This window comes from Cyprinus carpio, chromosome A19 (genome assembly GCF_018340385.1).
Source record: "Cyprinus carpio isolate SPL01 chromosome A19, ASM1834038v1, whole genome shotgun sequence".
Taxonomy (NCBI): domain Eukaryota; kingdom Metazoa; phylum Chordata; class Actinopteri; order Cypriniformes; family Cyprinidae; genus Cyprinus; species Cyprinus carpio.
The window spans coordinates 22,279,345-22,567,702 of NC_056590.1; the positions used below are offsets into that span (position 1 = coordinate 22,279,345).

At 37.4% G+C, this 288,358-nt stretch overlaps 17 protein-coding genes, 1 long non-coding RNA gene and 1 pseudogene across 24 annotated transcripts in view; 14 read left to right on the forward strand and 5 right to left on the reverse strand.

The window, feature by feature from the left end:
* The first annotated feature begins 4,388 nt into the window (after nt 1-4,388).
* LOC109067525 (dyslexia-associated protein KIAA0319-like protein) lies at nt 4,389-18,071 on the forward strand. The gene is made up of 23 exons (XM_042777076.1): nt 4,389-4,545; nt 6,025-6,151; nt 6,290-6,407; nt 9,392-9,720; nt 10,053-10,308; nt 10,447-10,551; nt 10,628-10,725; nt 10,822-10,909; nt 11,038-11,130; nt 11,870-12,002; nt 12,198; nt 12,244-12,471; nt 12,569-12,692; nt 12,796-12,928; nt 13,785-13,933; nt 14,102-14,253; nt 14,516-14,654; nt 14,950-15,109; nt 15,365-15,507; nt 15,595-15,712; nt 15,814-15,909; nt 16,007-16,095; nt 16,626-18,071. Exons 3-23 carry the CDS (start codon nt 6,311-6,313, stop codon nt 16,820-16,822), a joined length of 2,928 nt encoding a protein of 975 aa, XP_042633010.1. The 5' UTR covers nt 4,389-4,545; nt 6,025-6,151; nt 6,290-6,310; the 3' UTR covers nt 16,823-18,071.
* A 1,028-nt stretch (nt 18,072-19,099) lies between these two features.
* On the forward strand, nt 19,100-29,473 carry LOC109067533 (adenylyl cyclase-associated protein 1-like). Its single transcript, XM_019084456.2, has 13 exons — nt 19,100-19,255; nt 22,098-22,205; nt 22,526-22,626; nt 22,729-22,806; nt 24,019-24,162; nt 24,796-24,881; nt 24,977-25,082; nt 25,168-25,336; nt 26,312-26,484; nt 26,750-26,873; nt 26,971-27,053; nt 28,068-28,211; nt 28,299-29,473. Exons 2-13 carry the CDS (start codon nt 22,100-22,102, stop codon nt 28,380-28,382), a joined length of 1,398 nt encoding a protein of 465 aa, XP_018940001.2. The 5' UTR covers nt 19,100-19,255; nt 22,098-22,099; the 3' UTR covers nt 28,383-29,473.
* A 1,831-nt stretch (nt 29,474-31,304) lies between these two features.
* LOC109067532 (palmitoyl-protein thioesterase 1-like) lies at nt 31,305-34,829 on the reverse strand. The gene is made up of 10 exons (XM_019084455.2): nt 34,662-34,829; nt 34,184-34,312; nt 33,447-33,556; nt 33,223-33,350; nt 33,057-33,127; nt 32,445-32,547; nt 32,239-32,329; nt 32,057-32,155; nt 31,906-31,977; nt 31,305-31,727 (listed from the first exon to the last, which is right to left on the reverse strand). The coding sequence occupies exons 2-10, from the start codon at nt 34,296-34,298 to the stop codon at nt 31,605-31,607; spliced, it is 912 nt and encodes a 303-aa protein (XP_018940000.1). The 5' UTR covers nt 34,299-34,312; nt 34,662-34,829; the 3' UTR covers nt 31,305-31,604.
* Nucleotides 34,830-34,858: 29 nt separating this feature from the next.
* On the forward strand, nt 34,859-45,905 carry LOC109067531 (sialin). The gene is made up of 11 exons (XM_019084453.2): nt 34,859-35,076; nt 36,133-36,297; nt 41,639-41,859; nt 41,971-42,204; nt 42,286-42,460; nt 43,021-43,139; nt 43,394-43,555; nt 43,639-43,771; nt 44,430-44,577; nt 44,904-44,994; nt 45,100-45,905. Exons 2-11 carry the CDS (start codon nt 36,201-36,203, stop codon nt 45,244-45,246), a joined length of 1,527 nt encoding a protein of 508 aa, XP_018939998.1. The 5' UTR covers nt 34,859-35,076; nt 36,133-36,200; the 3' UTR covers nt 45,247-45,905.
* A 5,145-nt stretch (nt 45,906-51,050) lies between these two features.
* Nucleotides 51,051-54,347, forward strand: LOC109067524 (elongation factor 1-alpha). Its single transcript, XM_042777077.1, has 8 exons — nt 51,051-51,207; nt 51,823-51,979; nt 52,337-52,516; nt 52,630-52,926; nt 53,032-53,182; nt 53,256-53,512; nt 53,604-53,838; nt 53,929-54,347. Exons 2-8 carry the CDS (start codon nt 51,836-51,838, stop codon nt 54,051-54,053), a joined length of 1,389 nt encoding a protein of 462 aa, XP_042633011.1. The 5' UTR covers nt 51,051-51,207; nt 51,823-51,835; the 3' UTR covers nt 54,054-54,347.
* A 183-nt stretch (nt 54,348-54,530) lies between these two features.
* Nucleotides 54,531-60,981, forward strand: LOC109112297 (elongation factor 1-alpha-like). Of its 2 annotated transcripts, none has more exons than XM_042777079.1 (8): nt 54,531-54,665; nt 56,175-56,330; nt 58,296-58,475; nt 58,595-58,891; nt 58,996-59,146; nt 59,984-60,240; nt 60,324-60,558; nt 60,661-60,981. In XM_042777079.1, exons 2-8 carry the CDS (start codon nt 56,187-56,189, stop codon nt 60,783-60,785), a joined length of 1,389 nt encoding a protein of 462 aa, XP_042633013.1. In that variant the 5' UTR covers nt 54,531-54,665; nt 56,175-56,186; the 3' UTR covers nt 60,786-60,981. The 2 variants fall into 2 exon arrangements, with proteins under 2 accessions (XP_042633013.1, XP_042633012.1); XM_042777078.1 differs by having other exon boundaries at nt 54,545-54,659; nt 56,172-56,330.
* A 330-nt stretch (nt 60,982-61,311) lies between these two features.
* LOC109112296 (cyclic GMP-AMP synthase-like) lies at nt 61,312-65,111 on the forward strand. Its single transcript, XM_042777080.1, has 7 exons — nt 61,312-61,775; nt 62,276-62,365; nt 62,458-62,672; nt 63,329-63,557; nt 63,878-64,141; nt 64,224-64,323; nt 64,407-65,111. The coding sequence occupies exons 2-7, from the start codon at nt 62,344-62,346 to the stop codon at nt 64,906-64,908; spliced, it is 1,332 nt and encodes a 443-aa protein (XP_042633014.1). The 5' UTR covers nt 61,312-61,775; nt 62,276-62,343; the 3' UTR covers nt 64,909-65,111.
* Nucleotides 65,112-65,929: 818 nt separating this feature from the next.
* LOC122148835 (60S ribosomal protein L11-like) lies at nt 65,930-68,018 on the forward strand. Its single transcript, XM_042777081.1, has 5 exons — nt 65,930-66,027; nt 66,556-66,706; nt 66,839-66,945; nt 67,110-67,241; nt 67,868-68,018. Exons 1-5 carry the CDS (start codon nt 66,022-66,024, stop codon nt 67,994-67,996), a joined length of 525 nt encoding a protein of 174 aa, XP_042633015.1. The 5' UTR covers nt 65,930-66,021; the 3' UTR covers nt 67,997-68,018.
* Nucleotides 68,019-68,842: 824 nt separating this feature from the next.
* LOC109111733 (kelch-like protein 31) lies at nt 68,843-76,700 on the reverse strand. Its single transcript, XM_042777082.1, has 6 exons — nt 76,527-76,700; nt 72,510-73,133; nt 71,816-72,162; nt 71,277-71,576; nt 70,819-70,994; nt 68,843-70,546 (listed from the first exon to the last, which is right to left on the reverse strand). Exons 2-6 carry the CDS (start codon nt 72,922-72,924, stop codon nt 69,790-69,792), a joined length of 1,995 nt encoding a protein of 664 aa, XP_042633016.1. The 5' UTR covers nt 72,925-73,133; nt 76,527-76,700; the 3' UTR covers nt 68,843-69,789.
* An 841-nt stretch (nt 76,701-77,541) lies between these two features.
* On the forward strand, nt 77,542-88,401 carry LOC109111734 (elongin-A-like). 2 transcript variants are annotated; one of them, XM_042777083.1, is made up of 13 exons: nt 77,542-77,603; nt 82,059-82,218; nt 83,426-83,482; nt 83,600-83,715; nt 83,983-84,467; nt 85,011-85,285; nt 85,372-85,483; nt 85,616-85,768; nt 86,046-86,143; nt 86,862-87,042; nt 87,193-87,319; nt 87,480-87,632; nt 87,822-88,401. In XM_042777083.1, the coding sequence occupies exons 2-13, from the start codon at nt 82,147-82,149 to the stop codon at nt 87,907-87,909; spliced, it is 1,917 nt and encodes a 638-aa protein (XP_042633017.1). In that variant the 5' UTR covers nt 77,542-77,603; nt 82,059-82,146; the 3' UTR covers nt 87,910-88,401. The 2 variants fall into 2 exon arrangements, with proteins under 2 accessions (XP_042633017.1, XP_018980269.2); XM_019124724.2 differs by lacking the exon at nt 77,542-77,603 and having other exon boundaries at nt 82,011-82,218; nt 87,480-87,628.
* A 440-nt stretch (nt 88,402-88,841) lies between these two features.
* LOC109111738 (PITH domain-containing protein 1) lies at nt 88,842-91,427 on the forward strand. The gene is made up of 6 exons (XM_019124730.2): nt 88,842-89,229; nt 89,467-89,510; nt 89,660-89,737; nt 90,561-90,665; nt 90,769-90,877; nt 91,090-91,427. The coding sequence occupies exons 1-6, from the start codon at nt 89,029-89,031 to the stop codon at nt 91,189-91,191; spliced, it is 639 nt and encodes a 212-aa protein (XP_018980275.1). The 5' UTR covers nt 88,842-89,028; the 3' UTR covers nt 91,192-91,427.
* Nucleotides 91,428-92,082: 655 nt separating this feature from the next.
* On the forward strand, nt 92,083-97,176 carry LOC109111737 (acyl-protein thioesterase 2-like). Its single transcript, XM_042777085.1, has 10 exons — nt 92,083-92,400; nt 93,332-93,424; nt 93,897-93,928; nt 94,019-94,084; nt 94,216-94,265; nt 94,828-94,899; nt 95,075-95,148; nt 95,239-95,340; nt 95,426-95,602; nt 96,462-97,176. Exons 1-10 carry the CDS (start codon nt 92,359-92,361, stop codon nt 96,510-96,512), a joined length of 759 nt encoding a protein of 252 aa, XP_042633019.1. The 5' UTR covers nt 92,083-92,358; the 3' UTR covers nt 96,513-97,176.
* A 3,383-nt stretch (nt 97,177-100,559) lies between these two features.
* Nucleotides 100,560-121,918, forward strand: LOC109052706 (ankyrin repeat and IBR domain-containing protein 1-like). Its single transcript, XM_042777088.1, has 21 exons — nt 100,560-100,766; nt 103,351-103,630; nt 108,213-108,513; nt 108,738-108,920; nt 109,989-110,106; nt 110,788-110,993; nt 111,104-111,195; nt 111,981-112,125; nt 112,446-112,606; nt 113,266-113,354; nt 113,532-113,662; nt 114,981-115,115; nt 115,384-115,470; nt 115,574-115,640; nt 115,782-115,927; nt 116,005-116,183; nt 116,658-116,709; nt 116,916-116,990; nt 117,533-117,653; nt 117,780-117,823; nt 118,525-121,918. Exons 2-21 carry the CDS (start codon nt 103,443-103,445, stop codon nt 119,266-119,268), a joined length of 3,264 nt encoding a protein of 1,087 aa, XP_042633022.1. The 5' UTR covers nt 100,560-100,766; nt 103,351-103,442; the 3' UTR covers nt 119,269-121,918.
* A 1,727-nt stretch (nt 121,919-123,645) lies between these two features.
* LOC122148836 lies at nt 123,646-129,378 on the forward strand. The gene is made up of 4 exons (XR_006162671.1): nt 123,646-124,419; nt 124,528-124,554; nt 124,633-124,682; nt 128,782-129,378. It is a non-coding gene; the product is annotated as an uncharacterized LOC122148836 (long non-coding RNA).
* Nucleotides 129,379-130,127: 749 nt separating this feature from the next.
* On the forward strand, nt 130,128-133,073 carry LOC109052722 (annotated as a pseudogene).
* A 196-nt stretch (nt 133,074-133,269) lies between these two features.
* LOC109052707 (leucine-rich repeat-containing protein 14B-like) lies at nt 133,270-142,719 on the forward strand. Its single transcript, XM_019070128.2, has 3 exons — nt 133,270-134,325; nt 141,107-141,466; nt 141,548-142,719. Exons 1-3 carry the CDS (start codon nt 133,421-133,423, stop codon nt 141,861-141,863), a joined length of 1,581 nt encoding a protein of 526 aa, XP_018925673.2. The 5' UTR covers nt 133,270-133,420; the 3' UTR covers nt 141,864-142,719.
* Nucleotides 142,720-142,773: 54 nt separating this feature from the next.
* Nucleotides 142,774-144,645, reverse strand: LOC109052721 (cytochrome b-c1 complex subunit 7-like). Of its 2 annotated transcripts, none has more exons than XM_042777086.1 (4): nt 144,523-144,645; nt 143,891-143,959; nt 143,600-143,766; nt 142,774-142,959 (listed from the first exon to the last, which is right to left on the reverse strand). In XM_042777086.1, the coding sequence occupies exons 1-4, from the start codon at nt 144,539-144,541 to the stop codon at nt 142,882-142,884; spliced, it is 333 nt and encodes a 110-aa protein (XP_042633020.1). In that variant the 5' UTR covers nt 144,542-144,645; the 3' UTR covers nt 142,774-142,881. The 2 variants fall into 2 exon arrangements, with proteins under 2 accessions (XP_042633020.1, XP_042633021.1); XM_042777087.1 differs by lacking the exon at nt 144,523-144,645 and adding an exon at nt 144,131-144,484.
* A 2,866-nt stretch (nt 144,646-147,511) lies between these two features.
* LOC122148837 (double-strand-break repair protein rad21 homolog A-like) lies at nt 147,512-156,674 on the reverse strand. 4 transcript variants are annotated; one of them, XM_042777093.1, is made up of 14 exons: nt 156,558-156,674; nt 154,619-154,806; nt 152,558-152,687; nt 152,379-152,478; nt 152,182-152,288; nt 151,817-152,026; nt 151,601-151,726; nt 151,380-151,508; nt 150,244-150,467; nt 149,826-149,979; nt 149,479-149,624; nt 149,225-149,389; nt 148,805-148,885; nt 147,512-148,658 (listed from the first exon to the last, which is right to left on the reverse strand). In XM_042777093.1, the coding sequence occupies exons 2-14, from the start codon at nt 154,760-154,762 to the stop codon at nt 148,467-148,469; spliced, it is 1,908 nt and encodes a 635-aa protein (XP_042633027.1). In that variant the 5' UTR covers nt 154,763-154,806; nt 156,558-156,674; the 3' UTR covers nt 147,512-148,466. The 4 variants fall into 4 exon arrangements, with proteins under 4 accessions (XP_042633027.1, XP_042633026.1, XP_042633025.1 ...); XM_042777092.1 differs by having other exon boundaries at nt 148,805-148,888; XM_042777091.1 differs by having other exon boundaries at nt 151,380-151,511.
* An 11,069-nt stretch (nt 156,675-167,743) lies between these two features.
* LOC109112264 (CUB and sushi domain-containing protein 3-like) overlaps nt 167,744-288,358 on the reverse strand; it is a 369,075-nt gene continuing 248,460 nt past the window's right edge. Inside the window, 47 exon segments of the mRNA XM_042777094.1 lie at nt 167,744-170,130; nt 170,474-170,609; nt 170,773-170,860; nt 172,160-172,272; nt 175,748-175,906; nt 177,533-177,598; nt 179,087-179,266; nt 182,500-182,638; nt 185,160-185,233; nt 190,433-190,606; nt 192,287-192,460; nt 194,550-194,729; nt 196,660-196,836; nt 199,721-199,903; nt 211,685-211,858; nt 212,915-213,100; nt 213,860-214,033; nt 218,041-218,214; nt 218,897-219,070; nt 219,180-219,374; nt 220,368-220,553; nt 223,563-223,751; nt 229,791-229,937; nt 230,349-230,537; nt 231,862-231,975; nt 232,731-232,811; nt 235,955-236,100; nt 244,807-244,984; nt 246,365-246,553; nt 246,632-246,841; nt 246,941-247,057; nt 249,243-249,312; nt 249,457-249,575; nt 250,231-250,335; nt 251,400-251,496; nt 252,832-252,956; nt 255,800-256,003; nt 256,765-256,860; nt 257,501-257,614; nt 275,700-275,816; nt 276,039-276,233; nt 276,656-276,843; nt 279,654-279,792; nt 281,119-281,310; nt 281,423-281,625; nt 282,724-282,850; nt 287,831-288,022. Of these exon segments, the coding sequence (XP_042633028.1) occupies nt 169,971-170,130; nt 170,474-170,609; nt 170,773-170,860; nt 172,160-172,272; nt 175,748-175,906; nt 177,533-177,598; nt 179,087-179,266; nt 182,500-182,638; nt 185,160-185,233; nt 190,433-190,606; nt 192,287-192,460; nt 194,550-194,729; nt 196,660-196,836; nt 199,721-199,903; nt 211,685-211,858; nt 212,915-213,100; nt 213,860-214,033; nt 218,041-218,214; nt 218,897-219,070; nt 219,180-219,374; nt 220,368-220,553; nt 223,563-223,751; nt 229,791-229,937; nt 230,349-230,537; nt 231,862-231,975; nt 232,731-232,811; nt 235,955-236,100; nt 244,807-244,984; nt 246,365-246,553; nt 246,632-246,841; nt 246,941-247,057; nt 249,243-249,312; nt 249,457-249,575; nt 250,231-250,335; nt 251,400-251,496; nt 252,832-252,956; nt 255,800-256,003; nt 256,765-256,860; nt 257,501-257,614; nt 275,700-275,816; nt 276,039-276,233; nt 276,656-276,843; nt 279,654-279,792; nt 281,119-281,310; nt 281,423-281,625; nt 282,724-282,850; nt 287,831-288,022 (7,109 nt within the window). The 3' untranslated portion in view covers nt 167,744-169,970.

Here is a 288,358-nt window from a genome sequence, read left to right on the forward strand (position 1 = left end):
AAGACATGATTTTGGCTCTAAAGCTGAAGGTTCTTTTACTATTACGACAAACAAAGGTCCACCTCCCAGATAAAGAATTTTATTAGGAGTAGCCAAGCTAGAATATGTTGAAAGACTGTTTGAGATCATTTTTTTATACAAATTCTTTATTACCTAAACAAGTTTTAGCATGTCAGCATGATCTACATCCATCCAGCTGCTGAAGAGTGATCTTTAAAACAGTGCTTTGTTTTTCAAAACAAGGTGTCCTTTTGCTGTCTGGCAGAGTCCCACGCACAATTCCCCTCTCTTGCTGTAATATCACACCTGTGTATCATGTGACAGAAGGCAGCTCTCTGTTGCACTTACACACAGATTCAATTCAATTCAAGTTTATTTGTATAGTGCTTTTTACGATACAAATCATTGCAAAGTAACTTTACAGAAAATTAAGTTTCTATAATATTTAGTAGTACCTTATCAGTGGTGACTATCAGTTTATGTGCATATGGCAGAAATGTACGGAAAAATCAATTAAAGATGTAATCAAACAGACGATTAACACTTAACAGCAATTATTATATGATGCAATCAAACTTATAGCAAAATGTGGTAGTTCTGTATGTTGTTCTGTATGTTGTTTTTGGGTTTGGCATCATCTGAGGTCCTCTGGGGTTGGCATCATCTCTTCACAGGTGTTCTGGATCAAGACTGAAGCTTGTGTAAATCCTAGTTACTGTACCACGGGATGTCAATGTCAATCTAGATTTAAACAGAGAGAGTGTGTCTGAACCCCGAACATTATCAGAAAAGCTCTACCTCGTTTAGTGGACTTTGCTATCCTAGGTACTACCAAAAGTCCAGAGTAACAGATAGCCAGTGCAGAGACTGTAAAATTGGGGTAATATGATCATATTTTCTTGACCTGGTAAGGACTCTAGCCACTGCATTTTGGACTAACTGTAGCTTGTTTATTGAGGATGCAGGACAACCAGCTAGCAGTGCATTACAATAGTCCAGTCTAGAGGTCATGAATACATGAACTAGCTTTTCTGCATCAGAAACAGGTAACATGTTTCATAGATTGGCAATGTTTCTAAGATGGAAGAATGCTGTTTTTGTAACATGGGAAATATGATTTTGAAAAGACGTGTTGCTGTCTAATATAACACCCAGATTTTTTACTGTAGAGGTAGTAGCAGTACATCCGTCTGTGGATTTGCAATCACCACCACGTTTTATTTTTTTTTTGTTACATAATTTGACAGTCGCATGTATTACAATCACATTACAGCCATTTACATGAATAAATGCTCAATGTGTCCATTTTATATATTTGTCTTGTCATGTTTTTAATTATTGTTTGAGTGTGTGGCACATTGTTGTTACATTACTGATAAGGTCAGGTGGTGTGTAATGTGAGGTTGAAACCCGTAAAGTAGCATATTTTCACATTAAATGTCAAGTCCCTGAAGCTACAGAGCCGATTACAGTTGAATGCCTCAGTTCCTCCAGTAATGATGTACACCTCGGACTGTGTTGTGTTGAATAGTACTTTATTACCTCATCCATCAGTTTGTGTCCACCACCCAAACCAAGCACAAAGACAAACAAATCAACCAAACCAGTTTGCTATCTTGAAAAGCTGTATGCGCCTGAATTCCATAAATGATTCAGAAATGGTTGGACAACAAATTTAAGAGCATTACTGGTTATTACTGGACACTTGCATGTTTAAGTACGGGATAATTATATATAAGACTCATATAAAATTATTTACTATAAATCCCCAAGATAACCATGGTGTCCCTGCTATATACATGTGATATGATTTCACTATGCCAGTCCAATGCGCCTAAATACCAAATATATTTGAGTGACTTAAGAATGGAACTAACTCATGTCAGTCTAGCCAGTAGACAGTTTCTGCAGTTCTTTGCCGTCAGGTTTTCAAGAGCAGCAGCTTTCAGCACACTATAGCTAAAGAGTTTGTGGGAAGACCCTGAATCTAGTTATTAAGATTATACCGCATAGATGGCTAGGAACAGGTTGGATACATTTTTTTGCTATTAGTCAAAGTGGATTTTTAGGACTAGCTTCAACAGTTAAGATTTTTTTTTTCTAACATTCTCATAAACAAGAAAAAAAATACATTTAAAAACTGGACATTTTAAAAGTCCTGAGACCATTCGGAAATAACTTTTCCATAAATTACAGGAAACATAATCAAAACATTTTTAGATAATACTTAACTGAGAATATAGGTATGCCTGGTTATTAAAGGTAATATAAGGTATATAAAGTGCTGTATATAAAGTGCTATCAGATAGATTTGACTGAAATCAAGCTTGTCTTGGAGACAGCCCAGGGTCTGTAAACCAAAGAAGGTGTATGATACCTTGACAAAGCTATCCAATAGCATTCCCATTCATCTCAGTGGCCGCCACTTTGCTGGCCCAGGATGGACATCCTGAAAGTACTTGATTTGCAATTTCCCATCTTTACTCATTGCCTCAGTTCCAGATACAGTTTTCTTAATACCAGGGTGAGTAAATGAGTAAACAGAATTTTCATTTTGGGATGAACTATTATGTGATAATATTATAATGTCATCAGGAAAAACTTGATTTCCCAAAGTCATTATTATAGTATGATTCACTGCTCAAATAGAATACCCAGCCTTGCTACCTGACAAGCTTTTAATCTCCTGCTCTGTTCCTTTCACAGTCATATGTAAATATCCCACTGCAACAGTTCACTACTGGCATTTTGCACATGAGCTGCCTGGCCAATGCAAAGCATGCATAAGAACAAAGCATATTCCTGATCTGAAGTCATCATGTCACAACTGACAGAGGGATATTTAGGCTTCAAGTGGTAAAACAGATCAATTCACTTGAGGAACCTGTACTGTTGAATACGCAGATAGCTTAAGGGCTGATTAGATGTTACTGATATAGAGCCCTGCTTTGACCCCTGACCTTGATGATGCTGTATCAGTTCTTCCAAATTGCTGTAAATCCTTTGAAGAAAGCAAACAGTCCCCCCCCTCCAATTCCGACTCATTACAACTCATTTATGTGTACTGCCTCCAGATGTTTCCTCGGAACATGCAGCATTCTGTAAGCTTCCTGTTTATACTTCCAGGATATGTCCGTTTTATCTATGGCTTGAAAGAACTATATGCAAATACTCTACTTTGGCACACCTACTCATTCATTTTATTATTACTGTTTTAGAAAAACAATAAAATCATTCAAACTATGAAATAACACAAGTGAAATATGTGAATTATGTAGCATGCAAAATGTAAATGAAACAAAACCATCTATGTTTGTTCAAAAGCCACCCTTCGGCTAGATTACACACTCTTGGCATTCTCTCAGTCAATTTGTAAGAGCACTGCTTTTTCTTTGCCATCTTTTCCAGTTCTTTCTTATAAATTTATATTAATGTTATTACTTTTTTGTATTGTATTTTTGTTATACGTATATACTATTTATATTTGTCTACAAATTTCACACAGCCCAAAGTCCAAACCTTTACTCTATTACTGTATATATGTACATAAGCTTGCATTTTACCCTCTGGTATTTACATTAAACAGAGACAGATGGAGGAAAACAGGCCACAGTCAGAATTTCCGTGTGGTGTAGTGTTCTGTATGAGACTGTTTAGAGCTAGAGCTAAAACTCAGCAAGTAAGAAAGACAGCGCTCTCTGGTGTGGTGAAATGATGTCTACAGTATGATTATTAAAAATAACCATTTCGCGTACCATATATATAAAGTAAAATAAAATAGGGTTATCACATTTTTCCTACGGTGAGAATAAGCAGTATTTTATTTTATTTTATTTTATTTTATTTTATTTTATTTTTGGTCTCATGAAAATGGAGCCACAATTATAGTTATAGTAATTATAGCTATTAATTCTATGGAATTAAATTAATAGAATTAAACGTATAAAAATAAAAGCAGTTTTTACAGGTCAATTTTTATACATTAATGGTTTAACACATATCTTAACCCTAACTATTATATTGACATTTAAATAATGAAATAATAATGCATTTTTTTAGGCATTAAAGATTAATAAATTTTCTATGTTGTAGCATATTATGTTTTTGTTATCTTACATATTATGTTAATCATATATTTGTTTGCTTGTTTGTTTGTTTTTTGTTTTTTGGACATGAGAAATTAAAATCGGAAGTGACGTTTCGGAGGATGATTTCGGCCATGTTTGTGAGTGGCATCTTTATTGATTTATAAAATGAATATTATTATTACATCTCTGTTATAACTCTAACACTATTGGTAACTTAATATAGTCATGATTATCATTAAAGTTTCAGCTCTATTTTGCGATCGAACTGTAAACTTTCAAATTGACAACTCGGTGTGCGGGGCGGAAATGCGCTGGTTCGCTTTGAGCTCTGGTGTGTTTCCGGCGTGAAGGTGTGATTGCGAGAGATTAATGACCCAGTTCGAGATGAAAACAGGTCCTGCTGCTGGAGGGGTGTAATGTCATTCTGCGCTACAGAAATCTGACTGACAGTGAGCAGGTGAGTGACATTATTTTACGCTGATTATCACTGAGCGCAACACATCTATAAATATACAGAGTCGCGCAATGATGTTCGCTCATTCGTGAGTTATCATATCCAGTAACCAACACCAAAGTAAACAGCTGTTAGCAACATGTCCATGGGTTGTCCACCGGTAATAAACAAACCTACATTATACGCGCGAGCCTCAACCAATCATGCATGAAAACCAGCAAAATAAACAATATCGACGAGATGTGACATTTTTGGGGTTACAAATGCAGCATGCAGCTGTGCGCAGTGTGAACGCTTACAACTTGCAGGTGAAACAGTCAGTGTATTTAAAATCGCATTTAGATTCTGAACTGACATGCGAATTTTAGGTTTGATTTAAACAGCGAATGTGATTAATGTCATCCTTTACATTATTAACTGTTTACCGACATATTTAATTTCCCTGTCGCTCAGTTAAATGATAGTAAACTCCGCATGCCCTCCTACGGAAACTAATCCCCGGAGGGTTTACCACGGGTGAATCCGTTTACACAGTGCGTTGTACTGTATTTGTGTTGGCGCAAAAAAGGCATGTGATGAGAGTTTGCCAGCCCGGATCTTTATCGCTTCCTTGTCTTGTTCAGAATACAGTCTTAAATGCGACGCGTCAGCTTTGACTGTCAGGTACAGTACTGCTCACCGCACGGTCGCGGCGCGTTGAACTAATTTGGCTGACAGACTTGTCTGTCCATCATAACATCAAAACCAGTATGCTCTGCTAACTCTTGGTATTATTTTGAAATGAATAAACGGCAGAGGTTCATGTAGAAAAATGGCCAACGTGTTAAAGGAATTGTTCATTTCTTTCTTCTATGAAAAACAAAAGAAAGGCAGAGTGACAGCTTAAGTCACCTTTCGCATTCATAATGTGTAAAATTATGCCGAGAATGAAAAATGACCACAACTGTCATTTCTGTCAAACATCTCCTTTTGTGTTTCACAGGAGATTGAAAGTCATATACAGGTTTGGAACAATAAGCCGGTGATTAAATGAGAGAAGCATCATGTTTGAATCGTAATCTCTTTATTCATTCCTTTGCATTCTGATAATGCCAGCCATTTTTTGTTTGTCGTTTTGAGAAGTTGTCATCTGAATGTTGTACTGTTTGTGAAGTAATATAGTATAGCTTGAAAGAAAATCTTTATTTAAGGTTTGATATTTGGGAATGTTATTTTTCATTCTTGTGACATATTTATAGCCTTTTTAAACAGTGTTGACTGTCTAAACAAAAACAAACATACAATCACACTATATACAAAAAAATATACAAACATACATTTCATATATCATATATTATTATTATTATTACTATTAGGGTTTGGCCGATAGACGATGCCATCATCCATTGCCGATGGCTGACAGATATCGCGATGTTAAGCTGATATTGTGATTCCTCCCGTGAATATGAATTGTTTGTAACAGAAATCCCTGTATTTACACAGTGCTGAGGTGCCATGCGGCTGTGGCTTCGGGAGGGGTTTGTGTGGATGATTTTTCATCTGTCTGCTCGCATCTCATATCATTTGCCTCCCTGTATCACTGGGATTTCTGTATCGTTTTTAGGGAAAGGTATGACAAACATTCTAAGCAACTTTACAAGCAACTTAGTTGACTTAAAGCAAACTAATGTGTGTTGTAGTCTATGTTTTTGTTTAACAAAGTTCAGGTGAATTGGCTGTATGACTTTGGTGTCTTTTTCTTTTCAAGGTCCTCGCGCTTAGTTGAAAGATGCCCAGTGAGGAGCCAAGGATGCACAGGTTGAAATGGCCCGTCCGATTGACCTCACTGTGCCTGGGCTGTCTGTGTTTTCTCTGCTCAGTCTCTGGTAAGCAGGTTGTGTAGATTTTTTTTCTGGAGATGTCTGTATGAAATAACTCATAATCAGTGGCAGAAGAATGGTTAAAGCACATGTGTGCAACAGCACAGAATGACATTAAAAAAACACAGCTATAAATATCAAAACTAAAAAACACTTGTCAGCATCATTAATCAACTAGTTGGATGTTGGACAAATAGTCAACTGTTGGGACCATTGTTGCATGTATGAGTATATATTTGTGACTTGTTGCAGTCATGAGTGATGGCACTGATTTGGAGGGAAGCATAATGGACACTCTGTGTTCCTTTTCACAAAAGGGGGGAAATTGCACAACAGGCCCTTAGTCCCCCACCCCAAAGAAAAGCTGCATGGGTGGGGCTGTGTCTTGCAGTTCGAATTTCATTTGCTAGCCCATAATAAGCAACCCTCTGTTGTCATGGTTACAGACTTTATAGACAAAGCAGTGTCTTTGAAGGGATTGGGGAAGGGGGTGGATGTCTAACTGGACTCTGACTTCCTAGAACTTGTTAGAGCTGACAAGTGCAATGTGTTAGTGACTTGTATGATAAACAGCCTTGTCTTGTGGTAGCATGGACAGGCATTATATCCCATCACATCAGGGCTAGATGTGAGTCTACATTGCATGAGTTGTCAATAGCCTATTGTTCTGAGCTCCACTGTTTAGCTTATGTGCCCTATTTTAGAATTTAGAATATATTTGCCCTCATCGAATGCTCAGTTAATATACATTTTTTATATTAAAAAAATACTACTAATAATAATATTGTTTATTATTCATTTAATTTTTTTTATTGAACTTAATAAATATTGAAAACTTAACACCTAAATGCAATAGCAAATCTTGTAATATACAGTGCCCTCCACTAATATTGGCACCATTGGTAAATGTGAGCAGAGGTGGCTTTGAAAATAAATTTGCATCATTTATCCTTTTGATGTTTCATTCAAAAATTCGGAAAATTCTTGCCAATCAAGTAAAACAATGTAAACTGGGGAAAAATCTCATTATGAAATAAATGTTTTTCTCTAGTTCAGGTTGGCAACAATTAGTGGCACACAATTATTGCAACGTCCTTTTCCCAAGAGTACAGCTCTGAGTTTTCTTCTATAATGCCTGAAGAGTTTAGAGATCACCTGACAAGAGATCAGAGAACACTCCTTCATACAGAAATCTCTCCAGATCCTTCAGATTCTCAACTCCACTTTGACTCTTCTTCTCTTCAGTTCACCCCAATCATTTTCTATGGGGCTCAGGTCAGAGGACTGGGATGGCCATGGCAGAAATTTCATTTTGCGCTCAGGGGACACATTTTTGTGTTGATTTACATGTTTGTTTTGGATCGTTGTCCTGATGGAAGATCCAACAATGGCCCATTTTAAGCAGAGGCAGTCAGGTTTAGATTTTTATCTGTTGGTATTTGATAGAATCCATGATGCCATGTATCTGAACAAGATGTCCAGGACCTCTGGTAGAAAGATAGGCCCCCAACATTAAAGATCCAGCAGTATATGTAACTGTGGCCATATTGTACTCTTTATCCTTGTTTGCATTAAATCCATCTGGTGGGTTTGCTGCCGAAAAGTTCTTTTTTTTTTTTTTTTTAATTTCCAATAGGCGTTTGAAGTTCCAGCTGTGTTTGATAACTGAATATGCTGGAGTTTGTTTTTGGAAGAGAGAGGAGGATTTTTCTTGAAACCCTCCCAAACAACATGTGGTGACTTAGAGGCAGTTTGCTTTTTTTTCTTTTAGGCTTTCTGACCCCAAGACTCAACTAATCTCTGCAATTCTCCAGCTTTGATCCTTAGAGAATCTTTGGCCACTCAAACTCTCTTTCTCACCGTGCAGATTTGTAACATCTTTAGCTGATTGGAACTTCTTAATTATTGCCCTGATGGTGAAAATGGAGGTTTCCAATGCTTTAGCTATTTTCTTACAGTCATTTTCTATTTTGAGAAGCCCACCAATCTTGTTCTGTGTATTAGAACTATATTACTTGGTTTTACTCCTTATGATGCATGATTAAAGGAATTTGGCCTTTGTGTTCCTCATAATTATATTCCTGTGGAACATGAAGTCATGGCTGGACAATTTCATGCTCCTAAGTCACCCTGGTGTACTAAAAAATGTAAGTATGAATGGGAATATACTTCAGAGATATTTCTAGGGGTGCCTATAATTGTGGCCGACATGCATTGTAAAAAAAAAAAAAAACATATTTCATAATCTGAGTTTCCCCCTCTTTCAGTTGTTTTACTATAATTGAAAGGTTAGAATGTTTTGAATGAAAGATCAAAAAGATAAATGATGCAGATTTATTTTCTCAGCTGCCTTTGCTCAAATTTACCAAGGGTGCCAATATTAGTGGAGGGCACTGTATGTACATGGCATGCATACACACACACACACACACACACACACACACACATATATATGTAGTACACACATACAGTACAGTTTTTTTTTTAATAAGAACTGTTAATTTGCAGCATAAGTATACTGTCTGATATTAGATATTTAATTGTGCATGCTCATTTCCTATATTTTTAGTGGGAAGTCGTGGCCTAATGGTTAGAGAGTCGGACTCCCAATCGAAGGGTTGTGAGTTTGAGTATAGTTCTCTCTCCACCTAGACTTATTTTGAGCAAGGCATCGACATTTTGACCACTGCTTGTTGTTCACAAACTATTTATTTGTTTGTTTATTTATTTGTTTATTTATAATGCTTGTTTTAATTTTCAATATTAATATTTTTTCATTTAATATTTCTTATTTAATTTAATAAAAAAACTATTTATTTGTTTATTTATTTGTTTATTTAGACAAAATGGTGTAGCATATCAGCCATTGATCAGTTATCCTGATATCCCTGTGCATGCATACTGTCCAAAACAGTCATATTTAGTAATCCTTTCTTTTTCTCAGGTCTGTTTTCCCCTTGTTAACCTTTTTTTTGCCTTGTATGTCTCAGGGGTTTCAGCCAGCATATGCACAGTAACGGGTGGTGTACTGGGTATTCACTGGAGCAGCATCATTGGTCTGGGCTGGCAGCCCGTGGCAGTGGATGGGGGAGGGCCTCGGTGCTGGGAAGCCTGCTGTATGAATCCCGCCTGCGGTGCTGTGTGGAGTCTTGGTGGTCGCTGTGTGTTACTGGCCTGTGCTCGAAAAGAGGGCTGCTCCATTATGTGGCTTCCTCAGCCACATAAAAAATCACTGGGGCTTCTGCAGCAGCTGAACAAGAGCATGCGCAGGAAAGCTCGAAATGCTGAGGACATCAGAGTAATCAGGGAAACAGAGCATGTAAGCTGTATTTTATGATCTCAAAGGACTTTAACAGTGGGTATTGTTAACTAATAAGTGCATGCTAATAAATGTTTAAACCATTTTCACTGAAAATATGAGTATACTTATGACCCTTATTCTAATGTTGATGAATCTGGATTATCTGAGTTAGTAAATGAGACACACTATCCTAAAGCATAAAACTGTTGATTTAAAATGAGGGATTTTTTTATTTATTTAGACAAAATAGTATAGAATTTTAGTATCCCTGCCCTAAAGGGTAATTTTACACTTTGCCTCTTGATTTGAAGCATATCACTGTGAACTAACAAATATTTTCACCCTCACAGGAAACAGAACAGTACTTGTCTGTGAAACCCACAGCGCCACTGACCACATCCAATGGTGTAGCTCCTCCACATACAGCCAGTGAGACCACCATCCAGTCCACCAGTGGCAGTGGAGAACAGGCGGCTGTCTCAGCATCTGTGCATAATTCAACACTGGATACAGACACTGAGGATCATTCAGCATTGAACAACAGTGATCAGTCACCACAGTCCACGTCTGACACCCCTTCTGTGATTCCACCAACAACTCCAGCTGGTACATCATACTGCTCTCTGTAATTGTGTTATTGTACTGTATGCATGTACCAGTCTTGTGAGTCTTGCAAAGTAAATTAAAAATACAGCAGACTTATCTGTGATGTATTAAAATCTTGTGTAATATCATTTGTTTTAGTAACAGTCCGAGAGCTGGTTGTGTCTGCTGGCAACAATGTGGAGGTCACTTTACCGCGCAATGAGGTGGAGCTCAATGCTTTCGTAGTGCCAGCACCCCCTACAGGTACTGCTCTAAATAAGCCATTGCAATTAGATCTCCTCCTTGATCTTTGTATTCATTTCTCTGTTAATTCCTTTAGGAGCTAACTATGCCTTTGACTGGCGTTTGAGGACACATCCAAAAGACTACAGTGGAGAAATGGAGGGTAAACACAGCAAGACGCTTAAGCTCAGTAAGGTACATAAAAAATGGATCTTTCATTCTTTAATTGTCTGAAAGGCTTGACTTTTAATATTCTAAACATTCCTAATATTCCGAACATGTTTCCCTTAGCTGACAGTAGGCCTCTATGAGTTTGAACTGGTAGTGGATGGTGACAATGCTCATGGGGAGGGATATGTCAACGTTACTGTCAAACCAGGTAACTTTAGTATTGATGTACCTGCTAATTGTATGGGACTCAGTTTTCAGACTTGTGCGCTTGTTTGGGAAGCCCGTATAAATGTCACATAAAATATGTACACGTCCTGTGTTTCTTGCTTTCTGTAGAGCCACGAGTAAATAAGCCACCTGTTGCTGTGGTTTCTCCAAAGTACCAGGAGATCTCCTTGCCTACAAGCTCCACTGTGATTGATGGCAGCCGTGCGTATCAGATTTATTAAACCGATGTTATTTTATCCTTATAATAGCATGTTTTAATGTTTTTGTAAAAAGGCTCTTATGCTTAATGATTTGATCAAAAATACAGTAAAAACAGTAATGTTGTGTTTTTTTTTTTTTTTTTTTTTTAAAATCACATTATCACAATTTAAAATAACTATTTTCTAAAATACAATACTACAAAATTCAATTCACACCATCCATCACAAAGCTACATTTTCACCAGCAATTACTCCCCTCTTTAATGTCACATTATACATTTTTTCCAGGATTTTTCTGATAAATAGAATGTTAAAAAAACAGCATTTTTTTAACTGTCACTTTTGATCAATTTAATGCATCCTTGATGAATAAAAGTATTAGTTTTTTTTTTTTAATTCTTACAGACTGCAAACTTTTGAACAGTAGTGTAAGTTATGCATGTTTGCTGCAGAAATCGGATTGACAGTACAACAGTTCTGTAATGCAAATATGAGGTTTATCCTAGAGCTCCACCATTAATAAAAAGAAAGAATATTGAAGACAATTGGTTAATTGTGAAACTTGCAGTGACAGCTTTATTGTTTATAATGGCAATATCAAAATAAGTGTTTTAATGTAAGTTCTATCAAACAGAATATCAGACAAATCTTTAAATATCAAAAAAGTCTTTCAAGTTCTCTGTGGTGGCAAAGTGTAACTAATGAAATATCTGTGATCATAAATGTCTTGTGTTTCTTAGAGAGTACTGATGATGATAAAGTGGTGTCGTGGCATTGGGAGGAGGTGAAGGGGCCGCTCAGAGAGGAAAAGGCCTCGGGTGACACTGCTATTCTCACTCTCACCAACCTGGTCCCTGGTAACTACACCTTCAGGTATGTCTTATCCATCTTTTCATTCACATTTTGACCTGTTCGTAATCTTTTCTTTGGGCCTCCCTGTAACTATTTTACTGAAGGCTTCAGTCTTTAGGCAGTAATCAGAGAGCTACTGTAAAACCTGGCAAACCAGTCTGTCCTCAGGCAAACTATTTAAAAACACTCAAATATAAATAACACCTGACCCACAAGTGTGTTTGGAAAGGTTGTTATGCTATATCTATTTTTCCTTCAAAAGCTTACAGTGACTGACTCGGATGGAGCTCAGGATTCAACCCAAGCCATGTTGTTAGTCAACAAGGCCACGGACTACAGGCCTACAGCTAATGCAGGACCCAACCAAGTCATCACATTGCCACGCAACTATATCACACTGTATGGGAACCAAAGCACTGATGACCATGAGAATCTGTCCTACGAATGGTCACTCAGTCCTGAAAGCAAAGGCAAGGTGGTGGAGATGCAGGTACATGAAAAACACGATGCTATTTTAAATGCCAATTATGTTTATTATGTTTGCCAAGAGTGGATTAGTGAGCACACCTATGTTTTGTTCTCTATAGGGTGTGAGGACACCCATTCTGCAGCTGTCTGCCATGCAGGAGGGTGACTACACCTTTCAGCTAACCGTCACTGACTCGTCTGGCCAGCAAGACACGGCTCAGGTCACTGTCATTGTCCAGCCAGGTATCTTTTTAAATACAGAGCACTCTGATTCATATTTAACTTGTATATCTGTTTTTGAAACTGCTATTTGTGCTTGAGCACACTGTATGCAAAATCCCTCCAGAAAATAACAAGCCACCTGTAGCGGATGCTGGTCCAGACAAGGAGCTGACGCTGCCTGTTGATCGTACCACGCTGGACGGTAGCAAGAGCAGCGATGACCAAAAAATTGCCACGTACCACTGGACAAAAACCAAGTCAGTTACACATGCACACTCTCCCTGCATATATCTTTCTGTGTATATTTATAAATCTTGAACTTCTTAAATGTATAAAATCTAATTTTTGGGGCTGGATTTATTTAACAAATTTTTACAAAACACATTAATTTAGTATATTTCATACGTGAACATACAGTTGGATTGAGTAAAATGTTGGATTGAGTAAAATGTATTTATTTAAAAAAAAAACATTAATACATTTACTCTGCAAAGATTAATTAAATTGATCAAAAGTGACATTAATGTTAAAAATGATTTCTATTTCAAATAAATACTGTTCTTTTGAACTTTCTACTGATCAAATAATCCTGAAAATAATGTTTCAGAGTTTCCACAAAAATATTGTGCAGCACAACTGTAAATGTTTCTTGAGCACAATATCAGCATATTAGAGTGATTTCTGAAGGATCATGTGACCCTGAAGACTGAAGTAATGTCTGCAGAATTTTTTCATTTTAAATTGTAATAATATTTCACAATATTACAAATTTTTCTGTATTTTTAATCAATTAATTTTAGTCTTGGTGAGCAAAAGAGTCTTTCAAAAACATAAAAAATAACCAAACCCCAAACTATATTTGTCTGTGCAAGGACTACAGTATTGATCAGCCACAAAAGTGTAATGTCTTTATCTTTATTTAGGAGCATGTTTATCATAATATTTTTCATATTATGAAATAATTTTTTTTAACAATTTAATTAATCTGCATTTATAAATAATTTAATATTTTTAATTGATTGACAGCATTACTTTTTTGTATTAAATGTCTAAATTAGTAATGAAACTAATTTAACTGTAGACTCATGGTTTTATTTCTTGATGGTGTTACAGGGGCCCAGAAGGGGTGAAAATTGATAATGCGGACACTGCAGTTGCCGTGGTGACTGGTCTGCAGGAGGGCGAGTACATTTTCTCACTGACAGTGACAGATGAAAGGAAGCTGGAGAATTCTGACACAGTCTCTGTCATTGTCAGAGAAGGTGTGTGTGTACTTAATTAAATCCAGGGAAATTTGATGTGGGTGTTAGTAGACTTTGTTAGAAGACTTGTTCATGCAGTTTATGAGGGCAAGTCCACAGTCAACCTGTTCTGTGGTTGTCTGTTTGTAATATAAGAAATAATTTTCCTTTTTGCTTTTTTCAAATCAGAGGATGATCAGCCACCAGTTGCCAAAGTGCTGTCCAGTCCTCCGATCACTCTTCCCATCCGTACAGCATTTCTGGATGGTTCTCGATCATCAGATGATAAGGGTAGCATCAGCTACCTCTGGACCCGTGAAGACAGCAGCCCGGCTGCAGGGGTCAGTACTGTTCAGTAGAGCGAAATTTATACTGGCCGTGCTCCATACATTCAAATGACACTCATGGCTCTGTGGAATATTCAAACAGTCACACTGTTTGTTCTGTGTAGTGACAGAAGAAGTGAGACCAGTTTATTTGGTGCCGTTTCTTAGAGTTTGTTCCCTAAAGATATGGTAATTGCACCTGAATGAGGAGTCATACACCAGTACCGCAGTGATTGGGATGCTATTGAAATGTGACCTGTTTTTTTTTCTCTTCCAGGATGTCCTGAATAACTCTGACCACCAGGCAGTGCTTTTTCTTGGTAATCTGGTGGAAGGGAAGTACACTTTCACCCTGACTGTAACTGACAGTAAGGGAAAGACCAATACTGATAGAGGCACTGTAGAGGTTCGACAAGGTCAGTATGCTTGTAATAGATAATCACATAAAATGAGTATTTTTAATAATGTTGCATTAACATATTCCAGCATGCTGCTGAAGCTGTGTAAGTGATGTGTAAAGTACTGGTACTGTACAGTGTTGATGTATTATATCATACTTACATGGCATTTTTCATGCTTTAAAACTCTATCATAAAGCTCTATTTAGTCATATATATATATTTGTATTGAGACAAGATTTATAAGGCTAAAGGAGCCAATATTAAATAAATAAAATATATTTAATGATATTATTCTCTTGTTGTTCCTCAGATGTTCATGAGCGAGACTTGGTGGAGCTGATCCTGGAAGTTGCTGTGGCTCAGGTGTCCCGCAGACAGAAGGATATGCTCATCAGGCAGGTTGGCGTCCTGCTGGGTGTCCTGGACAGTGATATCACTGTTCGAGAGATAAGTGCCTTCAATGAGCATAGGTCAGTCCAACTTAACGCAAGTTCAGGCCTCATAGACAGTGCTAAACTTAATGCCCACCTCAACAGATCTGATTATATTTTACTCATGCAAACATTCATATAAATAAATGGAACATTCGTTTTGAAATAAATGTTTAAAATCATGCACACTCACATGCTCCAGTGATAGCAAAAGCCTGACAAAAGCGTTTTTTTTTTGGGTTGGGGTTTTATACGTACATTACATATATATGATGAAATTACTTAATTTTACAGCACTCGCTTGGTATTTCTGGTATCTGGAGGTCCTGGACGACCTCCATTGGCCGGCCATAGTGTTGCTATGGAACTGCGCAACAAATTTCGCAAGCAAAAAAATGAATTCCTTATCTTTAGGGCCCGGCGAGTGGACACAGTTAGTGAGTATTCTTTAAATGCTTCATTAACTCATTAATTGTAGCAGTGCCCATCGCGGGTCTCTTATCGACTGTCTGATCTTTCCCCAGTCTGCCAGCTGAACTGCTCCAGTCACGGGGAATGCGATTCCTTCACCAGACGTTTCTTGATCCACAATTTATTCATTAATAATTTATTCAATACTTATATCAATTATGCTGAGAACAAACTTAATCAAAACACACTTAAGCAAAACATTGTGTAGGGAAGCTGTGTTAATTTAGTTCACATGAGGTTTGATGGTCTGTTTATGTTGTTGGATGGTTTCTTTCAGAATGGAGTGTATTATATGTGACGATTGCATCGTTCATGATCGTGGTTGCCATAGCGACTGTAATATGGGGTATTGTGTGCTGTTGTCGAAGGTAAGGGTTAGATGGATGATAATCTGTTTATTATTTGTAGCAGTTTTTTAATTCATGGTTTATTGTTTATTAAAATTCTGCATGATGTCTTGAGCAGACGGAAAAGCAAAGTGAGACGAAAGAGCCGCTATAAAATGCTGGAGGGGGATGATCAAGAGACTCTGGAATTACAGTTACCAAGACCTGGTAATAAAATCACAACAAAAAATGAAAATAATTATGTGATCAAGGTTTTAGGGATGTCAGTTGCTGAACAATATTTTAAATAACTACAATTTAATTAATTGAAAAAAATTCATACTTTTCAGCAAGGATGCATTAAATTAAAAAAAATGACAGAAAAGATTTTTATTTAAAATAAATGCTTTTTTTTCAACTTTCTATTTATAAAAAAAGAAAATATGCATCACTGTTTCCACATAAATATTAAGCAGCACAACTGCTTCCAACATTGAAAATAATGAAAAATTATACTCAAGCATCAGGATATTAGAATGATTTCTGAAAGATCATGTGTCACTGAAGACTTCAGTCACATGTTAAAATATAAATCATGATAGTACTGTTTTACTGCATTGTTGATCAAATAAATGCAGCCTTGGTAAGCATAAGAGACTCCTTACTGGCTTACTGATTATTTTACTATATGATACATTCTCCATCGTAAAGATACTTATCAAAGATACAAAGATCTTATCCCTGTCTTATTCCTCCAGGTCGCATGAAGCCAGTTCCTGCTCCCAAATCTTCTGCACTCATGCACTCTGATTCTGATCTGGAAAGTGATGATGGCCAGGCAGGAATCCCCTGGTCTGATCGAGAGCGTGGAAAACTCCTGCCACCCCAAAACGGATCTCTGCGTAACGGCCAATGTCCTCATAAACCTAAAAAACCAAGAGAGGAGCTGCTTTAACACACAGACCAAACCTTTTGTATCGCACTAACACACTGTTCACCCCTCATCCACTACATGTGTCATGACTTTAATTTCGGAGGGACTTGCAGGATGCCATGAATGACCTCTGCACCTGCATACCTGGGTTTAATCGCAGCCCAGTTTGAGCTAAAATGAAAATGCATTTAAACCTGAATGGTGGAAAAATGTAGAGCGGTCATGTAGAGCCATGCACCTCAAAAGACAATGAGAATGTACTTGCTTTACTGCAGAGATACATAAGCCGATATATGTGCCAGCAGCAACTGGAAAGGGTTGGGTATTTCAGAGTAGCTCTCTGAGAAACTTTTCCCCACCAGACTGTCACATCTCACCGCGAATAACTGAGCCTGCCTCACTGTCCCCTTTCTATGAAGCTTCCTGATATGACAGGCAGCCTGTCACATCCAAACACTGCCTGGCATGTCTATTAATTTGTATATTTTTACTTGTGGTAATAATGCAGAGAGTGAGTCCTAAGGCAACCAATAATGCCATGTTGTATGACTGCATGAGAAGGCAAGATTTTACTTCCCTCGTTAATTTTCTTTTATGGTTTGCATGTATTAAATTAAGATGTGTGTGCTACTCTGTGGTCTTGCGTGGCTGTATGTCAAAGGTGCGTTTTTGCCCCTTTGCCACTTTTAAACACCAGCAAAATCGACGTCTGCAGCATAAATAGCCATGTTTGTCAGGGGTTTAAGGAGGGAGACTGTACACTGGAAATTGCATTGGATGTTGCACTAGGGCCAGTCGCTTACCCCCCCTCTCTGGTTTTTGAGAATGAATATGACCGGATGGGGTCTGGCTGGCTTACTCAAACTGGATTTAGCCACTAGTCAATAAATCATGTTTTTGTTACACTTGGTTTGCATAAGTACTGCATTTTACTCTGCATTTACTTTATTTTATTTTTTTATTTATTTTTTTTTCATCAGAAATCATCAGTCGGTTTTAAAACATTTTCAGCTCAGTCTTTTGAGATGAGACACTTCAGTTCCAGTGTTCCCTGATGGTTTGTTATGAAGAGCTGAATGTTATCTAGATGATGTGTGTGCGATTTTTCCCCCCACATGTCTGAGTCTTGCACATTTTGAATGCATGGGGGAAAATGAAGGGTTTTTAATCCATGCTTTTTTTGTGTGTTGTTTTTAGTGAAGAATTCCCTGTTTCATGTGAGTTGTTCTATTAACTGGAGTAAATAAAAAGAAAATATATTTACAGCTGTCTTTTGTTTTGTTGTACTTTATTTCTGTCCTGAACTTAAGTCTTTAACCAAAGCCTCTTATGATAGTACACAATTTTTGTAAACCTCACCTTACAGGGCAGTGTTTTAGAAAAGCAGTAAGCAAGAACCAAACCACATGTTTGCTGCTTTAAATGGAGCTTAAACTCATCTGAGACCAAATTAGATTCCATCTGCCTATATTTTTGATTTTAATTATTGTGATCTGGATGAGCATATAACTTCTGTCATCTGCAGAAAAAAACTGCACAGAATGTTATTGTTTGTCAAATTGATTATAAAAAATAACTAAGTGCAGTTATTTACTGACAGAATTTTAATTTTGATGTAAACTTTTGTTGATAGTGTATATATATGAGGAAAATAGGATACATTATATTAAGCTGTCCTTTTTACAGTATAATTATACAATTAAGGGTTTGGTTTCGGATTAGCTGTTTGTAATTTTGCATAATTGTGCTATAGTAAGTAAAGTAAATGTACCATGCATAACAAGGGCACTGTAAAATAAAGTTACTTTAAAAAAATGTGCTAAAGTTTGGAAAATTAGCGTTGGAAATGCCCTGGTTTAAAGCACAATGACCAACTAATGCCAAAAAAAACTGCCCATTTATTGCTAGTCAGTGAAAGCATGCACTTGTTATTCCATGCACTGTTTGGACAGATCAAAATCGTGGCATCCACACTTCCTGTTTGGCCAACAAGGATCTGAATCCCAGATTTATCTTCCCCTCCGGCTCTAAAAATATTGTTGCCCAAGACTTCAAGTGAACAGGAAATAAAACATAATTATTACATAATTGTGTCATTTCTTATCACATGGTAGACTAAGGGGAATTCGTTTTATGAACATTACATCTAATCGCCTACATTGACTGGACTCATAATAATAATAATAAGCAAATACATTTTCGTACTCAGTCTTGAGTCTTCCTGTTCCTGCTTCACTCTTTTTCATCACTTTATCACACATTCGTTCTCTCTCTCCTTTGTCCTTATAAGGAAGTGGAGCAGTTGGTGGAGTTTGGGCGGAAACGGCGCGCGGTGACAGCTGGGAACCTCAACACGCTCATACAGGAAGAGAACGCAGACGAGGAGCCCGTAACACACCCATTCACCATCAAAGACTACAGCTAGGACCAGTGTAACATTTCTCAGACGTGACGGTAAGGGGAAAAGGCCGAATGCATTGCCTGTATTGTTAGATATCGGTGTTAAGCGACTTGCCGGCGAAATCTTTTCAAGACACAGCGCAGATCATAACCGCTGAAACAGGCATCGCTCGCGCATAATATTGACAAAAGCAATAAATTCTCACAGTGGCATTAAGCCGTATGAATAAAACGAGTTTCATCATACAAGTGCATGTATGTAGATTTCATAACAGCAATGTTATGCGTCGGTTGGAAAAGTTCCTGATCTTGCAGAGCTCAGCAGCGCCTAGTGATGCGAAGTCTGACTCGCTTCTGCGAATCGGTTCTTTCGAGTTTGTTTCAAAGAACCGAATCAAACATTCTGCGATTCTTTTGCGTCAATACGTCATCACGTGTTTTAATAAAGTTTTTTTATTAAAAAGAACTCGCATTTCGCATGCGTGATTATAAAACTCTCGTGCAAGCAAGTCGTAAACATTTCCAGTAACAGTGAAGTTTATTTGTAGAATTACTGGTAGGCTATTTAGCTGCATCCATTCACATTCTTGATCACCGTTTTACAGCTCATTCATTATTCTCGGTTTTAGTTTTTGAGTTGTTTACTCGAAAACAGTTTTGACCGATTCAGTTTAATTAATAAATTGGTAATCCCATTCCCAGTCTTGTGAATCGGTTCAAGTGATTCACTGAAATGATCCGACTCAAACGAATACTGAAAATCGCTACAGCGCAAATGAAGGAAGTGAGGCGGGCATAAAGTGAACGCAAGCTCGTCGCGATTGCTACATTGTTTCCGTATTCATGTTATTTTCTATAAACAATCGCTCTGTATTGTCTGACTGAACGCGCGACTGTGTTTCCCGGCTGGCCTGATTTAGTCAAATCACATCACATCAAATCTACTGGCTTGCCTCTTGCCTCGTATCCTATTGAAATCCTGTTAATGGCTTAATTGCTTGTCATGAAAGCCAGTGGACTATTGGTAGTGTCTTGTATGTTTGATGAATGTGGCACATCTCTTCTTGCACTATGCCGAGAATGGAAGCTCTATGGCCTAGTTTTACTAGTCCTGAAGCATAAATGACCCGTTTTTATGTCCAGAAGCACAACTTGCACCCTTATGTTTGACGTTCCAGTGTTACTTCTGAATGTGCTGTAGTTTTCTTTATCTTATTTTGATATGTTTATCTATCGGGTGTTACCTACAGAATTTAGAGCAGGTGTAATGCAGTGCTTCTATACTGAAGCACAGCAAATATTGCCTTTAGTGTGTCTTAACTATTATAAGCTGGGTTTGAAATAAACACCCAGTTGCACACTAAATGTGGGTGAAAATCAGCCATGGTGGGTAACACATCAACTCACTAGCCAGTTTAGGTTATGATTAATAAGTTATGTCCTCCAACCTGGAGCCTCCAATCTTAGCAGTGATTTTGATAATCTGGTTTGTTTATTTTATTTTCATTTTGGCTAGTAGAAGTTCTGAATGGCTTGGCTGGAAACTTAAAACATTTAGTAGCCTTATTGGCTGGTGGGTGAAAAAGTTAATTTCAAACCCAAAAGATAAGAAGTTTAGATCATCTCATTTTCTTCCTAGGTCTTCCTAGGTTTCTTCAACAATTGATACTCAGTCTGTTTTTTAGGAAGAGGACATTAGGAACTGTTCTGAAATTTTTACCAGAGGCAAGACAATTTGACTACTCTAATTTGAATGTGAATATTTTCTTACAATGTGAAAAAAAAGGGAGAGGAGAAATTTGAATCTAGCTTGACTCCTATCTTCTCATTGCGGTTTGCAATAATTGCTAACTTTATTATATTTGGCAAAAGTTGAAATTCTGCAAATCATCTGTTTCATTTGCTCATGTGTTTTTGTTTCCTCAAAGGTGAATGTGCTTCTGTGATTTTAGTCCTGTGTGATCAAATGTTTTGTTCATTCCAATTGCCTGAACATTTAAAAAAAAAAACAGCTACAGCTGTTTGTGGTCACAGAGGAATCTGGTATTATTTTTATAACAGTATTGTTAACTAGCTTCCTCAATCTTTCACATTTTCTCAATACTAGTGCAATTAATGTATCCATCATGAACTTCACTGTTAATAGTTTTCTGCTGTAGTTATAATGCAGTCTTGGGAAATGTGTGTTTCCTCTAGGAGTTACATATAAGTGGGATTTCCCCCCCAGTAATTGGTGCAAGCTCTCATTAAGGGCAGGTGATTATGTGCTCATATGGATACTTGTACATTTCCCAGAAGAGCATTCAGGTGAAGGGAGGAGTGAGTCAGTGAGCCAGATTCACATATCAGGTTTCTGTTACGTAATGTTACCTATTTAGTGTGTGCGCATGTGAAGGGGCAGCAAAAGAGGGACTTGCCCTTTGAAAGCTGCCCAGAGCAGGCAAACAATTCTACATTCCTCCTTTTTGTATATTTAGAGGTTTGGCACATTTTTCCCCCCTCAATTGCAGATTTTTGTTTTCTCCCTGTAGCATTTTTGTGGGACAACATGTTATGGCACGTCCTGCATCCTCTCCAGACTCTGCACATTGTGCATCCATGTTTTCTTTCTGTTGACTTTTTATGCACACTTCTGCTCTTGTCCCTGAATTTACCATAAATGAGTTGTAGATTAAGTAAATTTATGGAAGTCAGAATACAGTAATACCCTTTAAAATTGTCTATTTTGAGTATACGTCTATTTTGTAAATGTATAATATTAATCTTATACAAATGTATCTGTGGGTATGTTTAATTTTTTTTATCACATCTGATTACAGTGATTTCTGTATAACCTTCTTGTTTCTGTAATCATTGAGGTGTCCCTCTCTCTCTCTCTCTCTTTCTCGCCGATCAGGCATGGCAGAGCTGGTGGGTCTAGTGCAGCGCCTGGAGGTGGCTGTGGGCCGTCTGGAGGCCATGTCCAGTTCTGGGGGTGGAGGCGGCCCTGCTGCTGCATCTGGAGGTATTAAAAAATCATCTCTTCTCAAATCATGCAGCTTGTTGAAGATGCATGTACTATTGCTAACCATTTGAACAAAGACATTGGCTAAAAAGCTCATAGACTTACAATGAAAGAGACAAGAATATCATAATTATGAGTGAGATTTCTTTTGGCAGAGGAGTTCTGAGTGGTTTTTAAGATAGTAATTTACAGGTCTAAGTAAGCTCATAGTGAAACTGCCATTGGGGCATGTTCACAGATTGACTGCTTGTTGCTGCAAATGTTGTATTGTGTCTGGTTGGGACATGGTGTAATTCTGCTCTTGTTTTTCTTCTCTTCAGTGGTTTCAGTGTATGTTGAAGCCTACGACAAATTGCTCTCTGGCCCTGTGGCTCAGTACACTGCTCTCAGTCAGAAGATAGGGGGTGATGTCCAGAAGCATGTGCGTAATGCAGCGCTGTCATAATAGCAGTTCCTGAATACTGGCACACATTGATAAATGTGACTCCAGTCAATGTGTCGTTTCCTTTGTTTTGTGTGATAGGCTGAGTTGATGAAGCAGGCTTTTACCTGTCAAAGACAGCTTCTGGTCACTGCCTCCAGCTCTCAGAAACCTTCTGATGTAAGTATCCCTGCAGCATATTATGTTGGGTGTTAAAATAAAACTTGCTACTGCAGTACCATTCAAAATTTTGGTGTTGGTATTAGGGATGCATCGATCCGATACCCAGGATCGGTATCGGCTCCGATACTGGCATTTTCTGCGGATTGAGTATCAGTCAGACGAGAGCGATCCAAATCCGATATTGTGCGTATACAATTCAGTGTTATTGTTGAGCCCTACGAAAGGCACAAAAACATTATAAAGCACCAAAAAGATTTTAGACTTATTCGATTTTATTTGTAAATAAAATATTTCACTAGATTTTAAAAATGTATTGTGCACCCATGATTTTTCTAAAGTATCTTCTGCTTGTGAATTATCCACTAACCTAGTTTATAATAGTATTTGTGTCATGGATTATGATTATATATTTTTTGAGTTGTTATTTTTCATTAAAATGAAGTTGTCTCTATGTAGTAGATTGTGTTTAACACACAAAAGAGTGACGATCAGGTCAACACAGAAGTATACAAATTCTATATTGATTTAAAAAAAAAAAAAAAAACTGCGCTGGTATCGGATTGAATCAGTATCGGCAGATACTCAGAATTTTCGGTATCGGATCGGTTCTGAAAAAATGGTATCGTTTTATCCCTAGTTGGTATGATTTTATTAATGAAAGTTTCTTATGCACAACAAGGCTACATTTTGTTTATCAAAAATACATTAAAACAGTAATATTGTGAAATGTTTTACAATTAAAAATTTTTCTATTTTAATATATTTAAAAAATAGATATCATTTATTCCTGTGACAGCAAAGCTGAATTTTCAGCAGCCGTTATTACAATCTTCAGTGTCACATGGTCCTTCTGAAATTATTCTAATATGCTGATTTGCTGCTTAAGAAACATTTCTTATGATCAGTTGCTGCTTAATATTTTAGTGGAAATATGAATACTTTTTGTGTGTGTGTGTGGGGGGGGGGGTTGAATAGAAAGTTTGAAAGAACAGCAATTAATTACAAATTTTGTAACATTATAAATGTCTTAACTGTCACTTTTGCTCAATTGAATTCATCATTGCGAGAAAAAAAAATGAATTTCAGAGTTTTGAAAAAAACTCTTTCAGAGTTTTGAAAGGTAGTGTAACTTTGACTATAGTGTCATTCATTATTTTTGTATAATTGTCTCATCTCATTAGTCTGTTTCTCTTTGTCTCTGTTATATAGTCTGTCCTGACCTCTCTGCTGGCCCCCGTGTCTAAAGTAATCCAGGAGGTGCAAGCGTTCCGTGAGAAGAACCGCTCTTCACCTCTCTTCAACCACCTCTCTGCTGTCAGTGAGAGTGTTCCCGCCCTCGGCTGGGTTGCCATGGTAAGGCGGAGGGTGGAGTCTGGGACTGTCAGCACTGTGTGTTGCAGTTTTTGTAGTTGAGTTGTTTCTATTGGAGGTTAAATCAATTATGGGACTTTATAACACTTGGGAAGTGTTCTCTAACCTGTTTATTTCCTCATGATGTAAAATAAATAAGAAGTCACAAATTGAATACAAGAAAATTTGCGACACTAAATTTTAAATTAACTTAAATAGTTCACTAATTGTTTCATGCAAGTTAATATCATTTGTAACGGAAAAAATAATTATATAATTAAGTTATATAACTAACACACCAAATGTATATTAATCAGCTAGAAACAGAAGCACAAGTAATCTCAGACAAGTAACCTTAAAAAAAAAAAACCTGAATGGATGTCTGTATACTGATTTTAAAGCACCAGACCTTATGAAAACTAAAAGTAACATTTTGACCATTTCGTCATTAGGCCAACAAATTTGGTGTGTAAATGTTCCTAAAATTTTCTCATCAGACTTTTAAATCCCACAGCATGTACCAAATTACAATGCACAAGAAACAAAAGCCATAATCAGTGCGTATTTAGAATGTTTGTTAATTTCTTAATATTAATAAAACATAATATTATCTTTTTTTTTTTCTAAATGTGTTAGGCACCAAAGCCAGGTCCCTATGTGAAGGATATGCAGGACGCTGCCATGTTTTACACGAACCGTGTGCTCAAGGATTACAAGGAAAAGTATGTGTCTGTCTGTGATGTGAAGCAACTTGTCTGTACACCAGCAAAATGGCATGTTGCTCAGTTTCCCATCTGCCTTATTGTCTTATTTTTAGAGATAAGATGCATGTGGAGTGGGTCAATGCCTATGTGTCCATTTGGACGGAGCTGCAGGCCTACATCAAGCAGCACCACACCACTGGACTGAGCTGGAGCAAGACTGTAAGTCACATTCGTGTGTGTTCAGTTTGTCCCAAATGTTTCTGAAAACAAATTTCCCTAATATTTAAACATTTTGGTTACACAGGGTCCAGTTGCTTCTGGAGGTGCCCCGAGTGGAGGAGCACCAGCCCCACCTCCCCCAGGTCCTCCTCCACCCCCCATGGATTTGGACAAATCATCAGGTGGAGACTCTGGAGCAACCAGTCGCAATGCTCTCTTCGCCTCCCTCAACAAGGGAGCTGATATTACTAAAGGTATTAAATGGGTCCCTGATGTAGTGCTACAAACAGATATGACGTTGTTTGGGAAAATAGGTTCAAAATGTGTCCAGTAGAGCCTACAGTGCACAAAACATTTAGTGGCAATTTTATTGCTTTTTGAATGATGAAAGGTTCATTGCTAAAACATTAAACAGTCCTTTTGACTGATTGGAAATGATGCAGATTGTTTCACTTCATGCACTGCAATGGGAGCATCAGTGTGTGTGTGTGTGTGTGTCTGTGTGTGTGTCAGTGTGTGTGTGCATATATTTACAAAGGTCAATGCAGCCTTCATGATAAAATAGGGCACAGTTACTGCCTTCACTTATGGACCTCCATGAGACTGTAGGTTGTCTCATTTGTCATTTATTATTATTATTATTATTAAATAACCATTATAGAAGTGTTCTTTTAATATCACTGCGATACTATTGTTTTTAATATTTTAAAGTAGTTTTTTTTATATTTTTTTTTTTTAGTTTTTTTTTTTGTTTTTTTCAGTTAAAGTCTTATTTCAAGTAACTTTTTTTTTATATACATATAGTTTGTTTCAGTTTTAGCTAAATAAAAATATTTTACGGTTTTAAAAAAAATCTAATAATTACAATAATTCTCACAGTGAAGTCACTAACAAGTACCCAGTATACTATTCCCATCCCTACCCTTACAATCACGGTAATAAAAAGAACAGTCAACACACAATCTAAGTGATTAATAGAAACACAAAGCCTAATGGCCCTTGTTTTTCCAGCTTTCAGTTGTTTCATTCAGAAGGCTGCACTCAGAGGAAAAAAATCCAACAAATGAAGATTAAAACCAAAAAGAACAATAAATAACAGTAGTAATAATAATAATAATAATAATAATAATAATTGTAATGCAAAATAAAGGGTTTATATTTTATCAGTATTTGTATTCTCTGGCACAGGAATTTATTGAAGACTTGTCCTGTCTTTTAACTCATTTTAGGACTGAAGCATGTGCCTGATGACCAGAAGACCCACAAGAATCCTACTCTCAAAGCCCAAGGAGGTCCTTTACTTTCTGGGCCCAAACCCTTCGCTGCTCGGCCCACAGCAGCAGCCAGCCCAGCCCGCACTCTGCCCCCAGTGCTGGAGCTGGACGGCAAGAAGTGGAAAGTGGTGAGTGAGTCCGTATGCCTTTTATAGTCTGTCTATGCAGCTGAAATTATTTTGGGAAATAACATTTTGAAAGGTATTTTCCATCCGTTTATACATGCTGATAAAAAAGATACTAAGTAAAGATGTGATGTTATAGTTAAGAACTTTCATGACATAAACTAGAATAGAAAGTGGAGTTTTGGGAATCCTTGTGAAGACATGAAGCTGTTTGGCCAGTTAATTGAACAACTTATGCTGATCCTCTTTTTGGCTTTTTCCCCAACAGGAAAATCAGGAGGGTGCCCATGGCCTTGTGATCAGTGACACAGAACTAAAGCAGGTGGTTTATGCCTTTAAGTGCAACAACAGCACTGTACAGGTGAAGGGGAAGATCAACTCCATTACTCTGGGTATGTATGCACTACCACTAGTTCCTCCAGTGTGCACTGTTTTTATATAGGTAGAAAGTTTAGACCTTAGTTTGCTGTTTTCTTGTTTTCTTTTCAGATAACTGTAAGAAATTGGGTCTCGTCTTTGACGATGTTGTGGGTATTGTTGAGGTGATCAACTGCAAAGATGTTAAGGTCCAGGTGTGTATACTTGTGCTATGTACTCTTCTCATTATAAATGTATATGAATGCGATGTATATGCACATTTAGATTTCTTTCCTGAATTTGAAATTTGATCCTGAAGTGTATGGAAGCTTGTTTCCACTGCTGAAAAAAAAAAAAAAAAAAAAAAACAGTTAATCAGACTTTATCTAACAATTTAGCCTTTTTTCCCCTCAGAATTGCTAGGTGTGAACTCAAAAATTTTGGGGGGAAAAATCATGTAAAATGTAAAATCAGAAATTTGAGAAGAATAGTTTACATCTCACAGTTCTGAGTTTTTTTTCTCTGATTTCTGAATTACCATCTCAATTTGTACACATTTTTTACACTGTTTTATACTTTTTTTTTTAATTTTTTTTTTTTTATTCCACCACTGAATAAAAAGTTAATTGCTACTTGTGTGAGATATAACCTCAGAATTGTAAGAAAAAAATTCTGAATTGTGAGATAAAAGGGCGAAATTACTCTTGTTGTTTTTTTTATCCTGTGGCGGAAACAAGCTTTCATAGAAATAAAAAGTAAAAGAAAATAAGTAAAAATAAAAAGTATTCAAAATTTAAAAAAAAAAAATGTAATTTAAAAATTCTTTTTTAAAATGTATGTAAATGAAATTATTTGTGTAAATGCTTTTGACTTTTCAACATTTTAGTATGTGTTTAGGTAAATATTGCTGTTTATTAATGTGTATTAACATAATACATGTTAATAAATTGTATTCTTTTCTGAACTCATTTATTACAAATTCATGTTTTTGAGTTATTAACATCAGTGGTCTAATCACATTTGGTCAGGTAATGAGGCATAATATTTTTATGAAAAGTCACCTTTCATACAGTGAAACATACATTGTTTTCTTGAAAATAAGACTTTTAATTAAGGGTCTTAAATTGAATTCATGTAAACGCCCAGATATCTTGATATTGCCACTTTTTCTTCCTCATTATTCTGTGCATCTGTACCTTTTGAGTGATTGTTCTTCTGTTTCTTTTCAGGTTATGGGTAAGGTGCCAACCATCTCCATCAACAAGACAGATGGCTGCCATGTGTACCTGAGCAAGGACTCTCTGTCATGTGAAATCGTCAGCGCTAAGAGCTCCGAAATGAACGTACTGGTGCCCAACAAAGATGGAGAATATGTAAGTAATGGAGTCATTCGTCTACGATTTTGAAGATTTGTAAGAATAAGAGTGAGTAATTGCTTTTCCATTTCTATTTAATTCCAGACTGAGATCCCAGTCCCTGAACAGTTCAAAACCGTATGGGATGGTAGCAAGCTGGTCACCACAGCAACTGAAATTGCAGGATAAACGAGCTGCTTGTGTGAGACCACCCCCATTGCAGTGTCCTACCTGACTGACCAACGAGCTTAAACTACAAAATAGAATGGAATGTCACCCAGGTCCACTCTCCTATCAGCCAATCACAGCGGCAATCTTCCTTCAGATAGTGACATGACTGCTTGCTTACCACAAGCACTTGCTCAGTCAGTGGCAGGGCTCCATTCTCTTCTATTCCATTGATTTAAAACATTAGGACTTGAAATTGATTGCCAACAGTTAAGATATTTTGGTATATTTTGTTTTGTTCTCTTGCAGCCATACTAAGCAAAAAATGAATGGCCAAAATGAGGAAGCAAGTCATTTTATCATATTTTGTATTTTTGTTGTCAATATTATTATTATTATTTTTTTTTTTTGTATTTTCTGGTCAGGTGGCAGTTTTTGGTGGGGTGGGGGTCATTGCGTTTTCTCTTTGACATATGCAATTCAGATCTGAAGCACACAAATGTCCCTCTTCAGACCACCAATGCAGACATTTACTGTAACTTTATTAAAAAAAGATTTTTTCCTAGGGATAATTAGATTGAAGATTTGTGTCAAATCATAGAGGACGGATTGGAGACTTGCACGATCACAGTTATATTTCCAATCATGACACTGAAACAATGTTTAAAAAAACTAGTTGCTTTAGGAATTCTCATTTCCCTCTTTATTGCATATTGTACTCCAGACCACATGGACATTCCCTGTAATATTAATAAATGAACATTCCATGGTTCATGATGGAAAGGTGTGGAAAGCGTTTTGATGTCTTGAGTGTTTTTGGAGAGGAGGCAGAGAAGGACACAGTGTAACGTTGTAATGCTCATGGTACTATCCATGTCTGATATCTGATGACTATCTGCTGTACAGATACTGGTTTTATATGACCTGTGTCCACCTCTTGCTCTCATCACATTCTTTAACTAGTTCAGACTTTAATTCCAACCTCTTAATCTTTACTTTCCATAAAATTGAGGCCATGAGTATGGAATTTCTTATGTATCGTTTGTCTTTTTTCTTCTTCTTTATTTGGAGTACTGGAGAACAAACATCATTAAAACTGTTTCAATAATTTTTTTCTGAGTCTTTGTGCTTTTATTAAATATAATTGTCAGATATATTTTGTTGCAAGAGTCAAGTTTCTTGCATTTTATGGCTTAGTATTTTCAGAAAGGTGATGTGGTGTGGAACATTATTAAAACAAATAATGGTCCCCAGAATGAGCATTTATAAGACACATCTTTTCAATGCTTTATATATATATTTATTATTATTATTATTATTATTATTATTATGCAAAGATGCATTTCATTATTGAAAAATGATGGTAAAGAAAAATTTTAAAGTATGTTTTTGATCAAATAAATTCAGCCTTGGATAGCATAAGAGACTTTTAAAAATCTTCAAGACCCAAACCTCAAAATCACAAAAGAAAGTCATACAGATTTGTATCGCTTTTATTTATTTTGATACTCTAAATAGAAATTAACTGTCATTAGGTGGCGGTAAATTAATCCATGTATCATTCGTTTGTTGATTAAATATTGAAAGAAGAAATGAGAAAAGAGCTCCTTTTTCATTTTTTCAAAAAAAGAAAAAAAAGAGAAAGAAAATGAAAAACACCTCAGGTTGAATTTACGTTTTTCGTTCAGGGGTGAAAAAAAAAAGCCTGAATATTCGATGTGAACGGGAATAAAACGTCCCTTTCTACTGATTGGTCAGCCGAACATCAAACCAAAGCCACTAGAAGGCAAGCCTGTAAACTAAGCAACCTTTAGCCAAAAAACGTTAAAGGGGTCATATGATGCGATTTCAGTTTCTCCTTTCTCTTTGGAGTGTTACAAGCTCTTGGTGCATAAAGAAAAAAATCTGTAAAGTTGCAAAGACTAATGTCTCAAATCCAAAGAGATATTCTTTATAAAAGTTAAGAGTCAACCACTCCTACCTAAAATGGCTCATTCTAACACGCCCCCACATGTCTACATCACGATGTGGGAAGATTTGCATAACGCCACCAAAATGTTCACGCAAAGAAAGAAAGCACAACTTTTATTCTCTCTGTTGCCACCGGCACCATGTCGTGGAGACGCTGTGTGTTTCGTTGTGAAAGCTAAACTACTTTGTTTGGCCTTCCAAAAAAGGACACAACTAGAAATCAGTGGTTAAGATGTATCTACAACACTGTTCGGGAACAGTTCAACCCACCCAGTTCAGCAGTTCAGCTCCACCCTTTTTGGTGGGTTGAAGTGCTATTGGTTCGTGCAGCTACATATGTACAAATCACGCTTCAGTATCAGAGTAAATAGGAGTTTCCCCATAAGCGTCAGCAATGCAACGGGATAGACCGTTCGAAAGGGAACTGCATTTATGGACTACATCACGCAGTGAGTTGATGCCCTGCATCATGCTTGTCAACAGTCAAAATGTAACATGATGTACAGGTCTGAGGCAGGTGTGTTAAAAATAGGGAAGTTGTGGCCTGATGGTTAGAAAGTTTGATTCCTAACCCTAAGGTTGTGGGTTCGAGTCTTGGGCCGGCAACACCACGACTGAGGTGCCCTTGAGCAAGGCACTGAACCCCCAGCTGCTCCCCGGGCGCCGCAGCATAAATGGCTGCCCATTGCTCTGGGTGTGTGTTCACGGTGTGTGTGTGTGTGTGTTCACTGCTGTGTGTGTGCACTTTGGATGGGTTAAATGCGGAGCATGAATTCTGAGTCTAGGTCACCATACTTGGCTGTATGTCACGTCACTTTCACCTTCATATTTTAATTGCATTATTATTATTTCATAGCTAATTAATTAAGATAACGGATTAAATTGACAGCCCTAATTTTAACATTAGTCTCTAAATAATTAGTATAATGGTACATTCTTTATTCATAAATAAATGCCACATAGGCCACAGGGTTTGAAAGATTCAAAGTTTTATTCTGTGAGAAAAATTAACTGTGACAAAATAGTTCACAATTAGAACAAATTAAAATTTCAAGTTAAACAATAAGGAATTATTTTTTTTCTAATTAAATAAGTCAAATAAAAATCAGATCAGTGCAATAAAACAAGCAAGACTGGCTTCATTTCTATATAAGACATATATAATGTATAAGACTCAGAGGCACTAGTTAGGAGCATGCTAAAGTCAGCAGACACTGGACTGTGTGTGTGTGTGGGTAAACTCCCTCTTTAGGAATAAGCCTGTTACTGTATTTAGTGTAGGTAGGGAAGTAAATTGTCATTAAACCACTCTCTGGTGAACTGCAGGTGATCTCCATCAGTGGCGAGGAACACAAGTTTCCCTGCTGAATCCATCTCTGCCAAACCCAGGCGATCCTGACCAAACAAAATAAATATAGGGCATATAATATAGAGCAAGGTTTAATTGAAAACTCTATAGCAAAATTAAGTATTTAAAAAGAAAATACCATTAAACAAATACACTCTTTCTGTAGGTTGGTTGGTTAAATGTGGATAATAAACAAGAGGAAAAAGCCAACAAGCTTCAGTTTACCTCTGTATATATAGCACTTTCCTGCAGTGTTTCCAGCTCTTTAGCTTGACCAGGTTTATAGAAGCCAAACCACTGATGAAGACAATTGATTCAGTAATAGTTCATTCCTCTTCTATTTCAATAAAAGAGAGATTCCATACTGTTAATGTACCTCAGAATCCACAGGATCTACCATAGTGTCCTGCAGGAACTTAACCATGACAAACTTATTCAGAGACATGAGATTCTTCTTGTAGGTCTCATTCACCACCTGACAGAAATAACATTCATTTACACCACATGCACAAATATAAATATTTTTAATAATAAATTATCCCTTATCCTGAGACTTACCCGCTCCTGATTGATGTCAGCAAGGAAGAGGCTGTGCTTTTTATACAAGTCATCATTGAGGGGATCGTGCCAGTATTGTGCCTGCACCAAGCTAATATAAAATGACAATCAATTTGTTTGACTACCGAATGTTCATATTAACCATCATTGTGTTTCTGAAATCATGAAATGGCCTGCTGAGAAGCCTAAAGCAGCCTTGCACGCACTGTTTTTGAACTGTATCGGTGTAGGCTCCTGAGTTTAGCATCTTGCGAATCCAGTCACAGATATGAGAGCTTTCACCAGGGCATCGTGGAAGACCAAATACTCCTGTGATTTACAAAAAAAGAGGAAGAGAGAATCACATGTCTGACAAACAAGCAAACAATGCATGTTAAAAAAAGATATGTTTGAATCATGTGGGTTTAGTTACTCAAGATTTAGGTAAATAAAGCATAAATAAAACATAAATATAATCATTTTATTTAGTGATTACATCTTATTAGTATGTATTAGTTAATGTGATTACCATTAAAAAACATTTTAAAAAATTTACAGAATCTTACCAAATGGTAGTGTACATATAATTTTACATGCTATAATAGATTGTGACTGCAAATGTTATAACCTCCGAATATTCCAAGTAAGTTTATTTTTACTCAGTAATTCAAAATGGTTTTATTTCCTGAGCCAATATGACTTGTGAAATCAAAACAGGGTTGTTGAGCGGCGAGCCACAGTGTTCTTGTGAACTGCTAACCACTTTTAGGAACAAATGTACTGCTGTTTTCAGGAAGTAAATCAATCACAGTGTGAGCAGAGCACATCTGTCATAGTACCCTGATGCTGTCCACCAACTGAGATGAGGTTCTTCATTGGGGGATCTGGACAACGCTGTACCACCCCTCGCCTTACGAAAAATTAAACAAGATAGAAAGGTAAAACGACATGATTAAACTTTTGATAATCCCTTGCATGGATTGGTCTGAATAAATAACCACTCACAGAAACTGTGACCCCTGGGAGAAGCCCATTGCATTGTAGCCTCCCTTCAATTTAGGGTCCTGAGCCAGCTGATCACATACAAAAGACACCTGCTCATTAACATCCATGAAGAAGCTATTTTCAGTGTCCTGTAAAAAATAAAGAAATGTAAAAAACTGAATCAGACCTTTTTATTTGAAACAACAACATGAATGAGAAAAATGGAGGATGTGGAGCTGCTTTACCTGCACAACAGACTTGCCGATCATCAGGGAAAGCACATATATTCCTGGGACTTCCTCTTCCACCATCTTCTTTATTGCACCCATGCTCAGGGGATTGCAACAACTGTCTCCTGCAAAAAGATGAATAAATGAGTGATAATTAGCAATTGTCTAATTATCTTTATGGCAAACTCAGTAGGTCAATTAGTATGTGTTTCTAACATGTTTCTAGATAATTTCACAAAAATGGTGCCTTTTCCATAGCTCATGGCACTACAAGGTGTTTATTAGAGATACAGTATAATTATAAATAATAAGCAGTTTTCAATCATCAGTTGTGTACTGCGGAAGATCACGATAAACCCTACTGGCAAAATGTTGGATTAAATGAAAAAAAATGAGGAGCCTTTTATTTTATGGAATTGTTTATTAATAATGGGGAGTAATGTGGAGTACAAATGAAATGTCAAATAATTATATATATATTATCACTTTTGATTAATTCAGTGCATCTTTGTTAAATAAAACTATTAATTTCTTTTTAAAAAATGGTTAGTGCGTGTGAGTGCAAGATAAAAAACTGCAAGATGATGCATTTCAAAACGTTAGTGTCAGTTTTTTGTTGCTAAAGCCACTGTATACGCAAAAGCCTTTTTGTGAAGTGACGTATATGTATATTACCCTAATGATTCACATTTTTCAATGACTCAGACCTTATTTTATTTGATCAGGAGCGGATGTGATGTAGTGTGTCTCACCCATGCCGTGCCATATCACCAGAGGGACTGAGGCATTGATTCCCCACGATGAGCCACACAGCAGCAATACACACCCAGACACAGCGATGAGGTTAAGAGCCACTGATAAACCCATACTTCAATCCGAGCCTGCAGATGTTAACACATGTACATCCCTATTAATAGAATACACTTATCTTACAGGAAGGGAAACCACTTAAATAAGGAAGTGAGTAAGTGTTGTCACACACAACTAATTGAGTGGGCTTTCTGCGCCACACATTATTTAAATGGTGCACAAACAAATCAAACATAAGAAGATAAATAAGCAGTTTCATAGCAACTTAACGATCAATAGCCCTCGATATCGTTTCCCTTTTTAAGATTTGCGATTATACACCCGGGAGCCTTGATATCGCTAAAATAGGAATAGCTACAAACATGTTTATAAATGCTCGAAAAATACATATATTTTCAGTTACAGCCATTGTGTACTTACTGTGATAATTTTCTGTTCATTCAATCACATGACATGCGAAAACACCGCTCACGTCAAACAAATGCGTTTATGGCTGCAGATATTAGACTTATATGTCATAGCATTAAACCTGTCCATTGACTATACAGTCAGTCGGTCCAGAGTGTTTAGACTGTAGTGTTTTCCAGAAGAGGAAGTCTCAACATATCATGTGATCAACACAGCTGCAGATCAGACAAAACAGAATCTGTGGCTGACTGTCCTGAAATGCGGCATTACAGCCGAGTCATCATTGAGGTTTCCCGGGGTATTAAACATTTACCACTTATAGAAGTTATTAAAACGGTTTACATGGCCATAAAGGGGTCGAAAACTATTGATCTTTTTTAAGCATCCAGCGATTGAATCTTACATCTGTTTAGGAAGCATGTTAATGGTAAGTATAAATGAAAATCGCACCATATGCCAAACATTGTATTTGTATAAATAACATTATCTGTGTATATAACGTAACATATAAATTAAAATACAAACCTTGTGTTATGTTTTTACATTGAACTGGTGTTTTTCTCACCTTTTTAAAAAACAAAATTCATTTCATATGCTGAGTCAAACAAAGACAAGTAGACGGACATAAAATTAGCTCTTAAAGTGTAAAAGAACTGAATTTCAACTTTATTTTCTCCAGGATTCAGCGACATAAGACAAAGAGTGACATTTGTATCAATGACGCTACTGACATAAAGATGTTGTGACTGATGTCATCTGATCTGTTCTGTTAACCTTTGTGCTGGTCATGTTATGTTCAGATGCTGTCATGTGCTTAAATGTTTTTTGGTTAAAAGAAAAACAATGACAACACTCACTTGGGGGTCAACTGCATCTACTGGGAAGCCCAAACCTCTTGTAGCACCTTGCTGAAAATGTCCAAGCACTATGGACAATATAAAATACCATATTATGTAGGTTTTAAATTCCCATTATCTCTAGTGAATAACTTAAAACATTCAAAAAAACAACAACATCGACAACAACAACAACAAAACATATTACACCTCTCAAATGAGGAGCTGTCTGATTTATGCCAAAAATGTGGAGTAGTTTACCTATGTGCAATATAACATGAATAACACTAAATCATATTAAAGACCATAAAAACATCTGAAAAAAATCTTTGCAGAACATAATCCAATGAGAGCTGAAACAGACAAATTTGCATAATGAATGATAACAGGAAATTGGTATTTGGCATGATGGATGGTGGATGGTCCAGACAGAAGAGGAAGAACCAATAGAAAATGGACTGATGATATCAAACACTGATATGGAGAACTAGACAGAAATGTATGAAAACTAAATAAATACAGCATTGATCCCACGATTATTGATTTATTTGATGAAACAGTGGCTCAAATTGATTAAAGCTTATGGATTCTGACAAAACACAAATTAGATCAATTGCATTATCTGAAATGTCTTGTTTTTGTTTCAGGATTTGTGGATGTCATAGTTAAACTATCTCAGGTTCAGTCCAAAACTTACACCTTGACCTTTGCAATAATGGCACTACAAGAGGGTTACTCCATTAACTCGACTGTGGACGACCAGGACAGTGACACTGCACCGCTTTTAGAGAAGGAAGTAGAAAAAATCACAGGTTGGTCTGTAATTTGATCCTCTTGCAGTTAAATTTGCATGAAATGTGGTGGGGGGAAAGGTGTTTGGGGTTGGTAAGGTTTTTTTTATGTTTTTGAAAGAAATCCCTTACCAAATCAACTTACCAATGCTACATTTATATGATTAAAAAATACAGCAAAATATTAAGTTGGCTTGAAAAAGCCAGGTCAGACCTTCAGACTGGTCTGACTCAGGTTGCTATATCTTTTCTAATTGATCCAGCTTACGGTTTTTGTAAACCAGACTATCAAAACCACCTAAAATCCGATAGACTTTCATTGAGGGGGTGAAAACTTTTATACAATAAGACTTCTGGTGTATTTGAAGTGCATATTCCAGGTTAAAGACTCCAGTGAGTCGATGTATAGAAAAATAATATAGGATTTTCTTTAAACTATACTTTAAAATACGCTATTAAGGCTTCTGGAGTCGTTTTTGTGAGAGAATTTTATTCCGCATCTAAGAACCATCAAAACCGGAAGTGACGCAACGAGAGGGAGTGTGGTCTATAGGAAAACAATGGATCGCAATGACAGTTCGGATGGTGAGGAAATTTTAAGTGTTTATTTACACTTATGACGGACCACAGATACAATTATGAGCCTGCTATGCGGCCAAGAGAGCAGGGACAAGCCAAGATTAGACAGAACAACGGTCAGAGGAAACAAATTGAGTTGTGTGAGGAGAACAAGGCAGGTGTCTTGGTGAGAGACCAGTGTTAGCTTACAAATATACACAAGTTAGCTAACAATATGTAATCAGGTAATAGCAAAGCTAGTATTGGTCGTCTATGAGTATTGATACTTACCAGTAACAGAAACTAATAAGCGTTGATTAGGCGTGTCACACTCATTAATATCCGACTCTAACGTTACGTGATATAGCAGTTCCCTTTTGAACGTTCACTCACGTTATGTATGGGAAAACTTCTGCTGAAGCCTGATTTGTTCACGTTTGTGTAGCTGCACAAACCAATGGCACTTCAGCCCGCCAAAAGGGGCGGGGCCAACCGCTATATAAGTCGGTCCGTAGCGCCATTCATCAGATTATTCTCCTTCAGTGACAAGGATCATCTCTTCGCTGACTCTTCTGCAAGAAGAAGCCTTAGAAAAAGCTCCAGCTCTGCTCACCGCCGTGGAAGAAGCCAAAAGCAGTGAGGGAAGCATCACTGCAGGCATCCGGGCAAAGAGCAAATTTCCTAAAGAGCAAATTTCAGCGCGCGTTGCTTCAAATGTCGCTCCGCGAGTGTGGTTTGTGCAAGTGAATCTTGCACGATCATGACGGGCACAGCGAGTGCGCCACCTGCCTAGGCCCCGCCCATGCGGAGGCTGCGCTCGCTGGTGGCTCGTGCTCTTTTTGCGAGAGCATGAGCCTTTCCTGTCTACACTCGCAGATCGCCTTGTTCCATCAAGGCGATCCCCCCGCCAGGCCCTCCCATCTTTTTCCTCCCCTGAGAGGAAAAAACAGCAGGGCAGTGGATCTTTTCTAGTGGGCTCAGGCAGTGTCACGTCGGCTCAGCGCCTGCGTGTCCCGCCCTCCCCGCGTCCTCTCACGCCGGTGTGCTTCTCACATGAGGTCCAGCGTCCCTCTTCAGCTGCGAGCGGGCTGGTCTCATTCGGCGCATCCGAGGAGGACATCGTCATTGATGACATCACCAGGAACGGAACGGAGGAAGGAGGATTGGGGTGATTCCGGCGAGGAGCCAGAAGCAGCCCCCCCACCTCAAGTGCCGAGGCCAAAGCCAGACGCCAAGCTAATCCGCATCCTCGCAAAGGCCGTGGAGGATCTGGGCCTCGAGTGGTCGCCTCCCTGGACGAGCCCGCCCACGGCTTATTGGATGAATGGTTCCTGCCAGAGACCCGCCAGCATTCCTCCCATCAGCGCCCAGCCCCATTCTTGCCAGCCATCCATGACGAGCTCACTAAGACGTGGCGAGCTCCCTACTCTGCATGGGTGAACCCCTCTGCTGCAGCAGCTCTCACCACCGTTGATGGCGCTGATGAAAGGGGATACACCAAACTTCCCCCCCTGGAGGAAGCAATCACCACACATCTGTGCCCACCATCTGCCCTCGGCTTAAAGGGCCTGCAGGACCACCTCGGCTATCGCCAACAGGGCTTATGCAGAAGCCGGAGAGGCCGGTTCAGCGCTGCACACAATGGCGATCCTTAAAGTGTTTCAAGCCAAACTTCTCCCTCTTTCTGCAAAGCCAGCGCAGCATCAACCTCAGCAAAAAACAGAGCCCGAGCTGAAACAGCAATCCAGGCCGGCGAAACGCTTCCCCTTCCCGAAGCGTCAAGGTCCCCGCCCACAAGTTGTGCTGGACCCTGAGCCGCCAAAGCTGTCCTGAGGCGCTAGAGAGGAAAAGGAGGGGCCCCGTTCTCGCCTCGGCCGGAACGCCCACCAAAACTGCTCGCCTTCACTGCTCACCTCTTCGAACACCTCTGAGAGACGGAGTTTCGTTTTCAGCGGGTCACATCCTGCAGGTGCAGCGTGTGCCCGAATATTTTACCGCTGTGATAGCAGACCCACATACTTTAAAGAGCAAAACTCTGCATCCTCTCTCAATCACTTATACGAACGTAGACTCCCCACTTTTTCAAATAAAATAAAAATAAAATTTATTTTTTAGAAAATAAAACCTCTCGCCTCCCATTACAAGGCCTGGGCAGCCATTCCGGGAATCTCGAGATGGGTTTTGGAAACAATTCAAGGAGGCTAATCACTGCAGTTCGCTCGCAGACCGCCCCGCTTCAGAGGCTTTGTTCAAACTTCTGTCCCGGACAACGAAGCTATTGTTCTCCGGCAGGAGGTGCAAGCACTGCTTGCAAAAGGCGCTGTGGAAATAGTGCCCCCAGCGAACAGCGAGTCAGGCTTTTTCAGTCGCTATTTCCTCCTCCCAAAGAGAGACTGCAGGCTCAGACCCATTTTAGATCTTAGACATCTGAACAGCTCGCTTATGCGCCGGTAGTTTAAGATGAAGAAGGTCAAGAAAATTCTCACGCATATTTGCCCCGAGGATTGGTTTTTGACCGTGGATTTGAAAGATGCTTACTTTCACATCCACATAGCCCCCCATCACTGCAGTATTCCTCTCTGAGACTCCATGAGGACTGATGCATATGCTGGGAGAAGCAAACAAACGTTTAATCACATTCACTGCTGACCTTGCTTTTCACTTGGCCTCCATCACATCTGCATCTCCATTAGGAGCGGAAGCTGCAGTCCAGTAGAGGTGGTTAAAAACAGCTGGCCTTCACTGCTTCAGATCTTCTTCACACTCCCTCATTACTTGCAATGTCTCCCAAAGCCTTATAAACACACCACATGACAAATAAATATATAATAATAATAATGAGCTGTGCAAACAATGTCACTAAGCTGTAACTAGACTTGATGGTTATACTATTAGCAAACTGAGGTTAACCTACCAGCTATGCCTTCTCATATGTTAACATTTTTACACGGTATACAGTATTACGTTATTGCTAATGCTTACAAGCGGCTTTTGGGAACTGTCAAGGAAACCGTCACTTATTCTTCTAAATTTGTGCCCTCACGTCTTGTAAAACATTTTCAAATCCTGCATTAACAGTTCATGTTGTATATTCATACAAGGTTATATGTTAATTTAAATTTTTTTTAACCTGCAATATGCACTTTAAGCTACTGCTATAGCAAAGCTTAAGAACTCCCTACTGAAAAAAATAAACAAACAGCTAAAACCAGCCTAAGCTGATTGACTGCTTTGGCTGGTCTCCCAAGCTGGATTTAAACATGACAGTAACGTGACAGAATGCTAGAAACGTGCAAGTAACTTGTTAAACATGCTAACATAATTCTAGCATTTGTTAAACATGTTAGAAAAATGTTAGCAACATGCTAATCATGCTAGAATCATGCTAACAACATGCTAGTAAAATGCTAATCATGCTAGAAACGTGCAAATAACTTGCTAATCATGCTAAAAAAGATAACACCATGCTAGTAACGTGCTAATCATGCGGGACACTTGATAGCAACTTGGAAAACATGCTAGCATCATGCTAGTAACATGCTAATAACATGCTAATCATGCTAGAATCATTTTAGTAACATGCTAATCATGCAAGAATCATGCTAGCAACATGCTAGTAACATGCTAATCATGCTAGCAACATGCTAGTAACTTGCTAATCATGCTAGAAACATGATATCAAAATGCTAGTATCTTGCTTACCATGTTACCAACGTGCTAATAACTTGCTGATCATGCTAGAAACATGTTAACAAAATGTTAGTAACTTGATAATCATACCAACAACATGTTAGTAACTTGCTAATCATGTTAAAATTATGCTAACAACATGCTAGTGACTTGCTGATCATGCTAGAAACATGCTAGCAACTTGTTAATCATGCTAGAAACATGCTAGCATCATGATAGTAACATGCTTATCAAGTTAGAAACATGCTAGCATCTTGTTAAACATGCTAGAAACATGCTAACATCAAACATGCTAATCATGATAGAAACATGCTATCAACTTGTTAAACACGATAACAAAATTCTAGCAACTTGTTAAACATGTTGGAAACATGCCAACATAATGGTAGTAACATGCTAATCATGCTAACAACATGCTAATCATGTTAGAAACATGCTAGTAACTTGTTAATAATGCTAACAAAATGTTAAAAATAATCATGCTAGAAACATGTTAATAATGTGCTAATTGTATTAGCAACATGCTAATCATGTAAGAAACATGTTAACCATGCTAGCAACATGCTAATCATGCTAAAAACATGTTTTATACCTTTCTGTTTTTGTGATAGACTGTATTGCCTTGAAAACATTCAAACTTTAATCTTTAAAACTATTTTAACTTTCTAACTACTTCAAAATGAAAACTTTCAGACTGCAAGCTTTTAAAACTTTTTCAAACTTTCTAGCTAGGCCTTTTCAACTCAACTTAAAGTTTTTCTACAAACTTTTTTTATGTAGTTACAATTTAAAACATCCGTTTTGTAGTTTAATTTATTTTAAAATGTCATTTATTTCTATATTCTTCTGACATTACTCCATGTTGTTTTATCAGTGTTGGAAACAGTTGTGCTTCTTAATATTTTTGTGGAAAAGTGATACATTTTTTTCAGGTTTTAATGTGTTCTCACTTAATAAGAGTATTCATTTCTTTCAAAAAGAAAAAAAAATCTAATGCACCTTAATATTTTGAATGGTACAGTACTAAGTGACTATAATCTCCTCAAATCTTTTTTTTTTTTTTTTTAAGTATGTAATTATTTACAATTTCAGAATGTATTTGTATGTGTGACAGTGCCTCCCAAATGCTGCTCTGTACGATGCAATCTGGCTGCTATGATGTTCTTTGGCTTTGCTGTGGTCTATGGTCTACGTGTAAATCTCAGTGTTGCTATGGTTGCCATGGTCAATGGAACCAATGACCAGTCGTCATCCAATAGCAATATATCTATTGATTGTCCAGTACCCAGCCATACACTTGACAACAACAGCCAAAGTTCAGAACAGCCAGAAGGGGTAAGAATAAACTGCATGCAGCTTTGCACGCATTGAACCTGGTGGATATTTTTGTAACATATAATACTTGGTTCTTGTCATATTTCTCTTTATTTAATTTTCTTTTCTAAGATTCCAAGATACTCGTGGGATTCCGAGACGCAGGGAATGCTGCTCGGTGCTTTCTTTTTTGGATACCTGTTTACTCAGATCCCAGGAGGCTACCTATCAGGTCGCTTTGGAGGAAGCCTGTTCCTTGGTGGTGGTGTGCTTGGAACAGCCGTCCTCACTCTCCTCACTCCACTGTCAGCACAACTTGGAGCCAAGTGGCTGTTTGCCTTGCGTGCACTGGAGGGATTTGGGGAGGTTAGGGGGCTTTTGTAATTGCCAAAAAAGCTTCACATGGAGAAACTCTGTATTTGAGTCAGTTTTTTTCTTTTTGTCCAGGGTGTGACTTTTCCTGCCATGATGGCGATGTGGGCCCGCTGGGCTCCTCCATTGGAGAGGGCTCGTTTGATGACGTTCTCAGGTGCAGGCTCTAACTTTGGTGCCTTTGTGGCTCTTCCTCTCACTGGCTTCATCTGCCATAGTCTGGGGTGGCCAGCAGTCTTCTACTCCTGTGGTAAGAGAAAATGACATTTAAATTATGGGTGCATTTAAATACATAACAGTTTGGGTCTGTAAGATTTTTGTTTGTTTGTTGTGAAAGAAATTAATAGTTGAATTCTGCAAGGATGCAGAATGTTTCTTGAGCATATTAGAATTATTTCTGAAGGATTTTGAGACACTGAAGACTGGAGTAATGATGCTGAAATTTCAGCTTAGCCATAAATGGCATTTTAAACATGTTAATGTTAAATATGTTAAAATAGCAAATTTATTTTAACTGGTAATAATATGTCAAATAATTACTGTTTTTACTGTATTTCTTTGGTGGGAATAAGAGACTTTCAAAAACATTCAAATATCTAATTTTCTAAAAATATATATATATATATGTATAAATGTATTGGTGTAGCATTTAGTCCAAGCAAAATGCTTGGAATATTTATTTTATATATAATACATTAATATACTTAACACTCCTTACTCTTGTCTTCATATTTAATGTAAAATAATAGCAACATATCTTGTTTATATTTATATTCAGAGGTATATCCATTAAAGTGTTTTTACCACCAGGTGCTGCAGGGTGCCTTTGGGCAGTGTTTTGGTTTATCTTGGTGTCAGATGAACCCCGAACTCACCCAAGAATTAGTGACAGAGAGAAACATTACATAATTAACTCAATAGGTTCACAGGTATGAACTAATTTTATCTTTGAATTTTTGATGATGTATACAGTTTAGTCTCATTCTTTTTTCATCAAGTAAACCATTCATGCTAAACATATAAATAAATACATGCTAGCATGATTATATGTGAATGTCATTGAATTAAAAAGGAATCATCAAATAACATACATTTCCAGCATGACTTCCTCTCCATAATTAATCCGAGGTACAGATCTGCAGACACTTATTATTGTTGATTTGATATTTCCTCTTTTTTTTAGGGGATGCCACATGGTTGGTCAGTGCCTGTATTATCTATGCTGTTCTCTGTGCCTCTTTGGGCTATAATCATCTCCCAGATGTGCTCCAACTGGTCTTATTACACTCTCCTCACCTCGCTTCCTACCTACATGGACACTGTGCTCCACTTTGATTTGCAACAGGTGAGGCAATCGGGATATTCAGATTAAATCAGTCTGGATTATATACGGTGTCTCACTCTATTTCATTTTGTTTTGTCATTTAGAATTCATTTCTGTCTGCCCTGCCATATCTGGCTGGCTGGCTTTTCTCAGTGGGCTCAGGTGTGCTGGCAGACAACCTCCTGGAGAGGAAGCTCCTAAGTGTCACAGCTGTCCGAAAAATCTTTACTTTCATTGGTATGATTAATAAATAAATATCTACTAACATAAATATTTATGAAGACAAAGTACATGTAAAAAGTGTTGAAATAGAAAAGCTACACTAGCGGTCAAAAGTTTGGAATCATTACCTTTTTATAAACGTTTTTGAAACAGTCTTATGCTAACCAAGGGTGCATTTACTTGATCATAATACAAAAAAAAGGAAAATATACAGAATACAATTTTAAAATGTAATTTTTCATGAGCCATTGCTCCAGTTTTCAGAAATGTGGTCCTTCAGAAATCATTCTAAGATGCTGAGTTGGTGCTCAAGAAACATTTCAATGTTAAAAACAGTTGTGCTGCTTAATATTTGTGTGGCAACTGTGATACTTTTCTTTTCCAGGATTCTTTAATGAAAAAAAAAACAGCATTTATTTGAAATAGAAAGCTTTTGTAACATTGTCTTTACTGTCACTTTTAAATAATTTAATACATGGTTGCTAGATAAAAATATTCATTTTTTCAATAAAAATATTAAGAAGCAAAAATTTTCAACATTGATAATAAGAAATGTTTCTTGAGCAACAAATCAGCATATTAGAATGATTTCTGAAGCATCATGTAACACCAAAGACTGTATTATTACAGATTAACTGTGATTTTATTAATATTTTTGTTTTGTGTCCCATAGGTCTGTTTCTACCTGCTGTTTTCCTGCTCGCTGTAGGCTTCACGGGTTGTAGTGGAGTGTTGGCCGTGACTTTTCTCACTTTGTCCAGTGCACTCGGGGGTTTCAGTGCTGCTGGTGTCTACATTAACCAGATTGACATTGCTCCACGGTACAGAACCAAGACTGTCTGACTGGTTTATTTGTCACAATTAGTCACTCTGCTTAAGTTTGCCCTATACAGCTGTTCATTACATCAATTTCTAGGCCAACCCAGAAGGCTTCTTTACCCTTCACCCTTTGGGATTTCTTATGGGTTTTTAAATTTTTTAATTAAATTAAATGTTTGAAAATGCTAATCGTCTTCTGGATTATAGGACTAAAAACTGAACAGCTCTTTGCTGAAATTGATATCCAACAATCTATACATTAAGTTATCTTTACAAGCTTTACATTTATTGCAATAGTTATGTCTCCTTTTGTGCTCTTTTCTTCCAGATACGCAGGTACACTTCTAGGAATCACAAACACTTTTGGGACCATCCCTGGTGTTCTTGCACCAATTGTAGTGGGTTACTTGACCAGAGATGTAAGATGTGTTTTATACTTTGTAACACTGCAGTTGCTTAAAATAATTCATCATCATCAAAGTTGCGATTTTTATATGTTCCCCCTTCCTTTGATTTCCGAGCAGCACTCAGTTACAGGATGGAGACATGTGTTCTGGTTGTCAGCAGGGGTGAGCGCCTTTGGAGCCATCTTTTACGTGATCTTTGGCACTGGAAAGATTCAGAGCTGGGCTAGGACCGATGAGGAGTCAGACACAGATATACACAATTAAACATTCCAGTTGACCAATTCAGAAGGATATGAGGACTCTGCCTTTGAGTTTTATGCTATACTCAACACATATGCTACAGTCAATGGTTTGGACAAACTTCATACCTTTTCATTTTTTTTAAAAGTGTTATTCTAAAGGCTTAGAAAAACATAAAATGTACATACTTTATAACTTTTTAAATGGACCAAACAGTAATATTTTTGGTCACTACATAATTCCCATACTTCCATGTGTGTTATTTTATAGTTTTGAATACCATTATTAAAAAACGGGGAAATAGTAAAAAAAATAAAAAAATGAGAAGGTCTATCCAAACATTTGACTGGTATTAATTATACTTTACTCAGGATATTTAAAGGAAAAATAAATGGAAGTGCCTTACAAAGTGTAGTTTATTAGTCTACCAATATTTTAACTCATTGATAAACAATTCCGTTAATGATAATACAGTGGAATGGAGAATTCAGAGTAATTCCATTTCTTAATCTCATGACTTTTTTGATAAAATATACTCTGGACTTTATGCTATCCTTCAAACAAATGTAATTTGTGTTACAGTGGTGAAACAGAACAGATTTAGGGGTTTCAACTATATTCTTATCACATTTGAAAATACTTCCTAATGAGCACTTTAATGCATTAATAATGAAAATACCTTGCTAATGAAGTAACTGTACTCCATTAATTGTGTCATTCAATTCAGCACTCAGACCACTTCACTTTTTCATGGAAACCATGGTTTGTCACAGTTTTACTGACAGATACAGTCTGTTCATATTTACTGGAATAGGCCAGACAGGGAACATTATTGTTTGAAACCTTTCTTCGAAACTTGAAATGTTTAATGAACTTTAGTTTTTGATGTTTGCATTAAGCTAGTACACAGTGAAGTTTCACTTAATGTTTGTTTAAAACAATCAAAGAATCTTTGCTAAAAATTGCCCAGTATTTTTTTTATATATATTTTGTAAAAAATAAGTCATATTCATTTCTGATATTGATCATGCTCAATAAATACAGTGTTTTTTACAGTACAGTCATTATGTTCCATCTGATTTGTCAGCACTTATTATCTGCTCTGTAATATGGATGAATAGATCATTAATCAAACATTTGTATACCTATGTGCAGTTACAGGGTAAGCAACCTAACATCATTTTAAATGCTAAGGTGTAAATAATATACAAGGCATTACAGTCAACCACACGCTTATAAATTTGGGTCATTTTTACGCGTAAAAAAACGAAGTAACGTCGGTCCTAGAGTTCCGCTGTCCTGCAGAGTTTAGCTCCTAATCAAACACACCAGGCAGAGGTGAGGGGTTTTTTTTAAAGGTTGGAACTAAACTCTGCAGGACATCGGCACTCCAGGACCGAGGTTGCCTATCGCCTTTGCACTGTGCAGTGACTGTGGGGACTCGAGCCAGCAGATGGCGCATCACCTCGTTGATAAATGGCTGAATTATAAGAATGCCTCTCAAATTTTACAGCAGATGGTACTGAATATTTACATTTTTTTTTTATTTGTATAGGAGCAATAATACCAGATATATGAACAATGTCACTGCTGATGTCAAACAAGCTCCGACAGTCCCAACTTTTACTTACCTCTGCACTGTTAAAAAAATGACCCGGATGTACTTGGCTGAATGCGGGAGATGGTGCTCACAGCAGAACACAAGATGCAGGGGGCGTGGTTGGATCCAACTTCTACCACCTTATGTCTCCACCCCCTGATCCCTAAACCCACCCATCTCCACCCCCTAGATTTGGATCGAACCACGCCTCCTGAATCTTGTGTTCTGCAGTGAGGGGCTTCAGGAATGCGGCAAGATTTCACGTGCTTATTTACATGTGTGACAGATGTAAGCGTGAAGATTGTGATGTAACCTTGCTGTGCGTTTTAACCTTTTGTGTCATTAATATAGTGAAAAGCTTGACGTGATATATCGATTTTATCAAAAACAGCGAATATCTTTGAATATTTTTGGTTATTCTCTTTAATCATTCCTATTATGACATTGTAAATGCACTGTTTCCGTCATTTCAATGTTGTGTGTGTAAATTAACAAGCTATAGTCCGGCATACCATGAGGACAAAAATAAAACTGGTAGAGTCATAAAATAACATTTCTTGTGTTACAGTTTTACTAGCTGTTCAAAGGAGCAAAGAATTTGCTCTGTGAACTTGATCTTGCCCTATCATACCCATAGCTATTGTTTAATATTACTGTAGATGAGTCATATTTGCTTTCCTGTTTGAAAGACCTAGTCGAGGAAACATGGTAAGCTTATATATGAACTGTAGGTCTTTAGATGGGTGAGATTAAAAAAAAAATGTATTTAATTTATTTTATTGACTATAAGAAACATCTTTCTCAGCAGTTTTGAACTGAATACAAATCACTTCCTTTCATTCATGGACATTTGCATTCTCACCAAAGGTCTGAGGACAGACCCATGGGGTTCTCACACATGCAGATGTTTGTTTCACTGATTTTCCATTCGCATTACACTTTAAAAACTGCATAACACATGGAGGGGATTTGCAAGTGTAAGTTTGTTGCCTTGAGGGGGAGGGGGAGGATTTCTACACTGAAGTTTGATTGTTTTTCTTTGTTGTAAGAACCCCTTAAGTTGGTTTAATATTTAAGGTTATTTTATATCAAGTTATTTTAAATGCAATGTTGTTTTGCTAGAGTTTTCATTTTGGAAATAGAGTACAGTAATTTAATTGAATGGCAAATCATGTATTTCAGATATAATTTAAAGCTAGAAATTGCAAAGATTCTTTAAACAGTTTAAGCACTTCCAAAGGTGCACAGCATTGCTATAATGAAAATACTCATTTACATTTACTCATTTCATTTACATTACATCTGCATTTATTCATTTAGCAGATATTTTGGTCCAGAATGACTTAAGATCATTCAAAATATCAGCGTTGCTGCAATACCAAATTTCAAGAGTAAACCAAAATACAAAGCTGTCTTGCACTGAGGCCTGCTCTGTGTTTGAGCCTTGAGGGAAAAGTTCAGGCCTTTCCTTCTGTATTGCATGACTCAACACTGATCTCATGCCAGGCACTGACGCTGATTCGTGGCACACATTCCCCATGCCCTCCCCCACACTTGTTGAGTGTCTGAGATAGAAACCAAATGGCAGTTTATCTGGTCAAATAGATGTTAAGCTTATTAGCACTGTGCTGCGCTCCTACATGAACCAAACAGGCCAGGCCAGACCAGACCAAGAGTCATCACAGTATATCAAAAGACAAATGGTTTAAAACAGGGCAGGGCATACTGAGTTGTGTTTGTATGTTGGGGTTGGGCTTTAGACAGCTGTGCTGTGAATAGTAATCATCCTTGGTGTGTGTGTGAAGAAAATAAGAAAGAAAGGTGGGAATCACCTCAATTCATATAGTGTAATCATGTGCCAGTTTTTTTTTTTTTTTCTCAAATGCAGTGGCATTTCTTTTTGATATCAGTCATATGACTGTTTGCTTACTGCATAATTCTGTTTACTTCATTTTCTTGGATTACTGGTAAAGAAGACCATGATAATAATTGAAGAGACTTTTCAAAATCAGATTGTTCAAAATTGTTCACACCATATTTAAATATATAATATTTTTCCAAAAAATTAAATTTTCACGGAAAAAAATTAAAATATTTTACATTATCCTTCATAACACACTGAAACAAAATTTCATTTATGCCGTGTTAAATGTGTTGTTGATTTTTTGTGGACACAAATTATATTAAATTCCATTGTCCTTCTTAACCCACTAAACTTAATTTTCCCACACTTTATTACACCTGGTGCATTTACAAATATGTAAAATTGTTTATACTGTGCTGTCCTGTGTGTTGTCTCATTATTATTAATGTACATAATTCACTTCTTTTTTCACTTCTCAATTTATTGTCTATTGTCTATGCAAATTAGTGCTTGCATGAAGGACATTGGCCAAGGACAATGACAACAGTGCTGTTCATTCAATGACTGAATATATTTTACTCAAACAGCCAGTCAATACATATCACTGTCCTCTGTGTAATCTATATAAGACGGGGGTGTCAAACTCAATTCCTGGAGGGCCGCAGCCCTGCATAGTTTAGTTCCAACCCTGCTCCAACACACATGTAGTTTTCAAATAAGCCTTAATGACTTGATTAGCTGGATCAGGTGTGTTTAATTCGGGTTGCATCTAAACTGTGCAGGGCAGTGGCCCTCTAGGAACTGAGGTTGACACCCCTGATATAAGAGAATGTGAAGTGAGGTATCTGTAACCAGTGAAATGTATCCATTACGTTTTAAGTTGTATATATATTATAACTGTTGTGTCCCCATTTTGCTTTTATGACAGCAGCAATTTGAGGTGCATGAACTCCACAAGTTTGTGTAAAACTGGATGATCATGTTCTCCAGCATGATTTGAGAATGAGCCAAAGGGCATATTGTACTTGAGTTGAAGCAAAAACAGACTATCCATACAAAGAGCTTACATGATCAATGCCACACATTTTAAATAGAATCTTAAGTAGTTGCAGAATCTTAAATAGTTGTTCTTAATATTTTGTCCATGCAGGAATTTTTAAAACCATAAAACTTAATTTATAACCATCATTTCTCCCCAAATTTTAATGAGGTCCCTGACTTTTAGACCACATTGCATGGCACTCAGTCACAGTATATGTCGCCCGACTGTGTGTGTATCTGTGCTGCTGCTCTTGACTGAAAATAGCAGCTGTCGACCGAGCATCTGTTACGCTGGAAGAAGAGAGAGTTGATCGGAAGTTCAGGGGGAGATGCCAGCTCTTTGAAACAGGGCTATGAGGAATGTAAGGCATTGAAGATGCTACTAAAGGCCTGTAAGGCATTAAAATGAATTGAAGAATCCCCACACTCTTAAAAACAAAGAACTCTGAATGCATTACAAAAAGTTTTGCTGCCTCTCATGGGCTTATGTTTAAAAATAGGATTGTCTAAATCTCACAATTCTGCAAACAGTCCTATCTGATTGAGTTTGAATCTGAATAGATGAACCATGGGTGGAGATGCCTCTGAGACAATGGGCCTGAGTGCCCTTATCAACTTTGTGCTTGGTGTTAGATGGCTGACTAATTTGCATTCAGGCTGTGCTGATCACACTGTCTCTGGGGTAGAAAGACTGGTTGGTTTTCATTTCATTATTTCATAAAATAAAATATAATTTTGATTTCTTTACATGCTTCTGAAACTGTTGCATATTAAAGCATGTGAACAAGATGTCATTATTGTGATAACAAACACAAAGATGAAGAAATAAATTAGAAAAAAAATATGGCTATGCATATTTTACACATAATAAACTCATGGTTTATTAAAATGAAACAAAGCAAGTACTTTGACCAAAACTAGAAAAATAAATGTGAACTAGTTTAAGAAGTAAATGTGATGAAGTGATTCAATTTAAACCAAATTTAGTCAGTGATACATAATGCAGTTTCAGTTTTATAGATTTATATAGAGACCAACATGTAAACTTGTGTGGTAAGCATCTTGTGACAATGTAAATTTAAAATGGAAAGACTAGATCTATACATTGACATTAACGTTAACAATGATTATTTATGCTCGTTAGTAGACTGGTAACTGGAAATACGTGGTATATAATCAGTCATATATTCTCCCATTATGTTTAACCCAACATATCTCAAATATTCGTAAAAAATACTATTCCATAAAGTCAGCCTGATGCTCAGTGAAAAAAAGTAGTGACGCAGTTTGTCGAGGCGGGGAGAATTTCAGTCAATTGTGTGTGATTTGCGGGTGGTTGAGCGAGGGAGAGGAAGCGGGGGGTTGCAGCCCAGTCGGTCCTCCCCACGTGTATAAATTCTCCAACCAAACCATTTTCTTCCTCTTTCTGTTACCTGGCAAAGGGGAGCAGCAGCCTCTGAGGAGTGATCTTTCGATCTTGGTGAGTTTTCGCTGTTGGCTAGGCCTAGTTTTTGTTTTATTCTCAGTTGTTGTATTTTATGAGCTTTTGGGTAATTTTGATGAATTTTCAGATGGACGGTTTCTTGTCATTTTCAGCGTTGTTTCGTTACTCTGCGTGCTCTTATCATTTATGGCTTCTACAGTGGCTTTCGTATGTTTTAATTGTGGTTTCTTTTTAATTAGTAGTGTATTTTTTTTGGGGGGGGGGGGGGTACCGTATTTTAACATTTTGCGTGTGCGTCCATCTCTCAAAGAATGGGAACCGGGAAAAGAACAAAGGCACTAAGAGACTTGAAGTCGCGGCCTGTCAGAGCCTTCCGCACATCCTGCATCCAACAACTGTTATCAGTGACTGGAGAGCCAGATGTCTGCATCCATGTATTCATTTCAGACATTTTGAATTTTTATTGTAACTTAATACCGCGCTACTCTAAAGAAACACGTGTCGCAGTTGCCTTATGGTGAACTAGGCCGGTTCAAACTCGGGGCCATCTGTAACGTTACAGGAAATCCCCGATCAGAAGTTTTAATGGAAGGTCTTACTGTGTACTCATGCATCTCCATTCAACTTATTATTTATTTATTTTTCATACAGAAACCGATCAATCATGGGAAAGGAAAAGACCCACATCAACATCGTGGTTATTGGCCACGTCGACTCCGGAAAGTCCACCACCACTGGCCATTTGATCTACAAATGCGGTGGAATCGACAAGAGAACCATCGAGAAGTTCGAGAAGGAAGCTGCCGAGGTGAGGGTTTTAACACTTGTGCTGGTTGGTTCGTGAATTTCTGTGAATTGTTTGCGGCACAGCTCTGCTTAACAAGAGCCAAAATGGCGGCGGCGGTAGCACGCGTTCCTGGGCTCAAGCCGGCTGGGTGTGGGTGGGCGGAGTTTAAGCGGGACTCACTGACGTTGCAGATTCTGTAATGGCGCCTAGTAGGCCGCGCGACATGTGCGCTGGACCTATTCAACGTTTCAAGCGGTTACGTTTTCTTACGCCAACTTCTCAAACTATGTATGCTTTTAAAGCTAAGGTTTATATTTAACATAATAAAGTGATTAAATGCCACCTTTTATTAATGTTTTACTTCTGTTTGCAAAACAGATGGGCAAGGGCTCCTTCAAGTATGCCTGGGTGTTGGACAAACTGAAGGCCGAGCGTGAGCGTGGTATCACCATTGACATTGCTCTCTGGAAATTTGAGACTAGCAAGTACTATGTCACCATCATTGATGCTCCTGGGCACAGAGACTTCATCAAGAACATGATCACTGGTACTTCTCAGGTATGACACTGCTCCACTCACACAGAACTGTGCTTTTGTGAGTGTATTGTAGTAGGATGAGGTTTAACTTCATGGTTATATATTTTTTTTTTTTTTTGCTCCCTCCTTCCCAGGCTGACTGTGCCGTGCTGATTGTTGCTGGTGGTGTTGGTGAGTTCGAGGCTGGTATCTCCAAGAACGGACAGACCCGTGAACACGCCCTCCTGGCTTTCACCCTGGGAGTGAAACAGCTTATTGTTGGAGTCAACAAGATGGACTCCACCGAGCCCCCCTACAGCCAGGCTCGTTTTGAGGAAATCACCAAGGAAGTCAGCGCCTACATCAAGAAGATCGGCTACAACCCTGCCAGTGTTGCCTTTGTCCCAATTTCCGGATGGCATGGGGACAACATGCTGGAGCCCAGCACAAACGTAAGTTTATTCAACTTTTCAGAGATGGTGGAAAATTTAATTCCATCAGTGGAACCCCTTCTTTAGATGTTTCTTCGCATCTTAATTGACAATGTCTGCTTTTAGATGGGCTGGTTCAAGGGATGGAAGATTGAGCGCAAGGAGGGTAATGCTAACGGTGTTACTCTTCTTGATGCCCTGGATGCTATTTTGCCCCCCAGCCGTCCCACCGACAAGCCCCTCCGTCTGCCACTTCAGGATGTCTACAAAATTGGAGGTTGGTATAATTTGTGAAGTTAGAGTTCTGAAGTCAAAATGCTTGGATTGGTTATTAATGCTTTTCATCTCAGGTATTGGAACTGTGCCTGTGGGCCGTGTGGAGACTGGTGTCCTCAAGCCTGGTATGGTTGTGACCTTTGCCCCTGCCAACTTGACCACTGAGGTCAAGTCTGTTGAGATGCACCATGAATCTCTTGCTGAGGCTACTCCTGGTGACAACGTTGGCTTCAACGTTAAGAACGTGTCTGTCAAGGACATCCGCCGTGGTAATGTGGCTGGAGACAGCAAGAACGACCCCCCTATGGAGGCTGGCAGCTTCAACGCTCAGGTTAGGCTTTTTCCCCCATTGTCTTGATCACTAAGTCACTAGAGTTCCAGTGTTAACTATGTGAATGCCTATACTAACTGTGTCTGTTTAGGTCATCATCCTGAACCACCCTGGTCAGATCTCTCAGGGCTATGCCCCAGTGCTGGACTGCCACACTGCTCACATTGCCTGCAAGTTTGCTGAGCTCAAGGAGAAGATCGACCGTCGTTCTGGCAAGAAGCTTGAGGACAACCCCAAGGCTCTCAAATCTGGAGATGCTGCCATTGTTGAGATGATCCCTGGCAAGCCCATGTGTGTGGAGAGCTTCTCTACCTACCCCCCTCTTGGTACGTTGGTCATACTAATCTGCTCTCACATTCCATGTCCCAAGTTTTTTGTGTGTGCAGAACTTGGTACTAATCATTCTCCATCCACAGGTCGCTTTGCTGTGCGTGACATGAGGCAGACCGTAGCTGTTGGTGTCATCAAGAGCGTTGAGAAGAAAGTTGGCGGTTCTGGCAAGGTCACAAAGTCTGCACAGAAGGCTGCCAAGACCAAGTGAAATTCCCTTTATCACACTGTTCCAAAGGTTGTGGCATGTTCTTCCCAACCTTGTGGAATTTCACTAAACCTGGGCACTCTACTTAAGGACTGGCTAATGCTGATTAAAACCCATCGGAAAAATTTTCGCAGGAAAGGAAACCAACTTGGATTTAAGTGTGGCTCCACTTATTGACTGATAGTGCCTCTTTCAGTTATTAAATTTGTGTTAATGGTTTAGAACTGCACCTGTTTCCACAGTAAAACTTGGAAAGAAGCTGCTGAATAAGAAACTAATAAAGGTATTAAAAATTGAGCATTTGTCTTGTCATCAATGGGGAACTGGGTGAGAATTGGGATAAGCAACTGACTTGTCATGGCCCACACAGCCGTTTTAAAATGTGCTGCAGCCAGGTTTTTTACAGTGTGCCCACTTTACTGATGTCTTGTCCTCCAATCGCAAATGGTGAGTGCTGTGTAACGCTACCAATAGTACCTCTCAGCTGAGCAGTATCTATGGTCGAGGAGTTTTTCATTTCCCACCCCTGACTAAACCCCTATAAATATAGAGGGGCAGTGTGACTCGTTCCTTTTCTCCAGTCTGCTTGGGGCTGTCTGTAGTGCTTGTAGTCAGGTAAGATTATGGACTCGTTTTTTCACACTCACTCCTAGAGCTGTTATACTATGTGTTTGTAAAGGAAAAGCCCTCAAATGCTCCAAGTCACAAGGTGGTCTAATTTTTCATAATCTAAATAACAGGATAACTTTCACTAAACATATTACTAAACAGATTTTTATTTTTTTTACTCCGTTTTGTTATTTCTATACTACCCTGTTTCAGTGACGCGTACAGAGCACAAACTTGCTGGCAAAGCTGCAAAGAACATGGCTGGTACTGTCATTCCAGTCCTTCAACATGGAGGACACGAAGTGAATGGAGGGAGGGCTGGGTGTTGCCAGATCTCTCAAGCAAAAGCTGGACTGGGGGGGGGAAGCATTTGTTTAAAGTAATTGCGGGTGTTCTAGTTGAGAAACCGAAAACCGATTATGAAAGCTATATTAGTCTCAAACTGTATGTGAGAATTTTAACAGCTGCGCTTAATTGTTAATCTCAAATTATTGTTCAGTGTTCCATGCTCTTGCTGCCACCATATCCCCCCCACACACACACACGATGGCGACTACATCAACCCGCGACAATATAATCTCGTTATACTATATAATATATGAATTCTTGTAAGAGGTGGACGTGGCAACACCACCGATGCTGCGCGTTCATGCATTGATTATCCAGACTGGAGCGCGCGCACCTTGCGTTGTACGGCGCACGAGCGAGATCTCGCTTGATTCTGTCTGAACGCTTATATGCTGTCGAGTTGTGAATTTATAACCGGAACTCCTAGAACGCTAATAATAGGCTTGTCTGAGATGCGCCTCTCCTAGCCTGAAATGTAGGCGAGAGTAGGTGGCTGCAGTGAGGGGAGGAGTGAAATAAGCGCAGTCAAGACGGACAGAATTCTGACCTCTCCAAGAGGAACAGATACCAACGAGATCAAATCAGATATCGCGTTATTCACACTCACGTGCTGTGTTGCTAATAAACAGTTCTGTTGCTTTTATATGGAAATAAATAAAATGAACAAGACACTCAAAGTGCTTGCTATTTGATTCCATACGAAAGGTGTATTTATCCATTTTTACTTTAATACAAACATGTATTTTAGATTTTTATAGAAATATGACTACAATCACACAGATCGCAATGTCACCGTGTTTGGGAACATTCATGCATATTTCACATGATAATGTATAATCACAGTTGTTTGAACCAATGAGCATTAAGCTGTATTGTCAGCCAGTTTCATTCTTTTGATCAGCGCACTGAGCGCAGTCGGTGGAGAGCAACTGCATAATCCGACACGGCCGCCTCGCCGTCGCGAGAGTTTTTTGGCACACGTCAGCATGACATCAGAGCAAGTCGGACGTAATTCGGACACTTTTTTTTTGCATCTCGCGGAGATCACCTGTGATCGGAACTGCGCAGATTTTGCTCATCTCAAACAAGCCTACTGTGTAATGTGTGTTTAAACGTCCAGATAATGTTTATGCTGGCCAAACTAAATCCAGCAATGTCTTCCCACAGTAAATTTACAATATGGGTAAGGAAAAGATTCATATTAACATCGTGGTTATCGGCCACGTCGATTCTGGAAAGTCCACCACCACCGGACATCTCATCTACAAATGTGGAGGCATCGATAAGAGAACCATCGAGAAGTTTGAGAAAGAAGCCGCTGAGGTACGTCATCACAGCCCGGGTGACTCGCGATGACTGATGCATCTCGATGACAAGTATATTCTGGGCGTGTCTTTTGAAACACCATGTGTTGTGGGCGACATCTACAGTTGAGTTGTATTGGGATCACTCTGTTCTAAATGCCCAAACTTAGCATACAGGTGCTGGTCATATAATTAGAATATCATCAAAAAGTTGATTTATTTCACTAATTCCATTCAAAAAGTGAAACTTGTATATTATATTCATTCATTACACACAGACTGATATATTTCACATGATTATTTATTTTATTTTTGATGATAAATAACTGACAACTAAGGAAAATCCCAAATACAGTATCTCAGAAAATTAGAATATTACTTAAGACCAATACAAAGAAAGGATTTTTAGAAATCTTGGCCAACTGAAAAGTATGAGCATGTACAGCACTCAGTACTTAGTTGGGGCTCCTTTTGCCTGAATTACTGCAGCAATGCGGCGTGGCATGGAGTCGATCAGTCTGTGGCACTGCTCAGGTGTTATGAGAGCCCAGGTTGCTCTGATAGTGGCCTTCAGCTCTTCTGCATTCTTGGGTCTGGCATATCGCATCTCCCTCTTCACAATACCCCATAGATTTTCTATGGGGTTAAGGTCAGGCGAGTTTGCTGGCCAATTAAGAACAGGGATACCATGGTCCTTAAACCAGGTACTGGTAGCTTTGACACTGTGTGCAGGTGCCAAGTCCTGTTGGAAAATGAAATCTGCATCTCCATAAAGTTGCTCAGCAGCAGGAAGCATGAAGTGCTCTAAAACTTCCTGGTATACGACTGCGTTGACCTTGGACCTCAGAAAACACAGTGGACCAACACCAGCAGATGACATGGCACCCCAAACCATCACTGACTGTGGAAACGTTACACTGGACCTCAAGAAATGTGGATTGTGTGCCTCTCCTCTCTTCCTCCAGACTCTGGGACCCTGATTTCCAAAGGAAATGCAAAATTTACTTTCATCGGAGAACATAACTTTGGACCACTCAGCAGCAGTCCAGTCCTTTTTGAAGCGAGACGCTTCTGACACTGTCTGTTGTTCAAGATTGGCTTGACACAAGGAATGCGATAGCTGAAACCCATGTCTTGTATACATCTGTGCGTAGTGGTTCTTGAAGCACTGACTCCAGCTGCAGTCCACTCTTTGTGAATCTCCCCCACATTTTTGAATGGATTTTGTTTCACAATCCTCTCCAGGGTGCGGTTATCCCTATTGCTTGTACACTTTTTTTCTACCACATCTTTTCCTTCCCTTCGACTCTCTATTAATGTGCTTGGACACAGAGCTCTGTGAACAGCCAGCCTCTTTTGCAATGACCTTTTGTGTCTTGCCCTCCTTGTGCAAGGTGTCAATGACCGTCTATCTGACAACTGTCAAGTCAGCAGTCTTCCCCATGATTGTATAGCCTACAGAACTAGACTGAGAGACCATTTAAAGGCCTTTGCAGGTGTTTTGAGTTAATTAACTGATTAGTGTGGCACCAGGTGTCTTCAATATTGAACCTTTTCACAATATTCTAATTTTCTGAGATACTTAATTTGCGATTTTCCTTAGTTGTCAGTTATAATCATCAAAATTAAAAGAAATAAACATTTGAAATCTACCAGTCTGTGTGTAATGAATGAATATAATATACAAGTTTCACTTTTTGAATGGAATTAGTGAAATAAATCAACTTTTTGATGATATTCTAATTATATGACCAGCACCTGTATACGCTTGCAATTTTTATTAGAATATAATCATTTATTGAATGTGGAGAATTATGATCATTAAAACAGTCCCATTAATGCATCACATATACATGTTATGTTTGAAAAGATGTTAAACTCTAATATTTCTATATTACTAGTATCTTTCATTTATATGTTATCATTTTGTCCATTTGGTCTTACAAACATCTCAAATATGCTTTGGAATATTTCTCTGCATCAAATGGGCAAGGGCTCCTTCAAGTATGCCTGGGTGTTGGACAAACTGAAGGCCGAGCGTGAGCGTGGTATCACCATTGACATTTCTCTCTGGAAATTTGAGACTAGCAAGTACTACGTCACTATTATTGATGCTCCTGGGCACAGAGACTTCATCAAGAACATGATCACTGGTACTTCTCAGGTAGGAGTGTTTTTGGAATTCAACAAATCTGTCACAGGTTACTGTGCGTAATGATTTTGTTGTTGCATTATTATTGTTTATATTTAAATGTCGTGATTTTATCCATTCCTCCTTCCCAGGCTGACTGTGCCGTGCTGATTGTTGCTGCTGGTGTTGGTGAGTTTGAGGCTGGTATCTCCAAGAATGGACAGACCCGTGAACACGCCCTGCTTGCCTACACCCTGGGAGTCAAACAGCTTATTGTTGGAGTCAACAAGATGGACTCCACCGAGCCCCCCTACAGCCAGGCTCGTTTTGAGGAAATCACCAAGGAAGTCAGCGCCTACATCAAGAAGATCGGCTATAACCCTGCCACTGTTGCCTTCGTCCCAATTTCTGGATGGCATGGGGACAACATGCTGGAGCCCAGCTCAAACGTTAGCATCTGCTTTTTTTCTGGGTTGTGGAAGGGTTTTGTTAGGGTTTGTGATCATTGCGATTGTTCATGCTTTTTGCTTTGTATTTTGTTTATGGATAATAGATGAGCTGGTTCAAGGGATGGAAAATTGAGAGGAAGGAAGGTGGTGCCAGTGGTGTTACTCTTCTCGAGGCCCTGGACTCCATCCTACCACCCAGTCGGCCCACCGACAAGCCTCTCCGTTTGCCTCTGCAGGATGTGTATAAGATTGGAGGTGAGCATTTACCACCATCCAGGGTTATTCTAGATTTGAATTTTAAATTAATTAATTTTTTTATATATTTCAATGTTTTATTTGTCTTTGGTGTTGAATTTGTAGTTTTCGTTTTAGCTTGTTTTCTAGTTTCATTTTTAGTTATTACATCAGTTTTAGTATTTTAGGGCTGCCATAGTTATTGCAGCAACTGGTATAAGTCAAAAATGCTTTAATTTTCTAAAAACAGTCTAGTGTTATTACTATCTAGAGCAGTGATTCTCAAAGAGGGCCTAAGAAAAACCAAGAGGCATTGAGATGACTTAAAATAAGACAAAACAAGCATTAAAAAGCTACATAAGCTATACTATATTTCTTAATTTCATTTTTTTTTGTAAGAACCTTTGATACCTGTAAATATGAGAAAGACTAATTTTATGAGTGTGATTTCTAGACCCTGAGAAGTCTTGTAAATGAATAAAACCTTTTTTTTATTTAAAAAAATCTTTATGCTTAATCCTTATCCAGTGAATCCTAAAACAGTATTTATCATGTTTAATGCAGACAGTTTGTAAAAGCTTTACATTTTAAAGTATATCATGAATCTAAATCTGAAATTAATTTGCAGACTGTTTAGTTTATTTTAGTTCGTTTGGGAGTAATGAAAATAAATTGTGTCAGCGTTTCCCAGTTATGTTGGTTTTTATTTTCATTTCACTTAACGAAAGTGTTTACTTTTAGTTTTAGTTTTCATTAACAATAACAATACGGCCTCCAACCTCATTCACAAATTTCTAATGAGAAACCATAGATGTTATGTCATTTGTGACTCAAACATCCTCTGCGTGTTTCTCTCAGGTATTGGAACTGTGCCTGTTGGACGTGTTGAGACTGGAACTCTGAAGGCTGGTATGGTTGTGACCTTTGCCCCTGCCAACGTGACCACTGAGGTCAAGTCTGTGGAGATGCACCATGAGTCCCTTGCCGAGGCTCTCCCCGGTGACAATGTTGGCTTCAACGTTAAGAATGTGTCTGTCAAGGACATCCGCCGTGGTAATGTGGCTGGAGACAGCAAGAACGACCCCCCTATACAGGCTGCAAACTTCACAGCTCAGGTTAGATATAAATAATAGAATGTTATCTGCATGATCTTCATGATATCAGGTATTTAATTATCGTGTACCCCTCTTTCTCGTAGGTCATCATCCTGAACCACCCTGGTCAGATCTCTCAGGGCTATGCCCCAGTGCTGGACTGCCACACTGCTCACATTGCCTGCAAGTTTGCTGAGCTCAAGGAGAAGATCGACCGTCGTTCTGGCAAGAAGCTTGAGGACAATCCCAAGGCTCTCAAATCTGGAGATGCTGCCATTATTCTTATGGTCCCTGGCAAGCCCATGTGTGTGGAGAGCTTCTCTCAGTACCCACCACTGGGTAAGTATCATCATTTATGTTGCCATAAACATTATATATGCAACATTAATTAAATGTTCTGCTTTTATTTGAACTCCCTATCATCCCACTATTAACTTTCAGGTCGTTTTGCTGTGCGTGACATGAGGCAGACTGTTGCTGTTGGTGTCATCAAGGCCGTTGACAAGAAAGCCTCCACTGGTGGCAAGGTGACCAAGTCTGCTCAGAAGGCTGCCAAAACCAAATGAATCGTCCCGTCAGACACTCAGCAATCCTCACTGACATCCTACACTGCAATGTCTCAGAACCTGAGCACGGTTTTAAAGGACTGGCTTATGTTGATAAAAACCCACCGTAAAAGCTTCAGAAGGAAAGGAGGCAACCATGTATTTCTGAACACCTTAGGAGAAAACAATTATAAAAATAAACAATGATCATTCATCAGTCTGTGCCATTATTCTTTCTTATCAAAGTCAAAGCATTATGAATGGGTTTTATTTTAAGTGCTTTCATTAATAAATTCTTTTTGAACATGATAAATATAAATGCGTTTTTTTTTAACGTTTGAATTGTGAACTAAAACTAACACAAATAGAAATAAAGTTGAAAGGACAAAAAATAGCTTTGCCAACTAACTTAAATAACGTTTAAGCTGAACTACTAGAATTACTAAATCTGAAATAAATTAAAGCTTAAATTTATTTAAAAAATGTAAATGAAATATAAAAATAAAAGCTAATTTAAAATGATAATAAATTCAGCCAACTGTTTTTAATTTAACATTCTGTTGTATCACTTTTAAATGTAGGCTCAAAATACATTCTTGCCATTTTATTAAATGAATTTGCATGGAACAGCCATCATTTAAATGCGTTTCAACTGGTTGCCATCCATAGAAAGCTGCCTTTAAAACCCACTAAGGGTTAACAATATATACTTCATTCAGCACATTACAAAAGGCTAAGGCCTTTGTACATGAAGACAGTGTTTTCAGCTGATACAGTACATCTGTACACACGCCTCCTGAGTGACACCTGCTGTCACACAAGTATGTAGCAGGTAAACATCAGGCAGAGAGCTGTTCCATAAGTTTCGGTTTTACATCACTGGAACACAGTCACACCCTGAACCTTTTACTGTAAAGTGAAAGATTATCTGGCGAAGAGGAGCTTAGAATCAGTATCCACTTGTGCTGTATCTCTGTGTTAACTGATCATATTCTCTAGACCAGGAATTGGGTAAGTCTGGATTGATGCATATCATTGAATAGTACGCTTGTGAAAAATTAGATAAATGTTGAATCGATAAATTTTGGTTTTACTGTATGTCATGAAGTTAACTAGCTTAAACAGTCCTGTAAGTTTTAGTAAGTGCTGTGCAATTTTTCTGTTCATGTTGCAAACTAATACATCAAAACATTCCTGATGCCTGTTCTGAAATGCCTGTTTTAAGCAGTTTATAATATATTTTATTTTTTATTTATTTTTTAGTTCTTACTCTTTAAGTGTATGATCACCATAAAGCAGGCTGTAAAGCTCTCAGGCATTACACAATTGTCCTTAAACAAAAATGATGTCAGCAAGTGTTAAAAACAAACCATGAGTTGCTAGTCAGTTAATCTCTATGTTCATTATTTTTTACAGATTATTATTATTATTATTTTATCCATGAGAAAGAAACACATCTAGCACATTTCCATACATAATTCATTTGCATTTCTACTGCATTCAAATTTTAGGCTGGACTGAGCATCACAACGGAGGATCAAACACTGTATTTCTGACCTTGGGTTTTTCACAGTTTATTATGGAAAGTCAAAGGAGATCAAGTAATGAGGAGGATTTTACTATGTTGCTCTTTGAGTTATTACTTGTATAGAGAAGCATTATACTTACTTATACTTGTTCTGTTATCATAAAGTTGGAGATGATTCTTCCATTTCACCTGAGCTGGACCGCTTGATCAGACAGAGAGGTCGAGATCTACGGCTGCGTAAGCTTGACCAACAGAATGCGGTGAAGATAGTAAACCATCTGATTGAGAGCTTGCTGGAATTCCTGAAAAATAATGATGATCAGCCCTTCTTCAGGGAGGTCTCAGTTCTCACCAGTGGCAGCTATTATGAGATGGTGAAGGTAAAAAGTTTGAATGATAATACTGAGAGCAATCAGCTAGCAGTGTCAAATCGAAAGAGTTGCTCAAGTTTGTATCGGATTTAATATGCCTGTAATTAATATACAATACTGTTTAAAAGTTTGGTGTTTTTTTTATTTATTTATTTAAAAAGATTGGATTAAATTTATGAAAAGTGACAGGAAAGACAATTGTAGTGTTACAAATTATTCCGTGATACAAAATATTTTATAATGTTTAACTGCTGAAGTTTTTAATTCATTAAAAAACTTTGAATCTATCACGGTTTCCACAAAAACAAAAAACAAAAAACCAAACATACAACTGTTTTCAACATTGATAATAATATGAAGTGTTTCTTGAGCACCAAATCAGCATATTAGAATGATTTCTGAAGGATCATGTGACACTGAAGACTAGTAATGACTACTGAAAATTCAGCTTTGCCGTCACAGGAATAAATTACATTTTAAATATATTATGAAAACAGTTATTTTCAACTGTAATGATATTTAGTACTGTTTTTACTGTATTACTGTATATTTAATCAAACAAATGCAGCATTTGTGAGTATAAAAAATCATGAAAAAAGCTTCTGAATGATGAATTGTAAATGTTTGGAATAATGGAATGACAAACTATATTTTTTCACCAACAGATCAACAAACCCAATGAGTTTGACATTATGCTGAAATTGAAAGTCCCAAGGCTTGTATTGTCAAATCTGGAAGAATATCAAGGACTGTTTTATAAGATAAATCTTTTTAAAGCCACACGAACTGAAATCCAGCATTTTCTTCTGGAAGATGAACGAACCGTCTCAGCCACCAAAATCAAAGCAGAGATGCACCGCTTGGTCCGCAAATTCATTAACAACCATTTTCAAGGTGCATTTGACTGATTTCTTACAATTTTTTTCTTACTGATTTTACTGTTTCTCAACACCATGTACACCATGTTCAGATAGCTTTTTATTACAATGTTTTTGAAAAGTCTCTCATGCACACCAAGGCAGCATATATTTAAAAAAATAAATACAGTAAAAACAGTAATATTATGAAAAATGATTACCATTTAAAATAACAATATTTGAATATATTTTAAACTGTTATTTTGAATGAGTTTTCAGAAAGTCTGAAAGTCTCTAGATTTTAGAAAGGTAGCGTACAACTTTGAGATTGTTTGTGGTTCTGCTACCCGTTCACAGGTGAAGGTTGGGTGATACGCAGAAATCTAATAAATTCACCGGCAGTGACCCTTGAACTTAAGCTAAAAGAGAAAGGCGATGATGTGATGTCTGTAGACATCGTACCTACTCTTGAGGTGCCACAAGGTTGGCCACAGGCAGCACGGGCAGGTCCCAATATAGACAAATGGCTTGGGAAAAAATGTCGCCGCCAGTTTGTAAGTAAGTCTGTGTATTTCGTCCCAAAGAGACCAAAAGGAAGAAACCTCAAGGATGATGCCAAAGGTATGCCGGCACAATCATTGCAAAAACATTTCTTTCTTTCCTTAGCATTTAAGATTGATATATTTGAGGTACTTGTTTTCAGAGAGCTGGCGAATATCCTTCTCTCACATTGAAAAAGAGATGATGCAGTATCATGGAAATAAGAAGACGTGTTGTGAGACACATTCCAATAAGTGCTGTCGGTAGGAACGAACACTCATGTTTATAGTAGGTTGAGTTATAGAATGATGTCACGATGCCTCTAACATTTTCTCTTCTTTCTTAGGAAACTTTGCATGCGGCTTCTGAAATGTCTGATTGAGGGGCTGAAGCAGCAGTATCCCAAAGAGCTTGAGCCTCTGTGTTCCTATCATGGGAAAACAGCCTTCTTCCACGTCCTTTCAGACAGAGTGCAAGATTCCCTTTGGTCTCCAGGCCAGCTGTCCGTCTCCTTCATGAAGCTCTTTGGATACTTTGAGCAATGTGCAATAAATGGTTCACTACCCCACTTTTTCGTTCGAGAGCATAATCTTTTCTCCCCACCTGCATTTCCCAAGAGAGCTCTTATATTTCTGACTAATGCTTTGAGGGAGCAAAGAGAACTGGGACTCCCTGTTTTGAAGGTGCCAAGTCCTACCTCTGCTCTTGTTCCTGACACTGAGGCTGTGATTCACCCAATCAGTGGCACAGACAGCATTGTTGCCTCTGACCGTTCTTTTAAGCATGTATATATATACTTACTGGTTGTTATTGTGTGTGTAGGAATCATATGTGTATTTCAAAAATGAATGATTTTTTTTTTTTAGAATCCTTTCCCAATATGGAGAGGTAATCATCGTGCAATATAATATTATTTTACAATATTTTTTTTAATGAAAATGATGTGAAAAATCATCCAGTTTCATATGCTTAAATTATTTTGTGTGTGTTTTATCAGACATGTACAGCCAAAAACCTTGTTTGTAAACACTGTTTTATATGGATCATTGTGAACTCTGAAAATAAACTTCATATCATAATCAATGTAAATCAATGTCATATCATATTTAACATATTTGATAATAACATATTTGATTTCCATATTCTGAGAAATAAAACTGGAGTGGAAAAAACATTTTTTACCATTTTTCACTGAGCATGCACAGTGTGCTTCCTTTCCTCAAACAATAAAATAAAAATAAATTCAAAATAATAATAATAAGAAATAACTTTATGATAGTGCAGTTTTGTAGTAGGACTACATATAGTACTTAAATATAGTAATATTATGAACTCTTCATTAAATCAGAGAACAGACAACATATGTGAACTGGACTGAAGTCTGATTTCATAAACCTGTCTTAACAATTTAGACCTTAGTCATGGTAGTGACATGTTTAATTTTTGTTATTTTTTTTAAGTTTAATGTTTGTTCATTTGTTACTCTAAATATTTAAGTATCTAACTTTGCATTTTGACTGTCCCAAGGCACAGTACAATGGATTTGATAGAGTGATATTGATTCAACTTGTAGGCTATTTCTGAATAACTCTTCTCTTTCCCTAGTTAGTAAATGCTTGACCAAAGGATTACATAATTCTGTTTAATGTTTCCTTATTATGAACAATGTTGATTTAAATCAGAATTTCCTATTATGAGTCGATTGAAAATTGTATCTTCTCTCCAGTTACTGAAAACTATTTTCCCTTCACCAACTTGTTGACTTATATTCTGAACTCTACGCAAACTTATAAGCGTCTCATATATCAAATCTCTTCTTGGACTCCAATTGGAGACTTTAAAAATAACCGGAACTTCGTCCCTCAGCGCAAAGCATGCTGGGCAGTGTAGTTCTGTGGACTTAAGACGCAGCATAAATGCTCTGCGCCGGAAGTATATCGTCCTCTTCTAAGTGATCAAACATGGCGGTGAGTAGAGCAGAAATTGTGACCATGAAGGAGTATCATTAAAATCAACAAACATCTGCTTGTTTGCATGCAATAATCACGTGAAGCACACCTTTATCAGTCCCTGTTGCTGTGAAATACAGAATGAGGGCAGTATTTGTGGCCAGAATGATCTGATGCGGCGGATATCGGCGTTAACTTTAGAGTGTGCTGTATAGCTGAGACGGCACGTCACCGACTAGCTTAAAGTTACTTATGTGCTTTCACTACTACATGTACCGGATGAATAAACGGCATCTCCGTTGTCTGTAGTGTTCAGTATTGATAGTTTGTGGCTTGTATTGCCATACTAGTGGCTTTCCAAACGGTGAATGTGTCCGGCACGGTTGGTTCGGATCCGTGGCCATATGTAGTATTCTCTTAGCACCTCATTTTTAAGAGCTGTGGTTTTATTTTTGGTACAGCTTTAGCATGAAATTGAGAGAGCTGGTGAAGTTTAAGAAACACCTTTCCTGACAGCTAATTATTGGGCTGTATGTGGTTACACAGGACCAGGGTGAGAAGAAGGAGAACCCCATGAGGGAGCTGCGCATCCGCAAGCTGTGCCTGAACATCTGTGTGGGTGAGAGTGGTGACAGACTGACCCGTGCTGCCAAGGTGCTGGAGCAGCTGACAGGCCAGACTCCTGTCTTCTCCAAGGGTAGGTGGATCTTTTTACTTCTTGCTAGTGGTTTTAAATGATTGCACTCTGCTACATTTCATGACTGTGGATTTAAATTCATTGGTGTTTGTGAAGTTGTGCCGTGCATTAAGTGAAAATGTCTCCCACCAGCCCGCTACACTGTGCGATCCTTTGGTATCCGTAGAAATGAAAAGATCGCAGTCCACTGTACTGTCCGTGGAGCCAAGGCTGAGGAAATTCTGGAGAAGGGACTGAAGGTGAGAGGAATGTGTTTATAAAAATGGACGACTTAGATTTGGTGTGCTAAAATCAGCCAGGGCTATATCTCACTCGTTGTTCATAGTGGGTTCTTTAAATGTCATGTTTTGTTCATGGTTGTTGTATTGTTTGTAAGCAAATTAAATTTTTTTTTTTTGTGCAGGTGCGTGAGTACGAGTTGAGAAAGAACAACTTCTCAGACACAGGAAACTTCGGCTTTGGCATCCAGGAACACATTGATTTGGGCATCAAGTACGACCCAAGCATTGGAATCTACGGCTTGGACTTTTATGTGGTGAGTTGCATTTTATTGATCCAAAAGGATCACATTTATGCATATATTTACATTACAGCTGCTGAACCTTGTTGTTATTTATTCATTTCCTGTGGATTAAGGAGTTGTAGTTTGACTTATGCATTTTATTCTGCCACTACACTTGCTCAAATGAAAATCCATTTTAAAACCAAAATACCAATTCTACTGTAGGTGGTTTCAATTTTTAGGATGGGCTTTTCTCTTCCTGATATGTTTTAGGCTGTCTGAAATCAAAAGTTAATGCAGTAGGCCTCAAGAAGCCATGGGGTACAGTGATTTTAGAACAGCTAACATGGAGCAGAGTACGGAAAACAGTAACACAAATGTAGTCATTTATTGATGATTAATAAAGGGTCCATATAGTTCTTGACCAGTGTGTGGCAGAATGGTTCTCGTGCAACACACAGATGCAGTTGTACAGCAATACTGATGTAATAAGCTCAGCCAATAATAAAGTCTGAAACTGTCCATATTATAACATTTTACTAATGTGTATTGGTTGTGGTGCAGTAAAGATGAAAGCAATCACATCTTTTAACCTTAATCTGTAATTTCATGGTTATTTGGGCAATTATGAATAACCAGTCCTAATCTGTTTACTGTAGGTTCTTGGCAGACCTGGTTTCAGCATTGCTGACAAGAAAAGGAAGCAGGGCCGCATCGGCGCCAAGCACCGTATCTGCAAAGAGGAGGCAATGCGCTGGTTCCAACAGAAGGTGTGTTTAAATAGCTGATACTTGTGTTGATTCAGTTCCCAAACAGTTTATGTTCAAGCAAATGTATGAAAATGTAGCTAGCACAGCTGCTGGCCTTGTTTGCCGCCTCACACAGTGTACTGGTCTTCTCCTTAAATTTTAAAACTGATTTAATGTTAGACAGACCTCCTTTTTGCACTGGTCGATTTAATATTGAGACATGCTATTTTTTTTGTATTTAGAGTATCGTTTTAAATGATGAATTGTATTATTGTTAAACTATGGGAACTGTAATATTGGTGAACATTTTTTTTTTTAAAGCATTTTCCAAGGCATTTAAAATGTTTCTGTAAACATAGACTGTATTTGAGTGGATATTGTACTTGTTTTTTATGTACCTTAAATAAATTACACACACTTTGTCTTTCATTAAGAATGAATCAACCACCCTCCCAAGTAAAGTAAACAACCACCCCCCCGACCCCCAATTACAATCTAAAATTAAAAACAAATAAAAGAAAAGCCCAAATATGATGCTGTCCATGTGTCTTTATTTTTTGAAGTACAACACAAACACATAGTTTGTATTAGTGTCGCATGTTAATAAATCAATGAAGTATATGAAATGACTTGTTTGTTGACTTTTTAGTAAGTCATTTTAAAACCGAAATGTCAGCTGTAGTAACTTAGGTGGTACAAATTGTAGGAAGAGTTTCACTTCTTAATAGCCTTGGGTGTGACCTTTTTAAATCTAGAGACTTGTGTGGTGCTTATAAATGTTTTTTGAAGTGCCTGCATTTCATTACCAAGACTAGTTTCTGACTATTGAGGGCTTGTTTGTGGTTTGTTGCAGTGAATATGGCAAAGAAAAAAGAGCAATGTCACTTATTTTTAACAAGTTTTATTCAATGAAATCCCAGAGATCTATTTACCAGACAACACTTCAGTCAAGGCTCTAATCTGCTACATTTTCCAGATTATGCATTTATTTCCATTTGGCCATGTATTCAATTGTTGACATTTTGTTGGGTATTTTTACTGGTTCTTTTAAAGGGTTTTGTTTTATACTGTTTATAGGTGTTCTCTACACAGTCAAATAAAGACCCTTTAATATAACTTAAATACATAAAGGGGTTAAACAGGAAATGTTTTTTTTATTTATTTTTTATTCATAACCAGTCTAAAAATGTTGGTTAATATGTGTGGCATTATGCACATTCTTTGGTGGGCAATATCAATAGTTTGGTGCCCAATTGTGTGTCTGAGGTGGGTATTGACTTTTGCATTGCACCTCTTTGCATATAAGAAATTTAAGTAGACCTGAAAAACTTTTGCAGTTATTGGGTTTGGTTAAGAGAAAATCGATAAACTTATAATAAATAAAAACAATAAATAATGCGAGAAATAAATAAACTGATATTACTTAATTCAGTACTACTAAATTAGCTTGCTGATAATCCAAAATGGTATTTTCAATAAAACTGTATAGCTCAATTTCTAAAACTCATTTATAGAAACTCATAAGAAAATACCTCTAAATTCCTTGCACTGCAGAGGCTCTTGTGAAATGTACCTTTCACATTCTTTATATGGGCCCTAGGTAGTACCTCGTCTTTGAACTCCCTGTATACTTAATGCATCTTTGGAGTTTAAGAACAAGTTTTAAAAAACAAAGACTTCTGTGCTTTTCCCTTCATGCTGTTGTTCTTTTTACATTCTACTCTTTAAATTTCCATTTCACCAATACGTCTCTCTCTCTCTCTCTTACACTCAACAATCTCTCCTTTCACCGGTTTCTTTCTTGCTCTTTGTTTTCCCCCAGCTTTTCTTTCTCATGCAGAGTTATGCTGTGTCACACTGCTCTGATCTTCATTGGAAGGTGTGTTCCGGTGTCTGCGGGATGTGTGACGTGGGGGCAAGGGAAGGGCACAGCAGGACACCCCCACAATGGGTTCCGGCAGGTCTTCCACTGTTGACCAGCTGTCAGTGCCTGGGTCGTAGCGTTGGACTACTGACTTGTAACGTTTCTCTGCTTCATTCCATCCGCCTAGCAGGTACAGATGATCTCCCAGTGGAGACATACCAGCTGTGCTCACTCCCAGGGGCAGGGTGGCAGCTCTGGTCCACTCCTTGCTCTCAGGGTTGAAGACCTCCATGGTCATCACATCAATGCGGACTCCGCCGGGACCAAGTTGGCTACCTCCTACCACGTACACCTTGTCAACTACTGTTGCAGAGCAGTGCCAGCCACGAGGTGTTTCCAACTCTCCCTGCTCGCTCCAAGTGTCACTGTCAATGCTATAACAAATGACAGAGCGAGAGTAAGCGCAGTTAACATACCCACCAGTCACCAAGATGTCTCCCGACGGTAGGACGGCACTAGCATGGCAGCATCGTGGCATATCCATTGGAGTACGGAGTTGCCAAGTGTTGGTAGAGGGCTGGTAGCTCTCAATGGTGGCCAAGAGGCCTTCAGTGTTGCGGCCACCAATAGCATACAGCCGTCCACCAGTGGCCACCAAACTGAAATGGGTACGTCGTTGGCGCATGCTGGTAAGATGCAGCCAAGTGTTGAAGCGAGGATCGTATCTGAGGATCAGAAGGTAATGCAGTCAAATCTGTGTATAAAATTTTAGACTAGGGGTATCCAATCCTGTTCTTGGAGGGCTACATTCCTGCAGAGTGACAACATGCCTGAAGCCACCTAATAATCCTGAAGCCCTTGACGAGCTAGTTGTGTTTAAATAGGTTTGGGACTAACCTCTACATGAAGGTGGGAGTCCAGGAGCAAGATTTGACCACCCCAGTTTTAGACTGATTGATAGAATCTACAGATGACTAAATTATTTATTAAAACATACCTGCTAAGGGTGCCAACAGCATGTTTAGCTTGGTTTCGGGCATCATTTTGATCTTCTCCTCCTGCCACATACAGGAATCCATCCATCACAGCCACGCACTGGTTGAAACTCTTTGCTGGAAGCTGAGTAAGATGACGCCATGTAGCCATTCCCTCTCGCGGATCTCTCCAAAGCACCTTTGCACAGTAAAACAGGTAAGTGAGCAATCAAAAATTAATTTCCTTATGCGGACAGAGCAGGGAGTTTAGTCCTGCTCCTGGAGGACCACATTTGTGCACACACAGTTTGACTCCAACCCTAATTAAACCAGAAACACCTAGCCAAGGTATTCAGGATTAGAAACTTTGAGGCTGGTGTGTTGGTTCAGGAGGTAAACTCTGCTGAAAGGTGCTCCTCCAGGAGTAGAACTGGACAGCAATAAATCAAGAGTATTACATGTACATTTCTTCAATACATACCTCTCGACTTAGGGCACGCTCAGTTAGTGAAGGACGACCCCCAATGGTTAGAAGAGCATTCTGGCTTCCGCGGACCTTTGTGTGCCGTGACTGCAATGTGTTCTGCTGGTAGGGCAGCAAATGGTAGTTCATGGCATCCACCAGAAGACGATGACACCGAGGATCTAGCATCATACGCGCCACTGGCTGGATCTCACTAACCAGGTCATTGGCAGGGATGGTCTCAAAGCGCACATGAGACAGCAGATCTGCAGCATGTTCTTGCCTCTTTGGGTCAAAGTCTAACCACCTCATTGCAATCTAGGTTCCAAGAAAAGTTAAAGTGAGTGATCTACGTTTAGTATCTAATTCAGTCTACTTTATAAATAGTGTTCATCCTGTACATATTTATAAACTTCTCACGACTCTAGCTCTTTTTACAGTATGTGCTGTGTTTGCAAACAAATTCAGCATTTGGGTCAATGTATAAATAGGATTTCCTAAGTTTTTGCAAAACCTCTATTCCTCTTGCCCTTCCATTCTTCTTTCCTTACACTGACCTGAAAGGTGGTGACCTCTGAAGGAAGAGCTAGGTTGTCATCTTGGAGGAAAGATGTGATCTGTTCCAGGGTGAGTTGGTTGAATTGGGTTGTCTCAGAAAACTGGGCAAAATTCTCCAGAATGTAGCGCCGGGCAGCCTCGCGGACAGGCATCAGGCCATATGCAGCGCCAATATTCCACACGTACACACAGGTGTGCACATTCAGCTCAGCCATCAGGAAGTCCATGCACATCTGGAGAAGATGAGGGATTTGTAGGGTGCTGGCTGCAGACACAGTGCAGCCAATGGTGTACAGGGACATGTGCACACGGCCCAGGTAAGCAAACGTAATCACATTGGCAAGTCCTGAGGAAAAATATAACACATATATGTTATGGTGTTTTAATATTTATGGCTTAACTATAACTTCAGGCATGATTCCAATTGCTTGGGTCACTCAAAAGATTGGGGAACTTTAAGAAATGCAGCTAGGTCAGTGGTCTTCAACCCTGCTCCTGGAGACATACTATCCTACAAATTTTAGTTCTAACCTGCTCCAACCCACCTGCCTGATTCAGGATCAGAACCAGAATTGTCCTGAATGGTTGCTTCAGGTGTGTTTGATGAGAGTTGGAGCTAAACTCTGCAGGACAGTGGGTCTCCAGCCGCACAAGTGAAAACCTCAGAGCAAGGTAATATCTTTTAACGCTTACCGAGAGGTGAGAGGGTAGGAAGTTCCAGCCGTTTGAGTCCAGGGTCCTTTGCCAGGACTTCACGAAGATACTGGCTGACTGAGGAAATTACTAGCTTGTGAACATCGAATGCCTTGGTTTTGCAGGCTATTTCCATGTCAGTGAGGAATCGTTCCTGTCTCATGCGGCTCAGCTCCTCCAGCAAAGCGGATCCATGCAGGGGGCGGGTGAGCTCACTGCCCAGGCCAAAACCTTTCTCCCCAGGTTTAATCACAGGGGGTGGCAAGGGCACCCCATTGAGCCGGTTCAGCTGCTCAACATTAAAAGGAAGCTCAAGTTTCTTAACACTAGGCTCTGGGACAACTACTCCACTCTCAACTGTTGTTGGTTCAGGAATGGACTTCTTAGGCCGGGGTGACTTCTTCTTGGGAGCCATTGTAATATGTAGGCTTGTTAGATGATAGCTTTTTATCAGTCAGGTTAAGTTTTATTTATTTATTTATTTGTGTTTCTTTAAAGGTTTTTACTACCAGGCTGATTTTGAATCACAAAAGCACAGATTAACCAAGATATGGACAGACAGACGCACTACACTTGCAAACTAACAGTTGAGGAGTGTGATTGATCCACGTCAGCGCACACCACCTGAAAAGAAACAGATTAAACATACAGTACGTATGAGTTCAATAAATATCATATGCTTCATAATATCATGGTCAACATGGATGGGTTTACACTTGATATCATCTCACTTTTTTACAGTGGGAGGATATAAGGCTGATTGACAGGTGCATGTGGTCTCGTAGGGGGAGTTTCCAAAAAGGATAGCCACGGTTATAATTTATTATAAGCAAGTTAGTTTGCAAGTAACATGCATATTTTTGTATTCCAAATTAAAAGGATTTTTAAAAGTATATTCCATACTCTCTCTGTTGATATAAACACATAAAAACCTTACAGAACACTATGTGTAGTTTTGTTACTAGATTAAATCATGGATGTAATGTACATTTGCATTGACATCTGACTCTTATTACATGATTCAGCATGTAGAAGAGAATGTGTTTATTCTTATCTCAGTAATCCCCTCCCATTTGGCAGCTGTTATTGTTAAATATACATGCACAACTACCAGACACAAATATTTAGCCACATAGCTTATTACAGATCGCAGCATATGAATTATTATTTTTGCCCAGGTTGTTTGTAATCATCTCATTGAAAATTTGTATGGTTTCAGACTCAGAGAGAAGATTGGTTTGTTAAGCTTGCAAAACCAGACCAAAGCAGACCTCCTCATAAACAAACAAACAAACAAGCATGATTGAACTGTGGTAAACAGATGTCCTTACACCTCTTCTAAAAATATTCTAAAGCCACATAAGAAGAATAGCAGGGGCTGTGCTGCTTAAATTACCCTCACACTGGCATCATTCCCTTCCTGCCCTCTCTCTCACCCCCATCTCACCTTAAAAAACCTTCAGTCTGTGCCACAACACAAAGGTTTATCAGTGTTCTCAAAATCAAATGCAGTTGTTTTCATTCAAGAGGAAACGCATGGATATGACTCAGTTGTGGTGTAACGTGAATCCACCAATTTACCATGACAACCTTTTTCACCAAGGACATAGATACACAAAGGGCTGCTGCTTGAATGTTATCAACAGGTGTTCAAGGGTCTAATTTAAAAAGAAAAAATAATAACAGGCATAGACTTTGTCCTCTGTAGAGGACATTATATTTTAGTCAATTTCATTGAGACTATAAATGCCACAGATTTAATACTGGATGCTCTGTATAGAGCACAGTCAGGGTTTTATAGATATCAAATGTTTGGAGGTTTGATCATAAGCTCCCTCTCCTTGTTCTTTAAAAATGACTGAATGATCAAATTTAGCACTCTTAGGAAAATATGATAATATTTTGTAATTATCATTTAAATCTGGCTGATTTTCTAATTGTTTTAAATAAACATCTCAGAAAAATGTCATGGGGTTTCAAAACAGAATATGAGTTTTTGTTATGAAACAAGGCTTTATTTTATACATGTCTTCTGTAGAGGACAAACGTCATGTTAATAAGGCATTTTGGGGAAACAGAAGTCAATAGGGAAAGAAATTATAGATTAATATTCCTATGAAATATGAGATATTCTTACAAAAATATTGGCAAGTTATTACTCCCATTATTACTTTTTTCATTATGGTTTGCCTTAAGAACACATTTATATGCAAATTATATGCAGTGTATAGATACATTGCATAAAATGGGAATATCAGTTTATGGACATACTGGATTAGGTAAAATAGTATATAAAATCACTCTGTTACATCTTTCATAACATTTGAGAATCATCTTTGAACAAAGTCTGGTTAAAAAAAAAACTGGTGACTGAAAATAATTAATCATTGTTTTTGCCTATTCATACATTTTCATGTCAATTTTTTTTATTTTATTTTTTATTTTATTTTTTTAATAACTTAGTCCCGGCGTCCTCTACAAATGACATAGCATTTTAATAAAATACCTTTAAAAAAATTTTTTCCCTACATTTGTTTCTTAGGTTCCAACCAATGTAATGACATAAAAGCCTGAATGTTAGGAAAGCAAATGTTTATGACAGCAAAAGCAACAATGATTTTAGCTTATATAAATATATACAATAACATATATACATATATAATAACATTCTGTGATGGAAATGAGAGAAGAAATGGCATTTTTAACATTTGCTTTAAATAAAATGGCCAACTTTTTTGTACTTTGTAACATTTTAGGCATTTTATATTGTGCAAACCTTTCAGTGTTTATTTCCATCTTCACAGTTGTTTTTTCCCAGTCAGAATACTTTTATTCCTAGGTGGACCCTAATGGCAAAATTTACCATATGTAAAGACCACCGATCGTAAATATCTTAGAATAATAAAATTTGGTGCATTTAGTCTTAATATGAGCTATATTTCTTTCTTGATGATACATTAGATATCTAAATTATATGTTGCCTGCCATGATTTCGTGATACTTTAATTTGGATCGGATCCATAGTTTTCTGCGGATGTTTAAATGATTTCAGGAGTGTTGCAACATAATGTTATAAAGCACTAACACGACTGTCACCTCTTAAATAACACCACAACAGCTGCTGACCCTGCATGGGCTATGACATACACACACAAAACCACAGCACATTTGCAGCTATTTAGAGCACAGAGAGGAAAATGCTTGAGGGGGAAAAAATCAATGACAGGTTTACAGTTTGATGAAAGTTTCAGTAATGGTCGTACAATCATCTGACCCAGATAGCTCAATGAAAGTCATCTGGAGATCCTTTCAGGTTAATTGAAAAATGATAGGTTTGTGTTCTTAATGCTGTAAAGAAGATTTCACAATACTCGATATGAAAAGGCGAGAGGTAAGCAGGGGGACAAGGACATTTCTATAAAGAGAAAGATGATACGAGTGGATGAGAGGGTAAGAGGAGATGGGAAAGAAGCAGCTGTTACAAGTCAGTCTTAAAAGCTGAAGGCTTGGCTGTCTGTCTTCAGTATTAAATGTGTTATGGAAAGTCTGACCAAGTATTTGCGTGCCGACCTCCAACAAGCTACTCGCTCTGCTTGTTATTTATAGAGTGAGAAACAGCCTTCATGTTATTCTCGGTTTTTGACTCTGACTGGTCTGTTTAAATTTAGGCCACACCACTTTGATAAGAAAGTCTGCATTTGGATTGTGAAATGTCAGGGATGCATATCCAAAGTGATGTTTAGTTTTCAGCAAACTCACATAAATTGAAACATGGCTATATGAAGTAAGCATGTGACATGATTTGAGCTTATAGTTAGTCCAGAAAGCTTTTTTTTTCTTTTCTTTTTTTACAAATCTTTTTAATTAGGAGATGGTGAATCTAATTCATGCATTGGAAATGTAAGCAATGTTCTGTTGCTTTTAAAACATTCACGTCAATGTCTAATTTAATGTATATGTATTATTATGCCCTTATGCATTATCGAAAGAAAGAAGAAGCACAGTCAGAATGTTTACCTCTACTTTATAGCTCTCTTCCAGCTCTTCTTCTTTGTCTTTTCTTGTTCTTTCATTCGCTTTCTTCTAGTTCTTGAATCCACACTGTTTTCTTTCTCTCCCTGGTAATCGGTCTCTCACTGTCTGTCTGTCTGTCTGTCAGAGCTCTGTTGGCAGCAGGAGTTAGTGGAAAAGATGAACCAACCACAGCTCTGCAACACAATTCTACCAGTCCTCAACCCCACCTACATAACCTTCTCCATATACAGCCCCCCAACACCCCCCCCCCCCCCCCCCCGAAAGAAAAACAACAACTGTCCTTATCCAGCTTGTCCTCCTTGCACCAACCTCGTAGGACACAGAAGCTGTGTTATTGTTACAGCCAGGGCCGTAGCTGGGGTTTGCGGAGCCCCTGTGTTTGTACCCTTGGGCCCTGTTTGAAATTATGTAAATAGCACAAATAAATAAATATAATAAAAATACTAATTAAACAATGTTCAACTTTTTTCAAGATTTAAGTACAAAAACAGAATAATCAAATGTTTAATATCTTAGTCTTCACTGTATAAATTAAATATAGAATAAATCTTGTTAAAACTACAAAGTAATTTAGTTAAGAGCAGTGAGTGATTTTCTCTCTTTTATTTTCTTGGATTTATCATGGGGACAAAGACAACAGCTGGTTAATTAGGCGCGGTCACTTTAAGAGACAATGCATCCAATATAATGATACACATCCGATTTCTTTCTCAACTGTTTACGTTCACATGTCTTATAACCAACAGTTTGTTGAAGATACTTGCCAAGATGGTGTTGTGCCCAATTCTGACCTCCGCGAGATTATTACCCCCTAGTGTGTATTGCTAGGTTTAGGAGTAGGGGTGGGGGAGGGGTTAGGATTAGGCAATCAGGTAGTGACTTCAACAACCGTTCAAACAAAATAAGAAGAGAAAGAAACTGTGCAAAACACAGATTTTTCGACATAATTTTCCAATCAATCATAAGAACAAGCACAAGAAGAGGCAAAACTCAATTCGGTGTTCAAGGGATGTGAGACACGACTCGTTGCGCGCACCGAACACAGCGCACAAGTACTCAGTTGAGTTATTTTGCATCTGTTTGTGTTTGAATGCTTTAAAATCTCTTGAAGGTTTTAATTAGAAAGGCTTAAAAACACATGCAAATGATAAGCTTTTGTGACGATTCGAAATCGCCTATAAGTATGCGTTCTCATATATATATTCAGGTACATGTAATAAAAATGTAATATCATGGAAAGACTACTGACTTGACAATAAAAATTTAATATCATGGAAAGACTACTGACTTGACAGTTGTTCAGAAGACAAAAGGAGGGTAAGCCACTGAAGGTCATTGCTGAAAGCTTGACAGTTGTTCAGAAGACAAAAGGAGGGTAAGCCACTGAAGGTCATTGCTGAAAGGGCTGGCTGTTCACAGAGTGCTGTATCGAAATATATTCATAGAAAGTTGACTGGAAGTAAAAAGTGTGGAAAAGGTGCACAAGCAACAGGGATGACCACAGCCTTGGGAAAATTGTCAGTAAAAGCCGATTCAAGAACTTGGGAGAGCTTCACAAGGAGTCGACTGAAGCCAGAGTCAGTGCATCAAGAGTCACCACGCTCAGACGTCTTCAGGAAATCGGCTACAACTGTCACATTCCTAGAACCAAGCCACTCCTCAACCAGAAAAAAACATAAAAAGCATCTCACCTGGGGTAAGGAGAAAAAGAACTGGACTGTTGCTAAGTGGTCCACAGTCCTCTTTTCAGATGAAAGTAAACTTAGCATTTCATTTGGAAATCAAGGTCTGGAGTCTGGAGGAAGACTGGAGAGGCACAGAATCCAAAGTCCAGTGTGAAGTTTCCGAAGTCAGTGATGATTCGGGGTGCCGTGACGTCTGCTGGTGTTCATTGTGTTTTATCAAGTCCAAAGTCAATGCAAACGTTTACCAGGAGATTTTAGAGCACTTTATGCTTTCATCTGCTGACAAGCTTTATGGAGATACTGATTTCATTTTGCAGCAGGACTTTAGCACCTGCCCACAGTGCTAAAACCACTTCCAAGTGGTTTGCTGACCATGATATTATTGTGCTTGATTGGCGAGGAATTCGTGCAAAAAGAGAAAAAAAATACAAAAAACATGAAGGCTGCTTCAGTAACGCCTCAGCAGTTCCACAGGCTGATCGCCTTCATGCCACGCCGCATTGAAGCAGTAATTCGTGCAAAAGGAGTTTGGAGTTTCAAATCTTTTTTTGATTGATCTTTGAGAGAAAATAATACATTTTTTTGAGATACTGAATTTTAAATTTTCCCCAACCAAGAATAAAACGAAAAAAACTCTGCAAATATAATTTAAATAATCTTATGGAGAAAGTTTGCTTTTTTTAATTAAATTACACACACAAAAAAGAACTTTTCCATGATATTACCAGCTTCAGTCACTAGTCTGTAAACATTTTTTTACAACCTTATTATTTAACAGGCTATATTTATATAACTATAACCAGCTTCAGTCACTAGTCTGTAAACATTTTTTTACAACCTTGGCCAAGAAGATGCTTTACTCATGTTGTTCAGGTGAGTCCTTGTATTTGAATAATGTAACAATTGAAACTATTTAATACATTCTAAATCACTTTTAAAAAATGCTATTTTTTTTTGGTCTTCTTAGTTGAAGAAATAATTATCTGAAATAAGCACAATGCTAAATTATACAAAGCTTGACAATACATAAACACATCATGGCTTCACCATGTGTTTTTTTTTATTATTGATTCACTCAAATTAAACATTTTACAGTAGCCTTGGGGTGAACACAAAGAAAAGAGATACAAAATTACAATAAAATAGAGAGGAAAAAAAAAACATGGAAATGTTTACATACATTAATACACTTAACAGCTTTCTAGTTTATCAGATTGTAAATAGTTTTTAGGTATTGTGGAACTTCTTATTTCAAAATGAGAAACAATGGTTTATAATCACCATACTTGCATTTATGTATACTAAACTTTGACAGCAAAAGTCATAAATGAATCAAATAATATTCCTTATGGAATGACGTGTCGCAAGTGAAAAAAAATAAAATAAAACATTTTCAAAGCAAAGTTGAAAGCTGGGCATGATATGATCTCTAACAAATGAGCAGAAATCTGACCAAAAATTGGCTGAGTAAGGACAACTCCAAAATAAATAAAATATACGTTTCTGTATGTAGACCACAAAATGTACACAGTGTATCAATATCACAGTTAAATCTGTTTACAAGGAAATAGTTACTGGGGTAATATTAATAAATGAGTTTGAAAGAAATTTATTTTACTTTATTTGTGATTATATATTTATGAGGTAATTTTCAGATTTTATTCGATATCAAACCATCAACACAGCTATTCCAGAAAGTTACAATAGGAGGTCTAGAGACGACATACTTTTGAAAAAAGGCCCAAACCTGTCAATTATTGTGTTTAACAGAGGAAGAAGAAAAACAGGATCAAAAGACTGCAGAGAAGATTGGGGACATGTATTTTTACAAAGCATTTTTAACCCAGAGGGGACAACATCCATAACTACAGCATATTCTTCAGGAGTGACTGGGATTTTAAATTTAGACAAAAATTCAGAATAAGTTAACAGAAGACCTTCTTGGTTGAAAAATTGGCTCACCAAAACTATATCAATAGAAAACCAATTCTCAAAAAAAAAAAGTATTTTAGATTTATATAAATTATGCTTATTATTCTATATAAAACATCTATTAGGTAAGAAATTATGTTTATAAATTAAATTCCAGGAGAGAAGCATTTGTTTGTGAAAACTGGATAACTTTAACGGAAGTTTAGAAATGCTGTAGTTACAAAGCAAAAGAAAATGAAGATCTGCGAAAAAATACAATGAGGAATACTGTTCCATATACTACTTGTTTTTTTTTTTTTAAATGTTTGACCCAGTTTACTTTAAAAGTATAATTAAGAGTGGTAAAATCTAAGAAGTTCATCCATTTTCAGTTGTGTTCATAACCACATATTTCGTAAATAATGGGTTTTATTTTCCCATAAAAAATTTAAAAGCATATTATCAACAGTCTTGCAAATATTATTGTTGACTGCTAGAGAAAGAGCTGTATATGTGAGCCTTGAGATGCCCTCTGCTTTTGTAACTCTCCCCCTCAAAGATAATTCTCTTAGTAACCACTGATTAAAGATTTTCTTCGTCTTATCAAAGTTTAGCTCACATCTTCTCTCTTCATCCTTTACAATCTTTATACCTAAATATGTGACTTCATTTTTTATAGGGATACCACAAATAGATGGTAAATCACACTGCAAGAGAGATTAATAATACACAGTTATTGAGATTCAAATGAATGAATATTAATAGCTTTGGGTATTTCCCCTGCAACTTTTTTTAAGAAAAAATGGTATCATCTGCTAATTGGCTAATGGGGATGATGTTATCTTAAAAGTACTCTTTTTAATAGAATCAGCAGTTTCCATTGAAGTATAAAGTTTTAATAGTCTTAATGAAATAATTACCAAAACCAATTTTTTTAAGGCCTGAAAATAAAATAATGTTCAACAGTATTAAATTCCTTATGGAAGTCTAAAAAAGAATGAAGCTCTTATGTGAATAAATGTGGGGATGATCAATGAGATCTAAAACTTAATGAATATTATTTGAAATATGTCTGTTCCTCATGAAACCTGACTGTGTATCATCAATAATTAAGTCTTATGTCTTTTTAATTCTAACAGAATATACAGAGGCTAAAATTTTATAATCAATAATAAGCAAGCAAATTGGTTGCCAATTGTCTAAAAATAATGTGTCTTTTTTAGGCTTGGGTATTAAAGTAATTAAGCCTTGTGTGAGGGTGGGTGCAAGCTTTTCAAGGTCTATACTCTGAGAAAAAAGTTTTAAGAGAAAGGGAGCAAGTTCTTCAAAAAAAGATTTATAGAATTTAGAAGTTAATCCATCCACACCAGGGGATTTATTTAACTTTAGTTCCTTAATAGCATGTAAAACCTCCTCTGTACAAATAGAATCATCACACAGTTCTTTTTTGTCTTCACTTATAGATTTAATATTAATAAGGCTAGCTAAGAAATCAGATGTATCCTTTTCATGAAATCTAGATTCATAAAGAGAGCTATAAAAGGATGATCAATGATCAGCAATAGATCTCGGGTCATGTGTTAATAAACCATTTATATTTAAATGTAAAATAGTATTTTTTGAATGACTTTTTTCTAATTGAAAAAAAAAAAATAGATGAGTTTTGTTCACCCTTCTCCAGTCATCTCTGTCTGGATCTAATGAAGGCCCCCTCTGCTCTCCTTTTATATCATCTTAATGGTTTTGAAGAGTAATCAGTTCCATTTTTTCATCGTCTGAGAAAATATGGGGAAATCAGAGAATGTCTCTGGGGAGATCTTTGAGTGAAAGCTGTAATCTGTGAAATTATAGCTCCGCCAAGTGATTAGGATGACTTTCTAACAGCAGTATGACGTTCTTCCGGAATCTACGTCTGCAGTGACGGAAGTTCGCATCAGGCTGAAACAACAGCAGGCCCCTACTACACCACTGTTGTGGCTTCCGGGCAACATGCACCAGCTGTAAACATGGCGGAGGAGATATTGGAAGCAGTCGAGAAGTTGCGGTTAAGGCTCGCAGAGAATCAAGAGCCTCGCAAGGTAAGGGACCTGTTCGGCGAGACGAAGCGAATGCTTTACGTCTCCTCTTTTGTACCGTGTATGCCTGTGTTTTACGCTCTTCGGCGAGTGTCTAGTCTGAGGTTCGATCAACACTGCTATCCAGAAACCCCACGTATAACAATTACAAGAGCAGCGGACCGTGAAACGGATGATCGGTTTAGATAGAAGAGTCCGGATTGAGATTTCTCCTCATATGCCTCGAAATACCGCTACGACAGCAGAAACGGCATCGAGCTTTCCCAGAAGCGTGTGCTCCGTTATCAGAGATGTCAACCACAGCGATTTAATACGATAGCAGTGACAACTGAAGACAGGCCCTGAGTAATGCAGCAGGGGTTCTGTTACTCCATGTAAGACACGATTCCTCCTCAAAACTGAGTAGTTATTACACTGAGGTGCAATGCTTCATTCCACGCCTCGGAATGTAGTCTAGGTAGGAAGCTCAGCGGGGTTTGAGATACTGCTCAACTTTCTGGTCATGTTCCTCTGTAGGCCACGATGATACTTAAGTGAAATTGCACTTAAATGTTTGTTTTGGTAGTTCTGGCATTAAAGTGAATCTTTGACATAACTAATAACTTTGTTACCTGACACTAGTCTTATTTACAATGTTGTCATCATGTACAAAAAAATAAATAAATAAAAACACTGTACTATTATGTTATTTGGACATTGCACCATGGTCATGTTTTTTCTTTTTTTTTTCTTTTGATGTACAAATGGCAGTTACTCCTTGAAATATGTAAACATCGTGGTGTATGCTACTGCCAGTTTTCTTTTTTTTCTAAATGTAATGCATGTATGATTGGTCTATGTCTTATATGTATTTGGGTATAATTTGTGCATCACAGTACATATCTGTTTTTTTTGTAGTAATTTTTATGGAATAATATTTTTTTGTAGTAATTGTTATGGAATATTTTAGTATAATTTAGGTTAAATACATTGTAAATGATATTAGGTAATAAGAGTAGTCTAGTTTTCAACAAAGTTTGCAGATAAACTTAATTTGATCACAAAGATTTTGACAAAATGTTCTTCCCAATATTATTGTTGTCATGGTGCAAAATCAACATTTTGCCACAACTGCCAATGGTGAGTGTTAATGGAAATTTTATCAACCATAAATACGTCTTACTGTCAATTAAACTTTTTTTTTTTTTTTTCCCTTTCATCTTCTGTCTAGCTGCTGAAAACTCTCAAAAGGCTGGGGGAGCTTCCTATAACTGTAGAGATCCTGGTGGTAAGATTAAAACATTACTTATGTTCTAAATTATTACTCTTGATTTGAACTAACAGTTTTTAAAAATGCAATTGGTTCTATGGCTTTTAATGTGTTTGTTTTCTTTGATTCTTGCAGGAAACAGGCATTGGAAAGACAGTGAATTCTCTGCGTAAACATGAGTTTGCTGGGGAGGCAGCGAAGAACCTCGTGGCCAAGTGGAAAAAACTGGTTCCAGAGAGATCTGCAGACAGGTTCGCTTTTTAAAGTGATATATTAAGTGTTCACATCATTGCAATTAACCATTTAAGGTAATAAGAATAGTGTAATTTTCCACAAAGGGGAGAGATAAATGCTTAAAATCTGTTTAGAAAGATTCTTGACAAAACATCTGCTGCAAAATTGCTGGTGACTTTTGCTTAGATAAGAAGTTTGGCGGGTATTTATTTTGGATCCCTGGTTGTGAAGTTGTTGTCTTGTGAAATAAGAGATTAATAAGTATATGTTTGATGTTTATCAAAACCAAGTGTAAAGGAAGGGCGTTCCCACTCACGAACGAATGAGTCTGGAGGGCACAAACGAGTCCGGGAGCGGTCTCCAGATGAACCTCCCCTTATGGAGGAGGAACAACATGAAGAGATGGGATACCAGCATGACTACTCCCCCTCCCCTCCACAGCACTACAGCTCACAGTACAGGCACAGCAGTGCAAGGGAGTATCAGTCAGATGAATATGAAAGCCCTCAAGAAGAGGAGCCAGAGCCCAGTCCTCCACGCAATGACATTAGACACAGCAAACCACACAAAGTGCCAGTCAGAGAGCACAATTCCCAAGACATTCAGGAACAGGAGAGACGGAAGAATCGTCCCACAGGTGTCCGCAGCAGTGAGGAGAGGATGCATAGAGCCGACAGAGAGCAACAGGGTGGGACAAGTCACAAATCTAAACACAACCGACATTTAAGCCCACACGAGAGCAAGAGGGAAAAGAAAGGAGGAAGTGATGGTAAGAAAATTTCTGCTTTTATTGTGGTTGACATTTCTGTTTTAAGTCAATAATATATAGAATAATATATATAGATAATATAGAAGCAATATCCCTAAAGAAATCTCTTATATTTACAATGGCCACATTTATTTGATCAAAAATACAGTAAAACAGTCATATTGCGAATATATATTGTGTTATTACAATTAAAATAATTTTCTCTTGTAATAATTTCCTGTGATGCAAAGCTGAATTTTTCAGTAGTCATTACTCCAGTTTTCATTCTAATCATTCTAATATGCAGATTTGTTGCTCAAGAAGCATTTATTATTATAACCGAACAGCTATGTTGCTTAATTTTTCAGGCAATTCTTTGATGAATCGAAAGTAAAAAAAACAACAGCATTTATTTGAAATGGAAATCCTTTGTAAAAAATTATAAATGGATTTACTGTTACTTTTGATCTTATTTTTTTGTTTTGACATTTTCTCCCAGTAAATGACTTAAAACGGAGTTGTTATAAGTATAAGGTTTTAGTTGGACCTGCTTTTGTCTCTAAGGAAAATCAAGGGAGCGGAGGGAAGTTCCAGAGCCAGTGGATGAGGATGAGGAGCCATTTGAGGCTCCAACTATGTCTTTCGAATCCTTTCTCACATACGATGCTCCGACCCCAAGCAAAAAGAAGAAAAAGCAGTCCTCGCGACCCCTTCAGCCTCCCGTCTTGCTTCCTTCTGCTTCCACTAAGTCTGGCAAAGCCAATGGGACCAGTAGTAAACACTCAAAGCCATCCTCTTCCTCAAAGACCACTTCTGTTGTTCCACAGAAACGCAGGAAGGTGAGGCTGAACTTGTTTCTCAGGCGAGGTGATGGGAAACCAGCCTTTGTCCATGTGTCGAAGGATATTAATTATTATTTCTCCAGGTAGTGGATGTGGTTCCCACTCTGCCTGATATCCCTTTGCCAGCCATCCAGCCCAACTACAGACCACTGCCCTCCATTGATCTTACACCACTGTCCCCCCAGAGACGCAAAGGTACTCACTTTTAAGTTTTATAACCCTTTAAATCAGACTTTTGCCTAACATACCTGAAAGAAACAAAATAAGTGTATTAATCCCGATGATTCTGTCCTCATGGACTCATAGCAACATGTTTTTCTTCTCCAGTCCCGCTGTCATATGAGGAAGATGATGGTGTTTATGCAGGGCGACGACTGAACTCTAAAATGGTGGTGTACTCTGGGTCCAAGACCACGTATTTGCCGAAAATGATGTCTCTGTTTGAACAGTGCATCAGAGTCCTACAGAACAACATAGACTGTGAGTTTTCCTATTCTCTGATCATTTGTTATAATGGTAATTATTGATTAAACAGTTTAGCCCTAATCTGCATTTACTGGGTCAGTTTAACCCTACATATTCAAGAGTCACAGTTTGCTGTGTGTGAGAAATGGGGTGACAGTGACAGCACTTTAAATCGCTATGTTCAAATCACATCTGTAAAGGATGCCATGATGGTTCAGGTTGGCTGAAGTGTTAAGTATAAATTCACCTGAAATGAATCAGCTTTTAACTGGTATTTCTTGTATTTTCTTAGCAATTGATGAAGTGGGTGGAGTGCCGTTCGAGATTCTGCAACCGGTTCTGGAGAGATGCACTCCTGAGCAGCTTTATCGGATTGAGCAGTCTAATCCAGTAAGTGTGTCATCACAGTCACATGCAAATTATTTATTTCACAGTTTTTCATCGCATCTCTCATCTGGTTCTGTTACAGAACTACTTTGTATTCTTTTCAGAATTTTTTATTTTTATTTTTATTTTTTTACAGATTTTGAAACCGTAATTGTAATATTTCACAATATGTCGGTTTTATTATATTTTTGATCAAATAAATGAAAGTGAAAGTGAAAAAGTGACGTGACATTCAGCCAAGTATGATGACCCATACTCAGAATTCGTGCTCTGCATTTAACCCATCCGAAGTGCACACACACACTCATATTATTTACATATTTAGTAATACAAATCACCGCAAGATCCTTCCAACATGCACAACTCTGAGTTACGACTCCACTCTCAAGGGCACCTAAGTCATGGTATTGAAGGTGGAGAGAGAAAAAAAAATTCACACTCCTGCCGGCCCGAGACTCGAACTCACAACCCTTCGATTGGGAGTCCGACTCTCTAACCATTAGGCCACGACTTCCCATGCATGGTTGATGAGCATAAGATACTTTTTCAAAAACATTTAAAAAAAATTCACACCCCAGACTTTTAAACGTTAATTTATATTTTCAGTCGTCGTGCTTATTTCAAGATCAACGCTGCATTTGAAGTTTTCCCATTAGAAATTAGAATGGTGAGTTAGAGCTCATTTTAAGGCAACTCTTTAATTTCAAGCATCTCTTCTCAGTATTTCACAGAAGAGTCAGATGATCTGTGGATGAGACACTGCCAGCGGGATTTTAAACATAAACCTCGGCAAGAGTATGAATCTTGGAGGGAGCTGTATCTCCGGCTCCATGAAGAAAGAGAAGAGCATCTGCGCAAGCTCACGGAGAACATCACCTCTGCCCATGCAAACAAACCTAAAGGTACATACAGGCAGTAATCAGTACTCTTTTAGATCAAATGTATTGCATAGAAAACATTGTAGCTCAGTGACCGCGAAAAAAAGGTAGGTGAGGATCCAGTAAACGGTGTTCACAATGATAACTGTTTCCCTATATTGTTCACTTTAACAGGGCGGCAGGTTAAAATGGCTTTTGTCAACTCTGTCGCTAAGCCTCCACGAGATGTCCGCCGTAGACAGGAGAAGTTTGGCACTAAAAATGGTTCTCCCAGCACAAGTGCTGCTCCTCCATCTACCAAGTAAGTGAATGCTGCATTAGTCACACAGATGTCGTTAGTCATGTAGATGACTCTTCATCATGACAGTCTGCTTTCTGAGTTTCTCAAAAGTAAACAGAGGTGGATTTTCTTTTCTTTTATGTAACTCCATTTAAATATGATGCTAATTCTTCATATACAGGATCAGACCAGCAACAAACTACAGCTTTCATAGCAAATCCAGTGACGGTGATCATTCGTCATTAAGCAGTCCACCTGAGTCCTCCTCACGCCCCTCTGCTCCCAGCAGTGCTGGTGGTCACAGTGCCAGAGACAAACCGCAGGTCAAAAGTGAGTCTTAAAGAGGAAATGTTATTGCTGTTACATGTTTATCTATCTCTACATGTACTCCTTGTAGTCATTTATTTTATAGAAATTTCTGTATTGTATGTTAACCATTTAATATTGATAAGTTATGCTAATTTATTTGCTTGAACTGGTTGTTTGAATGTTTTTAACCACTTTTCTGCTCACTCTTTTTCAGAAGTTGCCCCAATGATGGCTATGGCTATCAAAGCATTAAAGAACAGATATTCCCGGCGATAAAGGGGAAAATATTTTTGTGTGTGTGATAGAAGAGAGAACGACTGATGGAGGAAACATTTTTTTTGCTGTAATGCTTCATAGGAAATGTGCAATTCCTTCTCACCTCTTATCTTTTTATGCTTTTTAATATTATCAGTACAGTTCACTGGAAGCAATCACAGAACATATCTGCATCAACAACCATCCACGCTCAATTATGTCATAGCATGTTATAATTGGTACACTACAGATGACCATGTGACACCAGAACCCAGTCTCTCTGTTATATGTTTAATTGCTTACATTTCATTGCACTTTCATGGGACTAAGTATATGATTTTATCGTAGATTAAGAGGGAGAATGAGAATGAGATGAGATGTAAAAGTTCAAGGACTGTTCAATTCCACACCATCATATTTATTTTAAATCTTGGACCTGGCAGTCCTGGACCTTGCCTAGAATGAAAGATCAAGTCGTTTTAATAGATTTTATGAAGTGTTCTATGGACATTTTTAATAAAATCCATGTGTTGCTCTCATCATGTTTTTATTTATTCATGGGTATATTTATGGGAATTTAACTTTAATTTTATACTAAATTGGGTTGGTTATTATGATTCGGTATTACAATGAAAGTCTTCATTTTCAGCTTTTCACTATCACTCTGTCCTATCACCTAAAACGGAAATTATATCTTGTTATCTCCTGTATGACTTTCTTTTCGTAAGTGGAACATAGAAGACATTAAAAAGTGAACATTTAATGTTTGAGTTAAACAGAAAAAAGGAGAATGAACAACATTGGACTGAGTAAATAATGTCATAATCTTACTTTAATTTAATAACTTCAGTTAAATAATGGCCCAGTCTGTTTTCTTTCCACTTTATTTACGACGACGCGGAGCGACCAATGAAATGAGACGTTAATGCGTCACAAGAACGCGACTCCAAACTCTGCTCCTCATTGGTTCCCTTGGTTTTTGTGGTCCAATCACGTTCCACGTGTCGTATTTGCCTGTTGTCTACTTTCCCACTTCTGCCACCTGTGTAACTGTACGAGTTTAGCAGATGTGACAGAAGCCGCTCGAGCCGTCGTACATATCTCTCCATTAAGCTTAGTTGTGAGTGTTTCGGCACTTTTCCGGACCCGAACTGCGAGTTCACGCCATGTCTGGACACGGTCACGGCCACGGCGGCGGACACAGTCACGGTTGCTGTGAATGCGACCACGAGCCAGCAGAGCGAGGGGTGGAATATGAGCTGTACAGACGCATTGATATCGAGAAGCTTCAGTGTTTGAATGAGAGCCGAGACGGAGACGGTAAACTGGTGTTCAAGCCTTGGGATCAACGCACTGACCGGACGAAGGTACCAGTTCACCTGGCTTAGTTACGCAGGAGGTGTGACATCCTGTAGAATGGAGTCAGACTGCGAATTAAGACACTTCTGTATTTACTTACATACATAATTGCATTTATGCATGTTTATTTTACTTTGTATGAACTCTTCTAAGTAGAAGACGACGGTTGTCTTTTGAGAAATTAAATAAACGGATTGCTCGATTGTTAGAAACCTGTTCTAATGTTTGTCCCGTTTTATTTTCAGTTTGTTGAAAGCGATGCTGACGAGGAGCTGCTGTTCAATATACCGTGAGATTTGCTGCGAGCAGCATCCATTCTCTCACACTCATTTCAGTTTCTCTTCTGTTCTTAATTATCTTGTTTAATATAATTACCTAAATACTATGTGCTTTTCCAGTAGAAATGGACATAGTCGGTGCATATGATTAAATCTGCAGGTTTACAGGTAGCGTGAAGCTGAAAGGGATCATTATTTCTGGAGAAGATGATGAGTCACACCCAGCTGAAATGAGACTGTGAGTTCGCACTCACTGACGAAAAAAAAGCGAGAGCTCTTGTAGTGTGACATGGATAAGTGTTGCAACTGGGAATGGGAATCTGCTTGCTGAGCTTGAGTGTCCAAACAGTTAGTTTTAATAATTGCTAATAACTGATAAGCTATTAAAAAGAACATTGTTTAAAAGGCCAAATATTACAAAATTTTTAAATAGTTTGTGTCTGTACATTTGTTTAACAGATATAAATAATAATAAAGCAACAAAATGTTTTATAAAAATAACTTTATAAAAGAGCTATATAACTTAAAATTTGCTTTAAGGACATAGTTCACACAAAAATGAAAATTTGCCAAAAATGTACACACCCTCAGGCCATCCAAAATGTAGATGAGTTTGTTTCTTCATCGGAACAGATTTGGAAAAATTTAGCATTACATCGCTTTCTCACCAATGGATCTTCTGGAGTGAATGGGTGCCGTCCAGACAGCTGATAAAACCATTACAATAATCCACAAGTTTTTATCAGATGATTAAAAACATTACAATAATCCACAAGTGTTTGAAAGCTGATAAAAACATCACAATAATCCACGTTTTTATCAGCTGTTTTTATCAGATCAGAAACAAACTTGCATGAATCTTGGATAGCCTGAGGGTGAGTAAATTTTCAGCAAATATTCTTTTTTTTTTTGGTGAACTATGCTCTTGCATTCATTAAAATATTTTCATCCACTGAGGATAATGCAGTTACAATTTACATGAATGAGTGTTGCAAATGGATACTCTTAATGCAGTTACAATTTACATGAATGAGTGTTGCAAGTGGGTACTTTTTGAGCAGGTACAAGAACATCCCCCAAATGTCATTTGATGATACAAGCAGAGAGCCAGAGCAAGCGTTTCGTCTAAACAGGGATCCGCTTGCTGAGCTTGAGTATCCTACCAAGTAAGCAATTTTTAGAATGTTAACGTGCATAAGCACATTAATAGTACATCTTGTATATTGGACACTCTAAATCTATGTTGACCACCCGCCAATATTTATATAGGATTGCAAGATTCTCCAATGTGCAGCATTTATCAATCCACATACCTCGAAACTTTGGGGCAGAATCCACTCGTGTGTATTACATTGGTCTGCGGGGAGAGTACACAGAGGTCAGTACTGGATAAAACATATATCATAATATAACAACACTTCCATCATCATTTTTAATAACTAGTGGAAGATGTACCATATTCTGACAATATTATGCTAATGTTACTGTTCTTATAAATATTTGTTTCACTTTGGAAAGAAAAATAAGTTGAGAAATCCAGAAGCATCTGCATTTTTGCAGTCATCTGGTATGTTTTTATCTCTCTTTCAGGCTCATAGGCATGAGATCACAATCTGCAACTATGAAGCAGCAGCCAACCCAGCAGATCACAAAGTGGAGACCATTACACCCCAGACACAGTTCATATCATGACAAATGGAGGAGAGAGAATCTCACGTGTGCTGTGTGAAACTATAAAAGTGTGCAAGAGTTTTGATAATGGTGAGATGATGAACTGAGAGAGCCGATGTGTTCAACAGGGTTTTCTTCACAAGGGTTTGTTCATCTGCAATTCTGCTAACGTGCCAATAAACCTTAGGCTATATAAGCATAATTACTTCATGTATGCTTATGTCAAATAAAGAGTGTATCCTTCAACTAACAGAACAGATCAGCCTTCCAAGAAGCCTGTTCCTTAAAAAAAACATGCCTAAAGAGTGGAAAGTTTGTTGTTCTTCTCAGTTTTATGTCTTATGTTTTGACTGAGACCTCAAAGTGTCTAAAATTGATGGATTATTGTAGTTTGTGTAAAAAGACATTTTTAAAGAACATTTCCTGGTTAAATTCAATTGCTTTTGCCATTTCATATCACACTAATTTTATAACTTCTGTTATTCTGCTGCTGTTTAAATAGTGGTGCATGTCTTAGAGCTACAATTTCAGTTCATGTGTTTTTCACAAATACATGTCTATTGTAAAAGGAGAAGTGAAGATAGAACCATTTTGAGCCTCCATCTCATATATATATATATATATATATTTTTTTTTTTTTGCTGAAAACCCTTAATGATATTTTGTTTATAAATTATAACAACGGTTTTCTTAAATTAAAAGGTGTGTTGCAAATAGGCCCTATAACTATATATATTAATGTATAAAATATATATGTATAAAAAAACATTAAATCCGCTTCCAAATTTGCTACATTCAACCTCACGCGGTTGAACAAATACGATGACATCACAGCGCTGTGTCTCCGCCCCTCTCCGGCAGAAGGAGCGGAAGTTCCGTTGTGACCTGAGAGATAGCAAGCGGTGAGTCAATAAATTCATAGCAGTGGGCCGCTGTTTATATCTGCTTTTTTCCCTGCCTTAACCCTAAATTTTAATCTAACCCCTGACCTTGGCTTTATCGCTAGCTATAAAGGCTCAAGCTTTTCGCTGAGTAGCGCAATAGTTGGATTATTCGAGAACCAGATAGCTGCATCTATGAGGCTGTGGATTCATTGTGACATTCATACAGGCGAAACAAGATTAAGCTGCCTAACTGCGATCAGGTCGCTCGAGTATTAATGAAACGACTTAGCGGCTTTATTTATACATGTACCCTGTCCTTGCTTCCGCTTGGTTGGAGAAAAAAAGAGTTAAGCGTCGCCGATTTCTCTATTGTTTTCGCTGCCCATCCCTTTCTTCCCATTCCTTTTGAATACATGATCATGGTGTTCATAGCAGGATACATGAAAAGGATTATTTCACTGTCGCATTAGAGATAATCAGTACAGTCATTAATGTGTAAATCATGGTGTATAAATTGCATACTGGTATATTAGGATACTAGTTGAAAAAGTGTATTTTCTGGTATTTGGTGGAGGTATCAGTAGCAGATGATTTGATTGAAGTATTTGATAACGTGCAGTACTAAAGTCCAGAAAGGCAGACTGACCCATAAAACCAAGACTGGCACATAGAGTTCATTCAAGTGTTGAAACGCTCCGAAACACACTGATATGGTCGACCAGGCCACTCAAAGACGAATAAACCCATTAAACTGGAGTGTTTTGCCTCCTGCAGCTGTCAAGATTGGATTTCTCAGTGCTGTCATGTGGTTCCAGGAAAACGGACCCGTGGTTTTCATTAGAAACAGTTTTCCGAGAACTCGTGTTAAGAAGATGTCCGCAAGTACAAACATGTGATCTGCACAGTAACCAGCGGAACATGAATCTGTATGATTAACATAAGCATCAGTGCTTATCCAGTAGTCTAAATCACCCTGTTATTTTTACATTATCTTTCAACGTTCTGGTGCTTTTTCACGTCTAGATGCTCTGCGTGTGCAATAGAGCATTTTTAGCTTTAGATGGCCATGAATTGCTAGTTGAAAGGAGTTTAATAACACTGGTAATTAAGCCAACTTTTGTTAATCATTCTGCAGCCTGCTGACAGTTTCTTTCTAAAATCGTCTGGTTCGTATCTTTAATAACCATATATCCAGTACTTAATGTCTTGGCCTTTGTATTTTGCATAAGCATGTTGTACTGATTGCATTTGAACATTTTTTTGTATTTTCCTAAAAGCACTCCTCACATTGTATGTGTGGCAACAACATGTCTGTACCCCTGCTCTCTGAAGCCGTCACGGTGCCTGCGACGGAGAAGGAAACGGCTGTGGTGAGATACCAGTCGAATCATTTACTAAAATCAAAAGTTTTCCAAGTTATTCATTTGCATTACACAGGTCAGTTATTTCAAGTTTCCTCAAAGGAATAGTTCACCCAAAGATGAAAAGTAATGTAGCAAGTTAAGATATATTTAATGAAATCTGAGAGGTTTCTGTCCCTCTATTGAAAGTCCATGTAACCAAGACTTAGAAGATCCAAGAAGGTCATAAAGGCATTGCAAATGAATCACATCAGATATTATAAACAAGCTCAAATGTGTTGCATGAAAACTAAAGAGGTTTGTTCTTGTGCTTGACATGCACAGGCATCTATGTTTATCATATAAGAGGGTGAAAAGATTCATAGAAAGCTCAAGTTTGCTATTGAGATAAAATAACCAAGAGCCAGCATTAAACAGGAAATCTGGCCTCTTTGGTGCTTTGCAGAGATAAGTTTCACATCATATCCTGTCAACTTTGCAGGTGATCTTTCTTCATGGCTTGGGTGACACAGGGTACGTTCTGTTTATTACCTGCCTGTTGCGGGATCTTTTAATACCCCCTGCCCTGGTGTAGAAATAAGCCTGTTGTGTTACTTTTTATAGACACGGCTGGGCTGATGCCATGACGTCTATTCGACTGCCATACATCAAATACATCTGCCCACACGCGTAAGTGAAAGCCTGTGAATTGCTAAATATTTCTTGATGTGTTTATTGTTATGCAATACAAAAATGTTAGTATCACTTGATTTTCTTGTAATTTATTAAAAAGAATAAACGATCATACTTTCTGACTCTAGACCCCGAATCCCTGTAACACTCAACATGAAAATAAAAATCCACTCAATTTAAATAAAATCTCATGCGGATAACAACACAAGCCTAGTACATTTACATAAAAGTGCATTTAAACCTGAGAATAAATAATGCTTAGGATTTTGAAAAATATAAAACAAAGGAAATTCATGATGTAAAATGAAGAAGTATTTCAGATTCTGTACTATTTTAGGTCTTTAATCAAATCAAGTGGCTCTTTGTACAGATGGTCAGATGTTATATATCTGTGGTTAATTAAAAAGACATTCTGAATGAATGTTAATTTTCATTTGTCATGTAACTCAAATTGTTATACTGATTAATATATAATATACATTACTGTTCAGTCAGAAAGATTTTTGAAAGAAATGAATACCTTTATTCAGTAAAGATGCATTATACTGATTAAAAAATGACAGTAAAGAAAATTCCTTTTTCAAATAAATGTTGTTCTTTTGAACTATAATATAGTACAATATAATGTCATATAATAAGGGAAAATTGTATTAATAAAATGCTAAATAAAATTCACTACTGGACTCTTGAATTTCTCCCTTAATTCTTGTACAATGTTTTTTTTTTTTCTTTTTTTTTCAGGTTTGATCTGATAGGCTTAAGCCCAGAGTCACCGGAGGATGAAGCAGGGATTAAGAGAGCAGCAGAGAACAGTGAGCAAAATTTGTTTTTGTATTGGGGCAGTTTACTGAAAACAGCTGTCCCAAGTCTAACAAGCATCCAAAAATTTGCTTAGTTTGTGTCAGCAAATGTAAAACCACACAAAGAAACATGTCAAGTTTATGAGACATTCAAAGCCAGAGAATGTTGTCTCCTTTTCTTCAATAGTAAAGGCCATCATCGATCTCGAGGTAAAGAATGGTATACCATCCAGTCGTATCATTCTTGGTGGCTTCTCTCAGGTAAGTGATCCTTCCTGAAGTTTCTACTATTACTCAAATGGCTGACATTGCAGATGCTGTTCAGTTCCTCTCTTGTTGTCTGATCTTCAGGGTGGAGCTCTCTCTCTCTACACCGCTCTGACCTCTCAGCAGCAGCTAGCGGGTGTTGTTGGACTTAGTTGTTGGCTTCCACTTCACAAGACTTTCCCACAGGTACAAGATGTCAGCAGTGAGGATAAGTATATATAGATGTAAATAGGTATGTCTGTCAATATGAATCTGACTTTCTATCCATTAGGCTGCAAGTGGGAGTGGAAACAAGGACACTCCCATTCTGCAGTGTCATGGCGAGATGGATCCCATGATCCCAGTGCAATTCGGGGCCATGACAGCAGAGAAGCTCAAGACCATAATGTCTCCACAGAATGTCACCTTCCGCACCTACCCGGGTCTCATGCATAGCTCCTGTCCACAGGTGAGAGTCATCTGTTACGCTCACAGAAACCTAAATTTCACATGTTTTAACATGTTCAAATTCATTATGCAGGCTTTCAAAGATTCTCCTTCGAAAACAAAAAGACCTACCTATGTCTTCATTTGATTAATAGTTCTTTATTGTGTATTACTACACTACTTTTTAACCTTTTTGAGAGAAGTTTCTTATATTCACAAAGGCTACAGTTATTTGATTAAAAAAGTAATATTGTGAAATATTATTACAATTTAAATGACTCTTTCTGTTTCAATATATTTTAAAATGTAGTTTATTCCTGTAATGGCGAAGTTGGATTTTTAGCAGCCGTTACTCAAGTCTTTAGTATCAGATGTTCATTCTAATATGCTAATTAGGTGCTTAAGAATTTTTTTCCTTATTGTTATCAATGCCGAAAACAGTTATGCTGCTTAATTTTTTGTGGAAACCAATATCTTGTGTTTTTCAATATTTTCGATGATTAGAATATTGAAAAGACATCATTTGAAATGTAAATCCTTTTTAACATTATATATGTCTTTATAGCTATTGTCTTACAAATGAATGCATCCTTGCTGAATATTAGTAATAAAAGTACATACATGTTCCATACTTTAGTGGTAAATAAGGTACCAAATAAGGTAAAGGTGAATAATTTTTTCTGACAGTGCACTGTAATTATTGCTAAGAACTGCAAGATTTAGAAACTCCTGTTCTTTATACAACACTCCGTGTGAACTAATAACAGGATGAGGTCTGAACTGAAATCATGCAAAATATTATCTTTGATGTGGTACAGTGGTTACAGTTAAACTGTTGTTTGTTCATGCTAGTTCTAACACCCATACTACTCTCTTTACAGGAGATGTCTGCTGTGAAGGAATTCATTGAAAAGCAGTTGCCCCGAGTCTGACCTCATTCTAGCTCACTGTGACCCTTAGACACTGACCTCTCACCTCCGACCTGCCATTCTCCCACAGGAAACAGCCATGATCCCCTACAACACAGAAGGACATACATGCACATGCACATTCAGTTGTACATACTGTGAACATGCAACACATGCATACCATGTCATCTCACACCTTTCTTTGTAATTTCATACATTAGTGGACATTCATTAAAAGGGTGATATTATAAGTGGCATCCGTACATAGAATAATATTCCATGAAAGCCTTTTGGGCTTTTCTTTAAGGGAGACTCATTAACTTTCATTATACATTCCTGTACGCGTTACATCTTGAACCATTATCCAGTATCTCTCTCCCCTACTCTTCTGTCTCTTTTTTTTACATAAGCAAGGTGGTAAAGATAACATTTTGCTACACAGCTCTGTAACAGATTTCGGGAGAGTTCAGATTCTGCAAATCTGTGGTGGTGGTGGAAGCTAGTGAGAGCCTGGTGCCGCCTGGAGTGACTCGCGTCATGCTGCTCTGCATGCTGTCCCACGGTGCATGCCTGCGGTGGGGCTTTATTGGGATACTGCAAATCATACTTGTGCTGAAATATCTTTTGTTTTTAACTAGAAATATGAGAAAGGCAATTGAAAATGGCTCAAATAAACTACGCAAATGAATCATCCAGTATGCTTTGTTCTTCTAAAACAATTACACAGAATGAAAATAGATTATTTCATTTGTGCCAGAGTGAAATCTGTATGCAAAATAATGAAAAATAGATTTTTTTATAACACAACGTATAAACATTTTCACATAACCAGCTTTAGATTTGAGTATTTTATTGTATAATAATCAATGACATCATTTAATCAAAGTGAATCACTCCAGACGGCCGATAATATTTTCCTGTTGCTTTAAATAGCTTCCTCAATCCTCCCTAATTCCCTCTCCACCTCATAACCTCATCATCCTCTACTTACGTGACCAAACACATTCAAGTGTTCTGGGGTCTCAGATTGCATTTGTATATACATTTCAGGTTCCATATTATTGGGTAAAAGTATTGTTTACTGACACAACCTATTAATAAAAGATGGAAGGTCACAGTTACGCGGCAGAGTGATGGATTAAGCCTGCTGATATTAAAAAAGTAAACTTGATTAGCTATTAAAATAGAAAGATGAGTTTGCAAACATTTCTCTCACAGTTTGCTTGTATACATTTGAAAATGGATTAAAATGGTTTCTGTGTGATGATATCTAAACAAGTTGTTTGCAAAGTAGTGAATGTTGCTTTTTTAATCTTAAATAGATGTTCTTCGATATATTATTTCAGTGTTATTTTATCTTACCGAGTCCATTTGACTAAAATGTTTTCGTAAATCTTATGATCCCCTCTTTTATAATTGCCATTGTTCCTTGTTATTAGTTACACTAATTTCTTAGCATCAGACAGGTTTCCTATATGCCCTGTGGCTTGAATGTTTATTGTATGAATCATGGGCATGCCAGGCACAAGTCGGTCAGCAGTAACTGGCAATATATTTGGGTTTAACAGTGAATTTATCAGTTTATGTCCACATGAGTTGTGTTTTGTTGTTGGTTTTTGTTTTGTCATTTGTGCTTGTTTAAAAAAAAAAATCTGTCATGTTCTTTTGTCATTTTTTTTCCCAAGTGTACTGAGGGACAATTGTTTCTTCAGAAACTTTACTGAAACACCTGTATGTGAAATAAATGATGCAAATCACAGCAAAGCAGTCCTGCATTTTGTTGATAATGTTACTTTAATAATTTTGACCCCAAAGGGACCCTAAAGAAAGCAGTCTAGCTGGAGCAGAACTGCTGTCTTCAACGCATGGCCTGTTTTGACTGCTGCTTGAAATAGTACTGAAATCAAAGAGTGATCAAAAATGTGCCCCAATTAAAGAATAGAGGCCTATGAAACCTGCCTGTAAATTAAAGGGAAAGACGCTGTCTTCCATCAAAATCATTTGACAAATGCATGACATCGATTCCATGCCATCTGTCTTAATATCAAATACCCAGATTGGTTCAGTTTATATTTCTTCAGAATCTACTTGTCGTGCAGTAGAGTCGACTGAAATTTAAATGATAATTTGGAGTCGATTTATTCCTTTAGGTGGCGCAAATGCGTTATCTATTACTTTTTTTTCCCCGAACAAACCGCATTTTTGTGTAATCTAAAGTCACTAATGTTTAAATAAACAATTATTAATATTTATTTATTTATTTAAATATTTATTATTTATGTTCATTGTTTTCTTTCAAATTAAATAAGTCAAATTAAATAATTTATAAGGCACTGATGTGACTCATGTATATGAGTGTATATGACTTAAAACCAATTTTACTCTAACATTAATTTTTTTTTATGTGTAAAACGTTTTTAATGTACAAGATACTGGGTGGACCTTGATATTACAGTCGTGGCCAAACGTTTTGAGAATTACATAAATATTGGAAACTGGAAAAGTTGCTGCTTAAGTTTTTATAATAGCAATTTGCATATACTCCAGAATGTTATGAAGAGTGATCAGATGAATTGCATAGTCCTTCTTTGCCATGAAAATTAACTTAATCCCAAAAAAAACCTTTCCACTGCATTTCATTGCTGTCATTAAAGGACCTGCTGAGATCATTTCAGTAATCATCTTGTTAACTCAGGTGAGAATGTTGACGAGCACAAGGCTGGAGATCATTATCCCATTCTTAATTATTTAGAACTGCAAACACAACATTTTATGCGTTGCATAAACATTGTTAATTATGGTGACCTGCAAAGACATGCGTTTATGCGTTGCAAAAAAACGCGTGCAGCCATCATTGCGTTGCATAAAAATGGCTTCAAAGGCAAGGATATTGTGGCTACTAAGATTGCACCTAAATCAACAATTTATAGGTTCATCAAGAACTTCAAGGAAAGAGGTTAAATTCTTGTAAAGAAGGCTTCAGGGCGTCCAAGAAAGTCCAGGATCGTCTCCTAAAGAGGATTCAGCTGCGGGATCAGAGTGCCACCAGTGCAGAGCTTACTCAGGAATGGCAGCAGGCAGGTGTGAGCGCATCTGCACGCACAGTGAGGCGAAGACTTTTGGAAGATGGCCTGGTGTCAAGAAGGGCAGCAAAGAAGCCACTTCCCTCCAAAAAAACCATCAGGGACAGATTGATCTTCTGCAGAAAGTATAGTGAATGGACTGCTGAGGACTGGGGCAAAGTCATATTCTCCGATGAAGCCCCTTTCCGATTGTTTGGGGCATCTGGAAAAAGGGTGAGCGCTACCATCAGTCCTGTGTCATGCCAACAGTAAAGCATCCTGACACCATTCATGTGTGGAGTTGCTTCTCATCCAAAGGAGTGGGCTCACTCACAATTCTGCCCAAAAACACAGCCATGAATAAAGAATGGTACCAAAACACCCTCCAACAGCAACTTCCAACAACCCAACAACAGTTTGGTGAAGAACAATGCATTTTCCAGCACAATGGAGCACTGTGCCTTAAGGCAAAAGTGATAACTAAGTGGCTCGGGACCAGAATGTCTGAAATTTTGGGTCCATGGCCTGGAAACTCCCCAGATCTTAATCCCATTGAGAACTTGTGGTCAATCCTCAAGAGGCGGGTGGACAAACAAAAACCCACTAATTCTGACAAACTCCAAGAAGTTATTATGAAAGAATGGGTTGCTATCAGTCAGGATTTGGCCCAGAAGTTGATTGAGAGCATGCCCAGGCGAATTGCAGAGGTCCTGAAAAAGAAGGGCCCAACACTGCAAATACTGACACTTTGCATATATGTCATGTGATTGTCGATAAAAGCCTTTGAAATGTATGAAGTGCTTGTAATTATATTTCAGTACATCACAGAAACAACTGAAACAAAGATCTAAAAGCAGTTTAGCAGTAAACTTTTTGAAAACTAATATTTATGTAATTCTCAAAACTTTTGGCCACGTAGATAATATGAGACTGTGCCTCACAGTCCTCGGTAGGTGGCGGTAAGTGGCTCTTAAACTCGGTTCTTCATCTACCGTTAAAACCGCGAAGGAGACGCGGATTATTGTCCTATGAAATGAGAGCATGACTAGCAAGCACAGCCACGAGCACCACCCCTATGATTATATAGTTCTTTATCATTTCTTTTTACATAATCTCTGACATGATCGAAGGTCTTCTGTCCGATAACAATGTTGATATAAGCTTTTGGTCGTTTGATGTGTCGACGCTTAGTGGATACGTCCAAATCAGTGATGAGGTACGTGTGAGATTGTTTGTTTGTTTGTTGGTCGCTCATGTCAACACGCCTTGGTGTCGAAATCTCCACTTGACTGGGTTTACGAGTGTAAAGAAATGAGAGCTCTGCTTTATCAAACGTGTTTGTGGGTAACTTTGAAGGCTTTAATGTAAGGGGTCTGTCAGCTACAGACCGGTATAGATGAACTGATGATGCTGATCAGCTGTCAACACAGTAGATGCATCCTTGAAAAACTACAGGCAGAGATTAAGAGCTTTTGTTGAATGATCGGTCCAGTTTTATTGTTAGAGAACTGTTGCAAATGCTTCATGAGAAATTTAACTGCCAGAGAGAACCCCACTCCTCCTCCAGCACTGAAAACAAATAAGCGATTCACCGAGCTAGTATGCAGCATACATATACATTGTGATGGTTTACATGAAGCTCAATCTTTTGTGTCTGTTAGAATATTGTAAGCAACTGCTTTCTTTTCGAAACCACGAAGTGATCTGTAAACAGCGTATGTAATCTGTTTTCGTGTTCAGTTCGTCACCATGTTGTCTTTCTGTGTATTGTTAAAAGGGTAGTTCACTCAAAGAGAAGATTATGTCATTCTTTTACTCACCCTCATGTTGTTCCAAACCCGCATGACTTTCTTTATTTTGAAGAGCACAAAAAAATACATTTTACACCCAAAAAAACCCCCAAAAATAAGCAATGTATCACACTTAAGATTAATTAACAATATAAACACATACAATTATAGAAACAGTTACTTTTAGGAGTAAGGATTAAGAGTTACAGTTACAGTTAGAGTTACAGTTTTCGGACCAGGACAGGGTTATTGTTAGGGATAAAGTCAAGTGTAACTACAAGTGTTAATCTAATGTAATTACAATAAACCAACATGTATGTTCATAATAAGTATATACATAGTAGTTAAAGCCACCTGATATAAAGTGTAACCATGATGCAATGAAAGTCCTTCACATTTTGTCTTCCATCTAAAAAAGCAAAAATCATAAAATTTTGGTACTGTCACTTTAAATGTCAGATTAGTGCATGCTGTTGTTGGCAAATAATTAGCTTGGAGTTTCAGACATTGTTAAAAGTGAAAACGGCAGTTGAGGTTCATCTTGTAACACAAAGCCTGCATTGTTTGAAAGTAGCCCACTGCCTGTAAAATGAATGCAAATGGAGTTTTTCTATTAATGGACACACAGTATGTTTAATGATTGAGCTCTAGTGTGGGGGAAGCTTGTGGGACAGAAACGTTTCCCTCCCTTTGTGTGCCTGCCAAGTGCTGCTCTTATTTCATCTGTTCTGCATTCTCAGACGTCCCACCTGAAAATGAGCCGTTCCACAAGCCCAAAGTTCTAAAATGTGCTTTGTTTCTGATGTAACTCCGCAGACATTTTTGTTGAATGCGAGTGAGATGTGAAATGATGTGGAAAAGAACAACAGAGCAGACAGAATGACCTAAAAAAACGGGTCGAAGCTCCCACTCACTCATGCCCGATCAGTGCACCTGCTTCCACCCTCTCCTCTCCCACAACCCTCTCAAGTAGATTTATTAGAGCATGACATGATGCATACTGGATTGTTTTGCTGATGAAATATTATAGATCCCTCAGGTCATGTAACCTTTTAAAAAGGTTTCTGTCTTAGTCTACTTGTACTTTTTTTTATCGAAAAGACGCACCGCCGTTTTTTCTAATGTAACGGTTTAGAAAAAAGGCTAACAGTAAGATCAGATAAGGACACCTGTGCAAGATTATTTGCACAATGTGGTCATATGCAAATTAGCATTTTGTGAAGCAGACTGGTTATGTTACGTTAGGGATTTCCACAAGATAGTAGCGTGAGTTATATTTAAAGCCACACTGTATAATTATTTACTGGTTAATATGTTCCAAAGCAGAAACACCTATAAAGGGTGTATATATTTGTCCATTGCGATCATGCTTGGCATCTTTTCTGCAGCATCTCATACATTACACAGCTTTCTAAAAACTCAGCACTCAAGTCAAAAGATCAACTTCTAAAAAAGTTGATACATAATCGAGACCTTCATTCTACCACCTCAAGTCTCAAAAATGTATTCTTAACCATTCTGTTTTAATGGACCCTAATTGAGCCATTTGTTGGTTGATTTCACAGAAATGTTAAACACTTTGTTTTTTTTTTAAATGCATACCCAGCAGTCAATTTCATTGATCAACTCGGTCACCTGTCACGAAACGTTCAGACTTTATAGATTAAGTTCAGAGTCCAGAAAGATTATTGATGGGTCTGATCATGACAAACAGTAATGGTACTCCAGTCTTATTTTTCTGCAAGATTGTTGCATTTCCATTTGAAAATGCTTGTGGTAATTTTCCCCGTTAGATTTAAGCCTTAAGTCAAGCTTTGAGGTGAAGGTATGGACTAGTGATGGGCGTAGAGTCTGTGTATCACATTCGGAGCAAAAGCTGATTGTCTGATGTCAAATTTTAAATAGAGATTGCAATATGGTGCTGTTGATTTTCCATATTGATTTTCCATCCCATGATATAACCGTGAATAACAGATCCCAGACAATGTGATTGTGTTGATGTGTTTACAGGACTTGTGGTATGCGACCCATCCATTCTCATGCTGGCTGAGTGCTGAAAAGTGAATGTGGGCCGCTCTGCGGCTCCCACTGCAGCTCCTGCCATGGGGAATACCGCCACCAAGTTTCGTAAAGCACTTATCAGTGGAGACGAAGGCCTGGCCTGCCAGCTCTATGAGAACAACCCTCAATTTAAAGAGGCTCTGGAGCCCAACGCATCTTATGGGGAGCCCTATCAACACAACACACCCCTGCACTACGCCTCACGCCATGCTATGACTCGCCTCATCAGGTATGAGCCTGTGAATGATTGGGCACTGAATTACAAGCATGAGCCTCTATTGCTTGAGTTCTGATTGTTCACCTTAAATTTTAATGTAAGAGTGACACTATTTAAAGCAGATCCTTAACATTTTAGAAAAATGGTTATTATTAAAATGTTATTATTAGTTATGAAATTATAATTAAAATTAAAAGAAGTATATAATTTAATTAATGATTATGTGAAGCTAAATAAATGACAAATTAGATTTTTTTCTTATTAGGTGCTAGTAGTCATTATACAATATTGTTCAAAAGTTTGTGGTCAGTAAGATTTTTATAATTTTTGTTTTTTATAAGAAGTTAATACTTTTATTCAACAAGAATGCATTCAATTGATTAAAAGTGGCTGTAAAAACATTTATAATGATACAAAAGATTTCTGCTTCAATTGCACACTGTTCTTTTGAACTTTCCATTCATCAAAAAATCCTGAAAAAATATACCACGGTTTTCACAAAAATATTTGAAAGTAATAATAAATGTTTCTTGAACACCAATTCAACAAGGATCATGTGACACTGAAGACTGCTGTAATGACTGCTGAAAATTCAGTGTTGCCATCACAGGAATAAAGCTCATTTTAAAATATATTAAAATGGAAAACAGCTATTTTAAATTGTAATAATAATTTGCATATTATATATATTTGCATGCAATTTTATTTTGATCAAATAAATGCAGCCTTGGTAAGCGTAAGAAACGTCAAAAACACTAAAAAAATTACCGACCCCAAATATTTTAATGATAGTGTATGTGTCAGCGCAAAACATATGAACCCATTCAATATCAATATGTAGACTAACAAAGAGGGAAATGACTGTTAGACTTCTGTTCATGTAATGGGAAAACCCAAACAGCATAGCAGCATTTGTAGAGGGTTGTTGCTTCAGGGAGAACAAGAAACACTGAATAACCATTCCCACGTTGGCCCCTAACACACAGGACCTTAAGCAAATATGCATGGAATGGGAAGCTTATGTGGAGCCCATAATGTTTGTGTGATGCAAGGGTATTTTTGCATGGTTGTTAAATTCCATTGCTTGGTATTTGAGTCAAGACCACTTGGAGCCTTGAAACCAACTCTGACTTAGTGTAGTTAAAGCACCCCTCTGAGAAGATGGTTGGTAATTATCAGTTAGGACAGCTAGCTACTGAGAACTCTCTGTGCCTCCTCTTTCCTTTTCACTTTCCTCGTTTCATTTTACAGCTCGTTGGAGCACACAACTAATAACCTAATGATTTCACAGCCTGATTTCATCCATCTATCTATCTATCTATCTATCTATCTATCTATCTATCTATCTAGCTATCTATCTCTAACTGTGCTGTTTATGTGCAGATTTACAGATCATTTAACAATAATAAGCTCAAAAAGGAAAAAAATTCTGCACATAAGGTTGCATGGCAAGCACTTGAAAAATTGGCAGGCAATATGTATAGGCACTGATTAGTATTTTGGCCCATCTAAATAGATTCAGTACTGATTATTTCTAAGACATAACTCAAAAACAAGCAGATTGTACAGTTCTGTTTTTGAATATCTAGTTTGCTGAATTTATTTTAAAGGTTTGATGTTATTAACCCTGCAAAATTTGTCTAATCTAGTTATTACTCCTTTCTTGAAAGCACTAGCTGTATGAATCCGGTACCTTGTGAACACAACTTTGTTTCCAGGCAGACTTTCAAATTCAGCCGGTCAAATTAGAGCTTGCAAGGTCAAACAATGTTTCTACATGTATCCTAGTTTAAAAACAAATATATTGACAAAACTGTAAACACCTTAGCTCGAACCACTTCCCAAGCTAGAACGGCCAGTTTGAAGTGGTTATGTATTTAAAAGCTAATACCAGATTTCTGTATTTTGTAACTGGAATTCTAGTTCACTTTTTGGCTGCTGCTAATTCTTGGAAAAACAGCCTGCCAGTCTAGACTACACCCAGAATTTTTGAGGCCAAATGTGTGTATCTCTGGCATTTGGCCTAATGTATGTTTACACTTTGTGTGGTCTTGTTTTTATAATGATCACATATTCATTAGTGAACATACAGCAGATGTCTGTCACCTGCTTGTCTAGACATTATCCTTGGATATTGGTGTCATTCCAGCTTAAATGCTTGGCTTTGCATTTCATGATGTGGTTATGTCATTATTGCAATAAGGTTCTATTGTGACATCTCACTAACTTTAAAGTGGTCATATGATGTTGCTAAAAAAACATTATTTTGTGTATTTGATGTAATGCAGTGTGTTTATCTGGTTTAAGGTTCAAAAAACACATTATTTTCCACATAATGTACATTATTGTTTCTCGTCTATGCCCCACATTTCTGAAACGCGTCGATTTTTACAAAGCTCATCAGTCTAAAAAACGATTGCGTTGTGTATCGCGCTGCATAGACATAAAACCATGTCTGCATTTGTGATCTGAGAAACGACAAACAACAAGCTCTACTCTACACATCTCAAAACTTGCGTTTGAATCATCAGTGGCAAATGCTTTCATATGAAAACGTACTTACAGACTGTTGTGAGTCAGAAGCACCAGCCTGTCCTTGCAAAGTTGGAACTGCCCCACTTTATAGAAACAGACACCGGCATTGTAGGCTACTCTCACAGGAAACAGTCCTCGTCCTCCGCAAAATGCACTGCACACAACTGAATATTTGGGTTGAACTGTTCCAGAACAGTGTTGTGGATACAACTTAACCACTGATTTCTAGTTGTGTCCTCATTTGGAAGGCCAAAAAAAGTACTTTCGCTTTCACAACGAAACACACAGCGTCTCCACAACATGGTGCCGGTGGCAACAGAGAGAATAAAAGTTGCGCTTTCTTTCTTTGCGTGAACATTTTGGTAGCATTATGCAAATCTTCCCACATCGTGATGTAGACATGTGGGGGCGTGTTAGAATGAGCCATTTTAGGTAGGAGTGGTTGACTCTTAACTTTTATAAAGAATATCTCTTTGGATTTGAGACTTTAGTCTTTGCAACTTTACTGATCTTCTTTATGCACCAAGAGCTTGTAACACTACAAAGAGAAAGGAAAAATTTAAATCGTATCATATGACCCCTTTAACAGTTGCATAGTTAACAGGTGTCTGTGTCAATTTGTGGTAGTTCAACCAGTCTTTCAGGCCTCCCAGGTGCAGTTTCAGCTGGAGAGAAGGGTTAGGGGAATGCAGGGAGTTAGAGCTGTTGTTTTCAGTTTCATTAACTAATAAACTCCCATTGCCAGATTCACATCACAGACTTCCCAGAACAGCTCGCTGAGTCATTTCCACTAAAAGGCATTAAAGCCTGCTGGATGCAATCACTAAATTCACTCTTAAAGCTTACAAGGTTGCACATTTCCCTAAGTCCATTCTATGGTGTATTTCAAACCTGTTATGAATTACTTTGAAGCTCCCGCTAGTAAATGAAAATGATATTAGCCTTTCTAATTACGCCCAGGTAGGGAGACGCTGTGGGCTCCAGCTGTGTTGAACAGTGTCATGAGATTTTCATTGTTAATATTATTATGACTCTAATGCATGTTATGAAATTTTGGAAGAGGCTGCCGCTGGGAGGAAGATAAAGGTAGTCTTCAAATACTACCTGAGGTGTTTTATAGAGGCTTATCAAATCAATAAATGTGATAGATCTGGTCTTGGATGCTGATTGAGCAATACAACATACCGTCATCCACAAAGTGTCAACAGTTATGATGCATAACTCCAGTTCATTGTATGGCATTAAGGCTCTGAGCATGCAAAATCAATGAATGACGATAACAGGATATGATGTCATACTTTCCACCTCATTGTTCAATGCAGAAGTCAGTTATTTCCTGTGAATGTGCTTCTGATTCCTTAGCTAATATAGATAGATAAATAGAACAACAGAGTGCAGTAAAATAAAACCGGTATGTGTTTATGATTACAATAGTAAATTAAAATAGCATGATAACAAATAGCTGTTTGCAATATCAAGTAGCATAATGGATTGTTTTTGTACTAAAATAACTGGAAGCCTCACATATTCAAGTTACAAATATCTGTGCCTGCTTTTACTTCAAAAATAGATTGGACAAGTTGTCTGATTTAAATAAATAATAGATTTTAATATTTAAAATTTATTCTGGTAAAATCAAAAATCAGGCCTGAAAAAGTCACAAGATCTATGGAATTTTCTGTAGTTCATAATAAATATTTCTAATTATGATTGTCTAATTCAAGGAGATAGATATTGCTTTTGTGTAGAGCAAAATTTGCTTATGTAAGCTATAGTGATGCCTGTTTTGAAATGATTTGTCGTTTTTATGCAGTTATTTTCAATGAATAAGATGAAGCTGTTTACAGATTGATTAAAGAATCAAGTCTGAATTAAAATCATTTGCACAAAATTAATATGTACAAAAACTAGACTGTTAGGGTACAGTATTTTTGCATTTAGTTTCGGTGCATCTACTGTTTGTGTTTTGCTGTAGTAAATTGTATTCTTAAATGTTATTCCGTATTTTTTTTTCTTTTCTGATTTACAGTTTGTACTTACTCTAGTTCCTTTCCTGCAGGTCTTTCCTTTTCTCCAAAGATGGCAACCCCAACAAGTGCAACGTTCACAATGAGACTGCGTTGCACCTGCTTTGCATGGGCCCACAGATCCTGCTGAGTGAGGGGGCGCTGCAGCCACGGATCAGCCGCCCCCAGGAGGATGAACAGAAGCGGGCTGAGTGCCTCCAGATGATCCTGCTGTGGACCGGAGCCAAGCTAGACCAGGGCGAGTATGAGAGAGCCAACGTCAATGCCACAGACAACAAAAAGAGCACCTGCCTGCACTACGCAGCAGCAGCTGGCATGAAGAACTGTGTTGAGGTAACAAGATTGTTATTTTCTTACATAGTTCAGGCATCTAAGTTGTGTATGTGTTTACAGTATTTTCAGTTGATTTGATGCAAAGCCTCAGTTCAGTTTCAGTTCTGTTAGACTGTGGCCAAACTTCATGACCATGGAAGATTACTTTTCTGGTTTAATTGTAGTACACTAGGATTGATTACTCAGTGAAGCCACTAGCTAAGTTTTAGTCTTGTGTTTTGCAGTTGTTAGTAAAGAACAATGCAGATTTATTCGTGGAGAACGAGGACAGGGAGACGCCATGTGACTGTGCGGAGAAACAGCATCACAAGGAACTGGCGCTCAGTCTGGAGTCTCAGATGGTTTTCTCTCAGGATGCCGGAGCTCAGGAGATAGAAGCAGAGCATGCTGCCCTTGACCGACGAGAGGTACGGCTGTGTTAAAACTGTATATATATAAATAAATATATTTAAATATACATACTGACTTTTTTTTTTCTTGAAATAACTGTTTTGTACATTGATAATAAGAAATGTTTCCAGAACACCAAATCTATAAAACAAAATAAATAAATAATAATAATAAAAATTAAATGTTCTTACCAAACCCAAACCTTTGAATGGTACTGTGTATATGTATATAACATTTTCTATATATTTATTTTGTGCAATTTTATATATAAAAACATATGCTATATATATATATATTATATATATATATATATATATATATATATATATATATATATATATATATATATATATATAATATATATTATTTTATTTTATTTTATTTTATTTTATTTTATTAATTTTATTGAATAATATATCTTCCTGTGTAAGGTTTTCTCAGCAAATATTGATTCACATTTACATTTACGCATTTGGCAGACGCTTTTATCCAAAGCAACTTACAGTGCATTCAGGCTAACATTTTTTACCTAACACGTGTTCCCCTGGGAATCGAACCCACAACCTTTTGTGCTGCTAACACAATGCTCTACCACTGAGCCACTGGAACACATTCATGCAGTTATTCTCAATTTATGTATCAGCATATCTTGTAATTAACTTAAAGTTATTGTTCTGTTTGTTAAATTTGTTAATCAGTGTATAGCCCAATATATAATATAGGCAGAGGTTTGCAGACTTACAAACAAAGAAACTAATGTTCACTGTGCGTGTGTGTGAGTACACCGTTGTTTCATTAGTTATAGCTGTGTGTTTTGCACTGAGGATGTGAGCTCAAGATAAATCATAACTTGGTATACATGTACTGTCAAGGAATAGGGCACCAGTTGAAAGAGGATAGACCCAACTGCCAGCAGCAGACTCATGATTGCTTCGTTTTGCTGTTCCAGACAGGCTGAGCAATATAGAAGTTAAAAAGGAAAAGCTTTATTAGTTCTCTTTCCATCACACCCTCTTTCCTTCACACTTTTAATCTTTATCCCTCTTTTTCCCAAACCTGTTATTCTCTTTTCTTTTTCTCTCCAGCCATATGAGGGATTGAAACTGCAAGACCTGCGTCAGTTGAAAGACATGTTGATAGTGGAGACGGCGGATATGCTGCAGGCTCCTCTCTTCACGGCCGAGGCCCTGCTGCGAGCTCACGGTATAAACTTACTGCAGCAAACAATTCCACTCATCCAATGATATCACTGGGTTTATATGCAACATTATTATTTTTTTTTTTTTGCAGTAATTGTCATCACAAGTTAATTTTGAGGTAGTTGGGTAAAATCTTTTAGATTTTGTGAACACAAATTCTCTGAAACACTTTAGACTACATGCTATAAGTACTGTTTGATCCCTCTACCATAGTTTCGCTGCAGTACGTATTTGTAAAGGATTTGTAAAGAGATGAAAAGGTAATATATTGCAGAGCGCTGTCACTGTGCCAGCTGATCCATTTGATCAATTAAAGAAATATGCCAAATTTGGCCAATATCCAATACCCTTCATTCTTGAAGATATTACAAGCAAAAGGGTTTGGCTCGACTTTATTACTGGGCAAACCAGAAAATTCCATGCTTTATCTTCACTGAAGTAGTTGGCACCAATTTCACATTCATACATTCAAAGAGACGGAAGTGGATTCAATATAATATTTTTTTGAAAATGTCCTAAACTGGTGTTATGTGACCAGGTTCCTGCTACAAGCAACTTGTGTGTCCACACTTTCTTTGCTTCTGATTGGCCGTGGCACTGTCAAACCCTGTCAGAATATTTGATGTTTTATACACAGCTACTTGAACTAATGGCCCTGTTTAAACCTTCTTTTTTTTACTGAAAGACTGGGACAGGGAAAAACTTCTAGAGGACTGGATGTCTAATGCGGAGGACTGCTGCCAGCGCTCAGGTGTTCAGATGCCAACTCCCCCACCGAGTGGCTACAATGCTTGGGACACTCTGCCTTCACCTAGAACTCCCAGAACCACTCGCTCCTCTGTCACCTCCCCTGATGAGATCAGCCTGTCTCCTACTGATGGCCTTGCCCTGGTAAGATTCAGCTCCATGCATCACGTTATGATCCACATTCTTTATCACACAGTACAAAAATATAAAAAAAAACACACACACACTCTTCAAAATTTTTTTTTCCCACCAAGTATTGTATTATCATCATCTGCACCATATCGGTGTTTGAGGACCCTGTGGATATGTCGTGTGGGCACGAGTTCTGCAGGGCATGCTGGGAAGGGTAAGGAAATGAAGTTTTGTTTAAAGCACAAGTTCAGATCATATCAGATGTTTTTCTTTATAATGTATCCATTACAGGTAACTACACTACAACATTTGTTGTCAGTAAGATTAAAAAAATAAAAATGAATACATTTATTTGACAAGAATGCATTAAATTGATCAATAGTGACAGTAAAGAATTTTTTACATTGCAAAAGATTTCCAATTTAAATAAACATGGTTATTTTCTACTTCTTTTTTCATCAAAGAATCCTGAACAAAAATATATCATGGATTCCACAAAAAAATTATTAGAACTTATTAGAAAAGTTTTAAAATTATAATAATATTTAACAGATATTACTGTTTTTTTTTTTTGATCAAATAAATGCAGCCTTGGTGAGCATAAGAGACTTCAGAAACCTAAAACAATATTACTGACCCCAAACCTTTAAACTGTAGTGTACATGCTGGAATAGTTTAGAAACAGAATAGCAGTAAACGTCAAATATTTTTTTATACTCCTAATCAGTGACTATAAGTCAATAGTTATATATGTTTTAGATATATATTTGACCATTTCCTATTTAACCATGGCATTTGCAGTGCTTCATGTGATGAGTAGTTCTTTTCCTCAAAGAAAAAAAAAAATGTTTTCGCTTTAAAACTTTTTGTTTTTTGGACATTTTTAAAATCCTGTGGATGAATAGAAAAAATTATCCTCCACTGAAAAAAGCACTATATTGCAGGTTGTTTATGATCCATGTATTCATCGTTTTTGAACACTGTTTGTCTGGATGTCAGGTTTTTGAATCTGAAGATCCAAGATGGGGAAGCACATAACATCTTTTGCCCTGCTTATGACTGCTTCCAGCTGGTTCCTGTGGAGGTCATTGAAAGCGTTGTCTCCAGAGAGATGGATAAGCGCTACCTGCAGTTTGACATTAAGGTACAATTGCAGTTCACAAAGCACCAGAAACCGTTTCAAAGCTGCCCTTTTATTTTTCTTATGATAGACTGTCTGACGTTGGCTTTGAATCAAAATGCTGACAGCATCCTGCTGTTGGTTGAGTTTATGCCAGTGTTTGTTTGAGGAAAAAAAGCTTTTGTATACACACATGCTCAGAAGTCAAATGTTTGAATGTTGGGTAAATATCATGTTGATTTGATTTGAATGATTTACAGATTAAAATTGGTTTTGGATATTAGGTCATGTACGTCATCCAAAACAAAGACCAAGTATCAACACATTTCTTTTTTCGTCACCAGGCTTTTGTGGATAATAATCCTGCCATTCGCTGGTGCCCCGTAGCCAGATGTGAAAGAGCCGTACGACTGTCTAGGCCAAGCCCTGGAGCCTCTGACCCTCTGAGCTTCCCACTGCTCAAAGCCCCTGCTGTAGACTGTGGCAAAGGCCATCTCTTCTGCTGGTACGTTAACCAGCTGTTTCCATTATTTATGCTCTCAGAGAAAAGGTACAAAGCTGTCTCTGGGGCGGTACTGTAAGGTACAAAATTTACTTCTAAATTGTACATATTAGTATATATTAGTAAAAATCTGAAAGTATTTTATTTTATATATATTTTTTATTATTTAATTTTTTTGACACTGTTTCAATATCAGATAAGCACATTTATTGCCTTTTCCCCTGCATTACTATAATAATATGTCCTCACATTTTATAGAGATTTGAATTCTCATAATTTTTTTGTGATTTCATTCTCATTACTGTAATACAATAATTCATTAAAAAATGCAGTAAAACACACACACACACACACACACACACACACACACAAAAAAAAGAATCAAAAAATTAAATACTTTAAAAGTGAAAAAAACAATGATACTTGTGGATAATATAATACTGTACTTTTTCCCCTCATTTACTTTTTTGTACATTTATAGGAATGAGAGCTCAGGGGTCTATAGGTGGATATAAAAACCCTTAACGGTCTTAAAAATGAATGTAATTTTCTTTAAAATACAATATATTGTTTCTTTAGATTTTGATGGGATAATCTTAATGTTCATCCTCGAAAATGGCATCAAAGCACTGTTAATGTTTATCTCTTGGGTTTCTTCTCAGGGAGTGTCTTGGAGATGCTCATGAACCCTGTGACTGTGAGACATGGAAGATGTGGCTGCAGAAAGTGTCTGAAATGAAGCCTGAAGAATGTAGGAGCTCCAGACTTTTCACATGTTTAAAATACTGAATATATTATTCTTCCTGGCCATGAATTTAATCTTCACCGTGCATGATCATTTGACCTGCACCTTTACTTAATGGATGTTCATGATGTATAACCTGCTGCTGTAGGTTTTAATATTGAGCTCCTCTCTGTCTCTGAACAGTGGCTGGTGTGAGTGTAGCCTACGAAGATGCTGCCAACTGCTTGTGGCTACTCACCAACTCTAAACCTTGTGCCAACTGCAAATCCCCCATCCAGAAAAATGAAGGCTGTAATCACATGCAGTGCGCGAAGGTCAGTACAGAATGGAGTACATGAACAAAAAGATTCACATCCATTCGAATTTCAGCCCGCTAAATTGTGACTGTCTGATGATTATCAGCTGACACATTGACGACTAATAAGTTCAGATGTCAGGAAATTTATTCTATCAACGGAGAAGTTGGTAATCACTCGTAAATAACACATTTATTAAGGACCAATGTTTGGCTCCTGGAATTAAAAATCAGAGGCTTTTTTACCCTATGAGTGGATTTGTTTTTAACTATATAAAAAAACAGCATGCCATCCATTATTGTTAAAAACATCAATTTAATCAATGAACCGGAAGAAAATAAATATTTTTGTAGAATATTTTTTATAAATCGATTTTATTTGAAGTTTTGTGATATTCAATACAACAGCATAATAGTGATTGCAATATTATTTATAAACAGTATTTTTAATAAAATTTCTCAATTAATGTAGAGTAAATAGCATTTTAAACACAATATGACCAACTATTTTATTAATAAGAAATAATATTGTTATAATAAATATCAGCACTGTTAGAAAACTGCTTGGCCTATTAAATTAAAGGACTGGTATATTATTTTATTTAACAGATAAAAGAAATTCAAATTTGACCAATTATCAAATTTGGCAATTTTGACATTTCTAGAGCATTTTAGTTCTAAGCTAAAGGAAACTCAACAGACTGAAGCTGATAATTTTTTTTTTTTTTTTATATGTTATTAGACTATTTTTATGTGCTTGTCCATATGCACAGACATTGACATACTATTATGTGTTCTGTAATGTACAATGTAAAGTCGGTATTATAAAATCTCTTACAGATATCATATGAGTGTGTTTAACCCTGACACAAGATGTATGTGTGATGCAAAACTGCCTTTTGACGTCAGAGGCAGGTGTTTGAACAAAGGCAGTGCTGAGGCCTTGGCCTCACTGTTATTTTCTTAATGAAGGCTTAACTAAGGTTTTGAGTGACAGGCGCAGGGCAGGGGGAAGGGGAAGCTATTCATGCCACCAGCACGTGGAGGAAAGGCAACGTCACGCTCACAAAAACGAATGTTGAATGCTCACTCGTGCCTGGATGGCTTTTTATATTGTGAAATAAAATATCTCGTACTATGCTTGCTTTAGTACGCTACTTTGTTGATTAGCAACACAGATTGAAATGTGTTGCTGGTTTATATCATTGAAGGAAAGACAGTCAGGGTTGATCGTATAATTCAAAACAATCTCTAAATCAACTTTATAGCTGCTTAGTGCTTGATCGTGTTTGATGAGTTCTGTTTTGCTCTCCTTTCTCATCTGGATCTCTCTGTAGTGCAAGTATGATTTCTGTTGGATTTGTCTTGAGGAATGGAAGAAACACAGCTCCTCTACTGGAGGATACTATCGCTGCACGCGCTATGAGGTGATCCAACAGGTGGAGGAACAGTCCAAGGAGATGACTGTGGAGGTACTCGTTACACACATGGCAGCCATTCAAGGAATGTATTGACTTGGATCTTTTGTGATTTGTTTGTGGACTTCTGTGAATGGTGCTATTGAATAAAGGGCAGGAAAGTCTCAAAACACCAAACATTTACTTTCCAGGCTCATATTTCTCACGAGTAAAAAGTAACAAAACAGGTTCTGTGGTTTCTTTTGTTCTGAGTTTATATGTGGTTATATGCTTGAATTTCCATCAGGAAGTCTCTCTTGCTTTTATGTTTATGTCCTCGCAGGCAGATAAAAAGCACAAGAGTTTTCAGGAACTTGACCGTTTTATGCATTATTACACACGATACAAGAATCATGAACACAGTTACCAGGTAGGAATATTTATGTAATGAATGTCTTTTAAATCATTCCAGTTGAGTGATTGGGTCACTGTTTGTTGACAATCATTCATCAAAGGCATTTCTTTTGAATTAGTTAGAAGAACGACTCCTGAAAACAGCCAAAGAAAAGATGGAACAACTGAGCAAAGCTTTCATTGGAAGTGAGTAGAACATATATTACATGCACTATACGTGCCTTTAGTTTTAAGTGTGATGTAGTATGTTCTTATAAACAGGTGTGTGGTGTATTTTGAATAATAGGCCTAAATATGTAAAAATGTCAATGCATCTGTTTCTTCAAGGGGAAGGAGCCCCACCTGACACCACGTTCATTGAGGATGGTGTGCATGAACTTCTCAAGACCCGACGCATCCTTAAGTGCTCTTATCCATATAGTTTCTTCTTGGAGCCCAAAAGCACAAAGAAAGAAATATTTGAACTTATGCAGGTACTGAGATTGATATCTTGTTGAACCTTCTCTTGCACAACACGCTGTTGTGTTTCATCTTTCTCCAACATGTGCAGACTGATTTAGAGATGGTCACCGAAGACCTTGCTCAGAAGGTGAACAGGCCTTACCTCCGCACCCCTCGCCATAAGATCATCAGTGCCACGTATCTGGTGCAGCAGAAGAGACGGGAGTTCTTGGCCTCCGTGGCTCGAGGTGTTGCTCCAAACGATTCTCCCGAGGCTCCTCGCCGCAGGTAAATTTTATAAGCTCTGTGGTTTAACATTTGAAATTAAGACCGCCATAAGCATTATAAAATAAATGTATTATTATTATTATATAGTATAGTATTATTACTATGGTAAAGGAATTATTTATTTATTGGTTTTATTTCATATAAAAACAAACTTAACAACTTTGTATTTTTAGTATTATTATTATTATTATTATTATTATTATTATTATTATTGTATGGTCATATTGCATCTTTGTCACCTTTTTCACCTCTGATGATTTTGCAAAATCGTTTTTTGGAAATATACCATAGTAGCACCATGGTATTCTTTCAAGTTTTATACTTTAAAGAGCACTGTGATAGTATTATAATATTATTGTTAAAATGGTTAATGTCTACAAAAACATGATATTACCTTGGCACCATTTTCCAAAATATATTATACAAGCAGAAATAAAACCCTACAGCCACAGTACTTTTTTTCCTCTTTTGCAGTTTTGCTGGTGGGACGTGGGACTGGGAGTATCTGGGATTTGCCTCTCCTGAGGTATTACTGCATCACTGTTGCTGTGTTTACATTTTGTTTTCTGATTTAACTAACCTCTGCTATTGCAAAGCTCACACAGCCAGCCAGAGTTGTAGCCCACAAAACTGTTAATGCCCTCTGATCCTCTGGGATGTCCTTGTAATAATGTAAGAGTTGTGTGTTACTGTAAGTACAAGCAGTCACTGAATCTCATTCTGTTTCCAAAGATGGTGAGGAATCACCCAGTACGGGGATCAAATGCACAGCGTGAGAGCAATTACAATCCAGGAGGCCAGCCGCAGGTACTGCTCAAGACCATTTTTTTTCTTAATGCCTAAATACAGTGGCCTCAAAAAGGAGTTGGACACTCAATCACACTTAAAGTATAAATTCTATTATAATGGATAATTACATATTAAGTATAAACTAACATCAGAATTCTAAACTGTTGTCAGGTTGTAAAGTGTCCTTGTCCTTGTAGTAAAATAAAACCAACCATAAACAATCTCTACTACAATTTAAAAAAAATCAATTTTTAAATGAAAAATAAAACCCCAAATATACAATTTGTATGAATTAGATAAAAATAAACAAATTTTTCAAATACACATTCCAAAAATGTTCTTTCAATATTTATTTTTAACCATTTCAGTAGTATGGATTAGAGACACTGGCCACAGTTTTCAAATTGGCATTTTATTAATTGCTTGTAATATTAAAGTTAATCAGTATTCCTGTGAGATTCTGTCCATTTTTTTTTAAGATCTGTCCATTCATTTATAACTTCTCCTTGACAAGAAACCATGTATTATTGTAATTAAACTGAGGATGATGGTTCGTGCAGGAATACTCAGAGTTCCAGTACAGACGGAGACACAGGCAGCGGCGTAGAGGAGACCTACTCAGACTGCACAGCCTGCGCAGTAACACCCCTGAACCGCATGACTCCAGTGACAACACTTCAGGTACAGCTCCTGACGGTGGTAATGACCCCACATAATGTTAGGATCGAAATAACTAAAAGAGCTGCTTTGTCAGTGTTACTACTAAGTTTACTAAGAAATGTATGTATGTCCAATTTGTGTCTACAGAAACACATGAGGGAGGCAGTACACAAAGACATGGGATCTCCACGGTGAATATACTGTTTATAGATTTTCTAACATGTGATGTTCATTTTTGCACAATTATATGTTTTAGTCATATTTTTGTATTTTGATTAAAATAATTTTAATTTGGTTACTATTTCATATTTTCAATTGTCAAATTTACTATAAAATGGCATCTAAATTTAGCAAAATTAAACAAAATAGTTTATGCATTTTCATAAACCAGAAAACATTTTAAAACATAAAACAATTAAACAACAAAAAAAAAAACAAAATTCAAAAAAAAAACAATGCCATTTAAAAATTTGCTTTAATTATTATAACTTGAAAAACATTTTTGAAAGAAGCTTCTTATGCTCACATTAAGATGATTTTCAGCAGCCAATACTTCAGGCTCTAGTGTCACATGACCCTTCAGAAATCATTCTGACATGCTAAAACATTTCTTATCAATGTGAAAAACAGTTGTGCTCCCTAATAATTTCATGGAAACTGTGATGCGTTTATTTCGGCATTATTTGATAAATTGAAGGTTAAACAGCAGCATTTTTTTAAATGGAAATATTAGGCCACATTATTAATGTCACTTTTTAATGCATTTTTGCTGAATAAAAGTAATAATTTATTAAAACAAACAAATAAAAAAACTTACTGACCCCACATGTTTGAACTCAAAAATGAGTCAAAGAGCATGTATTGAGAATTTGAACCCTTTTTATCTCCTCAGGCACTTGGGTCTCTGGATGAGGATGACCCCAATATTTTGTTGGCTATTCAGCTGTCCCTACAGGAGTCCAGGCTGGCCTTGGACCCTGAGCCTCAGGATGTGCTCAGTAGCGATGCCTCTGTAGGTGCCAGTGGTTCCTCTCTGCCCTCTAGACTGGATTCTGCCCCCCATACTGGGGATCCCCCCCGAGCTTCCATGAGCAGCTCTGAGCTTCTAGAGCTGGGAGACAGCCTTATGAGACTGGGCAACATTACCAGCCACTATACACCCTTTAACATGAATTCCTACCCTGATGCCTTGGGTAACGCCTTCACCCCTAGTGACCCAGACTGCCTGGACCCTTCCACCAATGCCAACCTGCTTGGCAACATTATGGCCTGGTTCCATGATATGAATCCACAAAGCATTGCACTGATTCCCTCAGCCACCTCAGATGCCAGTCCTGAGCCTCCCATTTTTGGAGAGGGACAACCTGCCAAAGCCCAGGATGAGGAGAATGAGGTGGGGAATCCTGAGCAGGGTTCTCTATCGCTAATGAAAGAGAGCGCAGGCATGATGGCATCGCAACTTTTGGAGCTTGAATGTGTTGATGATGCACAACCTCCTAAAGCAGAGCCAGACTTGGAGGGTACGGGCAGCAGTGTAGATCTCACTAATGCAGTTCGTCCTGAAAGCAGTACCGATCAGGATCCGCAGGTAACTGACCTCTCCTTAGAGTGGGAGGAAGAAGTGCACCTCGTGTGATGAAAAAGTCTAATTATTGTTTACCAACTTAGTGCTCTTATTGTGCCAAAACACTAAATAAAATCAAAACTGCACGTTCAGAAATGGAGAAGAGTGAACAAGGTGCAGTGGGGTCAGACGGGACTTGTATTGGTTGTGTGTTGCATCACGTCTGGTGGAAGAAACAAGAAAATGTGGTCAGATTCAAGTTGATGAGAGAAGAGTGGGTCTCATTCACTAAACGTATTTGTGTGTGTATGAATGTTTTCATTAATATCTTAGCACTTGGATTTTTTCCTACATTAAGCATAACATATATAAAACCAACTAAAACTGCACACATGTAAAAATCTGTCCTGGTGGCCTTAGAAACATGAAGTGGTTTAAATTGAAAAGTTTTACATGTAATTGGACATTTGAACAACTAAGAGACCCAAAAATTCAGCGTGAAAAAATCACAAGCATTATAGATCTGGGATCGGTTCTGCATAAATATGTGTTGTTATTTTGTATTATGTAGAATAATCTGGATTTATTAATATTAGAAAGACAGTAAGATCAATTTTATGTGCATACCTGTTGTGAGTAATCAGGTGGAAATTGTGTAACAATTTTTTTTTTTTGTGCACATGAGAACACGGTTATGAGTGAATGTTGTGAAGTATTAAAGCCACAATGAAATGGAAGTAGCAACAGGTGTTTTCTTCCATATTGCTGTGTAAATCCGAAAGAAAAAAAAATATTAGGTTGGTTCTTGGTTATATCCATTATTGTGTTGATCAGGTTTGAATATGAGCTTGCAGTCGATTGTAAGAAAGAGGCGAGGTTTAAGCGTGCTTAATGATTGGAGCGTGCTAAATAAACATACTTCATCATAGAGAAGTCTGTCATTTTCACTGGAAGATCCAGTTATGACATTTCGATTAAGATTTACAAGGTGTTTGTTTCAAACCAACCGATGCCACTTTGGCCATCTCTAGAAATCTTGCTGTGGGTGGGTGCCATGAGAGAAAGCTCCATCTGTATTAGAGTGGAAATTCATTCTTTCTTATAAGTACAAATGAACAGAAATTAAATGGATGAATTTTTGACTTGACAGTTGTATTTTTCTGAAAAGAAAAAGGAATGTTTATGTCCAGGAGAAGATACATGAACACATCAATCCACTGTTTCTTGGCTCTTACAGTTACTGTGAAACATTGTTAGATAAGAATTAAGATTAGATCTTTTTGCGTTTTAAGAGGTCCTTGCCCTATTTTGCTTTGTAGTTTTACAGCTCTCCTATTTAGCCATACCAATTTATTTTATTTAAAAACACTAATGTTCTTTTCATTTAATGTAAGTCACATTTAATGCAAAAGCAGAGTGCACAATACACATCTCATGTTATAAATGAGGAGTGTTTTGAAATCTTTGAAATGTTACTGCTTGTTAAAAACTTCAACAGATTGTCTCGCAGAAGACCTTGTTCACTTCCAAAAGGTTACACTTCATGTAAATTTACACTCCTGAAAATATTATGACATTTATTACCTTATTTATTGTGACTACTACACAATACCTTTGATCATCCTGTGTTGTGTGTTTCATTTGGGCTCGTGGCTAACGCGTAAAGACACTTCACAGGTCTTCTGAAGCAATAGAGAGATTACAACAGTGCTTTTCCATATTTCGTTTGTGTGCCGAACTCAGTCATATACATAGAAAGTTATTCTCATATACGGCATATGTGGCCAAACTGACACATCTGTTAACCAATTATTAAACCTTTGCAGAATGGCAATCAGATCCCTCTCTGACGAAACATACTGTGCAGTAATGGAGAAGGTTTTCAAGGAATATTGCAGGTTAAATACAACTTAAGATTTCTAGACCGCATCTTTGACATGCTATCGGTTACCACATCATCACTTAGTTTGTACAAAAAAAGCAATGCATTTAAAATGTAACTCTTAACACTGTCGATACTAGATCTTAAAATGTATTTAAACCAGGATATTATTCTAACAGTCATAAGTAGTTTGATTTCTATTTCTGATATATAATTTTTGCAGAGTCTTAGATGTTGGGAAGAGATTTTTTTTTTATTTTTTCTTTAATTCTGCTGTGCTCATCAGTGTGCCTTTTTGTACTTTCTTATTTATATACATGTTACCTAATTATGTTAGTGTTTGCCGTGTCAATCAAATTCAATTAACCTTACTCATGAACTGCTAAAAATTCAATTTCTACAGTCTATTTCAGTCTGGATAGTTTTTGGTTCATGCTGACAAAAGCCTCATGTTTTGTATTACACTGAACAGGTTGCCATGTTTTGATCGTCTCTATTACAACATTGCTGTTAGAAAGGTCTATGCTCTAGAAAGGTGTCATTATGATATAAGGGGAAAGAAAGAATAGATGATGTAGAGTTAGTGATTACATTTGGAGTATTTAGTTGATGTATTTTTTTTCTTCCAGTTTTTACATCCTTTTTTTAAAAACTGAAGTATTTATGGTGGTGGTATTTTATATCTTCTTCTTTTTTTTGATGAACATGAACATGAACCTTGCATTGTCATCATTTGCACTTTCATAGACTATACTTGATACATTCCCAGTTTGTATGATGTGTAGCCAATAAACAGAAAGTGTCGGTAAAGGTTTGCTCGGATTAAAAGTTTAAAGTGCAGTCCTGTTTTGTTGTGGTTCATGAAAAAAATCTAATGCAATATACAGTACTTGCTTTCTCAAAATATAATGACACTAAACAGCGCCCTCCAGTGATTTTTTTTTTTCTTGACAGATTAAAAAAAAAAATCAAGGATTTTTATTTCAAAATGCTGAATTTCTTCTCTTGGATTAAAAAATAAATAAATTAGAACTTAGAAGTAAGGTGAGGAAAGACCGATTATTCATTGTTTTCGAAATGTATTTGAGATCATGTTTCTTTGAAATGGACATTTATTGTAGACATTTATTGGCTGTGATCGCATTCTTACAGAAAAAAAAAACAAACAAAAAAAAACGACAACAAAAACCGACAACGGTTTAATTCAGAAACAACTTTACGAGACCCTTGTAAACGAAAACAACTGCATAGACTGTAAAAAAAAAAGATGTACTACCATAGACTGTATAAAAACAGTGGACTGCACGTCTCCACTTACTTTCACTAAAAAAATGAAGACAAAGCATCTCAGTATGGCCGCTGCCATCTTGAGTAAATGACATCATTTGGAGCCAGAGTCTGCGCAGTAGTGTTGTGAGGTGGAGCTGTGGTATCAAACTCCCGCAGACCCAATCAACCGTAATGACACCAGCCGTTTTTATAGCATCAAATTACTACAATTGAACATATATCAGCATGATGACAACTACCTTAAATAACAAAAAACATCGGAAAATTGTATTGGAAGCAGGGGGGTCATCCACTTATTATTTTTGAGGGGGCACGAGTGAATTGGGGGATGGGGTATCTCGAGATATATCAAGTTTCAAATAGCAGATATTGACGACAAATACTGAATTCACTTGCAGCATTCAGTGACCACAATGGCACTGTTAAGCAGTGTGTTTAGACAACGTTTTGAGCGTTTTGCTCACTTTTTGCATAGAAGGGAGACACCTCAGAGGGCACAGCGGTGTGAAGAATGAGAGAGAAATAATTGGAGGAAGTCATCAAAACAAGGCTGAAAAAGCAAGAGAGAGACAGCCTTGAAAAGATGAAGGAGAGAGGACATGTGCATCAGAAAAATAGAGAGTCTGCCAAATTCAGAGAGATGCAGAGTCTAGAAAAGTTGATGGAGGGAGGAAGTGAGCATAGAGAGGCTGGAGAAAAGAAAAAGAAGAAGAGAAAACTGAAAGAACAAAAGACCACTGAGCCAACTCCATTTCTTGTGGTGGTCAAACCTCAGCAAACTATAATCAGTCCTCCAGTGAGATCTTCCTTCTTGAAGCCAAGAGAGGGAGAACTTCTGATGTGTCAAAGTGTCTCTGAACACCTCACTCTACCAGCTGCTCATTTCAATCCCCTGCCACCAGTTACCAAACCACCCATGCATCCTCAAAAGCCAGCTCCTGCACCTGAGGAAGAGTCCCTGCCATGTTCTCCTCTTCAAGTCGATCCTCCCAAACCATTTGCTCTTCCTCCACTCCAGCACCTGATGAACTGTTTTCTCTCTGACACTCCCAACTGCATCCTCCCAAACGACTGGTTCCTCCAAGCCCCACTCCTTCACCAGATCCAAAACTTAAGCACTTGTTGATCAACAAGCACAACTGCAACTACTGCTCCTCTGAATGAGGATCAGGGCACCGAACCCCCAATTGCTCCCTGGGCGCCGTAGCATAAATGGCTGCCCACTGCTCCGGGTGTGTGTTCACGGTGTGTGTGTGTTCACTGCTGTGTGTGTGCACTTTGGATGGGTTAAATGCAGAGCACAAATTCTGAGTATGGGTCATCATACTTGGCTGTATGTCATGTCACTTTCACTTTCACTTTCAGTCTTCCAGAATGGCCCATACTGGTTCTTTTATTGGCTTGTCTGTGTCTGTTTCATATTTCATCTGCTCTGATCTCCCGACACACACTGTGAAGTGAGGCTTCTATCTTATAGTTGCAAAGTTATTGTGATTATCGTGATCAGTAACAAGTGTGATAACACTAGAGAGAGAGAGAGAGAGAATAAAAAGGATCTCCTTTCGATTTAGTGACATGTTGTATCTCAAGACATCAGCAGATGGCGCTACAATGTAGTGGCTATTTGATTGATAAAAATCATTGCAACTGTTATTTTGTATAACGAAATGCAGTAAAGTTAACATTTTTAAAAAACATTACTTTGCATTTAGGTGTCTCAAAGCTAAAAAAAATATATATTTGGTCTGAAAAGATTATGTTGTGCTTAATTTGAAACACAATCTGTCATTTTGAAGAGCCTGAAGAGAACTGAAGGAGTTCGTCAAAGGGAGGGTCGCGTTCCTCCACAGCGAGCGAGCGTGTAGCAAATTCTCAAGGAAGAGTTTCCCAAACTTCTTTCAGTCTCCGGCAATAATATGGACGGTCTTAAATGGAAACATGCATATCTGGCTCAACTTCATTTATGGCACAGAAGATGAAAATGTTTCTGAAATGACAGCTCGTTCTTTCCATTAGTGAAATCAACATGGGAAAACTGCAATCGAAACCTGGTACGACACTTCGAGAATGTCATTCCAGACGCTACAATTTATCAAGCGGCTTTATTCTCATTCTTGTTTTTTGTCCAACCCCCCCCCCCTTTGTCTTTCTTTTTATAGCATGTAAACGGAGAGAAAATCCTGAGGGTAAGGTGATGCATGTATAACTTTGTAATACATAAAGCTGTTACATAAGAAAATGCTATTAAATTTGTGTTGTAATAGATGTTTTCAAGGAGGCTGACTGTACTGGCGAAGTGGACAGAAACAAGCAGGTGAAGGTGACAATTCTTAATGTTAAGGACAGATTTAAGTTAACTGCCACTCTAAACCACATCTATATGAGTCAATACTTAAGGGTTAAGTGTAAGCTGGTTGATGAGTACAGCTTAACACTTCATCTTAACTTTTAAGCCATTATGAAACATTATATAGCTTACTCATTAAAAACAATGTAGCAACAGTAAATACATTTATAGTCAGTGCATACTGTATCCTTATTTCAATGTATATGAAATAGACTACTGATCTGCTTAGCATTATGTAATGTGAGTTTTACTTATTAAATAAACAATTTTTCTATAAAACCCTTTCATTTCTACATTATGTAACCAGTACATTAGGTTGATCTTTATTTTTATAACCTAAAATCGGTGTCAAACTGTGAAGTACAAATAGTTTTTTTTTTGGTGATTATAATGGATAAGCTGCAAATATTCCTATTGTTTAAATAGAGTACACATATAATAATGGGTTTGATTCAATGGGATCTGAAAATTTGTATACCTAGCTTGCACTATTAGAAGTGAAGTGAAGAAATGTAAATGTGAGTCAACACAAATCAACATAAATTGGCTTCATGATTTCCACACTTTAGACTGCCAGTTGCTACAACCAGACACTGAACAGTTTTCTCCACATTACACTGTACTCTCAGCTTTGTATTTAAATGGTGTTGGGTCTCTTCCCTCTTTTTCCTTTGCTCTCATTCTCTCAATGGAGCCTGGAGCCTTCATCACTGTGTGAAATAAAAATGGCCGGCAGCCAGAACAGCAGGGTCTTTTAGCGCCCCACCACACATCTGTTATTGGTTTTGAAAACAGGGGGAGGCTGTGATGGGAAAATGTGGGGAAGTGGTTGGAGGAGGGAAAGGAGGTGTAGTTGGTGGGAGAAGTGCTATGATGAAGGCAGCTGCAAACCAGTTGCAAAATGTAGAGGGGTTGTTCAGCTTAAGGCGTTGGATTGTTGTGGTGATGCTGTGAACATCAAACGTTTAATTCAGAGATCAGGGTTGGTGGTTAGGATCAAGGAAACATACAACACAGTGCATTTTGTGTTGCTGTTTTTCAGGCGAATTCAGATGTGCAGGAAGATGACCAGTTTCCTGGATTTTTGTGTTTGTGTGTTTTTAACATATTAAAGAAGTATAGACCCACCTTGGAGGTGCTTGACGATGACCATACCTATATCAATAAAGATGTATAAAAGAAAAGAGCAGGGTTTAAAATGCTTTAAATGGTTTGATAAATCAATTTTCAAGACAGTAGCAGCTGAAGGAATACATATTATAGTTACAAAGAATGGCACATTAGGGTGATTAAGGCAATAAACAAGTTGTGATATTGCAAAAAATTTAACATTATTTGCTAGTAGTTTTTGAAGTTCAGTTGGTTGAGCATGGTGCTAGCAACACAATGATCTTGGGTTTCATCCCAAAGAGCATGCATACTACTGGCAACCTGTTCATATTTGTTAGTAATCACAGATGATGAAACTATAATCATTGGTCAGGGAAGTGTCATGTTAAATTTTTGACAAGTAATGAAACCAACTGTGTTTTATGGATTTTACTGTTGTGTACCAACATGCCAGTTGTTCAGCTTACAAAAATTATAAAAAAAAAAAACGTTAAGAAAACAAAAACCTCCATAAAACATTTTTGAAAGTTACCCGTGATTTAGGACATTTATGCAGTGCATGCCACTGTAAAGACTGGAAGTCTATCCCTCACAGCCTTGTTTTCTGTCACATAAAATCAATATGGCAAATAACCAAGTTCTATTGTGCAAGCTGAAAATGTATGCAAAAATGAAGAAAGAGAACATTCTTGCATTCTTTGAATTATACATGTGGGTTTGCTTACTATTACTAAGTGACAAATAAATGTTTTAGTAACAAGTTAGATTGCGGATGAATGCATGTCACCACCACTTGACACAAATGTTCACATCTGTTGTACGCTATCAGACAAAAAGGTACAAAGCTGTCAGTGCTGGGGCACTATCGAAAGGTACAAAAGCTAAAAGGTACATCTTTGTAGCTTAGTTACCTCTAAATGCTACATATTAGTACCTAAAATGTACATATGAATAACTTTTAAAAGGGTACCACCCCTGAGAGTGTACATCACATACAAAATAGTCTCCAAAACATGGGATTATAAGAATACATTGGCATCATAAATCCAAATCTCATTTAGTTTTACTCACAGAATGTATTCACACTGAATCAGTCTTTGACATTAAATGAGGACATGTGTACGCTTTCTGTCACCAGTGTGTTTCAGGTCTAATTAGGACACTGTGTTTTCGTGGCAGGATCCTGCAGTGTTGGTCATAAAGCCACGGACACTTGAAAGGTTTTGGCCTCAGAGGGCTCAAAGGAGTCTGTGTTTACTTGAAAAGGGTGGAAGAATCCTTTCTTTCACTCTTTTTCCTGTCTGTCCCACATCGAAGGGGACGTGTGCTGGAGGCAGTGATCCATGTCTCTTTAGAATAGGGTGCATGGTATGACAGCTACGTTTTCTTAAATAATTTTAATGAGCAACCTCATTAAGTATGATTACTTAAGTCTGTTTACTGCTAACACTCAAAATTTGTTGAAGTGAAGTGAAGTGAAGTGACGTGACATTCAGCCAAGTATGGTGACCCATACTCAGAATTCGTGCTCTGCATTTAACCCATCCGAAGTGCACACACACAGAGCAGAACACACACACACACACTGAACACACACACGGAGCAGTGGGCAGCCATTTTATGCTGCGGCGCCCGGGGAGCAGTTGGGGGTTCGATGCCTTGCTCAAGGGCACCTAAGTCATGGTATTGAAGGTGGAGAGAGAACTGTACATGCACTCCCCCACCCACCCACAATTCCTGCCGGCCCGAGACTCGAACTCACAACCCTTCGATTGGGAGTCCGACTCTCTAACCATTAGGCCACGACTTACAAAATTTGTTGGTTGGTTCAGTAAACCATAAAAGGAAATATCAAAAATACATAAAAAGTTGTGAAGTAACAGATAAAATGATTCTGTCCTGTTCTATTGACCTTCAACTTCCATGTGTTGATATTTATCTGATAGCAAACGAAAGCTGCCCTTGTTTTTCTAGCACAACTACTTTGCTCGGGGGCCCTTTAATCACCTGCACTAAAGTCAAGAGCCCTTTCAGTCTGATCTGGTGCCCTCAGACCTCTATTTCTACTCACAATGTTATAAGCTTGATGTGTGGTTTATATTAGATTAGAGTTTTTATCCCCCCAAATATAACAATTTTATACTATAAAATTTATTTATATTATAAAATTTCCATACTATGGAAGTCAATGGCTTCAGTGGTTACACAAGTTCTTCAAAATATCTTTTTTTTTTTGTGTGTGTGTTCAGCAAAAATTTATACAGTTTTGGAACAACTTGGTGGGTAAATGATGACAGATTATTATTATTATTTTTATTTATTTTGCGTGAACTATATAGTACTTGTATGCCATTAGTCCATACTAATAAAATCAAGTTTGTGTAAGAAAGGAATACTACAACTGTAAGCCATTATGCAGTTCTTGCTTGAATCATTGCCCATCTAAACATGGAAAGCATAGTGATGCTGGATTGCATTCGAGTTTATTCCAAGACCATGAAATATTAAATCAATCATGCCCAGCCTCAACATTTTTAGCAAATGGTGTTAGATATTCTAGTACTTTGAAGCACGATCATACTCCAACCCACCTTAGCTCACTGATGATCAAATGGCATGTTGTTTCTCTCCCTTTCTCTCACCATGTAGTAAGGGTTGCATCCAGGTTTTTGGTGACAGGAAGTGAGAGGAAACAAAGCCAGGTACTGTTCTGAACCTGGTGAGAGGGTAGAGACAGCAGTGTGTGTGGGTGGTGAAAAAGAACTGGAGCTGGGATGGGGGTGTCTGGCCCAATGAAACCAGGCTCAGGGCAGGAAAAAAAAACTCCAAGCTGGTAATCTGATCCCACATCAAAGGCACTAGAGCAGGCAGAGCATAGTAGGGTTGGCAGTGATGATGGAAGAAATCATTGGCTCACTGATCACTCATCACACTTTTTTGGGTTTTTGTTTTTCAGGTTTCTGTCAGACTGCAAGTTCTGCTTTCAGCAGCTTGATGCCGAGAGATTGGTTTATGGTTGCACATTTGGATGTGCCTGCTTGCAAAAGATGAAATTTAGTAGATGGAAAAAAATATATATATATATGTGCCAGTATTTAATTTCATTTCTTGGATAAATATATATGAAAAAATATTCAGTTAAATTAAAAAAAAAAAACAAAAACAAAATATTATACATCTTATATTTTACAACAGAAAATGTAGCACAAAACTGTCAAATGTACATTAATAATAAAATGAGAAGAAAAAAGTATTTTTAGAAAATATAATTATATGTTTTGTGCCATGAAGGGGCTTCTGGGATAGCCTTTTACTGTTTTTAATCTAAACTGTATGGTTGCAAAACCATACATTTAGAAGTATTTTACTGTAAAATTATGCTAAACGATTTTTCACAGTATATGGTAACTTAAAGTTAACCAAATAACAGGGTTTTACTGCAGCATTTTTAGTTTTTTTTCTGTAAAAATTGCAAATGTTTTACAGTGTATATAGGTCTGTATTGTTTTCTTTAATTGTTCATGTTCATAGCAACTATTTTTACATTTGCTGTCATCTAACACTCACTTAAAATTAATCTTTAAAACAATAACAACCTAATAATTATAGCAAATCTCAAAATGAATGTCCATATATTGTACTGTATAATGTCTGTATAATGTACTGTATATTATCATTTTGTGATGTTGTGAAGTTTTAAGCATTTTATGTGGTTAATGTAGAGAATAATTTAGCGAAAAAGTGTAGAATTTTAATGTTAATATAATAGTTTAATTTAACCGCTTTTGGTTATTGACCATAACATGAAAATAATTATTGGCTTATCAGTATCAGCCATAATTTTAATCGGCACATCCCAATATATTTATTATTTTGTGTTGGGTGATTTTTAAACTTTGTTTCATAAAGTGTATTGTTGTGGGTTTTTTTTCTTCAGGAATATTTAAATATTCCAGTAAAATTACATTATATTAAGTTAAAAAATGCTAAAATCTTGGAATGTGACATAAGAAGTTTATAGTCAGATGTTCTCAGTGCACATAAAGTTGTGTTTTTTGCTAGTGTAAAAGGGACAGAGTTGTGGCAGGGAGGATTACAGATGATGTTGAGCTGTTTTGTCATGGAGGGCAATTCACTTCCTCCCTCAGAAACCAGCGGTGCAATGTGTCTGGAAACAAAGACCACAGGAGTGCAAAAAATGAAGTGATTTTTTTCTTGTTCTTGGTACATTCATTATAGGGGCTGGTTTTCCAGCTCAAAAGCATGTTTTCTACACAAATTATATACAAAACTGTCTTAGAAATGCAAAGGTTCATAGATCATGTTAGTCCATTTATCATTTTACAGTTGTTCACCCTCCAAAGAAACTAGCATGAGTGTTGTTTTCTATACTTTCTTATGTAATCTAAATCATCCTGTGGGTCCTTTACTGCACACAATAGCTGCACTTGAATCCATTGTTTTCTTTGGATGTCCAAAGTGTTAATGATTTGTTTGGCCTCTTTAACTCTAGGATCTTAGTGGTAGAGATCCAAAAGAAGATCAGTTGTCAGATCAGTACTGTTTGCTGCAGGGTACGTCGAGCTGTGAAAGGAAACTCATTTACAAACAGTGCCTTTGTTTAAAGTGAAGTAATACAGACTTATCTGTCATTTTAATATATTATATAAAGTTTGATATTTTTCTAAAAAAAAAAAAAAGTCTTTGTAAGATCTGTTAAAATTATCTGCTATTTGTAGTAACACTGCCACCAGAGAGAGTAATGAAGACTCCCAAATCCTCACTTTCTTCTGAAAATGACAGACAGCATCCACTCAAAGATTCACTCAGGAGAAATGGGAAGAATGATGTAAGTTTTTAGCATACAGAAAACTGCATATGATCCAGTGAATATCAGGTTTGAGATCCTAGTGTCACCTAACAAAACCTTATAAATATCTTTACTGTCACATTTGATTGGTTGAATTCATCCTTTCTGAATAAAGGTATTAATTTCTTTCAAAAAAAACAAAAAACAAAATCTGACCCTAAAGTTTTACATGGTAGCTAATGAATAGTGCTTTGCTAAAACTTAAGAATTGTTTTCTGAGCTGTAGGATATCTTGATCAATAAACATATTGCAAATCCTTCCATCGCTGTGCTGTTGATATAAGGACAAGGAGTGTAATGTGTCTGTCATGGATGAAAATCGGCAAGAGTGGATGATTACACTATGATTTGGACAACAATGGGAAAATAACCAGAGAGGTAAAGCTCAGTATTGACAGAAGACCTACCATCTCATTAAAGTGATAAACAATCATTTAGCTATTGGTGAGTTTATCTCATTGTGTTTGTTGCAGAATATGTTGAGCCTGATGCACACGATCTGTGAGGTGGTTGAGGCATCAGTCAAACAGCTGGTGCTTCGTAATGGCACAACCTTGCGAGTTAAGCTGAATGTCACTCCATTAACCAGCAGAAAAGGTGAAGACTGAACCTATCATTGTAAACAAATGGTCTCATCTGTTTGGTTAAGGCAGTGTTTGATTGCTCTGCTGAAATAATCTTGTTATAATGCAGTGTTACTCACTTTTGTACTTCTTGAGATCGGGATGCTGGAATGTCTCAAAATGAGCGGGATCAAATAGAGGATGCAGTACGGAGTGCAGAGAGCCTTCATTCTCAGATCAGGTGATTTTTTTTTTTTTGTAGTCTTCAGTATATGAGTGAATCATGAGTTTTTCTTGAGAAACATTTATAAAAGAAATGTTTTATTTATCCAGGAGAACAAAATTTGAAGTATTTACCCAGTGGAACAAAATGAAGTCAAATGATAGTTAAAATTCAGTGTTCATAAATTACTAATAAAGAATTTATTTATATTTTATATTAATTATATTTCAGTTTTTAATTTGAGTCCATTAGTTTATTTTTTGTTTTAATAATTTTATGTGCTAATTTTAAATTAAAAACATTTCTAATTTTAATAATGTTTTCTAATAAAGCTTATTGTCTTATTTAATATTTAATTTTAAGCTTTATTTCAATTAATTACATTTTTAAATAGTTTTAGTTAACAATAACACCACTGTTACCAACACTATGATACAATATTTATTAATGTGATTATTGTTCTATGATTTTCTTCTGTCAGACAACTGAACTCGGATCATTTGGGTGTTTCGGAGAGAAAGCACTACTCCGTAGATGAAAACACAGAACGTAGGAATCACTATCTGGATCCGGCTGGAATTGATAACTATACTTCTCAATTTGAAGGTGATAGCTTAATATTTATTATCTGCTTTTCAGCAAGATATTTTTCATAAGGCCAGTGAAAATAGCTGAGCTCGGTTTAACGAAAGCCAGTTTTATTCTAAGTTTATTCAGCTTTATTCTAATTCTAGAAGACTAGATGTTTAGAGCTTCCTTAAATATAATTTATGTTACTATCATAGCTCCAGAAACATGTGCTTCTTCCTGTAACCATCATCATCGCTCTCAACCTGACACCTGCAGCGCTGTGCAGTCATCTGGAAAATCCTTTCCTTTCATCAGGTCACTCAGCATCTGCAGCAAGTCTGTCGGTTATAGTGGAGCCTCAACCAAACCCAGTAAGCTCCATGGGCATCACCCTATGACCTGGTGCCGTCCATCCCAACAGCAGCAACAGCAACCTCTGCTGTACAGCTCCAGCAAAGGCATCCGTGCCCGAGCCAGTGAGACTGCATCCCCTTACAGAAGTAAACATGACAGAGAACTACAGCCTGGGCCAGCTGTTCCTCCTGGGGGTTTTATGCCTGTTCCTCAAAGACATGAACACCATCATCACCATGGGCACCACCATCATCACCATTACCACCCTGCGTAAGAGTTCTGAAAAACTTCCGGAGCAGTGGGCAGCCGGTTATGCTGCAGCACCTGGGGAGCAGTTGGGGGCTCAAGGGGCCTTGCTCAAGGGCACCTTAGTCGTGGTATTGCCAGCCCGAGACTTGAACCCACAACCTTATGGTTAGGAGTTAAACTCTCTAACCACTAGGCCATGACTTCCAATGTTGACATAGAAAATTGTTTGGTTTTAAGGTGCCTAATCTGTGATTAGGGTGCTACATGCATTGCTAAACTTTTAACAAAAGACATTTTGCAGCACCTTAAGAACATACGTTTTGCTTTTCCTTTTACCTTTTTTTCCAGAAATTTTTGAAAATATACCCTAAAAATATATTTATTGCACAATTACATTAGATGAAGTCACACAACTTAATTTAATACAATTCTCAATGGTTAACCCAGAAAATAACAAATTTTTCCTACAGCCACAGAATGTAACCATTGATGGTCACACGTAAGAGACTTCTTTTTTCTTTCCAGCCATCCCAAATCTAATTGCTGTTTAACCTCTGTCTGTTTAGTCATGAGAGTATGAGACAGCTGCTTCTATTAATAACTAACTCCCTCTTGATTATCCACCCTCATGCTCTTGCTCAGCACTCTTCTGTTCTTGGGTTGACGCACATATATATGTTGGTTGAAAGAGGGCAACACTCCACATCTCCTAAAGGCTGACAGCTCCAAGAAGATTCCCTGATCTTGAGAGCTGAAGAACACAGCCATGAAGAGCTTGAAGTTCCTAGCAGCCGAGGGCTTTTTTCAAACTGGCCCAAATGCATGTAAGAACCTCCACTGCTTGTCATACAATCTCTACCCAATCCTCTTCAAAGCCAGCTATCTGCGTGAAGAGGCCTCAATGCTCCACGTCTTGGTCCGGACATGGCCTCTGAAAGAACTCAACTTGCGCAAACTATTGGGCAGGACAGTTGACTGTCCAGATGATCTCATGTCCTGCACCTGCAGGCTCTGTCTGGAGGCCATTCTCACAGGTCTGAGGGACTATGTGCTTCAAGCTCCAAGCATGTATACAAAAATGCTGCGTGTGGTGGATCTAATTGGTCTACAAGACATAGAACACCAGGTCTGTCCCTGCAGACAGACTCTTGGCCGCTGGGCACGAACTGAACTACTTACCCGCATGTGCTACGAGACTATGGTGTCCATGCAGACCGGCCAAGCAGCACCATCAGCATTTGATGTGGAGGTAGATGTCCGTTTTGATGCTTTTGTTACTGGACGGAACTACGAGGTGGTGGCTCAGGCTCTGCTGCTGCACAGACAGTGCCCGTTAAAACTGCACTTCGTAGGCCTGCGTGTGGACTCACTGAGCCTCCGGAACCTCTTTCACCTCTTGAAGCTGGTGGAATCACATAGACTGCAGAAGCTGGAAGTGGTGCACAATGTACATCTGGAGGCTCCACACATTGAGGTATTGCTCTCCCAGCTGAAGTTCCCCCAGCTGCGCTCGCTCACGTTTCCTGCTCAGGCTTTGAATGTACACAGGTTGGCTCTGGAAGACGAAGGCCTCATGGGAGTTCTGGGTGAGCTGATGAGCAAGCTGACTGAACTGAGAGAGCTCTGTCTGGGGTTCTGCACTCTTACAGGGCATCTGAGGAAGCTGCTGAGGTAAAGACTAGAAAACCAAAATGTGACCACAGCTGCCATTTAAACTCATACACATAGGTCATATATACACTAGTTTGGGGTCAGTGATTTTATTTATTTTTACAGTCTTATAAATTTAATGTATTGCTGTGCTGGCAAAGCTGAATTCAGCAGACATTACTCCAGTCTCCAGTTTCACATGATCCTTCAGTCATTCTAATATGCTGATTTGGTGCACAAGAAACATTTCTTATTATTATCAGTGTTGAAAACAGTGCTGCTTAATATTTTTGTGTGAACCATAATACACGTTTTTTTTTCTTTTTTACTGACCCCAGCCTTTAGGATGGTGGTGTATAAGGTATCTTTCACTTAAATATACGATTTAACAGTCTTATTTGATGGTTTGCAGTCTAATCAACTGTTTATCATCAAGCCATGTCTTGCATGTTGTTGTTCTTGTTTGTTGTGTAACTAGTCTACAGACAGCTGTCTCATTGGAAACTCAAAGTAGGTCAGGACATGACTCTGGCAACACAATATGTTCTATGTTTACTGTAAATAGCAGCACATGTTTTATAACAGTCAAAACATCACGTCTCATAGGTGCTGACGCATAAGATATTAATTCACCCCAGAAGCAGATGTAGCATGTTTAATAATATACCTAGGACTTTATATGGATTTAATAGTGAAGTATAAACTTCCTGTTGTGTGTGTGTGTATATATATATATATATATATATATATATATATACACACACATATATATATATATACACACACATACAATACTATTAGAGATTCAGAGGTCAATAATAATAATACTTCTATTCAGCAAAATCAAATAAAAATAAAAAAATAACAAAACAAAATATTTCGAATAAATGCTGTTTTTCAACTTTCAACTTTGAACCTCCTATTCATCAGAGTAAACAAAATTATGGTTTCCACAAAAAATGAAACAGCACAATGGTTTTTAACATTAATTATAGAAACAATAAAAAAAAGGTTTTTTTTTTAATAATATTATTATTATTATTTCTAAAGGATCATGTGACACTGAAGACTGTAGTAATGGCTGCTGAAAATTCAATTTTGCCATCATTGGAATAAATTACTATTTATAAATATTAAAATAGAAAAGTTATTTTAAATATTAATAATATTTCACAATATTACCATGTGACAGTATTAGGCCTTAAAGTTGGGGTTCGGGCGCCAGGGGTAAAAACCACCACATCACCACAATTACCAATTGAATTCATCATGTAAGGATGACACTATTCTATTATATGAAATAAATAAAGCAAGGAACAACAGGGAAGTTGATTCAAGGGTTTTCTATTCACAATCAATTCCAATCCTATTACCTCAATTCAGTACATTATATTTAACATAGAAAAAAAAAAGAAAAAAAAAAAATCACAGTAATTTTGTTTCCAGGCCCAGGAACATTTACCTTTTAAATACCTTACAACAATAAATGAGTGACAAATAAATCAGCAGATAATTAAACAATTAAATAATTCAAACAATTAAGCTTACCTTGTCACTCATTAAACTACTTGGTCTGAAACGTAATTCACAACATCACACAATAATTACAACTAAATTCGGCAACTCCAGCGCCAAAAAAAAAAAATAAAAAAATAAAAAAAACAATCTCCCTACACCAAAAACCTCCTCAAACCACACTACTTAAAATGCCCTGAATTAGCATTGAAATCACCATCATAACCTCACAACCGAATTGGAAAAAGCTCTCTCTCAAACGCTCCATTTACACGCAAATTACTTCCAATAACTTTTCAATGCTTTACGAAATTCAATGAGGGAATCACATTCCTCAAAATACGAATCGTAAGCATTAAAAGCACAAAAGACCACAGCATTAAATGTATCATTAACGCATTAAATGTATCATTAACACATTAATGCAAAGCGGGCTACAACAACACTCACAATCCGTGCGCTCGTATGACCATGACCGGGATTAACCCGCATGCCTAACCCAGGCGAGAGAGAGAGAGAGCGAAAGACGAAATCACACTTCCTTAAATAACTTCCTACACATCTCACATAATATCAACAGCGCCATCCCCACCAATAAATAAAAAAAAAAAGGGTAAATCACTGACGACGGTCACATTCTTCCCCCCCATGGAAAAAGATGCCCTAATGTTCTGCAAAATTATAAACTATATATGCTCATTACAGGAAAATTTGTCAATACATGAAACCCTGCAACAACAACCGCATAAAAAAAACCACTAGTTCCAGCATTCAACATTTACATTTCACTCATTTCCAAATAATTTGGCATTGCAATACGAAGTACTAGCTAATCCAGGACATAATTTAATCAAAACCCTAGAAAATCCTCATCCTCTGGTTCCTCAGTAAAAATCTTCAAGGCTCCCTCCATTTCCTTACGATCCAACTCTGCAGCAGAGGGGAAGGCAGGCTTCAAATTGCACACATGGATTGTACACAAGTCTTCTCCATTGTCCTCACGTACAACCCGATAATTTACTGGACCTAATATTTCTACAATTCGATAAGGCCCGATCCATTTTGCTGCAAATTTAGCTGCAAATTGTTTAGAGGCCTTAGAAAGAGGATGTGCTTTCATCCAAACCCTATAATTTCTGGAGTAATTCACATTCCTACGACCTGCATCATAAAAACGTTTTTGTTTCTCCTTAGCTCGATACAAGTTCTTTTTTTACCCTATCCTGCAAATCTTTAAGAACCCTGAGACTGGTCTGGTGTGGCTCTAGAGCATGTTCAAAAGGTCCTTTCAACCTTCTTTGCAAGAGTAATTCTGCTGGGGAGTATCCAGTACTCTCCTGAACAGCAGAATTGATAGCATACTTCAACTCTGGCAAATAATGATCCCAATGATTATGCTCCCCAAACACGTAAGATGATATCATCACCTTAACCGTCTGATTCACACGTTCTGTGAAGTTGGTTTTGAGTGGTTTTTGCACTCCCCACCTGCTACACAGCTCCTGCAAAATTTCAGAGGTAAATTGGGGACCTCTGTTCGACAACAATAATTTTGGAACACCCCACCGTGTCAATATTTCCTTCCTTAGTGTCTGTGCAATTGTCACAGCAGTAGCTTTTCGAAGTGGAAACAACTCCACCCAATGGCTATAATAATCTACTACTACCAATAGCTGGGTGTTACCTTGCATACTACGAGGCAATGGTCCCTTGAGATCCACGCCGAGCAATTCTCATGGTCCATGTGCTTCAGTCTGCCGTAACATGCCAGCTGGTTTACGACACTCAGGTTTACATTGTTGACAACTGACAATTTTTTTTTACTAATTCTGAAACATCTCTCCACATGTTTGGCCAAAAGGCTATTCCATTTACCTTTTTTGTGTCTTATAACGACCAAAATGCCCACTTAACGGGTTGGAATGACATGCTTCCAGCATAGTCTGGTGAAGGATCTGTGGGACATACACTTGAAAATGGATTCCTTTGGAAGGATGAGTCATCTTCCGTTAAACCTTGTCCTCTAAAATGACAAATCCAGAACCAGAATCATCAGGACTCTGCATATTATCAACTATACTCTTATATAGTCTTTGGACCTGATGATCAAACAAAAGAGTAAAAAGAACATGAGACTCCTTGTCTGATAAATTACTCTCATTGACTTTGCTTTGCACTAACTCCACAAGTTCTAGACTAGTTTCTTCCTGCACATAATTCTCAATATACTCACTTGCTGACCACTTAATCTGGACAAGAGGGACAGAGGAATAAAGAGAAGCAGTAGGCTTACAATCCACAGGTGGTATACATGACATCCATGAATCCCCTGAGGTAATTGGTGGCTGAAAGGGGAAAACACGATTTTTCAGGTCCCCTGATAAACTGTACAACTGATCTTTAATATAAAGCTGCAAACCAGTCAACCCTATGAAATCTAACCCCAGCACCATTGAATAAACAAGGTTCTTAGCTGGAAGGATTACTGTAGGAACCTGAAAATGCAAATCGTGCAAATAAAAATCCAGCAATTTCTATTCAAGAGGAACAGTAGCATCACCATTAGCCAGATAAAGTGGTCCTTCTTGCCATACATCAAGTTGCTTATGTCCTTTTATCTTATTCCATAAATCAAAATGCAACGTGTAGGTGGCCCCTGTATCTACAAGTGCTTTCCCAGTACAGTTCCTCACAGTTAAGGGAACAACTAACTGTCTAAGAACTACAGGGCCAACTCTCTTGTCCTGTCTGCTACCAGTTGGGTTCTTTACAAGTCGTTGAGTATCATAAGCAGATACTACACCTCGTTGATGACTATGACCCTGGAATTCTTCACCATTCTGGGCCTGCCCTCCAGAGTGTTTTCCACTTAAAGCAGCCTTGAAATTAGGACAAGAACCTGGAGAATGATTCTCATGACACCTCCAACACAAGAGACTTAGATTTCGTTGCTCTAAAGGCAAGATGGCCTTTCTATCTTCCTCTTTTATTTTTCTAAATTGTGAATTCTGGTCTAATGTATTGTTCTTACACAAATGCACCCGATTATACCTTCTCTGAAGATCAAAATCTCTCTCCATTTGAGTCCCCAGTCTCACCAGTTCTCCAAAAGTCTGGGCACGACCTCGAAGCTGACTAGCAAAACAAGGATTCATAGCTTTTAATAGGGCCTTTAAAACCTCATCCTCAGTAGCTTCCTTTTTCCAACACTTAGCTTGAAATGATAATGTAAAGTCACGGACACTTTCACTTGCCCCTTGTAACCGATTTCATACTTGATCCTTCAACACATCTTGATAGTCTTCTGGCAAAAAGACAGCTAAAAAAACTTGCTGAAAATCTTCCCAGGTGTCAATTTGAAATCTCACTGTCTCCCACCAGTCACGGGCAGAAGCATGTAGAACACTACGCATTGTTGCAAGTATTTCACTATTTGACATTGGTCTGAGAGCTAAGAAATCTTTACATCTTTCCAAGCAAACTAGAGGATCGGTCTCATCATGCACCCCCCCCCCCCCAAAGGAAGGAAATACCATCTTAATAGGCAGCACACGACCACAGGTCAAATTTGATGGAGCAAAACCCTGACTAACCAAATCACCAGTATTACACTGTGCAGTTGAACCTAAACATAGCTGAGAAGTAGCAGGGGCAACACCCTCCTGTTCAGCTAACTTACTATCACATTGAGTGCTTTTCTGCATCAGCGCATCAAGTGAAGTTTGCACAGTAAATACTTGCTCCTTCAGACTGCGTACTTCTTGTAACTCCTTTCCACCTACACAATGTTCTTTGATAGCTGTTTTAAAAGAAGAAAATAATGAATTGTTAGCATCATCAAGCAATTCCTTAAACTCAGTACATGACTGTTTTGCATTCCACTTAATAGCATCAATTGTTTGATTGCTAGAACTTTGCATACGATCATTAAAGACCTCCAAAAAATCCATTTGTGCTTTTTCAACTACTACTAACGTCTCTTTAGGAATAGCTCTAGCACAAAGTTTAGCATTCTCCTCAAACCATTTTTTCCGCCAGGCTACAGTGTCCACAAATACACTTAAGTGAATCAATTGCCTGAGAAAAGATAGTTAAATCATCTGCTTGGTTCCCTGAACCAATCAGAGGGACACCAAGAAATGGCTGTTCTAAATCAGTGTCATCGTCTAATAAAGACCGCTCCACATTCTGAGGAGTCAAAGGGCTATCATGAAATGATTCCAGACTGCCATCATCTCCAGATCCAGTAAAATTTATAAGGGGAGAACAGGGTTCCATAATTACACAAATAATCACAATAAACCAATAAATAAACAACATCTGAGGGTCCCAGGAACATTTACCTTTTAAGTACCTTACAACAATAAATGAGTGAAATAAATCGGCAGATAATTAAACAATTAAAAAATTCAAATAATTAAGCTTACCTTGTCACTCATTAAACTACTTGGTCTGAAACGTAATTCATAACATCACACAATAATTACAACTAAATTCGGCAACTCGAGCGCCAAAATAAATACAAAAAAAAAAAAATCTCCCTACACCAAAAACCTCCTCAAACCACACTACATATAATGCCCTGAATTAGCATTGAAATCACCATCATAACCTCACAACTTAATTGGAAAAAGCTCTCTCTCAAACGCTCCATTTACACGCGAATTACTTACAATAACTTTTCAATGCTTTACGAAATTCAATGAGGGAATCACATTCCTCAAAATACGAATCGTAAGCATTAAAATCACAAAAGACCGCAGCATTAAATGTATCATTAACACATTAATGCAAAGCGGGCTACAACAACACTCACAATCCGTGCGCTCGTGTGACCATGACCGGGATTAACCCGCATGCCTAACCCAGGCGAGAGATAGAGAGAGAGAGAGAGACGAAATCACACTTCCTTAAATAACTTCCTACCTGGTTCATCGTATATACGATCAACAGCGCCATCCCCAGTACTAAATAGAAACAGCGTAAATCACTGACGACGATCACAGCCATTTTACTGTATTTTCATCAAATAAATGCAGTCTTGAGACTTCTAGATGTATAGATCATGTGCAGCAGAGTTGCAAAAATATGTATTGCTCAGTCACTCAATTTTTTTTTCAGAGATCTCAATGCAGCTCAACTATATACATAATATTATATGACGTGATTCATTAATAATATTGTTTACTGAAATTGGTGTAAATTCCAGTGTTGTAGTTTGATGCTTAATCTTAGGATAATTCCTAACCACTTGTTTTGAGTAACTATAATCTGTTTGTTTTGCCAGTCCACTGAACACTCCGCTGCAGTGTATCGAGTTAGCAAACTGCAGTCTTAACGCAGTGGACATGGCCTACTTCGCCAACAGCCTGCACAGTGAGCACATAGTAAAGCTGGACCTCAGTGGTCATGAGGTAGCTGACCTCTTCCCCATCACCTTCCGGAAGCTTCTGCATCGCTGCTGTGCCACACTCACTAGTGTAGGTCTGGAGGAGTGTGGACTGGATGATGACAAACTGGATCTGCTCACCCAAGCACTGAGACCCTGTCACAGGCTACAGGAACTGAAGATCCTGGGTAATCCACTGAGCACAGCTGCTCTGCACAATCTTTTTAATATGCTGGCTCTGGGCTTTCCTGCATTGAGGTACAGTAAAACCGTGTTCATTGTTGTTAACTATTTGGTTGTTTTTCTTGTAATTTGAATGTATTATGTATTGTCTCACAGATATATTGAGCTGCCCGTCCCACGTGACTGTTATCCTGAAGGTGTAACCTACCCACTGGATGAAAGCACGCTGATAAATTACGACAGGGAGAAGTTCCAGCAAGCCAGAACTGAACTTACTGGCATCCTAGAGAGGGAGGGAAAAGGACATATAGAAGTCTGCACGCCATTATTTGGAGCCTATGATCCTGACATCAACGAGACGAGCAATGAGCTGGGAGTCTCCATGCTGCACTCCTTCAGCAGTGTCATAGGCAACTTCATTGACACAGTCAGTGTTACCCAACAGAGAGAGCAACAAAGCAATGAGCAGTGAATCAGTATATTAGAATGATTTCTGAAGGAGAAACGGCTGCTGAAAATTCAGCTTTGCCATCACATGAATAAATTACATGTTAAAATTATATTCAAATAAAAAAGTTATTTTAAATTGGAATATTTCACAATATTACTTTTTACAGTACTTTTGATCAAATCAATGTGGCTTTGAGCAGGAGACTTTTTTCAAAAACTTCAACAAAAAAAAAAAAATCTCACCAACTCCAAAAGTACAGAAAGACCTAAAGCATTAATGGCTGCAATTAACATTTGCTGTTTAAAGCTTTAGAAATAATGCATAACATAATATTTGCAACACAAGTGTTTTATAGAGAGGCTCACTGAATAAAAGGCATAACTAAATGTGACTTTGTTCACTTAAAATATTATAATTAGTCAATTTTGATGTTCTATAATACTTACAAAAATAATTAATATGAAAATATGCAGTTAAGGCCTGGATTTGTTATAATGTAATGTTGAAAAGCTAGAGTTATATTTTATCCACTGACATTTATGGCTGTGTAAAGCATTGATAACTTATACTCAGTATTTCAGTATCAGTAGCGATATTATTGACACTTGCCTTCATTTATAGTACTTGAATGCCATTAAATACAATGCATGACATGATTTATTTGTGTGATTGTACTTTTGTAACTGATGAATAGTGAACTATTTAGGTTAACTGTAGTTCATTTTACTGTATGAATGTTTGAGATTTTTAATGTCAAAGTCACTATGTATTTGGTGCTTTTAGTGTTTTTTAAAGTAAGTCTGTATTTAAATAAACAGACTTATCTTTGGAGTCTACTGTATCATCCCATTAAACTTTGAAAGATTTATTGACTGTACAACAACATTATCATGACTTTTCATGAAAAAAACAACAACAGACATTTGAAGACTTATATCAGAAAGGAAATTTTAATAAGTATAGGGACTCATCACATAATACATTTTCTCTTAAATACAAGACACCGGACATCACACCTAAAAGGAGCTTTAGTCCCATCCTACTTCTTCGCCCACTCCTCTTTTTCTTTCCTTTCACGAACAACCTCCTCCAGATAGGGCTCAAGGTAATGCACATCCTACAAGGAACAATATTAATTGTTCAAAACATTTGAAGCAGATGTATAGTAACAAAACACACACGTCTACATCTAATGAATTTTCCAAAACCATGGTGAAGAATACAATCCTATTCAGAAAAATTTAAAATGAGTACTTCAAAAATATATATATATTTTTTATTTTTTTTTATTAATTTTTTTTTAGTGGGGCTCGAAAGTTTGGGCACCCTGAAGGTTTTGCCATGGCCTTCAGAATCTGCTGACCTCAACATAACTGAAAATCTATGGATAGACCTTAAAAGAGCAGTGCATGACAGACAGCCCAGAAATCTCAAAGAACTGGAAGACTTTTGTAAGGAAGAATGGACGAAGATACCTCAAACAAGAATTGAAAAAATTTTGTAGTCTTTGCTGGCTACAAAAAGCATTTACAAGCTGTGATACTTGCCAAAGGGGGCAGTACAAGGTATTAACTCTGCATGGTGGCCAAACTTTTGCAGATGCCATTTTTTGTTGTCTGTTATTTTGAAAGTGTAAATGATGGAAATAAAAGCTAACTTTTTTTTTGACATATTATAAGAATGTCTAATCTATAATTACATATTTAAGCACACTACACAAAGAAAAAGCAGCTAAAATTAGTATACATTCAGCTCACCTCCTCATATTTAGTCCACTGATCCTTGGGAAGAATCTGTTGTTTCATTGAAAGATCCAGAGCTCTCTTGACTCGGAACATTCTGTCATTGTAAACTTGTTCTGGGAGCCGACGAATGGCTTCCTTCACATCACTGTCCTCATTGATGGTATCATCCCGCATCAAGCCTATATGACATGCAATGACACAGAAATTGATACATTTGCATATATGAATGTGTTTCAATGTAAATATCAATCCACGAAGGTCACAAGTTCTAAACAATGCTTTTAAGGGGAAAGTACTGCTTACCAAGTTTGTTGAAACCGCATGCATTGTAGTACCACTTCCTGAAGCCCACCAAGAGCCTGCTGGTTGCAGCTGTACAGGGACAGGAAAATATATAAAAACCAAAACTGGAGATATGGAACGAGACAAGTAGATAATATCCAATCAGAACACCTTAAACCCACACGACTTAAACGTATTCTGTGGTTAACGGATCCGGTGCTTATGACAGTTGTGGACTGGGTATTATAGCAGAAAACTCACTTATAAGCATGATGCACCGCTGACATTAGATTCAGTTAACCGCCTGTACGCCCGGTTAACCATCAGTGAGTGAATCACGGAGCATTTATTTCTTCCTAATGTATCGTTTACAATAATTAGGACACAAATAAACAGTTACTACAAGTGACATGTGGGAAAGGAAACAGAACAAAGTCATATTTCGACTGGTAACATACAGCCCGCTGGCGCAGACGGGGACACACAGTAGAGGACATCAGTGCTTTACATCACAAAACCAACTGCCTCGTCTACAAACAGACTTGCGAGCAGCACAGAAAGCAGATATATTATAAATTAACTCTTGAAAATGATGGTAACTAATTCAGACGCTCGCAATTTCCCAAAACGATCAAACAAATAACAAATTTTACCTGGTGCCCTCGACGCCATTTCTGTTCACTAGGAAAGTCGCTCAGGATTGTGGGATATGTGACGTCTCGTCCGGTGATTACGCAATCGGCTTTTCTCAGCCACAGCTGTCACAATATTTAGAATGTTTTTTAAAAAAAAGTTTTTCATGACCTGTCCCCAACCCGCATTCTCACTATTTTATTTAAACTCTCACTAAATATTTCGAACAGTACATGTACATTCATGTGTTTTTTCATTAAGTCATTACTCTTTCCAACTGTCTATGTTTCCACCACATATTACATGATAAAAATTACATTTTAAACATTTTTGGAATAAAATGTCAGATACCAAGGGATTTATAGATAAATACATATTTATGTATACTCGCTTCCTCATATTTAGCCCATATGTTTCTATAGTTTGACCAAATTTATTATAAATTTATTATAAATGATGCACAATAAAAATGTGATAATTACTTTGCATATTTAATTGCATTCATGATCTTCACACGGTTGGTAACCATGTACAACTATAGTGACAAATGTGTGTGGATCTCAGGCAACAAAACAGACTTTTAATAACTGTCTTCTGTTCTATTCTGTCAGAATAGACCAAATCATATACCTCAAGTGCATGAGGTGTGGAGGACATTATCTTCCTCTTTTTAAGAAGATCTCAGAGGTTAAAAAAGTTCTGAGGTCAGACCATGGGTCAGACATACCCAAATGAAATTAAAGTTACTTCCTATATGTATTTTCTTTGAGATAAAAAAAATGAACTTTACAGCTTTTCGAATAAAAAAATATCATTAAAGGTTGCTCTGATAGTGGCCTTCAGCTCTTCTGCATTCTTGGGTCTGGCATATCACATTTTCCTCTTCACAATACCCCATAGATTTTCTATGGGGTTAAGGTCAGGCGAGTTTGCTGGCCAATTAAAAAAACAGGGATACCATGGTCCTTAAACCAGGTACTGGTAGCTTTGACACTGTGTGCAGGTGCCAAGTCCTGTTGGAAAATGAAATCTGCATCTCCATAAAGTTGGTCAGCAGCAGAAAGCATGAAGTGCTCTAAAACTTCCAGGTATACGACTGCGTTGACCTTGGACCTCAGAAAACACAGTGGACCAACACCAGCAGATGACATGGCACCCCAAACCATCACTGACTGTGGAAACTTTACACTGGACCTCAAGCAACGTGGATTGTGTGCCTCTCCTTTCTTCCTCCAGACTCTGGGACCCTGATATCCAAAGGAAATGCAAAATTTTCTTTCATCAGAGAACATAACTTTGGACCACTCAGCAGCAGTCCTGTCCTTTTTGTCTTTAGCCCAGGTGAGACGCTTCTGACGCTGTCTGTTGTTCAAGAGTGGCTTGACACAAGGAATGCGACAGCTGAAACCCATGTCTTGCATATGTCTGTGCGTAGTGGTTCTTGAAGCACTGACTCCAGCTGCAGTCCACTCTTTATGAATCTCCCCACAGTTTTGAATGGGTTTTGTTTCACAATCCTCTCCAGGGTGCGGTTATCCTTATTGCTTGTACACTTTTTCTACCACATCTTTTCCTTCCCTTCACCTCTCTATTAATGTGCTTGGACACAGAGCTTTGTGAACAGCCAGCCTCTTTTGCAATGACCTTTTGTGTCTTGCCCTCCTTGTGCAAGGTGTGCAATGGTCACCTTTTGGAGAACTGTCAAGTCAGCAGTCTTCCCCATGATTGTGTAGCCTACACAACTAGACTGAGAGACCATTTAAAGGCCTTTGCATGTGTTTTGAGTTAATTAACTGATTAGAGTGTGGCACCAGGTGTCTTCAATATTGAACCTTTTCACAATATTTTAATTTTCTGAGATACTGAATTTGGGATTTTTCTTAGTTTTCAGTTATAATCATCAAAATTAAAAGAAATAAACATTTGAAATATATCAGTCTGTGTGTAATGAACGAATATAATATACAAGTTTCACTTTCTGAATGGAATTAGTGAAATTAATCAACTTTTTGATGATATTCTAATTATATGACCAGCACCTGTAAGGTCTGAGTGTGGAAGATTCTGGTGGAAGGGCAGAAGGTACTTGGATCTGGACTGCTTCCTCTTCGCTGATTTCTTGAAGCAGAGAAGCATGCACAGCCACATATAAATAAAAACTTAGACTCTCTGAAAGAGACACTTGGCTTGATATTCAATGCATGTCAGAATTTAATGGCACAACCTTTTTTCTGTGCAAGATCAGGCTTATTATAGACATCTGGTGAAGCAGCTTGGTGGTCCGTGAAGTGTCTCCATGTCTCTCTGTGAGGGTCTGTGGACGAGCGGCTGTCTGGTGCTGTGCTGCAGCAGTATGAGATGTGAGCGCTGGTGCAGTGCGCGTGTCGACTGCTGGCCAGCTGCAGATAAAGGCCTGGAGAGCAACAAACTCACACATCATCGACAAACGTGCATGACGACTCAGAAGAGTTTTCCTGGGTGGAATAATATGCAACAGTAGTGTATTATGTTAATTCTGATTATGTGCAATTGTAAAAAAAACATTCTTTTGATTTAGTATCTCATATACATTTTTATACAAACTTTCTGTGACTGACAGTATTGACTCCATTCAATGTCATTACAGCAGTCACATGATTAAATCATCTATACAAGGCGCAAAGGGGAGAAAGGATTCAGTTTTTATTATAGCAGTTACTGAGCTGACATCTTTTAAAAATATGACAACCAGCATATAAACCTCCTCATATACAAACTGATGCGCAAATGAGTCACAGCGCCCCCTATCGCACGGATGAATAATTTAATAATCAATTCAGCCAAGGGACACAGGGATTTAATTACTTTTTATTACAAAATAACATAACACGGCTGTATCAAGTCAGGGATAAATGCAAATAACCTGATGTGTAAGAATAATGTAACCTGTTATGAAAATGTTGTTTTTATACCAATATGAATAAAACAAGTAGTTTTTGAGGCATTTAAATAAAGGACTTTACTGCACTGTAACAGATAAGTGTTTAATTATTGTGATATACAAAACAGAGAGTTGTCACAGGTAACATCGATAAAACCAAAGACCTATGGACCATTTTAAAAAGTGCTTGCACAATTACAAAAATTATCTTTACAACAAATGGCACAACATTGTTTTAACAAATGTATATCACAGTATATAACATTTTCTTTTAATTTGTCTGGTTGACAAGCAAAACTAAAGCTGCTTTTGGGTAAATGCTCACAACACTGAAGCTCGGGGAGAATTTAGGGAAATAATATTGTTACTGTAGTAGGTTTTTGAAAAAATAAAATAAAAACAAAAACAACACACTGTAGGCCAATACTTCAATATATATTTTATAAACATATAAACTATGACTTTTTTATATTTGGAGCAGCTAAAATGTTACTCTTTTATGTTTAAACAAAGAAAATACTTTCATGAAAGTAAAGACAAGTATGTTGCGTGTCAACATGAAATTTCTATCATGCAAAACAACAGTAAATAATGAAACAGAAGCATCTGAAAACATGATTAAAAAGAACAAACTGAAGGCTCAAAGCATAGTGAGCACAACAAACTAATGGAGTGGCAACAGCTGAGCAATTTCACTTCAATGACCGCAATTAGACTTGTACTTTCCTATGAAAACCTACCACCATTCTGACCATTTCTGTTTTCTAAGATAAGCATTTCAGTAAGTTTGAGAACAAAAGCATTATATTTTCAACCTCAACCAGGTCAGAACAGTTCAGAACCATTTAGCTTTTTTGTCCAATTTGCATGCTTGTATTGAGAAACTGCTAAAAGAAGCACTTTTTTGACATTATAAAAGTCTTTTTTTTGCATGTGAGACTGAGCGCACATGAAGTATGCATGAAAATGCACATGCACAGAAATACATAACACATTATATACAAACAAAACTATTAAAATCTTCCAGTGTTGATGATAAAAAGTCTATATAATGTGAAATCGGGGGCCAGGGGTGGCGATGATGTCACTGTAGGGCTCGTCCTGCCTGAGCTCCACTGCCTGCTGTTTCTTTAGCACGAGAAAGCTGTAGAACTTAGCAGCTGCTTGTTTCTTGTTGTTGTTTCTGCACAGATCCAGCAAGCTGATCGATTCTGCTCCGGTCTTAGCAATGACTCTCTGTGGAGAATAAGAGGAAGCAATCAGTGGAAGAATTGACAGGGTATTTATAGATATTAAATAATTGTATGCTTCATATTACACTAAATATGCCCTGACAGATCTTGTTTATCATGATATGTAGATATGTTTCAATTCTGCCAAACCTGTAAACCGTGCAGCATCTGCTGTGTCCTCTTGTTCCACCTCCTCTCCTCCTGATCCTGGTCTCCGCTTTGACCTTCCTCCTCTTTTAAACACAAATATAGATTTAACAGAGTGATGCGATCTGATGGGAATCGAGTACAACCAGTGCCCAGAAAGTCAAATTCCTCATATGATAAATTGTAATAAATGTAGATTAATTAAAAAACACACAATTATACACAAAAATGGGCATTTAAAAATGAAGTCTAAACAGCTGTACTATTAGGATGCTTAGTGCTGAAAATGTTAAAGTGACTACAGATTGTTTGGCTGTACTAAACAGGATTTCTTATTAGAAAAATAAACTGCAGTCTTGAATAATGTCAGTTATTCTCATTTAACTCCTTGGTCCTAATTTGTGCTTGTTAAAGCCTCCTCACCTCCTCCTCCTCCTCATCATCCTTCTTCTCTTTGCTCTTCTCTCCTATCAGGTCGAGCTCAGGGATGAGCTGTGAGATATTGGCCGGTTCCTCAGGTGGAAGGTCCACCTGCTGCATGTTCACGTGCCGTGTGGACACAATGGAGGAACGATCATCCTCAAGCATCTACCAGAAAACAAGCAAGAGCACCAAATTAGCAAACCACATACAGTGGGGTCCAAATCCCACACTAAAAATCTGATTTCAAATCTCACAGGTAAGGCAGGCTCTGTGTCCTGAGCTTTGCGCTTCTGTCCACGGGGTCCAGATGGAGGAGGCATGACTGATTCATCAAGGGTGGTGCGACTGCCCTCCATGGCTGAAGCCTGCAGAACACTGGGCTCCTCCAGGATGGTCTGGTCTGCAGAAAGCCAAACATGGGCATTAGTGACAAACTAGTGCACTACTGTTAAAAAGTCTCTTATGCTTACCAAAGCTGCATTTATTTATTCCAAAATACAATAAAACAGGAATATTGTGAAATGTTGTTACATTATAAAATAATTGTTTTCTCATTGTCTTCAAACTTTTATCATGCGCAGTATGTGTCAGTCTTTCTTACCAATGATGTCTCGTTGCTGAGACAGGGCCTCTTCTCGTGGCACCTCAGGGTTCTCCAGGTCTTTGAGGAACTCATCCAAGCTGTCTGCTTCTCCGCCCTTTCTCCTCTTCCTCAGTTCATCGGGCACCAGAGGGGTCAGGCAGCGTGTGAACATCTGCACAGAGAGGAAGAGCTGGTCTTAGGACAGATTATACTAGAGAAGATTTCTAATAAACTTGCTGTATAAACTTGTGTAGCAATTCATTGGGAAACAACATTATTCAATGCCAAGATTACAAAAAACTGTCCAAATAGATTTCTGTGTTTAATTATGAGTAAAATACTGGCAAAAACAGCCATATCCAAGGCCACTTACGTATTTTGTTGCACTAAAGCCTGTATTAATGTCTCACAGCTTGTTCCAGAGATCTGTCCTGACCTTGAGCAGTCTGCTGTTCCAGAGGGGCTGAGCTGGCAGAGAGAAGAGCTTCTCCACTCCTCCTGTTTCCTTCCACATCATCAGCTTCTTGGTGGGGGGAGCCAGATCCAGAGTGGTGACAATGTCGGAGTAGTCACTCAGCTGGGCACGGATGGTCTTACTGTCCAGCTCCTTCACACTGTCCACAATCAGCTTCCTCTTTCTTTTTGCTTTGGTTTCCTTCACTAATAATGTAAGAGTTTGGTTTGATGAAAGGCATCTAAGATAACCAAAATTAGGTTTTGTTTGCAAGAGATGTTTAGGTACACTGGCGCAAAAAATGCAGTTAAAGGGAAAGTTCACCCAAAAATTAAAATTCTGTCATCATTTACTCACCCTGAAATCATTCCAAACCTGTATGACTTTCTTTCTTCTGTGGAACAGAAAGAAGATATTTTGGAGAATGTTGGTAACTAAACGGTTTTATCTCCTATTGACTTCCATTGCACAGACCAGCAAATGAAAATCAGTGGGAAACAAAACTGTTTGGTTATCATTTTTGCATTAATTTGTTCAGGAGAAGGAAATGACATGAGAGTGAGTAAATGATGAAATAATTTTTTTTTTGGTTGGAAGTTTTTGAACACAGTAGTATAGAAAAAAGTTTTTTTTTTTTTTTTTTTTTTTATTTATACTTGACCTGCCAATTTTTCTCTTACCTCACCACTGATTACTGCACATTAAAAATCTAATAAATTATTTGTTACAAGTTTTTTTTGACATGACAGTTTAAAATTCATCAACATTTATTGGAAAACGATGGCACAGTGACTCATTTATCATTTTAAATATAATTAATTAATCATAATTGTAATTATTTATATATTTAACATGATAATGAATAATTATAAAATATAAAAAAAATTATATTTAGATACTAATAATATAAAATAGTGTGGTACATAATAAAATTTGTTTATATATATATATTTTTGCCAAAACCTAATTCATGACAGTCAGCTAGATTATTTTACCTTGGTGTAATATTTAAAGCAGAAACTATCCAATCAGTGACCAGAAAACATAGTGATAGTTCAAGTGACAGTTCTGTTAACTGGCCAGTCATATTGTTGATCCCTGTATTATCCCTGTATTACCTGTGATGTCAATGGGCTCCAAAGCAAAAGCCTCCTCCTCATTATGGACAAGGGTGGTCTGTTCGGTCTGGTCTGTCATGGTGGGCAGCTGCTCCACAGGACCAGAATCAGGAGTGTCTGGACCTCCTGCTGCTATTGAACAAAATGCATTTTTTTATTATTATTATGCATAGTACCAAACATGTAATATATAATAATCATTATGTTACATGCATTCTTACGTGAAAGGTTGTCAAAATCATCATCATCATCTCCACCGTGGTCTTGGGGCATCATCACACCCTCAGCGATGGCTGAAGGGTCATCGAAAATACCACCTCCATCCTCGTTACTGAGCAGCTTGTCCACTGTAGGTACAGAAAGCAGCCGGCTCAGTCTCAACGGATGCTTGTAAATGTAACTTTAACTTATAAGGTGCTCATGGATGCCTCTCTTACCCAGCATGCCTCCCTCTGTGCTCTCCATAGGGTTGTCTCCAAAGTCATCCTTGTATTGGTCGTACTCTAGGTGATTGGACTTGTCAGCAATCTGTCCGCTACTTGACTCTGACTCCAGCAGCAGGTTAGATGCAGACGCCCCATGGATGATGTCCACTTCAAATGCACCTTCCTCTCGCATCATCTCTCGGTCATCCATCCCGAAATCAGCTGTTGAGGAAATTGTGCTATAAATCATCTACTGTATGAGGACAATGCGATGTGAGTGCATAATCAATTTAAACAATAAAAACAGATAAAAACCCTAGACAAAAAAATACTAAAAACATAATGCTGAGAGTAAAGAGGATGTGTATATGCCATACCAAAATCATTCTCCTGCAGTAGATTGAGGTTTCCCACTTCTTCACGCATGGTGATCTCCTCCACACGCGACTGATTCAGGGTGAACTGTTGAGCAACGTCAATGTCGCTGCAATCCACAAAACAAGGAAGGGTCAACACTGATTGCATGCAAGTCTAACAACCTTTACACATTTAGCTAAGTTAAAGCTGAACATACTCTAGGTCCGGAAGTGGCTGATCGAAGTCGTGAAATTCTTCGGGTAGTGTAATGGCATTGTAGGCAGCTTCACGGTTCTCCTCAGGCAGGTCGACCACACCTGTGTCAAACAGTCCACAAAATATTATCTCTTGCAGTACAATAGCACAAACGTCTTATGTAGTCCAGCCACAACTTACCTGGGCGAAAAGCCATTTTGATTTTAATAAAAGCCTCATTGCAGTCTGCCAGCAGGTACTTGGCTTTTCTGTGGTAGATCCTCACTACACCCAGGAGTAAGTGACCAGATGTACGGAGAGCCATTTTCACCTATCAAATTAAGAAAAAATTATATAAAAGAATGGAGCTGCTTTAGAGCTGCTCAGTCATGATGTCAATTTAAAAACCATCCCAGAAGGAATTTTTGATTTATGAATAAAATAAGGTCTGTGAACATCATTGAAAAGATTTTCATGGTTTGTTCTAAACATAAAGTAGCTATGTTTACATTCCCACAAATATTCTGTTTATAATCGGATTGGTGTGTCAAACAGACAGAAAAGCCTTTGTGTGAACACTTCAGTCCATCTGATTGAGCTTGATCTGAATAAAATTTTGACTGGATTGACCAGGTTATTAAACTAAAACTAAAACCATATATATATTTTTTCGTTATTTGAAATAAAATAAAATTTGAAATAAAATATATGTATTGTATGCATGTATTTTAATACTGATGTACAAAAATAACTGAATAAAAGTGAATAAAACTGATATAGGTATATTTATAATAATAAAAAAACAATAAAAACTATACAGACATATTTAAAAATGATGAAACAACAAAATTACCCAAACTTTAATTATTTTTTAATATAATATTATATATAATATATATATATATATATAAATATATATGCAGTACAGACCAAAAGTTTGGAAACATTACTATTTTAATGTTTTTTATTTTCTTCTGCTCATACAAAGCCTGCATTATTTGATCAAAATAAAAATGTAATATGTATAATGTAATATTGTGATATATATATATTTAAAAATAATTGTTTTTAAATTTATTATACTTTAAATCATAATTTATTTCTGTGATGCATAATACATCACATGATCCTTTAGAAATCATTCTACATTATCAAAGTTGGAAACAGTTTCTGCTGCTTAATATTTTTTCAGAACATGTTGATATTTTTTAGGATACTTTGATGAATAAAAGGAATAGCATGTTTTTAAAAATATAATATTTGTAATAACAATATACACTACTGGGCAGTAATTTGGGGTCATAATTTTTTTTTTTTTTCTTCTTTTAAATAAAATCAATATACTTTTATTCAGCAAGGATGTGTTAAATTGATAAAAAGTGATAGTAAAGAAAATATATTATTAGAATATATATTATTAGAAATTTTTTTTTATTTTGAATAAATGCATCAAATATATTAGACAGCAGAACTGTTTCCAACACTCATAATAAATCAGAATATTAGAATGATTTCTAAATGATCATGTGATAGACTGGATGATGTTTAATGTGACACTGAAGGCTGGGAGTAACTGATGCTGAAAATTCAGCTTTGCATCACAGGAATAACTATTTTTTTTTTAAAGTATATTCAAATAGAAAACTAATATTTTAAGTTGAATAATATTCAACAATATTACAGTTTTTTCTGTATTTTTGATCAATATAAATGCAGGCTTGATGAGCAGAAGAAACTTAAAAACATTAAAAATAGTAATGTTTCCAAACTTTTGGTCTGTACTGTATATATATATATATATATATATATATATACACATAACTGTAATCTGTCTCATTATTACCAAAATAGCACTGGTGTAGATCTGAAATAATCTAAACCACAGGAAAAAAAATTAGCATGTGAATGCCTAAATCAGACTATTTTCTCAATTGGATTAAAAAATGTAAACAAATACTGTAAGTGAATCGGATTGCAATGTTTAGGGTTCATATAAACAGAGCTTTCAGAATCTGAAATCAGATTGGATTCATTCTGAGTGACGATAATTTGTGGATGTAAACATTACTAGTCATACCTCAAACATGAAATCTTAAATGTTTGGGTTTTAGGACTACAAACTGAACAACACTATTACTTTAAACAGCTCTGCATTTTAAGCTCTGTCATGACATCTAAAAACAATGAAGAAACAAATTGAATCCACAAGAAACATTTAAAAAAAGAAACCTGAACAGCATGATTTCATGAGAATCCATTAACCTTTGGAGAAATGATGCTCTCTACACTGCTCTCCAGATTGCACTCAAAGACGTGTGCTTTGGTCAGCTTCTTATCCCAGTGGGCCGCCAACCAGATTTTGGCCAGCGGCCCACGTTTGCTGAGGACGAAGTGGGCGTAGAACATCGTCCCTGCACCTTCTCACACTGAGGTGGAGGGGGACGCTGATCCTGCAGAATAAAATGGCACTGCTGTTAGGCACAATTAATCATTTGATTGCTCTAAAAGGTGATTTGTTTAATTTTTTTATGTTAATCAACTTTCCTCTATACCGGCTTAATGTGCAAAAGAAAAAAAAACTTTAAGCAAGCCATACACAGTTTAATGCCTTGAAAGTTTCAATACTGTGGGTCTGTGGCGGTATGAAAACATTGCTGTTTGTTTGAGTTTGTGGCAGGACTGTGTCAGTCTGACCAAGCAAGGGATGACCGTTTAGGAAACTTCTTTAATGTTTATGCTGGTAATAGTGTCACTCAGATCTTTTAAATGGTTTGTTTCAAAGAAAAAAAAAAAATAAATAAGATTCAATCATTTCATTCTGTCATAACATAAAACCAACATTCAGTTAAGTTTCTAGTTACATGTAATTTCACGTATTCATGTTTAGTTTGTTGCAGTACCTTTAAATAAAGTCGAGAACTTACTGTAGTTTGCATGTACATTACTACGCATTTAGTCATAAAGCAATATGCTATTTAGTAAATCGGTCTCTTATGTGTGTTGCTGATGAAACGGTTTCAATCAAAAGATTTGACTCAAAGGGACAATTCATTAGCGAACTTGGACATTGCTAGTTATTTAAGCGTCTTCTTGCCTTGTTGGGTGTTTATCGGAAATGTTTAGGAATATCAGATAAGACTAAAGACATAATAATTTGAGCAATTCCATTGGTTGAAATTAGAGCTTGCCATTACATTTTAAGAATGTACTGAGAATATGTTAGATGTAGCCTACTACACGTAGACCACTGGTACTCTCTATTCTATTCTATTCTATTCTATTCTATTCTACTCTATTCTATTCTATTCTATTCTATTCTATCTACTTGTTTTCTTTTTATGTATTTAAATTCAAAACTTGCCTCTCTAACACTTGCACTCTCTATTTCTTTTCTAACTACTTGTTTTCTTTTTATTTATTATAAAAATTACCCTCTAACACTAGCCGTTCTCTATTCTTTTGACTTGTTTTCTTTTTATTTATTATAAAATGACCCTCTAAAACTAACGTTCTTATTCTTTTTCTGTTCTACTTGTTGAAAGGTGAAAATGCATGCAGTATTTGACAGTTATATTTTTTATTAATTATTATATCTTTTTATTAAAATAAAATAAGTCATGTTTTGAAAACATTGTTTTCCAAAACATCCCCTCCTCACATACATAAAGATGGGTTTGTGACTGTCAGTGATGACGGGGCCTGAGGGATGCGCGCACACTTGCACTGTGGCCAAACAGTATCAGCGCACCCCTGCACTTTTATTATTCAACTCGTAATGGTGTTATTACAATATTTAACAGTCTACGAAATGTATGATAAATGTAATAACTGTTAATAACGTAACAAAAAGGACACGTTTTGGAAGCTAAAAGAAAAGCTAACAAGCTAACGGTCTGCTGTCGCGAGATCAACATCTGCCTGGAATTTGTAACTGCGGCGCGCGCCAGGTGCGGATTTTCCTCAGGCTTTGTATGCGCAAAGACGCCAAACGCACTCTCCACATAAGTCATTTTAGCGCTAATTAAGATTAATTTTAAGTGACAACATAAAGAACTGGTGTTACACAGCGTCTGTCATTTGCCGCTGGTGTAGGGAGGGGAATGGAATATTCTAGCAAGTTGCATGATGAAATCGAATGGTTATGATTCCGATGCATGCAATTAAATCCATTTTTAGTTATGTTTTCGCCGAAAGTACTTACGCGGAACGGTCCTATCGTAGCTTTCCGTATTTAGCAACCGTATCTAGGGTACCTTTCTCACCCTCCTCCCACTGTACAGTTTCACTTAAACAAACAAAATGGCGACGCCCCCTCCCGCCGTGAACTTCATTTAAAACCAGCTGGATGTTAATGAGGAGACTGTATGCATGACAGAAATAGGTAGTTCATGTACACGGAAAATTGAAAAAAGAATGAAAACAAAATGCAATTTTGATGATTACAAATCCTCATGGCTGTATTTTCTGTTTTTCCCCTCCATGAGTGCCATTTAGTTGAGCTAGACAATTATTATAGTTGAGACAAACGCTCAGCCAAACATTAAAATGGGCCCTATATTTAGTAAGGCAGAAATAAAGTTTTCTGGAAGAACAAGTTGCTATTTTTATGTTATGATCAGAATGATGATTATAGCAAAACTTTATTAGTATCTTAGTAATCTAAGGTTAAGAACAACGAAAACTGCATTAAGTATCTACCGAAACGATTGAAGTTGATGAATACTAACCCTAAATCACAGTGCAGTTGTCAAAGGATCAGATATTCTTCTTTTTTTTTTTTACAAAGTTGAGTTTAATGTCCATAAAATCCCATTTTATAGCCACCAGATGGTGCACACACTCCATCCTTAGTAACGGATTCGATGCTGCCCCTCACTACCTCCTGGATGGATGAATAAAGCACTATGAATAAACATAAGCTTAATGCATCTTTGATATCTGTTGCAGATCTTGGGAATTTTTATACATTTTACTCCTTTTTACCAATATGGTGGTGAACAAAACTTGTCATGCTTTCCTCAACACATTAAAGCATTTCTACAGTCTTTAGTCTAGGCTATAAAAAATGAAATGAATAAATAAAAATACATGCCATTCTTTCTTTCTTGTGTGAAAAATAAGGTTAAATGATAAAGAACTAGTATACAGTGTTCTAAGCATTAATGCCAAACTGTGTCAGACTTGAAAGGATTTGATTAAATTTAGGCTATGTTATTGTGTGGAGGTATGGAATGGCAAGGAATAAAGGTTTATTTGCAGCAGAACATTCTCCCTTTTAAAAAATTGAAATAAAAATAAACTTGAAATAAACTTTAACTGTGCCAAGAAATGAAAGATGCTTGGCAGTTTACTACTTTCTAGTATTTATTTGAGAACAAACCTATTGCAAGCGTAGCCTAGTATAAAATTTGGAAAGAGGTTTATAGGATGGCAGTTGTGTTGAAAGGAAAGTTTACGATTATATGTTTATATAACTGGGAGTTACTTGGCAAGATGCTGTCCTGCTGTAACTTTGTTTTGGAATATGTAAAATTATGATAATTATGTACCAAACCTAAACATGACCTTATATTTTATAACCTTTTATGATTTTTCAGTTAATCTAGACAAATTAACAAGCAAATCAATTGAAAATGAATATACAGGTGCATCTCAATAAATTAGAAGTTCTTTTATTTCAGTAATTCAACTAAAATTGTGAAACTTCTGTATTAAATAAATTAATTGCACACAGACTGACATAGTTAAAGTCTTTGGTTCTTTTAATTGTGATGATTAGACAAATTAGAATACTTCATAAGACCAATAAAAAAAAACATTTTTAGTGAACTGTTGGCCTTCTGGAAAGTATGTTCGCATACTGTATATGTACTCAATACTTGGTAGGGCTCCTTTTGCTTTAATTACTGCCTCAGTTCGGCTTGGCATGGAGGTGATATGGAAGCCCAGGTTTCTTTGACAGTGGCCTTCAGCTCATCTGCATTTTTTGGTCTCTTGTTTCTCATTTTCCTCTTGACAATACCTCATAGATTCTCTATGGGATTCAGGTCTGGTGAGTTTGCTGGCCAGTCAAGCACACCAACACCATGGTCATTTAACCAACTTTTTGGTGATTTTGGCAGTGTGGGCAGGTGCCAAATCCTGCTGGAAAATTAAATCAGCATCTTCAAAAAGCTGGTCAGCAGAAGGAAGCATGAAGTGCTCCAAAATTTCTTGGTAAATAGGTGCAGTGACTTTGGTTTTCAAAAAACACAATGGACCAACACCAGCAGATGACATTGCACCCCAAATCATCACAGACTGTGGAAACTTAACACTGGACCTACAAGCAACTTGGGCTATGAGCTTCTCCACCTTTCCTCCAGACACTAGGACCTTGGTTTCCAAATGAAATACAAAACTTGCTTTCATCTGAAAAGAGGACTTTGGACCGCTGGGCAACAGTCCAGTTCTTCTTCTCCTTAGCCCAGGTAAGACGCCTCTGATGTTGTCTGTGGTTCAGGAGTGGCTTAACAAGACGAATACGACTGTAGCCAAACTCCTTGACACGACTGTAGGAACTGTAGCCAAATTCCTTGACACGTCTGTGTGTGGTGGCTCTCTCAGTCCATTCCTTGTGAAGTTCACTCAAATTCTTGAATCGATTTTGCCTGACAATCCTCATAAGGCTGCGGTTCTCTTGGTTGGTTGTGCATCTTTTTCTTCCACACATTTTCCTTCCACTCAACTTTCTGTAAACATGCTTGGATACAGCACTCTGTGAACAGCCAGCTTCTTTGGCAATGAATGTTTGTGGCTTACCCTCCTTGTGAAGGGTGTCAATGATTGTCTTCCCCATGATTGTATAGTCCAGTGAACCAAACTGAGAGACCATTTTGAAGGCTCAGGAAACCTTTGCAGGTGTTTTGAGTTGATTAGCTGATTGGTATGTCACCATATTCTAATTTGTTGAGATCGTGAATTGGTGGGTTTTTGTTAAAAGTGAGCCAAAATCATCACAATTAAAAGAACCAAAGACTTAAACTACTTCAGTCTGTGTGCATTAAATTTATTTAAAAATGTAAAAGATTGGATGACCAATAATTTTCTCCTATTAAATCCTATTAAATTCAGTCCTATTCTCCTATTAAATTCAGATAAGACAGAGATATTACTTATTGGACCAGAAAACATTACACAGAATTTATAGATTACAATTTGCAACTAGACGGATTGTAACTTCCTCTACTGTAAAAAATCTCTGGGTTGTCTATTAGACAGTAACTTGTCTTTTGAAAATCATATTTCCCATGTTACAAAAACAGCATTCTTCCATCTTAGAACATTGCCAAGCTACGAAACAATGGTTACCTGTTCCTGATGCAGAAAAGCTGTTCATGCATTCATGACCTCTCGGATTGGACTATTGTAATGCACTGCTAGCTGGTTGTCCTGCATCCTCAATAAACAAGCTAATAGTCCAAAATGCAGCGGCTAGAGTCCTTACCAGGTCAAGGAAAATATGATCATATACCCCAATAACTACATTCTCTGCACTGGCTACCTATTAAGTTCCGTATCAGTTACAAAATATTATTACTTTTTTTAGCTCCTGCGTACCTAACTAGTCTTCTACCACGCTACAACCCCATCACGCTCCCTAAGGTCACAAAACGCTGACTTTGATAGTACCTCTTTGGCCAAGCATTCAAATAGAGCTTTTTCGCATTTCGCAAATCTAGATTAAAAACACACCTCTTTGGCCAAGCATTCAAATAATGCATCTCATAAATTTTGGACTGCAGTTATATCTGATCAAATGTGCATTATTATTCTTTAGCTGGGTTTAAACGAATTAATTTTACTTGGCTGGAACAGCAGATACGCTAATTATGTCTCTATTTGTTTCTCTGCTTTGCCACAGGATTTACATCCCGTGGTAACTAGGATTTACACAAGCTCCAGTCTGGATCCAGAACACCTGAGAAGAGATGATGCCAACACCTTCAGGAAGATGATGCTAACCCAGAGACAACATAACAGAACTAACACATTTTGCTATAAGTTGATTGCATAATTGCTGTTAATAGTGTTAATCGTCTGTTTGTTTACGTCTTTTTATTGATTTTTCTGAAGGATTTTCTGCCATATGCACATGAACTGACAGTCACCACTGATAAGCTACTACTAAATATTGTAGAAACTTAATTTTCTGTAAAGTTGCTTTGTAATGATTTGTATCGTAAAAAGCGCTATACAAATAAACTTGAATTGAATTGAATTGAATTGAATTTAATACATGAGTTTCACAATTTCAGTTGAATTACTGAAATAAATGAACTTTTCCATGACATTCTAATTTATTGAGATGCATCTGTATATGCAATGCTTGTGTTTAATGTATTTCTCTCAAACACACATATTCTACAGAGACAACACCTTCATGTAGAGTGACCCTAAGGTGAATGTGTTCTGCTGTTCGGTGCATATGAGCTATCCATGATGCTCTTAGGTTGTCCTTTGCTTTTAATGACAATAGCACCACCTATTAAAGTATATTGCATAAATCACTGGTGCTTTGGGAATGAATAGGGACAGTCATTTCCAGTATATTACCTTTAGGGTGAGGGGTTTCCTAGTCTGAGAATATGAATTTCCATTACTCCTCCCTGACAACTGAATTGATTACTTTTAATTGGAAATGATCATAACTCTCTTGTGAGCTTTAGTGTGGAGGGCTTTGTCATGCATTTATTCTCATATGGTGCCCACAGTGTCAACCAAGAATGAGACATCCATCAAGTCTCAAGGCAGAAGAGACACTTGTTCTTCAGCAAGCAGAAAGGAAAGTGACCTTGAGCAACAATGGAAGAGAAACTTCTCTATCTCTTCTTCACCAAGACTCTGCCAATCCTTCTTGATCAGTCGTTTTTTTCAACTGACTTTTAGCTGCCCTTTTGCAGGTCATGTCCTCCACTGGGGCTGGATGGGCCTGTCATTGTCACAGCTAAGGTTCGAGCTCAGTGTGCTTAATCAGGCCTCTAAGAATCTCATTAGTGCACGGACGCAGGCAGATGCAGACGAAAGACAGAAACACAGCGAAGACATCTGCACACGCTCTCTTGAGTAACCATGAGTGCATTTGCAATCTGAATCTGCAGCCAGTGGGAAATGAGAACAACAGTATGGGATCTGCTGTAGACACGCAGGAATGGTGATCGCAAGGCATGCCGGAGATGAAAACTCATGACTGAGTGCTTTCCTCTACACAGCAGAGGAAGGGTAAGGTGTTAAAGGGACAGTTTATCCCCCAAAATTACAATTACTCATCCTTATGTTGCTCCAAATCCGACTTTCAGTCTACTGTGGAACATAAAAGGAGTAAATATATAGATGGTGCTGGTCGCTCTTTTCCAGCCAAGTACAACGTATTGGGGACTGGAGCTCAAGCTTCATTGAATGGATACTCCAAACCTTTATGTTCAACAGAAGAAAGAATCCCATACAGGTTTGGATCACTTGAGGGTGAGTAAATGATGACAGAAATGTAATTTTTGGGCAAACTATCCCTTACTGCAAGTGAATAAGTGCCCAAACACTTCAAAGTTTAAAATATTAGTATTGTTTTTACACTCGTATCTTTTCACTTTGATTTTCTCAGTATCATTTCATATGTATATACTGTACACATAAGGGGATAAAAATATTGTGTCGAATGCAGTTGAATGGCTTTTAGCACCATTTTGAACTTGGGTTAAATTCGGTGTTTGTTTGCATTCATTATGTTTACTTAAACAAGTATCATAAAAATAAAGGATGTAAAATAACTTTTGAAACATAAAAAATCTAGGATTAATCATGATTTGCCTCTTACCACATAAATACAAAAACCTTCCCCCTATCATACAAAAAAAAATGACCACAACATGACTATAATTTGCCTCTTTGCATTTAAATTTAAAACCTTTTTCTCTATTTTACCTTAAATAATACACTAATTGTAATCTAAGTAATAGAAATATTAGAATTTTTTTTTAAGTCATTAATGGACTATCATTTTTGCACAAATAGTATTAAGTGCTAAAAGATCTCCTCAAAATATTATTGAACTAAAATATAGAACACCTAACTAAAAACACTTAACTGAAAAAAAGTTAAGCTGTATGGTTACATTACAAGTAAGCAATATCGGAGGATTAAGAAAATCATATTAATGTTGCCTTTCCATCACTCTCCAGAATAAAATGATACTGTAAATGTCAGTGTAACAATCAATGCATAATATGTTGTAATGTTTACCAAAAAAAAAAAAAAAAAAAAAAAAAAAAAAAAAAAACCTGTATAGTGAAGTTCAAGTTCATTTATTTATAAAGCACATTGAAAAACAGCCAAAAGACTGACCAAAGTGTTGAATATTAAAATCAAACCATAAACACATAAAACAGAAAGAATAAAACATATGAATTTAAAGCCAAAAGAATGACGGATAAACAAGACCATAATACAATGTAATAAGAATGGGATAATGTTTTTAAAAGAGACTAAAAAATGGATAGGGAAGGTTCCACTCTAATCTCAAGAGGCAGATTGTTTCAAAACCGAGGCCCAACCACAGAAAAATCTCGATCCCCTCTATGTTTTAGTCTGGACTGAGGAACTAAAAGGAGATTCTGGTCACTGGATCTTAGACTTCTAGTGGGAGTATAAAAAAATGCAGCAGCTCTGAGAGATAACTAGGGGCTTGGTTATGTAAAGATTCATACACCAGTAAGAGAACTTTAAAATCGAATCTAAATTGAACAGGCAGCCAATGGAGGGCCCTCAGTATGAGAGTGATGTGGTCACATTTGCGACTATTTTGGAAAAATCTAGCAGCAGGATTTTGTACCAACTGTAGGCGAGTAGTTTTTGACTTTGAAATACCACAATATAGAGAGTTGCAGTAATCTAATCATGAAGTAATAAAAGCGTGGACAGCTATCTCTAACATCGTAGCATTTAAAAAGTGTTTGACTTTAGACAGCAAGCGGAGATGGTAAAAACTGGAACCAATTACAGAAGAGATATGTTTGTCCAATTTTAATGACTCATAAGAAGGACACCCAGATTTCGCACACGAGAAAATCTGAAAGGCCGATAAGCTGCCCAAAACTATAGGCTGGTAGCCTGAGAATGATCAGTAGGACTGAAAACAATCACTTCTGTTTTATCTTCATTTAACATTAAAATTTTTTGAGCTAGCCAGAGTTTGACCTCGTCTAAGCAGCTTAGTAAGGTACTAAGTGCTGAAGGATCATTTCTCTCAATAGGTAAATAAATCTGGGTATCGTCAGTGTAGAAATGAAAAGACACCCCATGCCTTCTTAGAATAGAACCCAGAGGAAGCAAGTACAGGGAAAAAAGGGAGGGCGCCAATATTGAGCCTTGAGGGAGGCCACAGGTGACAGGAGCAACAGAGGAAGAGAAGTCACCCAGTTTGACAAAACATTTTCTGTCAGATAAAAATTACTGAAACCACTTAAGGACTGTACCTTTCAGGCCCACGTCTGACTCTAATCTAGATATCAAAATAGAGTGGTCCACAGTGTCAAATGCTGCTGATAAATCTAAGAGAGCCAGGACCACAGAATAACCAGAGTCATAGCTAAAAGGATATCGTTTAACACTCTGAGAAGTGAAGCTGTTGTCTATCCCACTTAAACCCATTCAAATGTATGGTCAACGCTGGTTTGTTTGGAGAGCTCCATGAATCACGTGACCATGCGGCGATGATGGCAAGAACAAAGCTGGTCGTAACTGTTTTTCAATGGCTCTGACTTTAACTGAAGAGCTACCTTTTTACGATTTACTGTCCACCACATTAAGTACGCCAAAACTGTATTTATTGTTTGAATTTAGTATTAAAGCTTATAACATTTGAAAGCCGAGACTTTTTTTCATATCGCAAGTGCACTATATTCTTCTAAGACTATATACCAAGTCTTCTCAAGTCATAGCTTTGTGTGAACAGGGCCATATTCAAGCCATAATAGACCTTTGTTAGGGTAGCGCTATAGTTTTTTAAGGAATGAAAACGAGTCTGTGAGGGATAGAATTACAGTGCATTCGATGGACTGTACTGTTGTTTAACACTGTGCAGAACTAATTGTTCAGCTAAAAAATTACTTTCAGTAGGCAAAAATTCCATAAAACAGTTTTGTAAGTCAAGTTATAAAAATTACTGATCTAGGACCTTTAAACAGTGCGTGTCATTGTCTATCTCTCACAGCCTCGTTTTCAATTCAATATGGTGTCTATACTGATTATGATCTATTCACTGATAAAAGTTACTGAGTCAAAGTAAAGAATCAGCCTGATTATTTTTGAGAATCAATTGTTCAGGGCTGAGTTTCCAGCATTGTAAGCATAAGTAGAAAGTAGAAACTAATGCCTTCAGTGGTCTTTATATGATCAACTTAGGCTTCCAATGCTTTTGGGAAATGCAGTCCAGACTGGTTTTGCGAGCCAGATCAAATAATTATTTTAAAAGATCTGATTCAAACAAACAATTCTTCCAGGAATCTGCTATTGCTGCTGCTTATGTCATGGACAGGTCAAGGCAAAATATGCTCTCCAGTATGTGCGAGAAAGGGTGAATGAAACGTGTGATTTAAGGCTGAAAGTAAATAAGTGCTGGAGTCTGTCTTGGTTATCACACTCACTCCTGAGCTTTGTACTCTAAGCTCTCTCTCTGCCTGTGATTCTGTTATCCCCTTCAGTGTCCGGCTTTAAAGTGGTATGCTAGGAGCAAAACGCTGCTGTGTCATCTCCCAGTTTACTGTGGCAAAGGAGAACTTTTACCAGTAACCTTGATCTTACTATTGGCGTGAAATAATGTAGAAAGAGAAAAATTGCTGGTTCGTCTCAAAGAGAATATATGCTTGAAGCTGTTGTGATATAAAACGTGTCCGTGGTGAGATGAAAGGGCGGACATGAACCTCAGCACTACTGTGACAGAAGTATAAGCATTAGACTACAGGATTATACTACTGCATCTTCATGTTCTGAAGTGGCTTTCTGTTACACTGGAGATAAAAATATTGCAAGTTTATACTGGAGGGTTAAATTGGGATTTTGGAGTTTGGGGAGCATTAGAATTTGCTGGTGGAGATGAAGATGAAACAATCGGATACATCAGTTGTCAGCCACCTGGCTGACAGCGCTCTTTAAAAAAAAAAATTTGTCAGTGTTTGACTTTTGAAGAAAATACCTTTTATATGTATTAATCCGACACTGTTTTTGAATTGATTTGAATCAACACTGTATAACAACACTATTGTCTTCTGTAGAGCTTCTGTCAAGAAAATTGAACTCATTTCATAACTGATGAACTTTACAGTTATTGTAACTGAATTGAATCAACACTGAACTGACTTAAGCTAAATAATGACTCAACTGTCTTTTAAGACCTGCTTTGCATCAGAATCTGAATTTGTCTCATATTTGATGAAGTTTGCATCATTTTCTTATTTATTACTTTTAAGCTGCTTTGAAACAATATGTATTGTTTAAAGCACTAAAGGTAACTTTTCTATTATGCAACGTGTGCATTTGCATCATTTTATGCTGATGAAGTTTACATTGTGAATATAGGCTATAATAATCTCATAAATACCCTATAGAATGTGTTAGGGGAAGTTAATTAAAACATTTCTATATTTTCCTTCTTCTAGAAACAGATTATTGTTAATCTAGGAGTGTTTTTTTGTCAACAGTATATTTTATTAGTAATAATAATGAAAACTTTAGCACTGAAAGCAGTATGATAATTATGCAATTTATTGTCTTGCTCCCAGTTGCACCTCAGCAGTTTCATCTTGTTTGAATTCTTGCCATACTGGAATTGGCCTTACATTCATCACTGTGTATGTTTCAGTATCTCAAGGTCTGTCTTGTGCCAGGAATGTACACCTTCAAGAACAGAGCACTTCATGAGTTTGTTTCATCTATTCTCTTTCATATTCCTTTTAGACAGTAGGGAAAAACCTATATTCTATAATCCTACCTTGATTCATGTTTTTTTCCCCTATACAACAATACTGTAGCACAAACAAAGTGAATTTGCAGACAAAGGAAAAAAAAAATGTAGTCATCATCTTTTGTATTTTCACACACAAATAACATTTAAGCCTATACAGCTCAACACAGACTAATACAAAATGTATTTATTTAAAAATATTTAAGATTTATTTCCTCACATTGTGGCATGTTTTTTGATTAAACTTTGAATCAAATAAAGATTTTTAATTTCTCTCAGATATATTTTCATGTCTCTGGTTGAACCGACAAATAGAATTTATATTAGAATTCACACTAGGGGGTCATTTGGCAGGTTAGATTAAGCAGTTCACCCCTGCTGGTAGATGCCATACTTGACCCATTATGTGGCCATTTAGTAGGCTAATGGTTAGAGAGTCGGACTTGTAACCCAAAGGTTCGAGTCTTGGTACTGGCAGGGATTGTAGGTGGGGGGAGTGCATGTACGGCGCTCTTTTCCACCCTCAATATCATCAAACATACAGTGCTCTCTTCCACCCTCAATACCACGACTGAGGTGAGACCCTTCAGCGAGGCACCAAACCCCCAACTGCTCCCCAGGTGCTGCTCTGGGTGTGTATGCATGTGTGTTTGTTCACTACTCACTGCTGTGTGTGTGTGCACAAATTCCAAGTATGCACACCAACTTTAAATCGAGCTGTGTTCTGAAAAAAAAAAAAGATCTTTGCAATTAACAGCAAAATGGCAGCATTTAGGTCATATACTTACTCCCTTAACTTCCTCATGGGCCACAGGAAAACAATATTCTGACTTCTTCAGATGTTTGCTGGAAGTATCTTCTTTTTTGTGATCAGCCAAAATAGGTTCACTCTACAACATTGTGACTTGTTGGATGTGTCAATCGCAGCTGTCATGGGCGGAGTTTATTAATTTACAAATAGCTACTGCAGTTAAGACAGTGTCAAAGGGGAAATTAGATTGCTCCACACAGAGATTTCAGCAGCTTCTAACTCCTGCACTCAATGCATCAAATTGTGATAGAAGGTATCAATCAAGTGGTTGCATAGCAACACAAATGTGACTGAAGCCAACAAGTGTGACATTTAAGCAGGGGGTAAACAGGAATGTTTAATTGTGAAATTCTAATCAGTCATGTTGTGTGCAGAACAATGCTCACACTGAGCTTATGAGATGGATCTGATGGGTTATTTGAATAATATTAAGAAAATGTTTCAAAACATGATGATATCTTTTGTCTGATGATTTTTGGCTTATCTTTGCAGCCCACATTTTATTATTGATCTAATTCCACAAGAAAAAACTTGAGTAAATGCTCCAGATCATCAAAACTATGAAAAGACAGCACACTCATTACAAAAGGAATTAGCCTTTTTAATCTTACATTGCATTGAAAATTTACATAAGTTTCATACATTTTACAAATAATTTCTTCACAAAAATATATTTCTTTACAAAACTTTTTTATAATTTTTTTTACCCTCTTTTTATATTTCTTTTGAATGCATTATCATGGGAGGAGTACCAAGCTGTACTGCAAATATTCATCTGTTTGATCGAAAAGTGTCTATTTTTATCATAAATGTGTGTTTTCTTTTATTGCAGTCAGTTATAGCAAAAGCTGTTGTTGGCAAATAAGTTCAGACTGGCGGAGGAACTTAAAATGTCTCACACGGGCAACAGTGTTGGATAAAACGAAATATCTGAACTTCATATTTCATTGGCGGGGAGAAATTAAAATACATAAACTAAACTATATGGCAGAGGTGAGTAATGAGTAGAGGAAGTGAGGAAGCAGCAGACCTGGGTCACATGGTTTTTTTGGTAGGCACTGTGTAAAAATCTGCCATGTATTTTAAAAAAATTCCTAGATATAAATAATAAATTAAAATAATTCAGTAATGTCAATGACGTGCAAGACTGCAAATCCCTATGGCTGAGTGCAAAAATGAACGCAGAAAATATCACAGGTTGGTTTGTTGGATTTTGGAACTCCGGGACAGTGATGTCAGCATAGCCTCCTGAAGACTGCAGCATTCACTCCTGCCAATGCACAACAGCGTACCTGGACTGTAGTATCACATTCACGATTATTTTCAATAACCTTTCAATATGACCTGTTTAGGAAAATGTGGTGGTGAGTACTTTAGAAGGCACTGGAATGAATCTCACAGCTTGCAGGCCTGGAAGCACATCACCAACTGTGTCTGACCCTGATTTTTTATGACACAAAGTGTTTATAACTTCATCTCCTAACACATATAGTGTGCCTCTCATGTTGACAATGTGATATGTCTGCATTTTCTTCATAATAAGTTTGTTTAGGTTAACTTAGTTTTTTTTTTTAGGTCAAATCATCAACCTTTGCTGCAGATTTTATGAATGTATTCAGTGTAAAACACAACAAGGTCAGACATAACTGGAAAGGTGTTTCACGGGCTGTATGTACACGATAGATACGATCATATTGTTGCCACCATATATCAATATACCTTAAGAAACATGCATTTGTCTGTTACTGTATGTAATCCGAGGTTTATATAAAAGTATACTGTATAAATGTCAAGTGCATTTCATTTTATACAAATTTTTATATAATAACAGCAATAATAAGAATGGCAAGTTGTTATAATTATAACCAAATTATCATATCAAATTTGTTTCCCAAATACAAATGGAGCTCAATGACACTTCCGCACTGAAACATCAATTAAAAAGAAATAGAAAAGAAAAATTAATCTGCAGGCTTCAGGTTAAAATGCTGACATTTGTCCTACGGCCCATTCTGAAGATGGGTGCTTATCAAAAGACACACATACTGAATATCAAAGATCTATAACAATTATTAAAAATAAAAATCCTCAGGAGGTAATGACACACCATTTTTTCCACACATTTTCTCTCTAGTTTTACCCAAACACATCATACATTACAGAATGCCGCAATGTCCCATCACAGAGATGACTGGTGTCTTTAGGAACCAAAGCTAAATGAATGACTGTGAATGCGCTGTAAATAAAACTTTGCATACCATACAAAACCATCAGGGAAAAAAATGTATCGGTCGATGTGAATCTCCTCATGAACTCTTGCTAGAATAGTTCTCTCTTGGCCTCTCCCATGTGGTAATATATAGCACAAAAATATAGGTGGTGAATGCTCCTCATATATATGCAAGTAGATTTACAGATCCCTTTCCCCTAAAAAAATACCCAGTCAACTGTGAAGAAGCACTCACGGAGTGTGAATAAGGTAGCAGAAGAATCTCTTCATGCTTTCCATCATGAAGAAGCTTTTTAGAGTGAGTCTTCCAAAAAAAAAATCCCCCATGACAATGTTTCATATTTCATACATGTCCTTCGCAGACGCACATGGTCAAATGGTTCCTGAAGAGTGTGCTTTATATATCAGAGGAAGGGCAACAGCGTTTGTGCTAGACATCCTCTGTGAGTCTCAGACAAATCCGTCCACGACTGTAATGCGATTGTTTCCACCTCCATTTAAAAAAACAAAGCAAAAATCCTTAAATAAAAAAAAAAACAAAAAACTCCACAGATGTTCTCAAGTCAGGCGGACCTAATTATACCATTGTGCAGACTGTGTTCAGATTGGGGTCAAATCGGACAACTTTGCTTTCCGAGGACTTTGCGTTGGTGTTGTACATGGGGTTCTCGAAGGCGGCCTGCCCGTTGTTGTTCTCGTGAACTGAACAGCCTGTGTACTGGGTTTTTGGAGTAGTCCTGTCAGAGTGAAACAACACAAACACACAAGACATGACATCAGAACGTCATTAGAAAAAAATCTGCAGCAGCTTTGAGAGTTTGGAAAGACGTCGAGTGGCAGCGGGTATACGTGGAATCATGCAGGGAAGAAAGGTAGCATCTAATTATGATCACATTCAATAACCTGCAAATGAGCTAATTCTGTCCCTAAAGACAGTATCTGTCACCATCTATTTCTTTCCATTCTGCAACAAATGATGATGATTTTGTCAGAGACTAATTTTTAAATTCGTTCTGATCCGTCTAGAATAACAACTCCACAAACAAACTTTGACAAACAAGGATAGACAGCAAGACTCACCGCTGCTTATAGAGATAAAATCCGAAGCCTGCAAATATCAGGGCGAAAAAAGGCACAAGGATTGCTATGGCCACAGAGCTACTGTTTGTACCATGTGGTGGATTTGAAGAATTATTACTTTCTGACATATTCAAACCTGCAAGAGATCGAGAAACATTCATTTTCATTTTTGTATGCATTTGTGTGTTATTAACTTTTTTTGCCAAAATTGTTGAAACATTGATAAAACAGGATGGGATAAAATATTTCACAATGAAACAATGCAGCATGCAAAAAAATATCAAGATGGGCTTCCATACCTAGCCTTTGCAGGCCAAACTGGCCGTAGTCTTTACCCTGTATAAAGCCTTGAAATACATATGTGGACCCATCTGGTTCAGCAGACACCTGCCGGCAAACAATCAAACAGATCAACTGCCTTGCAGACCAATGGGAATATATTTTCCATTTACAATCACTACTGCTCACACAGATTGAAGATAATCTGACAAAGAAATTATCAACATGCTGAAATATCTTATTAATTATTATTAATGGTGGACAGTAATTCATTTTTTTAATTTAACTATACTTCAGTAAATTTTAAGTTCATTAAATTACCAGAAACTTATATGTTACTACATTCTAAAGCATGATATTTGACGTTTCACTTCACTAATGTATGTTTCAGAAAAAACATGCCTTTCCTTGTTACACTGAAGTGAAGAAATCAGCACCCGCTGTCAGAACCAGATAGTCAGGTTTGATCAGTAAATATTCATTCTCATTCTTTTGAGATGATTCAGCTGATCACAAATCGTATTTAATGATTCATTTTTTAATTCAGCTGATATGATCAGTGGAGGACTGAGAAAATAATTCAGGCCGGGAATTTTACTTCATCCCAGGCCACCTTCGCGGCTGCACGACTGTCGAAAATATAGCCTCTGGATACAGCCAAACAGTTAGTGCGTCGCTGACGCTGGGTCATGTGGTAGTGTCATTTTCAAACCATGATTGCCTGTTTAGTAGATTCTGAGAGGTCCATCAATTCATTCCTAGCTGCATATCAGCCTATCACACGTCAAGCTGACTGCACAGCAGGCCAGAATGACCGTCAGGCCAGCGGGAAATGTCCCAGTGCTCCAGATGGCCAGTACACCCCAGGATATGATTGCAGTAGTTGATTACTTTTGTACTTTTACTGAAGTAGAAGTAAGTGTTATTTTAGTTTTAATATACTATTATAATTTTATTAATATTTTGAATCAATTTTATTTTTATATTTTCTGTTTTCATTTTCATTCTAATAATTGGTTAAATTTTAGTAATTTTGTTGTGTGTTTTTATCATTGTTCTTTTTATATATGTTTATATAGTTTACATTATTTTTTAATTCAGTTATAGTTTTAGTTATTTTAGTACAAGTTAAACTAAATCAAAATGAGAATTTCCATGTTTATTTTATTTCAAGTAATGAAAATGTTTTATGGCTTTAATTTTAGGTAACTATAATAATCCTGGAAGAAATGTAATATAGTTGTACTTTTACTGGAGCAATACTTTATCAGCATATCTGTATTTTAACTCAAGTACAGTATGCGTGTACTGCATCCTCCATTGCATTTTAGTATATAACACTGTATTCTTCTGTACAAAACAACCTAAAAAGATAATAGCACTAAAACAAGACACATGTGCACATACAAATCCATCCAGGGTCCACTGCTCTTCTTTGATCTTGCTGAGTGTGGTGGGTGAGGACGCTTTCACATGATACACCAGCAGCATCAGACGTGCTTCCTGGCTCTTATAAACACCTACGACAGAGAATAGAGAGCAGACAGCTGTCTACATGCTTCACGTACACATTTTAATCTCTTATTTCTCTCTTCTTGTCTTGGTCATTTTCTCTGACTGCAGAAATGCACACACTTTTTAGTCTGACCACAAAATAAAAGTATTGACAAGCCCTGCATTACCTATACACTGCTCTTTGTCTACAAGCACTCCTCCTGACCTAACTGCCCACTTTCTAAACTACAAACAAGAACCTAATTGAGAACATATAGAGATGGCTAATGGCACTCCAGCATTTTGGGTGAACAGATAGATTTCATTGCACTCCAACATGCTGATGACTAATCAGTTGATGGTTTGCTGTTACTCCCATCGTTATGATCACATTACCATTACGACAAGTCCATATTTAACATGCGTGACTGGTGGTTTATTCACCAGTGATTATTTTTGATGGCTGGCCAACAGCAGTGTCTAAGATTAATTAGATGATTTAAAGCATATGTCAGCTTTATAAAGACTTGTGAGTCTCATGAGTGGAAGAGGAAGGTGGTACAGTCAGTCTAATGATCTAACTCATTAATGGTCTAGTTTAATTTTACTCTGATGGGTCGAATCAGATTCTGTGATAGTAGGAACACACAGTCCTCATGTTTGCTACCTGTGTTTGTATGCCTGTATTATAATTTGTTCCCTATCTGTCGGTAACTATGAGTTATGTTGTGATGACATTAGGGAGGACATTATTGGGAGTCCAATCATCTCTGAGTTAAAAAAAAAAAAACCGGCAATGAAAATTGGCTGAGCCACTCAAGGTGACAGTGCGCATCTACTCATTAGATTTTTGCTTCGGAGCCGAGTGGTTGTATGAAAAGCTGTTATACTCCACAAAGCCATTAATCCTCTGTGTTGGGAAGCTGTTCTGTTTGGTGGTATGGTGCGAACAGCGGTGTCCCTTTCAGGGAATCCCTTGGCCGCTTTAACTAAAAGAGCAGATTTCCTAAAAGAGCAAATCACGGATGACTCACGTCTTTTTAAAGACGCCATTTTGTCCGTTTTCTCTTTGTTGCAGTCGTTTCTTGTTCTCTGACAACGGTCACGAGCATTGTCTTCCATGTATGGGCATTCAGCATGCTGAAGATGCATTCATGGATGGTTCATGCCCGCACTGCGAGTGCATGACCATGGCAACAATGTGATCGCGTCTCTCAATTCTTGAAGGGAAAGGAGCAGACCCCTCTGTCACTACCTGTCCTGGTTTCTTTGCCACGAACAGAGGACCGCCGGCTAGTGCTCTGGGAGATTTGAGGGTGACAGTGAGAGCTTCTCCACCGGGCCATGCCCCACAGACCTCTCACTCTTCCTGCAGCGCTTGTCCTGTGCGGCTGCTGATTCTGTTTGGCTGTCTTATGGTGATCCCCGCATTTCATTCAGTGTGCTGCCGGGGGATCAGATGTCGATTGCAGTATCGGGGGATGAGCTATTGACCTCTGAGGATGAAGATTCTGCGGGGCTGCCCCCCTCGGGTGTTGTCTCCACCGCCAAATCGGACCTAGAGTTGATGGCCATGCTTGCTGGGGCAGATGTGAGCATCAGGCTGGAGGTGAATACACCGCCCAACCCTGAGCGCTCGCGGCTTGATGATTGGTTTCTCAGTGTGGAGAGCGGATCACAACCCCGTTCTACTCTGGTTCCTTTCTTCCCAGAGATGCATGAGGAAGTGACGTAGTTGTGGATGGCCCCTTTTATGACCACAAGCCATTTGTCTCTTTCTTCTGTCCTTATTACCCTCGATAGTGGGACGGCTAGGTGGTCCGTTGGCATTCCCCAGGTGGAGAGAGCGGTTGCGCTGCACCTGTGCCCACAAAATGCCGCCACTTGGAGGAATTGTCCGCGTCTCCCATCCAGAACCTGTAAGCTGTTGGCAGCTCTCGCTGCCAAACCTTATAGTGTTATGGGCCAAGCCACCTTTGCCCTGTATGCCATGGCTATCCTGCAAGTTCACCAAGCCAAGGCCTTAACAAATGCGCAAAGGTAGTACCGACCCGAGGTTGATGCAGGAGCTGTACATGGTGACTGACTTCGCCCTCTGGGCGATGAAAGTCACGATGCGGTCCCTTGGGAAGGCGATGTCCACTCTGGTGGTCCAGGAGTGCCATCTCTGGCTCAGCCTGGTCTACATAAGAGATGTTGACAAAGTGTGTTTTCGTGACGCTCCCATCTCCAAGGCTGGCCTGTGTGGTGAAACTGTCACAGGACCTCAACTGCTTTGGCACATCAACTGTCTGGAGTTGCTGGCAGTGCATCTAACTTTGCGGCAGTTCCGGCCGATGCTGGACAAGCAGCCAGACAACACTGCAGCTGTTTCATACATCAACCAACAGGGCAGTCTATGATCATGTCGCATGTCACAACTCGCCCGCCATCTCCTCCTCTGTAGTCAGAGCTCAATCGTGCAGCTGACGCATTCTCACGACAGCTCAAATTTCCCAGAGAACGTTGACTTCATCCCCAGGCAGTTCAGCTGATTTGTAGTCGATTTGGGGAAGCTCAGGTGGACCTGTTTGCTTCCCACGAGTCCTCCCCTTGCCAGCTGTACTATTCCCTGACCCAGGCCTCCCTGGGCACTGATGCACCTGCACACAGCTGGCCCCTGGCTCTGTGCAAGTATGCGTTTCCCCCAGTGAGCCTGCTCGCACAGACACTGTGCAAGGTCAGGGAGGATGAGGAACAGGTCCTGTTGGTTGCGTCTTACTGGCCCACCTGGACCTTGTTTTTGGAACTCATGCTCCTCGTGACAGCCCCTCCCTGGCACATCCCCCTGAGGAAGGACCTTTTTTTCTCAGGGGCTGGGCACCATTTGGCACCCGCGTCCAGATCTCTGGAACCTCCATGTGTGGCTCCTGGACGTGACATGGCAGACCTAAGTGATCTGCCACCAGCAGTGGTAGACACTATCACTCAGGCTAGAGCTCCCTCTATGAGGCAAGCCTATGCTTTGAAGTGGAGTCTGTTCATAAATTGGTGTTCTTCTTACCGAGAAAAAAGGTTGTAGCGAACACCTCCACCATCCACCTAAAACGTGATAAAGGATGAAATTGTGGCATTTACCATAGACCCCTAATGTCGTCACGACATAACTCGTAGTGAGCGACAGATAGGGAACATCTCGGTTATGTATGTAACCCTTGTTCCCTGATGAAGGGAACCGAGACTTTATGTCCCCATACCACAATCTTGAATCACTTGCTGTTGCCGGAACACGTTCTCGGTTTCTCAATGTAAAACCTACCATCTTATATACCTGTGTGCACTGGGAGTGACTCGGGGTGCAAATGCCACTAGCCAATTTTCATTGCTGTTTTTTCTTAAACTCAGAGATGATTGGGCTCCCAAGTTAGACCCCTAGTGTTATCACAACATGATGTCTCCGTTCCCTTCATCCGAGACGTTCTGACAGCTCAGTAAATCTGCAGAGTTTAACAATAAACCAACCTGAAAGCAGTAGTTCCATGTTGCTGCTCATTAATGTGACGTTAACTCTACCCGTGGTTGTATTAAAGCTTGTGATACTTAAAGTCATTGGTTGTTTTCTTCCTTTGTAGTTGTATGAGCCCTTCCAAACATAGTTAGGGGCAAATACATCATCAGGAACTGTGAATAAATAAACAAATGAAAGACACATTCAATATTATTCATAATATTATTAAAATAATATTATTCAGTGCAAATCATTACTATCTATTCTTGGACATATCATATTCTAGAAAAAAAAACACCCACATACACACATCTTAAAAATTACATTTCATAAATTTACATTTCTAAAATACAACAAACTAAAAACAATAAACTCCAAAACACCTAATCACAACTATATTAGACACCTAATCACAACTATATTATATAATATATTGCCAAAAGAGAGTACAGTATGTAGTATCAGAAAAAAATTAAGCAAAATATTTTTATAGATATGGCAGCTGATTGGTCGACACATTGTTTCAGTCATGCTAAAATACTAATGCCAAACAATTACTGTTTATATGAACCATCTGTGTATGAACCATAGATTGTCACTTAATACACATATATATATATATATATAAGGGCCAGTTCCATACAGAATACATCAGGAACCTATATATATAGTATATATATATATATATATATATATAAATAATATATATATTTCTATTTCTATTTCTATGTATATAGAGCTATATTTTGTGTGATCTATTTTATAAAAATCTATTTGACATTATAAAATGGATATTACATTTTTTATATATATATAATATATCTATATATATATAATATATATATATATATATATATGTTATATTAAAAAAAAAAAAACACAAACAAAAACTAAACTATATAAAAAAAAATACAATACATACTATATAATATATAATAAAAAATTCTAAAGCTACTTTTTGTAATATCTATTTCATGCTTTTCTCATATAACACAACAATGGCTTTCTACTTTGATTGACAGCCCTAATATATTTATGTACAGTAATTTAGCCTCTCATATCTTACTGCTTAAGCAAGGCAAATGATTAAGTCAAATTAGCCATAATAAATAAATAGCCATAATTTAGCATATAATTCAAAGTATTCAGTTATTCTCTTAAGATATTTATAATGGAGTCAGATAAGAAAAAATGTGTTGGCCGGAGTTCTCAGATATCAAGCTCTGAGTCTTTACAAAGGCAGTCAATTTTCCTGTAATCTGCCATTTCAGGACCCAGTAGCTCGAAGGGTTCTCTGTGCCTTACTGATCCTGGGATCCATCAGTTTCTGGAAACATATTGGATATCCAGTTTGTCCTTTCTGTCATGGACTCTAGAAAGTGACTCAGAGGAGTCATATTTGCTGTAGGTGCTCCTGCCTGCAGGAGCTTTACTGCACACCAGCGTGTCTCTTACTTAATCCTGCTCTCTAAGTATATAAACGTAAGACATGCAATATGCTCTAAGAAAGTCTGGCAAAGTTCAGTAGGATGATCTTGTGATTCTAGTTGAGTTTCTTGCAGCTGCCAGACTACTTTACAGTCAAACTGACTGGAAACCGTTTTCTCCTCATTAGTCCCCTCCTCCTGGGGCTGTGGTCTGGAATACATCACGGATAGCAACTGTTTAAGGTACCATTGCTCTCTGAGGCCAAATAGAGGAGATGTTCAGCCAAAATTATGCATCCTTAATGAGGTGCACTTAACACTCATAAGTGGTCTTTCAAATGAAACCCCATTTCATAATAACAGTGCACCCACCATTTAGCTTCGGACTCGGTGTCCCTGGGACTGGTTTAATAGGCTTTTCAGAGAGTTTGGAGCCCGCTGGGAAAGAAAGAGCAAAAATGAATAAAGGCATTTCTCTTAAAAAAGATTGACAGATCAAATTGTCACCACTTTTATCATTTCATGCGTACAGTAACATCCCCAGGCAACAGTGTGCCTCCTTTCTTCCCTTTCACCAAGAAAAATCAGGTGACTGCAGACAGCAGAGGGTGACATGGTCAACATATCAAGCAGCATAACTGAACATTCAAATGGAGGCAGTTTATGATAGGCGCAGAAAAATATGGGAGAAACACAGCCCCATCACAGTTTGGAGAAGCTCTGTGTCGACCACTCGGGAATTGTTTTTTATAGACAATCACATCTGTTTATGTGCAGTAATTACTGGAAAGCCTGAAGTGCACAGCTGTGTGCATGCATGGCGGCATGTGCTGGCTGCTGGGGCAATGCTCAGAGCTGCAGGATAAAGACGAGGAAGATAAAATCACAGCACTGCAGCATGCTGGCCACATGCTAGTGCTCCGGCACCCCACCTGAGCACACGCTCACTTGGGCAGGAAGTGCAAATTTATGTGCACAGTTATCAGAAAGGCGTAATCATGTCTGGTTTAACAAAATGTGTGATAATAGAGAATAGACAATTCAATTACATTTAATTTTAAAATTTAAAGGCTATGGAATCAGGGATATCATTAACTAATTTTTTGACGGAGGCTCTTGGTGGTGGTCTATGTGAAATAAGGCATGAATGAAAAGAAATGAAAACACTTTAGTACTTAATTTAGTACTTGTTTATAAGTTATAAATGTAATGTGAGCTCTTATGCTCACCAAGGCTGCATTTATTTTATCAAACTATAAGAATATTGTGATATATCATTACAATTTAAAATAATTATTGAAAATATTGTAAAATGTAATTTATCATTACAATAGCATTCATTATTCCAGTCTTCAGTTTCACATGATACTTCAAAAATCACTCTAATGTTTTGATTTTGTGTTCAAGAAATAATTCTTAATATTACAAATGTTGAAAACAAATGTTTGTCAAGATTGTTTGAATATTAAGTTCAAAAGAACTATTTTTAAATAGAAATTCTGTAACATTTTAAATGTCTTTAGGGCCACTTTTGATCCATTTAATGCATCCTACCTGAATAAAAGTATTAATTTCTTTTAAAAAAATCTTATTGACCCCAAACTTCAATGGTATATTAATAAATGAGGCAAAAATGCAATCGAACAGCCAGTCATTCCCCTGCATTTTTGTTGTATGAAAAGGAAACACAATTACTTTTTGATAGTCAATTATGTCTCATTGATAATATTGTATAAAATTAATAAAATGTCATAAAGTAAAAAAAAAAAAAAATTTAAATAAGACTTAATAAAATCAATTTATTGCATTCAAATTCCAATTAGTAAAATCTGAGGGGACATGTTTGAATGTTTCTGATGGGAATATTCTGCATGCATGCTATAGGAATGTTAAAAGTGCTGGCAGACAATGTGAAGTGTTTGATACCTCGACACACAGGCATTTTCCCAGTCCAGGTTCCATCAGACTTGCAGACCCGATGCTCAGAGCCGCCAGACAAAAAGAAACCAGTTTGGCAGGTGTAGATAAGCGTGTAACCATAGGAAGGCAGATCCATACCCACAACATCCACATGAGGAGGACTTTCTGGCTGTTTACAGCTGTGGGCTACAAAGGAAACAAAATGTAATTGAAAAAAAGAAACAAAAGACAATCCAGCAAACAGCCTCGGTCCTCTTATAATCAGACTTCAAACTTCAGTGGGCAAAATCTAAATGAAGTTTGAACTTTTAAGACAACATGGCATGTTTCTTTAAAGAGGATCTATGCTCTCTCCCTCAGTAGCTGACACTGCCATGTTCCTGTGCCTACAAAAGCTGGTGGAGACCCTTGAATGTGGCAGACATTGATGCATGCTGGCAGACGGCACTTAAAGGTAGCGCACCTTTACCTGTCACACCAGCAGATCAAACGCAAGCCAATGCTCACTCAGTCATTCCAACAGCTCCACCATCACTATGACTTTGATCAAAAGTAGCCGGATTGAGATTTTGGCTTGGTACACTGGACCCAGTTCTTTTATCCCAGACTTTGATAAGGGTTTCTATCCATGATCACTACATCAACAGTGCATCCACAAAAGAAAAGTAACCAGGGAAAGAAACTATTATGGTTTCCAGTTAAATTTCTGCATAATATGGGAGTGCATGGTTTATTGCAATAAATTTTGATCATTTATTGAGAAAATGTAAATCAAAATGTGCCTCAAACTTCTTTGACATTAAATTCATATTGTTATACATACTAAATTAACCTGGAGAAATGACTGGATGTTCTTTTCTAATACTGATACCAAAAGATCAAAATAAATTTTAAAGGAGAGATCAGAGTTTAAAATTATGTATGATTTGATGTGTTGTGAATAAAATAATGATACTAAAACCAACAAGTACATAATCATGCCAATTTTACTTATAACAAAATAAAATACATTTTCCCAAATTGTGCAAATACTTGACATGAACACAATCAATTATCTCTGTTTTTTTTTCCAAAAATAAATAACTTAATAAATGTATATAATGAATGTATTTTTTACATACTCACACTACCAGTCTATAGCTTTTTGCATGCCAAAACATCCCTATATGATATGATATAGTCCACAAGAAAAAAAACAAAACATGATTTCTTTGGAGACGAATCTAGTGGAACGCTAATGGAAAGGACAACCAGTCATTATCCAATTCTGTGTAAAATAAAAGAGGGGAATGAGAAAGATGATTTAGCACTCAGCCTGACTCTGTGAGTAGCCAACTGCTCTGTGTAAACAAAATTACAGTGCGTAATTACAGAATGATTTCGATTATTCTTGGGGGAAAAAAAACAGTGTGATTAGGTGCAAGCACACAAAAGCTGTTTTATCACAGATTTACAATTAAGTGGGGGGAAGTGCTGTGTCTTCCTTGCCATCTCATTCTTTAATTTCCAAATTTTTGCAAAACAATGACAGAACTTTGGGGCAGTGGCATGATGCAAAATGTAATTAGCTTTAGAAAGCATCAACTGAATGGCAATCTGTTTTGTGAAATTGGAAGCCAGCTGTTTTCTCGTACTTCAGCCTGCTTTAATGCTGTTGATTTTGGAGCTTCTGTTGGTAAATGGACATAATCCAATCACAAGCCTCGTAGCCCACCATGATAACCCATCAGACCTGAGTGAATCATCTTCATCCATTTTAGATAAACTAAGGTGATGTCAGGGGTATTAACACACTAATAAGATGAAAAAGAGACAAAAAAGAGCAACCTGTCGGTATTGTAACTAAACAAACGAAGCATTTTATTTTAAGCACAGAAATTAAAATGGATTATTCAAGGGGTTAGTCTGCTTTAACCCTCTAAGAGCACAGACGGACCTTTCTCACTAAGAGATCAGTGATTTGTCAATTGATGAAGTCAACCAGGGGAGTGTAGTCAGGGTATCACAACTCATATATTACCCACATAATTCAGAAGCAATTCAACTCAAGTGGCCATTGTGTGGGAAACATTAATCTTCCATCTTTCAGATAATATGAGATAAGTGGTTCTCTTTTAGTATGGTTGAGTATGTACATCATCTGTTTAAATGAACCTCAGAGAAGCAATACATTGGTCAGATCATTACAGTCGTCTCAGAGTCACCCAAAGGTCTGTTTCACACTGCTAGTTCACGCAATGAGCAATATTCACAATGTAACTCACATGGTGTTTTCACACTGACAGTGTAGCTGCTGTGATTTCTGGCTTACTATGTGGAGTATTTCCTTTAATAGCAATCACAAAGTATAAAATGGCTATCAGGAGCGTGCCACTGAGAATTATGACATCATTTGATGGTTGTGGATTCTAATTTATATGAGAAGGGAGAGCACATTTACATCTAAATTGTAATCAATCTAACAGAAACTATAGCTATAAACATCTATATTCAGGCAGACTAAAAAAAGTAACTTCTATCAAGCCCAGACATCTTTCTCCAAACAACAGGCGAGTAGTTCACTCTAGCATTTAATGTTGCATTGTAAAAGCTTATATTGCAAAAGATTGTGTTCATTTTTCCACCATATTTTCTTCTGATGTTAATATAAGAACAGAAATAAACATGTCCTACTTTCTTCAGTGGAATGAATACTTTAGACTTAGTAGTATGTGATGGATGTTGTGAAATGAACAATCATTATGAATATGAACTTGCTGGAACTACTGTCATTAGCAGAGCAAAAACACAGCATAACTGGCCATATGGTGTCTCAAATGCAAGTTAACTGATGTTAATCTCTTGTTTGTAGAACACTTGGCATTTAATTGTTAATTCAAGTTTAACTGGACAGAGCTCGAGTCAAGTTCGAGACCAGAATAGGGTTGAGTCTGATTCAACAAAGAGTACAAGACCTGAAATGATGATCTTGGACTCAGACTTAGGTCCAGGGTCCAAGACAAAGACCATGAAATAATGGCCTCAGACTCTAGGACTTTACGACTGAGATCAAGCTCAAGAGGATTAAATGATGGTACTGGACTTGACGGCCAAGACAAGACCAAAAACAAGAAACTATGGTCTTGGACTCAGATTTGAGGGCCAAGACCAAGAGCATGAAATTATGGTCTTGGACTCTGACTCAAGGCCAAGTCCAAGACCATATTTTCAAGATCTTGGTCTTGTCATGAACTCGGGAGCATGTGGACTTTGTCTGAACATGAACTCAACTCTCTTTTGGTCTCAGCTTTGACTTGTACTTGACCCATTTCTCTGTAGCTTAATTATACAAATACATTCTGCATTGACCTTTATAAATGAGAAACTTCACCCACAAATATAAACTGGAATTTTAACAGTGTGTTATGGAGAACACTTACGGATGCACTCCGGCTGGGTCCCGCTCCAGGTTAGATCAGCCTGGCAGAGTCGTGTGGTGGAGCCCTGCAGCAGGTGACCAGGCTGACACTGGAAACTGGCACCATGACACCTGGAAAAAGACACACACACACTTCCAACCTACACACAACACACACACACACACACACACACACACACACACACACACACACACACACACACACACACACACACACACACACACACACACACACACACACACACACACACACACACAGCAACAGACATTGTGCTCCCATAACTCTCTTCTGGAGGCAGATTAAACACAATATTAAACACCTAATACTTGCAGTTTTTGGTTTTTGAATTAAAGAGTTTCACTCCTGAGGTCAGATGCTACAAAAAACCATGACTGCAAAGGTGTCGCTTGAAATTTCACATCTTTCAGGTTCCTTCTGCATCATTGTACACCATCTGCTTCCCAGACTCGCTCTCTTAAAAGCTCAAATGGATGTGTGCTAATGTTGGGTGGATATTCTCATATATGGTACTTACCTACTTTACTTACAGCTAATGTAATCACAAGTACTGTACATGCACTTAGGAGGCCATTGTGACCTTCTTTCCGGATCACTGGTGATAAAGTGTCACTTATTTCCATAATATATAAAGTAGCGCTCCTCATGTGAACGTGGCTACTGTATGTTATAATCAGCAAGGTCATGGGACAAAAAAAGGTTTGCATATATGCCTGCGAGTATGAGCTGTTCTTTAGTATACATACGAGGGAAGTAAAATATCAATGCGTCACAGAGTGGCATGTGGGCTTAGCACATTAATTGATTAACATGTCCCTGTAACTGTGAACACGGTTGACGAGCCATAGACATTGGCGCTTATCTGTGGTGCGCGATATCTCCTCTCACCGACTCCAACATCATTAAGCCCTGGAAAGCAAAAGAGCTTGACTGGCTCCTTTTTCTCGAGGCCAGACAAATGATTTACGAATATAGAAAGGATGATATTTAGCGGTTTCATGAAGCCTCTGCAGGGGTTGACCTCTGTTACTGAAACGACTTGAATTCTTAATGCCAGCACATCTTGGTGATAAACGCTCTTCCTCAGCAGTCTCAGAGTTTCTGTTTTTCTCTCTTCATGTCTCCCTCAGTTCACCCCTCTGTCCTGCTCCCCTGACAAAATGTAATCAGATTCATTTGCACTACTGAGAAGCAGATTTTTTTGCTCTATTTTCGTGGAGCGAGTGGTTCTGTGGTGGTTATTACACCCATGCATACATTTCACCGCTCCTCAAGTGAAAAAGTTTTGAGAGGTCTTAATAATAATTTGTAGTTTGTACAAGCAGTTTGTCTGAAGTGTTTTGAGAAAAGTCAATTTTCATTAAGAACGCTTTCATGAGGGAAGATATGAAATCTTTATTTGAAGGCAAATTTGTTCTTTTTCACCATTAAATCTGAAGACTAAAGAAATAGTTCACCTAAAAATTAAATTGTTATTCCAAACAGTGCATTGATTTCTTACGGAGCCCCGCACATGATTTACTAATTTGTTCCCTTGATGTACTAAAACGTGCACACGATTACTATTTCGATCCCTCGATTTGCTAATTCATTCTCTCGATTTAGAAATCGTGTGCACAATTTAGCAAATTGAGGGAACGAAATATTAAATCGTGTACATGATTTAGCCCACTATTTTTTTCCTGCATGCCATGTGCAGGGCTCTGTAATTTCTATCTTCAGAGAAACAATAAAAGATCTTTGGCACTGGTGGAAAAATGGTTTGCGACGGTGAAAAATGTGTTGTGAAAGTGGTCCATACAACTGATACTCTATTTTCCATGTCATCTGAAGCTGTAGTTTCAAGTTGGAATAACATAAGGGATAATATCTGATAAAATGTTTTATTTTTGATTAACTTTTCCTTTAAAAAGCAGTGAATCTTAGAATGGTAGTCGGGGCCAAGAGGACTTAAAATTCTTTAAAATGAAGACTAAACAAGCATTAAAATAAGCTAAAACAACTTAAAAACAAGACATTTCTTATTTGAATTCAAACTCACAATAACAATAATATTTATATTTTAACAATTAAAAATAAAATAATCCATAAACCCAATACAAAAAAATTCACAAAAATTATACTTTCCATAAATAAACACTTTTCTAACTTTTATACTTTTTATTAAAATATATTACACTAACACTTTTCCATTGGGGTAAAATCTTTTAGATTAATACTTTTCCATTATCACATCTCGAAAATGTGTTGCGGACAAGGGTGGGCCTTGGAATCAAAAAGGTTGAGAACCACTGCTTTCAGAGTAATAAAAGTGCAAAAAAAAAAAAAAAAATTCATAATTCGTTTTTTGCACTTTCATATTTTGTATTTGTCATTACGAATAATATAATATAATATAATAGAGCATGAGTATATAACATATCAGTGTAAAAGTAAAATCTAAATATAATATATGAGTGAAAGTTTTTATTAAAGAATTTATATAACTTCTTATACTAAACAATACATTTCAAATTAGTTGGTTCAATATTAGTGCTTATTTCTTAGAATTTGGTTTGTCCCTTTTTAGCTTTAATGAGAGCAGCACTCGAGCTGAAACAAACTCCACATGTTTTTAATTATATATGTAGTCATCCTGCTACCTTAAAGCCAAAGGTCCTGTTGAGAGAACCATAACGGGGCATCCCAGGGTTCTCACAGGTGGTACGGGTTGGCTCTGAGAAAAGAAAGGAAGAAGAAAGACAAAACAAATGAATATCCAGTCACATTGTTCTCAATATCTGTCACAAGTGAGGCAGTTTCTTTTTCACCACCATAAGAACAAAACAACATTTCAGCTCTCATAAATATGTGCTACATTGCCCTTCATGAGCCCAAACACAGCTCTCAAAGCAGTGCTAAGACTTCGCTCATAGTGATAGTTATGGGGCCTGTGTGCTTATGTAAGTGCTGCAGCAGTGTCATAACAGTTGTTGTTTTTTTTTATGGAGGGCTGATGAAGACGCAGCAGGGGGCAGTGTTGCTGCAGCAGTGCATCTGCTACGACACAGCTGTGCTGCTCTGTATTTGGGATGTAGAGTACATTTTTGAGCTGACGCAGAGACCCTTGATTCAATGCCGGCGTGCAAATGACAGGATAACCTGCAAGGCTTACACAACCAACCCCTTTTCCATGCCGCTTTTTGAGCGTGTAGCTTCTAATACTGTGTCAGCACACAGAAAATATATGACTGCATTGCCATATTGAGAAAAGAGTTGCAGACAGTGGTCGTGCTGCTTTGATTCTGAAGGAAGATCCCACTAGGTGACCAAATAGTATTAAGTAGAAACTTGTACATCTGATTCACTAATTCCATCCTTTTTTATTTTCATTTTTTTTTTACAAGTATTAAAAATCAGGTTGTCACCACCAGAAGATACACTTTTATAAACAGAAATATTTAAACACAGATGGCAATATAATATAATATAATATAATATAATATAATATAATATAATATAATATAATATAATATAATATAATATAATATAATATAATATAATAAAGTTGCAAAATATGACAAAATGCCCAACATATGCCCAACAATATGACAAAATATTTATACATTTTGGTTTCTAAATGTCTCTGATTGTTTCATGTTCTTGGTCACCAGTAATGCACTGCACAAAACACTCCAAGGTCAACATAAACCTGTCCTCACTGCAAGTGATCTGTGTTTATTGTTGCTTGGGTCATAATTTCTTGTACCCTGCGTAGTTTAGTTCAATTTTTTTGTCGCCATCTGCCTAATTTGTCAGCTTCTAGCAACGGATATATGAATCTGCAACTGGATGCACAAATTATTATTATTATTTTTTTACGTCAACAACAAAAGTTACGGAAAAAGTTTTCTCTCATTTTTAAAAAACGGATTTTGCTACACCTAACTATGCACAATTTCAAGGTTAGTTGAATTTCATTATTTGCATCTAATCTTGTCCGTGCAACTGAACTAGACTACACTGGGTTTATTTAAGTCAGAGAAAACAGCCAATAGGATTCATTCTATAAGAATTGTTGTGTATAATTATTTAGTGGCTTTTTAGAGCACTTCATTTCCACCCCCCAACACCCTATATTACTTTTTTATGGTGTCTTTGAAGGTGTAATATGAGGCCATAATAATACTCCATTGAAAGAGTTTAATGATTACACCTGCTTTGGGGCTATGGCTGACATCTTCTGTTGGCACAATACACTAAATGCTTAAAAACGCCAATCAGAGCTCATCCAAATCTCCTGCTGGCTATTCATGGCTCCTCAATAATGGCCTCATAGAGTTGGGACCATTTATTCAATTACTTACTCAATTAAAAATAATTATCGATGTATTTATTGACGTTAGGAGAAGGACTCCCACATGGACGTATAAACTGAGGGGTTTAATCAGATAAACACTGTACTTAGGGGGACAGTGAGAGGAGTCTTTGTTAATGAGACATGGAGAAATGGATGTAGATAATACAGCCAAAGGCCAGTTCAGACAGAGAAGGAGAAAGAAAAGTGAAAGAAATAAAGTATGTGTGTATACATAAATAGAAATACTATTATGGAATTAATTAACAGGACTCTATATTTTAAAAGAGAGAAACAATTCTTTGTGAATAATAACTTTGATTCAGTTCACATCAGTTTCTATGGTGTCTCTTTCAATTTAAAAGCACCCTAAAGCAGCTTTACAGAGATCAGTGCCTTAATACCCTCCAGCAAGGGAACCTGGGGTGAAAGTAACAAGGGAAAAACTGTAAGGGGAGAATGCAAAATAAACCCTGGGAGGAACAAAGACTCAGCACTTGAAGCTTAAGTTACAAACTCATGATTTCACGTAGTTTAACTCTAGTCAAGCTACCTTCAAAAAATAGTTATCTACACTAAAATTCAGAAACAGAAAATACCTTCAGAATATCAGATGGCAATAAATAATACTGCAAATCAGAGAATTTATATTACACAACAGTATAAAGATCTATATAAACAGTACATATCTTTAGTTTTTCGTTTTTAGAATGTAGCAATAAAATAATTTTTATTTTATTTTTTACAGGCTTTATTAATCTAGGTTCATGTTAATTTGAATTTTGTTCAAATTAACATGATTGTTGTTCAATGTTAACTCATGCCTTTTCAGAATGCATTAAAATGTTAATTTATACAACCTGAAAGGCTAAAATGTATGTAGAAATGAACATAAACCAAGATTAATAAGTGTTGTAAAAGTATTGTTCACTGTGAGTTCCTGATACCTAATGCATTATAGTGTTGATTAATTGAATATGAATTGTAAAGTGTAACCTATGAATCATTTGATTGGTGAATTCTAGAACTTCAGTCAGGTACATGCCTCAGTGCACCTGTGTTTGAGAAGGTCATGGGAACCGAGCTGTGAAGCAGAGGACAATAACTTCACAACAGCTGCCACTGCCTGCCGTCAAGAAGTGAGTTTGTCAAGTTAAAGTTTATCATGCAATTTCGTTTTCCCTGGCCACAATTCCTCACTTCATACTCGTCTACTCATCTGCCAACTGTTCTCACTTCCCTTGTTCTGTGGTCACCAAAAGGAGTGGCTTTGCTCTTTCCCACCATAATTGTGTCAATATAACATCAGGCTCGATTGGAGCAGCACTGGCCTGGGCTGCCTGGGCTGGTGGAGGGCATTGATTTCTTTAGAGTTGTTGTTGCTAAATACTTTTGAGCCTGTTTGTGTATTGGGTGACAAATAATACCAAAAGGGCTTATCACCATGGGCGGTAATCATAAGACACAGCAGCCAGAGCTACTGGAAAGCAATATTTGAGGCAAAACTTGAAATTCTGATAATCTAGCTTCCACTGAACTGCACCATGAAACCATAAAGAGTCGAATGACTTAAAGGGATAGGTTACCAAAGAATGAAAATTAGCCCATGATTTACTCACCCTCAAGCCATCCTAGGAGTGTATGAGTTTCTTCTTTCAGACAAATCCAATCGGAGTTATATTAAAAATTGTCCTGGCTCTTCCAAGCTTTATAATGGTAGTGGGCAGGTGTTTATGTTCAACAGTCCAAAAGAAGTCCAATAAAGTGCATCCAACCATAATAAAAGATGCCTCACATGGCATCGGGGGTGAATAAAGCCTTCCTGTAGCAAATTGATGCGTTTTTGTAAGAAACATATCTATTTTAAAAACATTATAACCACTTTTCTGTAGCTTGCTCTAACTGTTGCATATGGAAGCCATTTACAGGAACAAAGGAAGCAAATTTTCATTACTTTAGCAAAGGAAAACCAGTCTTCTCTTAGCTTATATCAAAATCTTCCGACATCTGTCTTAACAAATCCTCTTTTGGTACATCAAATTCGTGACCAGTGTTTTTTTTTGTTCTCTCCTCTCTGCTTTCGCGTTCATCCCTTCTCACCGGCGCATGGACTATGCATACTTCCTACATAATCCGCCCGCTAACCACGTATGACAGTTAGCGGAAGCTAGAGATTCCTATTAATAAAATTTTAAATATAGATATTTATCTTACAAAAATGTATCGATTCGCTATATGAGGCCTTTATTCACCATCCGGAGCTGTGTGAGGCACTTTTTATCATGGATGGATGCGCTTTATTGGACCTCTTTTGGACTGTTGAACAGAAAAAAACTCTTACTGCCATTATAAAGCTTGGAGGAGCCAGGACAGTTTTCAATATAACCCCGGTTGGATTCATCTGAAAGTAGAAAGTCATATACACATAGGATGGTTTGAGGTTTAGTAAGGCTGCATTTACACCGCATGGTTCAAGTGACCTAATTCCGATTTTTTCCTCCCAAGTGGCACAGATCAGATATGGCCCATGAACGTGTAAGCAGGAAAAAAGCACATGGATTCAAGATATTTGCCTGTTAATGCAAGTTGGATGTCAAATGTTTTTGAACAATAAAGATATATCTATTACAAATGAAATATCTCTAGTTGACTAGCAGAGTATTAATTTGATTCGTTTGTGTTAAATAAGAGGCTTTTAAGATCGTGCTGAGTGCTCACTGCTGCCGTTATCAGTGGCTTGTGCACAGACGAGCACTTCAATCTATTGCTAACTCTTGTGGAGACTCTCTATTCGTTCGGGTGAAATCACAAAATAAAATGCAGACAAACGTGTCCCTGCTCTTGATATACAATCACTGATGAACACATTTGGTTTTAATGAGGAAAAAAACTATATTTGAGGACAAATTTTATACCAGATCCACTAACTTAGCACACATTCTACTGCTAGATCATTAGTACCCGCAGATGTGTACAGCAGATCTATGTATAAAATCACTGTTGTGAAGAATCGGTACTAATGAATGATTTTGATGTGAGGATGAAACTAGCCTATTGCATTAAAAATGTTTCTCTGGGTTCTGTCAATAAATTTAAGTCTTTGCATTCATATTCTGGACTCATCTGCTTAACTATACAAAGTATGCTTTATTAATAGTGTGTGCTGAGTTTGGTCTTTTAATATCATTGTATAATGCATTAAGGCACATCAAGTTAAGCCCCTGTAGTGTAAATGCAGATATCGAATAAGGGTCACTTTTAAAAGAAGGTGTAAGTGGGTTGTCAAAAAAATCAGATATAGTAAAAAAAAAAAAAAAAATCCAGATCTTCAGTGTAAATGCAGCCTAAATCATGGGCTAATTTGCATTTTTGGGTAAACTATCCCTTTAAGTAGCCATAATTGCTTCTCAATATGCTAAGAGTTGGACGCAGTGGTCAGCTTCAGCTGGCTGATTATTCAGTTTTAGCATTATTAGGTTTTTAAAAAACAAACATACAACAATTATTATGACAGTCTGTTTGAATGGGAATTTAACATATGGCTTAAACATGCAAACTGTGTCAGTATAATTGATTTACCTATACAGTGAGGCTGGGATCCACTCCAGGTGCCATCAGCCTGGCAAATGCGTGTAGTACTGCCTACTGGGATATAGGGAGCCATGCAGCTAAATGACACCTCGGACTGGTAGATGAAACTGCGGCCTTCCCTCGAGCCAAAAGCAGGGATTCCAGGATCTCCACAGAACTTAGCTATTATCACAGAGAACATAAAGAAACACATTCAGCAAAATTATTCTCAAATGGTTAGGCATAAATGATGCTAAAAGCTTTGTCGTTATAAAACAAAGTGCATGCTTTATTATGTTGTCCTTAATATTTACCACTTTTCAGAAAGAAAGAAAAAGTGTATAAAATATTGAAATTGTGAACACAGACATGTGTGGAATATTCAAAGGCTGTTTGAAATGTAATGATTTACAATCTAAAGTATACATTGTATATTGCCTACCATTGGTTCATTCATCACACTCGAAATGGAAGGTTGAAACAAGCAGACTGCATTGTGGGATATTGTATCATGCTGTGTGCTCTGATGTATGTATACTGCACACTTTGGCAAATGTATTAGGTCATGCATGTGCATAGAGTCTTTTATTCTGATCAAGGCCGCACAATGAAAAATACAGTAAAAAATAATATTGTGAAATATTTTCGCAATTTAAAATAACATTAAAATAACAATTATAATTATCATGTGACAATGAAGACTGGAGTAATGACAGCTTTGCCATCACAGGAATAAATTACATTTTAAAATATATTAAAATAGATTAAATAACATGCATAACATTTATTCCTGTGATGGCTAAGCTGAATTTTCAGAAGCCATTACTCCAGTCTTCAGTGTCCCATGATCCTTCAAAAATCTTTCTAATATGCTGATTTGGTGCTCATGAAACCTTTCTTAATATCAATGGTTTTTTTCAACAGCATTTATGAAATATTTTTTAACATTATAGACAATGTCAATTTCCAATCAATTTCATGCATCCTTGCTGAATAAAAAAAGCATACTGACCCCAAACTTTAAATGGTAGCATACATATTATATACTGCAGGAATAGTAAGAATAGTCTGCTATTATGCTATTCTGAACATAGCCACATAATACTGGGTGAAGTCCTAAGCCCTGTGGTAAACGTTATCCATGGCCCTGCCACTGTCAGGCAAACAACAGGTCTCTGGAGGGAAAATCAATCACATGGTTGACGTCATCAGCTGTCTGATCCATCATAAATATGCTGGTCAGACTACTGTGCTTGAGATCTAACACTACAAACTCGACTTTTCTTGATGAATTATAGATATGCTGTCAGGATATAAAATAAAAGTGGAAAAGAAAGAGAAGGAAAAAAAATCAGTAGCCTGACAAAGTCAGAGGTATGCTTTCTATCTCGAGCAAAATGTTTTTTTTTTTTTTTTTTTTTTTAACATTGGCTGCTTTTGTTCCATGTGAGGGATAAAACAAGGGTACCTTTGTGACAACTAGGCTTTTTAAACTTTAAATGCTCATACCATGTCTGGAGGTTCTTCGTCTTAGTCATCATACAGCATTGTGCTGAAACAGACTGACATCCCACCATGCTAAGCCCACCTTGTCTGGTGTCCTAAACAAATATTGCTGCATAATCCAGCAGATCTAATTGAAAAAGAAATTTTGACCTATATGTTCTCATTCAGTGATGATCCAAATCAATCAATCATTGTCTAAACATGACTTCATTGCCAAAATCAAGTAGATAAGTTGCAGACATAAGGCAAGGTGTGAACTTTCTGCTGCTTTTTTGGGAAATGTTGGCATGCACAGGGTTGCAAACAGGGAGGAAGCAGTCAGTTTGATTAATATTAATAGAGCAGTACAGTACTCACGCAAGCACTGGGGCACCTCACCACTCCATGTACCATTGCCCACACAGGTGAGAATGGCAGGGAAAGAGAGCTCATATCCTGGGGAGCAGCTGTAACTCACGCTAGTGCCCCACTCAAAGTCACGTCCCTCCAGGAGGCCGTTTGAGATTGGCAGAGGAGTTGCGCAGGTAACGGCTAAAGGAATAAGTGAAACAGAGTAGAGTTAAGCTTATACTTAAGAATGCCATGTTTAATACAATTACAACATAACCAACATAAAAATTCTACTTTAAATAAGTACATTTGTCTTGATTTCCAGTAAAAATGAGTAAACGCTCTTAAAATAATTGAAACAGTCTAAATTATGTTACTTCTTAGATTACATAGACATAAATTTATTATGAATAATCTTAGTTAATACGTAAGCTGTTAACAGATTTATTAATATACGAATATAAGACAACAATATGTGTAAAAAAGTGTAGCAGTAACTATAATGGTACTAGCAGGTTCAGTTAGGTAGAGAGACTAATTGCTTCTGCTAACACTACTGAAGTCACTGAATGCTATATCTGTCTTAGAGGCCCCATCTTTTCCAATAACATCCCGCACAACTCTGTGAGGTAAGTCCTCTTCCCTGGTTATTAGTCCTCAGGTATCACATGAGCCCTTAAAATCAATCACACTCTACCAGACAGGAAGCCAATGCCTTGCTCAAATGGGCACTCACGATGACACATGCCCCCACTTATGGTGCAACACCCCAATACAATGCTCTCTCTCTCACACACACACACACACACACACACACACACACACACACACACACACACACACACACAAACACACACACACACTTTATACCATAGTAAAGTTCTAGCCAGACGGTGATTACTGCCTGCAAAAACTATGCTTCGACTGTTTCTTTATGAGCTAATAGTGTTGTCTTAGCTCAACTCATGTTGATAGAACCGATAAACTTCTAACAAAGCCCACTGTTGTATTATTAAAGAGAATCAGTGTTGGCATCCTTTAAAGAGGCCTGGACCAGACTAGAGTTCCTAAGCTTATAAATATTTCACATATACCATCTAAAACTGCAGGAAAGAGTCAGAAAGGACACGCACACACTCAATGTCAGGATCCTTCCCACACCCGAAGCATTTGACAGGTGGGAGTGCTTCTTTTTTGAGTCAACTCTCTTTGGCATGCATATTAACGGCTCTGTGAGACAGAATATCAGTTCAGACCGAGGATATGAAGTTTAAGGCTCCTCAGATATGTATGCACAACATGTCCTTTAACAGACAGGAGGAGGCCACTGCCTTCTGGAATAAATGAGACATCTGTGTCTATCTAAATGAGCTTAGCAAAATGGCATTCGATGCCAGGGCACTGGTGAGGATCACAAATGCATCGTCCAATCCTGGAATTCAATTTCATATCGCTTTATATATTCCATACCAGTTCATCTCCTGGCAGTAGGAAGATCACAGGAGTCATTTGTGAAATTAATTACGAGAAATGCAAGGGCTCATAGGTCAAAGCTGATTATAATAACGGGGACAACAGAGCCCTTAAGGGGTGAAAGCTCAGTCTACAAATGTGTTCCCGTCATTTGTCCAACAGCATGACTGGTTGATAAAACATGAATGTTTACCATTCATTGTAGCACAATTGCACAAGAAAAGATGACCTACAAGGGTGGATAAACATTCCTCCTCTTGTTAGCTCTACATTTCAAACAAGACATCCATCACAATGGCGAAGACACAAAGCTGGAAGACCTCAACTCACTCTGGGTGAAGCATCTGTGCATGTAACGCTCAGGGCAGTCGGGGCCAGATGTGCAAATATATCAGTGAGCGAATAATATTTTAAGTCTTGCTTTGTGACCAACAAAGCTATTTGGCTTTACTAGTCAGAGAAAATGCTAGAGTAATGTGTTAATCTTGGGATGATGAAGCCTATGGAAGAAATGGGAAATTAGGTAACACTTTACAATAAGGTTAAATTTTAAATTGATGCATGAAGCATCATTAACCTAAATTAATAAATACTGTAAATGTTAGTTTGTAAATATATATGATTGTTTAATGTTAATCCATATTTGCTCATAGTCCATTTAAATTTTTTTACAATTTCTTTACCTTAATAAATTAAGGATGACTTTAACTTAATACTTTACCTTATGTAAACAAATTGAACCTTATTGTAAAATGTTACCACAATTTATATGTACTGTTAATTTTAAATGTTCAATGATGTTTAAATCAAGTTTCACCTTTACAGAAAGGCACGGGGGCATTCCAGGTACCGTTTCCGGTGCATGTGATGGTGGAGAAACTCTCGGTTTCCATCATGTAGCCAGGCTGGCACACAAAAGTGATGTTTTGTCCAATGGTAAAGTCCTCACCATATCTCAGCCCATTTGCTGGCACTCCGGGGTCTCCGCAGTTGATCACTGAAATGTAAAGATCATAGTTATGATGCTTATAGGCCAAAATTAACTACTGTGTTGAGTATGATGTGCTAACAGTCTCTATTTGAGCTAAAAGTCTGGTCAATTTACAATCTGCCAAACAACAGCAGTGTAGATCTTTATTCAGAATCTAATACAACTCTTCAGATTGCAATCATAGCTTTTTGTAGCAAACTGATAGAAACAAACCATGGGGAGCCACGTTCACAAATCATCTTTAACAACTCATTTACGCTACAACAATCTTTAGAACCCCTGGCTTTTTATTTCAAATGATAGATCTTGTTATTATGTAAAGAAATCAATAGCAGCATGCAACACGGCTCCAGTCCCACCAGTGTCCCCGAGGTGCAACTTCAAATCAATTCCACAGATCTTTTACAATTATCATTCTTTCCAATGGATAAATAAGAGGAGGTCGGATTGGAATGATGTGAGAAAGAATGCGGCGCCACTGGAATTCAGATGAAACAAATTTGTAGTTTTGCACTTTGCTGGGGCTGACAAAACCTCGTTCGAACAGTGCATTTATTTAATTATTTCCCAGACCCAACATCTTAATTTCCTCTATTGATTTATGTTGGAACATTACTTATTTGTCACCCTTGAGTTGCCAAACGTTTTGTATCTTTTGGAAAAGGATGCAAAATGATGTTTCGTAAAATCCATCAGCAGCCTTGCACATAAACATGTCAGTTGATGGTGAGAAATGGCTAACGCTAAATGCTAATGTGACTCCTCCCTTGGACACAGCCATGTATCAACACTTTTGCTCCTTTCAATAAACACATGTAGTGCTGCATCAATCAGAGCTGGTATGGTGCACCGCCCATATAATTCCAGTCAGTGGTATGCAGGGAATACACCCACGTTTAAGGGTGAACATTTGAGAGCATTAAGGGATGTGATTATGGATGAGAATGCCAACTTACCTAGACATTACGCAGGCTAAGCTGTTTTATTGTGTTGTGTGACTATTCATCATTTCTCAAACAACTACTATGAGAAGAGTTTTTAATCAACTACTGTAGATATATGAGCGTTCCATCAAAAATTGAACTGAAATAAATTCAGTTGATTGATACAAAGCTTGATCCGTATGCTAACCATGAGCAAAAAACAACAATGGAACTGCTTAATATCATCAAATAGTCCATTTAACCTAAGAGACATGTACATATCAATCATTATAGATTCAAAGACCAGACTGTAAAACACAGTACAATGCTACAGTAAAACATGTTAATTGGTTAACTGCAAGTTACCCTACCATACACAGTTAAAAAAGAAAAATCATTATGGACATGCCATTTATGAAGAACACTGATTCATTATGTATTTTTCTACAGTACCATCTGTTTCATTATGGTGGTTGTCAGTACATTTGCACTGTGGTAAAATATACAGATACCATTATGTCCATGGCAGGACATGAAATAATTGATTTACGCATCTAACAGAGCCAGAAGAGGAACCATTCTGACCTTTACATCTTCCTCCGTTTTGACAAAAGAACATCTTTGAGCTACCACGGAGAAACCGAATCCTGCAGTCCCACTCATTCTGACCCAATTCTTCCACGAAATGGACTGAAAACTTTCTAACCTTCTGTATTCAAAGGAGCTACAGTTACTCTCTCGGTGATGCCTGAATTAAACGTTCATAAAGATGGTACCCTGAACACTCAGCAAGAGGACTGTTCTCTATCAGTCAAGGTCTTCTACCATGACGATACATTTTTAGTACAGCTTTACACAAATGAATCCCACAAGCACATCTTTCATATCACCTCATTACAACTTGCAATGAAGCACTGCTGAGGCCATTTCGGTTTATTCAAAGACAAACAACACTTAATTTCTATTTAAAACTCAACAAATACCCTGCTGTATCTCACTTGTTTCAGACTTACATGTACAGTTGGGTGCAGTGCCAGACCAGGTGCCGTTAGCTTGGCATTGTCGTGTGGTGGAGCCGCTTAGCAGGTAGCCATCCATACAGGAATAGATGACCGAATGTGAGAAGGTGGTGCCGTCCAGTCGATATACCCGTCCATTACTGGGAGTCCCAGGGTTACCACACTGCACAGCTGTAGTATTTTAAAAAACAAAAATGCATGAAGAGTTATTGCCAGTTGACACTTAACATCCTTGAGTGAAATAACATGTCACATTATTTAGTAATTTCATTAGGGATCACAGGAGATAGCTTGGGGGTGTCAGTGTTTCTTTTGTCTGCTTTTATTTTGTATCTCAAGGTTTCTTGTTGTCTCTGGTCTCAACTTGTTCCAGTTGTTCACACATGTATCTCATTTCCCTATTTTCCTTTGTGTACTATATTGTGACAAGTCATTCTGACCCAGAAACACAAATATCTTTATGTAGGTTACTGAAGGAAAAAGCAAAGTCTTGGATTTCTGATGATATTATTATTATGTTTTAAACATAATAAGAAATGTTACTTGAGCATATTAGAATCATTTCTGAAGGATCGTGTGACAATCAATACGGGAGTAATAAATGCTTAAAATTCAGCTTTGTCATCACAGGAATAAATTTGATTTTAAATATATTAATAAAAAACAGTAATTTTAAATTGTAATAATATTTCACAATATTGCTGTTTTTACTGTATTGATCAAATAAATGCAAACTTGGCGAGCAGATCTTACCGACCTCAAACATTTGAACAGTAGTGTACATTAATTACAACACTAACAAAATGTTAAGTACAATAAATAATGCATGTGCACTCTCACTTTCACAAATCATGGTTCTGCATAAATGGCTTTTGCAACTTAAAATGATCACATATACCCCTAGTGTCTTGTCCAGCCTTGTATCTTTGTCATGTTCCTTAGTCTTAGATGGCACACACACAGTCCATTCGCTGACCATCCGATGCATATCGCTCACAAAACTGTCTAAGTAGGTGGTTCTTGGCAAGAATAAGTGGCAGTGGGGACAAGACCATATGCTGTTCAGTCAAAGGTCTGGCTAAATGAGACTATATGCTTTTTAATTAGTAATCCAAATACTCTGCCATGCAGTACTTAATATATGAATCTGATTACAAATTTTGAAAGGTAGTCATTATCTGTTAAACAGTATATTCCTTTTTTGAGTAGCTTCCCCCAAACTGCATTTGATATATCTTAAGATTATGGACATCTGATAGGAAGACAGTGAAGGACTAAAGGAAGAGATCATTAGAGAGACATCTTTTACCATGTAATGACTATGATATGGGACAGTGGCTATAACAGAATGATGTATTAGCGTCTGCAAGGCTTAAAAGAGTGGGGATGAAGTTTGAAGATATGGTATGACAGGCCTGTAGATCATACCCGGAGAATGGCACCAAGACCGAGGAAATGAAAGGACAAAAAAGAGAGCTCTTTATTTCCACAGAGATGCTGGTTGAGTGAATTAACTGGCTGAAAACCTATTAATCCACCAAGCCAAAGTGCTTTTTTTGGTTGAATGCAATGGAAGAGCTCAGGCTTCCTTTCAGGATGGAATCATCTCTCTATGCAGCTGTTAAAAAGACAGCACTTGAGGTACACCTCCATGACGGTGAGCACTCTCTTTGTCTTGTGATGACATGCTGACCATTGTGATTCCCACAGGGCTTGACATTTTGCAGCATGGGGGACGGATTATAGCGTGACGCCTTCCCCCTCAATTTCTCACTGTTCCTGTATCCCTGTGCCAATTGCCGTCTCTCAAAAATGATTCCCCCACAATGGCTTGGGTCATGTCAACTATATGTTCAGTGGGAGGTGGGAGCCCTGGGAGAAACACCATTAGTCAGGTCTTGGAGCAAGAAAACAAGATGGTGCATCATGTTTCTGTAGAAAACACTGACTGCTTGTGTCTGGAAGTGGCTAGTCATCATTCATTTGTCCTGTAAACCTTACAGCCTCGGGGAAAATGTGGGTTTATTACGTGGTGTGGGACAACTGTACAACTGTAATGGCATACAGGAAAGTAGGACCAAATAAAACATCAGGTAACAATGTGGACTGTGATATATTATTTAGCGGGTAGTTGATTTTATTGTTTGTCACTGATAAATTACTTTTGGAACTATTTTATGGTATAATAAAGACAACACTAGCTTCCAGGGGGTTGGATGCAATATCATTATTAAAATGAACAGGAAGAGCTTCTGCTCAGCACTTAGTAGTGCTACTAAAGAAATAAGGCAATGCTTGTTAAAAGGGATAAAAAAGCTCCACTGTTAGACCAACAATAATGAGAAGAGGAAAAACTGTATTTTATGAAGAAGAAAAAAGAAAAGAAAACAGTATTTATGTGGAAAGCATGATACATTTTTTTTTATAGGAACAGAAAGTTCAAAAGAACAGTATTTACATGACATAGAAATAAATATTCATAAATATCTGCACTGTGATTTTTGATCAGTTTAATGCATTCTTGTTGAATATAAGTATAATAAAAAAAAAGTAATAAAATAAAAAAACATACTGACCCAACACTTCTGATGAGAGTGTATATATAATTATTTATTTTTATTTAGTATATCTTAATTAATCTAAATTTAGATTTCATCTGAATACAGTGGCTACTTTTGAATGGCCATCCAATGCAAAAAAATTAAATGAAAAAAGCATGGTCAAAATATGGGCAAAAAGATGTTTGGAACCAGATGGTTTAGTTATGGGATCTACCTGCAGGGGTTAACATGGGCATGCTAACATGCTAAATCAAAAACTGATTTCATCACATGCAAAATGACAGTCAGTTAAAAATATCGGCTTTGATGACAAAATCTTATTTTTGTTTGCACAAAGCATTAGATCAGCCACTGACTTATTAAAACAAACTACTGACAAAGTAGCTTAGGGGTGAAATGTCCTACTTCTGCATTCATCTAGCCAAGTAAAAGAGAATATGGGAGATGGGCAGTTTCAGAGATGCTGTATCATGCCAGCTGCTGCAGGCGCTTACGTTTGCAGGAGGGCTGATTACCGGACCATGTGCCATTGGGGAAGCACATCCTTTCTGCAGAGCCAAAAAGCTCGTATCCCACCGAGCAGCTGAAGTGCACTTTACTGCGTATCCGAAAGTCACTCTCTTCTCTACTGCCGTGGGATGGTGTGCCTGGGTCACCGCATGTCCCTGATGAATCACCTTGAAAGACAGAGTGAGGAATAAAAAAGACAATAGAGATTGAAAAGAGGTGAGGGTCATTCCAATTTTATCGTAAATTTTCATGTCTCCATTGTATATGGCTTAAAATATTGGATAAAATATTAAACTCATGCTTTTATAAATGGACACTAGATTATTTAGTATTCTTTTATGACAATAGCACCTTTAAGTGACAATAGCACCTTTAATTTGTTACCAATTTTTCCCCTCTGTCCTCAATTTTACTTTCCTTCCCGTTAGTCTTTTAAAAGTCGTTTAACAATTCATGAATGACATCATCCTTAAGGAACACAGTTTTGGTGGGAAAACATCAGCACAAACATTAGTATGTTTAAGTAATGAAGATGATGAATTTTGTGCATTTGTTGGTCTGTTTCACTCTAAAACATTCCATCTTGTTTGATCAAATTGTGGGAAAAAATTAACTTGAATGAAATGAAGTTTTTATGTAGTTTATTTCTTGTCACTGTGCAAATAAAAAGTTATAATTAAAGTACCTGAGGCTGACGAGTATATTTGTGTAAGTCTCTTTTATAGAAATACTTTCCTTAACACACAAGCATATTCATCTGACTGTAGAAATAGCAAAATATGAGGCAGAAAAAAAAGAAAGCAAGAATTTGCGTCAAGTGTAAAGAAACAAACCATTTTAACCTATTTCTTTTGTCAAATGAATAAAAAAGGATGACTTATCCTGTGCCTGTTTTCCAGCCCCTCTCATGATGTAATCTGGGAGGAGGACATCTTTTTTTTTTTCATGCACTCAAGGCTTTGCTACAGCTCTCTGCAAATTGATATTCCTGATTGATTCCTGCTGCTTCCATATATCTGAGCTCAGGGCCCTGCAGCCTTGCACCTCTCCTGAACCTGAGCTCCATTCATCATCAGCACACAAACGCACACAATCACACACCTGCACATGCACATTTATGCTCACTCAGGGCTTATGAATAATCTAGACACAACAAAAAATACAGAAAGTGATCGGTTGTGCTTGTGTCACGTCGCATAGAAGTTTCATGTTCAGCGTTTTTAGACAAATAATATATATATATATATATATATACACCTAAATTTATATAGCAAAAAGTGCAGTATTCCGTTGTATTGCATATACATTCACCTAAAGGATTATTAGGACCACCATACTAATACTGTGTTTGACCCCCTTTCGCCTTCAGAACTGCCTTAATTCTATGTGGCATTGATTCAACAAGGTGCTGAAAGCATTCTTTAGAAATGTTGGCCCATATTGATAGGATAGCATCTTGCAGTTGATGGAGATTTGTGCGATGCACATCCAGGGCACGAAGCTCCCGTTCCACCACATCCCAAAGATGCTCTATTGGGTTGAGATCTGGTGACTGTGGGGGCCATTTTAGTACAGTGAACTCATTGTCATGTTCAAGAAAACCAATTTGAAATGATTCAAGCTTTGTGACATGGTGCATTATCCTGCTGGAAGTAGCCATCAGAGGATGGGTACATGGTGGTCATAAAGGGATGGACATGTTCAGAAACAATGCTCAGGTAGGCCGTGGCATTTAAACGATGCCCAATTGGCACTAAGGGGCCTAACGTGTGCCAAGAAAACATCCTCCACACCATTACACCACCACCACCAGCCTGCACAGTGGTAACAAGGCATAATGGATCCATGTTCTCATTCTGTTTACGCCAAATTCTGACTCTACCATCTGAATGCATCAACAGAAATCGAGACTCATCAGACCAGGCAACATTTTTTTCCAGTCTTCAACTGTCCAATTTTGGTGAGCTTGTGCAAATTGTAACCTCTTTTTCCTATTTGTAGTGGAGATGAGTGGTACCTGGTGGGGTCTTCTGCTGTTGTAGCCCATCCGCCTCAAGGTTGTGAGTGTTGTGGCTTCACAAATGCTTTGCTGCATACCTCGGTTGTAACGAGTGGTTATTTCAGTCAAAGTTGCTCTTCTATCAGCTTGAATCAGTCGGCCCATTCTCCTCTGACCTCTAGCATCAACAAGGCATTTTCACCAACAGGACTGCCGCATACTGGATGTTTTTCCCTTTTCACGCCATTCTTTGTAAACCCTAGAAATGGTTGTGCGTGAAAATCCCAGTAAATGAGCAGATTGTGAAATACTCAGACCGACCCGTCTGGCACCAACAACCACGGCATGCTCAAAACTGCTTAAATCACCTTTCTTTCCCATTCTGACATTCAGCTTGGAGTTCAGGAGATTGTCTTGACCAGGACCACACCCCTAAATGCATTGAAGCAACTGCCATGTGATTGGTTAATTAGATAATTGCATTAATGAGAAATTGAACAGGTCCTCCCAAAAAACCTGTAAAAGAGCAAATAAATATAACATATAATTGAATAAGCCAAATACAAGTCTTCATGATCGATCTCTCTCTCTCTCTCTCTCTCTCCTCTCTCTCACACACACACACACACACACACACACACACGAATACACCTGTTTACTGTACACCCACAAAATTTGACTGTTTGCATTTCTAGTACAAACCTTTTTCCTTAGCTCAAGTATGCAAACCTCTTTGCCACATGCACTGGAAAATGTATTACACTGAAAGTTAAATTTTCAAATGAAAATGGCAACATGATTGTTTTATAAAGTATGCGTTCATATGTGCTTCATTTCCACTGAAGGAAACACCTGTGTGAACGCAGAGAAAACTTAAGATACAGTAGATGGGGAACTGATTGATATTTTGTAAACTGTACTTATGACAAAGAACAAAACTGCACAGATGCAGATATTATGACTATATAGCCCCCCTAAAATTGGCCTAGCGTCGCCCATGTTGTGGTCAGTATTTTTAAAAATGAATACTATCATTCAGCAAGGTGCATTAAATAGAACAAAATTGACTACTAAAAATTACTACTTCAAATAAATGCTTTTCTTGTGAACCTTTTATTGTTTTCACAAAGATATTAAGCTTCACAACTGTGTTTAACATTGATAATAACAGAAATGTTTCTTGAGCAGCAAATCAGCATTGTTAAAATGATTTCTGAAGTATTATGTGACACAGAAGACTTGGACTGGAGTAATGGCTTTTGAAAATTCAGCTTTGCATCACAGGAATAATTTAAAATGTAAACATATTAAAATAGAAATCTAATTTGATTGTAATAATATTTCACAGCATTACTCTTTTTATTGTAACACTTCTTATTGGATCGATAAATGTACAGATCATATGTGACTACACAATACTTTACAGAAAGCTTACAACCTGGGCTAACTTTTGCCTTAACAAAACTGTGCAACTTTATATACAGATATTGCTACAAATTAACTAATATCCACTACATGTGAACTTCATGTCCCACATAAAGACCTTACAAACATTTGGTGCAACTGCAACCCTACCCAGCACCCTAAAGGTAAAAACTGCCGTCTCATATCAGACCAAAACCAGCCTATGTCAACGAAACCTGCCAGCTCAATAAACAAGTGATGATTTATTTAAGAACAGGCAGTTGTATGAAAAAAAAAAAACCTTCTGATTTAATACATCAGTGTGTCTGGAGAGTTCGGTAGGCAGGGCTAGTGCTAGTGGCTATCTGGCCCAGGGGACAGATTAAAATAGCTGTTATTAAAGGACTGAAGGCTGTTCCTCTTACTTATTAATGTGTCAGTAGGCTGCTTGAACAGGCTCTTCTGCTGAAGGGCCAGTTGTTGACCCTTGCATAACTGGCTGGTTTTTATCCTTAAGACTCTGTTGTAAATCGCATACATGTGCCATACACCACACAGCGGGGACTCAAGCGCCAGACAGACAAGATGCATGCTGACGTGAACTTGAAGTTAAGTGAGGAGGATGGATTTCCTCTCAGAGAACAAGCACACAGAGGGGTCTGTTTCTCAGGGTGTGATTAAGGAACGGGCACCCCACCGGTAATGCTTAGGTGAACTTTCTTAGAGTACCGCCATGTGCAGAGATGCGTTGTGACAGCGACATGTACTTTTCTTGGGGCGTGATACAGCAGGGCGCCTCATATTGGTCTTTCTGGGGCAGAGCAAGTAGTACATTTCCTGGGAGGTCTATGCGTGTTTGTATGTCACTGCGGAACAAGGTGTGTGCTTTTATGTCATCTTGCATCTTTGTCTTTCTTGCTGGTGGAAGAGGACGATAGGAGCGAGAGCTGGGAGGTGTGGGTGTTTGGTCTCCCAAGAGTGTGTTTTGTCAGGGAGAGAGTGCTGACCAAGCATAACACTTCAAGGGCAGACGGAGGGGACTGCTGTATTAGCCGTCCCGCTGGAACTCTTCCACTTATCTGCAGTGCCAGCCCTGAGACCACCGTAGACATGAGAGGAGAGGGTATACGTCCATTTGCATGTCACAAATTGATGTACAGCCACTTCTGATCAAAGAAGTCACCGCAAACATGCAGTTCACACTTTGAGGCAACACTGCTGACAGGATTACGTCAGATACAAACTGACGCAATATTAAATGTCATATTTCTGCATACACACAAAACTTGAGTGAAAGAGAAGTGGGAAACTAAACATGGATTATTGATCAGTGGCATCTTTGGTGGCTTTTAGCAGTCGGGTTTGATTTTTCACTTCGGGTCAAATATGCTTTTGGACAACAGATATGGGTCAGATACAAAACAGCTGGAGGGATGGAGCTGTAGCCTAGCAATTAAAGAGATAGATCACCCAACAATGGAATTTTGTCATTATTTAGTCACCACCATGTTGTTCCAAACCTGTATGACAGACTTTCTTCGGTGGAACATAAAAAGATGTTTTTTGTCCATACAATGGAAGTCAGTGTGGTCCGATATTTTGAACTACCTTGACCTTCACTGAATGGACATAAACAGCTGAAACAGCCTTCAAAACATTCATGCAGGACACACAGATGCAACATCCCATTCCTTCTACCCAGGCTCATTGGAAATACACGCCTCTATCTACTGTACGTTTCAGCAAAACTCAAAAAACGCACCTAGAGGTATGAATCACTGCAGTTTCCAGTTGAAATGAACACTAGAGGCAGTAAAACTCTGATGACTTCAGTTCACTTCAATGGGTTGCATTCCTCTCATAATTCCCTGTCCTCATTCTACAATTTCACTTAAAAAAGGCAAAAGTTCCCTTTGGAAAAAGGAATTGATTGATTATATTAGCATCCATGCTAACAAGTCGATTCAGTTCTACCTCAATAGTCAGGAGTATGTTATAGCTGAAACAGGACACTTTTCTACTTTTAAAATGTTTTATTTTATTTGCTCTTATCTTAGTTTTAAAGGTACACTCTGTACTTGTTGCACTAGCTGGTATAGCAATTGACTTGAACTCATCCTGACACTGACTGTAATAGAAATGACTATAGTATATAGTATATAGTATAGTACCAATTCCATTAGAAATGAATACAAACTCTCTATTTGCAGTGAGCAATTACTAGTTTACTATATGAATGAAAGTGTTATCAGCATAAAAGAGTAGTACTGTATTCAGTTGGTCATGTGATCTCAAAGTCAACACCATCGAGGCAGCCCAGCACTATTAAAATAAATATTATTACTTATAAGTTATATAATAACTTATTAAGTTATTCATTGCATTTAATACTTTTAAATTCAAATCTATAAAATTTAAAACTCAGAAATTCAAAAGAAATATAAAAATATTTATAGGCCAGGACTAGCTACTTGTCCAAACCACAAGCAGAAGGAGAAGTAGAAGAACTAATTGGAAGGTTTTTTTTTTTTTTTTTTTTTTTGCAATTCTATTTGGGTTCCTTTAGGGAGATAGTAATGACACATTTCACCTTTAAGAAAAGCAGAATCCCTGCGGTCTGAGCTAGCAGCTGCTCTGTCTCAATCAGTGTGCAGTCAGCTCGCTCTATCTGCAGTCAAGCAGTGCCAGAAAGCTCAAGCAGAGCTGGGAAGTTAAGTCTTGAGATAGGCTCACTGCTAGAGGCTGCTCCTTTAGCTGCAGCCTTCACATACTTACAGCCACTCTAATTGGACCACAGGAAGTTCAGGTGTGAGCAGGAAGAGAACAGAAGATGTTCCCACCAGGTGGACACTAAAGCCCTCACTGATGCAGCCCAGTATATGTGCTAATTGGGTAGCAGGCTGTTTCAGGGGCAAAGAGTAAATGGTTGTTTGTTGATTTTAAGAGGGTTCGATCATGTCATAACTTCAGGAGGCTTTACCTCAGAGAACTCTCTCTGGAAGCAGGCAATTAGAAGAGGCCGGCAACAAGGTCAAAGGCTTGTAACAGCTTCGGTTTGGATTCTTATTAAAACAAAAGGTTGTAAAACAGCATGGGACATCACTTACCCGATCTCAAGAGCTGCTCGTGCAACAGATGCACACACAAAAATATCATCTCAGTTCTTTCTAACAGTCTGCAGTCCCCTGCGTGAGCGCATATTCGCGTACAAACGCCTTCAGCACAGCACACACAAAAAGGATGAAGTTGCGCTGCTATGATTTTGTGCCATGAAACCCAGAAAACCCTGGAGGCAGAAGAACAGTACCAGGAAGGAGAATAAAGCCTCCGAGGACCAAGAGGAAGAGAGATTTCTTTTTCTGTCTAGCTGTTGTTCTCTCTCTGCCTCCTCCTTTCTGGGTCGTGGATCTCTGTACAGGATTGGAGCATATACAGTGGGATTGGAAAGAGACAATGTCTGCATTCATGCTTTATGGGTCACAGACACTTAATGCAGGTTTAATTGATAAACAGTGGGTGTTTAAAAATATGCAAAGTGCATCTGAGAGTCACATTTACTGTGAACACAATTTTTTCAAATCTGTTCTTTAATTAACTTAGTACGCTATCAAATTACATCTTGGTTATTTTAGTGTTTCATGCTGTATGCTAAAAAAAAACAAGAACAAGTCAATAGGCAATCTTTAGTAAAAATCAAAAGTAAAATTAAACATAAAGGTACTCTAATAGCAACATAATGTATATAATGTAGGAATATACAAAGTAGGCTATGCAATAATGTTGAGCAGAGTTTGACTTTTGTCAATGTACCTTCAGTCCTCATTTAAAACAAAAATACTCTGTGATATGACAAAATCATAACAATATCAATGTCACAATTTGATGTTTAATCTACACTGCCATTTAGGGGTGGTAAGATTTTTAATGGTTTTGAAATAAGTCTCAGCAAGGCTGCATTTATTTAATCAAAGATACAGTAAAAACAGTAAAATTGTGAAATGTTATTACAATTTTTATAACTTAATATAATTTTAGATAATATTATATTTGTAATTTTTTGCTGTGATGGCAAAGCTGAATTGTAAGGAGCCATTACATTCTTAAGTGTCCCTTCAGAAAACATTAAAATATGCTGATTTGCTGAAGAAACATTTCTTATTATTATAAATGTTCAAATTAATATTTATAATATTTTTTGTGGACATGTGATATATTTTTTTTAGGATTAAGTCATCTTACCCACACAATTTACCACAAGCCCATTTATTTATACAATGGACTAATTTCTAGCTTGAAAAAAATGGCACATTAAAGGGATAGTTCACCCAAAAATCAAAATTATGTCATTAATGACTCACCCTCATGTCGTTCCAAACCCGTGAGACCTCCGTTCATCTTCGGAACACAGTATAAGATATTTTAGATTTAATCCGAGAGCTTTCTGTCCCTCCATTGAGAATGTATGTACGGTATACTGTCCACGTCCAGAAAGGTAATAAAAACATCTTCAAAGTAGTCCATGTGACATCAGAGGGTCCGTTAGAATTTTTTGAAGCATCGAAAATACATTTTGGTCCAAAAATATCAAAAACTATGACTTTATTCAGCATTGACTTCTCTCCCGGGTCTGTTATGAGCGCGTTCACAGCACATCTGGTTCGCGAACGAATCACTCGATGTAACCGGATCTTCTTGAACCAGTTCACCAAATCGAACTGAATCGTTTGAAACGGTTCGCGTCAACAATAAGCATTAATCCACAAATGACTTAAGCTGTTAACTTTTTTAACATGGCTGACACTCCCTCTGAGTTCAAATAAACCAATATCCCGGAGTAATTCATTTACTCAAACAGTACACTGACTGAACCGAGCCAGATAACAAACGAAACATCGACTCGTTCTCGAGTCAAGAACCGTTTCTGTCGGACGCGTCCGATTCGAGAACCGAGGAGCTGATGATACTGCGCATGCGTGATTCAGACTGACACACAGAAACGCGTCTGAAACCGAACTGGTTCTTTTGGTGATTGATTCTGAACTGATTCTGTGCTAATGTTATGAGCGCGGGTAAAACCGAAGGCTCTGAATCAAGGGCAATCATCGCCAATGAAGTCATTACGTCGAGCGCAAAAAAACTGGTGAACCGTTTTCGGCAACCGGTTTATTTAATCAAAAGACCGGTTCGCGGAGAAGAGTTCGTTATCTGGCTCGGTTCAGTCAGTGTACTGTTTGAGTAAACCAATTACTCACTCGAGAACGAGTCAATGTTTCGTTCGTTATCTGGCTCGGTTCAGTCAGTGTACTGTTTGAGTAAATGAATTACTCCGGGATATTGATTTATTTGAACTCAGAGGGAGTGTCAGCCATGTTAAAAAAGTTAACAGCTTAAGTCATTTGTGGATTAATGCTTATTGTTGACGCGAACCGTTTCAAACGATTCAGTTCAATTTGGTGAACTGGTTCAAGAAGATCCGGTTACATCGAGTGATTCGTTCGCGAACCGGATGTGCTGTGAACGCGCTCATAACAGACCCGGGAGAGAAGTCAATGCTGAATAAAGTCGTAGTTTTTGATATTTTTGGACCAAAATGTATTTTCGATGCTTCAAAAAATTCTAACGGACCCTCTGATGTCACATGGACTACTTTGAAGATGTTTATATTACCTTTCTGGACATGGACAGTATACCGTACATACATTCTCAATGGAGGGACAGAAAGCTCTCGGACTAAATCTAAAATATCTTATACTGTGTTCCGAAGATGAACGGAGGTCTCACGGGTTTGGAACGACATGAGGGTGAGTCATTAATGACATAATTTTGATTTTTGGGTGAACTATCCCTTTAAGTGTTTATACATGAACAATAATTCTGATGGCTGAATTTAAAACACAAGGACACTACAATCAACCAAACCAATCAAAGTTCAGTTTACAGGCTTATACAAAAAGCAGCACAACCTTCAACACAATTTTTAATAATTCAAGAGCCACTTCTCAATACCAAGAGCATACAATATATTTTTCATTTTTCACTGCAAAGTCAGTGGTTCGGTGCACAAAATCTTTTTTTTTTTGAAGGGCACAATCATACGCATACCATTCTAGGCAGCGGGAGGGACTTGTTGAGCTCACTGAACCAAAGAACGTGGTTTAAAAGCATTCAAAATGCCAGTGACTGAGCCGTTCTCTCACTGTACGCCTTTGTTGTGTGTTTATATTTAATTCCCTTTAAAGTCCCCAAGCACAATGTGACAGCGTGGTAGAATAAGAGTTAGGTGAGGCACTGGACACAGGGGTCCTTGAGTCGCAATAATTTTATGTGACAAAGGCTCAGCTGCCGCTAGCACAGCGAGTTCAGAAATATTTGAAGTGGCCTTGCAGAGCGTTTCGTGTGTGGATAGCGTATGGCTTATGTGAAATTTCTTTAAGCCAAATTTTGTGCTAAAAAAAAAAATCATTCTGTATGTGTGGGTGTAGGAACCCTCATGTGGAGCCCTTTCAGGTTCCCCTCTGGATGTTTCCCAGTTAGAACATGCCTTTCCATTCCATTTACAGAATGAACAATGGAAGTGAGACGGTGGGCCATTGTGTTGTGTTTGTTATTAAATATGCATGTTCGGTCTGGTCTCTGCAGCTCATCTTGATTCTGAGAATCCCCTGTTCCTGTTGTAAAGACTACACAACATAAACAGACATGGACTCCTGCAGTTGTGTCTGTGTATTTGTCTATCCCCAAAGCCATCTGCATGTAATCGCAATAAAAAGCACAGAAAATGTATATATATATATAAAAAAAAAAAAACATCACAGCAATCCCACAGATTAATTATACACCTCACAGATGTCGGACGCAGGAGTAAGGCGGTGCCCCACCAGCCGATTATTCAGCCGTAAACATAATTTACATAGTCATCGGACAATCATAGGGAGTCTTGGCCGCGTCTCTCAGCGGGTGAGGGTTAACAGCCCCGGTGACTCAAACCTCTGCTGAGTTAATGGTTCTGCCACTGTGCTGGATTCTCACGGCCTTGCTGGGTGTCCAATGAGTTTCTTCTCACACGGAAGAACTGATGAGCTTTATTTGAAGACATTTTGCTGCTTGGAAATCATCCAAACTTTTATCCCACCAATTGTTAACTGTGATTGTGAAACCGAGCTATTTTCTGAGGTTCTCCTAGACTTAAATGACTAATAAAATGACTAATTAAATAAAAAGCAGAGGCAGAACAGACTGTGTTTATGGAAAGTAAATCTATTTCTAACTCAAGCTGTGCATAAACATATACTCTCAATAGCAAGCCCTGAAGGAATAAATACACCCATGCATTCAGAGAGGAAAGATACTAACAAATCGCATGCTAATTCAGTCTATTACAAGTCTGTTTGTGCAGTATTCCTGTTTAGCAAGCTCCACATGAGGGGGAATTAGAATAGGACCCCCTTGAAAATGAGATGGTGTATCTCAAAGGGTTTATCCTCAAGAATAAATTTGTTGCAAATAGAAAGAAATGTTTTGACAGAATGTGGCCAGACTTCAGCAAAAACAGTCACACAGCAGTAGTGTTTTATTTCCTGTATGAATCAGTTTTTAAACAAGAATACTCAAGAAGGTTTCCTCAAGTGTCTTGGAGACATTGCCAAAGTTCTTCTGGATTTAGACTGTCTCAGTTTTTTTTTTCTTTTTCTGATTCTTCATGTCATTCCAGATGAACTGGATGATGCTGAGATCAGATCTCTGTGATCAGATCACTGGCTGTCGTCAGACTCATTGTGCATACAAAAAACTCACTGGATTATTACAATTAATGGCAAAAGCAATGTTTGGAAATGTAAACTGATATTTCCTGCTGACACACCACAGCAAAAGATAGAAATAACTGTCTTAAAACCATTTTTTTTTGGTGTTGGTGAAAATACTAATGGAATAAGACTTTTGAACAGTACTGTATAAAGTACAGATAGAGTCACTGAAAGATCCCCATCACTAATACATAGACTGACATTCTGCCTGGAACACAGACAAAAGCGAGTGATACAAACAGAAACAACACCCAGAGTTGGACTGTATATCAAGACTCTTGGAACACTGCCCAGCCAGTCAAATTGGCTGAGGACTAAAAGAGGACTAGAAATAACTGTAGTAAAATATCAAGTAAATCACATTCCAAACACAAAACTGACAACTATTTTGCAGATTTTTTTGCTTTGGCAGAGAAAATATTTACTAAAGAAGCCAAAACATGAAGTGTTGCAAACAAAGGCAACGGACTGATCCAAAACTTATTATGAAATATCAGAAATCTTGGAATATTGCCTTCCCAATCAAATTAGTTGACTGCAAATAACTGTAGGGCCTAGTTAGGATTAAGAGGGCCCTCATATCGGTCCGCAAACACAGAACCTGATGGCTTTTTCATCTGAGTGATGTCAACAACAGAGAAATAACAATACCCAAAATCTCTTCTAAGGCAGCATGTAATGGCTCTTAGCATCTTTAATTGCACAGAAAGCGTTGATGGATGCGTGTGTGTCCGTCCTACCTGAGCAAAAGGGCATGGGTGCGCTCCAATGGCCCTTGAGCTGGCAGGTTCGTGAGGACTCGCCCTTCAGTTGCCGGCCACCCGTGCAGCTATAGCGCACCGTGGCGCCAAAGGTGAATTTGTCCCCACTCAGCACTCCATTGGGAGGAGATCCAGGATGTCCGCAGTCCACCACTATCCAATACACATGCAGAACAGTGCGAACACGGTTACTGGATCGGCAAACACTCCTTCAATACACATTCACAAGCTGAATATGATTAAACTAAAACATAAAAGACTTGAAACAAAGCTGCTCTTTTAAATATATAATCACTGTAGTTGACCTCGATGATTATGGTGCTAATTCCTCTTCCCTTCACTATGATCAGCACTTTCTGAAAGTTTGCCTCTTTCCTGGAGCTTAGACCTCACTGCTTGAGCAACACTACTAGAATTAGAATATCATTAATTCTATTTAAAATTAATATCAAAGAATGTAATACTCTGTATAAAGACAATGGATATAATTTATGTTTATTTTAAGATATAAAAATTTGATGTAATAATATAGTCTCATTCACTATTAACTGTGTATATGTGTATTTGTATATCAACAGAAAAGTTGTTCACAAACAGGTGTGAGCACACATAAATATAAATAAAGCATTGAACAAAGTGTGGCAATCTCATAACCACTTGAGAAAAAATAAACACCTTTCATATAGACCTAGACTGCAAGCAGACGTCAGCATTTTTATGGAGAACATACCCCAGATTTTATTGTAGGGTCACTTTGGTATTCAAAGAGCCCAGCAACTGGTGTTAGGATCAAACATGTAAAACTACAGGGAAGATTATGCAGACACACAAAGCAGAATTGACGACTGGGCGAAAGGGCATCTCTGACAGCAGGGAGTCTTGTCAGGGCTAAATGTAAGCTCAGGCCCCGTCGACTTCGCAGCTGCTGCAAAACGCGTATCACCGAGCTGTACACAGGCTAAAGATGTGCCGCATTTCAACTTTCACATAATAAATCGGGGATCAGATAAAAAAGAAAAAAAAAGAAAAGACATTGCTAATTAATCTGCCACAAAAATCTGTGTTCCACCTGTCCCTCAATTACAACCACTGATCTTAAGCAGCAGGAAGAGGGTTGTGCAACTAATTCCCCTCAATTACAGGATGGAATAGTTAATTAGCACCAAAATGCCACTGCCAAATTTTCATTGAAAGATGCCAGACACATACCGATACACTCGGGCAGTGGTTTGTCCCACTGACCCGTGGGCTGGCAGGTGAGGACCGGAGAGCCAAACAGGTAATAGCCAGGGTTGCAGTCATAGAACACCACCGTGCCAAAGGTGAAGTTTCCATGCTCGATCTTACTCTGCCTGATAGAGTTGGCTGGAATCCCAGGATCAGAGCAATTGACAACTGAATAAAGAAAAGAAAGGAAGAGGACAGAAACAGAGACATGTGTTATTTGGCAGAAGCACTAATCAAGTGACTGCGGTGGAAACAAGTAGGTCAGATGCTCTATGCATGCAATGCATGCAGAATGAGAATTTGCCATTTTTAGTATGTGTCACAGACATCCACATCCAAAAATACTGTTAAGACACGATAAAAATGTCTGTAAAAACGTGACTAAGGACTAATCTAGACTAATTTCTTTTTTAAATTTTAACAGAAATGTATAAATATATTTTTTTAAAAATTTAACAACATAATATTGAAATATATATCTTATATAAATATATAAAATGATATATTAAATTTATAAAAATAATATAAATAAATGAATACATACAATATAACTTATTTTTTAATATAATTTTGCTCAAACTGTTAGTATCATGTATCATACAGTTACTGTACATGCCATACTAAGTGAGAGCACACATGCAGAATGAATTATCACAGAACGTGCAGTCTTTATCAAACTAAATATATATCGACATAACATTTTAGTATAACAGCTGTATAACACTGTTTCCTTACCAGTCATCATCAATGACATTTTTGTTAGTGTACATTCAGCCACCAAACCCCACAATTGGCAGCCATTTAGCAACATCACAACAGCCGCTACCCTCTTCCTTAAACACAGAGTGCACTGCGGTGCTTTAATTTTGTCAGGTGGTGGATCAGGCAAAGCTCCGTGTGAATAAAAGACTTAACTTTTCTCCCCACCTTTACATGTTGGTGGTGGCTGGCTCCACTGTCGGTTGGCCTGACACTGGGCCCGAGAAGGGCCCTCCATCACGTATCCCATGTTGCAGGAGAAGCTCACCACATCATTCAGGTTGAAGCCATTGCCTACGGTACGCCCATAGATTGGGCTCCCTGGGTGCCCGCAGCTGATGGCTAGAGATGAGAAGAGTGAGATGTTTTAATATGGCATAAGCACCAAGTTATAAAATAAATTGTGTGTAGCACTGTGGGATGAGTTCTCCCTGGAAGCTGTTTTCTCACAACAGGTATGTATGAAATGACGGAAACATTTTTAGAGTGTGATTAAATTATGGCAGATAATACAAGTGCCCTTTATATTGATTGGTCACTGCGGGAAATTAGTTCATTTTCCCTCTGTAATTTCTAATCATTTATTTGGTAAGTTGCCAACTCAAAAGCTATAAATCAGATTCGTGTTCTCCTTGCTAAAAAGGCAATTCAAAACCAGCACTACAGTTTAAATATCAATGAATAGAAATGAAGGCAGGGTTTATTCACTGTCATTTTAAGTGGGACACAATCACATGTACACATTTATCTGGACCTCTACCACTCAACATATTAACAACATAATTTCTTTAAATGTAGGACTCAATGATAAAGATGTCCCACTGACCCAACGGCCAGTCAGTGTGAGATTTTTGGGCTAGTTACTGAAAATTTTACATATAATGATTATTGCAAATCCATTTCTTAATGCCTTGAAAACCTAAATTTTTGGCATCTTACCAATGTTTGGTAAAAATGTGTTAAAATAAAAAGCAGTACTGTTTTTCATCTTATGCCATAAGAAAAAAAAACTATTTTAAATAAATACTGTTCTTTTAACTTTATATTTAGTAATAAAGAACCCCCCCCCCAAGTGTCAAGCATTAATCAGCACAACTGTTTTCAGCATTAATATTAATAACAATAAATATTTCTTAGCATCAAATCAGCATATAAGAATGATTTCTACTCCAAACGTTTAAATGGTATAGCATAAAAAATCCTTAAAAGAAATTAAGACATTTTGTGCTGGTGTGTCATTTAATAGCTCTATGTGTGAAGGGAACATTAGTCCAATAAAATCCCACTGTTCTAATAGCAATGGGCAACACGATACGATTTGCGCTCAACTGCAGGCATTTGCTGGCTGAATGAAGCAGTACATGCTGTAAACAGAAGATTCACACTCAATGCCTTCGGGTGAGAGCTGTCACTCTGATGTTCAGTTTAGACATTCAAATCCTATCGTTTATCAGAGTAGGCTACATACAGACAGCAATGTAAATCAATCTAACAACATGCTGCCTTTTAATTACATGCAAGGTTGAGGTTACTTCATTTATATGGGGAAAGTATTAGACCTAAACTGTCTATCAGTATCAGATATAGCTGACGTTAGCAGTGCAAGATGTTGTTATCTACTGTGTATTGTGAATACACTTGTAAGCCAAAAATGACAGGCCAGTCCTCAAGTGTCTCATTGTAGGTCTCCACAATATGTGCTTATTAACTCCAGAGTCTAACTCCAGAAGGGCTCTTATTTAATTAAAGTGAAATTTCTTACGCTGATATGACATATTTAGAGGTATATTTGCTTTTGTAATAGCTCTTCCAGGCTACAGTATATTTTGTTCCTCACTACGCGTCTTTTCTGCACTCATAAAAAGCCACCGTTCATTTGCATAATCACAGTTGTAATTTGTTTCTCTTTGCACGGAGGCAATTTCCCTTTCATTTAAAGACTCTCCGTAGCCCAAATTTCCAACCAAATCACTGTATACTTAAATAGCTGAAAATGTACCCACACATTTCCCTCTTTTTAATGTCCTACAAACTGTGATTTTAGCTTGTAGTGCAAAGCTTGTGAAATGTAGATAGCATAGATGTGACAAAACCTTTTACGCTTAAAGACCCCCAGAAATCTCTTGAAAAGCATGGTTTTCTTTCCTGTGAGGACATATTTCCTACTAAAATAGGAAGTGAGGGTCTTTAAAAAGCCTTTAATGTACATTGCAGTCGAGAACTTACAACTTGTAAATTTCTAATCAAAGGTAGGTGGTCTTAGTTAAAGGGGACTATCTAATTCTAGAAAGCATCTAATTGGAAAAAATTGTGGATACTCTTGAGTGCAGGATCAATCATCTCTCTCTCTCTCTCTCTCTCTCTCTATATATATATATATATACAGTATATTATGCTAAAGAATGTATTTTGTGAAAACTGATTGCAAACATTTAAGAGTACACAAGCAAATAGACTCCCAAACTAAAAGAACTGCAACAAACTCCAATATTTATTTATTTCATGGGGTTTTTAAATCGAGTAAACGATTAATACATCAAGTATGTCAGCTGCTATTGGTTAGATCCATTGAGGACTGGTGCAACTTGTCTGGCATTAAAATTGTCTTTCTTCCTTTTTGCTTACTTCCACTCCAGAAAGTGAGAGATGATTTGTAGATGCAAAACAGCTCTGTGATTGTTTCAGATGCAATGTTTAAGTACTGTATTGCAGAAGCAACAATCACCATCATCAAAATAGACATCTCAGTAGCACTGTTTTCACTGTAATTTACTGCTATTCTCCAAAAGATAATTCAGGAGATGCCACATGAATGAAAGCTGAATCAAATCAAATCAAATGACAGTCAAATATTACCAAAGTGGTTCTTAAACAGTTTTGCAGAGGACCCAGATATTATCTCAAGCCAGACCCATTTTTAAACCACCACTTGAAACCTACCAACTTTAAACTATTTGCTGATTTTGTACATAATGATACTGTATCACAAGGCTTTCAGGACATAAAAATATAGGATCAGCCTTGACAATTCATCAATACCCTTGTCTCTTGAAGGAATAGTTCATCCAAAAATGCAAATTACAAAATTTCTTTAATAATCTAAATCTCTTTAATAAAATGGAAGATAATGTGAATAAATCCTGCAGCTTTTGGTGAGAGTTACTTCACTCATTTCTTTGCAGCTCCTTTTTATCAGCTAATTTCATTTAAATGTTCTTCAAACAAATAAACTCCCCCATTGAAGTGAGGCAGACTTGCTGCAATGCGTGTCTGATAAATGTCGGCTGTGAGCGTGGACCCAGTGTGTCACTGTGCAGTGGGAGATGACAGTGACAGCACATTTTTTAAAATATAAATAGCTCCCTAAATAAAGAGGGCTGTTAAGGTGGATTCTTTAAATGCCAGTGCCATTTAAGAAGAAGAAACAGAGCTCTGAGGAGAGTCTGTATCATGATGTCATGTCCCCTTATTCTTGTTTACAATAGAGTTACTCTCTGTGTCCCAGATATAGTAGTAGTTAAAGGTGCTGTATGTAAGATTTTTACTCTACTAAAGCATAAAAATACCATACTATGTTTGCAGATATTTAAGAAACATGCTAAGTTAACATACTTGTTTAGCTGAAAAACAATGCTACAGACAGTTATTCTCCTTTGAAAATGTGCGTTCCGGGCCGCAGCATATTTCATTATTGGTTTGTGAAGCCCGCCCACTGCCAGATTACACAAAATTATATCTCCACCACCCTTTGCCACCAGTCGGAAAAAAAAACAAAATACATAAATTAACGTCAAGTGCGCTTATTCCTGTTGGTGTCATCAATCTGGCAACCTGCTTGTGCGTCAAGTCTGAGGAGGAGGGGGCGGGTGAAAAAAAACCTCTCCAAATATTTTGAATTTGGACTGCAATACCTAGTTCAACCACCTGGTGTCAATCCTACATTCAGCACCTTTAAAAACTGCAACAGTAGCATGTGCTAAAATTAAGGCTGTCGATTGATTCAAAGCTTTAACTGAATTAATGACATGTTAAGCTTATTGATTAATCAGAATGAATTGCATATATGAATATATTTGCTGAGAAAAGGCCACATATGAGGATATTATTGTGGCAGATCTAAATATGTTACTATATATTATTTCAATATTATTAAACATACAGGCCAGATACTCATTAACACATTTTTATAATTAAGTTTACTAATTTATTGTGTTAGACACAATTAAAAAATATATGATTCTTAACTTGGTGTTTGGTGCTTTAGCTACTCTGTCTGAACTAATCTATTCATGGATCCAGTAATTTTCCACAGCTTGTCTGAGAGAGAAAAGTGCTAGTCCCAAACTCACGGACGCAGATGGGCAGCTGTCCGGACCAGTTGTGGTCTTGTTGGCAGATGCGCACAGAGGAGCCGATGAGGCGGAAGCCGGAGACACACTGGTACACAACCGTGTCTCTGTAGCCGAAGTTCTCCCCGATCACCTGACCGTTGACGATCTGCTCGGGTAAACCACAGTGGCCAGCTGAAAGGAGAGGAAAGAGAAGAGAGAAAGATTAAAGTGAGAGGTCTGAGCAGCAGCTACATTACACAGTAAAATATTAACATCCAATGCTTTTAGAGAGACAAACTGCTACATGTAATTAAGCGCCTTAGGAGTGCATGTAAATTCAAAAAAGTGAGACCTTCAGTGAAGCAGGAGAAAGAAACATGATTGAGGCCAAATGTACTTCAAGCCCTTAGACACTACGGTATGTGTGTGTATTTTGAGCTGTGTTCTAAAGTCTGGGGTCAGAAAGGTTTATTTTAAACTAAGTTAATACTGTTATTCAGAAAGGATTGATGATCTTTTGAACCTTCTTTTCATAAAAGAATTTGGGAAAAAAAATTATCATGGTTTCAACAAAAATATAAGCAGCACAACTGTCTAAATCATAGAAAATAGTATAGAGAAACACACACACACATAAATATATACATACACATACATACTGTGGATACATTCACACTTAATTAACAAGACATTAATTACAATGTGGTAAAGTTATAATAAATACAAAGCTTAAGCACCAACTTCTGAATGGTTACTACTAGAAACTAGGATGATGACGACTCTGTCACACTTAACAAGGTTTAAAAATCAAGTTGGACCACTGCCAGGCAAACATGCAGATGTGAACAGCAGCAGTGAATGTACACCACATTACCCAAGCAACGCGTCTCTGTTCCACTCCACAGACCAGAAGATAGACACTCTCTCACAGTAGATCCCACCAGCATATATCCATTGTCACATGTAAATATGGCTGTGGCCCCAAAGGAAGTCTGAGTTCCAATTTTCTTGCCGTTGGGAGGCGTGGCCAGATCCCCACACGAGATGACTGCGGATGCAAGAGAGAGGATAAGACAAACAAGGACAATCTGGAAGGTTTAATCATTTGACTAACAGAGCCAAACAGCTGCTGGATTGGAGTTGAATTATACACTTACTTTGGCAGTGAGGCCTTTCGTTCTTCCAGCTCCACACACCACTCGTCATGCACTGAATGTGGGCAGGGCCTAAGCGGTAATAGCCAGGATCGCAGGTGAAGATGATTTTGGTCCTGTACTCATAATGCGAACCGTTAACGATCCGCCATCTTCCATGTTCCAGAGAGAAAGATCCGATACTTGGGCAAACCACAACTATGCAGCAAATACACCAAAATCAATATTCAGAATTCAATGCCCACCCATTAGTAAGGTGTCAATATTTTTGTAATGGTTCTGTTTCAAAATGTATTGAGCTGCCATGCTATTGTCATAGGTATCTGTCTTCAAAGGCAGCATGATAACTAAAACTGATTTGACTTATTTGGAACGGCAGCAACTCCATGTGTCAAACAGCATTATTCACAGTTTGGTGTTAGCATACCACTACAGCAAAATCTCTGATAAGCATAATTAAACATCACACACACAAATACAGAATAACAATTAACTTTTTATCAAATGTAAGTTTATTTACAATTTGAATATTATATCTTAAATTGATTTTTTTTTGTTGCCATTATGTATAATGGGATTGCATTCACTACAAAGGATAAATGCAATGCTGCTTTAGAATTTTTCTAAATAGAAGGCATGTAGAAGTCTTAGAAGGCAGCAATTCTGATCCCTACCTTTGGAAACAGGCTTTGTATTGAGATTGATGCTTTAAAATGCAGCCCAAGTATGCAGCTCACGTTTTTGAAACAGAGGCATCATTTTGGCAGATATAATTGGCTCATAAATAAATGATGATTAAAGCTGAAGCAAAGAAATCTCTCAAAGACCCTTTAAGGCACGTCGATTCACTCAGCGGCCATCTTGTATTGCCCCAGGCAGCTATTTTCTATTTAGCCAATAGGAATACAAGCAAAGCTCCTGCCTACTTGAATGGAAAAACACTGCAATTTTCAAAACAGTTTGTCTAAATTATGTTTTCATAACACATTCCAAATCAGCAATAAAATCTGACAATAACAGTATTATAAAATTTGCTTTTCTTACCGAAATAATGAGTAAACACACTGTATTAAAAGGCGATTATTTCTGTGTACGAGTCCATCTCCTTCTACTTTTACTGTCTCTTGATCTCTTTATCTGCTGTAAAATTCATGCTGAGGGGCTTCTGCATCTCTATGAGCGGGCCTGTACCTGAGCAGCGAGGGACTTTGTTGTGGTTGCTCCAGGTGCTGTCAGGCTGGCACACAGCACTGGTCAAGTCTTTGGAGGACAGCCGGTAGCCATCGTTGCAGAAGTAGGTCACACGTGTACCCACTGAGTAGTCCATAGCAAGCACTCCTCCATTCACAGGAGCCTTGGGCACCCCACAGGAGACAGCTTATGGGTGTGAAAATGAGATAGACATATGGAATGTTAAGTAATAAGCTGAAGATATAATTATGACAAGATAATTAAAAAAACCTCTCATCATTGCTTATTACCCCATTAGAATATTTCACCATCAGAGCATTGAAAATTGGTTATTTGATTGGCTGGTTTTATAAGATGCAATTGGACCTGCTTTTCAGGTGCTTATGAACACGAAGTGGCTTTATTAAAGGTCAATACTACATTTATGAGTAAAAAAGCCACTACAGATATATTGGCCAAAAGGATGTGGTCTATCCAAACTGGCACAGCATCAGAATTTAGGTATGCATGATATATTTGTACCATATCGGTTACCAGCTGAGAGAGAAGACATTGTTTACATTTATCTTTATAGTCTTTATAAATGCTAATTTAATACCACTGTGAAATGTAATTATGTAACAAATCTCAAATAATTGCTGTTTATAGTGTTCATCGTCTGTTTGATTACGTCTTTAATAGATTTTTCTGTACATTCCTGCTGTATGTATGTGCATTAACTGAAAGCCACCACTGATAAGCTACTACTAAATATAATGTAAAAAACTGAATTTTCTGTAAATCACAAAAAAAAAAAACAATAACACTAAAAAAACCATACAAATAAACTTGAAATGAATATTCATTTTCCTTGCTGTACATTATAATCTTGTGATGCCTAGATTCAAAAGTGTTTAATTTTTAATTAATTTAGACAAAATGTAATATCATCCATGACAAGAAAATAATTATTGTCTTTTTGGTGTTGGCCTGAATTTTAATATCAGCATATTCATAATTAATAATTATAATAACAAGAAGAAAAAGAATGGCACACGGCCACCCCCAAACTAAAGTTCTCCACAAAGTTGAAAGCACAGAATACTTTATAATGTCACTGCCTGGTGTTACATTAAGAATTGGAATTAAGGAGCCTAGTCAATTCATTAAGTTTAGTGTAAAGTTACTCAGGTTTACGCTGAACACTTTATAAGAGAGATCAATATTGTATTAAATGTATTAATAGAAAAGTCAAACAGAGAAGGGCAAAATAATGACTCTATGACTTCAGACAATCAAGGTTCGCCTGCATATAATGGCAGACCTTTTTCATAAACAATGAAATAGCACTCAAAGAGTTGAACTATTCCACTATAACTATACTTGTCACCAGTGTGGCAAACCAGCCAATGGAACATTCCGTCTTGCTTCTTGCTCTCCTTCTCCCTTACACAAGCAGCACTGGAACATATTATTTATCAACACGCAGTACTTTTAGATGACGCTAAGTATGAATAACCATCCGACTGTCAGTGCTCAGCCATTAGAATCCGAACAATAACCTCCCAGTAATTAAAGAGCACACATCATGCATAAAGCCGTTCCTCACCAAGAGTGGCCTTTGACAGTGACGCGCGATGAACTGTTGCTTTGCTTTAGGATAACAAAAAATGAAAAGTGCCCAGAATGCTTTTGGAAGTTTACAGAGTCATTTAAGCGTCACCTGATGTTAGTGGCACCAGAGCCTGTGGCCCTTAGAGGGAGTAGGGGTCCATTCTGTCACATTAGTGCAGGAGTAGAGGCCCTGCATTACTGTGTGGCCTCAGAAACTATTTAGTCAGGCTCATCTACTCTACTGTGAAGCTGCGTTTGAGAGGATAGATGGAGCAGGATAAACCACACAGATGGATAAAGAGAGCTCTGAAGATTAGTCATTAATGTGACAAGTGAAACAGATCATGAATAAACAGTATCAGTGAGAAGAGCAGCGACAGTAATTACTGCGTCTCCATCACTGACCGTAAAAGCTTGTTAGAGATGCATCAGGTAAATTACTGATCATATCTGCAAGCACTGAATTATTACCTGCAGACTTTAAAAAAGGTCTGTTGGTTGTTTTAGTCAACAAAATACAGGTGTGAAAAGAATACAAGCTCAATGCAAGTTTAATACTTAAATGACAGCATTTGTGGCATAATGTTGACGTGGCATTAATTTAGTCATAAAAAAAAAATTAAAAGGATATTCACCCCTAAATGAAAATTCTGTCTTTAATTACTCACCCTCATGTCGTTCCAAACCTGTTAGACCTTCGTTCATCTTCGGAACACAAATTAAGATATTTTTGATGATATCCAAGAGCTTTCTGACCCTGCACAAACAGCAATGCAACTGACACATCCAAGGCCCAGAAAGGACAATGTTAAAATAGTCCTTGTGACATCAGTGGTTCAACCGTAATTTTATGAAGTTACAAGAATACTTTTTGTCCGCAAAGGAAACAAAAATAATGACTTTATTCAACAATTCTCTCTTCTGTGTCAGTCTCCACTGTACATTCACGAGATTACCTCTACACATGCAATGTCCTTACTACCTTTCTGGGCCTACTTGGTAGTTCAGTTGCTGTTTGTGCAGGGTCAGAAAGCTCTCGGTTTTCATCAATAATATCTCAATTTGTGTGTTTTAGAGTAATTAATGACAAAATTTTCATTTTTGGGTGAACTATCCCTTTAAACAATATTAGTGTTAAAATTATTTTAGATAAAAGCCTTTGCTGTGCAAAGTTTTAGTCAATTTTTTTAAAAATTGCCATGATATTGTAAAGCCTAAAACTCTAAAATTACTGAAAGATTACAGGAATCATATTAAATTAAATTATTAGAAAAATTCCAGAAATTGGTCCCTTTACTTCTATTGTAAATGCCACACCTTATCCTTGAGGGGGTGAAAATTATTATTTATAAATCTAATTCAAAGTTTGAAATTTGAGAAAATACTGAACCCAGAACCAGAATACTTTCCCATATCTCAGTTTGAAGATGGTCATTGTTTTTGCAAATCAGAAATACTTTGTGCTAGTAAATAACATTAATGTTGAAGCTGGTTAAATGCCTAATGATCATAAAGTTTTGTATTGAACATACAATGTACTTGGGTTATCAGGTCACTCAAATCAAAATGGACTAGCAAACATCCTGATTTGCTGGGTCTTACCTTGGCAAGCAGGAACCGGGGCGTCCCAGGCATAGTAGCCGAAGGGGGTCTTCTTGCAAATGGCGGTGCTCTTCCCAATAAGCCGGTATCCACGGTCACAGGCCCAGCGTACCAGGCTGTTTAGGTGTCCTCCTGTTTGGCTGCTTATGGATCCATGGAGGGGAGAGTCTGGGGTGCTGCAGTACAGAGCTGTTCAGACAGACAGTTAGAAACCAGACCCCATCAGTTCCTTAATCACCACCCAGAGCAGACCCCTGTGACATGGGGCTCATTCATTCATTCAGCACATAGAAGTTCTAAGCTTCAAGGGGTTGAATACTTTCTGAAGGCCTTTCTGCTTTAATATCATACTGTAAAACTCCTATGTGCCTCATTCAACATGCCTCAGCCTGGTGTCTTGGAGACATTTGGAGACACAGGTTGCAGATGAATATTTTATCATTTGTGAAAAGGTCACATTATCTGGTTTATTACTTTTTTCGCCCGCTGAAATTTAGCAATGGAATTTATATTACAGAAGATAATTCTGGAAAGAATTCTTTTTAAACTTCTGCTAAATAATTCTTCTTCTTTTAACTTTTAAAATAGGTACACAAATTATTTGAGAACTTAAGTCACAGTTTAAAAAATGCATGAATTTAATTGAATCAATTATGACCTTTTCTCAAAACGCACTTAAAAAGTTTCAGTCACTTATGCAATTTAACCCACTGGTCCCACAGTACTTCAGATGGATGCATGAAGTCAATTCTCCTCAAAGTCTCCTACAGTAGCACTAACCACAGGTGTATTTCATCATATTAATGCCTTTTGTCTTAATTGTAAAACAGTAGACTGTATCCACGTTTCATATGAAAGGTCATTTTGCTATATTTATTTAACAACAAATGGTTTGATTTGTTATCTAATGAAATGAAATCTAGAGTGTATAAGCCTATAAATGCTTTTTGTAGTAACTGTATAAAAATGTAAAACAATATGCCCATATTTATCAATACTTGTGCTGTAAACAAATGCATTTGTACAATAATTTCAAATATACATCTAAGATATGAAAAAGGAGGACCTTTCAAAAAACCTGTAAAAAAAATAATAATAAAAAAACACCACCATTCATAATTTAATGGTTTATTAATTGTTTCAATTAATTTCTTAAAAATTCTTTGCTAAGTATTAAGTCTATTGTTTTAAGCTCAGTCACACATAAGCATGCCATTCATAAACAGTGCATTCAGAATGTATAAAAGTACTTCTTCTGCTATTATGTGCCAAGTCAAATTAACTGATTTTTAATAGTATTATTTATTCTCACTTCCCCACAATTCTTTAAAATAAAATAAAAAAGATTGCTGTAAATAAAAGACGGACCCAAATTAATGAAATTTATCTGGCAGAATAATAAAATAAATGAAAAAATAAATATATATATATAAAAAAAGTTATGCTAAGTTAGGCTAAGACCATTCAGCAAGACAAATTAACCAAAAAATGTGGCCAATACTACAAAATAATAAGGTCTTGAATGGAAAGTTAGAATTCTGGAATGGCCGTACTGGATTACTCTGCGAATACTACAAATGATACTTGTATTGAATGCTTAGAGTAGAGCTAAAAATACAGTGTTTTAAAATATGTTTTACAATCTGATGGTGTAACAGGATCAGAATGTGAGAAAATTCAAGGGGGTGAATACCTTCTGAAGGCACAGTTTGAAACGGAACATAAGCACATCAATAACCATGTCAATCAAACTCAGCAAGAGACTTTGACAGCAACAGAGAGCTCCACAGACAAAAAGAAGCTTTCACAATGTTAGACTTGGTTCTACCCAAGTTTCACAACAGACTGTGAGTGAATTCAAACTGATTTTCAGACTTTGAACTGAAACAAAGTATTAACATGTTGATATGGAAATTTTCACATCCTAACGATGGAAATAAACAAGCCATTCATCATTGATTTCACAAGCCGAAAACACCTGACAGGATGCTAAAGCCTGAAAAGCACTTAGAACGTGGGATGTCGGTTTGCATTTCATCTCAGTTCAAAGACACTCAGAAACACATGGCCGAACATGACTTCCTTCTGCACCTGCACCGACCACAGAAGTGTGAAGACGATGTAGGTATGAGGCCTATTTATATCTCAAAGAGGCAGGTTAGAGGAAGTTTAAGCATCTGACCTCCACTCTCACGGGCACCTCATATGGTTATATTCACTCCAGGCTTGAGTTAAACAGAAGTTCAGCCCGGATTTGCAGCCCTAACACCAGTAAAATCTGAGTTCTGAACATCCAACTGTGAAGGAAAACAAAACTGAGGTGAGCAGTGTTGGTACACTCCACTAGAAATGGCCTTCCTGAAAGGAGTTAAGTCCTTTTGATGGAAAGCCAGTGAAGAAATATTGCTAAGTGAGAATATGTTGCTAACTGCAGAAAGCACGAGCAAGTCCAAGTTAAGAAAAACTAGTGACTTGTGAGGGTAGGGTAGATTTCATAACACTCCAGAGCACTTTGAAAATAATATCTACACATACAGTGTTGATATGAGAATAAATCTGAGCACCTGCCACTGCAGTAATATGATACGCACATTACCACTCAGTAAAGTACAGAACAAAGTCTTTATTTGCCACATGACCATGTGGAATTAATAGAGTTATAGGAACAGTCCCCAGGAGCAACCCGAGGTAAAGTGCCTTGCTCAAGGGCACAATGGTGATAGCTCAAGGATCGCCCCAGGATTGCCCCTTGCATGGGTTTAAACCCCTTATGGTTACCAGCCCAGATTGCTGAATGAATAGTGATGTTATATATTGAGTGAGTGATGTGACGTGTGGCCAAGTATGGTGTCTCATACTCAGAATTTGTGCTCTGCATTTATCCCATCCAAGTGCACACACACAGCAGTGAGTAGTGAAAATAACACACACACACACACACACACACACACACACACACACACACACACACACACACACACACACACACACACACACACACACACACACACACACACACACACACACACACACACTCTTAGTAGTGGCCATTTCTGCTGTGCTACCCGAGGAACAGTTGGGTGTTCAGTGCCTTGCTCAAGGGCACTTCAGTCGTGGTATTGAGGGTGGAACACCTACACCTATAATTCCTGCTGGTACAGAGACTCAAAAAGTCAGACACTCTAACCATTAGGCCACAACTGCCCCTTATATAGTGAAGGTTATTTATAGTGAAGGTATCAGCATTTAATATTTTTTTATCTATATACTGTACAGTTGGGTCTAAAATTATGAGACCATATTTAGAATATATAATACTATAATACAAAATAAAATAAAAAAATTTTTTTACAGTTCAGTGGGGTCTAAAAGTATGAGACCATATTTAAAATCTGGGACTAAAATCTAATTTGAATCTGGAAATAAACAAAGATTTTAAGCTTTTGAAAAAAATAAAACAAAAACGCATTATGATATAATATAGCCTAATAATTAAAAAATAAAAAAAATATTTTCATTTCATTTTCATCATCAATATTATCTCATCAATTTACGGGGTCTAAAAGTATAGCCATGTTTCCACCCCTGGAACTTTACCCAGGAACTAGGGACTTTGGGCTGATTCTCGGTGTGTTTCCACCGCATGAACCAGGATCTAAATAAAGTTTGGGGTAAAAAAATGCCCCTCAGAAGGGCCTTTCGCACCGCAGGAACCTTTTCATAGTACCAGAACTAATTCTGGAACTACCCACTTTTGGGCGTTTTCGCACCGCAGGAACTTCTCCGGAGCAGGGTCTAACCAGCACAACTGGTACTACCCGTGATGTAAGTACACATTGATTGGCAAAACGCGTTCAAACAAATGTAGCACTGCCAGTTGTTGTGGAGATTCTTAGTCCACCTTTCCGTTCTTTCAATCGCCTTACGTATTCATTGACATTCCATGTCCATTATTGTGAAACCCGCGAGACACAACAAAAACACAGCTCCGATCACAGAGTCCTCCATCCTCCTGTTGTTAACGTTGTTCTTCATTTGTTAACATTGTTGAAAGCCGCGCACTAATGATATCGCTGTCGACCGACATACGTCACGTCCTAGTACACACTCTCGGTGGGAATGCAACCCTTTAAATGGTACTGGAAACAGTTCGCGCAAAATTGTCCCAGTACTTTAGTACTGTACATTTAGTTCTGGAACTAAAGTGGTGTGAAAGGCCCTAGAAAGTCCCTGCTCGCGAGGTAGTACTTTTTCAGAGGTCAGGAACTTTTGGGGGCGGGACTTAGGCACTGAGCATGCTGATTGGTTGAGTACACGCAGCATTGTGATTTCAACCACCATTTATTCGGATAATTTTCAGAATATAACTGTTATTGTGTCATGAAATTATGTTTTATTAACAAGGTTCGGGAGGAGCACATCAGATACTTAGCCTAATTTGCACAGGTGGAGCACACTTAAGATAATCAACACTAGGGTATAAATACAGTTGACTTACCCCTATCCATTGACGGTTTATCAGCATCCCCTATTTTCAATTTCCAAAAAATTTAAATAGCCAAGGCGAGCTAACTGATGTGATCAAGTACGCTGCTAGAGATCACACTCCCGTGTCGAACTCGCAAAGTCCGAACTACTGAGGATGCAAGTCCGAAATTTGCATACTTTGTATTGAGAAACACGCGCAGACCTACGTCACCAGACTATTTGCCTAATCTTCACGGTACTTTAGACCATGGTTGAAACGCAGAAAGCAACAGGTCTGGGGGGAAAATAGTTCCTGGGGAAAAAAGTTCCTGGTACAATTCTTCCCGGGAATTTTCAGTGGAAACGCGGCATATGAGACCAAAACCTGGAATTCAAGATCTAATTTAAATAAACACAAAGTTTACAAAATAAATAAATAAATAAATAATAATAATACAAAATAATAAGATTCAGCACTATTTAAAGGTCACTATTCAAATAAGTACACTAATCATATGAATCGCGTGATGGTCAGATGTTCTTGCTTTCTTTAAAGCATGGGATGCTCTTTGGATCATTCTTAAATCATGCTGAATTACTGTACATCATCATCAGATTTTAAACAAACTTGACTTAAGAATTGGTAGGGTTCATGAGAACAGTGCATTTCCCAAGTCTGTAAAAAGTATTTTCTTGGAAAAACCACTGAGACACTAGGGAAAATATCCACTTAAAGTGACCACAAAAAGCCTTCATTCTGTAGATTTGTCTGTCCCTATTCAGCTGACTCTAATACATTTGAGCACACACCCTCAAGCCTGAGGAATTGAAAGATAGGTGTGGTGAAAGAGAGCGCATATGTGTTTTTGGAGTTCCCAGGTCTTTGGTTGACATCCACAACAGCAAGTGTAGCATTCACTTAACCACAGTGCACTATTGGGCCAATGGGTCTCAGCCCTTTTCTTGCTCTATCATTATGATTTTTTTCCCGGGAGACTGTAAAGTGCACAACCTAAACTGCAAAGGATATTTGTCAAACATATATGAGCTGATGTAAGGTAGTATGTACCCCTTTCTTGAGAAAGAAGAGAAAAAACCCCCATCAAAGTACCTAACATGCAAAGTCACTTCTACACAGAAATGTTTTCAGCATGTACACAAATATACACAAACATACAGTATACATGCACATGCAGTCACACTCATACGATTCTGACAGACATTGGTAGTTGACACATAAAATCCAATGACTTCTTTTCCTATCAGTACATGTATATAGAAAAAATGCATGTATAAGGAAAAGGGTCAGTAAATATTGAATTGTTATCTGTTTCTTTAAACTGTCCTTTGTTCTGAAAATTTTATAAATAAGGATGCATCAATTTTAAAATACAAAGATAAAAAAACTCAAATAATAATTTTTATGTTATAGCTGATAACTAATAAAATTGTATACTATTTTGTCTAAATAATTTAAAAATAAAATACTTAAAACTACAATCAATCATTTTAAAAATTTATCTAGCCATCACAACATTATAATGCACAGTATACCATAAATAAAAGGAATATCAATTTTGAGATTTGAATTTCTTTTTGAAATCATGAATTATTTTTAATTAAAAGTCTCAAAGTTTCATGTCAACTACCCAAACACACTTCCACAGCTCCAAGTATACATGCTCATTCAGATTCCAGACCAGAGACGGAAAACATGCAAGCAATAAAGAAATTTAAATGGATACATACTTTGATACTCACCGACATAGCGGATGCGGAACCCCCTCTTATTGGTGCCATGGTCAGCTGACCAGCGCAGAAGAAGCTGGTGGCCAGTGGTGGTGATGTTGAAGGGTGTGGGGAGGTCACCACTCAATGTGGCCAGTGTCTGACTATGAATTGTGGGTCCTTCAAAAGAAATAGAAGAGAGACAGTTTTCAGGAGGACCGTTATACCAAATTATACCTGTCAAAAAAACTCATAAAATGAAACTCATAAAAGTAGCTCGATGCTTAGGTGGAACACAATTTGGCTCAGGCTTTTGAAATTACTTTCTGAAAAAAATATCTTGAAAACGGGCAAAGCAGACAGAGTGTAAGTAATAACGGCCTTGGCCACAAATGAGAGGCATATCCAGTCTTATTAGATTAATATCAATTCAAGATTCACTCGTCATATGTTGTATAAAAATAGTGAAATGAAAAGCTGTGTTATCACTTTGTGCATCAGGAGAAATCAATGCTGCAAAGATCTCCATAAATTAAACACTTTAACAATAACAGCCTAGTTTAAGCGAGAAAAAAAAACAAAAAACTCTACCATCAAAGACTTCCAGAATGTCGTATTCCTTCTCAGTCTGGAAAAACTCAAAATACAGGGTGATATTGTAGCCCTTCTCCACATTGATGCTCCATGAACACATCTGTAGGTTGGGGTAACTGTCTGGATACCCAGGGCTCAAAATCACCCCAGATGAGTCAAATCGGACATCATGAGCAGGACATTGCACTGTGGGGGAAAAAAATACCCATTTTATTAATTATTCATTTTGTACAAAGCAGATAATTTTGGGTTTTATGTATCAATATGATGGGCATATTTTATGTGGCACCACTCCACTAAAGTCTTCATGTTTCATGTGGTACCCAGCAAAAGATTAGTTCAGTTCAGCTGAGCTCGTCTAAATTAAACTGAAATCAGCTCAGCAACACTAGATAAGACAACATTTGACTCAACAAACCTGAACTTGACTAGATTAGACTACATTAAGCTAAACAAACTAAATAAAACTAGGCTAAACTAGACAACACAAGACAAGACTACATTTGACTCAACAATCCTAGAAAAAGACTAAACTTAACTGAAATCAGCTCAGAGAAACTAAACTAAACGAAAGAAGGCTACACTCGACTCAACAAAACTAAAGTTGACTAGACTTAATTAACCAAACCAAATTCAACTAAACTAACCTAAACTAAACTAAACTAAACTAAACTAAACTAAACTAAACTAAACTAAACTAAACTAAACTAAACTCCAAGACTAAAGTTGTGAACTGAATTACTTTAGTTCAATAGTTAATGAAATCAGGTCTGTATCTATTGATCACAATAATTCCTTAGTTTTAAAACAGAAAATCATATTTCCTCAGAAACTGTAGATGGCGGCCATCGTCTGTCATCTTGAGAAAAAAAAAAAAAAAGCCACAATTTTTCATCAAGTCAGCCTGAAATGTTACATACTCTGCAAAACACTTCATGAGCTCTCCTGCTCCATGGCTCACTTTGTTTATTCTGCTCCGAAATGGCTTTAATGTGCATGACAAATGATTGAACTGCTGTTTCCAGGCACTTTCCTGAATCTAAGCACAGGACAAATTCTAACAAAGTGAGTGCTCTCTCGTGGGGATGCAGAGAGAAGGATGGAGCTGTGAAAGATTGATGGCAGCAGCTGTTTGAGCCACTAAACTCCAAGAGCCGCATCACTCATCAACAGCGAATGTGAGGGAAGGAGCAGTGACAGGGAATGACTGAGCTCTTCATGGGCTATCAGCAATACAGCCTCTGATCACATTTTACCCTCTATTACATGTATGATGCTCGTCTGAGTGATTTGAGCTTATAGTCTAGCGATCCCAATATCCTGCAATTTACTGGTGGATGGAGGTTGGAGGTTTCCGTGGCAACATGTTCTAACACGCTGAAAACTTTAACCCCCGTTCTGCGCTGCTTCCGGTGTCTGAAAGGGGATGCATTAGGTACGTAATCCTGGTTAATGGAAGCTGGTGGGTCTTTGTCATATAAAGGGCTTTGTTCTTGAAGAGCATTCCCACCTTGGCAGGAAGGAGGGTGTCCGTCCATCTGTAGCCGTTCTCCCAGCCTGCACGTCAAAATCTCGCTCCCCACCAGGGTGAATCCGGGGTGACAGCGATAGCGGATAATATCACCTGATATGCAAAGAGAGAAAGAGAGTCGCAATGATTAAGCGTCCATTTAATTAGGTGCGACAGCGAACCTCCTTGGTTTTAATGGAGACAGATGGTAGAGATATGGGCGTGATGTATATATTTTAAGGTTAAACTTGAAGATGTTGATAATTGAGCTGTAAAGCGGCAGCGTTTGCAGCCTGTCTAATGAATTGCTTGCATTGGCTTTGCATGACAACCCCGCCACCATTGCCTATCTAAAAATAATCATGCGTAAGCACCTGGAAAACATCAAACGTATGACACATAGAAGTGTTTCTATGCGGAGAGGCATTCCTATGCACTGCCAGTGTCTAGGCAACAGGGCAAAGTGATCTCGTTTACAGTATTGTCCTAATTTCTGTAGCACCAGAAAAGCCAGGCTTAATCATTTGTGCCAACACGCCTGTGGGTGAAACGTTTATGCTACGGACGGGTCTTATTTAGGGTACTAAATGTATGTGAAGCACAAGGCATTTTTGCAAGGAGCATTAATGCCAAAATGTGATTATATTATACTAGATGTTTTACCAGTGCCTGGTCTGTTTTGAAAGACTCTTAATGGAAAAGTTCCCCCCAAAATGAAAATTCTTCTATGATTTATGAACTCTTTGACTTGTGGAACACAAAAGATGTTCTGAAGAACTGTTTTTGTCTGTATAAAGAAAGTCAATGGGGTCCAGAACAACAGAATCAGAACCACTTTTATCAACAATACCAATAGCATGTGTTCATACCTATTTCTAACTCATCATTCTCCATCAGGATATCTGCGTTTGACACTTCTGGTGGAGGCTGGCACACTCGTAACTGGTAGGCTGCAAAAGAAGTGGACAAAAGATGTGGTCACAAAGATTTGATGAGTTTTAAGAGATTCAAAGCTCTTAAAAATGAATTGAAATGTAATGAAAAATACATATAAAAGCAAAAAAAAAAAAAAAAAAATTTATTATTAGAATTTATGCATTAGTAATCAATGTTTTCATTTGTACAAAGTTATCTCTAAAAGTCCCCTTTGCCCCATCCCATGCCCCATCTCAAAATACCCCTCATGTTCAAGCCATTTTTTATGAAGGCATAGTAGATGCTTGCACCCCGGCATAGCTTTTGAACAGACAAACATTGATGTTAATAATATTAATCGTCATATTTCATGATACTTCTCATTTTATTTTAGTACAGCCCATTATTTTCTCATTGAAATGTTTTGCCTCTGATAAAGCCGCCTCTGCGCAGTGTGACGTTCAGCACATTTGCATTGGCATCTAGACAGTACTAATGACAGAGGAACCTGCCGTGACAAATAATGATGTGATTAAGTAGGGTGACACTGAGGTGCATGGAAGGGTGACTATCACTGCGCTATGGGCCGCTCTGCGGCGTTAGCACAGAGCCTTATCAATCGCTTACATCTATGACAGGGGATACACACGCTTGCAAGTGAGCGTGTCATGGTCGTTAAAAACGCCAAGAACCAAACGACTCGCATAATGAGCGAATCACTTAAGAATAGAAGGAATTTATCTGGCTACAGATTGCATGAGTAATGCATTTGTTGTGAGAGTATAACAGCACTGTGGCCCTTTCCTGTGCAATGTATAGATAGCCACGAGTGTTGGTGATAATTACAGAGTAGGTTTGCACAGCATAATTGGCGAGTTAATTATTCTGGCGTTAATGAAAACTGCGAACGCAACAGGACATCGGAGTAGTCAAGTTGATTCGAAGTTTGACATGAAGCCATAATTGTAGAGACTTCACACTGATTAAGATGGATATCAGAAACCTCTGAGTTCTTCGCTTTGAGGTTATCATGAGCTGAGTTTTCCTGAGATTAAAGACTAGCTTTGTCTTGCCAAGTTGATGTTTCAGAAGGCTGAGTTGGAAACACGCTAATTAACTATTGAAGCCCACTTAGCATGTGGCTCCTTCCCTGTTGTGTTTTGGGGTAAGTGGCCAAAATGGAACCGCAACAAATGGGACAGCCCAGGGAGATGAGGGTGGACGCTCTGATCAGCAGCCATGTGGCTGAAGACACTATACTTCCCTATAAGAGGCATTTCAAGTGGGTGTGAAAAAGGAGGGTAAAAAACAACAGAGGGTTGTGTTTTAAAAACCCACACACACTAAATTTATTAAATTACAAACATTCTTTGTTGTTGTCTGGAGTTTTTCTTTGATGAATCATGGACCAAAGAGGCAGGAATGGATAGTTTGTGAGTGTGTATACTTCTGAGAGCCATTAGAATGAGACTTTGGAATAAAGTCGTTAAAATGGGCTACTTGGCGCTTCTCTAACTCAGAGATGCCTCTTTGATGTCCTTGGTGTCTGGACAGAATATTGAGTAAAACCCCGCTAATAAACCTGAGTGAATTTGGAGGGCATGATCTCTGCATTTGAGAGCCCATTCCAAGCTCATAATCATGTTCCATAGATTCCTGTCTAAGCTGCTTTGGATAGATTGGCTTTAAAACACTAGAGGATGCGACATCAGAGAGCAGATTGGCAGACCCGACAGAGCCCTAATATGATTAGATAACATATTAAATACTAGATGAATATTTGAGTTTAATGGATGATAATTTTTACTAATTCATATCAAAGCAGTTGGTGGAAATAAAGTTGTCTTTCAGGCTCTGTGTCCCATTTATTCAGAATCAAACGGAATAAAAACTAAACTCATTATGACGGAACAAGGTATTCCCAGGGCAAATCTGAGCAAATATAGACGATCCTTTCTCTTTGTTATGTATGCACATCACAGTCTAAAATATCTGCAGATGCAAAATTAGTCATCAGCAATTCAATCCACGAAAGACGAGTGAAGAAACTGAACTCATTCAGTGACAAAACAATATGGTCTGGAGCATAAAATCTAACAAAAAAATAGTTTTTTACTGCCAACACAAACATATAGCGTATTAAAAGAGTAACAGAACCAATGTGATCATTTACTCACCCTTATGTCTGAATCTAAAAAAATGATTTGGTTGAACAAAAAAGGTTTTATTTAAAGAAGATTTTTTTGCTGCTCTTTGCCATACAATGAAAGTGAATGGTGACCAGTGATTAAGAACTTAAATTTCAGACAATTCTTCAAATAAAGCTCTCATATGCAGGTTTAGGACAGGATAGAAAAGAGCAGCATGAACATTCTTCAAAACCTTTCCTTTTGTGTTCCACAGCAAAAAGATAGTTATACTTTTTTGACAGGAGGGTGAATAAATGAAATATTTTTCATTTGTAGGTAGCCTCTCTCTTTAATTAAGGGTTTAGTGAAATTGAATGGAAATATACAAACCAGACTAATCAGAGAACTCTATACATAACCTTGTGATTGCTGGCGTGACTCACAATCTAAAATGGTCATTTTCTTTAAATGCATCTCAGGATCATTAAGCCCAGAGGGACAGCTGACATGCGCCGAGGATCAATATGAAAGCATGTAACAAACTGTAAATACTAGTCAGCAGCCTGACCCAAGTCAATATGAAAATGTAAATGTAAGCATAAATGTAAGCCAATGTAAATGCCTGGTTGGGATTGAAATGACACAGTAAAGATAGATATTTATTGAATCAAACCGCACCAACTTTCACCAATTCCTGTTTACAAATCATCTCAGGTTCTTGAAAAGCATCTTACACTATTTAGTACCAAGGTTAAAATTAAACAAGCCTAAGGAATCATTTCTAAAGAAGTGCAAGTATATTTAGGTGGCTTACATACACATAAGGCTACAATGTCTGAATATATAACCTGCCCTCAATTAAAATTCCTTTGAACAGATAAATGTGTAAATCACTCAGTTTCTCACAGAGGCAAATGATACAGTATTTAAACAGTTTGGCCAAATGATTATTTGTGTTGTTAAAAACCATAGCGGTCAGTGAGGCGCTGATTGGATAAACTAGTAAGACATGTCTATGAATGGAACCTGAAGTGTGTGGAGACTCTCACCATGGTAACTAAGCACAAAGAAACCACTTCCACTAAAGTCGCTGTGGAACTTGATGAGGATCTGATTGGATGTGCTGTAGACTGACTCCAGGGCTGTGTTACCACTGAACTGACCGATCTGGGGTGAACTCTGGTCAGGACCATCCCTGCAAAAAACAGAAATGGAGCGGGATTTACAAATTATCCACAGCTACATCAAGAATTACTGATCTCATTATTTGTAATTAGACAGGCCTAAGTCAACTTATGCAATGGGTTTGGAAACAAAGGGTTTCCATAAAAATATTGTTTTTCAGTGCAAAACCCACCTGCAATCTACAATAAATGGAGCCTGAGTGTTAAAATTAAGTCGTTGTCACTCTTTTCAGAGAAAATGAAGCTCATTATAAATTCTGCCTTGTTTACAAATTTGTTCACCTGGCACAGTTAACGTTGCATTATTATTGTGGGTGGTAAAGAGAATTTGTTAAAAGTTCTTCTGTTGATCATGGCAGCATACAGGAATTATTTAAATAATGAACAAAAGAAAGTTGCATTAAATCAAATATACTTTCTGCATTTAAAGTAGGCTCCTAAAACAACACATACAGCAAGTGCAAATTAATTTTTTGTGTGTGTTCTGAAGCACCCCGTAAAGAATCTGGAGCTACAGTACACACAGACTAAATAAATTAAACATTTTAAGATTCATCTCCACTGCACTTTATCACTTAAAGGTGCTTTTATGAACCTTAAGTCACTGAAATGCAGCTTTAACCTAGTAGCCCAGCAAAAATAATGACTCTGCAATTACAGTGAAAGTAAATAAACTACGTGCTTCATAGTTTAAGACTGATCTCTGCTGCAGAACAGCGCTGAACGCTGCTTTTATGAGCCATATTGTCTGAAATGGGACTTTAAGCGGAGACAGCAATACTTCCCCTATTATTGACTGCAAGAAAAAGCGAGAAGCGGATCTCTAAAACAGCCAGTTATTACTCTGTGTCTTGTAGTTTATTAAGCTATCTTCCTGCCATTTCTGCTGCTGTCTTTACATTAGGCCAGCCCAGCAGAAATGCATAAAGTCTTTGTTCTGTACATGAACGATAGAGCTGGACTAATGAACTAGAAGACACTGTTTTATCTAGGTCATCTATGATGCATGAGATGATCACTAGGAGCAGCACACAGAGGAACTGATGGAGCACCCAGAGAGATATACAGAGGTGTGGTTGAGATTTTGTTCACAAGTTTTAGTAGAGCACTTTGTCAAGCAGTTTTGAGACAGACTGAAGCACTGCAACATGTAAAATAAATGCTCAACTGCAGATTGCACCAAGCAAAAAAGTAAGAAAAAAAAATGCAATAATAATGTAACCTCTATTCGTGGTGAAAATGCATTATTTAAAACAACGGTGAGTGTAGGGTATGCAGAATCCATTAATAAATAAAAGTACCCTCTGGAAATTTTCTTAAACGAGGGATTTCTGATATGAAAAGTGAACAGCTGACATTAATTATTGGATTCATCATGGGTTTCATTCAATGCATTATTCCATCTCCCCTGCAACTGGGTGTCACAGCGATGTGAAGAACAATTAGTCAAAAACCTCTGCTCTTCCAAACAACCAACTGGCTTAAACTGACTCTGTAAGGACACAAACTCTGATTTCTCTGATGTGTCTGATTCTCTATGTGAAAACTTTCTGTCTTTCTTTGTTGATAACACAAAATTGTCAAGACCCCAATCTCTGCAGACGTCACATGCCTTTTCTGAAATAACCAGTCGCTCAGTCACCTGGAGTGTGTTTGATCACATTTCCTTACAAACCTGTAAAGCTATTATTGCACATTTAAAATCCACCTCTTGTCATTATGATTTTATTCCTTCACATTTTTTAAAGCAAATTGTAGATATCGTAGGGCCTGATCTTCTGTTTTTTATCAGTATCTGTCTGAGTACTGGTATGGTCCCTGACTGTCTAAAACATGCTTCCGTCACTCCTTTTTTGAAAAAATCCAATCTTGATGTTTCTGTGCTAAGCAATTTTAGACTGATTTCCAATCTCCCATCTATTTCAAAAGTTTTAGAAAAGGTGGTACTCAATCAACTACAGTCTTTTCTGAGTTCAAACTCAGTATACAAAACTTTTCAGTCAGGTTATAGAAAATTGCATAGTTCTGAATCTGCGTTACTGAAAGTTGGAATGCTGTTGCTTTGATCCTTTTAGATCTCAGTTCAGCATTTGATATGATTGATCATAAAATTGTAATTTCTAGATTGGAAAGTTATGTAGGCATTTAGAGCATTGTTCTAAAATGGTTTCGGTCATATTTAACCAATAAGAAGTTTTCTGTATGTATTGGAAAACATATTTCTTCAGTAGTACACCGCTCCTGTGGTGTTCCACAGGGATCAATCCTTGATCCTACACTTTTCTCTTTATACATGCTACCACTGGGATCCCTGTTTTCTAAACATGGAGTATCGTTTCATTTATATGCTGACGATACCCAGCTGTATCTCCCACTTAAATGTAACGAATTATGTTCTATTGAGGTTTTGCTAGCATGCCTACAGGATCTGAAAATTTTTGGCCTTAAATGAGAAAAAAACTGAAGTTGTATTGTTTGGACCAAATTACTTTTATGATCGTGGTGATCTGGATCTGGGAATTTTAATTTCTCATGTTACTCCGTGCGCTAAAAACCTTGGCGTTTTAATTGACACAGGACTTTGGTTTGATAAACAGATAAATTCTGTCGTCAAATCATGCTTTTTCCTAGCCTGGGTGCCAGCCCGAACCCCGCCCACAACATTTTTTGGACGGGAAGTTCGGTCTGGACTCGATCCATTGAGAAGTAATTATGCTCGGCTCCCAGAAGGCCGACCCAATCAAATTGCCAGGGCGGGCTTTAATCGATGATGGACAGGCTATCTGCGGTTACGTAAGATAGGGCGTCTTGGAAGGGGTAGGCTCACGATCTCTTTTCTCTGAAGCCTCAGATGAACACGCTTCTTCAGCCTTGTCTCTTTCGTCGTCTTTACATTTTTTAAAGTTAGTCAAGTACCGTGTAATAAAGTTGAGACAGGGCCGACAAATGCGATAAGATTTATTTTCATTATTGTCGAGATCTAATCCTAAACAGAGAACTTGTTCGTATATACATGCACCTTTTGTGTTTCTCTCAAAAATGTTATTCGTGCTCGTAAGTACTCCGCGAATTCTTAAATTCTTTTTACAACAGCGGCAAAGATCGTTTAAACTCATTACTTTCCTACTTCTTCCAGTTCCAGCGTGCGTGCGTGCAGATGAACTCTCTTGACAACTATGCGTTGCTCAACATACGTCACTTACTGCGTTGCTCTGATTGGTTGTAGGTCTATCCAATTGAGTGCAGAGTTTTTTTTTTTTTTACTGGTTCGGTTAAGACACGCCCCATAATTCAAGTGCAATGGAGCAGTATCAGACTCACCTAGAATTCTGCCTAGAAAATGAGTATGACAAAGTCAGGCTAGCTTTTTCCATTTACACCACCTTGCAAAAGTTAAAACTTTTCTCTCCCTCAAGAATTGCGAAACAGTTATCCATGCATTCAGTACAACACGTCTTGACTATTTTAATTCACTTTATTATGGAGCTAATAGTTCATATATTGGGCATTTACAGTTTGTTCAGAACACTGCTGCTAGACTGTTGACCGGTAGCAAAAAATTTGATCGCATTACTCCCATCTTGATGTCTCTGCGCTGGCTACCGGTTAAATTTAGAATAGAGTAAAAAATTTTAGTCTTCTTTTACAAATGTTTACATGGCTTTTGCCTTTCTGTTTTGGTACTCCCTCATAACCCAACTAGGTCACTTAGGTCTGGTGATCTTGGTTTACTCTTTGTGTGCAGGACTAAGCTTAAACATCGAGGGGACAGATCCTTTGCAAAGGTTGGACCCAAACTATGGAACAGCTTACCAATGTCAATTCGAACAGTTTCATCTCTTTCTATGTTTAAATCAAAATTTAAATCTTATTTTTTATCTATGGCATTTAACTACAAATGAATTTTACTGTGTACAGGTCCTTCTAAAAAAATTAGCATATTGTGAAAAAGTTCATTATTTTCCATAATGTAATGATAAAAATTAAACTTTCATATATTTTAGATTCATTGCACACCAACTGAAATATTTTAGTTCTTTTATTGTTTTAATCAGTGTTGGGGGTAACGCGTTACAAGTAACGTGCGTTACATAATAATATTACTTTTCTGGAGTAATGAGTAAAGTAATGCATTACTTTATAAATTTACACATTAATATTTGAGTTACTTTTTTAAAAATGTAATGCGAGTTACTTTTCAGTTTAATTAATTTGCATAAAAAAAGAAGAAAAAAGTACTGAATTAAAATGAACGTAGTCACGTAGAACACTGATACGTGCGCGCCCTGCGCGGGAACAAACTCTAGTCAGGAACGGAGATGGCAGGCCAGAGCGTTACATTACTGCGATGGAAGTATTCTCATTATTTTGAAATCGTCGAAGAAAAAAGGAGAAGGGAATAATCGTTAAGTGTAAATTATGTGTTGGTGAAAAGCTCTTGTCAACTGCAAAAAAACACCACCTCAAATTTAAAAAAACATCTGCATGCAAAGCACAGCACTACAGAATTGGAAGAGAGAGCGCCGAATGATACCTCCACCCAGCCTCAAGCTAAACAACAAAAGCTTGATTTCAGTTCATCATCACCAGGTAAAACAATTAGTTCCACTGAACTCAATAAATTGGTTGCTGCTTTTATTGTTGAGGAGATGCAGCCGCTGTCCACTGTGGAGGCACCCACATTTAGAAATATCATCAGCAAAATCTCTGTGACAGGGAAAAGGCCGGGAGGCGTGCTGCCCGATCGTAAAACCTTTGCAAGCTTTTTGGATAATGCATATATGGAAATGGAGACCGAACTAAAGAAAACTTTTGCCGACTTGGAATATGTTTCAACCACTGCAGATCTATGGACTGCTCAGAATAAAAGTTTTCTGGGAATTACAGTACACTGGATAGATCCTGCTACTCTGCATCGGAAAAAAGCTGCAATCGCCTGCAGACGATTTCGTGGGAGACACACGTACGATACCATCGCAGCGGAGTTAGAGCAAATTCACAGCTCATATGCTCTTTGTGGTAAGATAACTGCCACGGTCACTGACAATGGCTCGAACTTTGTCAAAGCTTTCAGAATGTTTCAAGCTGACGATGATAATGAAACATTTTAAATGTTTAAGATATGTCTTTTACCCTGATATAACTTATTTCATAATGGCAACAAGTATTACACTCCTTATTATTACAATGGATAGTGAATTCACTTTATATAGTTTACTCTACCCACACAATAAGTACAAAAGTAAAAAACACATTACTTTCCATAATCTGTAATGTTTATTGATCTTTTATATAGCATGCATAGCTATGGGATCAGGAAGTTCTCCGAATATAATATTATTCTATATTATTATTCAATATATAGCCTATGTGTTTTTAAAAGAAAATGAAGGTGCTTGACTTGTATAGGCTGTTGTTGAATATATTACGGCTTTAAACACTAGTACAATAACTTCTCAGTCAAAAAAACACCTGTAAGACCTGAGAGAGATCAAGCCTCAGCCAGGTAAGAAAAAGTAACTGAAAAGTAACGCAAAAGTAACGTAACATTACTTTCCATAAAAAGTAACTAAGTAACGCAATTAGTTACTTTTTTGGGGAGTAACTAAATATTGTTATGCATTACTTTTAAAAGTAACTTTCCCCAACACTGGTTTTAATACTGATGATTTTGGCATACAGCTCATGAAAACCCAAAATTCCTATCTCAAAAAATTAGCATATTTCAACCGACCAATAAAAGAAAAGTGTTTTTAATACAAAAAAGTCAACCTTCAAATAATTATTTTCAGTTATGCACTCAATACTTGGTCGGGAATCCTTTTGCAGAAATGACTGCTTCAATGAGGCGTGGCATGGAGGCATTCAGCCTGTGGCACTGCTGAGGTGTTATGGAGGCCCAGGATGCTTCGATAGCGGCCTAAAGGCCCGTTCACACCAAGAACGATAACTATAAAGATAACTATAAAGATAACGATATTAGCATCCACACCAGCGAACGATATCTTCTGTTTATTCTAAGCGCACGCTCGTCTGGCGCTTTAAATTCTCGAGCGCGTTACAGCAGGATGGATTCTGATTGGCTGTCAATTTTTTATCGTTCATCAGCTGGAAAAAATCGTTTTGAAAGTGATTCCGACGATATCGTTTTTCTTTGTCTTTATCGTTATAGTTGTGGTGTGGACGCTGCTGTTCTTTAATACTGAAAACGATTTTTAGAACTATATCTTTATCGTTATCTTTATAGTTATCGTCCTTGGTGTGAACGGGCCTTTAAGCTCATCCAGAGTGTTGGGTCTTGCGTCTCTCAACTTTCTCTTCACAATATCCCACAGATTCTCTATGGGGTTCAGGTCAGGAGAGTTGGCAGGCCAATTGAGCACAGTAATACCATGGTCAGTAAACCATTTACCAGTGGTTTTGGCACTGTGAGCAGGTGCCAGGTCGTGCTGAAAAACGAAACCTTCATCTCCATAAAGCTTTTCAGCAGATGGAAACATGAAGTGCTCCAAAATCTCCTGATAGCTAGCTGCATTGACCCTGCCCTTGATAAAACACAGTGGACCAACACCAGCAGCTGACATGGCACCCCAGACCATCACTGACTGTGGGTACTTGACACTGGACTTCAGGCATTTTGGCATTTCCTTCTCCCCAGTCTTCCTCCAGACTCTGGCACCTTGATTTCCGAATGACATGCAAAATTTGCTTTCACTCTGAAAAAAAGTACTTTGGACCACTGAGCAACAGTCCAGTGCTGCTTCTCTGTAGCCCATTTCCTGCACACGCCTGTGCACGGTGGCTCTGGATGTTTCTACTCCAGACTCAGTCCACTGCTTCCGCAGGTCCCCCCAAGGTCTGGAATCGGTCCTTCTCCACAATCTTCCTCAGGGTCCGGTCACCTCTTCTCGTTGTGCAGCGTTTTTTTGCCACACTTTTTCCTTCCCACAGACTTCCCACTGAGGTGCCTTGATACAGCACTCTGGGAACAGCCTATTCGTTCAGAAATTTCTTTCTGTGTCTTACCCTCTCTCGCTTGAGGGTGTCAATGATGGCCTTCTGGACAGCAGTCAGGTCGGCAGTCTTACCCATGATTGCGGTTTTTGAGTAATGAACCAGGCTGGGAGTTTTTAAAAGCCTCAGGAATCTTTTGCAGGTGTTTAGAGTTAATTAGTTGATTCAGATGATTATGTTAATAGCTTGTTTAGAGAACCTTTTCATGATATGCTAATTTTTTTGAGATAGGAATTTTGGGTTTTTTCATGAGCTGTATGCCAGAATCATCAGTATTAAAACAATAAAAGACCTGAAATATTTCAGTTGGTGTGCAATGAATCTAAAATATATGAAAGTTTAATTTTTATCATTACATTATGGAAATTAATGAACTTTTTTACAATATGCAAATTTTTTGAGAAGGACCTGTATATTTTACGTTGCTGTTAGAAGTTCTCTTTTTATATATTGTTTCTAATGTACAGCACTTTGGTCAACCTTGTGATGGTTTTTGTATGTGCTTTATAACTAACTAATTAACTAACTAACTCTGGCTAAAGCGTGCTGTTATCCATGACTCCTTCTTTCAGAATCTATCAAGAAGATGATAATTTTAAAAGTTGCATGCTGTGCTACAAAAACAGCTTCAATTTGGCAACCTGGAAGTTAAACTTAGCAATTTTTCCTCAAAGAACTTAAGTATAATATCTGTATTGTTGTTTAATTATTCCTTATACAGTATTAAGCCTGCCAAACCTCTAGAAATTTTTCTTCTTGTTTGAAGACACATTCCCTTTGTCTAAAATACTGGAGCACATTGGCTTAATTTCCATGAGGAGGCCAAAACCAGTAGCTACAGAAAGCAAATAAAAAGTATACCCAATTAGCAAAAAATCTTTCCTGCAAGGTTAAAGAGACAAAGCTCAGAAGGGAAATTATGCACAACTATTACAAAAAGCTGCAGAAAGTAATTTATGCCCACAAACCAAGCATATTTAAACTTTTGAACAAGACAATTAATAATTAAGGTAAATTTAATGTTACGTTTTTTTTCTTGTAGAACATTAATAAAAAAAAAAATTAATAAAACAATAAACATGCACTAATGTTAAATAGAGCTAAACATCTATTTTTTTCCTACACTGAAATATTAAATATGTTTCAAAACATAGATGTAAATATTTAGTTAATGTGCAATTTAATGGCACCTCTATGTAGTGTCATCAAAGACCAGACAAAGTCAAACAAAACAAGTGTGCAGATTTCCATTTAGTAACAAGACACCACATTAGAGAACGCAGAAGCGAAACTGAATTTAATCCTGAAAATTGTCTCCTGACTTGAGGAAATGTGCAAAGGCAATTTATATAACTACTTTTCAAATGGAGAGATACTGTGATGCCTAACCAAGCAAATGAGGTGGCAGCTCGTCTTAAAAGTGTTTTTGGGAGATTTAAAGGATGATTTCCTTCCACAGACACAAGCAAGTGTGCTTTGAGGCTTTTCAGAGGACTGCAGGCTGTTTTGCACACAAGAGTGAGTGTCTTACATTCAAGGACGTTTGGAGTATGGTCACAAAAGGCTCTCAGTTCTTTTGGCTCATTCATCTGCATATACAGTTCCATAACTCTTCAGTGTTATTGTTATTTATCATACAATGACAAATATTAACTGATTCCTAAGGTCATCATGACATTTAAGAGATTCCTATGAGAGTTTACCACACAGTGATGTAGTCGTAGATGGGTTCAGTGCTGAGGACAGTGAAGTTGATGTAGATGCCATTTCCAGGGGGCACCCGGACACTCCACACACAGTCCTGAAAGTTGGGGTATTCAGCTGGGTGACCGGGTGAGAAGATGGTGCCATTCATGGAGGTGATGTTTCCACCACACAGAGCTTTTGAGGAGACAGAAAAAAAGTAATGTTGACATCATACATTTTATGCATAGATTGAACATCTGCATAAAATTTCTGCAAATAATTTTGCACTTTTGTTGCAAAAAAAAAAAAAAAAAAAAAAAAAAAAAATGAACAGTCATTAAAAAAATGTTAACGTAAACAAGAGATTAGACACAACCCCAAAAGAGTGACTAATAGTTTTCTTTGTAATTCTTCCTTACTTTGATATCACTGATGTAAAAATTAGTAGTGAAAACATCATTAATGTTGTTCAATTCATTTCCATGTTCAGTTAATTAATTTCCATGATTCAGTGAATCATATTGTCCATTTCAACGAATCAAATGAAATCTCTGATTCATGTCATCACTCAAAATATTCATGGAAGTCTCTGTGTGACATTTTTGTGTCATTAATGTTTCTGTAATATATATTTAGGCAAATATCGCAGCTTATTTTGATATATAGTTATACTGGTGCATATAAACATCTTCATTCAAAACATGCCTAGATTATTAATCTGAGCGAAATGTGGTTGTTATATGATTGGCTTGAATACACGGTTGGTGGAGTCCACGCATTTGTGGACTGTCAACATCTTGATGCTAGAAATGTTTCAAAATCCACAAATGCACAGGACGCCACTCACAAATGAATGCCAGGCAAAGTTGTGATTGTGACATAAAAGATATTTGTGAATATGTTTTTTTATTTGAAAATCTCATCTTATTTATTTGTGAATTTAATCCATGTTTGTGAAACACTAAGATTTATTTGTGGATCTCGTTCTATTTATTTGTCAATATGTTTAATTTTTGTTAATCTCCTTACATTTAATGTGGATCATAATCTATTTATTTGGAATTATGCAAAAATTTGATCTCCATACCAATGGCTTTATTATGAATTTTAAAAATTCTTTGTTGCACTTTTCAGAGCAAATCAGCCAGTTCCAATCTCAGCCATTACATGTCAGTATACAGTCCAAGGCCATTTTATACTGACTTTATGAACAGAAGCTGCTGAAATGAGAACAAAATGACCTAGTGCACCTTTAAAGGTTTTATCTCTTAAAGTTAATCTCTTAGCCATGATCGCTCTGCTATGACATCACCTCTTTGTGAGCCATTGAGAAATTGTTCTCACCGTAAAGATGTGTGGTGCTGTTTAACATCATGCATTACCTAGTAATACAGTTGAGATAAGACAATAAATCTCACTTGTGAGCTTGCGTATAATGTTATCAGCTGTAAGCAAGTGATGACACATTCATAATAACTTACAGTGAGCAGTTGCATGCATGAAACACTGAGGTCATTCAATTTCAATAGCAAATAGTATAAAGAATTTATATTGAGGAGAACAGTAAAAAGCCACCTTCACAGCGTGGTATAGGGTTGTTCCAGTTCCTGCTGATTCCATGGAGGCATGTTAGAGAGGTCTCGCCGATGAGCGAGTAACCGGGTAAGCACTCGAAAGACACTGTCATGCCCACACTGAAGTCACTGCCTATTACGATACCGTTCCTGAAAGGTCGGGGGTCAGGACAGCTCTGCAGCTGATAGGCTGTAGAAAAACAAACAATTGAGGAGTTAATACAAAATAAGACACCTAATGGATCTTGGGAAATGTTCAAAGTCTCACCTTGGTATGTAACGTGAAATCCAGGTTTATTCTGGGAATAGTCACTGTGAAAGAAGAAGCTGGTTTCATGGGTGGTGCTGAAGAGCGACTCAGGAACCTGCGGCCCACTGAACCTGTCAATCACTGTACCAGTCTCACTAGGCCCGCTTCGGATCTCCAGATAGTCGTGGATTGCCTCAGTGGAGAAGTTCAGGAACTGCACGTGGATTCCTAAACAACATGTTGACAACAGTAAGTGACACTGATAAAAGGCCTTGAGTCACAAAATTCCGTAGCTCACTCCTACACAGTTTAATGACATGCATGTACCAAAGCCAATGGGAAGGGTGACCGTCCAGGTGCAATCCAGACCACTTGGGTAGTTGCCAGGAAAACCAGGGCTCAGAATCACTCCGCTAACATCTGTCATTGCTCCACCACACTGAGCTGTGAATATACAGATAAAGATTTAATTTATACACAGCCAAAAGTGTTGCACATCATGCACTCCTTCTCTACTGCATCACTGAATGAATACAACAAAAAAAGTCAAATGCCTTAAAAAATCTTCCCCATAAGAAACGAACAGTACTTTTTGATAAATAGGACACACTGATGTACCTTAAAATAGTCTTTTAGTCTTAAGATTTGATAACACTCTCAGTTCAGGTTCAGTTTGTTAGCATTAATTAGATTAATGCATTAAATATCCTGAATTTTTTTTATTTAATAAATACAAATTTATTAATCTAGGTTAATTTTAATTTATAAATATACTTTTAATCAATATTAATTAATTTCTGTTGATAATATGGAGTAGTCTTAATTATAATTATAATTAAAATTCATTTTAAATTGTGCATAGTTCCACTGCTGCTTTTATGACACTTATATAGATTCAGGAATTAGAAACACAACTGAGGTCATGTGATCCTCTAATAAGACAAGATCAAAGTGAAGAAAAAGTAGTCGTACAGCTCTAGCAGTGATGCATCCAAACTAACTGTAAGCATATATATGAAAGTGCTGAGAGTTCCAGTAAACCAGAAAAAATTGTGTGTGTGATCGCACTTGGCCACTTTTTGACAGAAAATGTGCCTCAGACTGCTAAATGACTGTATCAGATCAAGACCAGTGTAAAAGCTGCAGTTGGCAAGAGTAATTCCATTTACATATTACGTCAACTCCCTTGTGTTCAGTCCTTTACTTTCACTTAGTCTCAGATTAAACTGTTGCTTAAGAAGAAGCAAAAGAGAGGAGCAGAAAAGCACTTAAACAAATTTTAAAACCCACTGAAATAAAAGAAATTCAAATATCCAGTCTATTTGCTTGGGACAAAAACAAAAGCTATTGTCTCTTTTAGAGGAATGAAGAACATGATAAAAGCACCAACATGTCTGGGGACTTAAATCGTGATTCTAGCAGTATTATGGAGATCACAGCTAATAGTCTAGTTTTGGCACAGGAGAGACTGGACAACGTTGCTGCATATATCAGTAGTAGAAACTTCCTTCCAACTTCTTTAAAACTGGAGGCAAAGGGAATTGGGCTGGTCAGGGGACAGCCAACTTAAACATGAGCCAAAGCAATATAAAAGATAAACAAGGTGCCCTTGATCAGTGATGGGCTGATCTGAGGAAAAAGACACAAACTTGGTCTTGTAGGAAAGCCTACTGGCCACACAGGATATGCTAGAAACAGGATGGGCTGACGCAGTGAAAGGGAGAGAGACATCTGGCACATCAGCTTGGCAGTCAAAAAGAATCTCCATCTTGCGTTTCACAAGGAGCATATGGAGAAGACTGCATACAAATTGACCAAACTGATAATTTCTGCTCTCACTATATTCATTATATTTTGTGTTTGCAACACTGAAGGCTTAGAGACGGGCAAAAGATCAACTGTACTAAGGGATACCCTGGCCACCTTGTTTAATCAAGATTTTACAGCTGTAAATGTGCATGATAATGCAACCAATGGCGTCAGTGGGGGGTGGGGCTGTCTTGTTTGTTTGTGGGAACCTGTTTGAAAGCTAATCTACAAAAATGATAATAAAAATAATAAAATTAATTTTGCAATTCTACTTGTTGCCATTAGAGGCACCAAAATCACTTCACCTTTAAAGTTGTAAAATGGAAGTAGCAACAGATCTTTTCGTCCACATTGTGACAGATATCTAAGTGTAATGAATTATCATATAAGAAAAATGTTCAGATGAATGTCAGTTTTCAGGGGTGTTAAAGTCACAGTTGTGGGAGCACTTGCATTAAGAATGTGTACGAGCAGCTGGGTGGTAAATTATTGAGCTGTGTATTTCAGGATTTTCAGCTTGGTTGAGGCCAAAACAGTTGAAAAATCAAACCAAACACTGAAACATAAAGGCTCAGATTGGCTTTAAAAATGGCCCCATAAATAAACACCAGATAATAAACCACAATATTCTAAAACTCTGCCATGCTCTGCATTTTAGGATTGAAATGAAATAAAACCTGCTGGAACTTGATAAGAATCTAGGAGGAGATGAATCAAACTTCAGCCTAAACTCACATAACCCTTCGTAGAGCCTCTTATTCAATTGCTGATGAAAGGGAATCTGAAACGGAGAAACACAATCCATTTCTGATGACCTTACCGAGGCAAAGAGGTACTGGATAATTCCACCTCCTCACTGGTCCTGGCATGCATGTGATGTGAGCATTTCCCTAGACAGAAACAAAACAGATCATTATTTTCAAATCACAAATACAGAACTGTGCTTCAATGAATGTATGACAAAATGAAGGAGAAGATCAATGCACAAAATAAGTCAAATGCACTCTATAATTTAAACAACACATTGGCCTCACCTGTAAAGAATATCCTTGCTCACACAGGAACATGACAACGTCTCCCACCATGTATCGATCCCCTACTTTAATCCCATAAGTTGGAGTCTGAGGCTCTGGACATGTATCTAGGCCAATAGCTGTAAACACACAGAGTTCAAAACTCTGATTGATTTATATTTCAGCAAGCCTGTGAGGATTTGGTGTGCTGGTAACTGAAAACATGTGGTTAGAAGAACTGTTTTCTGGCCAATTATTTTATGAATGTAAATGTGGACATCTGGCTCTGTTTTGTGGGGAACAGGTGTCTCTCTCTGGCTCAGCACCTGCAGCCATACAGATCATTTGGCCAAATTCTGATATGAAAATACGTCTGTTGGCTGACACCACCTCTATTTCCATTGCCACTCCCCCCTTTGATTACATGGGGGTTCATATCAGTTCATATCATCTATCCATCCTCCCACTTCTTTCTATCTATCTATCTATCTATCTATCTATCTATCTATCTATCTATCTATCTATCTATCTATCTATCTATCTATCTATCTATCTATCTATCTATCTATCTATCTATCTATCTATCTATCTATCTGTCTATCTATCTATGACATTTGTCCATCTGTCTAATACTCGTTACTTGTATAGAAAATTGAAAAACAAAAGACTTCCCCAAGAGGTCAAGGTCTAGAGTTGTACATGCAGGCTTTATTTAACACAGAGTGCCCTGTTGAACCCGGTCATTTGAAAGGAATCAATAGAGTAATGTTGTTACACTCTGCTGTTGTGTTGTACCTGTATATTCCAGATGGAAGCCTGCTGCTGACACACTGATGTCTGACACAAAGTTCAAGTAGAGGTTGTTAGATGTGCTATTCAGGAGCTGAGGAATGGTGGTTCCTGATAAAGGAGAAAACTGTGTTATGCATGCAGTGGCCTGCAGAAGATTACGAAAAGCTACAATTCTTTACTTTTGCACAGTCAAAATCACATTAGCTGGGGTTGAAATAAGAATCAGATAAAGTGGATTACCAAGCAAAGACGTTTAGAGCATAACAAAGTGTGGCCTATGACCACATCAGACTGTATTAATGGGAACATCTTTAATGTCCATGCTGTGAAGAAAAGTTTTGGTACACCTGTTAACATTTGTCTTGTGATACTGCACCCTCACTGTTTTAAATACTTCCTGCTGTACAGTTCAACTCTGAGGTCAACTTCTGAGCTGCTGGAACCATCTCAATTACTGCTCCTACAGTGCAGCCATAAAAACACTGACTGTCTCTGAAAGCAAGATAAAGTCACTGTTCCCAACAGGACACTATAAAGTAGTGTCTCCCATCCTCCAGGAACAGTCCAGAAACACTCTTCCAAACACTGTACACTATCTCTCGAGGACAAGAAGACCATTGAGCCATCAGTGCTCAGCAATGGCAAGCTGTTAGCATCAGTAGACTTCCTCTGGCCGCTCTGTTTACAAACAAGTGAAGTGCTGAGTGGTAAGGTGAACTGCCAGATATAGCAATTAATTAGCTAGCCAAAAACAGCATCTCCTCCAAGCTTCCTGGCTTCAAAAATTACAAACGATTAACTTTCTTTTCTTCAAGGTGTGACTCAATTAATGATATCAAGCTCTGGCGAGGAATCTGTGATGTTTTCATTTAAATATGTTTCTTGTAAAGACTGAGAGCAAAGATAATTTCGTTTGATTAGAGGCATTCCACTTCTTCTAATGTAATATTCCTGCAATTTTATTCAAGACCTAAATTACATAAGTGTGTTATATGGTTTTCTGGAATACTTGATTCTGACTGGTCAATCGTGGCATTCAGCAGTGAGATTTTGGAATAAAGACGTTAAAAAATGCTGCTGAACAAACCTCATTCATTATGATTACAAAAACAGGAAAAAACAAAAACAAAACAGGAAAAAGTATATAGTGTTTCCAGCAGGTGAACTCTCACCTGAATAGCTGCCCAGTCGTGGTGCATTGTTGTCTGCACCATCATAGAAATCCAGAGAATCCCAGTTATGTTCTGTGGCAAAACTCACAACTTGGATCTGATTTATAAAGAAAATAAGGAAATGAGTAAGAAGTGGTAAAGAATACAGACAATGTCACAAACATACTGTACTTAGCTCCCATTGCACTAAAAAACTTAAAAAAAATAAAATTAAAATTAAATTTTATAGGTAATCTTATAGATGTACAATTGACATTTTAAATTTAAATTATACACATTGTCTTTCTGTGAAAATTGCTACACACACAGTTTTGAGGTCAGAGGAGTTTTTTGTCTTTCTGTGAAAATTGCTACACACACAGTTTTGAGGTCAGAGGAGTTTTTTTAATTAACATTTTTATTTCAGCAAGGATGCATTAAACTGATCAAAAGTGACAGTATTTTAAATAAATGCTGTTTATTTGAACCTTCTATTCGTCAAAGAATCCTGAAATAGTTTATCACTGGTTCCACAAAAATATTAAGCAGCACAGCTTTTGACATTTTAACACTGATAATAATAAGAAATGTTTCTTGAGCACCAAATCAGCATATTAGAATGATTTTTGAAGGATCATGTGACACTGAAGAAAGCTGAAAATTCAGCTTTGTCACAACAGGAATGAATTAAATAAATAAATTAAAATAGACAGTTATTTAAAATTGTACTAATATTTCACAACATTATTGTACTTATATTTCACAGCCTTACTATTTTTACTGTATTTCTGATAAAAAAAAATGCAGGCTTGATGAGCATAAGAGATTTCTTTCAAAAACATTTTAAAAATCTTACCAAGCTTAAAATTTTGAATAGTACTGTACGTTTGTATCTTACACATTGTTTTGAGTGGTTACTACAATTGCTAGAAACATGTATGATTAGAACCAAAAGATGATTTTAAATTAGAATGCCGCAGACTTCAAATGGCTTTTATATAGTTGTGAAAGGTCATTTAAATATATATTGAATAATGTTAATAGCAAAACAATCTACATTTAGGATATTATTTTAATGCAGCAATAAATATAGAAACTGGGTGACTGTCAGCTTCCCTGATTATAAGGTATAATGAGAGTGGAACATGTCGCTGGAGTTCAGTGTAAAGACAGTGTGAGAATTCAATAAACACTCTTAATGCCCTATCTACAAAATTACTACATTTGGAAAAAAAATTATAAAAAATAAATAAATTAAGGCAAGGTGAAGAAGCAGACTGGCACTGAAGTTTGTAGAACTGTACTCCCCATCATTTCTAAATTAAACATTGCCTCGTGCATAATTAATTAGACATTAAGAATTCCCTTTATTATAGTTAAAACTTTTCCATCACTGACACTTCTTGTCTGAAACATTTAATTTGAGGAACTTCAAACAAGCTCCTCCACTCACTTGGATTCCAGCTCCCTCAGGAACAGATACCTTCCACACACAGTTGAGGTTGTTATCGTAGGGTTCCGGGTAACCTGGGGACAAAATGGTCCCCTTACGCATCGTCAGTATCCCTCCACAAGGCACTGCGAAGACGAATCAAAAGAGAGGAAAGTGTGTTACAACAGGCATTAACTTTCAGCATTGTGTAAATGGAAAGAATTCATCAGCCTAGGTACAAAAGAGAAGCAACTTTTGATGAATAATCAAAGCTAACCTTGCTGTATGATTACTCACGACTAGGCTTTGATGCTGCCTTAAAAAATATACTTGTTTCTTTAAACAGATATTGAGTAGGTGTTGCCATGCTCCTGTAATCAGCAAAATCAACAAAAAAAAGAAGAAGAAGAAGAAAAAAAAGAAAAAGAAATGAAAACCATCACTGTGCTATAATATAGCATAGTGAAATATAGCAATGGAAAAGATATATGATAAAAAGATATACAAGATATATGACATATGCAAATGATTCTTCAGCCAACATTTTAAAGAGACGGCTCAGCAGTAAATGAAAATTGTCATTATTTATTCACCCTCGTTTCAATCCAAACCAAAACTGTGTTTGTCCATACAATGAAAATTAATAGGGTCCTTTTTAGAGCTTGAAACTTTTGGACCCCATTGACTTTCACTGTAGATGGAAACAGCTAAAACTTGGTGCTCTGCTGAAGAAAGTCACACAGGTTTGGAATGACACGAGTGTGAGTAACAGATGACAGACTTTTCATTTTTTGGGTGAACTATTCCTTTCTCCTTCTCTAAGTTCTCCTGACTGCTGTATTTCATCTACACACTACACACTCTTTCACTTGTCTTGCATTTAAAGTGATAGTTCACCCCCCCCAAAAAAAAAAAATAATTTAATCATTTACTCACCCTCGAGTTGTTCCAATCTTGTATGACTTTCTTTCTTCTGTTGAACACAAAAGAAGAAGGTAACCAAACAGTTGACTTCCATGGTATTTTTTCCATACTATGGAAGTCAATGGCTACTGTCAACTGTTTGATTACCAGCATTTTTCAAAATATCTTCTTTTGTGTTCAACAGAGGGTGAGAAAATGATGACAGAAGTTTGATTTTTGGGAGAACCTTTAAAAAGCGCAATGTAGCATAGATACGTCAGGAAAGACTGTGTAATATGTCGCCTCTCTCCCACAGGAGAAGCCTGGTTTAGCAATTTTCTCCTGTTTGCTGAAGTCCTGCCAACTATCATTTATAGCAGCCCTAGAAGCCACCGAGTGGATCTGTCAATAAAAAAAGCACAGGCTGCTATCTGACTCTGGCGGGGCAGAACTGTCTTTGTTATCCTATGCTTAGGTAAGATGCTATCTGTCAAGGACAAGGGGATAATCTAGAGGTCAAAGCCAATCACTTTGTTTAAACAGCTATGGGCGGGTAGGGACATCCTGATTGATGTCCCACGTTGCTGAAAAAAAAAGAAAAAAAGAAAAAAAAAGCAGAAAGGGTGCAGGACAGAGAGGGAGAAGAAACAGCGAGGCCAGATACACAGCAGGGCTCAATCTGTGTCAGATTCTTAAATTATTTACCAAATTTACTTCTCAGCAATTTTGGAGTCATTCATTTTTAACCAGTGATATATAGAATACAGCATGTGCTCAGGTAATCATGTGAAATATCACAGATTGCTGACCTTTCAGGCAGAATACACAGAGACGAGCAGAGAAATAAAACAAGGCCTGACATAAGCCACATGGTTGAACATTACAGTATTCCAATATTTTATTAGCGTTTGTGACAGGTGTGACTCCTAGAAACTTTTATTTTTGCTAAAGTTATACCAACAGCGAAACTAGCTCCTTGTGCTCATACTGAGGTCCTACCCAAAGCATGCAGTGAATGTGAGGGGGGTAATGGCAAAATACAGGTTGGTTGCTAAAATTTAAATTCTTAGCAACCACTAAGCTCTGTGAACTTAAAGATAGATCTCCATGACTGTGGCTGTCATGACAACTGTGTTGTTACTATGTTGTTTTTTGAGAGATTTTTGACTAATGATGTGAAAAGGTGACAATAATAATGTCCAAATAGCAGGTAGCAACAAATAAAAGACACAGAAACACACAAAAAATGCTAGTTATCATATTATCATATTGAAACAGGAAAAAGGTTTAACTTGACATTTAGTTGAGATTAGAAATTAAACAAAAATCATCAAAAACCTTAAAAAATTTTTTTGTTTTCAAAAAAAAAATAAAAAGATCCTGAAAAAGTTTTGTGGTTTCCACAAAAATATTAAGCAGCACAACTGAAAAACTTTTGACAATAGTTATTTTAAATTGTAATATTACTGTTTTACTGTATTTTCGATCAAATAGATGCAGCCTTGGTGAACATAACAGACTTCTTTCGAAAACTTCTTTCAAAAAATGACAGTATTGGTTGATTGTTGGTATTCCCGAATTTAAGTGAAAAGTGGCTCCCTTTGGACCCTGAAGTTCTATTGGTTACAAATCACATTATATAAAGTTATAAATATTATATCTATTCCATACAGATAGCCATCTATTTCAAAATTAGCCTGACTGCTTAACACACAGTTACCCAGCTGACTAGCTTTCTGTTTTAACATACAGCTATTTGTATTGTATCAGACCTTTTATACTACTAAACACCATAAACTTGAGTAAACAGCCGAAGAGGTTTCTGTTTGTATCATGATATTTGGCTATCACAGGGACCCTCTGCCAGCCTCAGCCTGTTTCCCTTTGTTAACTCCAACAGAATCTGCTTAATTAACTAAAAAGAAACTCCCTGTCACATTCTGCACAGCTTTGCTTCAGCTTGCATTTTGTTTCGCTGTGATGTATCATTCAGCTAGCCATGCTTGGCTACACAACCAAATCTGTGAAAACAAAAGACCACATCGATTGTGCATCACTCTCAGGGGCTGGCGGGGTTTGAACTCACCAACGCAAGTGGGCAGCGTGTCGTTCCACTGAGCCAGGGCATCAGGGACGGTTTCGCAGTGAATGGCAGTGGAGCCGTGGAGTGTGTAGCCCGGGTTACACTCAAACATCACTGATGCTCCCACGGCGAAGTTGTTGCCAATGCGTTTGCCGAAGCGAGGCTCTGGAACAGAGCTGCACTGCGTGGCGCTGGTCCTTGGTACAGCTGTGACATAATCGTAAAAGAGAAACGTGCTAGCTTAGAGGGTTTTACCTTGTAAAGGTGCATCTTTGCATTTCGACTAATAATGAAATGGCCTTGACTGTGGCTCAAGGGGTTTGAGGTGGAATAGTAGCAGAATTTTTTAACCATAAATAAATAAATCAAATCTAAAGGTGGAGAATAAAATAATTAAACTGGAACAGACTGGTTTTGGACTTGTTGTTCAGTCACTGAGAGGCTGAGTCAGTTTGATTGACTTCCAAAATAAAGATGTGTGGGAGAGGGTTAAAGCAGAAAAAGACACCTGAAATGCTAAAGAACTAAAGGGCTTTACATTTCAAGGCCCTGTGTGTCTCTTTAAAACAATTCTGAAACAATCTGTAGTTACTGTTTTAATTTAAAAAAGTGAAGTGCTGACAATACTATAAATATTGATATGTCCATAAAGCAGAAAGCACAGTGACAAAAAAAAATCTGGTTTGCAGCAAATGATGTAAAATGATGTAAAAAAAACTGTATTCTATGCCACATTTAGCAAAGAAAAGCTATAGGGAAGATTTATGATGCATTCAACTGCACCAAAACAAACATCCTCAATAATTATACATTCTGAAAAGTAGATAAGAAATATTGACCAGTGTTAAAGGAAGTACCAAAAATATTCTCAATAGTCTTGACATTGTATAAATAGAGTAAATATTGTTTTATGGTGCTACATTTTGTACACAACAGTATATATGTTTTTGATAGAGCTGAAAACTGACCTTGGTAGACAAAATGAAAGCCTTTAGCAGTTTCTGGTCCAACTGTAGTAAACTTGATAGTTATTTGATTTCCTGTACTCAAGGGCAACGATTCGCCTGGAAAACAGACAGGGAGTAAATAAATCTTAAAATTGCATTTCGGAGCGATCTGCACACATCAAAAATCACTGCACTAAGCATCATTTTTCCTTCTTTTGGCTTCAAAAGACTCCTGATAGTATAAATTAAGTATATTTTCAAAGGGGAAATGCCTGAATCGAGGGTCTCTTTTTACTTTGAACTCCCATGTGGCTGTTCAGTCAAAGTGCAATAACAGCCTTTCAGCTTAAATGCCACTGAAGGATGCCTCTACTACAGGATGATCCAACAGATGTGATGAACACAGATTATGAGATAAACGGCCAGAATTCGCTCTGCCTCGTCACTCTTACACCAGAGTGGCAGTCATTTTTTCCTCTTCCATGGTATTTCTTTCTTCTTAAATTGACCATGCCTTTGTTAACAGGATTTGTTTTGTAATGTTCTGAATATATTTAGTGTTCTGAAGCTATAAAATAGATAGCAAATGACATAATGCAGTCCTAAAGCACTGAAAATGGCACACCATTACTTTGTGTACCTCTTTTATGTTTTGCAATAACAATTTTACATTTGAACAATGGCTTGTGATGAATGGTAATGCATCCAATTTGAAGCATGGGAAGTACAAAGATAGGACATCAGGTTTGAGCTTTACCTGAGTGAGACCCAGAGAGAGAGGACAGCAGAGAGGACTGTTGTGTTGGCCCATCATAAATGTCCACAACATCATTCAATGATGTCTGGAACAGGACAAACTGTCCAAATAGAACTAAAGGGGGAAAAACAGGCAAGGTGTCAAAATATTTCATATTTTTCAACACTGACCATAACATGACAATAACTACGCACTGTACACTAACCCAAGCAACCCCTCGAATGTCAAGATCCCAGCTGGAAGCTAACAAGCAGCAAATGTGACTTGAAAGGCCTTCTGCATGTATTCTTCAGACATATTCAGATTCCTAATTAGATGCCACTAAGCACTTGCATGCAAGAACATTACACAGAATCATTTTTCTTCAATAGGATCTGCACATTTTAAACCAGCGAGAGCTCTCAGAGGTAATAAGGCTGTATGTTTATTTAAATCTTTTAAATTGGCTATCATGCTGTAACATCGCCCTGTTATGTGTTGGTACCATGCTGAGTGCTACTGTGCATTGGTTTTGTCCTCCACTGGGTGCACTTGTTACAGTCTCATTTGCTGTCCAATGCTTTGATGTTTCCACCATTAGGAGAAAATCATTAGTATGCTACTCATCGTAACATGAAATCCCCACTCTACAGTATATCTTAAGAATTAGAGAAGACTGAACAAAACATTGTATGACAACCAAAACTTAAAAAACTTAAAATTATACACATTCAGATTCTACTAACCTCAATGGCATCTCTCTTTTGTTGCCATGGTGAAATTAATTTAAAAACTGCTTTAAATATAGAAACCTCAAGTGTCAAAATGCAGAAATAAGTTCTGGGCACAGATACAGTTGTTAAGCCATGATACAGTATAAACTGAGTGAATGGACAGAGATTGCAGGGCCACTGCTGTCTCAGATGCCTTTGAAATCTGGCACTGATTCCAGTGATGCACCAGAGCTCTGAGGCTCAGCACAGCTACTGTGTGATTAAACAGTTCTCTGCTTGGTAAAACAAGCGTGTAATCAAACTCTTGCAGAAACCAATTTAGAAAAAAATGATTTATTTGTCATTTGAGGTAAACAAAGAGCTTGATTACCTAGACCTGATTGGCTTTATTGGCATTGCACACAGTGGCACCTGCTATGCAGTTCACTACAACAAATGCCATTTTTCATCAGTTTGATGTCACTGACTAACATCAAAAACTAAGTGATATTGGACAGTGAAATCAAAAGCAAACTGAAACCACTGGAAACTTCGTTTAAATTTATTATACTTCTATGTCTTAATGCATGGCTCATGAATGACTTCCATTGGCTGAGTAAGGCAAAAAAACTTTACTCTGTATTTGTGTGCTTCAAACTCTACAAGAAAAGTCTCATTTGATGTTTGTATGAGTTCCTGCCTATGTAGAGAGTTCCAAATCTGGTTTAATTTCAGTTAGGATGCTATCATAGAAGGCAGCTGCCTATGTACGTAGGCAGTAGGCAGATTTGGAAATTGAGCTACAGTATAGTGTGCATTGTGTGTACTTATGAAATTAGGCTTTTACTGAAGGTGGCTGCAAACTCTGGAAAATGAATCATGGCTCATCAAGTCTGTTGCCAGAGTGAGTGCTGGGAGTAGACTTGTCCCCTATGCCTTTGATAAGAACAATAGAAGGGAAGATAACGGTAGTCCTCAATGTATTATTCTTGAGTTTCCCCATCTCCAAGGCTTTAGCGATGCCAAGACAATTACCACTTCATGTCAAAAAACAATTTTGCCTGTTAAGGTTTCGCTCTCATGCACCAAACAAAATGGGGGACATGACGAGAAACAAATCAATTTGGAAGGAGAAAAATGTAACTGTGCCAGTTTACAGTTTATTTATTCATTTATTTTATAATTTGAACCTCAACAAAAGACGGATCCCTTTTACGCACCTATTAATAATGTACAAGGCTTAAGTAGTACATGTTGTAATCATACTCAACCCATTATAATTACATTAGACCAGGGGTCACTAATGCATTGCTTAGCTACTCTGGAAAAGTTTTAAAGATGAAGATCTTCATCAGGGACTGCGTTTGTATAGTGAAGCTGAGAGAAACTGTGCTTAAAATGCACTGTTCTGGGACAACAAAATGTAACTAAATGTGATATTCATATGACATTAAAATGTACTGTCAAAAAGCATTTAAGTTGCAGAACTCAAGATAAGTATATATATTGTACAATAAGATGCACGTTAAGTAAAATGTGTTTCAGAACTAAACAGTTGCACAAAAGTGCATGCTTTAGATGTCAGACCTTACAAAATGACACTTTAAGTGCTACTAAATTGAAAACTTGATCCATTTCCGACACAAAATCAATATCATTTAAATACAGTGAAGCTGCATTTACTTCTAAATAACACATTTCAATTCTCTTAAGCATTAAAGAACCTTTAAAAAGATTACTTATATATATATATATAAAAAAAAGAAAAAAAAAAAGAAAAGAAAAAAAGAAAAAAAAAAGTCTAGGTGTCACTGGAGGGAAATTCAGACTACAGTACATTTACAGATAACTGAGACAGTTGTTTCATTTGCAGGATCCATAGAGCACTCAGGAGTCAGAGTTCAGTTATTCACGATACACAGCTCTTCCTCAGCTTCTTGATGCCATTCCTTACAATTCCTTTTGCTTCCATGTAGCATTTTTTTTTTGAGAGGTGCCATTTGAAGCTGGGTGTGTGCATGAAATGTGAGCAGTGCTTCGAGGTGAAGCAATGGTCTGTGCATCTCTGTGACACTCTGACAGGAAATGAAATAAAAGTAACCTAAAAAAAAAAAAATAGATAAAACGAGTGGATGCATGAATCAATATTCACAGCTCTGATAGTTTGCACACTCCAGCAGCTCACAAACAGAATATTAATTGGGCAGATTTCTATTTATAGTATTGGCACTTTCCACTTTGTGTCCCATCATTTTAAAATGCATTTAAAAGCACTCTAAAGCATTAGATGCACAAACTCCATTTTGTGTTGTGAGAACTATTAGATATATAACCATTCGAAAGCTTGGGGTCAGTAATTTTTTTTTTTTTTTTTTTTTAAGAAATTCATGTTTTTATTAGGCAAAGATGTATTCAATTGATCAAAGGTGACAGTAAAGATTTTCAGATTATATATAAAAAAAAGAAAGAAATTCAAATAAATGCTTATGTTTTGAACTTTCTATTCACTTAATGCTGAAAAAATGGGTAAATAATAATAATATGCCTTTTTGAGCATAAGAGACTTAAAAAACATTTTTAAAAAAAGCTCCAAGCTTTTCAAATTGTAGTGGATGTTAGATAAATGATCTCTCAAACCAGCTGACAGCTTAATTGAGATATTGTACTTTCTGTTTTTGTTGACCATTTGTTGATCATGAATTTCATTTTGTACCATATACACGGAAAATGCCTTTTTACAATGTCTTCATGCACTCATAGGGCAGAAGCATCCGAATGTTATGAAAGTATGCATGACAAGCATCACTCACATGCAGATAGTTTTCATCATGCTAACACTCTCAGAAAAGGCTTTGGCTTTAATTCACTGTTTGCTTCTCCACTGCACCACTGCAGAAGATTGGCCTTTTCCATACATCCTCTTACGCTTAACACACTCTGACAGATGCTTACCAGCTGCTATGGAAATGAGGCCTGTGATTAATTCACATCTTTTCCCTCTTTTCTCATGACTTACACAATTCAGAAATAAAAAAACTGCTCTGTGGTTCTCTGCCTCTCCCCCTGTCTCTCCATCTATGGAGCTGGACTGGATCACCAATTTAATTTGCTCTCTGAAAGAAACAGAAGTGAATGGGGAGGGGACACACCTTTCCTTCTCCCTGTGACAACTCAGGTGGAGAGAGGCATGATTTCAATTTACTTTTATTAGCATAATCTGCAAAGCATGCTGGGATACCAATCCTACAGTGTTCTTGCAGTTAGAGCAAAATAAAAATAACCCTTGATAGTATCACCCTGTTTTTGCAGCAACCTTACAAGCAACTCAATTTAATATTTAGACTAATGCTAAGGTAATAGTTTCACCCAAAATAAAAATTTTGTCATAATTTACTACAAAGCTGTATGACTTTCCAAACCTTTATGACTTTCTTTCTTGTGATATTTTTATAAATGTCTTTTTTTCTATATAATGAAAGTCAGTGGTGTCCAAAATGAATAGGGTCCATTATTGTACAGAAAACAACAGTTCATAAGTTCTTTAAAATATCTTCTTTTGAGTTCCTAAGAAGAATGAAAGTTTGAAGCAGCATGAGGGTAAATAAAAGATGACAGACTTTTCATTTTTGCATGAACTATTCCTTTAGGAATTGAATAGAATATGGATGTTTCATAGCAAGAGAGTGAAAAAAAAAAAAAAGAATTCAGATCGTAAAGTCATATGTTTAATGTTTTGCGCCTGAAGCATGACTTGAGGTTAGGTTAAGATTGGATTAGAGATGGCTGATCAAGTCATAAACTCATATTAAGTGCAATAAAACCTTCAGAAGAACTGTGAAAATGTCTAATACATGAAATTACAATGAAACCGGCATGTCCAGTCATATTGCACAGATGACAATAGGCAATAACCCAATATTTTTAGGTTCCATAAACCTTTCTGTACAGAGAAAAAAAAAATGCAATTAAAATGTGAGTGTTCCAGATAAAACGTTTCGCAACATGGTAAGTGCTCCGCCAAGGAATAACATGGAATACATAAGCATATGGAATATAATAGTCTCATGTCCTTACCAAGTTCCTGGAGAACTAATAAAGATCGCAGCTAATACTCTTCGCCTTTGAAAAGTAAATGATGCTAGACGGATCTTTCCTTTGCTGCTTAATTAACACAGTAGGTACAATAAAGCTTGGCTGCTACTGAAATGCAAGCACAGCACACCAACATTGCACTTTGGACCTCAGGCCTGGATCTCCATCTCAGTTCAGGTGTTTATTCAGGTTCAAAAGGCCCTTAATTAGATAACCCCCAGTCAAGTCTGCAATGGGGTCAACGCAGGAGACGGGGTGGACAAATCTGCTGATTTGCATCTCCCCCCTGAAGACATGTGCATCAACGCCTCTCCATTAGTCTGCAGCTGTCCATCTTTGACGTGATAAGAGGGTACCAGCGGCGGAAACAAATTATGAGGACAGAGTGGAATGTACTTGTGTCTCAGGTGGATTAAATGGGAGGTGTGTAATTTCAGCACCACTAGCATCAGCAAATAGAATGGCTAAAATAATGTCAAATACTCTCACTGCTCTCCATAATTCAGTGGACGGTCAAACAGACAGTTCCACCCACAAACTCACACCACTGGTTGGGTCAATGTTGTGAGGTCAGTCTGGTAGAGATGCTTAAAAAAAGCAGAAGAAGAAAAAAGAAAATTCTTTAGAATTAATGTGTTTACACTTTTCAGGAAAGTCAAGCTATTTAAATGTAATAGTAATAAATTCTAAATGAATTATAACTATATACAATCAAAAAATTATAATTAATGACATAACTATAGTTATTTAATAATTTAATAAACATTTGTAAAGTTAATTATAAGTCCAATCGCATGCTTTACTATATGGTTATCTCTCCACTTTATGATGTAATAGTGTGGCTAAACATTCTTCTTCTGCAGAAGAAGATCAACCTCTGCTTCTACATCACTGCCTGTTTAGCCCCGCCCACCAATTCACACACATAGTGTAAATAACAAGAGAGGCATGCTCTGAAAACATTATGATGCTGTGCAGTGCAAGTTGTGGAAAAACATTCCTTTGCATCATCTTTTCTTCTGATCTCAACTTTAGGAAAGAGTGGGTGAACTTTATTTTCAATAAAATTACAGACTGCATCAGTAAGAACTTGGTCCTTTGTTCACTTCATTTTACAGCAGAATCATTTATAAACAAGGCACAATTCGACACAGGATTTTAAGAAAGATTGAAACTAAAAGATGATGCTGTGCTGACTGTATTGGATCCGACAGTAATTTTTTATTATGTGGTCACTATTGCTTTGTCTGTTATTACAGATCATTTGATATGCACTGAGTATTTATGAGTTTTTAACCTAAAGCAGCATACATCTATGAAGGGTGTAGGCTGTCAAACATACACTGTTAGCCAATCATAGCAGTGGGCGTTTACTTCTGAGTCTACAACCCACCACACCTAAGAAAGCATTAAAAAAAAAGCAAAAAAACATTTAACAAAAACATTTCAGGGTCCACCCAATCCACCCAACAAACCCAACCAATGTATCCTCAATATTGTAAGGTCCACCCAATTGGCCCAACGAAGGTATCCTATGGTGGCTGAAGGCTTGCTGCGTATTTGGTCTTTTCAGTGTGCAAAGTAACTGAATTTCATTTAAATTTTAATCTGACTCCATTTTATTATGACCTCGAATTTAGGTTGTCATACAAACTGGTTGTTTGTCCATATCTAGTTACTATTATTCTGATACTTGATTCTAGTAAACCCTTTACTTTATATTTTCTCGTTCATAAGGAATCAATGTCACTTAAAGTGTCTCACGTTGGCTGTTTTACACGGACCTCACAAACACAAACTCGCCAGTCTGATCATAAGCAAGAAGTTATGACTAAAACCATTTAATAGGTTTTTTAAATAGTGGTTCTGTTCAGCCCCTAAAGTCACCTATGTACAACTCAGTACAAGTTAAAGCTCAAACGATAATCAGAGGTTATGCTAGTACTATTTGTCTAGCCTGTGATAGTAAATACATCTACATACAACTTGAATAAAGCTGAGACAATAACCAGCGGTTATGACTAGTTCTATGATTAGCCACCCATAATTAATTCAACCACATACAACTTAACTAAAATCAAGCAGTTAGTGAGACATCTAGCATCCCACCTGATAATAAATAATTTCAGAGTAAGTCAGAATAATATCAAATGTGACACTTTATTGTTAGTCAGATAAAATGTATAATGCCAATTACATAGTGAATTCAGAGAAAATCAATACAAGAAAACAAATTCTCAAAGATAAATCTAAAAGTAAAGGATGCATACCTGATCCTAGAAAGATACATAGTATGGAGTGTGTGGACACACTCCACACTACAGGCTCTTCTGGCTACAGAAGTGCCCTGATCTTCAGAAGCGCACTGAAGGAACAAATTTATAGGTAAGGAACGATTTGTTAATACACTGTGTTTGTATTGTCCGTATCTCAGAAGATCAAATTTTAAAGGGGTCATGAAATGAGAAACCAAATTTGCCTTGATCTTTTGGAATATAAGAGGTCTTTGTACCATTAAAACGTCCCACAAGTTTCATAGCTTAAGACGTCCTCCCCATTATAAACGAGCCATTTATTTAATCAAGCTCTAAATACAGCTCGTTCTGGATCCATGGTAAGAAGTGACGTCACGGTGTGAAGTGATGTTCCAACCATTTGCATATGACCGCCTCCAGCACAAGACAACTACGCTCATTTCGTATCGTTGTCGCGCCGCGCGCCTCACAAGTGTTCAGTCGACGGACAGCGAGTGGGTCTGTGTACAGGAAAATTACAATGCCACGCAGATGTGCTCAAACATATAAGGTTTTTATCATTGCAAGAGCCATCGCTTCGAATGCATCACCCGCTACTAAACAGTTACGCTCAATCCGCAAATGTTCTGGCTGGGGGCGTTAATAATTGATCCATAGGCACTGTCGTTAGCCAATCATAACAATGGGCATTAACACTGAACTCTTAAAGGGGAAACAACCCAAAAACAGACTGTTTGAATCAAAGGATGAGAAACAGGGTGGGAAAATGTCATAATTCACTACATTTTTAAAAGTTTTTTTTTTTTTAAAAAAAACTATAGTAATACTATAATTGCACCCTAGGGGACCATAATAATAAAATAAAAAACCCATGTCATGACCCCTTTAATACACTGTGTTTGTATTGTCCGTATCTCAGAAGATCAAAGTGTCTGAGGTTCTTCAAGTCTTACATTATAAAACATGATTACTATATCACACACACACACACACACACACACACACACACAGACAGACACACTCACAGACACACACACACACACACACACACACACACACAGAGTAAGGTAAGGTAACTGTTAAATCTAAAACAGCTAAAATATGGTCTAAAATCTAAAAATATGGAGAATATGCAGAATAATGCATTGACGTGCTTTAAAAGTGCTAAACAGCCAATATACTAGTAATATGCATGCTAATAAACAACTAGTTAATAGTAAGAATTTGCACCTAAACTAAAGTGTTACCACAGTAACAGCTACAACTACAGTAACCCTGGTTGAGGTGTAAAGCTGGTGTTGTTAGGCGGCTGTGAGGTGTCAACCCTGCATCAAAAAGTTGGTATTGTTCAGATGTCTTTTCTTAGAGAGGCAAACACTGCTTTAGCAGACATGTGCTGTTTCCATGGAAATGAATGGTCAGATCATCATTCTACTAGATGCATGAGTAGCCTATACATGACTGAGTTAGCTGATCCAGACACGTGCACACACACCAGGGCCATACGGTTCATATGGCACATATCGCTGTTCAGTATGCTGTCCGAGCCTCTACATGTCTTTGTTCTCTTATTAGACTCTCTCCTTACAGGAAGGGGCTCTCAGTTAGACTCTGAGGAGAGAGGTCACTCAAGCAGAGATTTATACCCCAGGGCCATCATCTTGCTCGAGGCTAGATGGCAGAGGTCTTTGCTCTGATTCCTTGCACACCTGTCTGGATTTGCAGGCATGGGCTGGTCATCCGCCTCACACATCAATGCCTGGTCCCATAGGGACAGAGGTGCTCTCGCACAATCTGCCAGGATCTCTTTGAGGTGGGAGATTCCACAGGGCTCACTGGATGTGCAGACGAAAAGCTAGTGAGGATGAGACATGCACACGTGCGCAAACCTTCACTGCAGATTGACAAATCAGCAGAAACATTCAAGCCTCAAACTCGACTTTCAACAAAAACTATATTCTTTCAGCTGTCCGTTTCACATCTGTATCCAGTGATGCCACAAAAGGTTCAGGGTTTGTTCTTTCTTACTGTACACATGAAATATATGATAGATAACATGTATGAACCCTGAACCCCTGGTCCAATATGCAACACACACACACAAATATCCAGACAGGAATGAAAATACAGCAAGGCAGCGAAAAAGCACCACCACCTGTGTGCCTGTTATCAGTGAAGGATGTTCTATCTGCAGTGCCATGTGCCGAGGATAGATAGCACCTTACCCGCTCACCACATGGTGGGGACAGAGGAATAATCATATGCTGCACGCAGATGTAGAGAATGAGAAAATGGAGGGGAGTAGCTCTAAAAGTCTGTTTATATCTAAACATACAGGCAGCTCTGAATGTTGGCTGGCTATTTAAGTAAGCTATTGTTGTGTGGTGTAGTGATCAACAATCATAGACTCAATACATTTCATTTACGTTTTCACATTTCAAAATTATTTTTAACATCAAATATAATGGAAAAGATAATCTGAAAGATAATCTAAATCCAAAATCAATCCAAATCTGAAAGATAATCTAAATCCAAAATCCATCCCAATGAAAAACATGCACTGACTTTGTTATTATTATTATAACTATAATATATTTTTAATAGCCAGTTGCTTTCAAGATACAAGAAAGTTCATTATCATTAGAGGTTAAGTGCTTTGCATCATTGTCTCTCTAATAGGTGTACTTCAAATTATTTTAGACAAAAACATCTACTGATGACTAAAGTAGTGTTGTTTTTGTTACTGCCGCTATGTCATCCTAGGCTTCTATCTGTAGTCAAATAGGAGAGACTAACATCAACATTTACACATTCCATTTTTACTTTTAGTACAGTAAAACAAATAACTGTATATGAGCAGCAAGACTATGTAATCTGAAGCATGTTTACTTCTAAACTGCATACGTAAGCTTGCAATTATCCCTGAAGAAAGGCTAGTGTTGTCTTACTGTCTCATACGGTGTGTCAGAGTGCTATTCTGGTGGTGTAAGCTTATATTGAAATCCTCTGACATTTTTCTTTACAAATCCTCGTTTTGTACTTCTAATTCATAAACGATGTTTTGTTTTGCTCTCTTCTTCACTTCCGTGTTTGTCACTTCTCACAGAGCTTACGCTACACCTACGCCCTACATCATCCGCTGGAACACCACTCTCTTGTGAACGTGCGTATGACACTTAGTGGAACTTAGATATTATGTTTAATAATGTTTTAAATATGGATATTTTTCTTTCACAAATGCATCAATTCACTTCAGAAGGCTTTTATTAATACACTACACCCACGCCAAGTACATTACATTATATAATGAATCAATGCACTGTACTTCAAAACAAAAACACAAACACACATCCACAAATATAAATATAACTGATTGTATTTGTCTGAAAGAAGAAAGTCATATACAACCCAGGAAGGCTTGAGGGTGAGTAAATCATGGGGTCATTTTAATTTTTTGGTGAACTATTCCTTTGACGCTTTGATCCATTTTTGTTCAGTCTGTTAAAATATTTGTACAAACTAATCTCACAGCTGTCAAAAATCTTTAGTAGCTTACTAAAAAAGAAAATACTGCAACTAAAAGTGAAGCACCATAACCACCCTACCGCTGAGATATTAATCTGAGAATTACTTTAGGAAAACACGGTGCTTAACTGCCCTTAGCCAACAGCAAAGTCAAGAAATGGCACTTTTTGCCTGCTTGACTGTGATTTATCAGAGGAGAGAACTTTAGCACCTTTGGTTTGACTGGAGTCAGGAAACACAACAAAAGCATTACACAGAGACCTGGTGTTCCTCTGCTTTCTTTTTCTCCCTGGTAAATGAACTTTGCCTTGACTTCTTTTCTGTTTTGATGTTTTGGCTCAGGGGCTTGCAATTCCCAATTCTCACCGGCTTTAGAATAGCTTTGTAGAAAGAGAAGAGTGATCCTTTTCCAAGACAGCGTCTATGTCAAAGACATGAAACTGTGACTGTTTTAAGTGTGTGTTTGTGTTTATATGGAGGTCAGAGTCAGCCAGGGGAAAAGCTATTTAGTTGACTATTTCTAACTGACAGCCATAACAGAAAACATAGAAAGTGTAACTGGCCTAATGGTCGCTTCGGGCATTCAAAAAGGGAGTTTATTTAATATCTCTATGTGCATTAATTTAGAATTTCTATGTTGCTGAAAGTTTTTTATTTTCCACACCATATGAAGGTACCCTAAAGCAAATTCCTAATTATCAACTGAAATATTGAAATAACGTGGTATGTTATGCTACATCAGTACATGTATCTTCATGTATCCAAACAAAAATAAATACAAATAATAATAATAATAATAATAGTAATAATAATAATAATATATTTATATGTATATACAGTATATGTGTGTGTTCTATATATATATGAATATATATAAAGAACACACACATATACACTCACACACACACACCCTTTATATATTTATATAATGGGTAAAACTAACTCTTAACTATAAAACTTTTTTTTTCTATAAAAACCCTCACACACACACACACACACACACACACACACACACACACACACACACACACACACACACACACACACACACACACACACACACACACACACACACACACACACACAAAGACACCATATAAATGTTTCAGTTAGGGCTGTTAAATAGATTAATTGCAATTAATCACATACAAAATACACGTTTGTGTTTACATAATATGTGTGTTCTGTGTATATTTATAAGTATATATAAATACACACAAATTTTTTTGAGAAGGACGCTGTATGTGTGTGTTCTATATATCTATATAACACACATGTATATATTTAAGAAATATTTACACACACACACACACACACACACACACACACACACACACACACACATATATATATAGTGCTAATGCACTATATCTATTATGTATATAGTGTGTATATATATATATATATATATATATATATATACAGCATATATATGGTTTATATTATATATCAATATATATTACATATTTCTTAAAAATATACATGTATGTGTGCATATTTATATATACATATAAATACACACAGTACACATATGTTATGTAAACACAAACTTCTATTTTGGATCTGATTAATCAAGATTAATCTATTTGACAGCACTAGTTTCTATACAACTATATAAATATTAAAATGTATATCCACAGGCTAGCTGAATGACAGAAAAAGACTATTTTTATCTTTATATTGCAGTTTAAAATTGAGATAATTCTTGCAATATTTTGCTATTACTCACTGTCATGGTACAGGCTTAATGGTGAAACCAGATGCTATTGTAAATCTTTATTTTGAAGCTAATATTTGTATAAATCACTTTTGAATGAAATATGATTTCAACTGAAATACAAATGACCTTATCTTGGGCCTTGAGCAGCCAGCAGATGAATCAGAACTTCAGAAAACATATTAATAACGTTACATCGAGAAGGTGACATGGCTGCTAATGTAATACCTACGAAGTGCCTATTAACAATGCCTCAGGCTACCAGACCGAGATTCTCTCATAATAACAACGAACGCAGGAGCGTTTGATTAATGCATGGTGCAAAGCATATATTTAAGCTCAATGTAAGGCTCTCGACTGATTAAAGATTCAACGTGAAATTGAAATCTGCAAGACAAGCTAACACATAATTAATGCTCTTAAGTAAAACTAACATCTCACTGAGATGCAGCCTGGATTATTCTTCAACATGCCACTCAGCAGCTCCAACACCCAAAGTTTAGTGCTGTATTGCAACATAAATTTTAAGCATAAATCTTAAGCTGTGAAAATCATGCTAACTCATGCAGCTCGATCAACAGTTAAAAACACATTATGCCCACTTATAAATCTTGCAGAAAATTGTTTCCAAAAACACAGGCAGTAATAAAGCCATAATTGAAGGTTTTGACTTCAGCATGGAATATTTAATAGACAGAGATCATCAATTTAGATTTTTTCCTCCTGACCCCCAACTATTTGCAAGCAAGGATTCCCCTACATACTTGTATTGACTGCCAGGGGCCAGCGGAGGTGGGGGAGTCGACGGGAACACGGGATGGGGGTGCATGCTCTGAATAATGCATCTCTCAGACCAAACCTGTCATAGTCTGAAATATTGCTGGCATCATTCTTTGTGACAGAATAATGAAAGATTAAAAAAAGGCAGTGCAGTGCTGCATTTTTAACAGAGGGCCCTAGAGCTCTGCCCTACAGATCAGAGCCGATGGAGGAAGGTACGTCTGTGCATATATGTGCACGCCTATGTGTGTGTATTTGTGTGGTAGTTTCCCTCTAAAGAATGCAAAATCTGTTTGCTCACTGTGATTGGGGATCCTCAAGATCAGCGAATGTAATGTGCATCTTTAACAATTACTGTTTCTTCAACACTGCAAGAAAATCTTCTACTGTATATCTAAACATCCTTAAAACAAGATACAAATAAGCAAAACTGTATATGATATTTAGACTCATTCTAAGAAAACATATCTTGAATTAAGTTAATTTTTTTAATGTAAGCATAAATCTAACAGCTAAGAAAATATAGTAAGGTTTATGCATAAAATAGGAAACAAATCTGACTGTGGATATTTTTAATCTTTTTTTAAGAGACAAAAATGCTGAGTAAAAATTATTTAGTGCACTGAAGGACTATAATTTCTTAAGATTATTCTTAAAAAAAAAAAAAAACTTACGTGGCAAGGATGCATTAAATTGATTAAAAGTGACGGTTACAATTAATCAGAATCTTTTAAAAATGTGCACCATGGTTTCCATTAAAATATTAAGCAGCACAACTGTTTTTAATATGGGTAATACTATGAAATGTTTCTTGAGCAGCAAATCAGCATATTAGAATAATTTCTGAAGGATCATGTGACACTGAAGACTGGAGTAATGATTGAAGAAATTCAGCTTTGCCATCATAGGAATAAATTTTACAATTTATTAAAACAGAAAAAATGTATTTAAAATTTTAATCATATTTCAGAATATTACTATTTTTACTGTATTTTTGATTAAATAAATGCATCTTTGACAAGAATAAAATATTTCTTTGAGGAACATTAAAATCTTACAGACCCTAATCTTTTGAAAGGTAGTGTGTTGAAAATATGTTTTGTAATTGCATTCATTTTAGTGGATTTTTAAAGAAAAAAATGTATGTAAAATAAGTAATGCCAATCCAGCAATTTTGTGTACATCTTATTTGCCATCACGTCATAGTCACTGGATCTCTACGGTTCTATCTACACTCACCTCTGCTTATGCATGCTGCCTCCAGAAATCTGCAGTCAGTGCAAGAGCAGTGCTTCATGTAACCACCAATAAGAGGCACAAAATCCCGAATCTTCACAGTCGGTGAACCACGATGGTAGAACAGTCCTATTTCAATTCTCTAGTTTTGCAGCGTTTCCCAAAAATCTAGTGCATGCTTTTCCCAGCAACTGGGAAACTTTGTATTAAAGTATTGTCTCTCAAGGACGAATGACTTTGTTGTATTGATCCTTATTTGTTGATCACTTTGGATAAAAGCATCTTCCAGATGATTAAATGTTTATATAAATGTATACATATCAGCATTATATCAGGCACTCTGCTCTCTACACACTAGTATTGGCCATTAAATAACCCATATAGGTTTGACCATTAGTTTGTGGGCCAAAAATCTACTCACAGCAATGGCAATGCCAGTTTTTATGATTCCTTTCCAGTCTTAAAGGATTGTGTATGCCATTCTATGCCCAATCCACAGCCACCAATAAAACCAGCAGACTGGTTTCAGGATATTTTAGGGAATCAATACACACAGCTGAACTTCTCTGGCTTATATGATCTGCCTCCATGCCATTTTTGAATCTGACGAAACAAAAGCTTTTATGACAACCGTAAGATATTTATCTCCACTCCAACACAAGCGCTCAGCCCAGGCTTTGTTCTACAAGGCATTTTAAGCTTTTAATCGTTCCCTCTCTTGGCCTGGATGTTTGACGATACTTCAGGTGCATGATAATGGAATGCTCCCCCTCCCAGCAGGTGTCGAACCATGTAGAGGCTCAGCAGCATCAGCACAAACTAGACTTATGGATCTCCCGACCTGGATTTCTTTTCTCTCTCTCTCTCTCTCTTTTTCAGCCTCTATCTGTGTTCGTTTTTCTTACTTCTGCTCTATTACCATTAACTTGTTTAACTTGCACACTGAGTGATTTGAACTAACAGAACTGCTGATGATCAATGTACACCAAACTCAAACAGGACTAATTAAAGCAGCACTCGGTTATGTGTTGCACAGTATTTTGCCCAAGACCGCATTTATTCATTTTTTAAACACACTATGTGACCTTTGCCTGTTAATTGAGGATAATGGATGTACCTTTGCAAATAACGTTAAGCGGATATCACTTTGAAAGATAGGCATGGTTTACTAATTATTTGTTAATGTAAAAGAACCTCAGCTCTTTTGCAATTCCAATCATTAGTAATGGCTTGAACTGCAGCCCTGGGGAACAAGACAAATTGCTGCGATAGTTTATGTCTAGATCTCAGGTACTATTTACCTGGGGTTAAAATCCATCTAAATACCTGAGCAATTACTTTGTCCCTAGGAGCAACAGGTCTGTGCAATTTAGAATGCTTTTTACATTACAAATGAATCCCTGCATTTAAAATGAAGGCAATTCTTAAATGGCTAGTTCATTAAAAAAATAAAATCATCAAAAAATTCTGTCACAATTTACTCAGCCTCATGTCGTTTCAAACCTTTATGGCTTTCTTTCTTATGTGTAACATAACAGAAGATTTGGAAGAAAATTTCATTGACTTTTATTGTATTTAGAAGACAGAAGACAAAGAAGAAATAAATAACATCATACAATATTGGAACGACATAAGGGTGAGTAAATAACGACAGAATTTTCAGTTTTGAATGAACTATTCCTATTAAGTTCTGAATTTGCACAAATGTCAAATATGCTTGTTTCCCTTGCATTTATTTGCTGGTACTGATATTTTTATTGCTGTTGGTTCTAGAAAAAAAAGAAGCATTGCCACAATCTGCATCCCGCAGATTTGACAGAACTACTTTAGAGTATAGTAGAGAAATTTGAATATGTCAATATTTATGTTTAGAACTGAACAGGCAGGCAATATTTCACAGTATGTTTAGTACTACGTGTATATATGCCAATGTTTAAAATGGTATGGCGAGTTCAATGGTGTGATGAATGCATTTCAGGGGCTAAAACACCTCAGCTGCTGACTATTCGTTTTCACGCCTTTTCATTTGCAAAGCTATAATGTTTTTCACTTTTCGTTTGCTTTTTATGAAGGCTTCATTTCAAATGACATCTATCTCGTTTAGGACCTTCCATCAGAATGCGAGCAGTCCAATGACCAGAGACAGGCCTCGAGGGAGACATCACATACAGCTCACATAATGCCAAACGATGCTTGTGAGGGAGGTCCAAAATCCCCATAACAGTTAAACTGACAGCAACATTTACAGAAGAGGGTTTTCAACACCACATACCTCATAACACCACAGCCTTCTTGGGACAGGACTGAGATAGCAAAGTGGCTTTTTTTAGCACAAAAATGAACCCTAAGACAAGAAACCGGGGCCGGGAGGTTTGAAGTGCTTTCTCATTTCACACTTTCATCTTTGTACTATTTTCCAACTGGCGCCTGGATATTACAATCATAGGCTGTCTGCAAACATTTCAAGTATCCCTGGAATACAGCAGGTCAAGGATACTGGGTGGCATATAACTATTGACAAATTCTGCAATTGCTTCTATTTTATTAAAGGGATAGTTCACTCAAAAATGAAAATTCTGTCATCATTTTTTCACCCTCATGTCGTTTCAAACCTGTATGAATAACTTTCTTCTACTGAAGAAAGAAAATCAAATGGGTTTAAGTGTACTATTCTTTTAGGTAGCTTAAATGCAGTTGGGTAAGTTTAGTTAGTAGCTAACTGTTTTTTTTTTTTTTTTTTAGTAGTCAAGAAAAGCTGCATACGGTGCCAAATTAATTTCAGTTCACACCCTCATCTCTTTTTCATCTGTTAGTTTGGAAGGTCTGGTCTTTGTTTAGTGACACAGGACTGACTACGCTCTCGGACTATGAAATATTCTTACTGTGCAACACCATGCTTCTAGATAAGTGCACTTTTTTGAGGGGGGGGGGGGGGCACAGTTGGCCTTCAACTATAAAAGAAAGACAAAGAAGCTAGTTGCTAAGCTACACACCTGTCTAGAATATAGCACATTAAATGTACAGAAATTAATACAGGAGAATAGTATACTTTAAAATAGTTCAGATGAGCCTCACACTTGCGGAAAAAAAAGTACCCTTTAGCTTACTTTTAAAATGAGTACTTTTTATGGAAATAATACTTCAAAATATTATATACTTACTGTAAGTGCAAACTGAAGTATTAACAGTTTATATTAATTGCATTTAATTAAAATGTAGTTTAAATTTATATTAAAAGCCATTAGATGAACTTGAGTGCCTTTTTGACCACCTTATGTAGATCTTAAGCACATCTCCATTTGTAATTTCATAATTACTTCTATTGTTTTTGAAAACCCCAAAAAACAAACAATGATTTAAAATGCACTTTAAAGTAAAGCAAGTAATAAACAGTCATGAAAATGTACTCTAAGTACATTAAAGTGGCCTTTTATTTAATTAATATTATATTATCTACAAGTACAGTATTTTAAAAATATACTTTCAAAATTTGATGTACATATTCAGTCAAGCACACGTCTTTTTTCAAGGTCATACTGTTTACTAGTAATTCAAGTATGATATTCAAAATAACTGTGAACATTAATTTGAAGATATATTGTATGCAATAGTGTCATATGTACAAGACATGATGAGGTATTCAAGATTGGGAATTTAAACTAGAGCTGTGTATGTTTATTAACATGTTATGCTTAAAGGTTTAAAACCATATTCAGAAAAAATAAAGAGAGATGCCCAATTCTCCCAAAATACTATGGTTGTCACAAAAAGCCCTTATAATTTGAATGCGGAATACACCAAACACATTAAACGTATAACTCCACTTTGTTTTAGCTTTGCTGCATTTCGCTAAATGCGGACGAAACTGCATCCAATTTTGTTTGGGATTTACAGTTACTCACCAAACTCCCTGGGTACAGAGATAGAGTACACACAGCTCTGTCCCGTTGTGTAGTTCCTCGGGAAATTAGGTGACAGCACGGTTCCTTCTGTCCCAGTAGAGCGACTTCCACATGGTGCTGTTCACACAAACACCCAGATCACTCATTACTTTGTGCGTCAACATTCATGATGAACTGCTATTTTTCAGACACCAGCCTTGATAGAACTGATCTTGGCTAGCGCAGCATGCTCAAGTCATTTTATGAGTTTGATTAATTTTGTTTGGTCTGCAGCAGCAGGTCCAAACTGTTTATTCTCAGAGATTCTCTTACACATCCATCTTTACTTGCAGACTCTACCTTGACAGCTGGGCAGCCCCCTGTTCCAGCCAGGCCTGCCATCATCACCCATAATGCAGGTAAGCGTGGAATAGCCCTGGAGGACGTAGCCTGCCTCACAGTAGAAGGTCACAGTGGAGCCCAGCTTGTAGTCACTGCCCAACCGAGTGCCATTCATCACATTACCGGGATCAAAGCATGACTCCCTCAGCTTAGCTGTGCAAGATGGAGAGAAGGTGCAGGAAAAGCAAGGATTGAAAATCACTTTAGGCATATCTTAGCTTGCAGAATGAACAGTTATTGGTAGAAACTGAGATTTATTTACAACATGAACACATTTGTCTTCTAAGAAAAAGACTTTTCGGGGGTTTTGAAGCTTGTCTGGTAACTATGAACTGTAATTCTTAAAAAAATTCTATTATGTTCTGAGGGAAAAGAAAATAGGTAAGAGTGAGTAAATGAAGAAAGAATGTTTCTTTTTGGATGAACTATTTCTTTAAACCGTCAACTGAATACCAGTCACAATTAAATTCACTTTTTCACAGCTTGACTTCACTTTGCTGTCCAATATATGTGTAATATACTGTATTTAATTAAAGGTTTAGACATTTAGAGTCTTGAAATTTCAGAGTCTATACCTTTGTACTCCAGGTGGAAGCCGGTGTAGCTGACAGAGCCATCACTGCGAAAGGCCAGGTACATGGTGTTGGAGCTGCTCTCTATTCGTTCTGGAAGCTTGCTGTCCTGAAAGCTCCCGATCAGGGGGCTGTTGCTGTCCGGTCCATCGTAGATATACAAGAAGTCATAGTTGGGCTCTATGCTGAAGCTAGAATACATGATCAAAGAGGAGTTTTCTGAATAGAGGGATCAAAGGCTAGACTGTGATCTGGATATTAGAGTCCTGAGATCAACTTTGCAGACGGTAGTACAAAGTAAAATATGTACAAAGCAAGTGGAGCCTGTTTTAGAGTGATAGCGGAGAGGGAGACCGACTACAACATCAAAAATCATATATATATGTGTGTGTGTGTGAGAGAAATTTTATTCACATGATAATGATCACATGATTAAAATCTATAATCTTCATAATGTACAGTAGTTTTTAATTAGGTGCTTCCAACCAAACCACAAAACTACTTTTAAAAAATGGAATTACTAAAAGAGGAGGACGGATTAGATACTTGTCCACTTTAACACTTGTTATGCATGTTAACTTGCTGTGTAAGATATAGGTTTTGTATTGTCCAAATGGCCTGGATAACAATTGCACATTAAGGTCGAACATATAAATAACCACGCATTGAATGCCAGCGTTCACATACTTCTAAAACTCAGATGTAAAGACTACCAGCGCAGTATCAGCATCTCAGCTATGCTCTGAGATTGCCAAGACAGAGAGTCCCACATATAAACACTTGCACCTTTTCATTTGCAGTAAGGTGCAATGATAGGGTCTCGCCCATCAGTGGAGTCATTTGCATAAGATGGATTGTGGGCTGAATCAGATTTACACCTCCTTTTTCCCTTATTATGCAGAGAGAGAATGCTAAGCATGCCTTCCACACTTCACTGCGTCAGAATCCACTGCTTAGGGGTTATTATAAGATAATTCATACACAGGATAAGATCCTTTACACCAAATTAAAAAAGCCATTAATTTCTGATAAACAGATGCATTGGGTTTTTTCCCCACTCCATACCTGTCAATCAGAAAACAATTATTTCTGTGGTAATCAGATTGATAGCACAAACTGTACTGTTGCTAAATAAAGAGACACCCAGCTGGGTTTACATTTGTAGTTTTGCTAAAAGAGGTCACATTTTTTTGGAGAGGTTGTGTGAGCATATGGTTCAGTTCCAATTTCATTATGGACATATTTCATATTGTGGATTTTTAAAGGAGAAAGAAGTCAGTAATGGACTGTGTAATGAAAGTCTTTGAGATGGAACCGAATGAGAGCTATTTATTAGAAACCTGTTTGAGACATTGCCCTTCTGGCAGAACTCCAACATGCTTATTTACTCAGAGAGGACGAAATTTAAATGAGAAAGATGCTACTTCAAATGTAATGCCAACCATGAGAATGACACTACCTGCTGGGCTGGGTGAAAAAAAAAAAAAATCCCTGAAAAAGTTCTTTATCGTCTGTTTTGGGGGTGATGTATGGCTTTAACTAGTAGCTTTGAAGGTTTTGAAAAATATTAGGCACAGGAAACTCACAAAACAGCCTCAAATTGCAGCTTCCGTTATGATAAATGTCGTAAACTGTGACACATAGGCAGAACGGAAGATTGTTTTGGAGTTATTGCTGTCATTAAAAGAACTGCTCTTAGATGATGAGTCAAAGGGAAGAAGAGGCAAAGTTTAAACATTCAACAGTCGTCGATATTTCAAAGTCTGCTAGTGCGAGCGTGAGAAACTAATATACAGAGGGAGAAATGTTGAAACCTAAGCACTTCTTTTTCCGTTGAGTGCGTGTGAATCCTGCTTAATATTCCACGGCCTCACGCCTGGACTAGACCCTCACGACACCCTTTGATCCAGGTGGAAGGGAATCGCATGCTAGCGGCGCTATTAGCATTTACATGGAGGGAGGACTACGGCGACTGTCAAAAACAACAAACTCCTACAGCACTTGAACTTAACCCCATGCTGACCCCGGCTGGACAGAGAATCATGCTTGTGGCTGGAGCATCGCTACATGTTGGCAAAATGAAAAATGGACATAATTAGCAACATGATTGGACTGTGAAGGAAATTTATCAACCCTGCTTTTAGACTAATTGTTCACATCACTCAAGGCAGAGACACCGCTCTACACCTTTAAGGCAAGACGAGGGGAAGCTTAAAAAAAGACCACTGTCATGTTCATTACAGACAAAATGAGCAAAGAATTCCAGCTGGGCTCATTATCTCTCCCAGACATGAAATGCATTTTAATTCAGACAGTGATAGCAGTCACCGCTACATAATTACTCAACACGTCGACTGCGGCCATGTCGAAGGACACCGTGGGCGCTCATTTTGAATTCAGCGTTATGACACAGCAGCCTCTAAATGAACTCGTGAACTTATCAGTTTGAGATATTATAGCTCAAGTGAAAGGCCAGGAATATGCGCACGGCGAGATTATTTCAGATAGTGCTTCTTACTGTCTCATAGGCAACCATTTAAATCTCGCCGACCCCAACACAACAGAGGGTTTGGCTGATATTAACCTTGCGACAAAGAACTGCACTGTCTGCATTCACAAAACTTCCTGAGCACCTCTGGTAAGTCTACAAACCTCCTTCTACATTCTGCCACAAATGCTAACCTGAAACTGCTTATATCTGATTGTCCATATATACTGTAGTGCATAAGAATTTTCAAATACACATCTTATAAAAATTCAGAGACAAGTTCTAGAATATATTTCATTTTTAAAAACATAGAAAATATATAAGATATATTTATAATATATAAGAAAAAAATATATAAACATATCTCCTTTATATATGCATGCATATCTGATTTAAATTAAATTAAAAAAAAAAAAATATAAAAAAAAAAAAAAAAAATTAGAAAAAGATCACATTATTCAATAATCTAAATCAATACCATCGCCATACAATGTAGTTTATAGATTTCTTTACCTGATGAATGCAAGAGACAGGACGTAGTCAGAGTTGACGGCTATGAGCCAGTCGCAGTCCTTGCTGTGTGGGTATGGATGAGGGAAGTTGGGCGACAGAATAAACCCAGAGGAACCGGTGAGATTGCCCCCACACGGAGCTGGGAAAACACAGAGGACTCATATCAGCAGCATATGGGCATTAGTGACACATGAGGAGAATCTCTTATTAAAACATGCAGCTTGAACATCTGTGCAAGCGAACCAGGAGCCCAGAGAAAGAGTGCTGGAGTGAACATGCAGAGACAGAGATATTGAGAAAATGTTAAGCTCCTCTGAGGAACCGGGCCATGTAAAGCGCTCATATCTTATATATGAGAAGGAGAACTACAGCAAGAGAGAAAGGTTATTTAGAATATGATAGGATAAAATAAAAATCCTGTACCCTCACTTTCCTGCTCCTAAAATGAAGTATCTTTTGAAAGGAAGAGACAATCTGCATCTCGTAATTTGATATTCACTCATTTGGGCACACTTTCATGTCACTGAGATGATAAGGAATCTCAATGGTGTCGGATCCCTCAGTTTGCATACAACTCTTGAGAACGGGCTGATAAAAACTGCCTAATTTTACAGCACTTTTTAGACACAAGTTCTGTTGTCAACATCTAAAGCAATATGTACCAATTAACTCAGCCTCTTAGATGTCTCAAAATTATGAATATGCATTATGAAAATGAGTAAAACAATACTTCTTATGTATGAGGCTTTGTCTAATGTTTACAGATCAGCACAAAAAAGTACACTTTGGTGTATCATGCCTTTTGAAAGCATCAGGGATACAAATCCCATGTTTTGTTGAGTGAACTGTTAGATACTATATGTTTATTATAAATAGCTAGTTTTACACACATGTATCAGATGTTGTTTTGACTGTATCTAACAATTAAAATCTGTATCCAGCAATTAAAGACATAATTTGGCGATAACTTGTTGAATTGGTAGTCAATTTATTATAGTAAAAAAATTATGAAATAGTAAATGATTAAAATGTGAATGTTTAGTTGTGGCACACATGATTTTCGCTAATTATAATCCTTAAAAATTAACAAAATAAATATATCTAAAAATAATAATAATTTTCTCTGTTCTTTTTTTACTACATTCTTCAAACTCCAACAAGACTTCAACACTTTTTCTCAAATAATTCTAAAACAAACAAACAAACAAACATGTTTTCTTTAAAATATGGGAACTATATGTCAATTAAACATAATCCAGCGCTGTTACCCATTCTGTTACCCAATTCTTTTTTTTTTTCTTTTTTTTTATGAAATGTGTTTATTTAATTGTAATGTTTATTTAATATCACTGCTTGAACACAGTGTCACTTTCGTGTAGCAGTGGTAAAGCCTGTATAATTCTAAAGCCAAATACTCATTATAACAGAATCGTTCCTTTAATGAAATTCCAGTATAAACCCTTACCTATACAGACAGGAGGGCTTGGTTGCCAATAATAGCGGTTTTCCACTTGTATGCAGGTAATCTTTTCTTCTCCCTGGAGTTCATACCCCGGATCACACTGAAAGGTCACAGTGTCTCCAGGCTCCCGGCCATCTCCATTTCGACTGCCATTCATAGGCACTCCTGGATCTCTGCAGGCAGTGGCCACTGAACCTGTAATCACATTCAAACCAATTAATAGTCAATTAACACCTTATGAGCAGAATGCTGTCAATCAAAATACAGGGCTCTAATCAGAACTCTAAAAAAAAAAAAATCAACTCACTTGAGAACTCTATGGCAAATCCAGATTTGCTGATGTAGAAGTCTGTCTCAAACTGAATGGTAACCATGTTGAGGGTGCTGTGGATGTTCTCAGGCAGCAGAGAGCCGCTCACCTCCCTCAAAGACATCTCATTCTCTGGAGGCCCGTCCCATACCCTCAGGATGTCGTGGGACGCTTCGGTGTCAAAGGCTAAAAACTGCAGGCTGTTAATATAAAAATACTGTAAATACATGTAGATGTATCCAGTCAAACAAGTCATGCTTCATTAGATGCACAATGTTGAGCGACAGAAACAAAGGATTGTCTGACATACAACAGCAAAAAACAAAAAACATGCAAAGGTTATTATAGTTAATTAACCAATACTAAAACCATTAAAAACACTTTTGTAACTTGAAATTAAATAAATGTTAATTGAAAAAAAAAAACCCAAAAACAATTTCAGCTAGTTGGCAATAGTTTCAATTAGTTTCTAAAATAACAAACTACAACTGAATTAAAAACTAATAAAAACTTTATAGACATTAAAAAACAACAATAGACGAGACAAAAACACAACAAAATGACTAACACTTTAAAATGAAAATGAAAAGAGAAAATATAAATATAAAAACAAATACATTTAAAAAAAACTATTATATTATCTCAATGATACTAAATAATACTAAGTGTTCCATAATTAAATCGCTCAGCACATTATTTGATATTTACTTGGAATACAGTAGATAAAGGTTTGCTTGATTTGGCAGAAATGAATGTTCAAAATTCTTTGCAGAGCCGTGATGAATCACACAAAGGTAGTGTCAGACAATCATATAACAAATATTATGCTCCAGGCTTCAATAATCGAGGAGAACAATCACATCTCCATTCTGAGCGGCGGTCCTTGATAACACTTTAGCAATCTGGTCTGATTGAGACATCAGCCGCAGATGAACAAATAATGAATGATATGTGATTTCAGAAAGCTTTTGCTGCTGAGAGAATTGGAAAAAAATACAAATTATTAGGTTGTAGTGCAACATTAAAAGTGCAACAGCGTTTTAAGCTTTAGAATGAATTTGGCCATGCAGGTGGTAAACAAAGAGATTTACGAGGTACCATCAGCTCATCTGATGTCTCCTCTTCTCTCTGTACATCACTGGCCAAGTCTGCCATTAAAGCTTTATTAATAGATAAAGACCTCTAGTCTCAGCTGAATTCGCTAGCTGCATTCTTATTGGCTCTGTAATGTTCCAATCCCTAACTCTAGAGGAAGACGGACAGCAGATGGACAGTTAGAAGCAAATACTTATCAGCACCTGATGATGTTGCCCGAATCCACCTCGACGACCCAGGTACAACGCAGATTGTTGTCATAGGGGAACGGATAACCTGGCGACAAAATGCGTCCTGATGTCTCCCCTTTAAAACGTCCGCCGCATTCAGCTGGGGAAAAACAAGGACAAAATAGGGTGGGAGGAAGAGACAGAAAGAGAATTGAGAAGAAGAATTAAACACAGTAGTCAATTTATGCATACTCTCACATTTGTACAAACACATCATGGCCCCTGAAGATTTGCAGGTGAGCATTGAAATAATTAGGGGTGCCTGGTAAACAAGCACAACCCGAGTGGGGCGGTCTGAGAATAAAAAGCAGCGTGAAACACGCAGTTAGATCAATAAAGCACTGTGAGGTTTTCAGACATCTAAACACTTCTGGAATATGCAAAATAACAATTTAGTTATTTTTTGAAAAAAAGATGTATGTAAAAACCAAGAGGGGAACTGAACTACTGAAGCTGAATAATTCAGCTTTAGCTTTTAAACTGCACTGAACCAGTTACCTCTCCCAGCATCCCTGTTTAGCTCGTATTTTATTTTGTATGATCAATATATATTGATAAAGCCTGTAACTCAGTCAGTTACAGTCAGCAATGTGTCATGTATTGAAGCTTGGTTTTTACTGCGGTGGGAAACAGTCCCATTATCTAAATAACTTTCAGGTGTGTTTTTCTTTCTAAAACATTCAAATGTTTATCTTCATTCTGACACATTTCTGACTATATCAGTGCTGGAGATAACTGTAAATACCAATTATTTGATGTTGACCTCCTGTAACAAATAATTCTGAAAATATCAAAAATCCAAAAAATTTAAATATTACATTTTAAAAGTAATGCTATTAAAACCTTTTTTTTTTGTCTATAACTGTTCTGGGACAAATTATGCATACCCCTTAACATTTTTACTATTAATCATTATTACCATTTTCCATATATTTAAAATAATATATTAAATATACAATTCACACTGCACCTGCAGACACCTTATTTTATTTATAAAATGTTTATCTTTAGGATTAAAAAAAACGCTAGCTATGAAATGACCAAGTTTAGTTGTGTTTAGTATTATACCAAGTTTGAAGTGTGTTTTAATTAAGGAAGTTTAATATCTAAAAGTCCACAGGGTCAAAAGTGCCCATAGTTGAAGATATGCACAACAATGGTGGCTATGGCTGGAACTGTTTCACCGGTAACACTTTAGAATAGGGAACACTTATTCACTATTTACTACAACTTTTCCCTCAATAAGGTCATGTACTGTAGAATAAGGCATTAATATGTGCTTAATTAGTACTAATAAATGGCTAATATTCTAGCAATATTCATGCTAATAAGCAACTAGTTAAGAGACGCTAAAAAAAAAGTGTTACCATTTCACCTCATCTGTTTCACCACTCCTCTATTCTCCTCAAATTCTCTATAAGCAGCCAAGGTGATTCGTCAGCTTCAAGTCAGAGCATCAATCAAATGAACAAATGAGTCTGACATCAATTTTGATGCCTCCTGATGGCATTCAGACTTGCCACTTTAGCCCTCTGAACTCGGTTCATTATTAGTCGGCTTTCACAAGCACTTTATTAGGAAACTTTAATTGCAGGCACTCTCTTTTCCCCTCAGACCCCTTTTCTATCTTCCCCTATCCTGTCTCTCCCATTCTCCCTCTTGTAAAAAACTGCAAGGGCCGGGAGGAACAGTTTCGAGAGAGACATGCACCGTTTCTTAATGATTCCCTTTTCAGCAATTCCTGTCACAGAGCCTCATTTGCATAAACCATCTACATGACAAACAATGGACGCACAGCTCAATGAAGCCTGAATAACAGGGTTCAGATTGCGACTTGATTAATCTGAACATTAGAGTGTTTTTTAGACATCCGGAATAGAGGCGTCTTCCAAACGTATTCCTCCCCAGATTCTCGCTAAACCAACATCTTGCCATGTTCATCGCTCATCAAAGCAGCGGCTCAATCACGTGTCATTGGACTGTTAGGAGTGCTCAATCACCCCTGATTGGCTGCTCACGCGTTGAAAATCAATGCAGGAAGATTGGGAGTTGACGGGGCACTCTGGTTTTGAGGCTGAAAATTCGTATGTCCTCTCTTAGCGCAATTATGACAACATGACATGTTTAGCTGTCTCACGCTAGGTGTGTTTATGACTGCATGCTTCGGCCCACAGATTATGGCACTGCTGCTGAGAGGAATGCTGATTTAGCATTGCGGTGGTGTAGCTTCCTCTGCAGAAACGGGTGAATTGGAAGGTCTCATTACTTTACCTGTGGACTTGAATGAAAAAATATAAAAATAGTTAAATATTTCATCTGTAATAAAAAAAAAAAAAAAATAAAAAAAAAAGGAATGGCGAAAAGGATACGCCTTCTCACTATTTTGATATATCTCACTTTTGCTAAAGGTCACATCAAATGACCCGCACATTTCGCCTGTCAAAGGAAGTGAAATATCCTTCACATTATTAAGTATGTATTATTAATGCTGGCAGATAAGGCTGAAAAATATCAGCCTGAAACTTCAAGGCTGATTAGAATTTTGCAAGCCTACCGTCGGTTTTGATGAAGAAAAGAGACTAATGTGAGTAAAAAAACTATCTCTGTGTTTAACACAAGAAAGTCATTGTGTTTTATCTACGTCTGCCCTGCGGAAGCAATTTGGACAAGCGCTTTGAATCTAATCAGACCTCATTAAGACTAAATCTAATAGTGAGCAAAAATCTGATCTGGGGTCAGTAGACATACCAATATCCAACTCATTGGAGGCTAAATCCCCATAATCACCATTCATTAAGAAAATGAAGGAAGTAATAGCAGCACGTAGTCCTATCTCAACCCCTCATGTGCTACGCTTGATGAAGAATCATCTCCATAGCTCAACAGAGACCCCCTGCATCAGCTATAATATTAACAACCTGCACCATTAATCACAGATGGTGCGAGGGGCTTCCAAATCGCTAATTTTGTCAAGAAACATTTGCCGTTTGTTTTCATTTAAGAAGGATTTACTTCAAAAGGTTAAAGTTCTACTAAGGCAGCACAATGTGTCCTTTTAAAAGCTCTACTGTGCTTTTTCTTGTGCAAAATATGAGCAATAATGCAGCTTTGCTAACTGCAGAAATGGGGAGGGGCTTATACTGCAGCCCTTGATAATTATGACAAATAACTGAGAGCAACACTGATCTCAGTTATGATAACCACAAGGAGAGATAAGGCTGGAATGATGCATATTGGCCAATACCGAAGTTTAAATGTGGTTTCTATGACAACAAAAATTCTCCATGCAATAAAAGGATGTTAAAAAGGTAATCAATCATTATCAATGAGCAATCATCATCAAAAGCAATCATTATTTCTAATACGAATATGTGCCGTTCTGTCGTCCATTAATTTATCTGTTTGCATTAAGTAATATTTCTTGAATTTTTCAAATGTCAGAAGAAAGCATGAATAACAAATTTTTTTTTTTTTTTTTTATTATTGACAATGACTGATTTTATAACGTCATCTTGTACATATTACATATAATAATTGGGTCACACTTTATTTTAAGGTCCAGTTCTCACTATTAATTAACTATCAACTATGACTTTTACTTCAATATAATCCTAATTTGCTACTCAATAGCTAGTAAGTTAGTTGTTAGGTTTCTCTGAGATTGCCAAATGTGCCTGCGCGTTTTGTGGCATTTTTTCCTGATAACACCGAAGAGAACCTAAATTACTACCTTTATTTGTATACACTTGTAATAACAACAAAACACTGTGCTTTTAAGCTGTTATGCTATGTTTTAAGATACTGAAAAAAGCAGAAGTGTCTGGGAATGTCTAAACTTCTCCAGGGCCCCAAAATCCCCTTAGACCTCAGAAGATTAAGGGATCTAAAATACGGTCATGCAGGCATTAACATATTAATATATACAGACATTAAGCATGAATATATGCTTAATAAGTACTAATAAACAGCAAATATGCTAGTAATATGCATGCTAGTTAATAGTGAGAATTAAAATAAAGTGTTACAATTAATTGTAATTTTTTAATATGTTAATTTATATATAAATTGTGTTGTTCTTTTAACCTACAACATTCCTTTTTTTGCTTTTTGACCCCTTTTCCTTCAATCACAACATCAGAAATGTCAGTGTACAGCACAACCTTGAAACCTTTAAATCACCCACATGATTCCTACTGCTCCATTAAGCTCTGATTGTGAACGAATGGTTGGATATTGTACTGAGTCACTGTTAATGGTAATGATCCATTGTAATTTTTATGTACTTTTTTATTTTTCATGTACAACACTCACAGTCCTAGTGCATTATTAAAGTCACATACATGGTGGTGCTGGTGAGGTACATTTACATTAGTCTATATTAATTTGTACTATGACATTTACATTTGGATATTAATAAACAGATATTTGAAATCTAAAGATAATATTTAAAAGATATCTGAAAAGAGCTTCAGCATCTGACAACCTAAATTAACAGCTCATTCTTATTTCCTTTTCATTTTCTCCTTCTGAAGTCTTTGAAATCATTACTTTAATAATATAATATAAAATTATATGATTTGATATGATATAATAATACTTTTAATGTACAGTCTGCTGGACATTATGTTGTAAAATAAACCCAGTCAGAGTGATCAGGATCAATGCAAAGAGTCACTTTTTCATGAGGTTACCTGCATATAAGCACACCATGCAAAATAATAGAACATATGCATTACCCTGCAAGTCACGTCCATTGTACAACATCAAACATGCATTTTACTGTGGATTTTCTGGCTTTACCAGACTACTAGGATGCAAATAGCAGTGCTGTTACAAAGAAATCACTTGCATTTTTTCAGCAAAATCATAAGGCTACAAAATTTATTGATGTGGAAAGGATTTTATCATCCACGATTTATGAAATAGTGACTTTGTATTTCCACACAATAGTCAAAGCTGAAAGAATTTAAAGACTGTACTTCTTCTGATTATACTCATCTATTACTTTGACCCTGCTTCAAAGTACACTAATAATTTACTGCACATCTTTTCTACACAGTTTGAGCCGCTGAAGTCTTACCGATGCAGGAAGGAAGAGGATTATCCCAGGCTCGCCTCTCTCCCGTCATGCATTTGAGCACACCGCTGCCATGCAGTGTGTACCCGGGGTCACACTTGTAGGTGATGGTGCTGCCAGAGAAGTGGCCCTGGTCGTTGACCTTGAAGCCAAACTGGGGCACCCCAGGGTCCTCACAGTGAGAGAGCTCAAAACCTGAAAGACATTATGACTGTTAGATTACTGATGGCTGTTTGACTCAAGACAATGGCCACATTTTCTTAAAAAGAGTACTTTTATTGTACTTAAGCCATTTAGTAAAATATCCCTGTATAAACCTGTCAACAATGATAAAAATGGAGCACAATGAAAAGTATAAGACTTGATTCAGAATTTGACTGAGAACAAACCAAACTGCATTCAGCTTTATGAGGTCATTACAGCGATGACTGCTGAAATGTTCCTTTGCTTGATATTTTCATGCTGCTCTGTGGCAAAACTGTAAAAGTTTGCCATTAATGAGATCATTAATGGCAACAATTTGAAGTTAAG

What these genes read in the sequence shown, in the direction of transcription:
- LOC109111737 (XM_042777085.1), top strand. Translation starts at nt 92,359, where the DNA reads ATGTACCCTGTCCTTGCTTCCGCTTGGTTGGAGAAAAAAAGA. An exon ending in CATGGCTTGGGTGACACAGG is followed by an intron (nt 93,929 to 94,018) that starts GTACGTTCTGTT and finishes TACTTTTTATAG; the next exon opens with ACACGGCTGGGCTGATGCCA. An exon ending in AATAAAAATCCACTCAATTT is followed by an intron (nt 94,266 to 94,827) that starts AAATAAAATCTC and finishes CTTTTTTTTTCA; the next exon opens with GGTTTGATCTGATAGGCTTA.
- LOC109112296 (XM_042777080.1), top strand. Translation starts at nt 62,344, where the DNA reads ATGGAAAGTCAAAGGAGATCAA. An exon ending in GGAAAGTCAAAGGAGATCAA is followed by an intron (nt 62,366 to 62,457) that starts GTAATGAGGAGG and finishes GTTATCATAAAG; the next exon opens with TTGGAGATGATTCTTCCATT. An exon ending in CATTCCAATAAGTGCTGTCG is followed by an intron (nt 64,324 to 64,406) that starts GTAGGAACGAAC and finishes CTTCTTTCTTAG; the next exon opens with GAAACTTTGCATGCGGCTTC.
- LOC109067524 (XM_042777077.1), top strand. Translation starts at nt 51,836, where the DNA reads ATGGGAAAGGAAAAGACCCACATCAACATCGTGGTTATTGGCCACGTC. An exon ending in TCGAGAAGGAAGCTGCCGAG is followed by an intron (nt 51,980 to 52,336) that starts GTGAGGGTTTTA and finishes TTTGCAAAACAG; the next exon opens with ATGGGCAAGGGCTCCTTCAA. An exon ending in GGATGTCTACAAAATTGGAG is followed by an intron (nt 53,183 to 53,255) that starts GTTGGTATAATT and finishes TTTTCATCTCAG; the next exon opens with GTATTGGAACTGTGCCTGTG.
- LOC109111738 (XM_019124730.2), top strand. Translation starts at nt 89,029, where the DNA reads ATGTCTGGACACGGTCACGGCCACGGCGGCGGACACAGTCACGGTTGC. An exon ending in AACGCACTGACCGGACGAAG is followed by an intron (nt 89,230 to 89,466) that starts GTACCAGTTCAC and finishes TTTTATTTTCAG; the next exon opens with TTTGTTGAAAGCGATGCTGA. An exon ending in GAGCTGCTGTTCAATATACC is followed by an intron (nt 89,511 to 89,659) that starts GTGAGATTTGCT and finishes TTAAATCTGCAG; the next exon opens with GTTTACAGGTAGCGTGAAGC.
- LOC109067531 (XM_019084453.2), top strand. Translation starts at nt 36,201, where the DNA reads ATGGCACTACAAGAGGGTTACTCCATTAACTCGACTGTGGACGACCAG. An exon ending in GGAAGTAGAAAAAATCACAG is followed by an intron (nt 36,298 to 41,638) that starts GTTGGTCTGTAA and finishes TATGTGTGACAG; the next exon opens with TGCCTCCCAAATGCTGCTCT. An exon ending in TGGGTTACTTGACCAGAGAT is followed by an intron (nt 44,995 to 45,099) that starts GTAAGATGTGTT and finishes ATTTCCGAGCAG; the next exon opens with CACTCAGTTACAGGATGGAG.
- LOC122148837 (XM_042777089.1), bottom strand. Translation starts at nt 154,762, where the DNA reads ATGTTCTACGCCCACTTCGTCCTCAGCAAACGTGGGCCGCTGGCCAAA. An exon ending in CAGCCACTTCCGGACCTAGA is followed by an intron (nt 152,289 to 152,378) that starts GTATGTTCAGCT and finishes TGTGGATTGCAG; the next exon opens with CGACATTGACGTTGCTCAAC. An exon ending in ACACAGAGCCTGCCTTACCT is followed by an intron (nt 149,390 to 149,478) that starts GTGAGATTTGAA and finishes GTTTTCTGGTAG; the next exon opens with ATGCTTGAGGATGATCGTTC.
- LOC122148835 (XM_042777081.1), top strand. An exon ending in TTCTGGAGAAGGGACTGAAG is followed by an intron (nt 66,946 to 67,109) that starts GTGAGAGGAATG and finishes TTTTTTGTGCAG; the next exon opens with GTGCGTGAGTACGAGTTGAG. An exon ending in ACGGCTTGGACTTTTATGTG is followed by an intron (nt 67,242 to 67,867) that starts GTGAGTTGCATT and finishes TGTTTACTGTAG; the next exon opens with GTTCTTGGCAGACCTGGTTT.
- LOC109067532 (XM_019084455.2), bottom strand. Translation starts at nt 34,298, where the DNA reads ATGGGTTTATCAGTGGCTCTTAACCTCATCGCTGTGTCTGGGTGTGTA. An exon ending in TCGGCAAGTCTGTTGTGCAG is followed by an intron (nt 33,351 to 33,446) that starts GTAAAGCAGCTC and finishes TATTTTTTACAG; the next exon opens with GACACTGAAAATAGCTTCTT. An exon ending in AGTTGGTGGACAGCATCAGG is followed by an intron (nt 32,548 to 33,056) that starts GTACTATGACAG and finishes TGTAAATCACAG; the next exon opens with GAGTATTTGGTCTTCCACGA.
- LOC109052707 (XM_019070128.2), top strand. Translation starts at nt 133,421, where the DNA reads ATGAAGAGCTTGAAGTTCCTAGCAGCCGAGGGCTTTTTTCAAACTGGC. An exon ending in CATCTGAGGAAGCTGCTGAG is followed by an intron (nt 134,326 to 141,106) that starts GTAAAGACTAGA and finishes TTGTTTTGCCAG; the next exon opens with TCCACTGAACACTCCGCTGC. An exon ending in CTGGGCTTTCCTGCATTGAG is followed by an intron (nt 141,467 to 141,547) that starts GTACAGTAAAAC and finishes ATTGTCTCACAG; the next exon opens with ATATATTGAGCTGCCCGTCC.
- LOC109067525 (XM_042777076.1), top strand. Translation starts at nt 6,311, where the DNA reads ATGCCCAGTGAGGAGCCAAGGATGCACAGGTTGAAATGGCCCGTCCGA. An exon ending in TAATCAGGGAAACAGAGCAT is followed by an intron (nt 9,721 to 10,052) that starts GTAAGCTGTATT and finishes TCACCCTCACAG; the next exon opens with GAAACAGAACAGTACTTGTC. An exon ending in AGTGCCAGCACCCCCTACAG is followed by an intron (nt 10,552 to 10,627) that starts GTACTGCTCTAA and finishes TAATTCCTTTAG; the next exon opens with GAGCTAACTATGCCTTTGAC.
- LOC109112297 (XM_042777079.1), top strand. Translation starts at nt 56,187, where the DNA reads ATGGGTAAGGAAAAGATTCATATTAACATCGTGGTTATCGGCCACGTC. An exon ending in TGCTGGAGCCCAGCTCAAAC is followed by an intron (nt 58,892 to 58,995) that starts GTTAGCATCTGC and finishes TATGGATAATAG; the next exon opens with ATGAGCTGGTTCAAGGGATG. An exon ending in GGATGTGTATAAGATTGGAG is followed by an intron (nt 59,147 to 59,983) that starts GTGAGCATTTAC and finishes TGTTTCTCTCAG; the next exon opens with GTATTGGAACTGTGCCTGTT.
- LOC109067533 (XM_019084456.2), top strand. Translation starts at nt 22,100, where the DNA reads ATGGCAGAGCTGGTGGGTCTAGTGCAGCGCCTGGAGGTGGCTGTGGGC. An exon ending in CCCTGCTGCTGCATCTGGAG is followed by an intron (nt 22,206 to 22,525) that starts GTATTAAAAAAT and finishes TCTTCTCTTCAG; the next exon opens with TGGTTTCAGTGTATGTTGAA. An exon ending in GATCAACTCCATTACTCTGG is followed by an intron (nt 26,874 to 26,970) that starts GTATGTATGCAC and finishes TTTTCTTTTCAG; the next exon opens with ATAACTGTAAGAAATTGGGT.
- LOC109052706 (XM_042777088.1), top strand. Translation starts at nt 103,443, where the DNA reads ATGGGGAATACCGCCACCAAGTTTCGTAAAGCACTTATCAGTGGAGAC. An exon ending in ACCTGCAGTTTGACATTAAG is followed by an intron (nt 112,126 to 112,445) that starts GTACAATTGCAG and finishes TTTCGTCACCAG; the next exon opens with GCTTTTGTGGATAATAATCC. An exon ending in AAAGACATGGGATCTCCACG is followed by an intron (nt 117,824 to 118,524) that starts GTGAATATACTG and finishes TTATCTCCTCAG; the next exon opens with GCACTTGGGTCTCTGGATGA.
- LOC109111734 (XM_042777083.1), top strand. Translation starts at nt 82,147, where the DNA reads ATGGCGGAGGAGATATTGGAAGCAGTCGAGAAGTTGCGGTTAAGGCTC. An exon ending in AGAATCAAGAGCCTCGCAAG is followed by an intron (nt 82,219 to 83,425) that starts GTAAGGGACCTG and finishes TCTTCTGTCTAG; the next exon opens with CTGCTGAAAACTCTCAAAAG. An exon ending in TAACTGTAGAGATCCTGGTG is followed by an intron (nt 83,483 to 83,599) that starts GTAAGATTAAAA and finishes TGATTCTTGCAG; the next exon opens with GAAACAGGCATTGGAAAGAC.
- LOC109052721 (XM_042777086.1), bottom strand. An exon ending in ATGCGGTTTCAACAAACTTG is followed by an intron (nt 143,767 to 143,890) that starts GTAAGCAGTACT and finishes CATGTCATATAG; the next exon opens with GCTTGATGCGGGATGATACC. An exon ending in AGTGGACTAAATATGAGGAG is followed by an intron (nt 142,960 to 143,599) that starts GTGAGCTGAATG and finishes TGTTCCTTGTAG; the next exon opens with GATGTGCATTACCTTGAGCC.
- LOC109111733 (XM_042777082.1), bottom strand. Translation starts at nt 72,924, where the DNA reads ATGGCTCCCAAGAAGAAGTCACCCCGGCCTAAGAAGTCCATTCCTGAA. An exon ending in TCCTACCCTCTCACCTCTCG is followed by an intron (nt 72,163 to 72,509) that starts GTAAGCGTTAAA and finishes ATTTTTCCTCAG; the next exon opens with GACTTGCCAATGTGATTACG. An exon ending in AGCGTGCCCTAAGTCGAGAG is followed by an intron (nt 70,995 to 71,276) that starts GTATGTATTGAA and finishes TACTGTGCAAAG; the next exon opens with GTGCTTTGGAGAGATCCGCG.